The sequence below is a fragment of the Musa acuminata genome, chromosome BXJ2-2, assembly GCF_036884655.1.
Source record: "Musa acuminata AAA Group cultivar baxijiao chromosome BXJ2-2, Cavendish_Baxijiao_AAA, whole genome shotgun sequence".
Classification (NCBI taxonomy): domain Eukaryota; kingdom Viridiplantae; phylum Streptophyta; class Magnoliopsida; order Zingiberales; family Musaceae; genus Musa; species Musa acuminata.
Genome location: NC_088339.1, coordinates 29,581,030 through 29,795,102, shown reverse-complemented (window position 1 = coordinate 29,795,102; position 214,073 = coordinate 29,581,030). Strand labels below are relative to the sequence as shown.

The 214,073-nt window shown below is 41.0% G+C and overlaps 33 protein-coding genes, 4 long non-coding RNA genes and 1 pseudogene across 58 annotated transcripts in view; 24 read left to right on the top strand and 14 right to left on the bottom strand.

Annotated features, from left to right (window-relative positions):
- The first annotated feature begins 4,661 nt into the window (after positions 1 to 4,661).
- On the top strand, positions 4,662 to 7,513 carry LOC135605028 (uncharacterized). Its single transcript, XR_010484284.1, has 2 exons — positions 4,662 to 5,006; positions 7,260 to 7,513. It is a non-coding gene; the product is annotated as an uncharacterized LOC135605028 (long non-coding RNA).
- A 1,943-nt stretch (positions 7,514 to 9,456) lies between these two features.
- Positions 9,457 to 11,333, bottom strand: LOC135605027 (uncharacterized). The gene is made up of 2 exons (XR_010484283.1): positions 11,236 to 11,333; positions 9,457 to 9,705 (listed from the first exon to the last, which is right to left on the bottom strand). It is a non-coding gene; the product is annotated as an uncharacterized LOC135605027 (long non-coding RNA).
- A 516-nt stretch (positions 11,334 to 11,849) lies between these two features.
- LOC135605026 (protein IQ-DOMAIN 6-like) lies at positions 11,850 to 13,939 on the top strand. Its single transcript, XM_065094703.1, has 5 exons — positions 11,850 to 11,986; positions 12,087 to 12,362; positions 12,448 to 12,675; positions 12,925 to 13,038; positions 13,139 to 13,939. Exons 1-5 carry the CDS (start codon positions 11,918 to 11,920, stop codon positions 13,841 to 13,843), a joined length of 1,392 nt encoding a protein of 463 aa, XP_064950775.1. The 5' UTR covers positions 11,850 to 11,917; the 3' UTR covers positions 13,844 to 13,939.
- A 2,199-nt stretch (positions 13,940 to 16,138) lies between these two features.
- On the top strand, positions 16,139 to 18,136 carry LOC135605941 (uncharacterized). 3 transcript variants are annotated; one of them, XR_010484608.1, is made up of 3 exons: positions 16,139 to 16,650; positions 17,882 to 17,950; positions 18,090 to 18,136. XR_010484608.1 is itself a non-coding variant. In XM_065096577.1 (2 exons), exon 1 carries the CDS (start codon positions 16,282 to 16,284, stop codon positions 16,639 to 16,641), a length of 360 nt encoding a protein of 119 aa, XP_064952649.1. In that variant the 5' UTR covers positions 16,139 to 16,281; the 3' UTR covers positions 16,642 to 16,650; positions 17,028 to 17,729. The 3 variants fall into 3 exon arrangements, 2 of the variants coding, with proteins under 2 accessions (XP_064952649.1, XP_064952648.1); XM_065096577.1 differs by lacking the exons at positions 17,882 to 17,950; positions 18,090 to 18,136 and adding an exon at positions 17,028 to 17,729; XM_065096576.1 differs by lacking the exons at positions 17,882 to 17,950; positions 18,090 to 18,136 and adding an exon at positions 17,024 to 17,729 and having other exon boundaries at positions 16,142 to 16,650.
- Positions 18,137 to 19,258: 1,122 nt separating this feature from the next.
- Positions 19,259 to 21,169, top strand: LOC135605940 (probable protein phosphatase 2C 12). Of its 2 annotated transcripts, none has more exons than XM_065096575.1 (5): positions 19,259 to 19,506; positions 19,861 to 20,196; positions 20,269 to 20,386; positions 20,463 to 20,683; positions 20,760 to 21,169. In XM_065096575.1, exons 1-5 carry the CDS (start codon positions 19,333 to 19,335, stop codon positions 20,922 to 20,924), a joined length of 1,014 nt encoding a protein of 337 aa, XP_064952647.1. In that variant the 5' UTR covers positions 19,259 to 19,332; the 3' UTR covers positions 20,925 to 21,169. The 2 variants fall into 2 exon arrangements, with proteins under 2 accessions (XP_064952647.1, XP_064952646.1); XM_065096574.1 differs by having other exon boundaries at positions 19,261 to 19,506; positions 20,460 to 20,683.
- Positions 21,170 to 23,302: 2,133 nt separating this feature from the next.
- LOC135605025 (dof zinc finger protein DOF1.7-like) lies at positions 23,303 to 24,628 on the bottom strand. 2 transcript variants are annotated; one of them, XM_065094702.1, is made up of 2 exons: positions 24,490 to 24,628; positions 23,303 to 24,339 (listed from the first exon to the last, which is right to left on the bottom strand). In XM_065094702.1, exon 2 carries the CDS (start codon positions 24,224 to 24,226, stop codon positions 23,552 to 23,554), a length of 675 nt encoding a protein of 224 aa, XP_064950774.1. In that variant the 5' UTR covers positions 24,227 to 24,339; positions 24,490 to 24,628; the 3' UTR covers positions 23,303 to 23,551. The 2 variants fall into 2 exon arrangements, with proteins under 2 accessions (XP_064950774.1, XP_064950773.1); XM_065094701.1 differs by having other exon boundaries at positions 24,472 to 24,620.
- A 2,613-nt stretch (positions 24,629 to 27,241) lies between these two features.
- Positions 27,242 to 39,255, top strand: LOC103975443 (serine/threonine protein phosphatase 2A 55 kDa regulatory subunit B beta isoform). Its single transcript, XM_009390407.3, has 14 exons — positions 27,242 to 27,639; positions 30,510 to 30,613; positions 30,710 to 30,805; positions 30,903 to 31,022; positions 32,143 to 32,346; positions 32,626 to 32,717; positions 34,231 to 34,349; positions 35,748 to 35,871; positions 36,000 to 36,123; positions 37,479 to 37,547; positions 37,658 to 37,749; positions 37,822 to 37,899; positions 38,260 to 38,327; positions 38,441 to 39,255. Exons 1-14 carry the CDS (start codon positions 27,534 to 27,536, stop codon positions 38,575 to 38,577), a joined length of 1,533 nt encoding a protein of 510 aa, XP_009388682.2. The 5' UTR covers positions 27,242 to 27,533; the 3' UTR covers positions 38,578 to 39,255.
- A 1,329-nt stretch (positions 39,256 to 40,584) lies between these two features.
- On the bottom strand, positions 40,585 to 44,118 carry LOC103975444 (protein NDL1). Of its 4 annotated transcripts, none has more exons than XM_009390409.3 (12): positions 44,021 to 44,104; positions 43,655 to 43,749; positions 42,654 to 42,753; positions 42,459 to 42,556; positions 42,249 to 42,337; positions 42,081 to 42,141; positions 41,910 to 41,996; positions 41,747 to 41,824; positions 41,614 to 41,670; positions 41,452 to 41,507; positions 41,238 to 41,373; positions 40,585 to 41,134 (listed from the first exon to the last, which is right to left on the bottom strand). In XM_009390409.3, exons 2-12 carry the CDS (start codon positions 43,655 to 43,657, stop codon positions 40,913 to 40,915), a joined length of 987 nt encoding a protein of 328 aa, XP_009388684.2. In that variant the 5' UTR covers positions 43,658 to 43,749; positions 44,021 to 44,104; the 3' UTR covers positions 40,585 to 40,912. The 4 variants fall into 4 exon arrangements, with proteins under 4 accessions (XP_009388684.2, XP_009388683.2, XP_064952644.1 ...); XM_018820671.2 differs by lacking the exon at positions 44,021 to 44,104 and adding an exon at positions 43,921 to 43,938 and having other exon boundaries at positions 40,768 to 41,134; XM_009390408.3 differs by lacking the exon at positions 43,655 to 43,749 and having other exon boundaries at positions 44,021 to 44,118.
- A 3,099-nt stretch (positions 44,119 to 47,217) lies between these two features.
- On the top strand, positions 47,218 to 52,701 carry LOC135605938 (uncharacterized). Its single transcript, XM_065096571.1, has 7 exons — positions 47,218 to 47,529; positions 47,624 to 47,734; positions 49,678 to 49,746; positions 51,004 to 51,135; positions 51,870 to 51,947; positions 52,024 to 52,167; positions 52,243 to 52,701. Exons 1-7 carry the CDS (start codon positions 47,320 to 47,322, stop codon positions 52,426 to 52,428), a joined length of 930 nt encoding a protein of 309 aa, XP_064952643.1. The 5' UTR covers positions 47,218 to 47,319; the 3' UTR covers positions 52,429 to 52,701.
- A 303-nt stretch (positions 52,702 to 53,004) lies between these two features.
- On the bottom strand, positions 53,005 to 56,414 carry LOC103975447 (small ribosomal subunit protein eS24z). The gene is made up of 6 exons (XM_009390411.3): positions 56,390 to 56,414; positions 55,591 to 55,714; positions 55,448 to 55,489; positions 55,180 to 55,350; positions 53,434 to 53,520; positions 53,005 to 53,275 (listed from the first exon to the last, which is right to left on the bottom strand). The coding sequence occupies exons 2-6, from the start codon at positions 55,663 to 55,665 to the stop codon at positions 53,234 to 53,236; spliced, it is 417 nt and encodes a 138-aa protein (XP_009388686.1). The 5' UTR covers positions 55,666 to 55,714; positions 56,390 to 56,414; the 3' UTR covers positions 53,005 to 53,233.
- On the bottom strand, positions 56,201 to 61,380 carry LOC135605937 (casein kinase 1-like protein HD16; annotated as a pseudogene).
- Positions 61,381 to 63,488: 2,108 nt separating this feature from the next.
- On the top strand, positions 63,489 to 64,711 carry LOC135605024 (uncharacterized). The gene is made up of 2 exons (XM_065094700.1): positions 63,489 to 63,581; positions 63,676 to 64,711. The coding sequence occupies exon 2, from the start codon at positions 63,706 to 63,708 to the stop codon at positions 64,264 to 64,266; it is 561 nt and encodes a 186-aa protein (XP_064950772.1). The 5' UTR covers positions 63,489 to 63,581; positions 63,676 to 63,705; the 3' UTR covers positions 64,267 to 64,711.
- A 6,032-nt stretch (positions 64,712 to 70,743) lies between these two features.
- LOC135605936 (ethylene-responsive transcription factor TINY-like) lies at positions 70,744 to 72,622 on the bottom strand. The gene is made up of 2 exons (XM_065096570.1): positions 71,968 to 72,622; positions 70,744 to 71,879 (listed from the first exon to the last, which is right to left on the bottom strand). The coding sequence occupies exon 2, from the start codon at positions 71,864 to 71,866 to the stop codon at positions 71,042 to 71,044; it is 825 nt and encodes a 274-aa protein (XP_064952642.1). The 5' UTR covers positions 71,867 to 71,879; positions 71,968 to 72,622; the 3' UTR covers positions 70,744 to 71,041.
- A 1,098-nt stretch (positions 72,623 to 73,720) lies between these two features.
- Positions 73,721 to 78,344, bottom strand: LOC135583712 (serine/threonine/tyrosine-protein kinase HT1-like). 3 transcript variants are annotated; one of them, XM_065096568.1, is made up of 4 exons: positions 78,089 to 78,344; positions 76,295 to 77,754; positions 75,048 to 75,503; positions 73,721 to 74,420 (listed from the first exon to the last, which is right to left on the bottom strand). In XM_065096568.1, exons 2-4 carry the CDS (start codon positions 77,486 to 77,488, stop codon positions 74,127 to 74,129), a joined length of 1,944 nt encoding a protein of 647 aa, XP_064952640.1. In that variant the 5' UTR covers positions 77,489 to 77,754; positions 78,089 to 78,344; the 3' UTR covers positions 73,721 to 74,126. The 3 variants fall into 3 exon arrangements, with proteins under 3 accessions (XP_064952640.1, XP_064952639.1, XP_064952641.1); XM_065096567.1 differs by having other exon boundaries at positions 78,184 to 78,344; XM_065096569.1 differs by lacking the exon at positions 78,089 to 78,344 and adding an exon at positions 77,824 to 77,925.
- Positions 78,345 to 82,683: 4,339 nt separating this feature from the next.
- LOC135605935 (uncharacterized) lies at positions 82,684 to 84,716 on the bottom strand. Its single transcript, XM_065096565.1, has 2 exons — positions 84,501 to 84,716; positions 82,684 to 84,102 (listed from the first exon to the last, which is right to left on the bottom strand). Exon 2 carries the CDS (start codon positions 84,098 to 84,100, stop codon positions 83,069 to 83,071), a length of 1,032 nt encoding a protein of 343 aa, XP_064952637.1. The 5' UTR covers positions 84,101 to 84,102; positions 84,501 to 84,716; the 3' UTR covers positions 82,684 to 83,068.
- Positions 84,717 to 88,656: 3,940 nt separating this feature from the next.
- On the top strand, positions 88,657 to 89,428 carry LOC135604848 (heat stress transcription factor C-2a-like). Its single transcript, XM_065094502.1, has 2 exons — positions 88,657 to 88,896; positions 88,973 to 89,428. Exons 1-2 carry the CDS (start codon positions 88,657 to 88,659, stop codon positions 89,426 to 89,428), a joined length of 696 nt encoding a protein of 231 aa, XP_064950574.1.
- A 1,176-nt stretch (positions 89,429 to 90,604) lies between these two features.
- LOC135605023 (E3 ubiquitin-protein ligase CCNB1IP1 homolog) lies at positions 90,605 to 94,921 on the bottom strand. Of its 4 annotated transcripts, none has more exons than XM_065094696.1 (11): positions 94,613 to 94,921; positions 94,461 to 94,531; positions 94,049 to 94,190; positions 93,774 to 93,846; positions 93,491 to 93,536; positions 93,383 to 93,413; positions 92,889 to 93,144; positions 92,641 to 92,801; positions 92,156 to 92,423; positions 91,883 to 91,929; positions 90,605 to 90,885 (listed from the first exon to the last, which is right to left on the bottom strand). In XM_065094696.1, the coding sequence occupies exons 3-10, from the start codon at positions 94,116 to 94,118 to the stop codon at positions 91,923 to 91,925; spliced, it is 912 nt and encodes a 303-aa protein (XP_064950768.1). In that variant the 5' UTR covers positions 94,119 to 94,190; positions 94,461 to 94,531; positions 94,613 to 94,921; the 3' UTR covers positions 90,605 to 90,885; positions 91,883 to 91,922. The 4 variants fall into 4 exon arrangements, with proteins under 4 accessions (XP_064950768.1, XP_064950770.1, XP_064950769.1 ...); XM_065094698.1 differs by having other exon boundaries at positions 90,606 to 90,885; positions 92,156 to 92,393; XM_065094697.1 differs by lacking the exons at positions 90,605 to 90,885; positions 91,883 to 91,929 and having other exon boundaries at positions 91,989 to 92,423.
- A 946-nt stretch (positions 94,922 to 95,867) lies between these two features.
- On the bottom strand, positions 95,868 to 100,598 carry LOC103975453 (transcription elongation factor 1 homolog). Of its 3 annotated transcripts, XM_065096563.1 has the most exons (6): positions 99,770 to 99,846; positions 99,572 to 99,674; positions 97,998 to 98,147; positions 97,766 to 97,836; positions 96,170 to 96,191; positions 95,868 to 96,086 (listed from the first exon to the last, which is right to left on the bottom strand). In XM_065096563.1, exons 3-6 carry the CDS (start codon positions 98,108 to 98,110, stop codon positions 96,029 to 96,031), a joined length of 264 nt encoding a protein of 87 aa, XP_064952635.1. In that variant the 5' UTR covers positions 98,111 to 98,147; positions 99,572 to 99,674; positions 99,770 to 99,846; the 3' UTR covers positions 95,868 to 96,028. The 3 variants fall into 3 exon arrangements, with proteins under 3 accessions (XP_064952635.1, XP_064952636.1, XP_009388694.2); XM_065096564.1 differs by lacking the exons at positions 99,572 to 99,674; positions 99,770 to 99,846 and adding an exon at positions 100,491 to 100,598; XM_009390419.3 differs by lacking the exon at positions 99,572 to 99,674 and having other exon boundaries at positions 99,770 to 99,886.
- A 505-nt stretch (positions 100,599 to 101,103) lies between these two features.
- LOC103975454 (protein BZR1 homolog 2) lies at positions 101,104 to 104,529 on the bottom strand. The gene is made up of 2 exons (XM_009390420.3): positions 104,016 to 104,529; positions 101,104 to 102,350 (listed from the first exon to the last, which is right to left on the bottom strand). The coding sequence occupies exons 1-2, from the start codon at positions 104,229 to 104,231 to the stop codon at positions 101,553 to 101,555; spliced, it is 1,014 nt and encodes a 337-aa protein (XP_009388695.2). The 5' UTR covers positions 104,232 to 104,529; the 3' UTR covers positions 101,104 to 101,552.
- Positions 104,530 to 108,405: 3,876 nt separating this feature from the next.
- LOC135605022 (uncharacterized) lies at positions 108,406 to 111,143 on the top strand. Its single transcript, XM_065094695.1, has 4 exons — positions 108,406 to 108,537; positions 110,073 to 110,195; positions 110,697 to 110,816; positions 110,890 to 111,143. The coding sequence occupies exons 1-4, from the start codon at positions 108,501 to 108,503 to the stop codon at positions 110,952 to 110,954; spliced, it is 345 nt and encodes a 114-aa protein (XP_064950767.1). The 5' UTR covers positions 108,406 to 108,500; the 3' UTR covers positions 110,955 to 111,143.
- Positions 111,144 to 113,142: 1,999 nt separating this feature from the next.
- On the top strand, positions 113,143 to 118,094 carry LOC135605932 (U-box domain-containing protein 17-like). Of its 2 annotated transcripts, none has more exons than XM_065096559.1 (3): positions 113,143 to 115,899; positions 116,758 to 117,099; positions 117,452 to 118,094. In XM_065096559.1, the coding sequence occupies exon 1, from the start codon at positions 113,221 to 113,223 to the stop codon at positions 115,420 to 115,422; it is 2,202 nt and encodes a 733-aa protein (XP_064952631.1). In that variant the 5' UTR covers positions 113,143 to 113,220; the 3' UTR covers positions 115,423 to 115,899; positions 116,758 to 117,099; positions 117,452 to 118,094. The 2 variants fall into 2 exon arrangements, with proteins under 2 accessions (XP_064952631.1, XP_064952630.1); XM_065096558.1 differs by having other exon boundaries at positions 116,741 to 117,099.
- Positions 118,095 to 118,380: 286 nt separating this feature from the next.
- On the top strand, positions 118,381 to 120,557 carry LOC103975459 (large ribosomal subunit protein uL5z-like). The gene is made up of 5 exons (XM_065096562.1): positions 118,381 to 118,551; positions 118,641 to 118,748; positions 119,275 to 119,317; positions 119,413 to 119,608; positions 120,203 to 120,557. The coding sequence occupies exons 1-5, from the start codon at positions 118,549 to 118,551 to the stop codon at positions 120,390 to 120,392; spliced, it is 540 nt and encodes a 179-aa protein (XP_064952634.1). The 5' UTR covers positions 118,381 to 118,548; the 3' UTR covers positions 120,393 to 120,557.
- A 144-nt stretch (positions 120,558 to 120,701) lies between these two features.
- LOC135605933 (tetrahydroberberine oxidase-like) lies at positions 120,702 to 123,123 on the top strand. Its single transcript, XM_065096560.1, has one exon. The coding sequence runs from the start codon at positions 121,265 to 121,267 to the stop codon at positions 122,960 to 122,962; it is 1,698 nt and encodes a 565-aa protein (XP_064952632.1). The 5' UTR covers positions 120,702 to 121,264; the 3' UTR covers positions 122,963 to 123,123.
- Positions 123,124 to 123,309: 186 nt separating this feature from the next.
- On the top strand, positions 123,310 to 129,779 carry LOC135586109 (peroxidase P7-like). Its single transcript, XM_065096561.1, has 5 exons — positions 123,310 to 123,521; positions 123,598 to 123,892; positions 123,981 to 124,172; positions 124,240 to 124,782; positions 129,180 to 129,779. Exons 1-5 carry the CDS (start codon positions 123,310 to 123,312, stop codon positions 129,597 to 129,599), a joined length of 1,662 nt encoding a protein of 553 aa, XP_064952633.1. The 3' UTR covers positions 129,600 to 129,779.
- Positions 129,780 to 131,313: 1,534 nt separating this feature from the next.
- LOC103975462 (peroxidase P7) lies at positions 131,314 to 135,880 on the top strand. Of its 2 annotated transcripts, XM_009390427.3 has the most exons (4): positions 131,314 to 131,567; positions 131,971 to 132,162; positions 132,347 to 132,889; positions 135,324 to 135,880. In XM_009390427.3, the coding sequence occupies exons 1-4, from the start codon at positions 131,352 to 131,354 to the stop codon at positions 135,741 to 135,743; spliced, it is 1,371 nt and encodes a 456-aa protein (XP_009388702.2). In that variant the 5' UTR covers positions 131,314 to 131,351; the 3' UTR covers positions 135,744 to 135,880. The 2 variants fall into 2 exon arrangements, with proteins under 2 accessions (XP_009388702.2, XP_018678130.2); XM_018822585.2 differs by lacking the exons at positions 131,314 to 131,567; positions 131,971 to 132,162; positions 132,347 to 132,889 and adding exons at positions 134,552 to 134,835; positions 134,911 to 135,102 and having other exon boundaries at positions 135,192 to 135,880.
- A 2,265-nt stretch (positions 135,881 to 138,145) lies between these two features.
- On the top strand, positions 138,146 to 145,891 carry LOC135605930 (SCAR-like protein 2). 4 transcript variants are annotated; one of them, XM_065096555.1, is made up of 9 exons: positions 138,146 to 138,533; positions 140,237 to 140,400; positions 140,561 to 140,684; positions 140,775 to 140,904; positions 141,915 to 141,982; positions 142,101 to 144,726; positions 144,849 to 144,935; positions 145,388 to 145,501; positions 145,582 to 145,891. In XM_065096555.1, exons 1-8 carry the CDS (start codon positions 138,373 to 138,375, stop codon positions 145,451 to 145,453), a joined length of 3,426 nt encoding a protein of 1,141 aa, XP_064952627.1. In that variant the 5' UTR covers positions 138,146 to 138,372; the 3' UTR covers positions 145,454 to 145,501; positions 145,582 to 145,891. The 4 variants fall into 4 exon arrangements, with proteins under 4 accessions (XP_064952627.1, XP_064952626.1, XP_064952625.1 ...); XM_065096554.1 differs by having other exon boundaries at positions 144,834 to 144,935; positions 145,388 to 145,483; XM_065096553.1 differs by having other exon boundaries at positions 144,834 to 144,935.
- A 2,737-nt stretch (positions 145,892 to 148,628) lies between these two features.
- LOC135604847 (glutamate receptor 2.7-like) lies at positions 148,629 to 151,820 on the bottom strand. Its single transcript, XM_065094501.1, has 5 exons — positions 151,592 to 151,820; positions 150,247 to 151,520; positions 149,872 to 150,178; positions 149,416 to 149,783; positions 148,629 to 149,069 (listed from the first exon to the last, which is right to left on the bottom strand). Exons 1-5 carry the CDS (start codon positions 151,818 to 151,820, stop codon positions 148,629 to 148,631), a joined length of 2,619 nt encoding a protein of 872 aa, XP_064950573.1.
- On the top strand, positions 151,263 to 153,786 carry LOC135605929 (protein trichome birefringence-like 31). The gene is made up of 5 exons (XM_065096552.1): positions 151,263 to 152,593; positions 152,672 to 152,843; positions 152,910 to 153,109; positions 153,187 to 153,330; positions 153,392 to 153,786. Exons 1-5 carry the CDS (start codon positions 152,142 to 152,144, stop codon positions 153,735 to 153,737), a joined length of 1,314 nt encoding a protein of 437 aa, XP_064952624.1. The 5' UTR covers positions 151,263 to 152,141; the 3' UTR covers positions 153,738 to 153,786.
- Positions 153,787 to 157,601: 3,815 nt separating this feature from the next.
- LOC135605927 (abscisic acid receptor PYL3-like) lies at positions 157,602 to 160,050 on the top strand. Its single transcript, XM_065096550.1, has 3 exons — positions 157,602 to 157,926; positions 158,291 to 158,506; positions 159,499 to 160,050. The coding sequence occupies exons 1-3, from the start codon at positions 157,729 to 157,731 to the stop codon at positions 159,769 to 159,771; spliced, it is 687 nt and encodes a 228-aa protein (XP_064952622.1). The 5' UTR covers positions 157,602 to 157,728; the 3' UTR covers positions 159,772 to 160,050.
- Positions 160,051 to 160,902: 852 nt separating this feature from the next.
- Positions 160,903 to 166,875, top strand: LOC135605928 (uncharacterized). The gene is made up of 5 exons (XM_065096551.1): positions 160,903 to 161,188; positions 163,053 to 163,099; positions 165,598 to 165,774; positions 166,183 to 166,284; positions 166,527 to 166,875. Exons 1-5 carry the CDS (start codon positions 161,020 to 161,022, stop codon positions 166,659 to 166,661), a joined length of 630 nt encoding a protein of 209 aa, XP_064952623.1. The 5' UTR covers positions 160,903 to 161,019; the 3' UTR covers positions 166,662 to 166,875.
- Positions 166,876 to 171,105: 4,230 nt separating this feature from the next.
- On the top strand, positions 171,106 to 173,492 carry LOC135605926 (uncharacterized). Its single transcript, XR_010484607.1, has 2 exons — positions 171,106 to 171,258; positions 173,225 to 173,492. It is a non-coding gene; the product is annotated as an uncharacterized LOC135605926 (long non-coding RNA).
- Positions 173,493 to 175,743: 2,251 nt separating this feature from the next.
- On the bottom strand, positions 175,744 to 182,792 carry LOC135605923 (phosphatidylinositol 4-phosphate 5-kinase 2-like). Its single transcript, XM_065096547.1, has 8 exons — positions 182,693 to 182,792; positions 181,554 to 181,705; positions 180,896 to 181,061; positions 180,185 to 180,295; positions 178,845 to 179,011; positions 177,892 to 178,025; positions 176,523 to 176,628; positions 175,744 to 176,257 (listed from the first exon to the last, which is right to left on the bottom strand). Exons 2-8 carry the CDS (start codon positions 181,697 to 181,699, stop codon positions 175,954 to 175,956), a joined length of 1,134 nt encoding a protein of 377 aa, XP_064952619.1. The 5' UTR covers positions 181,700 to 181,705; positions 182,693 to 182,792; the 3' UTR covers positions 175,744 to 175,953.
- A 2,706-nt stretch (positions 182,793 to 185,498) lies between these two features.
- Positions 185,499 to 190,289, top strand: LOC135605924 (serine/threonine-protein phosphatase PP1). Its single transcript, XM_065096549.1, has 4 exons — positions 185,499 to 185,950; positions 187,982 to 188,541; positions 188,818 to 189,024; positions 190,029 to 190,289. The coding sequence occupies exons 1-4, from the start codon at positions 185,767 to 185,769 to the stop codon at positions 190,041 to 190,043; spliced, it is 966 nt and encodes a 321-aa protein (XP_064952621.1). The 5' UTR covers positions 185,499 to 185,766; the 3' UTR covers positions 190,044 to 190,289.
- A 318-nt stretch (positions 190,290 to 190,607) lies between these two features.
- Positions 190,608 to 191,555, top strand: LOC103975469 (large ribosomal subunit protein eL37z). The gene is made up of 4 exons (XM_009390439.3): positions 190,608 to 190,761; positions 190,866 to 191,001; positions 191,102 to 191,203; positions 191,302 to 191,555. The coding sequence occupies exons 1-4, from the start codon at positions 190,759 to 190,761 to the stop codon at positions 191,343 to 191,345; spliced, it is 285 nt and encodes a 94-aa protein (XP_009388714.2). The 5' UTR covers positions 190,608 to 190,758; the 3' UTR covers positions 191,346 to 191,555.
- Positions 191,556 to 193,704: 2,149 nt separating this feature from the next.
- LOC135605925 (uncharacterized) lies at positions 193,705 to 196,116 on the top strand. The gene is made up of 3 exons (XR_010484606.1): positions 193,705 to 194,759; positions 194,886 to 194,964; positions 195,044 to 196,116. It is a non-coding gene; the product is annotated as an uncharacterized LOC135605925 (long non-coding RNA).
- Positions 196,117 to 199,715: 3,599 nt separating this feature from the next.
- On the top strand, positions 199,716 to 202,977 carry LOC103975470 (sulfite exporter TauE/SafE family protein 3). The gene is made up of 12 exons (XM_009390440.3): positions 199,716 to 200,070; positions 200,157 to 200,316; positions 200,473 to 200,673; positions 200,766 to 200,830; positions 200,912 to 200,939; positions 201,026 to 201,108; positions 201,182 to 201,268; positions 201,358 to 201,411; positions 201,510 to 201,731; positions 202,144 to 202,237; positions 202,347 to 202,487; positions 202,609 to 202,977. Exons 1-12 carry the CDS (start codon positions 199,858 to 199,860, stop codon positions 202,692 to 202,694), a joined length of 1,434 nt encoding a protein of 477 aa, XP_009388715.2. The 5' UTR covers positions 199,716 to 199,857; the 3' UTR covers positions 202,695 to 202,977.
- A 2,143-nt stretch (positions 202,978 to 205,120) lies between these two features.
- On the bottom strand, positions 205,121 to 207,781 carry LOC135605922 (transcription factor bHLH68-like). Of its 3 annotated transcripts, none has more exons than XM_065096546.1 (8): positions 207,303 to 207,781; positions 206,766 to 207,066; positions 206,486 to 206,578; positions 206,266 to 206,331; positions 206,063 to 206,128; positions 205,714 to 205,764; positions 205,586 to 205,636; positions 205,121 to 205,505 (listed from the first exon to the last, which is right to left on the bottom strand). In XM_065096546.1, exons 1-8 carry the CDS (start codon positions 207,515 to 207,517, stop codon positions 205,365 to 205,367), a joined length of 984 nt encoding a protein of 327 aa, XP_064952618.1. In that variant the 5' UTR covers positions 207,518 to 207,781; the 3' UTR covers positions 205,121 to 205,364. The 3 variants fall into 3 exon arrangements, with proteins under 3 accessions (XP_064952618.1, XP_064952617.1, XP_064952616.1); XM_065096545.1 differs by having other exon boundaries at positions 205,121 to 205,501; positions 207,303 to 207,747; XM_065096544.1 differs by lacking the exon at positions 206,486 to 206,578 and having other exon boundaries at positions 207,303 to 207,749.
- Positions 207,782 to 212,502: 4,721 nt separating this feature from the next.
- Positions 212,503 to 214,073, top strand: part of IAA9 (auxin-responsive protein IAA17) — a 3,956-nt gene continuing 2,385 nt past the window's right edge. Inside the window, exon 1 of the mRNA XM_009390443.3 lies at positions 212,503 to 213,268. Coding sequence (XP_009388718.2) covers positions 212,808 to 213,268 — 461 coding nt within the window. The 5' untranslated portion in view covers positions 212,503 to 212,807. The remainder of the gene's footprint in view (positions 213,269 to 214,073) is intronic.

Genomic DNA, 214,073 nt, shown 5'->3' with positions numbered 1-214,073 from the left:
TGTTGTTTACCAGCCAAACAATCAATACAAGGGTTCAGATGTATACCTCTGAGATCTGGTAATACCTCTCTCTTGGAAAGAGCTTGCAGCCCCTTCTCGCTCATGTGTCCCAATCGCCTATGCCACAACTCCATACTGAAGTCTTTCTCTGTAGCATTTAACTGCTCACCATAAGCTTTAGCCTGCAACCTGTACAAAGTATGACATTTCTTTCCATTAGCTATAACAAGAGAACCCTTACTGAGCTTCCATTGCCCTCTGTGAAATCTGCTTTCATACTCTTCATCATCTAGTCTTCCAACTGAAATTAAATTTAGCCTCAAGTCAACCACATGCCTCACATCCTTAAGTACCAACTTGCAGCCAAGGTTGGTCTTTAAATGGATATCACCCATGCCAATGATGTCTGCTGTGCCATAGTTGCCCATCTTGACAACACCAAAGTTTCCAGACCTGTATGTAGCAAAAAACTCCCTCCGTGGTGTAGCATGATAAGAAGCACCTGTGTCAATCACCCACTCAAGATCCTGACACACACAAGAAAAAATATCATCAGAAGGAGACAAAATCAAATAATCACCACCCTGCACTGTAGCTGTAGTATTATCCTTTGACTTTGTAGACTCCACTTCTTTTCCCTTTTTCTTGTTCTTCTTAGGTTGCTTACATTGGTTCTTGTAATGTCCTTTCTCACCACAGTTATAGCAAACAATATCTTTTCTTGATCTTGACTTGCTCCTACCCATACGTGAACTGCTTCTAGACTTTGACCTTCCTCTGTTCTCTGAGATAAGTGCCTGTGAATCATTCTGAGATGTTGCCGAACTCTTTCTTCTCAACTCCTCATTCAACAAACTGCTTGTTACTTGACTCATAGTGACAATACCATCTGGCGCAGAATTACTAAGGGAAACCACCAGTGTCTCCCAACTTTCTGGTAATGAACTGAGAAGTAACAATGCCTGCAACTCATCATCAAGAGACATTCTCATAGAGGATAACTGGTTAGTAATACTCTGCATTTCATTCAAATGCTCAGCAATAGAAGTACCCTCTCTATATTTTAGGTTCACAAGTTTTCTGATCAAAAAAGCTTTGTTGCCAGCTGTTTTTCTTTCATAGAGACTTTCCAATTTTTTCCAAAGAGAATATGCAGAAATTTCAGTAGAAACATGGTGAAATACACTATCATCAAGCCACTGTCTAATAAATCCAATTGTTTTTCGATCTAACCTCTTCCACTCATCATCTATCATAGTTGTAGGTTTTGCACTATCCCCTTGCAAAGGTCCATACAAATCTTTGCAATACAAGAGATCTTCCATTCTTGGTTTCCATATCATCCAATTATTTCCATTCAAACTAATCATGCGAGAAATATTACTGGCCTCCATGTTCAAATACAAAAATTAAATCACCAAAACCCCGCTCTGATACCAGTTGATGGGGATATAAACAGGAATAACCTTTGTATAGGAACAAATACTAGAAGACCAAAATACGCAGCGGAATAAAATGGAAACACAATCAAACAGAACACCAAGATATACGTGGAAAACCCCTTCAATGTGAAGGGTAAAAACCACGGGGCAAACTAGAGATAATCCACTATGAGAATAATGAATATACAAATCTCAATCTCTTGCCCAAAACCCAAGCAACAACCACAAGAGAATAACTGGGATACAAGGCCCACAATATCTAAAACCTCTCAAGTAATCACAGCAAGAGCCTACTGTAGATTTGATCTAACCTGAGATGAGAACACTGCTAGATGATTGTGAACAGTCTCTCTGCGTTGTCCTTGTCTTCTTCCCTTTCTTTCTCTTCCTCTTCTGCCTTGTTCTCCTTCTTCTCTTTGGAATCTCGTCGCTACAAAGATCTGCCTCGTTGCTGCCTTTTTATAGCTTTAATCTGCCTCTAAAACGTAGCCACCACACCCCCCTAATCTTAATTAGGGTTAGGTTAAGATGGGGTGTGAGCTGTGGGCTGATAAAATCCACATGGGCTGAATATGGGCCATCAGCCCAACAGCACCTAGATTTCTTACTGTTGCAGCTCCTAGATCTTGAACTTGGTTACCGTGCAGAGGAAAAGGCATGTCGAGATCGTTGGATCAAACAAACAATCGAGCTTCCTCGACTCAGCCATGTCGGGTCGCCCTTCCTCTTCCCTGTTTGCATGGTAACATTTCGTATGCGGAACGCAGAGAGATAATTCAGATAAAGGAAAGCCTACAAGAGTCGAAGATTTCTCAGCCATTTTTAATCCTTCTTTGTTCTTTTCTGAAAGCAGAACATTTGGCTGTGGACGACACACGCCTCCCCGCATCGCCGAAGGCCCTTCGATTCTACTCGTCCGTCGTACACCCCACATCGAGAAGGATAAGCAGGAGGTGGCGGGTGAGCTTCGCAGGGACGTGACCTGCAACTCAATCACAACCACGCCTTCTCAACAATATCCTTGAGCTTTCGGTGTCCACAGTACTGTTTACTCTCTGTCAGAGATCGCCTTGGGCCATCCACACCATTGAGTTCTTAAATGCAACTGAAACCTTGTGCCCGGCATCGCCAGGACCATGGTGATCGACGCATCATCATTCTTCTGAAGTCTAGAGCTGGGAATTAATTGCCTGCAGATCCATCATGCATGAATGAAACAGTACCTGGTATTGTCCTTAGGTAGCTTCATTAAATTTGGAGCAGAGACTGCTGCAATTATGAAGAGCAATATACCCAACACTACAATCATGATGATCCCCTTCTGACTCCTAGAATTCTGCTTGATCTTTATTCTTCCACTCTTCCGAAAAGATGACCGATGAGGTTTGCGGCCAGTTGCGGAAATTTACATGAAAGTTTCCGTTTCCATTGGCAAGCCAGGCTCGGTCGTATCCCATCGGTCCTTTGTACTTGACAGATAGAAACATTAGTGTGCAAATCATTAGATGGGCAGGTGGAAATATTTCTATGGTCACATTACGCTGAGCTTCATCCTCCTCGGGATAGATAATACATATGAAAATTGAGGATATATCATCCGGTTTCATCTCGCTGTCATCTCGTCGTCCAACTTCTGACCTCTATAAAGTACTGCTCGAGTCCTTCGTATTACCTCTGGTAAAGGGTGAGCAAATGACAAGATCTGAGACCGGGGAGGGAGAGCAACCCAATTGAATGTGGGGGGACCAAGATTCGGCTGATATGTTGTGCAGTACAGAACACGGGGGGAAAGTATTAGCACAGTGACAAGGCAACAAAATCATCACCTGCAGGGAGCAGAAGACGAGAAAACACTGATTGGTAACCAGTGAATTTGAACTATCAGCACTGTATGGTAATATGCAAAGTTGTCTTTTGTCAAATATTACAACTGAAACAGCCACTCGAAATGCAAGCAGTGGCTCCACTCGGAGGTTCGTAAATAACAGTTACCGTGTTGTAATTTGGAAGGGATGAAGGTAACTATCACGCGAAAAAATTTAATGTCAAGAATGAAATAATAAATATGATAATTTAAAATTTTATTGTATACTTTCTTTTTCTATCAAGTTATAGAAAAAGAAAAAAATATTTTTTTTCTTCTTATTTTTATATGATCACTATTGTTAGTGAATAAATGTGTCGTGGTTGGTGAGTCACGATTAGATCCACGGGCCGATGTCGGAAGCTTTTTGCGGGGTGATTCGGATGATGAGGTACCTGAGCTCTCGAGAAGGAGTGCTGGTTGGCATTAGTCGGGATTAGGGTTGATTGGCGACTTCTTGGTGCTCGGCGAGTTGTGCTCTTGTGCCGAGTCCTTCACCGTCGATGAGTGGTCGCCCTCATGCAAAAATGATATCCGCTGGGTGATACCCAACTGTGTACTTTCTTTTTTTTCTCTGAAGTTATAGAAAAAACAATATATATATTTCTTCTTATTTGTTATATGATCACTATAATTATGTTATAATGATCGATAGAGTAAGAATTTAGAAAAAAATATATAATTAAAAAAATTTCTCCCATCAAAATTATCTCTCGATATTAACTAACATACAATCTAACAATAATAAAATTGCTTCTTATCATATGAAGGGTTAAAAATCACAGAATTTGTCTCATCCTCTCTGATGTACATCAAAAATCACATCAATGGACAGATGCTTCAATCATCTTGAAAATTAATTTCACCTAACGAATTCTTCTTTTGGTCTGATCGAACAAACAGCTGGCTTTTGTGCACATGAAATCCATGTGTTCCTCATTACAACTCACACTGGAATAAAGCTTCTGAGCTCTGAGCTGGAACAGAAGCAGCCTGTGGGCCAATTTCTTAGTCAATCTCAGTTAAACGCTTCCTCAACTCTTCCTGAATGTGTTGCTATGATGTAAAAGAAGGGGGAAAAAGAAATCTTCAGCATTCCTTTAAAGAAATCAGAAAATATCATGAAAGAATCATAGAACCGGATAAGCAAACTTCATCTCTCTTCGTCCGTCCGTCCTGCGTTGAGATTCGTGTTTTGCCATCAACAACTTCGGTTTGTCATTAGTTTCCCGCTTTTATATATATATATATATATATATATATATATATATATATATATATATATATATATATATATATATATATATATATATATATATATATATATCGTCTCTCTAACTGACTCGGAAGTTTCTAATTGTCACGGCTCCGCTTACCCTTCCTCTTCCATCGATGACGACAGCGACGACAACCTCATCAAGAAGAAGAGAAACTCGCGGCCCAATAAGCCCTCCGCTGCGCCTTTCTCGGCCACATCTCCTCCTACTTCATCTATCCGATGCCAGCAAACTCATCGTCGCCTTCGTCCGCAGCTGCCCCCCATCGGACCATCACCGTCTTCCCCTGCAGCCCCTCTGGGGTCAACCTATGCACATCCGGATCCATGAACCTCGCTGCGGGCCGGGCCCAAGATGATCGCGGTCCTCGAGGTCCTCGTTGGGGGTTTCTCCTTCGGAGTACCTGGTTCACGCCTTGTCTCGGTGAGATCCGTTCTCTTACCGTCTGCTGCTTATGCGTTCGATGAATCACTAGTGCATCTTTACTCTCGATTTCTGGGTTGCGATCTCGTATCTTGAACTGGCGGAATACGAGGTTTAGAAGTGATTTCTAGGTTGCGATCTTGACTGATGAGATCCGGGGTTTAGATATTATTTCTAGGTTGTGATTTCGAATCCTGAACTGATGGGTTACGAGGTTTAGATGTTGTTAAAGGAGAGAACCTAGGCTGCGATCTTGAATCTTGAACCGATGGGATGCGTAGTTCAGATGTGGGTCAAGAAAGAGATCTTTAAGGGCATTTTAAATAGAGATACAAGAGCTACAATCCTTGCATAGAAGCAAGAACTGAAAGGAAATCTTGATTTCGAAATGCTAAGGGCAATGAGGCTCGGTAGAAGCTGCTGTCTAAATATGTTTGACAGTTTGTTGCAAGAAGTGATAAAACAGTAACTGACTAATAGTTTCTTCCAACCCTTGCTTAGATAAGAAAGAATGAAAAGAGATTTTAATTTCGAAGTGATTCTTCAATGAGTCTCTGAATCAAATTAGCCCTTTCAACAGGAAATGTCATTTGATGACGGACTTTTATCCTTAAAGTATGCTTAGATAGACACTCATTTAAATCTGTTGTTTGACAAGAATTTGCCGGTCTATGATAAGGATGAAATATAACAAAGCTACAAGAGCAAACATAGTAATTGTTATGTGGAAAGTTACAAACAAAGACAATTTTATGTTGGGGCTTGTCACATAAATTTCATGCAATATATTTTCAATAAATTTCCCCCTGCAATTGCATATAAATATTAGATTCTTTTGCTGGTTTTGTTGTTCGATGTTTGGCGCCATTGTGACTAACCCGTAATGTATATGATTGTTGAATCACCATGAGAGGAAGAAATTTGGAAGATCTAAGCAGCACTGCAAAATGCATGAGCTTTGATTGTATTCATTTTCTTGTTTATCATTTTTCAAACCATCTTTCAACCTTTTTTATGCTGAATTTCATGTAAAAGCTGATGATGAAATTTATTTGCGGCCAGGTAAACAAGTGTGATTCAGACATTAGTAAAAGTATTTCTATGATCTAACATGTTCACTCTATATTCATAGTTCCACTTGCTAAACTTTTTGCAAAAGATTGACCTCATCAGTTTCTTTACATTAATGGCATGAAAAATACCTAGCATCATTGATCTAAATATGAGGTGGTACGTCGAAATGCAGAATCAATTACCTACATTTTCATTACTATATAATGCTACAGCATAAATTTCTGTCCCCCCCAAAAAACCGGTCTGTTTTAAAGAACCACCGGTATGAAGGTTCAGGCCAACTGGTGCTTTCTACATGCACATAGTCCAATATATATTCTTTTTGCTGATTTTTTTCTTTAGTGAAATTTTTGCTGATGTTGTAGCTGCTTTGGAAAATGCAAGTGATGATAGGTCATGTGCTCTTTGATTCTTTTTAAGAAAGAGATTACTCCTGCTTGAAAAATATCACATGTATTAATTTGTATCCTTTGTAACAATAGTCCATATGTTGGTAATTGCTGCTTTAGCTATAATAACTGTCGTGAGCTACATATCTAATGGTTGTAGACTGTCCAAATTGTATAATATATTTATCCTCATAGGTAATACAATTGAACTGTCCTATGTTCATGTTTGTTTTTTGTAGCATGAGATGCTAAGAACACTTGTTGACAAACTAAATGTTTGTATATGATAATAAATTTGTTGACAAACTAATCGTGTATATTTGACTAGAAAGTGTTGAATATTAATTAAGAGAGCAAAATGGAAGGAAAGAGAAAAAACATATACTTGAAAAATTAGGAAAGAGAGAACATAGTCAAGTAGTTGATTTTATTTATATTAATTTGATCATTTGTAGATTTGGATTTCAAAGTGAAGACAGAAATCAACTCCATCCATATTGTATTATTGTAGTTTTTATATGACAAATTACAATTCTTAATCTAGGTATTTAATATTCACACGTGTGTAACATTTGACTCTGTGCAAATGGTGGACCTTCAGGGGTATTCCATTGTCACGCCTATTAGTTAGCAAAGTGGAATATTCATCATGTATACAATCAGTCATTTTTCTACTACAAACCATTTCACGTTATATCTCTTTTTACTTATGTTTCACAGTTTCGTAATATAACAACTGTTAGTGATTAATGACACGATTAATGATTATGCGCATGTCTCCTATTAACAGGATGGACGCTATGGTTGTCAGTGAAGCTATCCGTCATGAGTTGCAAATCGACGAAGTGGATGGGACGAGATCAGTTATTGCCAACCTTGAAGGAGTCATATTTGAGATAACCGTGAAGCGAGATTAAGATTATGTTAACAAGTGCATCTTCTTTGTTTACTTAAAAACAAAAGGATGGTCAAATTGTGGCAATACTATGTTTCTTTTGAGAATCCACTATAAAAGTTATTGCCAATTTGATTTTTGTTAACAAATGCATCTTCTTTGTCTATTTAGAATTAAAAAAATAGTTAAATTATGACGGCACCATATTTCTTGAGTTGCATTGTCATAGATTTAAAACTGGAGATGCGAGGTATCGATCCTCGTACCTCTTGTATGCTAAGCGAGCGCTCTACCATCTGAGCTACATCCCCATAAATGATTTTATTTAGGAAAGAGAGAACATAGTCAAGTAGATGATTTTATTTATATTAATTTGGTCATTTGTAGATTTGGATTTCGACAGAAATCAACTCCATCGATATTGTATCAGTATAGTTTTTATATGATAAATTACAATTCTTAATCCAAGCGTTTAATATTTATATGTGTGTAATGCTCTTAGCTAACGGTGGACCTTCAGGGGTATTCCATCGTCACAACTATTAGTTAACAAAGTATTCATCATGTATACAATCGGTCATTTTTTTACTGGAAACCATTTCACATTATACCTCTTTCTATTTGTGTTTCACAGTTTCGTAATATAACAACTGTTAGTGATTAATGACACGATAAAAGCCAGAACCTCATAGTCTCTTCTTAATCATATTTTGGAAACCACCAGCACAATTTTCTTGACAGGAATCAAAACCTCATTAGACATAGTTATTGATTCTGGTCTTTGTTGTATGAATGCCATCCTCTATGCCTAAAAAATTATCCTCTGCAGAAATATAAGCATGATGAAGTTCTTTGCTCGTTGGCGATTCACTCGGAAACCTAATCCTTGTAAGCTCATATATATATATATATATATATATATATATATATATATATATATATATGTTGCCTGCATTTACCTGGGATAAACTGGAACCCTTCGTCAGATGTGGGTGAGTGAAATACTGAAGCAATGATTATCTCCAGTAAAGGAAGTATATTTTTGTTTAATATTGTTCAGGTAAGAGCAAGTTCCTTCACTTCACAAAGAATTATTTCTTGCTTGCTTTCCTGATTGGATATGGCACTATGTGCAACCTACTGTGATACTGTATGCAATTGATTTTGGTATTAGGAGGATATAGTACACAATTGATTTTGGAGAGGCGGGATATGATTATCATCAGAATAAGATACGCTGCTTTCTAATTGAAGAGAGCACACAGAAGTATTACTTCAATTAATGATGTCTTACACGGTGAGGGTGTATGGATTTACTTATTGTTCATGAAACAGATTTACCAGGGAAAATGAATGAGCAAGTGCATGCATGTGTATGCATACATACACATTATTGTTCGTCAATTTGCAATGTGTATGCAAAAATTCAGGAAACAAATATTTCTTGAAGATTGAACAGACCTCAGTTCTTGTCTATTATTTTAAACTCTGATGAGCAAAATTATTATAATCTTTGTCTCAATTATTTATTTTGTTAAAAAAACTCTCAAGCATCACAATTGTAACAATTTTCAATTCAACAGCAGCATGTTGTTCAATTCAACAACAGAACAATTGACAATGCCAGAGAGGAACAACAGCATACGGAAGAACCTTTTCCTTCCATTTCCCACAACAGCACTGTTGAATGATTAGTTTAAAATTTCTACAGAACAACCAGGTGTCCTCTCTCCAATTCTCTGAAGGACACCAAAAATGCAACAACTTAGGCAACTAATTTCAAATCAAACAAGTTTCTATTCATACTTCACATGGGTGGTAGCCAACTCCAGTTACCCTCATAGAACAATACTATTCTACTCAAGAAAGTTCAGTACGATAGTTGCTCACTCTATTTCCCTGAAGGTCAGCAACTGAGCCTTTAAGAGTCAAGTTCAGTCTTTTAACTTATTAATCCATAAGTTATCTTAAATAAAACAGCTAGTAAGTTAAGTTATATCAGGAACATTTCTGGTTTCATCTTTTGATATGTAGAAATGTACTTCCTGGTTGAGAACGACAAAAGCCAAACCATTGTAACTTTTATCACAAATACACGTCTAGCAAGATTATTATTGAATGCTAGTAAGCTTTCTTGACATAACAAACATCATAGGATTCTCAAAACCTAAACATCAGAGTATCATATGATAGCAACAATCATCCACCCTTTGTACGCGAAATCCCAAAATCAAATATTGCAGATATCAACCATTTGCATTTAGTCAGGAGAGTCACAACAAAATCAACTCTCAATTTGGAGCCACTTAAGTATCACAATTTTCTCAATGGCATGACGTCCCTGAAAAGAGCAAACAAATCTGGCTTAGAATTCATCTCTTAGGTTCTACTCTCACATGTTCGCCCACATGAAATCATCAACAAAATTTCTCTTTATACCAATGATGATGACCCAGTCAGGGAGAGTACTGCCGTGGGCCCTAAACCACATGGCATAAATGCATAAGCCAAATTTATTAGTAGTCTCGTTCATTCCTATACATGAAACAACCGTAAACTTTTGAGACTATCGAGGCATCATGGAAATCATTGTGATTTGCTTTTCTAACGTAAGAGTCCGTTAATCATTAAAGAGACGTCACAGAAAGGAAATTATCTCCTTTCTGTACTGGAGAATCCCAGTTCAGACACTGCTGAATCAGCTTTATTGCATCTCAATATAGGTATATCACACTACTAAAGATCGTCTAATAAGGATCCTAATAAATTATTAAAGGTAACAATACGAATAATCCTTCAGAAACATCAATCGCAACGAGTACCACGAAAGCCTATACCATGGACAAGATCCAGACAATGAAGTGTAAGTTTGATCCGTATCCTACATTAAGGTCCTATATCTATCGCCAGCAAAGCCCTGACTAGTGGAAGACAGTAGCATGCATATATAGCCAAGAATCCAGCTACTCTTGGTGCAATACTTCCTTATTTCTCCCAAATCTTTTACCAAAATCACTATGAATTCAAAAAAAATGTAATGCATATGGATATTAACAATTAACAGCAAGAAAAGAAGACATCGAGAAAAGAAGAAATTAAAAGAGAGAGTAAGGGGTCTGCACGAAAATTACAAGAAGACAATACAATGACGAAGAGGCCGACAAGAGCAACAGCTTGACACCAAAGAACGGGAACAGGGCTCGTGACAGGTTTCGGGCCGAAAGGATTCCATTCGGACAGAGGAAAAGAAAAGAAACCATGAGCGATCTGAAAACCCTAAAAGAAGTCGAAATCGAAATGCGCAAAAGTAATCAATAACCCTAAAAGAATTCGAAATCGAAATGCGCAAAAGTAATCAATAACGCTAAAAGAATTCGTAATCTAGATGCGCAAAAGAGATCAAGAACCCTAAAAGAATACGTAATCAAAATGGGCAAAAGAGATCAGGAATCCTAAAAGATTTCGAAATCAAAAGGAGCAGAAGAGGTCAGGAACCCTGAAATAACTCGAAAACAAATGGAGCAGAAGAGGTCAGGAACCCTGGAAGAATTCGAAACCAAATGGAGCAGAAGAGGCCAGAAAGCCTGAAAGAATTCGAAACGAAAAGGAACAGAAGAGGTCAGAAACCCTGAAATAACTCGAAACCAAATGAAGCAGAAGAGGTCAGGAACCCTGAAAGAATTCGAAACCAAATGGTGCAGAAGAGGTCAGAAAGCCTGAAAGAATTCGAAACGAAAAGGAGCAGAAGAGGTCAGAAACCCTAAACGAATTCGAAACCGAAAGGATCAGAAGAGGTCAGGAACCATAAAAGAATCCAAAACCGAAATAGGCAAAAAGAAATCACAGATCTAAATCGAAAGACATGTCTTACCATCTAGATGAGGAAGAGAAGAGATGGAGAAGATGAGGACGAGACTGATAGAATCGTCTGCCACCCGATCGGGAGATCTCAAAGAGCAACGACCAAGCAAAGAAGCAAAGCAGCGCGAAAAAATGGTTCCGAGCTTATATAGGCAAACGTGTTGCTTTGAGATTCGCGAACCATCACAAGTCCGGTGATGAGGGATCGGCACCGCTACAGTCTGTGCTTGATTTCGTTTGTACGGTCCAGAATGATCTAGTTGGGCTGTTGTGAGTCCATGGGCGAACGTGTTGCTTTGCGATTCGCACCGGTCTAGAGATCCGCACTGCGACATTTTGAACTCGATTGGTTTGTGTGATTCTTGAATTGATCCAGTGGGGTGGTTGTGACGTGTTGCTTTGAGATTCGCGACCGCGTGGCTATTGAGTACGACCAACTGCATCATCATGGCACCTCGTTCCCCAACAAAAGCAAAAGGATCGAAAGCGCAGTATTTGTGCGGCGATGGCTTTCTGTCTTCCCTCTGCATCCCCTTCCTCCTCCCCCTCCCTCTCTTTCTCCTTTGAATTTCAAATACGATGCAAAAGGAGCTGCTATGCTCTCGAGAGTACCCCACGGAGTGTCCTCTCTCTCTCTCTCTCTCTCTCTTTCGCTTCTGTAAGGTTCCACTGCAAGGAGAACACTTCAAGGTATGGGTGGCTCAGGGAAGTGGATCAAGTCCTTCATGGCAGGCCTCAAGAAGCAAGCGCAGGACGGCACTGTACTCACTGCATTCTCTGCTGTTCTCTTGTTTCTTCTCTTCTTCCACACTTGAGCGCTGACCATACTGAATGGGGTGGCTGTTCTGTTTCGCATTGAAGGAAAAGAGTGATAGTGGTGGCGGTGGTGGCAATGGTAGGAGCAGGAAGTGGAAGAAGCTGTGGAGGAGCTCCTCATGGGACAACCTGTCGCTGCGGCGGGGGTCGGGGGGCATCTGCCACCGCTCGGTGGCGTCGGAGGCCTCCGACGTCTCGTCGGTCACCGACGCCTTCACCACCGCCGCCGCGACCGTCGTCCGCGCCCCGCCCAGGAACTTCCAGGTGGTCAGGCAGGAGTGGGCGGCTATCCGCATCCAGACCGCCTTCCGCGCCTTCCTGGTAACAGAAGAAGATTGCTTTTGAGGTCGTCGTTTGACGTTCTTCCAGTAAAACGTGTGCCTCTGTTTCTTGGTCGGGATCGAAGGCCAGGAGAGCGCTGAGGGCGTTGAGAGGGATCGTGAGGCTGCAGGCCATAGTGCGCGGGCGGCAGGTGAGGAAGCAGGCGGCTGTGGCGCTGAGGTGCATGCAGGCCCTCGTCCGAGTGCAGGCGCGCGTGCGGGCGCGGCGGGCGCGCATGTCCACCGAGGGACTGGCCGTGAAGAAGATGCTCGAGGCTCGTCGAGGCAAACTGGATCCTCTCAAGGAAGCAGAGGCAAGCTTTTCTCGCTGAATCATGTGCATATTGATACATAGCGTTGCATCTGGTGCTCGTCGTTCTAATCCACTCAGAATCATATTATATTGGCTCAGGGGAGAGCTGATACCTGTACATAGTAATTGATTCACAAGTATGTTCTTGAGAATTGCTACAAAGCAATTATTTTCAGCTTTGTCTTGTCGAATTACAAACCTAAAATGAATAATGTCTCGATATAGTTCTGAATCATCTTGTGGATTTCAGGAAGGATGGTGTGACAGTCCAGGAACGTTAGAGGAAGTAAGAGAAAAGTTACACATGAGGCAGAAAGGAACTGTCAAGAGGGAGAAGGTTACTTGTTATGCTCTATCTCATCAGGTAGGTGAATACAATGATCATAATTTGTTGTAGCATGAGGAGATCTGCCTTGTTCTGTTGATGATTAGTATTTGCATTGTTCTATCATGTCTTCTTTCAGCAATCAAGACCAGCAGTGACTGGAAGGTCAAAGCACACTCCGGCCTCTCTCAAGCATCGTGGTTTTGATAGGGGTGGTGGGAACTGGAATTGGTTAGAGCGGTGGATGGCTGCAAAAACCTGGGAGAGCAGGTTGATGGAATGCAATGTTTCTGAAGCTCAATGCAAAGAAGATAACCGTGGAATCTATTCAACATGTTCTGAACTCGGTCCAGTGAACATAAAGAAGAACAACATCTCCATGAGGATTTCAGCAAGACCTCCAACCATGCCTGCCAGCCACTGCGGCAGAACTCTTTGTGCTTCATCTCCAAGCACTGGCTTATTCAACAATGAGGGTTCTGCATCATCATCTTCTGCTTACATGTCTACGCCGATCTCAAGCAGCGCCTGTTTAGTTTCAGATAGAACTGAGGACAGCAACAGGAGTAGGCCCAACTACATGAACCTGACTGAATCGATCAAGGCAAAGCAGAAGGCTTCGAATACACAGAAGATGACAGTGCAGGAACATCCATCAAGGGGTGTTCAGTCTCACCGGAAGACTTCATCTGACATTGACATGAAGACCACTGACTGTTCAAACCCTCCTTCATTGTTATGCTGCAAACTAGAGAATCATCTGCCACAGAAGGATAAGATTTCGATGAGAAGCATGAGTAGAGAGACTCACTGTTACCGCAAACGACATGCTTGTGTGTCTTAGTATTCTGGTTTATTGAACATCTTGATGTCATGTGTGATTATAACATCTGAGTAATTGTAACTTCTGTTTGCCAAGAGATTTGCATTGTTTCGACCAGGATGCTTTCTGCCACTTGCTTGTTTCTAAACTAGAATTGTTTCGATCAAGCTGAGAAATTTCAAGTTCTTTAGTTGTACCAAGTTCTGTCTGTAAAAGCTCTGGTTAAATTACAGGGCATTGACAAGCATTCTTGAACATCTCTAAGAGTCCTCTAAGCAGGCATATGCATTGTGCTGATAGAAAATCTTAAAGTGACTTGTGACATTGATAAGCATACCATACTTGCAAATTGGAAGGACTATGCTCTTACTGAATTCAGTAAGAATCTCAAGTTCGACCGCAGAATTGTGTTTTCCATAGGATTCTTAGATCACCATGAAGTTTGAGAAAATTTTCTTTAGTCATGCCAGCACTGTAATCCTGTGGCATATCAAGATCAAGTGGCATGACAGAGCTGCAGCAGGTAATTGCAATGACTTCTATGTGACCCAGGTGATCCAGGAATCTCAGCAAGTGTTTCACTTTCCAAAGTGATGTGGAAAATGAAGCTTACTTCCAAATTTTCTGATGCACTTGAAGAAGATGACAACCAACAATTTGTCTGAACCTGCATTTGGCAATGCAACAAGGTGTTGATTTGCTATGTAGATTTCCCAGCTTGGATCCAATCTCAACAAGTCAGCTTACTAAGCAGAACACATACCTGGCAAAGATGTCAAGGTTACTATTGTGTTGCTCAACTTTTTCTGAGTGCAGTCCTGTGATACTACTCAATAGAATTTCTAATCTAAAGGATGATGATGATGATGATGATGATGATGAAAACTTAATCTTAATCGAAACCTGATCAATAGCTTATTTGTTTTGTGCCTTGCTATAGTTTAGATATTTGTGTAATATATGTCAAGAATTTTGAACTGAATCATGGATCCTCCAAGATATTTATCTGCAACAAAGGCTTGCTGCTTCAAACCTGAGAATAGAGACAAAGCACAGATCTCCAATGCATAAGAAATCTACACTAGTAGAACCAAATGAAAATCTAAATTGAAAAGTGATCTACCATTTATTTGCATTCATGGCTCCATGCTTTTCAAGCCATCATGACATACCAGCATTTCTAGACCAGAGATCTTACTCTTAAATTTTATATCACATGCAAATTGATTAGTGCCAACAAAACAAACCCAAATTATTCTAGAAACTGAACAGTGAAGAACTAGATGATCATACTGAATGATGCTTGATCTTGGATGCATATGAATGCTCACCTGAGAACAAAAAACCTTCACATTTGGTACCAAGAAATGCTACTGCCATATGATTTCAATGCTTTGATGTACTTGTCCAGTTCCCCAAGAAGACAAATCTTTTTCTGTGAAATGATACTATTAGATTTCAAAAGCTTAATCTATTACAAAATATTACTATTTGGAAACTCTATTGGTTGGATTAAGTTTGATGCATGAACTCAATTCAAGTGCACAGTTTAAGACAAAATTACAAATGGAATTGCACAAATGCCCATTTAAGCATAAATTAAACATCAGATGAATTACAATAGAAAAGATATATGTGTGTGTATATGTATATATGCTGTGATAAAATTTATTACCACTAATTAATCTTAAAAGCTTAAGCTATTTAGAAAAGACAAGAGTAGTGATCTGGTGTCATAGCAAATCCATGTGCAAGTAGCCAGAGAACCTGAGAGTAACAGGTCAGGCATCTTAGTGTTCTTCTTAATTAAAGCTTAAAATGTGAAATAGCAGTGCTTTAAATCCCACAAAAGGAACCCAATGAAGACAGCCTAATGATCATAAAATGTGAAATCAAGGGCACACATTAATGATGGTTGGGATCACCTTAGGTTTTCTTTTTTTTCTTGTGCTTAATATTTTTTAGTATGAATCATTTGCACAAAAAACATCATTGTTCTCAGATAGGATAATAGCCACAAGAACATATCTGCATACACACACAATGTAATTTGCATGGCATGATAAATTTCTCAACTAAATTCAATTGACTAGAAAAGGATGGCAGCAATCCCAAAACAAGGACAAGCAGATCATATTTCCCTCAGCAGGAGGACAAGTAGATTAGATTCCCTGGTCAAACCAAGCATATTTGACTAACAATTACTTACAACTAAATGCAAATTGGATGTCATGCCACAAGTCATGGCAGCAACCACCACATTGTCTCTCAGAACAGCTGTTTGCTTGCACGAGCCAACCGACCTTCCCTTTGACCCCATGAGAGCACAGCATCTCTCTCTTTAACTCTCCCCCACTCTGCCTGCTTTGATTCATCGGACACGCAAGAAAAAATGGTGAGGTGAAAGGCTTAAGGAAGAAGAGAAGAAAAGCTCTGCTTCGACATCTCCATTTGGTGCGATGGAGGAGTTCAGGTCAGGGTCGTACGGGGATGGGAGGATGGAGATGGAGGTTTATGGGAGCAGGCCTCAGCCTTCGATCTCAGGCCCTCATGACTTCAGGTGCTACAGTGCATCCTATGCTTCCTCCCAAGGCGGCAACCAGGCTTCTAAAGAGATCAAGCTCAAGAAGGGCAAGAGCACCTCCGGCTCCTCCTCCTCCAAGTCTGGGTGGAGCCTCAGTGACCCTGAGCTGCAGAGGAAGAAGAGGGTGGCGGGATACAAGGCTTACGCTGTGGAGGGGAAGATGAAGGGCGGCTTGAGGAAAAGCTTCAGGTGGCTCAAGGACAGATGCACCAAGGTCGTGCATGGATGGTGGTGATTCGTTTAGGTATTGTGTCAATGCATGTCATAATCCAATCTTTTTAGATCTACGCATCTATAAACATCAGAGAGATTGATGTTCTGCTGTTATCTCTTGCTCTGTCTCTCTAGCTTGATGATGTATTTCTTGTGGATGGGTTCTTTCTTTTGATGAGTTGCATGACTTCCACAACCATTTGCATTTCTCAAATATGATCTTAGTTCCTCGCTGCCTTTCCATGATCATTATGCGGATGCATCTCTTTTTCGATCGATATGACCTGCTCATTTCTGATCTAGATTTTGGGTTGTCACCTTCCAACTTGATGTTCCGGCAACCATGTATATAGCATTAATGTTCACGTGGTCTGTTCTGAATCCTAACTTCGAGGTTCTTGAAGGAAGGAAGAACCGCAAGAAAGAAGAAGAAAGAGGAGGCACAACAAAGATTCCTGATCCATGGCCGTCGTGGAGCTTGTTTGGTCAACACAATTGTGATGCCTAACGCACGAAGGAGAATGAATAAAATCGAGAAAAGAGGGAGAAGGGGAATTGGATGCCGGTTGGGATCTAATGCCTTGTGGTGTATCTAATTAGATCCAGAAAAGAAGAGAAAGAAACCGCTGCTTGAGTTGAGCAGCACTGATGGCATTGGCCTTCAATGCAGTCTTTCATGGTTTCCTCGTCACACCTACAACTGGGACTACTCATTCACAGAAGCGGTTTCTTCCCGAGCCACCGGAGTAGAAGAGAGGTTCCTCGCCGGAAACCACGGCATAGTTCTCGCCGTTGTAGCAGTCTCTTTGAGAGCTGAAGACTGCGTTGGGAGTGGGATAGGCGTACTCATTGCTGTTGTAGGAGTCCTTGAGCCTGGGGCTGCTGATCCAGCTCGCCCACGTCCGGTGGTACGAAGGGAACTCACCGGAACCCAATGTCAGTCCCGGTGTGTGGCTTCGTCTTCAACCTCGGGCTGTGCACGTAGCTGCAAATCCACAAGTTGCAGCGATGAATACTACTATCATTTATTTCCATGCGAACGTTGTATATGAACTATATTGGTGTGTATCATATTGTCACGAACTGTTTCACCACAATCCCGCTATATCATGTCGTCTCTGGTGATATCTTCATTGCATTCTGATTCTTGTGAGATGAATTCAGATTGTGATTCCTCCGTGTGTCGCCTTTGTTAACATTTCACAAGTCTCTTTCATTGTGTTCGCTCTTTTGACAATCGATCTTTGTCCCCTTTCTCTCAGATCACACCTAGACGAGGCATCGCTCTATCACCCGGTAGCTCCTGAAGTCCATAGACTTCGCTGAAATTGGTACACCATTTTGATCATTTGTTATGCGATCGTTCAGAGCTTACGTTTGTAATTTGCATTGGTTATGAAGTATTTTCTGAAATGTTTGCTTGTGGATCCCGAGTGAGATATTTTCTCTAACTCATTTTCTCTTTTGTAGGTCCTAATGGACCATGAAAGGTTTCCATCTAAGTTCGTGACGGTGAGCAACTGCATAGCAGATTTCATTTGCAGTCTTTCACGTAGGTAAGCATCACCTGGCTGTATCTCATTCCACACCCTAATCAAGCAAGCAACAATTTCTACTCCAGCAATAAATTTCTTTGTCCTAACCATCAAAATGACAACTTTAAGGTTGGAATCCCTGTCATAACCTACCTAAATAGTATTTCAAGAATGGACATCTCTTCACTGCAAGCTAGTTTAGAATCTTTTTTCAGTCAACTCATACACATCCATTGTCAAAGCTCCTCCTTCCTTATCACACAAGTCTAGAGGACTTGGATGGGCAGCCACAGTCCTCCATCGACATCATTTAGGCATTCTAACAAACATACTCGCTGCACAACCATGGCAGGCTGCATTGTCAAGCTGAGAGACGGTCAAATATGGGCCACGATTGTTTCCAGAACTCTCAGGGATGAATGACAGCGATTCAAGAAGCAATACTAAACATCTGCAACTTGCTCTTCTTCCGACCAATTTGAATTGGACATACTTCTATCAACATTGTCCACATAAAACTAACAGCTGGTCTTCTTTCAGCTTTCATATCCAGAAACCACCACCTCGTCTATAAATATCCTTTTCAGGATGAGGCATGGTTTGGTTTCTTCATGGTTCGGTCCTTTGACAATGTGCTCGCGTTGACCACTTAAGTCTGCCATATCACATGTCCCTAAAGCACATAAGTATCAGATTGCCTATGACTTAATAACACAGCAATTTAGTTGAGACTATTGATATCAGTGTGGTATTAATATATAATATCATATGGAGGAAACTCCAACGGAGTTAGTTTAACGTCATGGTCACTGCTATCACATCTGCTTAAAGAACCGTCTAAGTTTCTGCTATCGAGAACTACACCTCGTGCTGCATACAACATTTCCATACTTATCTTAGTTTAATATTAATATAAAATAGAGACTTGGTTATATATATATATATATATATATATATATATATATATATATATATAAACTTCTAGGTGTTCAATTATTAGCATATGAGTTTTGACCCAGCAAATGATGTAACCTCTCATGCAGATATTAATCTTATTCTTTTCAGTGTGTGGCTTGGTGAGAGGACATATGAAAGTGCACTTGGTATACTTTGAGGATGTGGTGGTGGTTGAGCCAAAGTTCTTAGGTAGAGAGAGAGAGAGAGAGAGAGAGAGAGAGATGGGGATCTGCTTCTCTTCTGCATCACTGGAGAAGCAAGTGCGTGATGAGAATTCAGTCTTTGTGCTGGAAGACGATGATTCGTGTCCGGAGAGAGGAATGAGAAGGCTTGCCTGCCTCTATTCTCAGCAAGGGAAGAAGGGTCTAAACCAGGATGCTGCAATCCTCTGCAAGGTATGTGGCCTCAAAGTCATGTTGTAGATCCTGTGAAGGTGGTGTTAGATTTCTCTGTTGGGATCAAAGTTTATTGTTGATCAGGATGTATAATTATAAGAAGAGACTTATTTATGATGATCTCCTAACCATCTGGTGTGACTTGTAGTCTTCTGCAACACTGAATTTTTATTGGCCAAGTTCAGATCAAAGGCAAATCAGATAAAAAGCACAACCCACCAATCAATTAAAAGATGGATGATGCTTGAAAGAACTTAATTACAATAAGATTGTGAACTGCTAGATTCGAGTGATGGCTGAATGATTAGGAGTTCAAGTTTGAGATAAATTTGCAACTTTGTTGTTCTGATTTAGGATTATGGAGTGGAAGATGGAGTTTTTTGTGGGGTATTTGATGGGCATGGAAGGAGCGGCCACATAGTAAGCAGGATGGTGAGGGACAACCTGCCTGCCTTGCTTCTGAGTCAGCACAACGCCCTTCTGCTGGACGACGAAGACCACCGCTCCGCCGGCGGCGACGACACGAGCTCGGCCGACGGTGAGGAATTCTCCGATGTGTCGCCTGACATGTTCGATGAGTGGAAAGAGGCATGCATCAAAGCCTTCAGAGACATGGACAATGAGCTCGAAGAGCAGCTCCACCTGGACTGCTCCTGCAGTGGATCCACGGCAGTATCAGTCATTCAGCAAGTAAATTCGAGCTTGTTGAAATCCTTCTTCTGAAAAGAGCATGTGATTCATACGGTGTTTTCTTGATACAAGGGGAGGGATATGATCATCGCCAACCTTGGAGATTCCAGGGCGGTTTTAGGAACAGTGTCGGAAGATGGTCGCCTCGAAGCTGTTCAGCTCACGATCGATTTGAAGCCTAATGTGCCCCGTAAGAACTCCTCTATGTTTCAGGTTGCTCTCCCGGTTGAAAAGGCGAAGCCTTGAGCTTGTTCTTGGTGCAGAAGAAGCAGAGCGGATAAAGAAGAACAACGGCAGGGTCTTCGCGCGCAAGGATGAGCCGCACGTCCAACGAGTGTGGCTGCCCGACGTGGACTTCCCGGGGCTCGCCATGGCGCGAGCTTTCGGCGACTTCGAGCTCAAGAACTACGGCGTCATCTCCATCCCTCAGGTCGCGTATCACCGCCTCAACGACAGAGATCGGTTCGTGGTTCTCGCCACCGACGGGGTAAAAGGGAACGAGAGCTCTCGTCAAAAATCGCGTTAAGAGTGCTTCTCTGTTCTTGACGGCGGTGTTCTCTCAGGTGTGGGATGTGCTCGACAACGAGATGGTCGTGTCGATCGTGTCGTCCACGGGGAAGAAAGAGGAGGCGTCGAAGGCGGTGGTGGAAGCAGCAGTTCGAGCGTGGAGATTCACGTTTCCTTCGTCGAAGGTGGACGACTGCTCTGCTGCTTGCCTCTTCTTTTAGAGCTTGACGCAGTCGAGGAAGGCGGATGGCCGTGGAAGAAGGCTTCCTTGCTGGTTCATTAGGCATAACAGAGGCGAATCTTGCACTGAGTTCGATGTAATCCGGAAAGCAAATTAGAGATCACCTGCGCTCATGCTCGCTAAACTTCTCAGAGTTGGATGCAAATAAAAGACATCATATACTTGGAAAAATCCATGGGCAAAAATGACTCTGTTGGATGTTAAATTTTAGCTTCCTTTAGATCATTGATGAAGATGATATTAAGATATCAAATATAAGTAAATGAAAGCAATCAACGCAGTTTTATTTTCAGAAAAAATATGGGAAAAGTGAACAATGCCAAACCTGCCATTAAAGTTGCTTTGTGCAGCACATTACATAGTGAGAGGGGCCTCCATATGGATGGATCTACATAGATCATGGATTCAATGAATTTGGATTAATCGCGAACCGAAGATTTTGATACCATTTCAAATTTTTTTGCCAATGTTATTTCATCTAAACACTTAAACTGATAGATGCAATATGTGTATTTATATCCTTAACACTTAATCTAGTATGGGTGAACTCAAGCTGGGCTGTGGTCTGGATTTAGTCTCTGGAGCATATATCCTCCTCAAATGTGAGTGGGAGAGCTTGAAGGAATTGATGGTGCATTTTCCACCGGAAGAATGTGTTGCCCAGTATGAAAGAAATTTTCCCCTTTGATGAGGATGCTTATTCTTGGTGAGGCCTCTGTTGATGCCAGAAAGCGTAAGCACTTAGATTTTTCCATTGATATCATTGAAATGGGGGAGAGAGAATCATAAAAGTTTCTTAGATGAATATAACAATAGCAAAAGAATGCTAGGATTTCTGGAGACTTTGAGTTATAGATGAGAACATTAAAACATTATAGATATTAAATTCCTAGTCTGGTCATCTCCCAGAGAATGATGCAATATTGAAGAGAATTTCTAATCTGGTCCAACTTTTTTACATTGGCAGTGATGATGGAAGGATGAACATATTCAGATAATGATACTGGATATGCTTCTGTTTTGCATGTTTGGTTGTGTTCAACCTTGTAATGGAAATCAGTAGAATCAGCTTGAGGTTTCTGACAAGTAATACATATGATGTCTGTTAAGATGCTCCATTGTTAATGTAGCATATTGTGTTGCAATGCAGTGCATGAATCAAGGAGAGAACTTAATCAGCATGATCTTACAAGATGCTGAAATACTATCTTATCTTAGCATTGTTCTTGGTGTACTTGTTTTTGCATCTGCATCCCCCACCAACTCAATATCATGAAGTTTGAGGTCTTCTGCTCCACTCAATAAACTCCTCTTCATCACTGAAAATGGAGCTGTGGTTGAGTCCAGAAAGACCAGAGAGTTTTCGACAGGAGTCTCCTGGCATCTTCTCATGAAGCTTCACAAGCACTTCCCCTCTCTTTTATTCCATGACTGGCTTTATCTTAATTTGAGACACACTTTTACTGGCTATGAGTCATAGATTGCCAAAATATTCTAACTCAAGCAGTAGAATGACTGCGATAGGGTAAAGACTTGTGGGCAGCAAGTCATAGACCTTGACTCGAAGAGGGAAGTTTCCCAGTGGCCCTAAAGACCTAAAGAGAAAGGAAGACTGGGAGACAGCTCTGAGGTCGTGTCTCATGAGCTCATCATTAATATATTCCATCGTTGACGAACAGGAACAAGAGCCTTTTGCCATTCTGGACGAGTAGAGTGGACCAAAGTCTTTTGATTCTGCTCTTTATGAACTCACTGATAATTCCAACATATTGTCCGAGTCTCACCTAATTCTTGTGCGCATTTGGTCAGAACCATCAGATGTAGATTATGAGTCTGCTGGTTTACGATGGGGACTTGCAAATGCCATCCACACCAGCTCGACTGGTCCGGCGGCTGCACCATGTCAATTGCCAAGGCGACGCAGGACCAGAGTTACTGAGCGTGCGAGTGTGCAAGATTGGATCGCTGCCAACAACTTTAGCATGTCTCTGCAATGATGTAAAGTAGAAGCTGCGAAGACTCTGTTCTCGGATATGAGAGCACGCGGGGAATACTCTGCTCTTGATGTGGTCTCAGGGGAGCAACTGATACAGCCCTGCGCCGAGGGGACGAGGCGTGACACAGCTTCATGATGCTGTGTAGGCCAACCACCACATGGTTTTGGTGATGAGATGATGGAAACGGAGACAAAGGAGTGGATCATGCTTCGTATCACGCGAGCACCATGCACAGGAGAGCCACATTGCTGATCCCAGCGCAGTGCTGATGGTTCAACCATCGAAGCCAAGAAACATGAGTTGAGCTGGTAAACCTGCCCTGGGTTTGGTGGTGGCTGAAGGAAGGAGATAAGACTTGACCGTCAGATGTTCATGGAAGATTACATTTAGTATCATCAACTCGTATTAAGATCGAAGAGATTAAACAGAGAGAACTGAAGCTTAGAAACCAAAACAAGTTGATCGAAAGTTCATCTCTTCCATCACCACATTCCCAAAACTATGTATCTATCTGTACCTATTACCAAATATCCATGTCTCTTGGATAGAGTTCCATAAGAAGGAAGAAAAATGTGCTCTTTCTTGGTTTCTGGCTCCAAGTTTTGTTCTTTCACTGCATGTTCGAGCCTGGATTGTAGATGGCAAGATCGGTCCATGACGCGGCCCAGCATCCCGGAGCACCCTCCAATCTTTCCGAGTTCTCCACCGCTGCCGCCGGTGTGTTGCTGTTGCTGACCGAGCCCTGCAATTCCATCCCCTGGATATGTATACCGGAACGGATTGCGCTGGCTGAATTCGGCAACACTGTGACGTCGCCGCCGCAAACTGGGTGGAAGCTCTCCAGGATGGTCTCCAAGTGCCCGTCGGATGCCAACAGCGAGCTGAAGCTTCCGGTCATGTCAAGCAGGTGGCGGTCGGGGTCGAGCGGCGGGTAGAGAACGGAGACGGGCTCGGTCTTGGGGAGGTCAGCGAGGTGGGAAGGGGGTCTGGAGGGATTGGGTCGCTTGCAACTGTAAGCAGCAGAGGAGGAGGAAGAGGAGGAACCGGAGCGCTTGGAGTTCTTCCGGGTGCCGCCACCGACGGGGATGTTGCGCAGCATGCCGCCCTTGGTCCAGTAGCGGCGGCAGCTCTTGCAGAAGTGGCGCGGCTGCGAGATGTTGTGGTTGTTGTAGTAGCAGAACTTGGTGTCGGTGGAGTCGCATCGGGGGCACCGCAGGTTCTGCTCTGGCTCTGGGAACCGAGTCATCGCCGCTTGAAATGCCGCCGACGCCGTCGAATCCTGCATTATTCGGAGGAAGAACAAGAGCAACAGGCAGTGTCTCCTCACAAAAGTCGTGAGATCTTGATGCAGTCTGGGCTTTGCGATGCACAGGAATCAACGAGGAGAGGACTTGCCGTCTGACAATGAAACCAGTGTGCAAATATGGGATTTTCTTCTTTCTTTTTCCGTATAGATTCTTCGTATGAAGGTGAAGTTGCAGGAAAATTAAAGCTTTAATAGCAGAACAGAATCAAAAGAATGATTCAAACCATTCGAAAGAGACGAACTTTCTCTTCAAACGCCACAGGAACGACAAGACGAAGAGGAGGAAATGACAAGAACATATGATCCCCAAGGTGAAGTCTCCTCCCATCTCAAGCTTGGTGGACTATATATAAGGCAGCTCCCTCGGCAGCCACTCCGGAGAATTCCACTGCTGAGTTAAGACCAGTAACATTGAAGGTGTAATACAGTGGAAACACTACTTGGTGAAACACTTTTATCCTTAATGGCATTATGAAGGCATAAAGTAGAATCATTATTTTTCATCGTTGCAGATTAGAAACACTTCAGCCGTTCGTTTTCTCACTGCCCAGTGTTTGCAGCCGTCCATCTGCATGATTTGTAATGCTCAACGTTGCTCCGTGTGCGTTGATCGTTTCCAGGAAACTTCGGGCTGAGAGATAGATAAGACTTTGAGATTCTACGCATCGCTCTTTAGTGGACGGTTGGCGTGGAATCGGATTCAATTCCATATTTGGGTGACACTCTTGTTTGATCTCACTCCTTGATTTGGACTTTTCGAGTGCTGGAGAAGACGACCATGTCACAATAATGAGATCAGATTTCATTTATGATGTTTATTATTCTCTATCTTCCTATCATCAAGAATCAATTCTTTGGATTAGTGATATTTTGTCGTTGTAATCATATGTACAAAGAACTGATTCTGATCACCGAAAGACGAGAAAAATTAGGCAACAAAACATCACGTGTTATGGTAAATAACTTTTTTAGCCGTGACCTCGGGTCGACGCGACTGGTTCAGGGGTCCGAATGACGGGGATCTTACGTGGCGTGCCTCGGGTCCTTCTGGTGGTCGACCGCGGTGCTACGGATGTCCCGTCAGGGGGAGAGCTCTGCCGCAGCGTTGGGGAAGAGGCAACCTCGTCTCGCACCTGCACACTGGTCGGGTCGGAGGGTCGACTCGACCCCTCCGACGATCAAGTTAGCAACGTGGAGAGGGTGGTGGAAGAGGGAGTGCTTTTGTCTCCCTTACCTCTTTAGGGTGCCAGGATATTTATAGGGAAGCTAATGGTCACCTGATGTACCCGCCTGTGTGAGGCGGGGTCGCGCCTCTGATGGCGTCTGACACCGTTGCTGGCGTTGCGTGGAGAACTGGATCGTCGCAGGGTATGGGCGAGGGTCGGTAGTCGTCCTGTACTGTCACGGTCAAGCGTGCGGGGTCGGAAGTCGTTGCTTGATAGCGGGCGACGTCGGCGCGAGTCGAGTCAGCATTATTGCCTTCCACATCGGGCAGAGTGGCACCCACGTGGGGTCGTCGTCGTGACACGTCATGTCGCCATTATTTCCCCTATCAACAAGCATCGATGGTTGAGACAAGAAACGCTCAATGCCTCTTAATTTGCTGGCCAATGTTAATTCTCCAACATTCAACAATGTTATTATTGTTATTCACATCATTCTTATTATTATATATATATATATATATATATATATATATATATATATATATATATATATATATATATATATATATATATATATATGTATATGTATAAAGAACATATTGAATGCATCAAATTCCCGCTTAACTACATATGCAATACTTAAATTGACATAAAAAATTAATAGGTAGTATTCTTAACTTATAAGATCATATCATTAGCTCATGTCTTTCATAAGGCAATATATTAGTTTGTATGATAGTTAACTAATAATACTAATTTGGTATGATGGTTAACTATCTCATTCCGGTTTGGCCGGAAGTGATCGGCGGCCACGCAGAGAACAGTCCCGGAGATGCCAACACTGGCAGCCCACATGCTGGAACAACGGGCACACTCTTCGATGGCGTGGATGTCTCCTCCCTCACAGCACCAGCCGAAGCTGCTGCCTGCGCGTCGTCTCTGCTTTGGTTTGTGTTCCCTTCTTCACCACATGGGAAGGAGGACGGATGGCCGCAGAACGCCGCATGAAGCCCGCAGAAGGACCAATGCATTCTCTGTCACGGCCATTGCAGCTTCCTTTGTCTCCTCCTTTCTTTCTTTCTGTGGGCTTTCACCTCCGTAGAAGAAGAGTGATCGAGTGACAACTTATCGAACAAAACGGGTGTAGTTTGTCAAAAGCCTTTCTACAACCACAGATCGTGTCGGTCGGAAGCATACACGAATACATTCCGCTGCTCAACTCGTAAATTATTTTTTAATAATTAATTAATTAATTTAAATAAAAAAATATGTATTTTAAATAAAAATAAATTTTTGATCCAATACCCAATAAAAGAAGAGAGTTTAGATATGAGTAACGTCGAGAGAGGTAGAACCACGTAGAACATTATTCGAATCAGTTTAAGTTTAGATATTTTAATTTTTTTTGGAGATATTTAATTTAATTTAATTAATCAGTTCGAATAAGTTAATGATTTAAGATAGTAAACTCGATTGAGTTAGTATTTTTTTAAATTAAAATCAATTTTGAGTTAATTGAATCGAAAAAATCTCAGATTATACACGTGATTTTCGTTTTTTTAATCCTATTTAATGTATTCCGATGTAAATCTCGCTTTTATCATGTAATGGTTTTGGTTGTATCATCTGCCGACAGTCTTACATACACTTCCTCTGTTTCGTTGTCAACGGGCCGCTGTTTGACTGTGTAGCTCCAAAAGTCAAATCGTCATTTTCCTAAAGTGGGGGCTCAAATTGGTCAAGACAGCGATCCGGCCCATTTAATGTAGGTCTCGGCCCAACTAGTACACTTGTAAACCTAACTAACTTGGACAAGGCTTCCCTACGTCTCATTTCCACGGGAATGATTGATAGCAGGTGAGAAGGGGGGGAAACCACCAATCCATGCTTCGCCTCGTTAGGGCAGCAGACGAAGAGTGAGAGCGAGCCGGATAGCGGAAAAGAGTTCTCCTCTTGTATTTCTAGACTTCTTCTGCTTCGATCGCCAACGGTAACGTACCGATCGCTGAAAATCTTCATGGAGGAAACCGGAATCGAGTTGGACGCGTTGAACTCCCCCGATCGCTGATGCCGCTGCAGCTGCAGTAGGTGGCCGGTCTCGCCTGATTACTTGTCGGACGATGAAGGGGAACGGCGCCGAGGACTCGTCCCCCAAGCCGCCGCCGCTGGAGTGGAAATTCTCGCAGGTGTTCGGGGAGAGGGCGGAAGGGGAGGAGGTCCAGGAAGGTACGATCTTTTCTTCCCCTTTGTTAGATCGGCTCTCGATGGTGGTGGGACGAGCTTAGGGCTTCCTTCGGTTCATATGTTCGTTTCGAAGTTTGTTTTCTTCTGCTGTGTTTGCGATATACTCGCTTTTGAAATATTGCAAGTGCCTTGTTTGGGAACAAACGCAAAGGATGTGATTTGATGGAGGTCCTCATTTTCTTGCGCGAAAGATGGGAACTTCTTGCTCTTCCTAAATAAAAGAAATATGATTCTTCGTTTTTGCATGAATATTTTACTTCTTGTGGTCGTTTGACGGACTTCCTGTGTCCCGTGATAGTTTTCGTTTGGACACCTGCATATATCCTATGATAAATAAAGATGAACTTGTTGATTGTCACTATGTTGCTTCGTTGGAAACTTCGGTCGACTTTATAGTAACTTTCATGGTTTGTCGGATTAGTCATGCTACGTGCGTTATTTGGGTGGGTTCTATCTATTATCTGTTGATCTACATTAATTTATCTATCAGTTCTATTTCACCTGCCACTCTAACTTTCTCCACGTGTGTTAACAACGACTATTATTTTTGCTAGGATGTAATTTAATGTATCTCAATTGGTACTCAGACTTAGTTAATCAGTGTGTATTGTACGATGAAGCCAGTGATATATTCTGTTTTTTGGAATTTTGCCGGGAAGTGCAGCCGAAACTTCCATATTTGCAATTTTCTGTTAAGCATAAAATATTGTCCCAAATAACACACTGTGTGATTTGAAATTCTTATTCATCTAAAAGTTCCACATCAATCATCAGGTAAGAGGATATCATGTACTTTTCTGCATAACATTCACTTCTACACCTCCTTAGAGGAGGGTGAAATGCATCAGTCTTTTACCATAAATTTAACCATTTTACTGATACCACTCTGAAAGCAAAGTCTGGCAATTTAGTTCACAAGAAGGTTGAATTAGTTATCAACAACTTTATGGATTTTTGGCCATCTTTTTGATAGAGCTAGCCAATATAGCTTCGTCAATTTCTTGTCAGTTGCAAACTTAAGAAAATGTTGTTGGGTGAATCAAAATTTAAGAATTATTTCTTTTGTTGTCACTTCATACTAAATTACTCAATTTTGATTCAGAAGATGAGATATTGAAAAAGATAGACATGTCACGTGGTAAGAAATTCTCCAAAAAAAGAGGGTGGCTTGGTGTACAAGACTTCCAACAAAGCAAGGTCTGTGGAAGATCAATATATGTAGTTTTGCCCCTATAATTAGAAAGAATCTATCCATAATTTCAACCTTGTTCGCTTAGTTGAGCAACCTTGACGTAATGCTAAGGCTGGCCCTGAAATTGTAAACTTGGGCCATAGTGTGGAGCTTATTGGAAGATGAAGGTTCTCATTTCTTAAAATGCATTAGTTTTTGTGTTTAAGTTTAATAATATTTGAATTGCCATGCTTTTGTATGAAGGCTTACTGATTACATGTGTTGTCTAAACGCCTTTAACCTGGTATCACATTTTTACGGAGAGCTTAATATACGATGTTACCTTTGAAAGAACAGAATGGAATGGATTATCTATGGTTTTGTCTTTCTGTCTGTTTGACATAGAACGACCTATAAGAGTGCTGGGTTCAGGGGATTAGTGATAAAGGAGAAAGAAATATAGAGAGATAAGAGGGAAGAATCTGATGAAAACATGTTCTTTCTAAAGGAAAATAACTGATCAAAGTGCAAATTAGAGCAGGTTCAAACAAGAATCAGAGTTAGGGGAGTGATTCACATTAATGCAGTCCTTTCCGAGAAGGTTTTTGAGGTTGCGCTGCTTGTTTTTGATGCTTTGTCACTCTCGTGACACCAGGCATTCAACAGTTTGGGACCCTGGTGGTTTGCATGAGGCCAAGGGAAGGTATAGGGCAGTCGGGGTTTGGGGCTTTAGGGCTTATGTAATGGAGGTGGGATAATTATGGGAATAGAATCGAGAAACTAGATAGATGTCTTAAATTCGTTTGAAGTCCTGCGAACTTGCCTTGGGGGAAGATTGTAGCATCACACCATTCACATGTATCATGAGAAAAACAATCTTTAGTTCATTCATTTGCTCAGTGGTGATTTATATTACACCCTTTACCCCTTTGATGACCCCCCCTAGATACTACAATAAATGAGATTACACTAAAAATAAAATTACAACCCTTGATTTAAGGCCTATCTTTGGATGTCACATGTCCAAATATATTTTGGAAGATTGTTGTTCCTTTTTTCACAATATAAAAAATATATAGATTTTTTCTTTGTGGATTCTTCAATCAAGTTTGAACTTTCTTGCAGGAATGATATTCTTAATCAATCACTGGAATCTTCAATCAAACCATTATTTTGACTTCTTTCTCTTTTTTTTTTTTTTTGCATTTTCCTTTTTTTCCCCATGTTTTCAGCAATTGATGAAAGTAAAGTGTAAACAAAGAAGATGTTACCATGTGAAAACTTATGAGATTTGCAAACCCCCCTTAGAGTAGCAAAGTCATTTTATGAGAAAAGAAGTTAAGATGACTAAAATCTAGAACATGTTCAATCTAATCCGAAATTACCTGGATATAAGTGACAATCCTAGGGAATTTGGGTTGGTTTTTGTTCTTTCTGTGCCTAGTGTAGGCATAGAAGGTGCTTTAATTTCCATGCACTCTCTTTGGCTAAAGCATTCGTCTCCAATGAATGGATTATGCAATAACAATTGTGGAATTCAGGGTTTAGATGTTGCAATTTTCTTTTTGAATCCATTCATCACTGTGTAACTTCTTGATCCTGTGCATTGCTTTCTGATATATGTCCTGGCTTCTTGATATCTTTTGCAATTCTTTCTTACTTAGTGCTGCTTTATGTGCAGTTGATATTATCTCAGCTATTGAATTTGACAAATCTGGTGACCATCTTGCTACTGGAGATCGAGGAGGACGTGTTGTTTTATTTGAAAGGACCGATATTAGGGATGTACGTCAAATGCATTATTTTCAAGCTACTGATTTTTTTTTTTCTTTTTAGTGTGTACGTCTAATGTTTTCATATTTTTGTATACTTGGTGTGCAGCATGGTTCCCGAAAGGACCTGGAGAAGGAAGATTATCCAATTACTAGGCACCCTGAGTTTCGCTACAAAACTGAGTTTCAGAGCCATGAACCTGAGGTACTTTGTTCTTAATGATGGCTATCTGAATTCTGAGATATGACCATCTCAATGTTATACAGAACTTTATGATGGATTTTTTATGTTTATACATCAGTTTGACTATCTTAAAAGCTTGGAAATAGAGGAGAAGATCAATAAGATCAAATGGTGCCAAACAGCCAATGGTGCTGTCTTTCTTCTTTCTACTAATGACAAGACAATTAAATACTGGAAGGTAGGTGTTTCAAGTCAAAATTGGATATACTTGTTAATTTTCTGACTATACCTTAATAATCTGCTTCTTGTTTCTTTCTCTACTAGAAGTGATTTTTATGTTTGTCTCTTTATCTTGTATAAGTTTTCTATTTATCTCACTGCATCATTTCACTTTTCTTCTATTGACTAATAATTTTAAAGTGACATACCAGGATGGCATGTGCTTGCCGTGCTGAACCATGCCAGACAGCAAGTGACATGTTAACATGTGTTGAAATTTTGAATAATGTTATTATATAACCTTGTGAATTTACTTTATTGTTATTGTTTTTGGCATCATACCTTTAGGCTTTTTGTCTCAGGTCCATTATGGTTTGTTATCTACATTAATGGCCTAAAGGGAAATTTACCTAACTCTAGAGCCTCATCTACTCTATATTACAATAATAATTTATAATTTATTTAGTTTAAATAATACAAAAAAATAAAAATCTTTATGCCATCATTGGTGATGTTTATGTAGTCTTTCAATGACTCACTATCAAACTTTCTACTGAAATTTTGGTTCTTCACCTGGATTCACTAGTTTTTTTTATTATGTGTTGTCATCTATATGGTATTCTTTCTTGCAATAATATTTTCTTTGACTTATGTTTATTCCTTGTATTTGCAATATCATGCCTTTTCTAACACTAAAAAATGTTTTTTTGAGGGAAAATATTTTGAAAAATGTGTAACGGAACTATTCTGTGCATATGAATGCTGGTTACTAAAAGCATTAGTTTGACTGTTACATTAGAAAAATACATTTACAGAATATCAAAACAATATTTTAATTCTAGTAAAAGAAAATATGTATTAGTCTGGAACTTCTATATAGCTGTAAGTGATTTTTCAGGAAAATAACTTTGATACTTGTGATGATGGGTTATTGACATTGTACAAGTTAGGATTGTGATGACAAAGACAGAATTGCAACTTGAATTGGGTTTCCTTGAAATGTGTTTTGTCTTGTGTTTTATTCTTCATTGTAGTTCAAACCATGATTATGTCACTATGCTTTGAATGTTCTGGAATTATGCTATGTGAGGTTTCTCTCATCTAGGTGTTTCATTAATAATAGTTGTTTTTGAATCCAGGTCCACGAAAAAAAGGTCAAGAAGATTTCTGAGATGAATATGGATGCTTCAGAAGCTGTTCGACATGACAGCATAGCTAGTTCGAGTATGACTAGTCCTCAAAAAAATCTACCAAATGGTGGATGTTCTGAGGGACCCTACAATCGCTCGAGCAATGACTTGTCCTTGCCTCCTGGAGGGTTTCCATCATTACGTCTGCCTGTGGTAGTTGGGCTTAATCCATCTATTGGACATTAAAAATATAATGTGTAGCCTAGATGCATGCATGACAAGAAGGCATCCAGCAGTTTTTTATGCATTCATTAAATTGACTGAATTGCTATAGCTGCCTGGCACAGCTCAGTTGTATATCTTGCATTTCACCAAACATTAATATAGTGATGGCTTTCTTTACTCATCTGTATCCCTTTCTGTTTCATAGAATGCATGTGTATTGTTATGCTAATTCAATGAATAATGGTCATTGCATATTTGTATACATAGGTGACGAGCCAGGAGACAAGTCTAATTGCTAGATGTCGAAGGATATATGCCCATGCTCATGATTACCACATAAATTCTATTTCAAATAACAGGTGAATCATCCATGTCCCGGTTATCCTAGTGTCCTAGTTATTTAATTACTCCATCAGATCCATTCGCTTTTTATACTCGTGATGTTTCTTTTCTGTTTCATGCATTTAGGTTTCTATCAGCTAATTCTGGTCCCACTAATGGATTTTAGTGATGCCATCTGATGTATCTGCTCTCAACCAACACTTTTACAGATTCTACGTCATGTTTGACCATGCTATTTGTGGAATTAGTTGCTTATAAGTGATCTATTTTAGGATTATTTTGATGTTTTACAAGGGGGAGAAGAGATGTGGAAATGACCATACTCTGTCTATAAAGTTGAGCACTTGAACTAATAATTCATTATTTAACATGAACAAGTGAGTGTGCTGTTATACCTAGTCTTATCCTCTAGTCTTTGGATACATGTGAATATCGATAACCACAGCTCATAAGATGGTAAACACTTGGTTGAGTTTCTTTTGGCATTGCTTCTGGTGCATGGTGAATGACTTTACTACATGAGGTGCCATTTCGAAATAATGCAAGTTAGGCTGTTACCTATTGTTGTTTGTGTATAATGAATTAGTTGACACATCTTTCTGAAGTATCACACAATATCTGTTATATGTACAGGCTTGAATGAACTAATCAATCTGCCAGAACTATTGTATGAAATTGGCATTTGGATTCCCCTTCTTATCATCCCAGGAGAGTCTGCATTTTGTTAGAAGTGTGTAAGGTCGCTTTGTCAAGAAAATTTAGCTATTTATTTTTAATTATTATGTTAGCACAAAAATTGACCTTTAGTACTACAGTATATTTAAATGTCAAAATGTCACCTTTTCGTATGAGTTCTTCACATCCAATTCATGGTGCTGAGAGCACCTTAGGAACATAAATTGGATGTGCAGCAACTTGTTGATGATTTCCAGGGAAGAATTCATTCCTAAACTATGAACATGTTGCCATTCATATTTTATTCTCAGTAGAAACATTTAGTTGTATTTATCTTTTCAGTGTGCCAATCTCTAAGTATTCCGTTGGTGCTTACCTGGTCTAATTACAAGAGAGTGTCAGCATCCAACAAACTTCTTTGCTCTGTGTGCTGACAATTTTTTGGTTTCCTTGGTGGAGACACTTAGAAATCTTTTATTGAAGTTAAAACTTCTATGAGCTGTTATTTTTCTGAATAGGCTGTAGCAACCAGACATGAAATTATCAAGAATGAATAATTGGTGATGAATTTATGTATACACTTTAATGCTCAAATTTACTTAATTTAACCATTTGAAGCTTTTGCTATAATCCATAAGTAAGCTTTTGCTTAGTCGTTTTGGTATTTGTATCAGTCTTTTTTAAATGATGGGAATATGAATCCTTTTTATAATAATATGTCAACTTTGTCTGCTCCACCTTTTGTTATGTTATCTACTGCAGTATTCTTTTTTGGTGACTAGATATGCTTGAGAGTCTCCTTGTCTGCTTTGAGCTTCATTGAAACAAACTGCTAATTTTATTTCTTCCTCTCAGTGATGGTGAGACATTCATATCAGCAGACGATCTGCGAATAAACTTGTGGAATTTAGAAATCAGCAATCAAAGCTTTAATATTGTTGATGTGAAGCCTGCAAATATGGAGGACCTAACTGGTATTAATTTCTTATTTGAAATTAATATTATTCTTCTAGTATTAAGGGCTTGAGTAGGCATTCTTACTTATATTAGGTATGTTGTGAATCTTGAACATATTTTCCTACTGAAGATGCAAAAATAATTGCCTCTCATGAATTGTTTTATCCAAGTATGAAGGGACCTTTGTTTATCAATAGAGCCCATCAATTTTTTTTTTTGTATTTTCAAAAATGATTCATCGCACTTGCTGGCTTCTGTGAGAAGGCAACATTGGAACATTGGATCAACAGATGAAGTATAGTAAATTTGTTTCGTTATGTTCATGGTTCTATAATGACTCTTGGTTCAGCTGTCATAAAATGGGAAGCCTTTTTGCCTAGAAAATTATGTTTGCTTGGTCTAAGGCGTTAACAGTTACTTGATACAACCATATAAGGCATCAAAAGCCAAAAAAGAAAAAAAGGAAAAGAGTAACCTTGTTTTTAGTTGCTACCATAAATGAACTTGCAGTCAAATTAAGTGTAAAATATTGTATGAAGCTATAGCCAAATTAATGGATTAATAAGTACACTAAACTGACTGAGAATGTAATCTCTGCATAACAATTTTGCCATTCCATGAAAATAATTTGTGGTCCTTTTGGCTTTCTGATATCATGTGAATGTTAAATCCTGGCTTGAACGAAGAAGTGCATGTATTTGTTTGTTAATGGTTATGTTTTAGTTCGTTGGCCTTCAGTCAGCTATGAATTAATGGATTAATAAGTACACTAAATTTACTGAGAATGTAATCTCTGCAGAACAATTTTGCCTTTTCATGACAATAATTTGTGGTCCTTTTGGCTTTCTGATATCATGTGAATGTTAAATACTGGCTTGAACGTAGAAGTGCATGTATTTATTTGTTAATGGTTATGTATTGGTTCGTTGGCGTTCAGTCAGCTATGAATAAATTGTGAAATCATATTTCTCCATTCTTTAGTGAGAAAATAGGATGTGTGGTTTGCTTCTTTTGTATCACTTTGTTGATGTTGTTCATGATATTAAGATCCTTGAGATGCTTGCTTGAGACTCGTTCTCCACTGAAACTCATAAGATGTGGCTATGTAACGGATGGTGAGAGTAAGATCCTTAAGATGTCTGCTTGAGACTTGTTTTCCACTGAACTTGTAAGATGTGGCTCCACACGATGTCACGTTATAAGGTGGCCCATTGGTTGTTTTAACTTTTAACAATTGCTACTTCTCTATTTATTTCCCTCTGCAGCTTTATTTTTCTATTGTTCCTGTTAATTCATCCTTTCGCTTAATGTTGACAGTGTATTTATACTATTCCTTTATAGGTTCAAAATTCTGTATTTTAACTAGATTTTGGGTTATGATATTTTTTTGAATTGTAAATTCTGTCACATTTCAGAGGTGATAACATCTGCTGAGTTCCACCCAACCCACTGCAACATGCTAGCATATAGTAGCTCGAAGGGCTCAATCCGGCTTCTTGACTTACGACAGTCAGCATTATGTGATAAACATTTTAAGATGTAAGTTCTTTTAGCAGATTGAGTTCCTCCTTCATTAGAATGAATCATAATGCAGTTCTTGCCTCTAAATAAAATTAAGCCTCAATCCTTGACATTAGATAATATATCTCGTGAGTGACTACCAACAGGTTTGAGGAACGGGAAGCACCTGGTTCAAGATCTTTTTTCACAGAGATCATTGCATCAATTTCAGATATTAGATTTGCAAAAGATGGAAGGCACATCCTTAGTCGTGATTATATGACCCTTAAGGTTCCTCCATTTTATTCTTCTAACTGTTTTTTTCCTTTCTTTGTGTTTTCTGTATTGAGAAGCTCTAGTGAGATCTCAAAGTTTATTGTTTACAAGTATTCATGTCGTTATGGTATGTGGAATTTTGTTGCTAATGTTTCTGGTAGCCCCCTTAGTCTTGTGCTTATACCTTCTGCTGGTAGTTGCCATCGCCATTTTTTGAAAAAAGAAATGCCTCTACCTTCCTGTAGTTGTACCTGTCTCACTTACCTTGAGGAGCAGTTACTAACTCCACATGCGTCCCAGCTGAACCAAGTTGTAGGGTGTAACAAAGGTGAGTTACAGTTTGGTCTGGTTGAAGGTAAATCCAGACTCCCAGAGTATTATGGACTTTTCAGGTCACAGTATGGGTATGGGATATGCCACTTAGCTTAGCTTCATGGTTTGTGGGTGTATTGGTTTGTTATTCTGAGTCATGGTATCTATCAAATTACCTAAGGTCAATTGCTATATTAGAAAAAAATTGTCTTACAAGATAATTCACCATGCATCTAATTGGATCAACAGCAATGGAAGTAGAAGACATGAAAATTATTAAATCAGTAAAATTTTGTTTATTATTTATATCTTTTGTTGTGTTGAGCTTTTCTTGATAGATTCTAATGTAGGAATATCAATTTTCAGGTTGGTTTCATGGTTTTTTTTAATTGAATGCTCAATTTTGATGACCTAGACCATGTACCATAGTGATCAGAATGGGGAACCGGGACCATGGTTCCAGTGGGTAGAACCCTAATCCAATCCAACAGATAAGTTCCTCAACCCTAACGGAACCCAACCCATAGTAGAGTTGGGCTAATCTCAGGTAATAGCTGTTATGGGTTGGAACAGGTTACTCAAGTTGTATACATAACTGCTAAAATATATATAATTTTAATATAAAAATGATACTAAAAAAGATTTACATGAGTTGTATACATTGTTATTGTCAAATTGGATTGTGTTAGACTAGGTTCAGTTTGGATTTGGCTTAGAGTTGGTCTCTGCATCAACCCCAACAACCAAAACTGAGGTCAGGTTGAAAATTTCCAGCCCAAATTCCTTGAAACTAACTAAACCCTTGATCAAGTTTCAATTATCACAAGTGTAGGTGAGGTGGGTATGGCACAGAGTGGTGGAATAAAAGGTCTCTTTATCAAATCATATTTGATGGATGTTACTATGGCTTTTGGCTTGTGTTTGTGCATTATCTTATTGTTGTATTATTTTCCTAATGTATAATAGAGTGAGGAATAAACAACATAATTTGGTTTTTTTCTCCTTGTTCAGTTTAAAGACACTTCTTGCCTTGTATAATTTTCTCTTATATCTGTCAGCTATGGGACATTAATATGGAGTCAGGTCCTGTTGCAACTTTCCAGGTCCATGAGCATTTAAGACCTATGGTGAGATTTATTTTTCTGTTAATGTTTTTCTCCGTCTAATTTTGATGAGTCAGTATCGTATACATTAACAAGGGTGGAACCTGGTAACCACACTCATCATTGCTTTTCAGCTATGTGATCTATATGAGAATGATTCAATCTTTGACAAGTTTGATTGCTGTCTAAGCGGAGACGGATTGCGTGTGGCAACTGGTTCTTACAGGTATAATTATCCATTTGAAATACTGTTTCACTGTGATTTTGTGCTGATATTCTAGCATTAATTCAATTGCAGTAATATTTTTCGTGTATTTGGCTGTACACCTGGAAGCAATGAAGCAACCACTTTGGAAGCCAGTAAAAATCCTACGAGGTATTTTAACTTTTTGCTACTGTAAATTCAGAAACTAGCTCCTTTATGGTCGATAGTGCAGTTACATGTAGCCTAGAATCCTGTAATGAAGGAACTGTTGATTTAGGTCATGAGCAAATTTTGTTAAAACACATTTTTAACCTCAAATTCTATAATTTATTGTCTAGCAAACATGTTGAGCATCAATAAGTGACCGATGGGTGTTTGGTACCATATCTCTAATTTGTTATAAAACTAATATGATCGAGTTATGTTAGTTCGTTCATGTAATAGAGTACCCAGTCGCTGATACATTTATTCTGCTTTATGATTGAATGATTCATTATAGCTGATTGTCTTTTTTGAAATGAAATCCCATAGGCGACAAGTGCAAACCACCCCAAAGCCTGCAAGATCTTTGAGCAGCTTGGCACGTGTTGTCAAACGTGGTTAGTGCTTATGTACTGTGGTTTTTGCTCTCTGTATTCTTTGATAATTGAAAGCCTTCAAAGTGCATTTCTTGTGCTCTGTGCTGTCTCATGCTTGAGTTGAATCGCCACAGGAGCAGAAAGCCCAGGAATCGATGCCAATGGAAATTCATGTGATTTCACTACAAAATTACTTCATTTAGCATGGCACCCAACTGAAAATTCAATCGCCTGTGCTGCTATGAACAGTCTGTATATGTACTATTCATGAAGATGGCATTGGAGAGGTCTCACTCTGCAATTTTTTTGAAATTTCGGTTTTCTTCCGAAGGCTGTTATTACTTACAATGAGCAAGGGGCAGGAGGATGTACATGTTGGTGCCAGATAATGATGCTATGCAAATCTACGGGGCAATTTGTATCTTCCATGGTGGAAGCAACTTCTTCAGATTAATTTTTTTGGGAAAGATTGCAAATCTTTTATAATTGTGGCCTATTTCAGGGTCCATTATAACTCTCCTGCAACTAATACACAAGGAATTTCCACGTCGGGGTTTCCAGAGCGCGCTGTTTCAGGATCTGTTATACAAGGGCATGGGTGCTTGTATCGTTGGACTCGCATGTCAAAGCTTGTGAAAGTTTCTTATCATGATTCCTGTTTGCATCTATGTTGTAGGCCGAGATGCCTCAACCACTTGATCTTTGGATCATAAAATCTTTGCGGTTTAGGAATCATTCTGGACCACTTAATGTCAGTCTGAAATTGATATTAATTTTGTTCAAGCTGTCAAATAAGTAGGCTTGACGCCTTCTATTGTATTGTGTCATGTATTCTAATGCAGGTCTACTTTCATGTCTCTAGGCAATCACTTTTATGTTAATGTTTTCATTTTTGATTTTATAACAAGTAATCATTATGATAATAATCTGCTGAAAACTTTATTTGCAAGTATCAGCTGCACTAGTCTGAGTGTGATCTTATTTGCTAATGTAGTAGTGTACTTCTCATCTGATGCTTGCCTTTCATGGTTCTACAATTGATGTTGAGGTTTCTGATAATTTAATTTGAGCTTAAGCATTTTGGATTACATAGAATTACATTTGGTATATCCAATTAGTCAAAATCACTCTTTTGATGTAAGCAGTGGATGGATCCATTCGAGCTTGAATTTGGTGCCATATACACGTTGATGTGAACTGTCTTTGGTAATATGTAATATTGATCAAATTAAAATCATTCATAGTTTTCAAAATTAAATTATTGATGAATTGGTTCGAATTGAATTAATTTTAAATTTATTATTTGATTCTAATTGATTCCCATTTGAACACGCCTAATGATAAGCAGGGGAAAGGAGTACTACACTTAGCTATGGAATGGAACGAGTTTGGAGGACAGACAGGAAGGCAGAAGAACACCACACGCGTAGCATCATCCTCGTTTGTCAATAGGGGAAAGGATTACACTTAGCTATGGAATGGAACGAGTTTGGAGGACAGCAGGAAAGCAGAAGAACCCAACACGCGTACCATCATCTTTGTTCCCTCTGCTGCTGCTGCTGTCACAGTCAAAAAGGGCAGCATGACAAGTTCCAACAAGAGGACACACTACACTTTGGAGGGTACTGTGATGGGCTGATGAGATATCTCACGTTTCTTTCCCCGGGCTTCCCATATCCCCACAGCTGTATCCACCAAAGCGAAGCTGACGTCCATAGAGTAGCAGCTCCAAGAAACCTTTGGCTGAAGCTGAGCAGCCTGCCAAAGTTCACAGATAATTATAAAGGCTGGTCAATCCATGAAAGATAACAAATTCATGCTGTTCTATCTGTTACAATGTGCACAATCTATCAGAGATGGAATCTTTGACAATTTCCTGATACAGATGGGCAATCAAACTAGTAAGACAGGAGGATCACCAAATTTGACAGGTTGTTGCAGATGTGTGATACCATGGAGTTGGATAAAGCTTGCGCAGGTCTGCTGCTTTGGTTCAGACCTTAGCATCTGACACATCATTCCACTGCAATGCCATATTGAATGAAGCTCTATTCACCACCCACCATCCTACCTAGACAGCAACATAATCGATCCATGATAAAGCAATTCAAAGAACACATTCTTTGGAGCTGTTGGCATAATCATCATCCAATGGCCGACCAACCAAAGTGCTCAAAAAGAAAGCATCGAATTACCTTTTTTCTCAAATGAAAGCATAGACTGTAGCCAAGATATGATGAAGATCCAAAATATAAGTCGAAGAAAGAAAAAGAGCAGATACAACACATGTGCAGTGACCAAGAACAGTTCACTGCAGTTTATTATTAATGAACGAAGTAAATAATGAAGATTTACAGGTTGTATAACTCAAAATGAATGCGATACAATCACATCTACTGAACATCCCCTTCTCTGCAGCTTGTCCCCTGCAAATGTTCCCCCTTCTATTCATCTATACTACAGTGACCTGATCCACATTGAAGGCCACCAAAAACAAATCTAGAGTCAAAATTACAGACTGATATTCTACAATTTTCACAATATCGATCGTGTAAGTTGGGCGAGGCTTCACCGAGCCAAACATCGTATATCCCCTCTGCTTTAGTTCAAACTTCAAGTGTGATGCGAGTTTTGATGGGCTTCAGCTTCACACCCATGCTCTCAGGCGAAAGCAGTTCTGGGGATATGCATGATGGACTGAGCGGACTCCTGGGGCTGCAACTTGGCCGGCTTGGCCTGTACAAACCGTAACCCACAAGGAAGTACTCCAACGGTAGGAGCATTGCATGAGGTTGCTCTTCAGTCACAAGAGATCCACATGCCTGAACCTGCAAATACAAATCAATTGCAACATAAATCATCCTTCATTCTGACCAATGACGTGTATGATACTGACATTGTCAATGAAAATAATTTATATAGATGGAGCACCTCAACCAACGCACTGAATTTTCTGTTCATTTTGGTGGCCATGTAGACGGCATCTGAATGGAAGGGAGAGTTCTCACCCACAAAAATTAGAGTCCTACACTGGAGTTTCTTTAATGCTTCTGTCAAGTCTGGTCGTCTGTTAAAGCATAAAAGGTGTCGAGATTTCATTATTCATTCTTCAGTGATAGCAAGATGGAAAGAGCTAAGAACATACTCATTTATAGACTCAAGAAATCGCCAAATGTTGACACTCTGCCTATCATCCAGTAACTGCATAAAAGAATAGCGAACAATTTCAACAAAGACTGCATACAGCACTAAAGCTCAACATCACTCCCAAATTAAATGCAGAGCATCAGAAGAGGTGAATACTAACACTTCTACAGGCTTGTACAATATCTGACTCAGGAACCTGAAAACTTCCACGGACCTCCTGACAAAATAAAATAAGATATGAAACAGATGATATATACAAGGTAAAAGGCAGAAGCCAGGCGCTGCTAACACACCTTACTGAAGTATCGCTGAATCAACCATTCCTTAATTAAGCCACACATTCCATAGAAGTACAGAAAATTTGACATAACCTAAAGATTCAGATTTGTTTATTAGCAGCGGTTGTTATTTGCCACAATTAGAAACAAAAAGAAAACATTGGTAACAAGAACATACCTTGTTGTACAACCACTCTTTCCATGAGGGAGCTTTACATAAAGGTGAGACAAGTATCAAACCGTGAACCCGTTCCCTATACTTCGACTTTACAAACACAGAAAAATCATAATTTAATAAAAAATAAGAATAAGCAAATACTAAAAGAACCTAGGCAGCAGAATGACCTACTGCAAAAAGAGTAAGAATGTAAGCTCCAGCTGTAACTCCCAAGCACATGACAGTATTTAATCTGCACGGAGCAAGTTATAAGAAATTAAAACATAAAATAAAAAATTAACCACGTCTATTCAAAGAATATGATCCTTTTGGAGAAAAAAGAAAAGTACAATTCATTACCCAAAGAAATCAAGCACATCCGCAACCTGATCTGCTAATTGATCAACAGACAGTACTGGATCATCTGAAGAAATGGGAGCAGCACCAAACTGCAGGATTCTTAAGGAAAGTGACCCAAATGTTACATTGACATAGAGTTCAAGATTTTGAGAACACATACTTTTTTCTTGTAAATATAAATCATTGTGTAGCTGCAATCTGATTACCGACCTCATGACCTGGAGGATTAATATGATAGATGCAGAAATTATAAAGCAGCAAAGAAGCCGCTTCTGGGCAAAAAAATAATCCTTGATAGCAGGACATATCTGAACAAATCAACAAAAGCATATCATTACACCCCAAAAACTTCTCTACTAAGAAAATATCAGAAAGAAATAAGAATTTGCTTGTCAAACAACTTACAATTTAAGGCAACATCTGGATAAGTAACAAGTGCAGGCTTCTCCAGATCCCCATACACCACAACTGATATGGGACCATGATTGGTTGGCACATGATGTTCCTGGGAGTAACAAAAGCATTCATACCATTGAGCATCAATGAAGAAAAAGAAATATAGATAATTAAAGCACAAAAAAACTTAATTTTAAAGCATAAGCAAGAAGGCTATAAGAAACAGCAAAAGAACCTGGACTGCAAACTTCCAGTATGTCAACTGATGGCTCTAAATATTTTCATATGGAGTAGCTCAAAGAAATATTATGACCAGAATTCTATTGGATTTGTCAAAATATTACAGTAACACAGATTAGACTCACTGTAACTTACCTTGACTACAAAAGTGCAATAACATCTATTTCACACTTAAATAAAATGAGAATTACTCATCTTGGCTAACGCCATGAAGAATTAAGAGATTATAATATTCTTTTTGTTGTTGTCAAAATTGAGAAGGCTGAACATCTCTGGCGCATGACTCATAAACTCAACTACAAATGAAGTCATCCACCACTGCACCAATGATCAGTATTCTTTGTTAACGCGCGATGCCCCTAAAGGATCTAGTTTAACCTTCAGAGATAATTAAAGAACACAACCTCAACCTCTGAAATAGAAATAAATAAACTACAACCTTTTTTTTTCTTCCTAAATCCAAAAGTAACATTTTGCTGATGGAAAAAGGGATCATTAACTGTACTCTTACGCATTAAACATCATTTGGGTATTAAAGGCACGGAGTACAAAGGCCCCATTACTCATAGTATAAGCCAAAAGATGATTCCCCTTGCATTTTATCGAGCCACGTTCAAAGACCTATCGATGATCACCAAGAAGTTTCGAGGGACAATAAATCAAGCTCAACAGTACAAAAGAGAAGAATCAGACCAACTAAAAAGACCAATTTTACATCTCTATGCTCAAAAGAATAGCCATAAGGAGGTGAGAAAAGAGCGAAAAACCACCATCAAAATCCGAAATCAGATGCAAGGCAGCAACTTCAACATCCCATACACCGCCGAGCAATCAGTTATCGAGACCCGCCGTGTCAACAGCAAATCTATAACACAACCATCGACACATTCAGCTCCAGCACGAAACGATCGAATGCACCACCGGAAACCACACATGAAAACCATTAAAAAGGCAACCACACCGCCGTATCACACTGATTGCAATAAAAACCTCGAGAAGAACACAAACAATACACTAAACAAAAAGATTGACGCACTCCACCGCACAACCAGCACAAGATCCAAGATGTCACTCGCGACGATGCCACAGAAAGGGAGAAACAAGAGGAGCCCCAACGGATCCGGGAGAACCCTAACCTTTCCGCCAAACGAGATCCTCTCCACATCCACCGAGACCGACCCGCTCGATTCCCCCATCGCCTTGCCCTCCCAAGGATGGACCAAAACGCGCCATCCCCTCTGCCGCTTATATATGTGCGCCTTGGCTTTTGCCTTAATCGCGATTAAGCGCACCGACGCCTGCGGCGACGGCGGTGAGCGAACTGGGGGTGACCGCACCCGATGCCCATGAAGCCCATTACGAATTGACGACAGTACCCTTTTAGCGGGGCCCAAGTTCGGTGGATAGGTTCGATAAATGGATGGAATCTCGACCGTCCGATTTGATGGTCAACGGAGATTTGACCAGGTCTCGTGGGTTCTTAATTTTGACCATTACCAAAAATTAGATTTCTTTTAAGTAAATCCCCATGGTTTTAATCATAACAATTGGTCCAATTTCTCGATCAAAACTGAATGCAATTGATTCCAATATTCGTTTCGATCCATCGCACTGGCGTTGCATGCGTAAGATTCTCGATTACCTCGAACCGAAGTGGGGGGTGAAAAGTCAACATAAGTCAACGAAATGGTGAAGTGGTCAACAATTTTGAGTCAAGAGATGGTAGATGGTGTTAGGCTCAAATCAATTTCCGCTACAGATGTAGGAGAAACATCTCCTTCAATGATCAACCATTGGACTCTTCTTGAAGCGTTTTTGGCCTGCCATCATCAATTAGGCATTGCACGGAAGACTTGTGATCAACAGTGAACAATGAAGAGCAACATTAAAAGAAAGGCAAGAGGCAAATAAATCGCATAGAGATGGCTTTCCTCTTCCACAACCTAATGAATCTGGTGGTCTTTTGTTTTTTGATGGCTGCTCAAAGATAAATTACAAGTTAGGTGTCAAGATGGCAACCTAACTTTGTCTTCACATTCTATCAGAACCAAGGAAAAAGAAGGCAAATTTGGCAGAATACATGTCTTATCTCATGAGTTTGGTTCATACATACTTTTCTACCTTCTGAGGAGATGGTTCATTTTGCACTCTCAATAAGATAGATGATAGGCTAAGAAGAAGCCAAACTTTGACCTTCAGAAAAATTTCACCCAACCATTGCATGTGGAAATTTTGAGAAAGCAAGTCTGACCCAATGCTTACTTGGATAGTGCTCAAGTAGCTACTCTTTTGGGAAGCCAATTATCAAGGATTAGTTGAAATATATCTCACTTGGAAACACTATGTAAATTTGATAGAGAGACACTTCTTTCCATGCATTCTGGTGGAGAAACTATTTAGGTTTGACTTTAGATCTTGTTGGGGATTGAAGTATTGATGTTGTCATTGTTATATGCAGAACCATAACCCCATTTCAAGTTTGACTTAAGACTCAAAGCAAGAATCCAACTTTATGTAGTCAAAGCTTAATTAGGGGCATGATTTATGGCACAACATTGAATGCCAAGTTCAGATGGCTTGACTTGCGCATGTGTGTGTGTGTGGATGATATGCTATATTGTTGTTCCATGCTATCTTAGAGAAAAGGCAAAAGAAACACCTGCAACAAAGTCCATAATATGATCTCTACTTTGTTCATCTCTCATTGGACTACTTATATAATCCTACAACACAAGGAGAGTGATGTATGAGACAAGCAGCGTAGTCTTCGCCTGTGCTTGGTTTGGTTAGTGAGTCTGCATCACAAATAATGAGCAAAGTCCCTTTCGATTGGGAGAGGAAGCTTGGGTTGTGGAAATGTCCAACTCAGGGAGCTCAACCACTGACCTCACACTTGCAAATTGCTCCTCTGATGACTGACACATCCTTTGGTGTCATTCCACAAGAAAGGATATATAAAAGTGCCACATTGATTGCTGAGTTCTAACAACTCATGGCAGCAAAAGAGATCCTGCAAACATTTTGTCTAAACAAAGGGAATGACAGTGGGAATTCGGTCAACAACTCATCAACAAACTCGAAAGAGTTTTCAGATCATTAAGGCCTTTGTGAGCATGCTGAGGACTCTTCTCTTCACATTCTTTTCAGCTGAGGGAGTGGCATGGACTACAGATAAAGATCCACCAAAGCCACTGGAGAGCCCACAGTGAGCATTCCATGAGGAGGAACTGCTGTGGTCCTTGTAGTAGTTGTCTTTCATGGAGGCTATGCAGGTGTCATGCTCACCTTGAGAAGTGAAGAAAGAAGGATGGTTAACGAGGTATGGAACAGTGCTTTCCTACTGCAATCGACATTGTTAGGTCATCCGAAACATACATAAAGTGCCGTTAAATTTGTCTTTTCTCTTGGCAGGTGAGGATCAGCAAGGAATAGTTGCATCTGTTCAAAGGTAGAGTCTTGATGCTTCATCAATCTATTGTGATGCATATGAAGCATGCTTTTCTTCTTTCCTTTCCTTTGTTTTTTTTTTCTCTTTTGTGACAAGTTTCAATTCACTATAATATTATTAATTTTCTCTTAGAATTATAATTAGAAATAATAAAATAATTCATTTACGATATTAATTCAACTTACCGAAAATCAAGGTCTGTCGTACCGAAACGTACCGCCCGTACCAGGTGGTACGTACCGATCCGACAGGTTACCGGTACTGCTACAGTACTACAGTGCTATACTATAGCACTGCTACAGTATGAAAAATAAAAAAATATTCGGTACGTCCTAATATACCGTCCGGTACACTGGTACCATACCGTACCGAGCCCGGATCGAAACGCCGGTACGATACGGTACAATGAACCTTACCGAAAATAACCTCCGCATTATGCTATTAAGCACAAGTTTCTAACTATTACTTGGAAATGTCAATCATGCATAATTATAAATTACAGCTCTTACATCCCACTAAATCACAGCCTAATCTTAAATAAAAAAAATTATTCAATGATTAAGAGTTTAGAACTTCATATGACTCATGATTATCTGATCGAAAATGATTATCGTAATTAATTATAATAAAAAATAAAGATTAGCCAAAAATATTATCTAAAAATTAAGATATATGTCTTTATCACAGAAAATCTAAAAGAAAAGAAGAAAAATAAATTTCAACAATACCCTCGTGACTATTACTAGTCTCATCACATAACGTTTGCTATAGAACATATGTAACATGGCAGCTTCTTACATCGCTTATCACGTGCATGGCACGTGCGTGAAACCTGTTTAATATAACGAGACAGTCTGCAAACGTTATGATAGCTTATGTAACGGCCGTTGTTTCAGGCAATCCTAAGTAGCGGGTGGATCGATGACCTCTGCGCGACTACGAGGCTGAAGACTCGAAGAAAGAGGCGGAGGCAAGAGGAGGAGAGCAATGGCGGCGCTCTCCAAAGGCCTGTTCGTTCTCTCCTTTCTTTTTGTCCTATTGTCTTCCGTCCCGGTCTCCCTTTCGTCCCAGAAAAAGCCATCTTCGGCGGCGAGAAGAGAAGATATCCCTTACATCAAGTGCCAGGTATGCGAGAAGGTCGCCCACCAGATCTACCGCCAGGTCATGGACAAGGAGGCTCAGGTCTCTCCGAAAAAGGTTGGTTTTCCCTGATCTTGAACCCTCGGTCGGTTTTGGTTCTAAAGCTTTGCATCTTGACGCAATTCCTCCTCTAAAACTGTGTTTGGATTAGGTGTCGGAGTTTCAGATCATAGAGATCGCCGAGAATATCTGCAATTTGAAGAAGGAACAAGCGGATTGGATGCTGCAGATCGATATCGTCGAAAAAGGTGATAGATTGCAGGTGAGTAAGCAACTTGTTGATTTGATTCCGCTCATTTATGTTGTCTTGAGTCATTCTGGTTGTTAAGACAAACAGTTGATGAATTTTTGCAATGTATCATATTTTTTGTATGCTTTATTTTCATATCTTCTATGCTTGGTGGGTTCATTTTTGTGAGAAATAATGTATCGCTCTTCGGTTTTCTGCAAGTTGGGACTTTTTTTTTCCTTCTTATATCATTTGGTATCTATAATTCTTTGCAACAGATTGAAAATCTTGTTAGTATCTTATGGTGTGCTTCTACTAGCTTTAAATGTTGTTTCTACTAATGGGGATGGTTTATGTCGGGCAGCGAATGTATGCTTATGAGTTATTTAATTGTTCATTGTTCATTTTAGTTAGCTATGTCTTACCGAATCAAGTTTATTGCTTTTATTGATGAAGATGCCCATTGCCCTGGAAGAATAGTGCAGTGTAAGGGTAGAAATTGCTTTTTGTTCGATGGTTCATCTGATGCATACAAGAAGATCTAATTTATAGTGTGTCTCGAGGAATGCAAAATACAGCTTTTTTTGTTCAAATATCCACAGGAGTTTATTTCTTTTTCACCATAGAACCATGACATGTAGGGTTGGAACAAACAGACAGCTTTCTGAAGCTTCTCAATGTAATGATCAGATTCATATGCGTGAGGGTCCCTGCATTCTGTGGATATTGATATGAGATGAGAAAGATGATTTTTTTCTATAAAGATCAACCTTAGTTCTTGTTCTTTTTTTTGTCAAAGAGTGTGATTGATTTCACCTGTACTTTGAATTCCAAATCCCAATTAGATAGTAGATTTTTTTGGGTAAGCATTGTGATTTTTAAGGTTTTGTAAATCTGACTATTCCCTTCGAGAATGACAGCCTGCTAACTTGGGGCTGATTTTAGCCCTGACTTTGCTTTTTCTTTTTCTTTTTCCTTAGGAACTAGATTACTTGGCCAATGTATCAGGTACATATAATTTGGTCCAATGGGCTGAGCTTGGCCTTTTAGTAAGTTTTCTAAAAGACTTAAGAAAAATCATATGATATGGACTAAAAACCAAAGGATGAAGGCTTGGATTTCAGGCATCAACAATTGCCCACCTGGAAGATGTTGTTCTGAAAAAGAAAAAGTTTGCAACTAGAAGGTTTCTCAAAGACTTATTTTCCATCATGATGAAGGATAGTTGCAAGATGACCCTTGCCCATAGTGGGGGCAACATAGTTGTAAGTTGTAACAATCTAAAATCTAAATGAGATTTACAATCATGCAAAGGAAAGGATTGTTCTTAAGGTAAGACAATGTATTCCTAATTGATTTTCTATTTATGAAGGCAGATGCACAATTTGCTCAATGATATGAAGTGAACCAGGTAGTCTGTGGATTACGTACTTTGGTCAATCCTTCCGATCCTAAGACCAATGTCTGTTTGAACTAATGTTGATACTTTTCTGCACTAGCTATTCTAAAGAATATACAATAGTTTCTTGTATATATACCTGCAGGCAATAAAAAAGATAAACATGTTCATGATGTGTCTGTTATGTGGGCACCTTATTTTAATGTGCCAGCCATGTACATACGGAGGATCTTTTTTGAAGGTGTAAAGCATAATTAGAACCCTGCAATGGAAAGATCTGACGTGTATTTTTTTAAACAATTAAATAACTGTGAACTAGGGCAAATACATGAAGTCTAGGTAGGTCGCTCGTACAGACATGAGGCTTTCACAGGTGCTTCCTCGAAGTGAATAGGTGTGTATTCATATGAATACAAGCTTGAACTATACGCTGGTAGAGCTTTTATGTATATGGTCTACCTTTGTACATGAAGTGAGGGACATCCTGCTCTTGAACTGTCATTTGTTTAGAGCTATGTTCTAATCTTTATCTACTTTCTGATTGGCTCACAGCTGATATTGTTCTTGCTTATTCCAGCTTGTTGAACAAGGGATCGAAGGGATGTGCAACTCAGAATGTAAGACCATTGAACGTGCTTGCCAAGAGGTTAGATTTTAATGTTTGCTTGTGAATTGCTGTACAGACTTCCATTTTGCCTTTTGCCAGACTATGTTTGTCAAGTTATCAAGATTAGGTTAGAGATCTCCATGAGATACTTATGTTGAACACTATTTTATTTGAGTTGGCATTAGTTGAACATGAAAAATCACATGATTCTAATGATGATTCTCATACTAACTGTATGTGCGACAAAGGACTGTCAAGTCTAAAAGCACTACAACCCAATTATGGAATGCAATGATTCCTGCCCAAGCATATAACTAGGCCTGATATTTCACATTGACTTTTTGCTCTATTGAAATCCTTTGTTACTATAAATAAATTTCTAAACATGTTTATGATCGAGTTGAACTAATTCTATAGAGGGCTAATTACATATTACCCTCTATAGCTAGACCTATTTAATATCCTGATCCCTAGATTTAAAAAATTTACATTGGAATCCCTATAGTTATAGAAGTTAAATATCTATCTCCATTTATCTTAACACCGTTAGTTTTATCGATGGAAGTACGAAAACGATGGGAAAAAATATAATTTCAATATCCCGGTTACGTTTTTTGTGGTGGCGGATGGCGGCGCTATTAGGGGCTGTGAGTAGCTGTTGTGGATGAGGAGGAAGAGTGACAGCGAGATATGGGGCTAAGGGAGAGGAGGAAGAGGACGACGCAGATGCCAACGCTCTACATCTGCGTCGACATCGCTCAGCAACTGTGTCAACACCGATGTAGATATAGAGCAGCGTCCCCCTTCCCTGCATCGTTGTCAGCGTCAACCCAGATGCAGAGCGTTGTCACTCTGCATCTGCATCTGCATTTGCATCGGCGTCGACACAGATGCATCATCCTCTTCCTCCTCCCCCTTTGCCTCACCTCTCGCTGTTGCTCTTCCTCCTTAACCACAACAGCCACCTGGAGCCCCCAGCGACGTCGTCATTTGCCACCACTGAAAATGTAATTGGAACGTTGAAATTACTTTTTTGCCCATCGTTTTAGTGCTTCCATCGGTAAAATTAACGACGTTAGGGTAAATGGAGTTAGATGTTTCGCTTTCATAACTATAGGGATTCCAATATAAATTTTTTAAATCTAGGGACCAGAATGTTATAGAGGTCTAATTATAGGGGCTAATCTATAATTAGTCCTTTTGTATACATTGATTGTTCTCCTTTATCTTGAATCTCATTTTCCTTTCTTATGTACTATTTGCATTGACTCGCCATCAAACATCAATTGTTTTCAGGTCATGGGTTATGCTGACACTGATGTTGCTGAGTTTGTCTTCAAAACCAGGCCTTCAGCTGATTCATTAGTGAAGTTTCTCTGTCATGATCTATCTGAAGCATGCTCTGCTGAAACACCGCCAGTTCCGAAGGTAATGGTATTTATGTACTAGCAGGAATTTCTAATTTATTTTTATTGTTTATGGAGAAATATAGTTTTTTAAAGGTCTGTACACAAATACAATATTCTGCTACTTTCTTGTTGTGCACATGGACAACACTTTCTTCCATGCCAACATTATGCTATCATTACTTTGCTGGACCTCTTGGTCTGTAAATAATTCATACATGACTAGCAAAATAGATCTAGGACTCTCTTATACATAAAAATCGAAGCATGATGAACATTAAAATGAAGGAATACCAATAGATAGTCTTCTTGCATAGTTCCACTGAGAAGGTTGCTGAATGCTTTCTGGCGTATCACTGCAGAACTTTGGCACTTGAGTGGTTTGCAGTGGAAAAGTTCCACAGCGTAGAAAGATCATTGAGTTTGCCAAAATCTTGAAAGAATTACAATTATGATCTTCTGGATACTGAACGATGCAAGAAGTATTTGAGCAATCAACAAATATGGATGTAGTTAGTGCCATTATTTCTTTCCATTTCATTCATAACTTCTATCCTGTATGATTTAAAAGCAACTCATAATGTCTTTGGAATTATTTTTATGCTTCTTGAAATTGTTGGTTACTTGGGCAATAATTAACCTTGGGAATTAAAATATGGCCTCTTCTGGTGATATCTTGGAGTAGTGTCGTGAAGATAACCACATCTACACATTTTTTTATGAGCAACATAACATTGGACCTCTTCTGGTGTGCAGGATAGGCTTCCTGGAGACCCATTTCTTGCAAAACCATCAAAGGATGCTGAAATGGAAAAGATTTTGAGGTCGATGGAGGTAGAGTTTTCCATTAGTTCAAACCATCCGCAATATTTCTTATCTAAACATGCCTGAAGATGCTGTACTTTGTTAGGGTATGCCAGGAGCACCAAGCATGAAAATGTATTCCAGGGAAGATTTGATGAAGAATAATTTTGGTGATGAACAATCTGATGATGATGATGATGAGGAGGAGGAGGAGGAGGATGATGATGAGGATAACTTCCCCGCAAAATTGGTAATGTTCAGTTTTCTTAATTAAGTTCTTTTCCAGATTTCTGCAACTCCTATCATGTTTATTTTGTTCTTTTAGGGTAAGGTTATAAAGGACAAAGATTCTCCCAAGAAAGATTTGAAACAGAGAATCCTGCAAGGTATTACAAAGGCCAGCAAGCAGATGAAGGCCAATCTACACAAGACATCACAAAGAATACAAAAGTGGTTTCGAGGAAAGAAAACATCTTCGAAGTCCGCAAAGAGAAGGAAAAGTGAGCTTTGAGACCAATGGGGCATTTCATCCCCAAAGTCTTACTAGATTCAATAAATTATGCTACAAATTACATTCTAGGAACACTAAGAGGCTTCAAGTTACAGTCATGATGAAAGTGGGCATTCCCACACAAACGGTAGGAGTCTTTTTGTTTTTTTGTAGCAAATCTTTATTTTCATGCCTCTTAATTGATCAAAGGCTAGCGTGCTTGTGTAGAAAGCAATGGACTGTTGTGGTAAATTCAGTGTTCGGATATAGTATGTTAACAATCCTTTTATGTCATATAGATCGATTAGATTCTGTTTCGAAAGGCCGACAGGAGGTCAAATGCCATCTTTGGTTGCTTATTTGTAAGATCTTGAAAGCAGCAGTGCTGTTTAACCCCACATTTCACATCACAAAGATGAGATATTATAGATCAAATGCATTGCAAGCTTTGTTGCAAGCTGACCTTGGAATCGCAGTCGAGCGTGAATTCATTGCACTCTCTACTTTTTAAGGCTATCGATTGCAACAAATGAATGAGAAGGCTCCATAAAAATTTGGATGAAAATTAATGACACGTTGTCGACTCATCCAATAAGCTTGAAATAAGCAACGCTGAAACTACCTGATTATTGAGAGATTAACATTTTGATAGGTAACAAAGGTCTAAACAAGCAGAATATTTTGACCTCAATACCAAATACAAATTCACCCTTCTGAAACAACTGACAAAATGTAAATTCAATTAAAATGACCGTCTTAGATTGCGTCCTAGAATATGATGTTCGCTAGCCAAACCATAGTCAAAAAGGAAAACTTGTTAAATGGTTCACTTCTTCTTCCCAGCCTTGGCTGCATCTCCAGCTTTGGTCTGAAACATAAAGGGTAAGATGAACAGTTAGCATCTCTAATGAGACATGGAGCATATTACTTGCTAGTCAACTGCATATATAAAGGTGTAATGTTTGGTCAAATAGATAGCAGCAACTAATTTATGTTCCAAAAGATAGAGAATATTGGATAATTCACCTTCTTCACACCGCGAACTTTCTTTGCCCTGTTCTTCCTTTCCTTCATCTGCTTCCTCGATTTTTCTACCTTTGTTGCAAGCCCATTCTGTCGACACACAGTATGCAGATCAAGATTAGTTCTCAAATTTGCCACACAAAATATAAATCGTAGTAGAAACACAGGATTAATTTGCAAGTCCCAGCACCATAGGTTTTCCCATCTTCAAAGAAAAAAAAATGTAAAAACAAAGTTACACAAAAAATTTCTCTTCTAAAAATGTCTATTCAGTGTACAATGTACAGATTTCTCAAATCAAAGAATGTTTACAATCCAACAACTTTGGAAAAGCATATAGTTGTAGTTGTATTATAATTGTCATGATGCCAAATTGACAGTACACAGTCAAATTTCGTATTCATGGTAAAAAGTCATGGAAGCATGGAACTAAAAACAGAAATTTAAAGAAGTGTGACAGTTTTAAATGGACAAAATGCACATGAAGCTCAGTCACGAGTTAAAAGCTGTGTCAGATATAAATTATTCTAAATAATTTTATGTCAGTTCAAAGCAGAAAAATGTACTTCTCTGACTAGTTAGGACATATTCACCATACAACTGAGATGAGTTTGCCTAGCACATATTTTTTAGTTTGAACGAGCATTTCAAAAAAAATACAAAATGACGTTATCAGGGTCCTAGAATACCGGTTAATTGTGCATGCATTACTTTCCGAATTTCACGTAAAAGCTCCTACCACACATTAAGAAAAAAAAAAACTCTTAACACCAACAAGAGGAGAGGAGACAAATCTAGATAAGCAATCTGACCAAGTGAGTAGCTGTATTCGGAAGGAAAACAACGCAATCCATCTTAACAACTAAATCCACCAGTGACCACTCTTGGTCATACATTCACTTAAGTTGGCAATTTTATGCTTCATTAAGCAGCAAACTTATGCCAAACACTGGCTAACCAGCAACTTCTTGGATGTAGCTTGTGATAATCCTAATTATGATGATTTCCGGTCTTGCTAAGAAAGTAAAAAAAGTTATGAAGCAAAGATTTAGAAACCTAAATTGAAAGCATTATAACAGGTGAGCACAGAGAATATGACAGGACGGACAAGAAAGAATATGAAAGGTAATGCACATATGTTTTGCTTTGTATTTCAATATAACAAACACTCTCCGATGCAAAGAATAAACTCAGAATGTTTTCACTGTTGTAAGCATGGGATGTGTGCAACTTCCGCCTCCTCCCTTCTTAAAATTTAACTTCCCCCAGAAAGTCAAAAAGTATTTTTCCACTTTTTAAACTCCATTTCCTCAATTTTGCAGCAACTTCATCAAATCATGTAAGCTGTGACTTCTTTAATAGCTGCACGTCAGTTGGGTCATTCACTGACAACCAAACAAACCCTTATAGTCTATGGAATTCACTACTCTCCACAGAAACCCAACCAAGAAAAACAAAACAACATTAGGTGCCTACTGATAGAAAGATAACACAAGTTTCATATCTTAAAATCTGCTACAACCAGTCCACTGACATTTCTACAAAATGTTTAGGACATGATTTCTAAACTTGGGAACACACAAGAAAAACCAGATTAACAATATAAAGGGTCCTCGAGATGATTAAAGCTAATGAGAAGGAGAAACAAACTAAGTATTAAGTATAAATAGTCTATTAAAAAGCAACCAAGGTTAAGGAAGCAATTCAAATAACTTTACGAGGGCACGGTGCCGAGAGATGGAGGCATACCCTAATTAACCGATACTTAGGTTCATACTTCTTGGCGTTCTCCACGGTGTCATAGATCAAACCGAAGCCCGTCGACTTTCCTCCTCCAAAGTGCGTCCGGAACTTGAACACAAAGATGGTGTCGAGATCCCTCACTTCGTACAGCTTCGCAAGCTTCTCCTTTAACTCCGCCTGCACCATCACCAAGCTCAGAACAAACAAACTCGCGACCAAGCCCAAACCGATTCCACACCACAAATTCGAGGCGTCACATCGAAATATCGCATACCTTGGATACATTGGCGCGCCCAGGGTGAAGCACGTCGATGACCTGAAACCGATCAAAGAAAGATCAAGATAGGATACCGAAAAATATGGCACTTTTGTACGGAATCTCGTAGACAAGGAGAAGGTATGGGTTGATGGACCGACGAATTGCTTCCTGGAGAGGAGACGATTGGTCATAAACTTCCTTGTTCGAATCGTGACAGCCTTCGTGTCCGCCATTTTCTCCTCTCCACAACGAGCGGCGACGGAGCTGGAGAACGCGAGGTGGCTGCAACCCAGAAAACCCTAATCGCAAATAACGTGATGCCGCTTATATAGGCAGGCCCTATGGTTAATAATGATGTTAATGGGCTCAATAACTTAATTGGGCCACAACAGCCCAATTGTCTTTTTCGGGAGGTTCAAAACATTCATGCAATGTCATCATTTCAAATTACATTTATGGAATTAGAAATTAATATTTGATTATTATCAAGGAAAAAACTAATTTTTTATCATCTCCAATTTTAATTTTAAATCTTGATGAAAAATGTGAAAAAAAGGACATTATGAAAGTGAAAAGGAGAAATTAGCTATACTACATGTTCTACAATAATGTTTTAGCAACAATCAAATAAGAGCATGATGTATGTTATGATATGCAATCTGTCTGTATCTTATAAAATAAGTATATCATGACAAATACAGGAACGAAGATAGAACTGTACCCATTAAAAAGATAAGTACTCTGTAGTGAAGATTGACAATTACAGCCTAAAACATAAAATTTTGGGATTCATGCATTTGTCGTGAAGTAATTTCTGTACAAATGAGAAATAATCGTAGAGACCCAGTAATCAATTTGAAAGCTCAAATGGCAGCAGCAACAACATTTGTTGGCTGTAGCTGGCAAGAGAGGGAGGGGGAAGCAACATTTAACAGAAGGTTGCAGATCAGCATGCACCTCAAAGCCAGTAGTTAATGATTTAAATACCACCCTCTGGATAAGATTCATGAAACTGTTCTTCCATAACAAATAGATGATATGTAGAGATTCTTAGCCCACTTGTCCTGCAAGCAAACAATACAATCAATCGACATCAATGAAGTCAAAAGATTGCAGATGGTCCTAGTGACTGATGCTAATGAAGTTACCTTCACATGCTGGCTGGGGAAAGCTGATGTTCTTAACGTCTCTTGTGTTTCATCAGGAGGTTTTCTTTTAGGTATGCTCAAAACAAATGCAGCCTGGTCCCATGTAGCAGCAGTAGCAGTAATACGATAACCACTGTCCCACCTTCGATGTATTCCTTCGCTGGGGTATAAGAAATCAAGCTCCACAACCTGGTCATTCAAAACAAGAATCACTGCATCAGAAACTTCAAAGCAAGAGGGCAATTGCAATCCTCAAAATTGAATCTAATTCTTAAATGAGGACCTGATCTGAAAAGCCAGCATTTCGTGACATCACAACTGCCCATCTAGTTCCTGCAGTGGCCATTGCAGTGACAAAAAATCCCTCCTTCCATTTTTTGTTTATCCACTTGAAGGGAAATGAATCACTGACTTTATATGATTGTTGTGCATATGGTGTACCTGACGATGCCATCAGAAAGTTGAGAGATATCAGCAGAAGTTGTTGAACGATTAGACATACAAGGAAAAGAAAGAAATTACCTCTGGACATAACCACCAAAGAGCTGCCATTGTTTGCTCCAGCTAATGCGGTGATATAGTAGTTTTTTTCCCACTGCTCCATAATCCACTCCTGCCAGGTGAAATAAAATTGTTTGTGAGAAACTTTATGCAAGTATTTGCAAGTTGTAGCTCAAAATTATCTCCGACACTAAAGACAAAAAAAGGCACTTGTATATCTGTATATAATAACAAATAAAATAGAATTGCATAATGTGTCAGAAAACTCACTTTGTGAAGAAACAATGGTGAAAGTTCATAAACCTGGGTGGTAAAACCAGTGCCAGCATCCATAATCAATGCCCATAGATTTGTGCAAGAGGCAACAGAATTAACGAACAAACCATCTTCATTTCCTTTCTGAATATGTTGTGCAATCCTTGCATCAGCAACATTGTAGTGATATCTGCAATATCAGAGATGTGATATAAATTGCTTCATCCTTTTGAGTAATTTCTAGTATTGCACAACATATATAACTTGCACCTTTGCTTCATAGGTCGCTTGGCATTGTAGACACTTATCCATTGTGTTGCTGGCATTCCCATCCGTACTTTCTTCTTTGGTTGTTCATCTGTTTCTTCCATCATGAGTCGACCTCTCTTTTGACCAACCTGATGGACAAGCTTTATATAGAATTGCACATAGATTAGCTGGAATTAGTTGATTTCATTATACAAAGGAAATTCGAAAGACATGTAAAGGTCATCTACTACCTTCTGAGCACCATTGGTATTGATAGGCCTGATATCTGGACTTGGGCCTACTAATCCATCAAACAGTGAAATGCACCTCGTGTAATTAGGTTCTTCATCAAACTTTAAGTTCACAACATACTCAACAAATTGTCTGAATGGATGTGGGCAAAAAGAACACAAGGATTCTGGGGAGGTGGCCATCTTTTTCTTACAGACAAGAAAGCCTTTGTTCTCACCCTACAAGCAGGAAAAAATGGATAAGCATAAGCACAAATGAGAAAAAAATTTTTCGCAAACTATGATACAATTCAAACAGCTAGACCTGGAACCCTTGCCAAGGTAGACGGCCACGCAGAAGAAAAACAAGTGTATAAGCAAGAGATTCCAAGTCATCTCTCCTGCTCCCAATTCTTCCAAGGTGTGCGTGCGCGCTAGCATAACGGACAGTGCCCCTGAAATATTTAGAAAGATGAGGCAAAAATGCCATTTTTCAACAACTAAACAGAAAGACATTAAAAGCTTAACTATTTATTTTTAAGGAAGAAAGAAAGAATACAAATGTCATTACTCATTAAGTTACCTGAAAACGTCAGGTCTCTGGTCATACTCAACATGCTGCCCTGTAGCACTATCCTTCCACCTAGTGGCTGATATTGACAGCGAAAAATGGTAAATCAATGGAGATATGGAATAACTAGGAGTATCTAAAGTTCTATATCAAATTCATTTGAAACATCACGTCTGTTGCTCGAGCATAGTAGTAAGCACCTAATCCAAGATCAACAAGAAAAAGCTTCTTCTCTTCAGGAGTACCAGGAGGGCCAAGCAAAAAGTTTTCAGGCTTTATGTCCCCATGCACATATCTGATACAAACAGTGGTTTATAAGCAAATGTTGGCAGCATATCAAAGAACACCAAGCAACATTAAAAAAGAAAGATGCAAGAAAATAATTCTTCTGAACACCTGAAATCATGGAACCAAAAAAAGGACCTACCCTTTAGGGTGCATCTTCTCAAGAATGGAAATTGCTTCGATAGCAATGCATGCAACCATTTCGATGGACATGCTGCACAAATCAAGGGAAAGTATGAACCACCAAATCTATTAGGAGATGGTAAGCCACAAAATGCAGTATGCACAGTGAGGATACTTACGTATGAGAATTGTTATTCCACACATCCCATAGACTTGGCCCAAGCATATCCATAACCTATAGATTTCAAAGTATGATCATAGAATATCAGAGAGTAATGGGGGCAAACAGATATTGCCATTCTTTCAAATTAATTATTTCAAGTAAATTCATAGAGAAGCTAGTCCATTACCATGATATAGTAGTCACCTTGACGGCCTTTGTAATGGACTCGTGGAATACCATGAATGCCACCAAGCGTGCTGCACCCATGAAACATAATAAGGGTTGAAAACTATAAAATCAAACGAAAATTAGAGTCATAAACTAATGAAGCACAACTCACTTGTAAACCTGCCATTCATATGGAGGTCCATAGTTACATCCTTTGCTGCTTCGATGCTCGAATTTCACTGCCACCTGAGGAGAAAGAAGATATATAGACTTTAATCATGTTCACATGACAAATTTCCCTAGAGGAACAGATAGGAATCAGTTGCAAAGTAAATTAAATAACCATAATGAACAATAAGCATCAACCAATTAAATAACAATAATGAACAATATGCATCACCTCTAATGCATTGGAACTGGTAGCTCTATCATCTGCATTAGTAACAGAAGTTCGTCGGCCAACATATACCTGTCCAAATCCACCCTTCCCAAGCTTCCTTTCAATTCTGTACACTGGCGAATTGCCAATCTGGACCTGCAGCAAAGAAATCAAATGCATATGCAAATTAGTGTTGTAGAAACCATAAATATTTACAACATTTGTGAGTGGTTTAAAATTCTCCTTGTTCTTTATGATGCTTAAAAGGTAATATTACCTTGTTGAAGCCAAAAGGCAAAAGTTTTTCATTTAGTAAACAAAAGGGACATGTGACATCAGAAATCAAGGATTATACATAACATGTTTTCCCCAGTTAACTGATACTGCTTTATTTTAATAAGCCTTTAACTGATGCTACTTAATTTTAATAAACCTTTTTTTTCCCTTTCATCCTATCATAGCAAAGTTTTAGTAACTGGCAGATATAAATGAAGTAAACTAAAAGCAACTAATTACTTTACAATTGGCATAAGTCTGAGAAAATTTAAAAGCTTTGAAAGCACTAAAAAGAATTATGAGTGTTACAACAGAGTTATATCGAACACCCTCCCTTCTGGTTACTCATCTTGACGAGATGACTGATATAATTCTCAATTGCATTTCCTGTCATTTTTTTCAAACCTCATAACCTAAGCCCTAGGTCCTTTTGCCCAGTGCAAACATCCTCAGTTGCTGGGTAGTATGAATTATGCTTGGGGTCATTGCATCATCTTCAACAAATCATCTTGCAGAGCCTATCCAATGTATGCTAAAGAACTCTGGATTGCCAGACAGGAAAGCAACTTCCTGGCCTCATCAAAGTGACAAACCAAGATTTATTAAAGGGCTCCAAGAATATTGTTCATGCCACTGAATTTGGACATGCTAGTACATATTGCCATCTCTCCACTTCATTGTATAAGCAAAGACAAGAAGAAGATTCGTCACTTAGCTTCTCTATTGCCTTAGAATTCTCTGGGTTACTTGGTTTCCTTAGTTTGAAACAGGGGATGAAATCCAATTAACAATTATTCTTCTTATTGTCTTTCCAAATTTTTGCTGATCTCCCATTTCATGAATAGATTGTCAAAACAACATCACCACAGAAGCAAGTACACAAATGAAAAGTAATTTTCAAGGATCTCACCTATTCAGGTTTGCGATATCGATGGAAGATGTCCTCACTTGCAATTCCTGGCAAGAAATTATCGACAGAAGTAAAAATAAGCGAACAAATACCAACCTTTTCCGGTAGAGGCGCCGTGCTTCCATCGTCATCAGCACCAGGGAGCTTGTCAGCGTTCCTTCCGCCAATCATAAATTCATCCATCCCGTTCACCCCACCTCCTTCTTCCTTTTCTCTTCCCAGCCCAATTCCTCGACCTTCTGTCCACCTTCGGTCAAACCGACGCCTTCCTCCCTTTCGGCAGGCCTCTTCAAGGTTCCTCGCCGCCTCCCCTTCTCTCCTCCTTGTCGTGGCGTCGGCAGCCCCCACGGACGGCCTTGACTACCGGATTCTGCTGCACCGGGCCTCTTTGCGGCCCGCTACGCAGCTCCGGCATCGGTCACACAGCCAATCCTATCTCGGGAAACTCTGGGACCCTATCGGATGGTCCAAAACCAAGCTCCATGGAGGTGATTAGAATCAAAACGAAAGGGACAAATTCAACGAGGGCGAGGACGGATTCCCGCGGCGATCGGCGATTGTGGCCGAGACCAGGGGAAATGGTGGAGATTTCCGGCTTCAACCGCGTCGGATTGGCGAAGAGATCGATCGAGAAGCCAAGGAATTTCCAACGATCTTGAGTTCCTCGTCCTCCTGCTGCCGCAGCAAATATAACCGTAGAAAACAGTAGAAAACGGAAACAGAACTACTTGATCCACCATACCACGTGGGCCACCAGACCACCGCGAGTGGGTCCCGGAATGGAGCCACCCCTTATTCCGCCACCGGAATGAAGGTACGTAGCGAGTGGATCACGAAAGCGTAAGAGAAGCGCGGTTCGGAGGACCGGGAAAAACGTTTTTGTTTTGGTGTTTCCGTTCTGCGAAGCAAGGAACAATCTAGAATCGCAAACTGACGGCACGAAGCATCTGAAGTTTTCCTGGCACCGTGCACGCACCCCCACAACTACAGTGGAGCCCGCGGAATGACGCGGCAAAGAATGGTCGGCTTCCATTCCTGGGTTCCACTCCAACAATGCGACAGCGGACGGACTCGACTTCCTGTTCTGTGGCCATACGGAGACACCGATATCATGAATAATTGCGTTTAGCTTCATATGAGGCGAACCCATTGAACACGTCACATCACCACAAGAACATCATATAGACCGTGGAAGTTATAAGAGAAATGGCCCACTACTAGTTGTTTGGATGGGCCCAACTTTAAGCCCAGTCTTGGGTTTAGATAGTAAACTCTTTAAGTCCATCTAAGTCAGTAATTGTGCGTCACTTTTAAGTTTGCAAACTGCATATGATATGATGCTGTCAATAACAACAATGTAATAAGCTCAACTATGATCCTTATAAGCTTCTAAATCTTCCTGTATTTGGAAGGAATTATGGCCTATGGAGTTGGGTCAAGTTCTGTACTCCGATGAGCATAGCATACCTTTGTCATAAAGAGTCTTGAAGTAATATATTTCTCTGGATTTTTTCGGTGTTTCATCGATGAGCTTGAGACAGAGATATTTTAGCTTGTTGTATATCCAACCTCACCAGCTTCTTCCTTTCTATTGAGATTTGAGTTCCATGCTCCTTCAGATGCTTGACATATAAATCTAGCTGCAATGATATCTAACATGAGGCATGTTCATGGTGAAGGAGGCCATGGAATGGAGCCCGCAGTGCTAGTGCTCTAAGGAGCTTCAAATGATTTCATGAATTGGTTAATGTAAGCTGTCGAACATTAATGTGAGTTTTCAGCTAGAGAGAAGGTAAGGTGGAGGATGATCTCAACATTGCCATGCTTAGACCTGTGACCACATGTTATGTGTAGCCCAACCTGCAGTTTGCATCAGAAAGAGACCTGTCTGTGTCTTAAATATCGTCGTATCAAACAGGTTTACCGCATGAACTTTTCTGAAAGCATGTATGCCTCTACTCTTTCTTGTGTTTCACAAGCCATGGAGCAGCAAACAAGTACATATAAGTGTGGTTGATCAGAGCAGAAGATCCTCCTTCTACCTATCGTTGAAGCTTTGGTACTTCACAACATGAGGGTTGCGTGAACAACAACTAAAGCAAAAGATTTAGCAAGACCAGACATGTGATTTCTTTCTGTGGATATGAGCTTTTACATCAGAAAGAATCCTCAGATCTCAAGTGATAGCTTCATAAAGAAACACCTGCTGCCTGAAGTAACGAGGACCTGCTCTTAAATTCATTGACCCTTTTAGACCATGGAGTCCAAGTTCACCGTAGGAAAGCTCTTCATCTCCTCGAACTTTTTGTGACTGGTCTGATCCTTTCTCTTGCTTTCTCCCTCCAGTCAGGGTTCTCGTGAATCCCTGTGGCATTCATGTGTCCATGGCCGGGAGGGAACCACATCGCCCATACCTATATCCAGCTACGTAATTCTATCATGCAGGCTTTGCATGCATGGCCCTTGTGGATCCTCACGTGAAGCCTTTTGCATCATTGTTTTCATCAACCTTTCTGTAATCATTACCGAGTTGCAAATGACTAGTTCCATCAACAAGTTTACCATGCAATTATCTGCATCAGTACATGCAGTCTTCTATAGATTGTTTGATAGAATGCCTCACAAACAATCACATCCATGATCACGTGAACTGCAAAAAATGCTGCACGCAATTTGAGTTGAACTTTATCGGTTGGGTTAACTCCTTTCCGATGAATGAGGTTAACTAGAAATGACAGGAAAGTTATATAGCTATATGTTCATGCATCCATAGCCAATTGATCTGCCGACAACATGCTCGTTTATATCCCTTTCTTTCCTATAAAGCTCACGAAAAATCTAAGGTTTTCGGCCTTTAGGGTTTGCGCTGAGTGTCTTCTATAAGTAGGGCTGTAAGTTTGAGTTACTAGCTTGTACTGAAACCGAAGCTGATCCCACGACACCTTTACTCTTGAAGCTTAAACCAGCTCTGTGTCTCTTCTTTAGGTCCTGTTGCTGTCTTGGAATCCCTTTGGCATGGCGCCCAATGGAGAGATGCTCATGGCTTTCTGCCCCAGGAACACCTTCGACGCTCCACAACGACCACGGAGACCCTCGCTGGAGGGCATCCAGAGGGCGGTGTCTGACCTCTCCTTCCAGCTGACCAAAGAACCTGCGGAAGCTACGCTTCCGCCCATCTCCGAGGTGGAGGACGCCAGCTGCGAGTGCTGCGGCATGTCGGAGGAATGCACGCCCGAGTACATCCACCGTGTCCGGGAGAAGTTCTCGGGGAAGTGGATCTGCGGCCTGTGCTCGGAGGCCGTGAAGGAGGAGACGGCGAAGAACGGCGGGAAGCAGCAGGAAGCCCTCGAGGCACACATGAGCATGTGCGAGAGGTTCAGCAGGATCGGGAGGACGCATCCGGTGCTGTACCAGGCCGACGCCATGAGAGAGATCCTGAGGAAGTCGTCGAGAGCCAGAGCTCAGTCGAGCAGCCCCAGAGACAGGGAGAGCGCGAAGAAAAGCAGCATTACAAGGAGCTCAAGCTGCATTCCAGCCATAACCAAGGAGATGAACGATTGCACAGCACTCAAATGAGGTTAGACAAAGAGGAAGGAGTCCATGTTGGTCTGCATGGCCTCCGTTGTTTTGTTGGATGGCCAATTCATGATCCTAAACAGGGTTTTGTTGGCCCGGAGGCTCACTTTCTCTACGTTGTTTGAGGAAGTGGAGGTCACTCCTACCCGTAACTCTTCAGCTAAGGTGGCAGACTTTTTTCCCCTCCATGAAGAATGACTTTGAGGGGTGATTGATCTTGCTATAGTTTCTATCTAGGGCTAGCAGTTAACCACGTCACATATATATGCTCTTCCTTAACTCTTGGAGCAGCAGTCAAAATAGATACTGTCTTAGATTGTACTCATCTCATAATGAGATGACCATCTAGGGTGTAAATGCCAATGTTGGTTAGAGAAAGGGAATACTGTATTATTTGTAGATCATATGTTTACTACTAATTAAACATGGTGAATAATTCCCTTGATGATGCATGCAGCAGAAGCTACTTGTGCATATGCAAAGGAAGTACTCCTTTTTCCCTTGAGATGCATGAAAGATGTTAAAGCTTGTTTGTGTCTTACAAGGATTGATCAAATCTTGTGTTGCAGCCATTAAAGAAAAAGTTTACAACTCTATCCATCTCATAGACCAATCCAGTATAAAAACCATTAATCCAACACAACCTATTGGTGTTTCAGGAATTGTGTGGGGTAATGATCTTAATGGGCTTTCTCTGGAGCTTTGATCTTAATGGGCTTTCAAGAAGACCCCACAGAATAAATGTCTTAGTTTCTTATATTCATTGTGCTAATCTGTTGATGGCTCAACATATGGCAGTATAATACACATGTGCCTTGTCCACAATACCACTTACAGTGAAGATATTGTGGACAAACATTTAAATGGGACCTTATTCATCCTTGCTGTTGTTGTTATTAGGGATAAGTTCCACATTAATTGGTGAGGTGAGGTCTTTTGTGGTACCCCATTTGCACCTACATCTATTAAGCAAGCATTGTTCTCCACTGGATCCCAAGGGCAGTGGTGGTGGCCACAAAACTGCTATGCTGATGATTTTATATTGGTTTGGATAGCTTCAGCCAGTGAGAAATAATTGTAGTCAATGCCCTATTCCCTAGAACACTGGGTAGGACACCAATATATTGAACTGGAAAAGGATGGCATATTTATAAGTGTGGGTCAATATACATATGCCCTGAGAACTTATTGGTGCAAGAATTACTAAAATCTAATAGCTCTTTGCATCCACAAGTGGACTGAATCTAGGCTGTGAGGTTTCCAGAGCTACAGTCAAAGATGTTTAGGAGGTTAATAGGATGGCAACTAATTAGGAGTATTAGAAAACAAGAACTGCAAGGCTTTGAACAGCCATATGGTGTATGAGCATCTTTGCTGAAAGCATTATATAATGGATGAAAGAGATGATCTCTGGCTTGTAGACCACTTGAATAGCCCAAGAGGCCAGATGGTAAATTTCTAGGGGGCACATGCCATATAGCTTAGTGTCGCGAGCATTGTGAGCACAACTTGCATTGTCAACTAGAAATCCTATACCATCTTGCTGAAGTCTTTACATTAATAAAGACGGTTTGGATGTCATACATAGCTTCACAATGGTTTCAAGCACTGTAGCAGAAACGTGTACAAGTACTCTATTCCTTTATTTTCAGACATGTTTTCCTCTCTCCCACGTCCTAAACACATATGTATGTAGGATGCATATGTCAGGATTGGGATCCCACTGCATTAGACTTTCTGAATTTGATTGTGCATGCCTAGTAACGATGGCAAAGAAGTTTGTCCCATGAACTGGTCATTGCTCTTCAAAGACTTTTCTTATTTGCTTGATTTCTGAAAGCATAGAAAAAGTAGCCTTAAGTATGCATTACCTAACTTGCAGTTGCTGAACTTTATCAGCTAGAGTTCTTTGGATTCCCAACATCTTCTGATTCCAGACTGACATGATGAATGATGCAGAAACACTGTAGATGACATGCAACTAAGCACATAATTTTTGTTGGGAATCTACATAACAGATAGAGGAAGGTGGCGAGGATAAAATATGCATGGAGTTCTTTGTTTTAGGGTGAATTTGGCAAGTGGATCACCCAGATTTCTCTACAATACAAGCTTCTGCAGACGAAGCTTGAGAATCTAAAGGACTGGTTGCTGGCATACATATATCCTTCCTTATCTACTATTTGGATCCTTCTAGTATTTTAATATGCAACTAAACACACACAGTAGCCAAAGACCTCCATAAAGAAATACTCATGACTTAAAAGAAAGCTCTATCTGTACCACCATTTCATATGTCTGAAAGAATGTTTGTCCTATTAGGTAAGTAAAGGTTCTTTTCTCCTTGTTTATGCAATCGCTACAGCGGTATCAGTCATCTTCCAAGAGAGTGCTGCCATCATACGCACTATAATTGAGTCACAAGGCAAAGAAGGTGATGGAAGAATTTGGAGGTGTTTGAAGAAGATGCACATTTGGAAAAGAAACAAAAATAAAATAGTCCACTTTGTCAAACAAAATCTAAAATAAAAATGGATCAAAAATAAAATACATCCCCATCTCTTTTTTACGCGATGTCTGCAGCGGCAAATCTCAAGATGGTTGCAGGATCATATGAATGGGTCCCATTAGCGTCTTACCAGTCAACCCATGACATGTGCAGTGTGGTGGCAATGCCGACATCCCCTCTCGAGCACGACATTTGATGCTTCAGCATACATCCTTTCCTTCACAATTTTAATTATCTTTTGGCACTGTGAATTAGTACTCGGTTCTATGCATCTCTCTCTCTCTCTCTCTCTCTCTCTCTCTCCATTATTGTGATACTTAATGAATCGTATTAGACAAAATCTAGGACATCTTAGTAGGCCAATAATAGCTTGTTCATTTGACCTTAGTTTAAGCGAGAGTTTCTATAACCTTTATGAAAACTTCTCATTTCCCCTTTCTCTTTCTCGCTTATGTACAACACTATGTTAACATTCTTACTTGGAATCTCATTAGATCGATCATATTAACAATACTGAGAAGTTCTTTTGTGGAGAAAAAAAATGTTTTATTTCTTTTGTCCCCACAAAGGAAGTCTACAAAAGAAATCCAGACGATGTTTGTTCATGAATCACATCAATCTCACAATTGTTGGAATTTTGCACCATCTTTGACCAAGGCATTTATTATTTTCATTTTCTTTTTGACTTCCTCAGATCATTGTTTTTCCTCATTAATCTTCATGCTTGGACCAGTTCCACGATTAGATGTAGTGGGAAAGCTACCACTAATCTAATCTTTACAGCTAATTTTAGGACATTTCTTTCCAACTATTGTATCCTTTTCTTTAACAAAATGTATATATATCTCTCTCCTGATTTGATCATCTGTGGAGATTACATTTGGTATTTCCAATCAATACAGCAGTGAGGTAGCGGATCCCAACTATTTCCTTGCTTAGAAACTCATGCCCTGGCAGCGAAGGCACGACTCTCTCTCTCTCTCTCTCTCACTTTGTGCAAATGATATGAAGCTTCACCAACCAAGTTGATGGATAGGAATTAAGCACATGCTTGCATGGCTGCGCACACTCTCCAATCCAAGAGTGTTTCCTTGGACCGCGGTTTCTCACTGAGGTTGGGGGCGACAAGCAACTACAAATCAACACCATCTGCAGCTGTACGTAGAAAATAAAAGCCTCTTTGACTGAGTCACCAATGTGAAGAAGATATGTAATTCCAGGATACTATTCTACATTATCAGCTCAATCGCATCCACGCTTGGAAAATGTCAACTTTTGTGATCCCTAATACCCATTCGTGTGTTGTTCGACTGTTTAAGCCATGTCAGTTCTGCACCGTCTAGCTCGCCATGGATGCAACTTAGCATTACAACACTCGACACGACAGTCTCTCTCTCTCTCTCTCTCTCTCTCTCTCTCTCTCTCTCTCTCTCTCTCTCTCTCTCTCTCTCTCTCTCTCTCTGTATATATTTGCTGCTGATTGATTATCTTTAGCCATTCTTTCTTTGTAGAATAATTATTCCTAGATGATCAATTATTTGACGTGACATCCTAACCAATCTTTCACATGAAGTTAGACAAAGATTTGAATAGTTTAGAGCACACGAAGCTGAGAAGTCTCAAAGAGTGTTTTGCATCTTTATAGCCCCTAAAATGCAATTCCATGAAAGTGAAACAACATATTTTTCCGCATATATATCTTCAGCAAATGATATTTTCCCCCTTATTACTATTATTATTATTATATATATATATAAGTTATTTTGCATGTTAATTTGGAGAAAGTAGACAGGAGGATACTTGACAGGAACACAGGGTACTCTTGCACCTTACAAGAGAACAACAGCTACTAGCTGTTTTCTGCACAACATGCACATGAACAACCAGCAACTGTGTTTCTCACACAGTATGCATCGGTAGTATGGTCTCTATCTTGGATTTGACGCTCACTTTGTATTAGGAATTGCTTCTTTCTCAAGCTGGTGACAGCGGAAACGTCAGAAACCTTGTTGCATTTGAGCATTCTCACTCCCAGCTATTTGTGACAGCAACATGATGATACATACACCAAGCTGGAAAAGAGTTACGTTTTGGTCACAGATCCAAAGCGCAAGCTATCTTCAGCTCCAAACACTATTTATCATCTGGCCATCAAGGCTCGGGTTAGTGCTAATTTCATTGTGCAACCACAGTGCTTTTTGGTAATACGACTATGTGAAGGTATTGAAAGGAGACCAAAGTAAAGAGAGGAACTGTTGTCTGCAGTACATAAGCTGCCACAAACAACAGATGTGCCATGTTTGCAAGGAACATTGTAATATGCGAGTGTAGGGAGACTAAAAGGCCAAAGTGGCCATTGTTTTATGTTCTATCTGTAGACATGTTTCTCAAAAATGGACATCATGAAACATATACAGCTGATACGATCATTATGTTTGCTCAGTGCAATAGCAGTCCTTATTCACATCTATTTAACACTGTGGCAAAGAGCAACGTGTAACAAAGTTGATCACTCATTAGTATAGTTGTAGCTACAGGATAGCCACCCTGAGGAACATATGTACCTCCGGTATCAACCAATAGAACAGTAGGTCTACTTCACAATATTAATATTGGTGTGAAGAAAACATAGCCTCTATTTATCATGATTCTTGAAATATCCTCTATTTGCCATACTTTTGAGTTGGTTTCACCCTGTCGATCGAACCATGGGTGAATCGATCTAATCCCACATGTAAGATTTATAATATCAATTGTAATATTTTTAAATAGATTTATTATATTTTTGATGTAACTATCAAAATATTATAAATCTATTTAAAGATATTTTTAAAAAAATTAAATTAATTTATCTTATCGACATATTCAAATCGATTGATCGGATCAACCTAAGGATTAGTTCACCAAAAAGGACTGGAATTGCTGTTGTGTTGTGTCGACGGAGAATATGATAAAAAAATGGAATACCAATCGGAAAAAATGAATTTCTTGAAAAAAAAATATATATTATAAAATCATTACACTGATATTAATAATAAATAAATAAATAAATACATAATAGAGATCTAAGGGGTAGAGTGCTTTCAAGGATCTGATGGCAACACTTCCTCTTCCGCTGTTGTTTTCGCTAAAAAAAATAATTATCGAAAAAAGCGATTTGTGGGCCCCCACCGGTCTCTGTCGGGTAGATGGACGGGTAAACGAGGCGTGGGTAGTTGCACTTGTTCAAGTCAAAACGGCACGTGGTAATTTCTTTAGCTTTTTACGTGCATTATAGACCGCGAGATGATGCAGTTTTCGCGAGATAAGGTACATTTTTCGGACCACTGGCGACAGAGCCACCACGAGATGACCTCTATTGTCACTCGAAGCGTGCACATAATGACATTTACGCCCTCAACATCTCGTGGGCCCATCAAAAGCTCTGTGGGGTCAATATGGTCATTTCATGTGCATACGAACTCGACGAGGTGGAAACGCATGTGCGGGTGGCTGTGATGTTGTGCTACGCTGACGGCGTATTCAAGAGAAATCTGTGCTGGCAGTCTCAACGTCGTTGGGGGCGTTGAAATGTTGAAGGGTCGATGGCACTCGGTGCGTGCAATGGTGAGTGAGCCGAGAATAATGGCTCCGTCCGAGAGAGATTGGAGGCTATGGGTGTCATTGTCACATTCATAAAGAATGGATTACATCTGCTGGACCAGACAAACTATATCATGCATATCTTAGACGAACCATTGGCTAATCTATGAACGGAGATAGAGAGAGAGGGGTTGTGAACTTTGTATGGCACAGAAGCGGCCAGCACAACAGTGAGTCAAACCTAAGGAGAGCGGCGGTACCAGCATGGCCACTGAAGCAAGAGGGACAGTCCTCGAGCATAGGTAACCAAGGAAGAGGTTAAGCTATGGGTTTAGAGCCGAAGGGAACAAAGAACATCCAGTGAGACGAACATGGCACAAGATGATTGATTGCATGCACGAAACCAAGTGACTAGTTTGAGTCTTCTTTACTTGTTCAGAACACTACTGTACAGTTGATTTGCTTGGATGAGGTACTGTGTAATTCCACTTGATCCAGTGCGAAAGCTTATGGGAACAGCCATGAAGATAACACACACAGAAGCGAGAGAGAGAGAGAGAGAGAGAGAGAGAGAGAGAGAGAGATGGCCAAGAATGGCCTCAGAGAAGACGAAGTCCTTCAGCCCCGGCGACAAAAACAGAAGGGCAACAACAAAGAGGAGGGACGGAGAGAGAGAGAGAGAGATCAACAGTCCCATAAACGAGGGTCGAAGCTGGAAGGAACCAAAGCATCCGACCATTCCCACATCGGATCGGACGCCGAGTCGTAGAAATCGATCCCCGGACACGGCAACGAGTCGAGAGAGTCGTTGTGGTAGACGAACTCAGCGCCGGGATCGTCCGAGTCGAGGAACCACCCGCCGAGACGCGGCAGCTCCACGATCTCTCCCAGCTCGTCGTCGGCGGAGGGCGATGCCGCGGGGGCTGCCGGCAGAGATGTGACGGGTTCCGTCGCCGCGGCCTTGGCGGCGGCGGCCTGGATGTCGCGGGGTGAGAGGGAAGCGGGGCGGGGGAGGGAGGTGGCGAGCTCCGGGAAGTTGAGGATGGCGGCGGCACCCTTGATGCTGAGCGCGGCCACGTCGTGGGCGCGCGCCGCCATCTCCGGGGTCGTGAACGTCCCCAGCCAGATGCGCGACTTCTTGCGGGGCTCCCGGATCTCCGACACCCACTTGCCCCTGTTCCGCATACGCACGCCACGGTACACCGGGTGCCGGCACTGGTCGCGCAGCCCCTGCGCTGCCCCCTCGACGACCTTCTTGTCCACCTTCGACATCCGCGTCGCTTGCTGATGGAGAACCGGTGAAGGGGAGGATGAAGAAGGTGAGGACGGAGAGGAGTTGGAAGACATGGAATTGGCGCTGCTCTCGGCTTCGGATTGATTCGGAGGATGCGCCATTGGCGTCAAAAAGCGATCTTTTTGTTTGAGATCCGTGCTCTGCCCCACAAAGATGTAGCTGACGCCAAACGAAGTCGAAGACTTTGGTGTAAAGTTCAAGCGCTTATCTTCCATAGATAATGCTTATCTGAAAAAAGGATGCAGAATTAGGTACTACAGAATGCAGAAAGATCACATAGATGCTTCTGTAATCTAGTTGATGGATTTGAACTTACTTTTCGGTGGATCGGAGAACTATATAGATGTGGAAGGCTTCAGCTGACGTATTGACGGCCAGAGAAAGCTGCTGGTAAATCTATTCCATGACCAAGGCGATGACAAAGTTCTGATCTTTTTTGACCGACAAAGAAAGCTTGTCGGCGGAGAAGACAGTGGCAATTAGGATCTGAAATATCTGCTACGTGAAAGAAGAAAGAGGCCTGATTGCTGTTATAGTGTTTCCGAAGTGAGCAACAACAAGCAGTCGAGGACGGGAGTTCATGGAATCAAGCTCTTCTTATAGAAGGGGAGAAACAGGAGGAAGATGCATCATGAGAGAGGAAATGGCGAGGGGGTTTTAATATAGAGTATGGAGTAGAGAGAGAGAGAGAGAGAGAGAGAGAGAGCAGTTTCGGCTGGAAATCACCTACATAGCTTTCTTTACATTAAAACTCAGCATCTTTTCTATCATCTCTTTGTCTCCATTACCCATTACCCTCTCAAGGTAGGTAACTTCTGTCAGCCATGGCTACATCTCCCTCTAGATTAGAGGTTATAGATATTGTTCATCATGACTTGTGGACTTTGATGTTCTTGTTACTTCTACCTGTAACATAATTTATGATCAGATTCGAGACTCCTACAGTGGTCCTCCAAAGACAACTCACCACCATCTCGTTTGTGATATCCTAGCTAACATATTCTTTCAGATATATTGGATGCAGGGCAAGCTGTAGTGAATGACACACAGTGATTTCAACATGTTAATCTGCTGCATGATGTTGACTTCAAATGCAAGCTCTGGCAGTAAGAATTCTCCACCATGTTCCACGGTAACTGAGAAGAGATTGAAAGAAACGATGAGACAAAAGCTATGGGCATTCTGAAAGAGATAAGCCAAGGAAGAACCTTTTCATCCATTAAGATTCCAAGTTCCTCTTTTTAGCTGCAGTTTGACCCTATGAATCCTCTTCAATCTGCCGCTTCATTGATGACACTCGTGATGTGAAGGACTCACATCGACGATCCTAAAACACTCGACCTCTGAATGATCTCTCGATGACAGACGAATTATGATGCTAACATCCACAGTTTAAATGTAACATGCTCCCTATAGATGTCCGCGGTCATAGGGTCCTACACAAGAAATCTGTGATGGAAAATTGAGTTCCTTGTTCTGTTGACCTGCATGCAGCAGGTGTAAGAACTAAGCTGAGATTTCAGAGAAGGGGGGATGGTTGGAGATGGCTGATGCAAGTCTATTGGTGTCTGACCCAGTTGTGCTGTACATCCTCGTAGATAGGAGTTGTCGACAAGCACACCTCTCATTGCATTGCACTGCAGTGTAGGCAATAGGTGTAAGAACTTCTAATTATTAGGAGAAAAGAGTCAAACTGGTGGCATTCATTTATTCAGTAACAATCCAAAAGCTTAGTCTAATGTTTGGACATCATGCAATCAAGTCTACATGGACTTGATAAGACAAATAAATGTTATCCACATAAAAAATATGTTGCCTCCTCACAGCACAGACTTCAATTCTAAGTGTCCGTTAAGGAGTCAGCTAACAGCAAAGAGAGATGCATTCCTCAGGCTTCGACACTGTTTCTACTTTGCTTTACATGAAAAGCTTCCCCATCAAAGTTGCTGATGGTCAACAGTATAAGAATATGATGCATCAACTTTGAGAAATCAAAAATAGATTGAATTTGTAGTACATTGTGCTTCATGCAGGCAAGTCAAAATGGCAAAAACAACCAACCAATCAAATGTCAAGAACACTAATTTTTTATTCCCCCTAAACATCTCGGTTGCTAGCTGTATACATACAGAGAGTTAGCATAGGAGTTTGCAAACATCTTTCTTCTGAAAAAATAGTTTGAAAGATAACAAGCAACTTCTGCAGGTAAGCAGGGTTTGATCAACAGGAAATAATTTTACAGGTTGAGCACCATCAACCGGAACAGCAGGAAATGATTGCAGAGATTGATGAGGATGCCCTTCTTCAATAATAAGCCATCTGCCTATATTATCACTTCCGTAGATTTGCTTGTATATGGACAAAAGGAAGAGAGGGAAAGAAGAGTGGTTTCTCTGCCCTTCCGAGGTGTAGCACTAAGCTGAAGCGATAATTACATGATGAAGTAACAAAATCTGAAGCATAAGAAAGCAAGAGCTAGAGAAGTTTGGGCATGGAAGTCAAAAGCTTGGGTGTTGGATGCCCTGACCCATCGGTATGTGTAGGTTTGAGCTTTTGGATCCAATGGAGGAGCCGGTTTTTGTGATCTTGGCAATTCATGTTTGCAACAGTGTCGAGCGTGCCATTTTGAGCGAGAGCAGATTCAAATTGTTCTAATACCTTCACAATCTGCCAAAAGTCAGGTCTTTTGTCTGGTTGGAGTGCCCAGCATTGCTCGATCAAGGCTCGTAATGCATCCGGGCATTCAGGAGGAACAACAGGCCTCAAGTTCTGACAAGTACCGATTGAACACATTAGCAATGTACAAATTTCTGTAATTAACTACTAGCTTGCTACTATATTTCCTATGACAAATTTGAAAAGACATTGAGTTAGGAACCTAATGTTTCCTGAAATTAACTTAATACAATGCATAAATCATGGCAACAACAGTGTCCCTGATGGAACTATAAGTTTAACCAGAAACTATAAAGGAAACAACATTCAAGATACAGGTACACTGCTGGTGTACAAAATAGCTAGTTAAGAAAGAGAATGAATCAAAGAAGCATAAACAGTTATAAAGGAGATGAAAACAATTTGTCAAAAGAAAAGCGAGAAGCCACAAACATCAACTTAACCCCATTGACTAGTCTAGTGATTCCTATACCCAAATCCTGACAAAATTAAGTACATGGTTGAGAGATAAATTGTACCACGTTAAGAATCTGCACTTGTATCTCAAAAGACAAACTAAATGAAAGCTGAAGGGTGAAATGAAAAATTGATCTAGGGAACTAAGCTGTCGATCATTACATAGTAATCATGTGTTACGAGAAATAAATGGTTTGTGCTAGCTTCACGACACAATGTGCAAAAGATAAGATAATGAAATTGAAAAAAGAAAGAGGAAAGCACCTTATTAACCACTGCGAAAGCTGCCTGAATAGGTGTCATCTCCTCATAAGGGATCCTTCCCGTTGCCATCTCCCAGAGGACTAGCCCAAAACTGTAGACGTCAACTTTGTGGCCATAAGGCTTGTGTTTGATCATTTCAGGTGCCATCCAACGAAAAGTCCCAGGATCCTCTGCTAAAGCATCAAAATATGCCTCCTCGCAAGCTATTCCAAAATCGACAATTTTTACACAAAAGTCTTGATCGAAGAGAATGTTCTCAGGTTTCAAGTCTCGGTGAATGACACCTTGTGAATGAATGTACTCCATTCCTCGTGCAATATCTAGTGCAAATGCAATAAGTTTCTCAAGAGGAAGGGATTTGTGTTCGAGTTTGTGTAAGAATGCTCTCAAGGACCCTCCTGAAAGATATTCAGTGATTATGCAAAAGACGGACGGTTCTTTACATGCTGCTATCAGCTGCATCAAAGTAAATATATCATTAGGAAGGTGGACTATCACAATTACAACTGAATAACATTGTGACAATTCAAAAGGAAATGATATCGTCAGCATTGCCAACCTAGCAGAAGTCAAGGGAACAAGGAAAAACCTGTCATAATTAATACAATTAAAGTCATTGCTATAATCATACAATACCTTCTTCTGTCATGCAATCAAAATATCTTCCAGAGGTTGGACATCGGTTTTCATAAAATATCTGCTATCAAAGACTTTACAAACTATGCAAGATATATTCGGTACTCTTTCTGTAAAGCCAGCAAGTAGCCTTAAAACAAGAATTTACTTCTATTCTTCATAAAAAATGCAAGTAATATTAGGAAAGCTCTGATAATGTTTGCTAGAATGAGAATGTAAAAGTGTATAGAATATGAAAAATGTAGAAAGGAAAGAACTCCAAAAGTGTAAGTTGAGCCCCACAAAAGAGTGTCCTAGGTTTATACGGTAAGATCCATACATGGTATCCCATGGAAACAGATATAACAAATCACTTGCGAGAAATTTGGCCAGAAAACAGATCCGGTAAAATTAAGAGTTTGCAGAAGTCACGTATAAGAAGAACATCGATATTTGTTTTTTTAATATACATTTATTTTAATGCATATTTTCCTAGTGCAAAATCCAGAAATCATTTTAGTTCAGCATACAACTGATGCATCCAAAGCAAGATAAATTGTTTTCAAATCAATCTGGAGGCATAACTCGCTGACGAAGAAACTATAATAGAGGCACAGAGATAATCCGAGTACCTTTATTACATTCCGGTGATAGAGATGAGAGAGAAGGGTGACTTCCCTAGTAAATTGTTTCTCTAACCGAGCAGCCATCAGGCCGTTTTCGTCATCATCTGGTTGTGTAATGATCTTTACTGCGACTGGCCGATCTTTATAGATACCATGATGTAGCTTACTATGAGCTCCAGAAGCAAACCTAAGCCCAAGGTACAACTGGGAAAGATCAACCATCCATTCATGTAGAGTATCCACAGCATTTACCTTCCCCTCACCATGTTCAAAATAACTCGTCCATAAAGCCTCCTTCTGACTCTTATGCTTATCTGATGCTTTCACTAAAGAGAAGTGATTTAGAGGATTTGTCTCAGGAGGTGGTAAGTAACGAGGCACATGATGATCTCGCACTTCTCTCGAGAATAACTTGCCAAAGACACCCTTGTCTGATCCTCTCCTCCTAGGTGGTGGAGTTGAGAACCTCCTCTCATTAGCCCTAGCTTCCTTAAAGACATCTGAAAGGGTGGTTGTCGGAAGAGGAGAAATTGATCTCTGTTTCAGTTTATAATTCTGCCCATTCCTATAAGAAAAATGACCAGACTTCTGAGAATCAGAATCTAGTTGAGCCTTAACTGAAGTCCTAGATACAGAAGTTGTGCCAGAAATCGAGCCCCTCGCACTCAGCCTTCGATCTACATCTCGCTGAAAAGTGAAGGTAGAAGATCCCGAACTCAGAGTCTCTGGGCTCACCTTAGATTCTCGATCAACAGGAAATGAGAAGTCAGAGAACTCTAAATTCCTCAACGTCTTGAACTTCAGATTGGGATGCTTGCCCATCTTAGGAGAAATTAAAGATTCTCGCATTGAATTCATCGCATTTGCCCTTGGTTGTTGATCAGAGTTCACAGAAGCAGGACTTTTCGAGCTTGGCTTGCCTGCTTCTGATCCATGATGGCTATCCTCTAGCAATTGTAATGATGGCAAAGTAGTAGAATGAGAAATTGTGCCTGTTTCCTTTGGTCCTGCATCTCGATTGACTGGCAATGAAATTGATGCCAATTTTGATGCTTCTACAGTCCTTTTCGGCTTCAATTCCAGATTACTTTCGGATCTGACAAGCAATGGGATCGAGGGGAGCTTTGAAGAATCTAACCTGTGGTAAACCGTATGAGAAAACTTTGCCCTCCTCACCCAAGAGCTTCCCTCTTCCTCCATTACTGTCGACCAATTAACACACCTAATGAATCAAATTTCGGCAGGAAACCGCAGGAATCATATCCAAAGCAGCTACGGAAACGCTTTCGGATCTCCAGTTTGTTCCACATCAAAACCTGACATCAACCAATCCGATTGAAGAACTCGAAAAGCGAAGACTTCGACGATGCCCTGCACCAGATGAATCCTTCCACAACTAAACGAAATCAGAGCTCCACTGGCAGGAGAAGATGCGATCCCAACCTCTCATACACCTTTCGGAAAACCTATAAAGAAAGGAAGCAAGCAATTCAAAGAACCAATTTTTTAAGGAAAAAGAAAAGAAGAGGTCCTACGCCATGATCAGAAGCAAACACGCCGTCGTGGTCATCATCATCTTATCATAGACATATAAAAGAAAAAAATCGCTCATTTTCGTCGTCAAATCTACACCAAAAAGGATAAAAAAAGTTTCCTTTTCAGCATCAGTGACAGGGAAAAAGAGGTATAATAACACAAAGAAGTCATTCGATTAACAGAGCCGAAAACCTCAAAATCGTTCCTTTCGCAAAAGAACCCACGGATAATCAACGAAATGATCATAAAAAAAGGCCCCTTTACCGTGGCCTCCGGCTGTCAATATCCCAACGGAAGGGGGAAAACTATGGAAGGCGAAGCCGACGAGAAAAAATCACAAAGGGAAAGTACTAGACAACCTCCAAAGAGGAAGCCAAACGTCCAACGGCACGCATCCGCCTATGGAGAGTTCCCTCACACGGTGCTTACAAGCGGCCGCCCTTCCGCCGCCGCCGCCGCCGCCACCACAGAAGCCAAACGCGGGAAGACGGAGAGAGAGAGAGAGAGGAGGAGGAGGTGGCGATATCGTACGAAACGGACGCCATCACAGTCGTTTTGCCGTTAATTTATGTTTTCGCGAATAAGCCCTTCAAAGGAACGTTTTCACATCGCCGTCCACATTTCCATAGAACTTTTACGCAGAAAGCCCACTAAGATAAACTAATCAGCATCTATTAATGCAAAAACAAAAAGAGATATATGTAATACATATATAATTTCTTCGAGAGACTCCTATGATGAGAATATGGTATAAATCAAGATCTATCAATGCATATTATTTTGGATTTCAAGTGTGTATATATAAATTAATTATGGAGGTACGATGAATAAATGAGGGTGTCAATTGCAAATATAAATTTGTAATGGTGGCTCGATACAAAACGAGTTGACCTTATTATTCTTTGGCGGTGCTGCGGTGGGGCCCGTTTATGGCGTGAGGACAAAAGAAAAGAAGCAACGCAAGGAGAATTTTAGAGGAGGAAGGAAGAGTCTCGGTCAGAGAAGTGGCTTGGTAATCCTTCTCTCTACCTCTTTATGGATGACAAGGATGGAAATTTCAATCCGATTTGATCAATTATGATGCAAAAGGGGATGGAATTGAGATTTAATTTCAAAAGGATGAATGAGATGCTGAATAGTATCACTTAATTCTTATATATATATATATATATATATATATATATATATATATATATATATATATATATATATATATATATATATATATATATTTCTCTATTGTTTGACTTCAAACGAACGGGCTGGATGTTTCTCTTAAAGAAAGGGTGGAGTAATTGTTCTGAGTAAGTCTGGAATGAGCTCCTCTCGACCAATCCTTCTCAATTATTCTCTTTACTTTTCTCTCTTTTTGTATCAAAAAACAACTACTATTTTGCTCTTTTCTCTATGAATTACCGAGGGACTCCCGAAGACTTAGCGACCCGACTTACTGAATGAGGCTACGTGAGAATGGGAAGGAGTCAATCATCGAGTGACTGGCTAACTCTCCTCTTTACGTGTTTTAGTTTCCTTGTTTTTCGATAAAAGGTCCCATTCTTCAATTCATGATCTTTCCTCTTAACCGTATTATTATCTTGAAACTGAGTAAGATCCGGATTCTTCTCTTGCTTCAAAGCCTAAGTCTTCTGGAGCCTCTTATTCTTCTTAGGAAATAGTAAGTAAGTCGGAACAAGATCTAGACTTTTCTGGATTATTTGTGATTTGAGAATTGGTGATTTGATTGTTTTTCTCATCCCATTGGATTCTTACTGGATGTCATAGTTCTCTAAGTGGTCCAGAAGTAGCGAAAGCCCTAGTTCTGAGTTTCAATACTGTTACCGATAAGGAGGATGTTTACTATGAGTAATAAAATGAATGAAATCAGAAAACGAACCCCCTTTTCCAACCTTCTTTCTTGCTTTCTGGATTTACCTTCTTTCTTGATTGATTTCCTTCCCATGCCTTAACCTTACTTTCGAACTGCTTATAAATAGGATTCCACAAAACAGGGCGTTACTTTCCACTCTATTCTGTTGCAGTGGATGTAGGAGTTTCAGAGATAACCCCAAATGTATGGCATTCAAATTGCCTTCCGGGAACCCAGTGCAATTCCCAGTGGTTTTTGGTCCCTTGCTCCCGCTAGCTTAGTCTTTCAAGCAGACAAGAAACAGTAAGTTGTTAACTACTTATCAGCAATAAACCCTAGGAACGGGTGCATTCGAGTAACTCTTAACTCTACTCAATACCATCTCAAATAGAAAGACGGAGAGAAAGATGGCAGGCACTACACTAGAAAAAGCAAGGAAGCACGGAACCAAGGTCCTTATATATATATATATATCGATTTGCGTAAAATGCCTACCAAGTGCGCCATGCAATTGAATGCATTAAGTTTAAGCATTTCACATTCAATACTTTGGTTTGATTTGATGGATTAAATAGTTAATTTTAAAAAAACAATGGGTAATTTTTTAAAAAAATCTTTTATTTTCATAAATTCTCAATTAATGCCCTTTTTATTTATTCTTGTAAAATATTTTTTCCTACAAGACAATATTACTTCTCGTCTCCACCCCTCATCGCCTCGTCATCCTCATCTCCCCACCCCTTTTCCACTATCCTTCTTCCCCATCGCCTCTCTTGCCTCTTCCTCTATCATCGTTCACTAACAACCTATCAATGTGTCCAGGTTTGACTCAACCTTCGCTACCACCCCTTCGCCAAAGTCGCCAAAGTCAACGACGAGGGCGATGGGGCAAAACAAGACCCTTAGTGACCTCCTTCCCCTCACTCTTGTTCGCCAAGTCCTCACCTCTCCTCTGTTGTTACCATCGTGAGAAAGGAGGGTTTCATAGACGTATGGGGGCATGATCATCTTTGATTTCCTTATATCAATGACAACAACATTTCATAAGGTGATGGTGGAGAACTTATGATCGGAACTTGAGTTAGGGTGATGATGGAGCACTTATGATCGGAACTTGAGAAAGATATGTAGAAGAGTAGGAGGTGTCGAAGATGAGTAGAGGTCAAGGATGATGACAACTTTGAGGCTAGTTCGCATAGGCCTAGGCCATGACTTCACCGCAATTAGCTCACACAAGCTCAGGCCACGACTGGCTTAGACAAGCCCAAGTTGCAACTAACTCACATAAGCCCAATCACCCTCTCGAGAGATCGCCCATCTTAGCCACCGCAACAATATCGATGAACGAGGAACAAAGACGACGGAGTGAGGGCGGAGGCAATGGATGAGAGCATGACGACAACAACAAACAAGGGACAGAGGCAAGGAATAATAGCAACAACCAATGTGGCGAAGGCCATGAGCAATGTCATCTTTAAATAAAAAAAATGCTCTACAAAAATAAATGAAAAAGGGACACTGACTAGGAATTAATGAAAATAAAATATTAAAAAAAATCCAAAAAACAATTTGTCTACCCATGGCTTATTAATCATTGAAATCCTTTGAATGATGGATCACAATTATTGGTGACCAGATAAAAGTAAAGGCTGTCATCCCAATATACTCATTGAGCCCAAAGCCCAAAAGTCTAAGACCAATGGGCCTTTGGGAAGCATCAGAAGAAGACCTCATCACCCGCGCTAAGTTTTCCTACTAAAGCACACGTTATAATTGATATAATCAACCATTTAAGCCAAGAAAAGCTATGCAGGTTGAGAAAGCTATGAATCTATGATGGGATAAACACAAAATCTTCATTTATTGTGAGAAGAATCGACAATATTACTCAGATAAGGAAAGAGCATAGAACACGAGGACGATATGTATCGATCTAACAAAGCAAATCATGCATGAGAATTGAATCAACTTACGCCAAAAGGCACCACCAAGCAGATTCACCAAGCTCGGCACACGAACATTTGTAAAAAGTCAGACAAAATAATTCAACGGATGATGAGGAGGACGTCGGCGATGAGGATTCGAGCAAAACACCCATTTCCTACAAGAAACTTATCACTAGGAATGACTGAGTGTCATTTCGGCTTTGTGATAAATAGAAATAACTTTCAAGGCACACAAAAGCCTACGATTACATACACAATGACAAATGAACTGACAAAAAGTGTTGAAACATGCTATGATAGTAACTAAATGGCAGTCAAGACTCGGGCTTCACAATCCTTCACATATGTCTCGGTTTTCCTTGGGGTTTCCAAATATAAGCAAAGATTCAAGAGTGCAGATCCCAAAAATACAGAAAATCATGTTTATGCATTAGTTGGCAAATCATCCTCTGGCTATTATTAATTGTTTTACCTTTGTGGTATGTTTGCATACTCAACAGATTGAAGTAATTAAAACTTTGCTTGGATAACAGATAGCTTGTCTAAAACCATGTAGTATACAACAAGAAAAAATATTGATGATTTGAGTCTTAAATCTCAACTAAACAGTATGAGATTCATCTATTAGGCAGATAAACGTATAATGAGGAAAATTTTGGTTCAAACATGAATCTAATTATTTAAATTCAGTATCATGCTTGATAATACCAAGTATCCCTCTCTTTGACCTAGACATGCTTACAACTAGGTAAATGCCAGCTTTAAACCGGATGATAGATCCTATGTACAGAAAAGGAAGAAGAAAAAAAAAACCATAAGTTTTCATTTGTTATGAATGCATTGTATAGACTGCCAAAATTAATCTAATTTTCTTCCATGCTTGATGAACTCAAACTGCAACATTAGTTAAACAAATTCTAGCAAAGTACTTTTTGCAAGTTATAACACTCAAGGGGGCTTTCTAACTTTGTGTTAGCACATCCAGTATAGTTTCGTTTAACACAACAAAGATTGAGCACAAACAGTGAAACAAGCACATCCAGAAAGACATATAAACCCTTCTAATCGAGGAATACCTAATATGGTCAACAACAACTGTTCTCAGAACAGTTTGGTTTGAAGGAGTTTCAATCTTCTGCCAATGTATGTATTTTGCTTTTGGAAATGATCTCCCTTGTTACAGTTTTCGCTGTTGGCTTCATGAGAGCCTCTTGAGATAATCTTCAGAGCAATATATAACAAGTCCCAATAGAGCCTAACTATTTTGAACGTTTCTTTAAAAAGAATGAGCCACAAGATTCATTGATCAGCTCATATTATAGTTTTCTGTCTGTAAATAAGAGCTCATATATCATTGATCAGCTCATAAAAGAATGAGCCACAAGATTCATTGATCAGCCACAAGATTCATTGAGCCACAAGATTCATTGATCAGCTCATATTAGACTCAAACCAGTCAAGAATACCATCTGTCTCAAAACTGGTCATTTCATGCAAAGCAAATGCAAGGTTCAATTCCTCCCCAATGTGATTAAGCAATTCATAGTTTTCTGGGATAATGTTCCTTTGAATAAGAGCTTCCTTCCACTGAGTTTGTCGCCCGTCAGTATTCATAAACCCATTTTCATCAATAAATCCTTTCTCAGAAAAAAGATGATACATTTTGACAGACAATGTCTGGTTTATCCCTGGAATCCTGTTGGAGAACAAGTCTGGAGACAAAGGAAACTGCATACACCTAATCTCCTTGACAAGAACGCCATTCTGTCTCAAAGTTTTCATGTTCTTTTGTATCTTTTTCATTGTATTACGGTCCTTAGGCATGTGAACAAAAAGTGTGGGTGGGTAGTCCTTTGGCACACCAGCAGATGCAAATACTCCTTCTGCAATCATAATTGAGAGGCTTCTGAATCTCATCTCAGCAGCAAGCGCAGAAACAAAATACCCACCAGATGAAGCCCCCATGGCCATGATGGGAAGCTTCCCAAGCTTATTCTTTTCGATCCACCATTTGATGATCCACTTGATGGCTTCCGTTTCCTCAAACGACCAGCATCTACCCAAACTAGATATGGTTAGGACAGCAAATTTTCGTTCCAGAGCACGAAGCACAAAGATCCTCTCTTCGGGCAACCCAGTGCAGTTTGGGCAGCCTGGGTACTTGTCCCAGAAGTTGGAAGCTCGGACACCGCAACCATGAGCAATGAAAAGAGCGGCCTTGGGCGAATCGGGGATTTGCCAAATGACATCGGTGCCATTCATGAGCTCCAAAGATGGCCTGAATCGGACAGAAGACTGAAAGCCGGCATTTTTGTGCTTCAAAAGATCAGATGAAGGGTTTGGTTTTTCTCTGTTGATCAGAATGCAGGTGACAGCAATTAGGGTTAGTGATGCAAGGGCCACTGCACGCCATTTCTGAGCCCTGTAAAATTGGTTGCTTGAGTTGTGCAATCGACTCGACATCGCTGGCATCATGAAGATTAGCGAAGAATATGTTAATAATCCTATTCACTTGGCATCAGGAAATCAAAGCAAGCATCATTAGAAGGAAATGGGAATCCCTCAGAAGCCTTTCAACGATCAGACGCATTCACATCAAGGAAAACAAACATGGATTTCGAACAAAGGGGAAGCCTACTGGTTCGCAATCTAAACCTTAACTCAAATAGATAAGAGCAAAATCTAATCACTCTATACTAGTCAAAGATCTCATTCAGGAAGCCAAAAACAGATAGAAAAAGAGGTATTTTCCAGATCACCGAAACAAATCATACTGCTAAAGAGGTAAAAATGAGATCTGGAGGTTTCTGAAAGAATTGCGACGGCACAAAGGAACTGAATGCATAAAGGACTACAATCTCACCAGTTTCTTCTGGATCTGTCGACGTTGTTAGAGCAAAACCCTTCCTTCGGAGGGGATTTCGATGGTAACGATGTAGTTCGGGCTGAGCTGAAGGAACGGGCTCGTCGTTCGCCTAATCCACCAGGTTGAAGCAGCAGGGAAGACCGATGATCCGGCTAATGGCTCCAAGAGCAGCTCATACTCAGAGAGGTGGTGTCGTCTTTCTCGCTGCCACATACGTGGAGCCACCACTCGTACGCTCGACTTATACCCACTTATATTTGACTTCCACTGATGCTGTGGGAAACAACTTTGAGTCGTGGCCTCGGGACCGACGCGGTTCGGTTCGGATCCGGACGACGGAGATCTCCCTGGGTGTTCCTCGATGGCCGTCTCCTCAGGGTAGGAACTCCTCGCCTGCGTGTCCGACGGGGACCTTCGGCTTCGCACCTGCACAAAGGTTGGGTCGGGGTGCTCAGCCCAACCCCTCCGACGATCAAGTTAGATGATTGTGGAGGGGATTTCAAGAGAAGAAATATTTTTAGTGTCTCTGTCCCCCTCTCCCTTCTCTCTGATGAACGAAAGGGTATTTATAGGGAAGCTTACTGTTGTTTGATGTGCCCGCCTGTAGGAGGCAGGCTGATAGCGTCTGACATGGGCGTTGGCGTGGCGTGAAGAACCGAGCCTGGGTAGGCGTTAGTGCGCCTCGACCGGTGTTTCGGTTCGGTTGACCGAGTGCAGTCGCGTCGATCGAGGCATGAGGCGTCAGCTGACGTCAGCCGAGTCTTATCATAATTACTATCCTCATCATATTCCCCCCGAAAAGAAGCTATGCGTCGATCGTTGTAACGGGAGTCCGAGGCATGGCTTTAGCTTTCAGATGGGCTGGACGCGCTGGTGTGTCTCGGGGACATGAAGCTGAGGAGCCGAGGAGCACGACGCAGGCGGGTTAGCCATGCAAGTGTGATCTCGGGAAGCATGGGACCGAGGAGCACGACGCAGGCGGGCTGACTGCGCAGGTGTGATCTCGGGGAGCATAGAGCCGAGGAGCACGACACAGGCGGGTTAACCGCGCAGGTGTGATCTCAGGAAGCATGGGACCAAGGAGCCGAGGAGCACGACGCAGGCGGGCTGGCCGCGCAGGTGTGGTCTCGGGGAGCATGGAGCCGAGGAGCACGACGCAGGCGGGCTGGCCGCGCAAACGTGATCTCGGGAAGCATGGAGCCGAGGAACACGACGCAGGCCGCGCAGGTGTGATCTCGGGGAGCATAGAGCCGAGGAGCACGACCCAAGCGGGCTGGCCGCGCAGGTGTGTCTCGGGGAGCATGGAGCCGAGGAGCACGACGCAGGCGAGCGAGCTGCGCAGGTGTGTCTCGGGGAGCATGGGGCCGAGGAGCACGATGCAGGCCGCGCAGGTGTGGTCTCGGGCATCATGCGACCGAGGAGCATGACGCAGGCGGGCAGGCCGCGCAGGTGTGGTCTTGGGCATCATGTGGCCGAGGAGCACGACGCATGCGAGCTGGCCGCGCAGGTATGATCTCGGGGAGCATAGAGCCGAGGAGCACGACGCATGCGAGCTGGCCGCGCAGGTGTGTCTCGGGGAGCATGGAGCCGAGGAGCACGACGTAGACGGGCTAGCCGCGCAGGTGTGTCTCGGGGAGCATGGGGCCGAGGAGCACGACGCAGACCACGCAGGTGTGGTCTCGGGCATCATGCGGCCGAGGAGCACGACGCAGGCCGCGCAGGTGTGGTCTCAGGCATCACGCAACCAAGGAGCACGATGCAGGCGAACAGGTCGCGCAGGCATGGTCTCGGGCAGTCTATGGCCGAGGGACGTGGCTCGGGCCGAGAGGCTGCCCTGAGGGGGGCTCGGCAATTTATGGCCGAGGGACACGACTCAAGCGGGCAGGCCGCCCTGAGGTGGACTTGGCAGTCTTCGGCCGAGAGATACGGGTCGAGCCAAGCCATGTAGATACAGAAGGGGGTTAGGTTGAAGCTAACCACGAACCGGGAGGCAGTCAAATAGGTACTGAACCTTCGCTCGGAAGGAACTGAGGCAGGGCCTCGATTTCTTTTCATGAGGACTACATCAGGTAGCTACCGCGGGTGCTTGACCTCTCTTATGGAGCCCATTGCCGGAAGTCGTCCCTTCTCTTCACGGCCGCCTAGGCCTCCGCCGCGATGTACCGGTTAGCCCGCTGGAGCATCTCTGGCACCGTGGTGAGAGGTCGCTTCGCGAGGGACTAGAGGAATTTGGAAGGTCGCAGGCCTATCATAAACGCCTGCACTAATAGAGAGGGGTGAGTGTCCGGCAAACCCCGAATTTGCGTGGCAAAGCTATCCACAAAATGTGAGAGGGGCTCGTCCTCCCTTTGTTTGAGTCTGAGGAGCAGTGCCGCGGAAGGCTTTGGTCGTGCATAGGCTACGAAGTGGAGCTCAAAGTCATTGGCGAGCTGGTCGAAGGAAGTGATAGTCCCGGTCTTCGAGCCGTCATACCACGCGTGGGCCGACCCTCTCAGAGTGGTGGGAAACGCTATGCACATCAGGGCATCAGAGGTTCCGTATAGCACCATTTGGGTGCGAAAAGTAGCTACATGGTCCGTCGAGTCGGCGGAGCCATCGTAAGCGTCTAGAGAGGGGAGCTGGAAGTCCAGGGGGACTGTCAGATCCCGTATCACGGGCGTGAAGGGAGACCCTTAGTGTGCGTCCTCCCCGAGCTCTCCCTTGGACCTGCGAACCTCTTTCTGCACCTCATCGAGTCGCTGGCTGACGAAGCGCAACTGGGCCCGCAGGGAGTCCGAAGAGAGTGCCTCGGGTTCCGAGCGGCCACTCGGGTTTGCCATTATTGGATCCTCGAGTGGGGCCGGATGGACCCGAGGCGAAGCGGGGGCTCCGGAAGTGTCGTGTGGGCCCGAACGGGCACCTTGCGTTGTCGTAGTGGTTCGATCGCAGGTGGGTGCGTCGGATGAGAAACGAGCGGGATAATGGTTTGCACCATTTCCATTAGAGCTCGGACTTGATGGGCGAGGTCCTGAAAGGCCTCGGGTGACACGGGCGTTGAGTCGGCTGGGGCGCCGTCGGGCGACGACAAGCCCGAGTCGTTGAATATTCGCCAATATCGTTCAGAGGTCGTGGCGGGGTGTTCGTCATGATGGTCTCCGTGCGGAGGATGTTCCCCCGAGGCTTCGGTCGGGTGTGACCTCTCAGCCGTGGGCTCATCTGAGCCGCTCGGGTGATCACCCGACATTCCGGGCCCTCCTTCAAGCCCCAATCTGTTGTGGGAAACAACTTTGAGCCGTGGCCTCGGGGCCGACGCGGCTCGGTTCGGGTTCGGACGACGGGGATCTCCCTGGGGCGTTCCTCGAGCCTGCGGGGTCGGTCTTGTGCGACGTCCGATTGGGACGGTGTGGCCGTTTCCTCCGGGCAGGAACTCCTCGCCTACGCGTCCGGCGGGGACCTTCGGCTTCGCACCTGCACAAAAGTCGGGTCGGGGTGCTCGGCCCGACCCCTCCGACGATCAAGTTAGATGATTGTGGAGGGGGTTTCAGGAGAAGAAGTATTTTTAGTGTCTTTGTCCCCCTCCCCCTTCTCTCTGATGAACGAGAGGATATTTATAGGGAAGCTTACTGTTGTTTGATGTGCCCGTCTGCAGGAGGCAGGCTGATAGCGTTTGACATGGGCGTTGGCGTGGCGTGAAGAACCGAGCCTGGGTAGGCGTTAGTGCACCTCAACCGGTGTTCCGGTTCGGTTGACCGAGTGCAGTCGCGTCGATCGAGGCGTGAGACGTCGGCTGATGTCAGCCGAATCTTATCATAATTACTATCCTCATCAACTAATATTTTGTTATTAAATAGCTTTTTAATTCATTTACTTATTTTTAGAAAGAAAAAAACTCATATACATTTTTTACTCTCTTTAGCCATTTTATGAGAGGGTGGAAGGTCGCAACAGAGTAAGCAGAGAGGGTCAAGCGTCCCCCGACGTTCCGGTACCTCCCGCCTCGCTTTTGTCTCCCGGTCGCGCGACTACTGCAAAGCCACCACCTACCTCCCACCTCACCTTCGCCGCGTCTCTGTCGACTCCTCGTCGATCACACCTTGCAGCCACCGCACTGTCCCCATGCAAGTGACAGCTACCGCTACCTTCGGCATCAACATGAAAGACAGCGGCCGTCGCAATGGCGGCCAGCACCAGCAGCGTCACCGCCATGGAGGAGGAGGAGGGGGCCAGCGGTCGCCCCCTTCGTTTTGAAGACTTACTGCATCGTGGAATACGCGCCTCCACCGACGCCGTGATCGCCTGGGGCCGCGACGGCAAGCTTCGCGGTCGTCGACCCCTTCGCCTTCTCGCGGAGCCTCCTCCCGAGAACTTCAGGCACAGCAACTTCTCCAGCTTCGTCCGGCAGCTCAACACTTATGTCAGTATAGCCTTACGCGCCGTATCATGAGGAGGAGGAGTGTGTACTCGCTTGGCCTATGTGTTGTTGAATGCAGGGGTTTCGGAAGGTGGATCTGGGTCGGTGGCAGTTCGCGCACGCCTCGTTCCTGAGAGGACAGACGCATCCGTTAGTGCAGATGGTGCGGAGGAACAGCGGCTGTGGGAAGGAGGAGGAGGTTGAGGAGAGGGTGACGGCGGAGTTGGTGAGGCCGATCCAGGAGCAGCGGAGGGTCGAGGAGAGAGTGGAGAGGATGTGGAGGAGAGTGCAGGAGATGGAGGCAGATGCTGGCTTTCCTGGTCAACATGGCTGGGGACTCCAAGCTGCTCAACGCGACCGATGGACGGGAGAAGCGAGCTCGGTTTCGATCGGACGACGACGAGAGGACGGTGGAGATGGAAGATGGAGCTGGTTCTTGGCAGCTCGATGGCCAGGGGGTGGTGGTGGGAGATGGAGTTTGGAGGGGTGGAGAACGGGTGTTATGTTGCACATCAGGTCTCCGGCACATCGATAGCCAGAAGTGTGCTTCTCTTCTTATTATTTTCCCCCGGCATCCTTAGTATTTGAGATCTTAGGTTTAAGAAATTTATATTAAAATCTCTATAATTATATAAGTAAAACATCTAACTTCATTTATCCTCACATCGTCAGTTTACCGATAAAAATATAAAAATAATAGACAAAAAATATAATTTTAACGTCGTAGTTATGTTTTTGATGATAACAGACAATGACACCATTGGGGGTCATGGGTAGCACGCTCTACATCTACATTGATATCGCTCGACAACTACATCGACACCAACACAAATGTAGAGCAACTCAACATCTACATCAGCACTGATGCAGACACAAAGCAGCACCACTCTTCCCCGTATCATTATTGGTGCCTACGCAGATGCAAAGCAACACCAATTTGCATCTATATCTATGTCGACACCGATACAAATGTTGAGCGACGCTCTGTATCTCCATCTATATCAACATTAACACAATTGCACAACAGCACCAACGTAAATACAAAGAGTCGACATCTACGTTATCCTCATTCTCCTCTCCCTTTGTCTCACCTCTTGCTGTCGCTCTCCCTTTTCATCCATAACAATCACCTGTGGCCCTCCAATAACGTAATTGTTCGTCACCATAAAAAACGTAATTGAAATATTGAGATTATCTTTTAGCCATCGTTTTCATGCTACCATCAATAAAACCGATAGTGTTAGAGTAAATGAAATTATATATTTCACTTTCATAATCATAGAGATTTTAAAATATATTTTTTAAATATAAAAATTAGAATTTTAATATAAAATTTTTAAATGTAAGAACCTGAATAGTAAAGAGATAATTAGCCCACTTCTTCCCATGCTCTTTCATCTTCTTTTTTATGTTGCAGGACCCATGCAAATAAATCTGTGCAATTTACTGTGTTCTTATGGTACATGTAATTTACCATCTCATCAAAATCAAACGAGGAGTTGCTGCAGCAACACGAGAACCAACCAACAAACCTGTATTAGATGCTTATTGGGGAGTTCTGCTACAATGAACTCTTAATAGATTTGAGTTACCTGCATAGTACCTGGACACCACCTAAATGGTATGGTTTTGGAGAGTAGACAGAAAACATAACATTTAGGATAAACAAGCTGGATATCAGAATTATATGGACTACAAAAAAAGCAATTTGCAAGCCAAGAACAGACATCCTTCTACTTGATAGGATAATGTTTTACCACGTATCCAAGAGATGACACGGGGAGGAATATTCTTTTACCCAATATTCCATCTCATTCTGTGATGTGGCAATTTCTTGTTATGCATTATAGTACAATTGTGCCCATAAAAGAAAAAAAACAACTCAGTTAACTTGTTTGATCGAACTACGAAAATTTTCTTGAATTCACCAAATTTTAATATGTTCAAACCTCCATTTCTGGCCCAGGATGTAGACATTCCGACGGAGATAATCTGCAGAGACAATATGAGAAATGCAAATGATACAATTCAATACTTCAGTCAGATCAACTAAGCTTGAAAAATTACATCATAGATAGATCAAATAATCAATTGTTAAAGCTTCTTCCATTAGGCGTTTTGTACTGGACTAGTCTCGAGTATACGGAGGTGCTAGTAGTATAGTTGAGGTGTTGGATGAATTCATGGGTCAAAACCAGCGAAAAAAAAAGAAGCAATGCAACCTGAAAGAAAATATTTTATCTCATCAAGGAACATTGGTATGTTTAATGAGTGTCTCCTGCTATAGTCAATGAATAACCCAAAATGTTAAGCAGCAAGCTAAACAGGTAATTCATGAAGGAAGATCAATTACCAAAGATCAGCGAAAACTATTTGTGAAGATACAGACAGGAGGAAGTCGCATTGAGCATAAATGTCATACAGCTGAAATCCAAGAGATGGCAGAGCACTATACCCCAAGAAGACAGTCCAAGTTGTAAGCATGATTTAACTGTAAGCCTTACTTTGTGCATTCATTCGAGAACAAATTATTCCTGGTCATTTGAAGCTGAATGATCTAATCTATGTGGCGATATATGTATCTGTACTTTGAGTAGACCTAGCTTACTTACTCTCTTACATTTAGTTCCTCAAAATTTTATCACTATATGCAATCCTCAATATCATCCAAATTTCACAGGTAGCTAATTACTTAATTTAGTGGCATGGAACAATCATCTTCAATAACAGACATGAAAATGATGTTTTTGTTCATTGTACAGCAAGAATCTAAATCTGATTATATAATATGGTCCCTTGAGATCTGATTGATGTAAGAACATTACATCTATGAAACTTTGTATTTTGTCTAGTTTATGCACTGTCCTGCATTTATTTGCTCAAAACTTCTTCACAATTTCCAATTGCTTATCTTTCCATGACATCTCAATTAAACCTAATTCAGAAAGAAAATTTTAAGAATTTTAAAGAGCATAAAACGAGAACTCACAGCAATATCTGTACAGGCCAACCCAACTGCTTCTCTCGTTCTACAGCCTGCAACATTATCTTAATAGATCATATTAAGTTCTTTTATTTGATGATCAAAGAAATAACCAATTTCTCATCTAACAGGCTTAACAAGGATAAAGTTAACAGAAAACATGCCTACTAAAACAGGTCAGTCTCATGAGTTATAGTTTTACTTCATGCAACATGTGGCATTTATTTACTCAAATATCATCCCAACAACCCAAGATACGTCAAGGAGAGTGAGCTTTACGTGAATATATGAGGGTGGTTGCGTGATAATTGGGGTCTCTTCATGGGTGAGATTATGAGATTCCGAAGAGTTGCTGTAGGATTCCTCACACCAGCTCCAAAGAGAGACCCTGTCTGCCTTCTAGTTCCAGTATCCACAGGACCTGGTGCTGTTTTTGCTGGTGAGCCTCCTGAAAGATCAAAGGCACTGGAGCTGGAGTTCTTCTGTCTGGTTGAGGGCCATATTTCCTCTCTCTGACCTGGAGTTTCAGGAGTGAAAACCGATCGATCTGCAACATATAAATCATCTAGTCTCTTTTTGGGAGAGCTAAAAAGAAAAGGTCACTTGGTTCGCAGCTTGATCCTAAATAATTGGATGAAACTGTTTAGCATACCATTTTTGAAACTCAAAATGGCAATTTAGAAAAGAAAGATTTTCTTGACATTTATATGAATGCAAATTGCATTAGAAATTCTGCTTCAGATGAAGTGCAACATAGGAATTACCTTGTCCAACGGTAGCTCTACCATCCATCATGTTAGCCATGCTTGAAAATAAGTCTGGCTCAGCTCTAGAAAAGAAGTTTGCTGGTTGGACTGATGAACGCTTCACTGACTCATACTCACTCCTCAACTTGTCATACATCTCATCAAGTTTTCTTTTCTGCCTGGTTTTCAGATAAAGTATTAACATATCTACAAACACATCCACAAAAAACTAAGAGATTGACTTCGTAAGATTCCAGAAGAATAACCTAGATTTTTCAGCGTATTTTTCTTGTAGTTCTTGCTTATCTTTTGATAAGCTTTCAATCTCTTTTTCCATCATCTGGCACTTTTTGGCCATCTTTTGGTATGCAGTATGAACTTGCTCTAGTTTCTCAGTGAACTTTTCATGCAGGGCCTCACATTTCTGACGACACTGACCAATAATCTTGTTCATTTTGTACTGCATCTCTAGTTCCTTTTGTCCATTGTAAAACATTACACTCCTATATGCACTCTTCATAACTGATATATGATCAAGGAGTACAGAAGACCATTGCTATTTATTAAATGTTTCTATAAATTTTGCTTGCATTTTCATCGAAGTCCCCTTCATTTTTGAAATAAAAATTATTTACATCCAGAACAGGCTTAAGACATTTTATACAATTGGATGAGCTTTAGTTCTTCAGAGTAGCACACAGAACTTCCAGAACAAATTCGGTTTTAGGCTACTACAAAATAATGTCTGCATATAGGATACGTACTTGTGGAGAAACTCCAGCCATTACCATCTGCAAAAACCATCATGAGAGAAAGTTGTGAAAGAAAAACACAACTTGCACAGTACAATCAATCTAGTAATGCTTACATTTATCCATTCATCGCCAGGATTTATATCCACTTGTCTCATAAGGCTGACCCACAAGGAATAAAAGGAAGAATAAGTATCAGAAGGAAAAGGATAATATCATTGTATTCTCTGATAGTAGAAGTTGGCAACTAGAAAAGAAAAAGCACACCAGCATTCACAGGGAATTGAAAAATATATTGAGCGCTGAAATGGGAAAACCCTAAGAAATACTTTTAAAGCAGCCAGAAGAAAATTGACATAATCACCAAACCAAAACCTGGCCTTGAGAATAAGTAAATACCTTTTGGAGAGCACTTGATCACATACAGGACAGGCGGCATCATTGCTGATTATCTTGTTTGCGTCTTCAGTGCCTTTGTCTATAGTTAAGAATAACATTTGCTGAATCATAAATTATTCTTTACATACTAGGAAAAAGCTTATTTACAACATTATTGCTGATTATCTTGTTTGCGTCTTCAGAGCCTTCATCTATAGTTAAGAATAACATTTGCTGAATCATAAATCATTCTTTATGTACTAGGAAAAAGCTTATTTACAACATCATTTGGATACAGAAGAGATGGCCACAGGTGGTTGATACAGCTTGCCCTTCCAATTCTCGCCAACAAGCATTGCACCTCATTTCACTTCTAGATGCATGGATTAGAAGATGTACAATATCTACCACCAGCCACAGGTAAGGCAGAAATTTGACCTGCGAAGGTTTTCCCATTATGTCTGTGGAAATTAGTTATTTTTCTAGCCTGATTATGGACTAGCAAAATTTAGCTAAAGCATAGAACATTCAAACAAAAGCAGAATGTCAGTTAAAAACCAAAACATTTAAGGGCTTTCTAAGCCTAGGAAAAACAAGATGAGCCCGGATCATCAGGCTTCAATCATCCAGTTAAAAACAAAAGCAGAATATATAAAAGCTTTTTCTTTTCAGTAAAAAAAAAATTGCAATGACACAATGTGTACTCACTTAGATTCTCAGATCACTCTTGGACAACTTTTAGTTGTTCGAATCGATCGCACGGCTCTTCTGAAAAATCCCTGATTGACAAGAATTAAATTTCAGAATTCCACTGGATGAAATGTAGACATTTTACTCCTGATGCAGAAACAGAATCGTACCAATTGAACGAAACATTTCTGACCCAATCAAAACTCGAGCACAGTTGAAGTTGCAAGCCGAACTCAGAACAAAGCCGGAATTTACTCCTCTATGCTCGGATTTTATCCAGATTACAGAACAACCACCAAAAAAATGAAAAATAAAAGGTGAGCTTTCTGCAACTGGGGAAAGGTATAGCAGCTCGATCTAATGTTGCGCTTAACCAAATCGAAAGAGGGGTGGCTCAGGGCAATACTTCTCCGAGTTGAAGGCATTGAGGGGAGTCGAGCTTGCCGTGTACGGATCCACAAGAGCGAGAATATCAGAAACACCGGAATCTTGTCGGGAGAGAAAAAAAAAAAAGCCCTAGCGCGCCTGTCGTCCGAAGCCGGCTTGAGAAGAAAGCGCGAGGAGAGCGAAGGCCGTGGAAGTGGCGGCAAATGCTCGACTTTCAAAGGCCGCAGTCGGTAGAAAGGGTCAGGATCCCCTCCGAGTATTGCATGGATTCTATCGGATGCATTTTGGCATTTGATTTTTTTTTTTTTTTCAAATCACATTTGATCTCTGTCTGTGCATTTTCTAGTTGTCCGAGTTGGATAATGATTTTAATTCAATCGAGATATATTCCAAGTCAGTCGTTCTAAGTTACTAAAAACATCAAATTTGTAAAACTAAATCAAGGGTTAGTTTTTGTGTATGGTCTGATCGAACTAGTCCGATCGATCGAATTAGTCGAATCAATGGATTGATCAACTAATATTGAAGTGAAGTCGTATTTATAGGAGTATACATGAAGATATTTTTATAGATGATAGTTCGAAATCACAAGTTTGGACGATTGATAGTTCAACCACATATCACCCAATGGTGAGTACACATCTAATAATCCAATCATCAACTATCAACCACGTGTGATCCCCATGTTTTTTTTTTAATGAGTGGCCTGTTAGACCATCTGCCCATTGGTCACATGTCATCACATGGTTACAGTATATCTGACGTATCACTCTTTCACTTATTGAGACTGGTATATTGCAAATGCTCAATTACTAATGTTATCTTAAGATAGCGTTAGCATTTTGACGATAATAGCACATAAGACTTCCGTGAGATGCGCTGCATGCGACGATTCTTGGTGAACGATGCACACCTTCGTCACCGTCACCTGCCTCGTTGTTTTCCAACGACCGAAGGTGCTCCTAACACTTCGACAGAGACCGTCATTTTCTACTGGGCAACTACACGGAGCAGTTATATACGATCACCAGCTAGGCAGGCAAGCAAGGAGTTATGAATACCACTACAGCGTACTGCTCCAAGAAAACAAATCATTACTACCCTACAACGTAAAGGATGATGCGCATATTTCACCCTATAAGATCGCCAAACCATTACATCGTCTATCCACTCGGCTTGAAGCACCACCAGCCAGATGCTCAAGCCCCATCGTCTTCAAGATTAACCCTTTCACACTCATCAATCCATTCGCTATATCTGCAAGGCAATCATGGTTCTTGTGAATTTCTAACTCAATGTCTTAGCGAGTTCCAAGGTATACATCATGAGGAATGACTTACATGTCAATAGGCTCAGTCAGTGCTGCAAACAGAAAAAAAAAAAAAAGAGGGGTCAAATGAGCATGTTTATTATTCTAATAGCAATAATCCTAAAACAATAACAACTGCAAAATGGTGCATTGCAGTAAATGCTAGGATCCCATGAGTAGATGATGCTCTTGAGACATTATTTACAACAATTAGTTCGGTATCTCATATAAAGCTGACATGGAGGTGTATCTTATTATCTACAACAAGAGATTCATAATAAATTTTACATCACATGACGCAAACTTCCACTTGTTCTTTATGGGAGAGGTATAAGGAATATGCCAAAAAAGAACATCTCAATTATCAAACCCACTGAATGGATCTTGACAAAAACAACAATCTTGGGGTCTGCTTCAATTATTTCCTGCTAATTAGATAAACAACGAACAAATGTCTAACTACCTGCCCTCACAATTTGCCGCATTAGCAAGCACAAGTCTATATTTTGCTCCTAAGAGGAAGAACAGCTTTTTTTTCTTAGACATTCTATTCCATAACATCACCAATGTCAGTCCCTTGCCCATATGAAAAAGGTGAAAGGTTGCATTAGGTTATTGACAATCAATCTAAAACTATATTAGATCTCATAAACATAGATCTTAACTGATTTATTTTTTATATATCTTAATGATGACAAAAGATACATGTAACCGACCCCAAATAGTTGAGACTTATAGTTTTGTTGTCGTTGTTATTGTTGTAGACATTCTACCCCATCCATCACATATACTGTTATGCCCTTCCCCTCCATCTAGTCTGTAAGGGCTCCAACAACCTTCAAGGCTGCTCCCAGCTCTTTTTAAGTAATGAATCTCATAACAAGTTGTATCTATGGGTTACATACACCCAGAATTTGAGTTCTTAGTACAAGAATACCAACTAAGGTAACTTAATTGAATAGAACATCCTTAGTCCTTGTAACTATAGATGCATGCTCTTGAGCACTGACAACAAATGCCTTAGTTCAGTATGTCCCAGAAATATGTAAATTAACATTTCCTAGTAATATGCTCTTGCTCATATTATCTAGACTAATTTTGCTCATGCCTTCTTCAAACCAGATTAAGGAGTTGATCTATGCTCCCTAGACAACTGATTAACTTTGTGTCTGAGGGTTTAAGTTAATGGATAATCAACAAGCTATTCAAAGCAGACTAAGTTAGATTTGGTTTATCTAAAAAACTTATCATTCCTCACAAAGTCTTGGTTTTCCTTGTTTTGGCATCATTTCCTGAAAATACATATAACATTCAAAAAAAGCAATGCTTATAACTTTATGATTTATAGACCCAAGTTTCCTTAATTAATGATATTAATACACACATCTCATCTGCAAAAAACAAGCACCTACATGATGCATAGTTCACAAATTCCATATTGCTTAAGTTATCTACGAAAATTTCCTAATGCATAAAGCCAAATTAACAATTTCTGAAAGCAAATGCTAATTAGCATTTATTAAAGATTACTCATGGGTAAAATAAAAAATATGGTGCTAAATATGGTGAATAATAAAGTCTGTATGATGAACATATTTACAAATTTATGATCTGTTAACAGTCATACCAGTGGCAGTAGTGCTAAAGCTTTCTAGACAAATCCTGCATGAGGCTTCACAAATCAAGTTCTTCATGTCACTGCACAAAAAAGACGTGAATGAAAGATGATAATCTACATTCTGCCTAAAAATATGAAGATCAATAGTTTTATGCAGATCCACTTCACGCAATAGTACACTTGCATACGACAAAACAAGCGACTTAACATTGTGATCTCTGCCAAAAGGGCAGATACTTACATGCGACACTCTACGCTACTTCCATGATTGCAGAATGGGCAGCAGAAGACAGCATCAAGCTTGTCCATTCGTTTATTAGGAGCTGGCTTGGTTCTCGACTTCCTCTTCCCCATGAAAGTAATGTTCGATGTTATTTTTCTACTTCAGTAACTGCAAGAATTCAGCCAATTTAAATGTTCCTTTCTAGCATAAGAGAGAGATCAGGAAGAAGCACAAATAGTTCAGGTAAAGAAAAACACTATATGATGTACAATGTGGAGAAAGACAACAAAAAATGCCCCTCAAATGTACCCATAGAATAAAAATACCAAACACTATGTTGTATTACAGGTAAGGCTTAAAAGAGCTCGATGAATAGGAATTAATAAACAACAAACACTTAAATTTAAAAGTTTCTTGTGTGCCAATGCCTTTTCTTGTTTAGTGGATTGAGTTTCCAGGAGATGGAACCAAAGTACCAGTTATCAAAGGACAAAAAAAAGCTTATTTATCTGTAAAATTTTTCGTCCTCTACGTTCATCTCTGCTCATGCAACTAAGTGAAAAAATGAAAAAAAAAAAAAAAACACATAAAAATGCCACAATTTAATCTTCAAAATTCAAAATATGTAAAAATCATGAGCTAACTAATCACACAGCCAAACCTGAAAAGAAGAGTTCGCAAATGATAACTTAGTATGCAGATGCAGTGTATGACATGATCATGGGTGTGCAAATCATGAATGAAAGTGGGCTAATAAAGGAAACTAGCTACATCGGTAAGCTCATGATAAAACAACAAAGTATAAAGAAATGCACATGACATTAACCACATGGCATGGATTGAGGATAGCAAAGTAGGGCATAATGAGTGTTAGATCTTGAATACGCAGAGACTTATGAATACACCTAAAGCCTTATTTTTAAAGCCCACAAATCTTAGGTCTTCATATCACAAGCTTGGCTTTTCTTCCTCCAGCGCGTTACCTGGGAGACTTACTCTTAAGGTATGCAGAGAATGTAGCTATAGCTGCCATATACGACAACTACCATTATACTAATGTCGTTTCTTGAAGATGATAGTCTAACATACGATGTATCTAGATTACAACAAAATGTAAGATTTTCGAAACAAAGGCAACATTCTCCTTCAGTCAACAAATGTAAAGTAAGATTCACCAGAAAATAATAATAACGATAAACAACTTGTTCTTATAAACCACTTTAATGGTAGAAAGCCCAAACAAAGTCGATCCACATACCCTAATTGGAATCACCAAATCGATGAAAGCGGAAACACTAATTTGGAACTCGAGAGAACAAGCGCTCACGGCGTCAGAACCAAATTCCGAAATCTTAGGCGCGCAACAACGTCGAATTAATCAGGATCAAAAGAATCACAAAGACCGACAACTCTCGCAGATGCTAACTAGTTACACAGGAAACGAAGATCCACAAGCCAAACAAAAGAGGAACACTAGTCACATAAACCGAGGCCGTAATTTCCGCGGACAAATTAGGAACGAACCCTAGAAATCTCTAAAAGAACCAAGAAAAGACGAAGGATAGAAAAATATGACCAGATGGCAAACTCACCAACTTCTCGTAATCCAACTAACGTAACAGAAGACGAGAATCCGCAAAGAATGGTGTCGGAACCCAGAAGCCCTAACTCGTCTGTCAAGTCGGAGCACAAACCCTAGAATTGCGAACAGAACGGAGAACGAAACGAAGAATCAAAAGCAGTTGGACGAGAGAGAGGAAGAGAGATAGAGAGAGGCGAACAGCACTCACCTCCAACGACCACGGCGTTTTCTTTGATCCTCGGAGACGCGTGGGATCGAAACCTTTGGTTACGTGACCCGAGAGGTTTATATAGGGCAGGACGGTCACGTGGTGGGCCGTGGGCTGGCCTTATTCTTTTAAGTCCCATGAATGATGCATGTCATCACTTCATGGAATGAAATCAGGAAATATTTCTTTTTTATTTTTCCAAATAAAAACTATTCTCTTTTTTTTTCCTTCTCTGTGTCCTGCATAATTAATTAGTCTTCTGAATTTGTATCTCTAATGTTCAAGTTTTTCCTTTTTCATGATTTCGATCCATAATCTATTTAGTGATTGGATTGCATAATAAGAGCAGTATTTAGTGAGTTCACATTGCTATTTATCTATCATGTATTGTAAGTCAAGTGATTACAAAATCAGAGAAATGAGCCACATTAAGATTACTATATGGAGAGATCTGTTTGATATCAAGATATAAATAAGAATCAATTTGCTTCATATGATGATGAATTTTATGAAAGTGACATATTTAAGGAAGTCACACTGTTCAATATCTTGTGAACAAAACTAGAGCAACTTGATTACCTAATCTGGTGTCCAACATAAAAAGATAACTCACTTATTTGTACCATGAAAAGGAACAGAGAAATGGAACCCTACATACATGCAAGCAAACTTCACATAGTCCAGTTCAACAGGGGATTCAAAAAGAAAAGGTGAAACTCACCTAGTAATACTGATTACTACCAGTTTAGATTGCTTCACAAGATAGATGTACATGTCAAAAAGCCTTTATGTTTCTCTTGCTGTATCTTCTAAAAGTTTATACAAAGTCTCCAGGGTTAACTGAGAGCATGCAAGAGAAATTAGACTCATACAAATTTAATCACAATACAAGAAAAATCATACCTTAATAGATTTCATGGCCTTCACTGAGTAAAAAAAAAAGACACTAAGATGCTCAGACCTGAAACTACTCCAAGATGTGGATTGGATGCTGAAAGGGTTGGCACAGTAGGGAGAGCTGGTTTCCTGGTTATTTCCACCTTCACAAGCTGATGGTGTCTTTGCCATGTCAAAAAGTAGGTTTTCAGTAGCTCAACAACCCTTCTGCCTGATACTTTGACTCCATGCCTGCACCTGCTGCAAAATTTGACTTGGACACTTATACTGGCAAAGCATATATCCACTGGTTTCTTGGATCATATATATCAACTCTTGTATGCAAACAGATATGACTTAAATCCTATGATTATTAACAAAACATAGCTAACAAGCTCAACTTTCTTAATTAACAAAACACACAATTTGAATTAAAAGGAGAAATAACAACATCAATGTAACTTGTGGCAGTTTCACAATTCCATCTCCCATTAGAAAAGGTAGGACAGGTTTGGATCACATATGGAAAGAGAATAACTACAGATGCTCACAGGCTTGTACAAATGACACAACAACCACCATAGTAAAAGTGAATTAACTAGAATGTTACTTTGACAGCTTAAAGACAATACTTAAAGAAGATTACAGTAGATCACATACTTTTTCTCTCCCGTACAAATATCTGTCAAGTAGCAATTTTGCCAATGGGCATAAGCTTTGTTTTCAAGTACTTCCACCATAAATAAACTATGTCAATTACCTGAATGTGGGATGGACCGATGGAGGCTATTTAACAGAAAGCATTAGATGATCTCCGGTATCCTCTCTATATATCTATTGAAACAACAGCACATGAAGAATAACGCAAAACTAAAATTCTCCAGTGTATTTACTCTCTTCACATCAATCAGGCATCAGCTCTGGTCCTTGAGCTCCCAAGTGTAAGCTCCAGGTCATCTGATCCACATTCTTCATGGATTCTCTCCCCCTCCCAAGGTTTCACCAATACTGCTTGTAGGTGACCACCATTACTGCTGCTCCCGAATGCAAACTCATCAGAAATGCCATCGGACATCTGAATATCAACACAGCATGGCATACCAGGCATGACAGGGGAGCTGGTCCCACTCTGTCCTGGTGTCCACATTCTTGAAGACCCCCCACCTGAAAAACCTTGTGGGTTTGATGAAACAAGGCTGAAGGTGGGTGATGAAGGAGGCCCTGTGTCAATCTGCAATCCTGCAATCCAAGCAGGATCCGGAATGATTTGCCGGCCAGGACTTGGTGGCGTCGAATTTGGCAGGAACGTGTAGCTGGTATTGACCAATGGCAGTCGTGAATTTGGATCATCCCAGTCAGACTTGATTTGTGGTGTACTAGCAGTTGGGGAACTCAGGGGAGGGGTTACAGGAGCACTGATGGAACCACCATGCATGTAGAAAGGATGTTGGTGTAGAATCTTGGATGGACCACTGGAGGAAGCTGATGAAAGATTCTTTAACCAAGGGATGAGGGAGTTTGCATCAGCACCATTGATAGAATTGTTAGCAGTTGCAATGTAGGACGAAGATGCAGGGCTTGCATAGGATGATGAGGCAGGGCTGGGGTTGTAAGATGCACATGGGCTTGGCTGGTTGGAGGAGTATGGGCTAGGTGAAGTAGAACCTCCGACTACATCCATATGGTCTGCTGGAGGCTTACACCCCTGCAACAAAAAATGTGAAGTCCACATTTAGAGATTGAACTCTTCCATGGGAAGAGACAGATAAATATTGGATATGAACTGAACATAGCTGTTAATGTCAAAGACGCTAAGACATGCACACATCTATAAGACCTCCATTATGAGAGAGGCTCCACATTTTACGAAATACATTGCCATGACTAATGATTTAGGAACTCCTAAAATGATTCCAGATAAATTAAATGAACCATAATTCACAAAAGTTCTTTTGTTCTAGGTTGTGAGAATTTATCACTGAGCTAAAACTCATTAAGTGGTTACAGACTGCAAATAATATTATACTTAATAGATTCTGAAGCACACTCTCCAAAACAACGGGCATAAACAACTAAATGCAAGAGAGACAAACATAATGGAGTTCCAATAAAAATTATATGTAATAAATAGATTGACAAACAACAACAGGATGACTAGTAGGTGACGAGATAGTTTTTTTATGAGCCCAAGACAAACACTGGTAAGTTTCCTTTCTCCCTTTTCTGGCACTGAAAAACTATCTTTCTTCCATTGGTTTTGTGTGATCTAAATTTGTTGATAAGATACAGAGCAAAATCATACTTTTTTTTTCTTTTTTAAATTCTCAAAAGGCGGTTTCTGCATATTGGAAAAATGATTTTACCAATACATGCGTTATCCAGAACAAAATATCATGTTTATTAAATATGACCTGGATGCTAAAATCGTACTCGAATTGGGCTAGAATCCCCTCCAGTTAGTGTTCCAACCTTCTGGTGCCCAAGGGAAGGGGAAAAATGGATCAAGGATTATTCTTTCCCAAGATTCTGGAATGCACCAAATACTCTTACATGACAGGAACACTCTGCATCATGACAAGTTAAAATTGTTTTCACCAATGACCATTGAGTTGCTGGATCTGGCTCAAGGAACAACAGCTCAGTACTAAATTATCACAATTTATGAACAATATCACTCTCTGTGGTACTAACAACTTTAGTCTTCAAAACTGTGTAAAATTTGTTAATGTGATGCGGCATGACCAGAAGGATCAAGTGCGGAACTAGCAAAGATATCTCAATATGGTCCAAGTATTGGTAAGTGCTGTCCAAAGGATTTCTTGGGAGATTGGTCACACTAAACTAACAATCAAACTATCCCAATATTGTTGAATTTGAGTGCAACAATCAAACTATCACAGTTAATGATGCCTGTGAGTGTGTGCGTGTATATAGTCCTTGAAAGAAAAATTCTCAGTTTGCATTATGTCTCTGGAAAAGATGAAATTACATTATGCTTTTATCAGCGGTTCATATGTAGTAAATAGCCCTTTTTCGATGGTACAGATCTAAATTTTTCGTTTTTGGGTATTAGATTCTTAGAGATTAAAACGGAAAGAGCAAGATTTGGATGTCATGGTAATCCCAATCGATGCTTCAGGTCACATTTAGCCACCAGAGGCCACGGGGCCGGAGCGCTAGCCTGCCCCGTCGGAAGCCAAGCCGGCGCATCCACAATCCCCATCTTTAGCCGGAACAGCGAGAACGACAGGGACTAAAACCCACGCCCTTCAAACGTGCACCCCTTTCGATTGCTAAATTAGCTGACTAAGAGTCACAAATAAGAAGGGAAGAAAGCAGAAGATCTGGGAAGTGGGGGAGGGGGTCGGACCTTGCGGTAGGTGGTGCCGTCGGGCTCGACGATCCATCCGGCCTCGTCGCAGAGGGCCTTGAGGACCTCATTGTTGTCGCAATGCTTCGGAAGCCGGTAGTTGCCGTACATCCGCAGGCCCGCGTAGATCTTGGCCGCGATCGCCCGCCGCCGCCGCTCCCTCCGGCGGTTGTTCTCCCTCTCCCTCCACGTCGGCATCCTCGACCGGGACGTCATCCCTACTCTTCTCCACTCCCACGATCCAAACTCCAACGCTTCGATCGATCCGCCCCCGGCGCAACACAGCGGACGATCGATCGCCTGATCTCGCCGATCCCGACCTCCAACGAACAAGAGATCAGATAAAAGAGGAGGAAGCCGGGATCCGAAGGCGGGGTCGAGATGCGGAAGCAAGGCGAAGGAAGACACTGGAGGACGAGGAGAAGTCCGACTCCCAGTTCTCCTTCCTCGGGACGCAGTAAATTGCAGGCGCTGCTAATATCCACGCCTCCCTTCCTCCTTAATTACGAACACACCACGGAGTCCTATGCTTGCTTGCTCGAGAGTATGGACGCCGGCCATTACTGTTCCCACCCTCGTATCCCACCTGCTATATCATTGGACACCCGACTGAGGACCCGCATGTGGGACCATCTCATTAGCTCGTGGTTGATCACATCATCTTGCGCGGTTAATAGGAAGCTGGGAAGGCAGGACGGAGAAGAGGGCAGGACGGGAAAGAGGAGGCATCGGTCGTAGCATTTCGCCATCATAGATCTCTGAAAAGAGGAGCTGAGCAACATCAGGTCATCGCTCGTTCCGGTCTACGATGCGCAGGAGAGGACAAGAGCACACAGTGGTACTTTTGCAGAGGAAAGGGAAGGCGCCGCGAGAGCCGTGGTCAAACCGGAGGGCTTTCCCGAACCTCGAGGCCTTGTCGCTCACCCGGTTTCGTCTTCGGTTGGGGTGGATCGGCTCGTCGGAATCCTAGAGTCGTCTGGCCCAGTAGGATCCACAGATACTATTGGTCAGCAGTTGTGCCTCGAAAGCCTGAAGGCCGGAGGATAGAGACGAAGGAAACGTGACCGGAGCAACGGCTGTCACCACCATCCCCGACGCAAGAACACTTGTTGAATCTACTCGATCCTTAAACTTAGCAGACGCCACGCAGAGACATCTCATTGCAGCATTACAAGCATGCAGACGTGTAATGGAGTACTCCACTTAAACTTGGATTATGTTGTCTCGGATGGACCTGAGTCAGGACAGAAGGTGCACGAGGGGAGTCGTCATCCTCCTCCCACCCATTGCAAGCCAAAACCCTAGCTAGCTTTGTCATGCGTTGCTGAGAACGAGACATTATGAGCTGAGGTTGAGTGGTAGTCAGGCATCGTGCACACTTTGGATGCTGTTTATACATACAGCCGCTTGAAATCACATCACCTCGTGATGCATCAGAATTGATTGGGGTTGGTAGGCAAGCTAACTGTTGACGATGATGATATTGACGAGAGGAAGTGGAGGAGGGTTAGGCCATGTGGGTTTCTTGATGCGTGCTCGGATCAGATTGACAATCTGAAGTAAGAAATCATGAATTAGACGACGACTTGGGAGAAGAGTCTCCCCTTTCACATCAATTTGCTGATTGATTGATGGGTAAGTGGAAACTGCAGAGAGAAGTGGATGGATGGATGGATGGAGGGGAGGAGGAGACGTCGGTATTAGCTCCAAGGAACACTTCCCTCCTTGAATCAGGGGCTCGATCAACCCCACCAGCCGTGCGCATGCAACCAGGGCTCAAATCTATGTGGTTAGTAGCATGAGGGACCTCAACATGGTCTTACTTGGAAGGAAGAACCACCACTTGTCTCTTTGCCACCTACTCTCCGTTATTGTAAGATAATAAAGTGTTTTATTTAATTATATATATATATATATATGTAATTTTAAGTTTATAATTCAATGGACGAATCATTACCGTTCGACATAAAGAAGAAAGTGATAAATATTTAAACGATAATAGATTCAGTGATAAATCATTCGACTCATTCGGATGTAAATTATGAACATCGAAAGAAAAAAATACATTTTATTTTTATAATTTTATAATTATATTTTTTTATTAAATATCTGAAATACTTGATAATTAATTATCTATCATTTTATATTATATTATAATATTTTTTGAGATCATTAAAAATATTATAACTGAATTGAAAAAAATTATGGGGGTATTATAGGTATAAGAAAATAATTATTATTAGAAAATTACGAAAATGAGATATATATATATATATATATATATATATATATATATATATATATATTTTTTTTTTTTTTCACTGTATCCAAGATTATAGGAGGTTAAAAAAAAAAAGTGATATATGAATATGATAATATTAGAAAAATGCTATAAATGTGCGACGCCAATTGGCAATCTCTCCACGCTATTTGTCTTCATCGTGTCACCCTTTCTCCCTCGGCGAGCGGAAAGGGCGAGTAGAACGCACCATCTTCATCAATATAACGCCACCCAATTGCCTCTTAAACCTTCCTAAAACACATCGACTCCCTTCCCCCCACCCCCCATGGCCTCGTACTGCAAGGAGCGTACATTACCTCTCCTCCTCGTCTTCTTCCTCCTCGCACCGGTCCTGCAGGCCAGACTAGTGCTCCACATGGGGATGGACACGGTTCGACCCTCCAAAGCCGATCCACTGCACCACGTTCTCCCCAGAAGAAGCTCGCCGCCATCTTCCCCAGTCAGAAGCGGCCATGGAGCAAACCATAACGTCGTCAAACCCATGCTGGACTCCGTCCCCAGCCCCGGCGTCGGCCATTAGCTGCTTCATCAGATTCTTCTTCTTCTTCTTCTTCTTCTTCTTCTTCTTCTTCTTTCTTGTGGGACAGATTCGAGGACATTCCATTCATAGGTTTTGTAGGACAAGCATAGTTTTCCTTGCATTGGATTGACTCGATGTGATTGAGCACACGCATGCAGAAGAGGGATGAGAAGAAGTGTGTGTGTGTGCACGCGTAAGATAATACGATCAACCATTTGTGTCTTCTTGGTGCCATTTTATATATGATATGACATTGTTGATCACAGTTGCGTGCATACATGCATAACCCAAAGCATTCGAGGTGGCAACAATGATTTCATGCCATGGCTGTACGTTCTACCTAAAAGCGTCTTCTCAGCACTGTTTGACTTGAGCATGACGACGAAGAAGGATCCAATGGCTTATGCAGACTTTCCACATTTTTTGGGGGCGAGCTTTCAATGATGAAAAGAAGATTGATGTGAGCTGTAGGTAAGCTAATTGTCATGTCCTGTACATGAAAGAACTGAACCCTCATCCTAAAACAACAAAGTCAACAAAGCATTAGTCTCTTCAACCACTAATCTATTCTTCCTGTCATCATTGGTGGAAAAATACCAACCATCAGATTCTACCTTCCTTAGATCATGAACGAGAATTAAATTCTTAGAACAGTACGTTGAACTCGTCGAGGATTTGAAGCCATCAAATTCGATTAGGGGGAAAGTTAGGAAAGATAGTGTTTCTTTTAGGTTCGTTTCAAAGTTGTCTCCTTCAAACCATATATGTCAGGTAAAACTTATCATATCAAATTTGATCGAGTGAAGATTCACTTGGAAATTTGATGCAGATGAGTTAACCATATATTTCTCGATATGCAATGCACTCATCCATGATCTAAGCATCAAAGTATTGATGCATTTTAATCGAGTGAAACATCTCCCTTATGCATTATGCATCTATCCTAAATAAAAAATCCAAAATGTTTGATACATTCTAACTATGAAATATATCCTTGCATGCAATGCATCCATCAAATAATCTTACATCCAAATAAGACTGCATGAGCACAGGATAGACTTACTATCGATGCCAAAACATTTGGAGAGACTGATTAATCTTCTATATGTGATTTTAAAATATGAACTCGATCAACTTTATCATCCTGAATTGATGATCATAATTGACGCTAATCAAAATTACTTAGACAAACGACAATCATTATGACCAAAATATCACATTATGAGAGTATAAATCCAAGTGTATCTGCTCGATTAAATATCCCATATCTGAAACAGAATTAAATCAAATCATCATCATCGCCGTCATTTAAGCTAATCGTGGCGCATTACGCTCGAGCAAGAATAAATACTACGTCTACCCAACAGGCCAACGAGTCCTATTCCTATTTGAGGAATACGCTGGACCCACCCGTGATTCCATAATTGGTTCCAATCACAGGAAGGTATGCGCGCGTGCGTGCCGTCTTCGAGTAGGAGAAGCATTTGGCGTCAATCGCAAGGAGGTAGGTGAGCGTGAGAAGCGTATACGAGTACGACTACTTAAGGCCTCTACCGCTTATATACTTCTCGTCCCCCTGAACGGAACGACCTCGTAGGATTCTGCGGCGCGGCTGCGATCGGAAGGGTAGGAGGAGTCGAAGGCGCCGAGCGATATCGAATCGATGGGGTGCGGCGGTTCCTCGCGGAAGAAAGCCCAAGGTTTGATCTCCTCCACCCCGTATGAGACGTTTATGGTCGCTGTTTTAGGCATCCCTTCTATTGTATTCTTTCTTGCCCGCGATATAGTCCGGGATCTCCTTCCGATCAATACCGATTGCCGTCGGTGTGAGTCTCGGTGGATCGGTAGGTGGCTGCCACCGGTTGCAATTGGATTGTCCTCGCTCTGGCAAGCAAAGAGGAGGTGTTGGTGGCTGAAGTGATTTCCATCTCGCTCTTGCAACCACTGGAGGAGAGAAGTGGCATTAGCCGCATTCTCAATTTCACCTACAGAGCGTAGTGCTCTGTCGAGGCCCTAATTTGTTTCATCGCGATTGCTCGATTGAGTGGCAATATCATGCGCTGCTTCTCCTCGTTGGTCATTCGATCGTACGCTTTGGTGGGGCATTCTCGTCATGTGTAGCATCCATTCAATATATACACTTTTCATCCATTTAAGTCTCGCGTTGTTGTTTTGATTGCTTTGATGTTAAACCCTCGACTTACTGTCAAGGAGATTAGAAAAGATGGGGTTTTGATGGAAGGCCCATCAGTGGATGTTGGAGGCGGTTCTCCATGGATCGCACGGCTCCGTTTATTCTCACTGGGAAACATACTAATAGTTCCTCCATATTCACAAAGCAGCAGTGGCGAGTATTGCATGAGGATGAAATCAACAATGCAGCTAGTAAACAATGAGATTATCCCTGTGTTAATCAGGTCCTTAGATGCGTCACTCCAGGTGACGCATGTTAGTTCTCTGAGAATTGGCTATTAACAACCCTCGCTTTGAGACACTTGATGTGATTATGTCAATTATTGGACATTTTCCTGGAGGAGCAGTTTTTCTGTAAAATTTAACATCTGTATTACCATGAACATTCCTCGTGATATATATTTTTAGGCATCGTCATTTGTTATTCCACATGAACACTTATGTTAAGATCTTTGCTTTGTAAACAAAATTACTCTGATTATCCAATACTACTCTGAAAACAGAGAGCAGAGGGAGAGAAAATCACTGTCTGCTGTCACGGCCTGTTGACAATGAGATTTATTGGAGTACATGACTGCATGTAATTGTTTTTTCTTGGTTGATCTGCAGATTTCTAAATCTTCTCCTTGCATATGTTGATTGATGTATTATTGCTTCTCCAAGTCTTGATCCCAAAGGAATTTTGACCATGGTCACATTTTTTTAATTGCTCAGGCTTTGAGATTCTTTTTCTTCACACTGATAAATTGTGTTACTTATCCTGAATTAGATATTATCTCACAAATAATTGGTTTTTGTCTCCATAATTTCTTATAATTGAAACATTTCAATGGTTATACTTGACAGAGATATTAGGACAGATAACTTGGGTTCATTGCTTTGGGTGACCATTTACATCCTTTTGTTATAAGCGGATTTCACTATGTACCAAATATTAATATCCTCTTTGGCCAATACACCGAAAGTTGTTTCAGATAATATCAAATCTTTTTTTTTCTTATTGTATTCTTTGGATGAATATTGTGTACTTTAATTCTTGCAGAGATAAATAAGAAACTCAAAAAGCCAGAGGCCTGGACGCATGCACAGCCATTGACAGAAGCACAGCTTAAAAAAATGCGTGAAGAGTTTTGGGACACTGCCCCTTATTACGGCGGTGAAAAAGGTGCCTATTTTATCTTCCTTGCTTTAAGATCTTATATTAGGTGTTCTTCCATGTTAGTGTCTAGAATAGACGATTATTGTTTCATGAATTTCTTTTCAAAAGATAATCAATGTTTTATAAAATGAATCCATAAAAACATTCCAGGAGACAAGATGGAATATTTTTCCCGTTTACTTTATAATTCCATCACACTTGTGGATGGTCCTTGTAAATGTAAATGAATATTAGAAAATGATTTTATTTTCTATTGTTAAGGTTATATTTAGCACAATCCTGTCTTTTGAAATATCAAGCTACTCTATGCTCTTCTGATTTTCATTTCTCAATTTCCAATGCATCAAATATGCAAACATATGTTCTTGTCTATCAGGGAAGTATCTTTGATTTGGACCTTGACTTAAAGTTTTCAAAAACCATCTCTCTTTCATTCTGCATTGAAATGTCATAGGTCCTTACCAATTAGAAATTACTAATGTTGTCACTATTTTTGTGCAATGATAGAGATTTGGGATGCCCTTCGAGCTGCAGCAGAAAGTGATCTAAAATTTGCACAAACAATAGTTGACAGTGCAGGAATTGTTGTTACGAGTGCTGACATGACAACCTGTTATGATGAGAGAGGTTGGTAGTATGTATTCTTCACATTTTTCTTTCTTCTAGAGTGCTAAAACTGATACATCAAATTGTCTCTCAGGTGCAAAATATGAACTTCCCAAGTTTGTTCTGAGCGAGCCAATCAATCTTATTCGAGATAGTTGATTATTCAGTATGGAAGAGCTCAACCTATAGAAGTTACCGTACATCCCTTAGATTAGTCTCTCTACATATTTACTGGAAGTAAAATTGCAGCTTCCATAGTGAGATTTGACATTAATATGTTTAAACCTTAGCCCCTGTTGGGATAAAAAGAAGTCACCAAATTGATGAAGATGCTTTACTTTTTTCTTATATCAATTTTCTATTTCTCTCGGGCTATTTTCTGTGTTATGAATGTGCTACTATGGTTTACTTATAATATCTTCAACATCCCACAAAACTGTTCAAATTGACTGATTGACACTGGCCAAGTATTTTGTAGTGATATTTAAATCTCTCGTTAAATAGTTTTGACGTAAATAAGATATTGAAAAAAGTTGTCTGATTCTCTGTGCATCTTATTTCAACATTACACCAACATTAAGAGGGTTGGTGCAAAGTGAAGCTTGTTGTCTTTCGTTCCTGTATTCATAGCAGAGAGGAAGGTGGCTGGTTGTTGCATTGCATGATACTTTTAGCAGTTTTTATACCCAAAAAAAAAACTGTCAGTAGCAATGAAATTTATTCTCTTTAGGACTCCCTGAATGCCTGGGAAACATCTTTATGGTGATGATTAATTGCAATTGATTACCAAAAAGATACATTTATACTTATTCCCTCTTTTGTTGTATGCTTGCTAGTCTTTCTTTCTTTTGCATAAATGGGTTGTTGGAATATGCCTTTTGGCTTTTAAAAGTTATTCTAGATGTCCCAAACTAAGAACATATAGGTTACTGTTAAATGATGTTTGCCTATAAAGGTTTCTAGCTCTCGGATGCTGGATATAATTCCATTGGACACTTTTGTTCTTTTTGTTCATCGTGACTGTTATATCTATTGCTGCAGAATTATCATGCAATTAATCTTCTTTATCTGTATCCATTGTTTTTGTATTGCTTTTGTGGTCAACACATTAGGTTGTCAAAATCAGGCCACAGTGTTGCCAAGCTACTGTCATTAATTCATTATTTCCTTATGTTCTTTGCTAATTGTATTCTATTATTCATGTTTGTGGTGAACAGGTGTAAGTTTCAATATGTTACAGATTTCTATCTACAGATTTCATATTTTCTTGCCTTTGTGCATCTTGGTGCATTATCTCTCTTTTATAAACAGTGTTTTTAAAATGTATGGACTACAAGATTACAGTTAAAATCCTGTTCATTCCTCCAACTAGCAAAAGTTGGAAAAGACATCAGCTAGGGTTCCTTCCTATCAGAATAATTTGTACTTGACCTCCTATTTAGATGCTTTTATTGGGTTACTACTATCACCAACAAACAAATTTGTATTCTACCTTTGATCTTTGAGGATCACTACAAAAGCACATTGATTTCTGTCACTGCTAATCCACATCTGAATTCCAAAGTGAAGGTGCAATTTGGTACTTATGTTGTTGAGATTTTTTGTTTTGGCTGGTGCATATTTAGGTAGACAAATATTCTCTACAACTTGCACCAGAACAGAACTCCATTGTCTTGACTTGTGGGAGTTCTTGAGCCAGAGAATGACCTATCCTATTTGTTCTTGTCCTAGTTGGACGGTGATAGTGTGAATTATAATTCCTAACATTGTTGCATTAATACTTGGATTTCTAACATGATTGGAGCTGAGATCACTCCATGGCTATCCATGGATCAAACCAACAGCATAGCCAACGCAAATGTCACTTACAACCCTTTACTTGTCCCTACTCCTCCCACCAAATCTTCACCTGCCTTGTTGGACTCATTCCATGCCTCTCGCCATTTCATGGCGTCTGGTCTCGAGGACTTTTCCTCTAGCAAGCAATGTTACACAGTGTGGTGGGCGTGGAAGGTCGGCCACATGACCTTTCATTCATGCTTAGCTCTTAATCCCATGAATCTAATCGAAGGCAGGCGTGGCTTTTGTGACCGGCCGTCGAGTTTGACGTAAGACTCTTTATCAGTATACTTCTCTCCGCCTCCTCTGACGTGTGGCCGACGCAGTGCGTCGACTAGCTTCCAGTTGGCGCTCTTTGAATCAGCAATCTGTGTCTGAAATGTGACTTAGAATACCTAAACTACCCCTCCATGCATTCCTCCGTAAGCATATATAACGTGGAAATTTGTCAGATGTTAATTAGAATACCGAATGTGCCCTTTATGGGCCCTTCTTTATTTCCTCGGCGAGGAAATCAACCCCGCGCGCTTGTCGATCGAGAACCCTAAGAGCCTTCGGCACCCCTAATCGTGAGGATATCCGAGCGATGACCTCCCCGCTCGCGTTCCTCTACGTCCGGCGCCGGCGGTCGCCCCTCGCCGGAGCGTTCTTCGCCCCCGGGGACCTGTCCGGCGCCGCCCTCCTCCACGCCCTCGCCGCCCTCCTCCACGTGCTCTCCGCCGATGTCGCCTGCTGGCCTGCCCGGTCCCAGCGCCGTAACTGCCGGTCCCTCGCCCGCGTGCTCGGGATCCTCGCCATCCTCTTCGATTCCCTTAAGGAATCCTTCGCCCCCTCGCCCTCCTCCCCCCTCCCGCCGCGGTTCCCCCCCTCGGCCGTGCTGTGCCTCCGGGAGCTCTACATCTTTGTCTACAGAGCCAAGCTCCTCCTGGAGTACTGCTCCCAGTCGAGCCGGCTCTGGCTTCTGATACGGAGCCCCCAGATCTCGGGCTACTTCCACGACCTCTCCCAGGAGCTGGCCACGCTGCTCGAAGTCCTCCCCGTTGACGACCTCCGCCTCGCCGCCGACGTCCGCGAGCAGATCGAGCTCCTCCGGCGGCAGTGCCGGCGATCCAAGCTCTGCCTCGACCCCAACGAGGAGGATCTCCGACAAAAGATCCAATCTTTCTTGGGTCAGTTCGAGACCAGGAAGGCACCGGATCCTGTGGAGCTTCGGAACACTTTCTTCGACCGGCTGGGAATCCGTGACGCCAGGGCTTGCCGGAAGGAGATCGAATTCCTGGAAGAACATATCTTTAATCAGGAAGAAGACGTCGATACGTCCGTCATCAGCGGGGTAATTGCGCTCACGCGGTATTGCAGATTCTTGCTGTTTGGATTCCAAGAAATGGAGGTCGAGAGGCCCTTCAGCGACCAGGGTAAGATATCGAGGAAGCGATTGGTGAGTCAGGGGAGCAGTGTGAGCCAGGGGAGCGGCGATTTCTCGCTGACGATCCCCAAGGACTTCTGCTGCCCGATCTCGCTCGATCTGATGAAAGACCCGGTGGTCGTCTCTACTGGCCAGACGTACGATCGTGCTTCCATCACTCAGTGGATCGAAGAAGGGCATCGCACTTGCCCTAACTCAGGCCAAACTCTTTCGAACAATCGCCTTATCCCGAACAGAGCTCTTAGAAGCTTGATCTCCCAGTGGTGTGCCGCTTACGGAATCCCACACGAAACCCCCGATGGCGCTGATGCTTCAGCTGAGAGCATCGTGGCAGCATGCACTAGCAAGGCGGCAACTGAAGCAAACAGAGCCACCGCAAGAATCTTAGTGCAGCAGCTGTCGGTCGGTTCGCAGGAATTGAAGGCCGTCGCTGCCCGCGAGCTCCGGCTGCTGGCGAAGACCGGGAGGGAGAACAGGTCTTTCATTGCGGAGGCAGGGGCCATCCCCCTTCTCTGCCGCCTCTTCCGGTCGACGAACCTGATGGCCCAACAGAACGCGGTGACCGCGATGCTAAACATATCCATTCACGACGACAACAAGAGCCGGATCGTGGAGGAGGAAGGATGCCTGAGATTGATCGTTCACGTTCTGAGGCATGGGTTGACCGGCGAGGCAAGGGAGAACGCGGCGGCCACATTGTTCAGCCTGTCTGCCGTGCACGACTTCAAGAAAACGATCGTGGACGAGGAGGGTGCTGTGGTCGGACTGGTCAATTTGCTGATGCAGGGAAGCCAAAGAGGGAAGAAGGATGCAGTGATGGCGCTGTTCAATCTTTCGACTCACTTGGACACCTGGTCTCGGATGCTGGAATTGGGGGCGGTGTCGGCGCTGCTCGAAGCACTGAAAGACGAGAGCGTCGCCGAAGAGGCCTTAGGAGCTTTGGCATTGCTCATGAGGCAGCCCGTGGTGGCACAGGCAGTCGGGAGTGAGGACGCTGCGATCGCCAGCCTGTTGGAGATGATGAGGAGGGGAACCCCAAAGAGGAAGGAGAACGCGGTGGCAGCGCTGCATGAGATGTGCCAGCGTGGTGGTCTGCCTGTGACGCAGAAGGTGGCCAAGACGCCGATGTTGGGCGGGTTGATCCAGACCATCCTGTTCACGGGGACGAAAAGGGCCAGAAGAAAGGCGGCGTTGCTTGCTAGGATGTGCCAGAGGTGTGACTCGCCGGCGGCCATGGTATATGGGAATGAATGGAGTCCGAGCCGCGCGTTGGCGAGAAGCAGCTCCTCGAGAGGTACGAGCTTCCGAAGCGGGGATGTGTCGGTTTCCATGTCCAGGGCTGTTCGAGTACCTGTGCTATAGCTTGGATGCTAGTAATGCGGTTTCCATGTACATCGTTCCTGTAAGTTCATTGGAAGAATTGTTGAAAGAAGATGAATCGAAATACTGTTCTACACAACACATGATCTATAAATTATGGTGAAATGATTTGAAACAGAGCTCACAAGCCCGCTGGTGGATTACTGTGCTGTTCACTGGTGTGATAGCAGGAAAGGAGGAGCGGACATCGGTTGCTGTTCGTTTCCGAACTACTTTTTACCAAAACACCCCCCAACACCCCCACAAAAAAACCCCACACACGTGACAATCACGTGCGGTTTTTATTGGATGCTATAAATCGAGCATAGGCTGTCTCCCTTGCGGATAGGGACGATTACTTTTGCTGGGGGGAGATGATGACGCAGGCGCTCCTCTTCCCAAACGGCAGCCTCCGCTCGCCTGCCGCTTTCTTTCCGCCGCCTCTGAAGCTTGGGCATCCCAGATCGATCTACGGGGCAGGTAAAGCCCTGTGTTCCGCCACCCTGTTTGCGCTGCTCCTGTGTCGTCTGCTGCTGAGATTGTTCCTTTCGTTAAAGGAACATAAACAAGAACTACCATCAGCAGGATGGCGCTATCGTTGTGGATTCTGGATTGTTGATGCTTTAGCATAGTCTAGTTGTGATGACCATGCAAATCGAACCGTGTTCCTGCTGATTTCAACTTCCAAATTGCAACATGTTTGCTTTCTTCATGGTGTGTGACATGATAAGTGGCAGAATGCAGGCACCGATCCGAGCCTCCCTCTTCTATGCAATGACCAAATGGAATAGCTTGGATTTGGGGTTGTAAGGGGAAGTGGATCAACGATGGGGTTAAAATGGGCACCCTTGCAATCAAGAAATTTGTGTGTGTGTGTGGAAGCCCAAATCAGGAATACTTCTTCATGATAATAGTAGGACCGCAAAGGACCTCCGTAGATAACATTAGAGGAGCATCTATGAAGAGGAAAAAAATGCTGCTTAATTAGGAAGAATGACCTGCCCAACTAGTAGTAGTCTTCATGGGGGCAACGTTTGACTGTTGGTTCCACCATCATTTTCTTGCCAAATTATGAATCACCTTCGCTTCTCATGCTATCCTATTATGATGAATGGGTAAAGGATACTATTAAATTGGTGCAAAAAGATGGTGCATAACATTTAGTACATTTTTATTTAGATGTCTGGTGCAGTATCGGAAACTAAATTTGTTACACACATCTTAAAGTCTGTAACCTTTAGGTTGTCAGCAGAATGCCTTGTTCATGCTTGAAAAAGATTTAGCTATGTTACTTGCAACTGAGTATCACCTTTTGATGCAGCTTATTGAACTTGGCAGAGATTACAGATGCCGTTCTACACAATGCATCTCAAAGTGGCACATCTCGATTTCCCATATTGAGTATTAGATCTGAAGGAAATAGAGGAGGACGTCCTCGGAAAGACACATCTCCTAATAAGACTAGGAAAGAGGCTGATAGGTTGAAGGACCCACCAACATCAAATGTTGAGTCATCAAATGCTGCTAGTCAGGATGAGATAATCGCTTTGTTCAAAAGGATACAGACTTCAATCTCGAAAGGTAGACCAGCTACTCCGAGAAGGAGAAACCTCAAAAGTCAAAAGGAGAAGAAAACTGGTGAACCAATTCCAAAGGATTTCAAACAGGAACAAGTAAGAGGTATGTAAATGCAGAATCATGTGTACTTTACCTTTGATTTTAAATATATGAGTTACTTATTGACACTCTCATACATTTAATTCAGCAAACCTAAATTTCCTAGTAGTTGTTGTAAACTTGTTTCCTTCGCCATAGCTGGGAGGCGGCTAAACAGTTCTACAATGAGGATCTTATGTATCATGCATTTGCTGCTATTTTTACTGTTTATTATTTGTTTGTGTCAACCCAAACTTTTTAATTTTGATTTACGTGGATTAAGTTCCAAGAAAAGATGATGGTGCGCCAGTGTCGGAAAAGAGTAGGCTGTTGGAAGGTTAAACATCCAATAATAATGTGTTCTCTGATGATGCAGAAGTTGCAAGACCACTCTCAAAATTTGTGAAGAAGTCACCTATCCCATCACCTTCATTGGTACAAGATGATAAGGAGGTAGCTGAGGAACAACTGCAATCAGTAATGAGTAACAAAGTGGCCGACAAACAACAGCAGCAGGCACTAACTACAGATAGAGAATCCAATGTGCAGAATCTAGATGAATTGAAGCTCCCCGAGTTGAAAGAACTTGCAAAAAGGAGGGGAATAAAAGGTTACTCAAAGCTGAAGAAAGGAGAAGTGTTACAACTTTTGAAGGGGCTGTCAGAATCCACATGATGAGTTGGAAGCTTCACAAGGACAAGGAGATTTGATGCTAAAGAATCCAAAGATCTTTCAACTGACATAGCTGTTGATTCTTTCAGTTTCTTTACGAGGAATTAGTCTTTTGGTTCATGTGGCTTCATTAGTTTCTTGTTTGACTTGGTTAAATTTAGGTGTCTTTCTTCTCAGTTTCAGTGATTCTTTCTTTGATGTCTTATGTTTTGTTTGAATCAAACAAAGATCTCTCTTTGAACTGGATTGGTTAATGGTTCTTTGTTAATGAGCCACCTTCTGTGACAAGCCCTGTCAAGGATCGTTAACGACTGTTAAATACTATACTTGATATTTTGATGCGTCTCTATTTCTGTCTAATGATCAGATTTGTTGTGAGGAATAGAGGGATATTAATGATATCTGGATTGGTTCAACTTGTTTGAGCCTGCACAAGAAACTCAAGTAGAGTCGAGAGGGTCTCTTCGATGCTCTAATTGACCTGAGAATGGAAAGTAAAAATTTTAAGTTAAGTCAATTAATGATGAATTATTTTAGTATTTCACATTGGGTCGAGGCTTAGATGACTCGATTAATGATCCGACCCTCGATCATCTCGATCTAATATGATGTACGCATACATCATACATAGGAGAGGATCCTTTGTCCCCGATGTGGCATTTTCGTTATTTCAAGCTGCCGTCACGAGCAAACGAGAATTCTAAATAGAATCAGGGTTTCATTCGATCCTCCGCTGAAGCGAGCCGCAGCTGTTCGACTCCTACGCTCGCCCCCGTCTTCGATCTCTCTCTCTCTCTCGCGATGGTTGTCGTCACCCCTCATTCTTTCCTTTCCCCCTTCTCCGTTCCCTCCTCTGAGTGAATCTTTCTTTTTTTCTCCTCCTCTGATCGCAGGGTTCCAAGAAGAAGCTGTCGAACCGGATGCGGGATATCAAGGTCCAGAACCTCGTCCGCAACGTCTCTGTGGCAGAGAGTCGCGATCGCTTCACTAGAGCCGCTAAGGTATGGTCGGAGTCATTTCCTATTTCGATTATGCACTTTATATACGGGTTGATATTTGGTTTCCTTGTCCCAAGTTCTTATTTTGATCGCCCGATTATGTTTTCTACATGGTATGAGGTGAGACCATGCATGATTTGAAATCAATGCTGAAAGTTTTCATCTTTGCGCTTTTATGATTTCTTATCCCTCTGACTCTAGCCTTGGATGACCTTGTGAATCTGCTTTCTGGGTGCAACATCAACATAATGAACAATTTATTTGTTTATTGGAAAGTCTCAGCTGCGTTTGTAACTCTTATAGTTATGTAAATGATTGCTTACTGCACCAGGACGCGTATTTGCTTATATCCTCGTTTCTCAAGTTCATCAGATAAACTAGTCCTAATTGGTAGTTGATCTTTCTCATATGTGTTGCATTATTGATTCCTTTAACTCCATAGTTATAAGAATGCAAGGTTTTGCTTTTCTTAACTTGCAGGTTGTATTGAGTTTATTAGTTGTATCTCCTGTTTCCGCAGCCAATGTAGGTTCTAGAGCAGTTGAGCGGGCAGACACCAGTTTTCTCAAAGGGTACCATTGTTGTTACACACAACAAGTGTCTTAGATGAATAATTTTGAGATTCTTTGTTGATATGCCGACTCCTATGGCTGATACAATTTGGCAGCGAGTTACACTGTCCGGTCGTTTGGTATCAAGCGTAATGAGAAGATTGCATGCTATGTTACAGTCAGAGGTGACAAGGCCATGCAACTTCTGTTGAGCAGACTGAAAGTGAAAGAATATGAGCTGTTGGGGAGAAACTTAAGCAATATTGGTTGCTTTTTTTTTGGTATACAAGAACACATTGATCTTGGGATTAAGTAAGCGATTTTGTTTAGTTGTATTGCTAGTTTTGCTTGGATACCAAAGTATATACTCTAGAAAAATCTGAACCTGTGTTTTAGTATCAATATTAACATTTATGATTCTGTCAGAGTTATTAGCTGCAGTTAATTTCGTTGATGAAGATATTGTCGTTGGAACAACGTGTCTAAGTGTATTATTCTTACCATTAGGGTATAAATAAGATGTTGGGGAATGTGATCAATGTCAATTCCAACTCTGGAAAGCAAGCATAGGCAATCTACATGCAGCTTAGTCAGTGTTTATGTATGTCTATTGTTACTGTTAGGTGGCTGGCTTGGAGAATACTTGATAGCACATATTGTTATCCACTGTCCAATATGGACCTAGTTCCTTTAATATCTAGCTAAGGGCACATGTCAAATTAGAGTTGTTGCAAAAACACACGATTACAATTTCATCAAGTTTGATATGTTACTAGTCCTTGAATAATTTTGTTTGGCATGACCATCAGTTGAACTCTTTGATATGTTAAAGGATCAATTCATTTTTTTTTAAATATTCATGTTTGCTTATTAGTCCTTCTCACTGAATGAGATGTTATTTTACAGATCTGATCCTTCAACTGGTATCTATGGCATGGATTTCTATGTCGTCTTGGAGCGAGCTGGCTATCGTGTGAGCCATCGACACCTATGCAGCATCACAAAGGAGGACGCAATGAAGTGGTTCCAAGTGAAATATGAGGGTGTCATCCTCAACAAGGCTCAGGCAGTCACAGGTCCTTGGAGTTTGGTATGACTGGACCCTGAAAGTTGTTCTACAGATAAATTAGCGCTTGTCTTTTTTTTTTTCTGCATCAGAGTTTTTTTCTTTTTTACACAAAAAGAAAATAAGCTACTGTTCCAATTTTGTGTGACAAAGATATTTGTGCTTTTAGCAGTTGGAGATGTTATTTTGTTGCTAGTGTATGACTTCATTATATATCTGCAGTCTTTGCATGCCTCACAACAAGATGGATAAAGTAATTTCCAGACTATAAAATCTTTTTAGATACACTATAGAGATTGATAGATGATGTTTTTAGTAGGCAACATCAGTGTGACACTTAGGTTACATTAGGAGGATTTTTTAATACATAATTGCATGTGTTTCCAAGCATTTAAGAGGTGCGTATCTTAAATTAGGGTTCCTTGACATGGGAATAAAATGAGGATAATTACAAAGTCAACTCAAGGGCCAATATTTTAGGTGAGAATTGCTTCATGAATAATTTTGGAAGATTTCTTTTTTTTTCTCTGTTGCCAGTGTTGATGAGTATTCTAACAACCAAGAAATTTTAAAATATTCTGTCATCTTTGTGTTGCCATGGAAAGTCATGATATCTGATTCAAGAGATATGTTCCTCAAAAAGGACTACATGAATGAGTAATGGATTCAATCAGATTTTGTTGCTTTTCAAAGTAGAAAGGAACAGAAATTTTGTTTAGAGACTTTATTTGCAAGTGCTATGTATGTATGTATGTATAGAGAGAGAGAGAGAGAGAGAGCACCAGTTTACAGATGTGGTTAGTGAGAACAAGCCGACATGGTGGTTGGAAACACTCCCCAGCACAAGAACTTTATTAATATCTGATACTGGGATAGATCCTCGATGATTAATATACACATGCATGATCCATGTGACATACAAACCTTATCATGGCATGGAAACATCACCAGATCGCAGGAGATGGATTGTCATGAACGGAGAACGGAGAACGGAGATGACACCACGCTCCGGTCATCTTCTACTCTCCCTGCTTCCGTGCCTCTCAATCTTGTCAGCCTCTTCACTTCCGTATCCTGAGAGCTTCCTCCTCTGCCTCTCTTCTACCGCTTCACCCTCCACCGACTGGTCTCGTCTCCTCTACCTCCCCAACAGCCCTTCCTACTTCTCCCTCCTCAATTCCTCCATCCAAAACCTCAGATTCTCTTCCCCTGAAACACCAAAACCCCTCCTCATCATCGCTCCGACTGATGCATCCCAAGTTCAAGCATTGGTCAACTGCTGCAGGGATCACGGCCTGCCGATCCGAGTTCGGAGCGGCGGGCACGACTACGAAGGCTTGTCGTACCGATCCGAGAAGAAGAGCAACTTTGTCTTGGTCGATCTGGCCGACCTCCGGTCGGTGAGCGTCGACGTAGAACACGCCGTGGCTTGGGTGGAAGCTGGAGCCACCGTCGGCGAACTCTACTATAGGATTGCAGAACACAGCGGGACGCTTGGGTTCCCCGCCGGCGTCTGCCCCACGGTCGGCGTCGGCGGCCACCTTAGTGGCGGCGGCTTTGGGCTCTTGTGGCGGAAGTATGGGCTCGCAGCTGATAACGTTTTGGACGCCAAGGTAATCGACGTCGATGGCAGGATCCTGGACAGGGAATCCATGGGCGAGGACCTCTTCTGGGCCACAAGAGGCGGCGGCGGAGCAAGCTTCGGTGTCATCGTCTCTTGGAAGGTCAGATTGGTCCCCGTCCCTGCCACCGTGAGCACGTTCACCGTTCACAGGACGTCGGAGCAGGGAGCAATCGAGCTGATGAACAAATGGCAGAACATTGCTCACCTGCTCCATGACGACCTGCTCCTCCGCGTTAACATAGCCCAAACCGAGGGGGCAAAGAGGAGGGTGGAGGCGGTGTTCATGTCCATGTTTCTTGGAGACTGCGAAGGGCTCCTCCAACACATGGGGCACAGCTTCCCGGAGCTGGGAGTGGAGAGGGACGAGTGCAGAGAGATGACTTGGATCGAGTCTGCAGTACATGCCGCAGGGCACACAAACAGAGAGCCGATAGAGATTCTCACGGACAGAGGATTGCAGCCGAAGATCTTCAACAAAGGCAAGTCTGACTACGTGACAGAGCCCATCCCGGTGACGGGGTGGGAAGCCATCTGGGGTAGGATCTCCGAGGAGAAAGCTGGTTCGATGCGGATTGATCCCTGTGGTGGGAGGATGAGTGAGATAGAAGAGTCACGGACGCCGTATCCTCACAGGAAGGGCAACCTCTTCATCATCCACTACCTTTCTATATGGAAAGATGGTAGTGTTGCAGAATCCAAGCAGCACTTGGATTGGAGCAGGAGGATGTACAGATTCATGACTCCATACGTCTCCAAGCATCCTCGAGCTGCGTATGTCAACTTCAGGGATCTTGACCTGGGAAAGAACGATGGTAGCAGGAGTTACTCTGAGGCGAAGGTTTGGGGTGAGAAGTACTTCAAGAACAACTTTAGGAGGTTGGCCATGGTGAAGGGCGTGGTGGATCCTGGCAACTTTTTCAGCCATGAACAGAGCATCCCACCTCTTGTCGTTGAGACTGAGAAGATGTCACAGTAGATTGGCTCCGAGAGGATGCCATCGATCAGTATCTTGTTATGATCTCAGTGTTTCCTCTACCCACAAATCAGCAATATGCTCCTATCAACCGTGTGTTTGAACTTGACATGTAGAGTTATTGCATATGTTAATAGGATGAGAGAACCGAGAGTACGGTGACAGCTTTGGCTTCTTTCCCACTGCCTTTGGATGGCAACATCCACTGTGAGTGAGAAACATCTTTGAACTTTCCTGGGACATTTTATACTCTCACTAGTTTAATCTGACAACAGTCATGTGAGCTCACTGCATTTGACAGATACTTGTCAGTGTCCCGAGCTCAGGTTAAAGTAATTAGGCCGCCGGACATGGGAGTCAACACTGTTCATATAGATATGGCTTCAGATAATGTTCTATCAGAAGTACTAATAATAATCCAAGTAGAAAAGGAAGTGTTTTTGACCTCTCTGGTAGTCTTTGGAGCAGTAGCCCAACACATGGCGACAGTGGAGAGGAAGGCCACTGAAGCTTTTAGCTTGTGGGGAAGGGGGCACCGAAGCAGGTCAGATCAACACATGAGGTAAGACCTGTCTATGTGCCCACCGTCTTCTGCGTACATTAGAATAATCACCAAACCATATTGGATTCTCCAACAGACGGTGTCAATTGCGCTGCATACAGAGCACTCTGCTCAATAAATTTGCCGGCCGAAGTAGGCCTTCCATCGCAGCACATTACCTTTCGTCGGTCATGGCTTCTCTTCTTCCTGGCTTCATCGTATTCTCTTTGCTTGCTGGTGTCCTCCATGGTCAGCTGTCGCCATCGTTCTACGCCACCACCTGCCCTAACCTGCAGACCATCGTGCGGTCGGTGATGGCCCAGGCCGTCAGCCAAGAGCCGCGTATGGGTGCGTCCATTCTCCGCCTCTTCTTCCATGACTGCTTCGTCAATGTACGTCCATTTCTCCATTAGCTCTCGTCTTGTTGCTTTCTATGGTGTGGTCACGTCTCGTCCGTCGCCATCTGAATGCTGGGATCAGGGCTGTGATGCGTCGATTCTGCTGGACGACACGGCGAACTTCACAGGCGAGAAGAACGCGGCGCCGAATGCGAACTCCGTCCGTGGCTACGAAGTCATCGACGCCATCAAAACCCGGGTGGAGGCGGCCTGCAACGCCACGGTCTCCTGCGCCGACATCGTCGCCCTCGCCGCTCGCGACGGCGTATACCTGGTCAGTACACCAATGTCCTCCCGAGAGTAGAGCGTGTTGCGGTGTTACATGGAAACTGCCGCTGCAGCTTGGGGGTCCGACGTGGGCGGTGCCGCTGGGCCGCAGGGACGCGAGGACGGCGAGCCAGGACGCGGCCAACTCCAACCTCCCGGGCCCATTCTCCAGCCTCGCCACGCTGATCTCCATGTTCGACGCCAAGGGCCTGAGCGCGCAGGACATGACGGCGCTCTCCGGCGCGCACACCATCGGGATGGCGCGCTGCGGCCTCTTCCGCTCCCGCATCTTCAACGACGCCAACGTGAACGCCAGCTTCGCCGCCGAGAGGAAGCTGACCTGCCCGGCGACGGGCGGCGACGGCAACCTGGCCCCCCTCGACGTGGCGACCCCCAACCTGTTCGACAGCAGCTTCTACAGGAACCTGGTGGCGGCGCGGGGCCTACTTCACTCGGACCAGGAGCTCTACAACGGCGGGTCTCAGGACGCACTGGTGCGCAACTACAGCGTCAACGCCACGGCGTTCGCCAGCGACTTCTCGAGCGCGATGGTGAAGCTGGGATACCTCAGTCCTCTCACCGGGAAAAATGGCGAGATCAGGTTGAACTGCAGAAAGGCGAACTGATATGATGCAGTAGTCACTGTTCTTTCACGTAGCGAGGAGACAATTATAAGATCTATTTCTTCAACAAAAATCAAGAATAAGTTCTCGTCGCTGATGGTAAGAGGAACGATAACTATTGACCGAATGATTCTGTACGGTTGTCAACCTTATCATCTACTGATCGTATCAGTAGTCGTTCGCACTGTGATCGACCCTAAGCTAAGATGACAACATTGAAGGAGAAGCGTCTCCTACCGCACGGCACAAATAGAGTGGCAGCTTCATGCCGACGGTAGTAATAGCATGGTTGGAGGTGAAGAAAACAGAGCAACTTCCGGAATGCTTAGCTTAGCCTCACTGGTACGTGAGACAGCTCGGATCGATGTCAGTCTGGCATACAGAAAGGGATTGGCCTGCACAATGATCACATGCACGTCCTTTTCGATGCCTCACGGGCAGGTCACTGTCATGACAACTCGCTCATCCGTGTCCCAAACTCCATGGCTACTATAGGCCAAAGTTTACTCGGCTGTCACACCGATTTCTGCACTGTGGAATAGAGTCCGTGGCAAATGAGAAGCTCAACCCGATGTTGACCGTGAAGAAGACGAGAAGAGGGAACGTGTTGACTGTGTACCCGTGAGTGGCTACTTCGAGTTCGACTGCTGTGCATGGGAGCGCGACAATTAAAGCAGGCTTGCGTGCCTTGGCTTGTGAATGAGCAGCTCTATCGGAGGTGATGAGTAATCAAACAGTAATCGTCCCTATTGAACGTTTGAACAGGTGATGACTTAAGTTACTAAGTTGATAGATCTATTATTATTAATTTAAGCTTAAATATTTTTGAATTAACAGTTCAAACTGAAAAAAGTTAATGGATAAATTATTCTATTGATATAAATTATGATAAAATGATATCAGAAACAATCTAATATCGGATGACTAATTTAATCCTAAGTTGACTTGTTAGACTTTTACTGTCAACTTTGACTTAAAATATTTAAAATTAATGGTTTAGACTCAACAGAGCTAATGAGTAAATTATCTATTAATCCGAAACATGATAGAATAGTATTAGAATCCACTTAGCATTTGACTAATGGATTAGGAGGTAGGAGTCATGTTGTAACATGGAACCACTAATGGGGTGACTCTCAAATACATTATAATAAGGTTTGATTCTATATCCTTCACGAGATCGTAAATCTCTAAATAAAAAAGATTATAGCATTTTGATCTAACCTAAATTAGAAGCAAGAGATGAGCTACATGAACTTATATGGATATAGTATTATTAACATGAGGGTAAATATTTTTTTATAAATTATGATCGATAATTTAATAGATTAATTATTTTATTAAAATAAAATTTCTCTCCACATTCTTTAATTTTTAAAATCATCATTTCCTTGAACTATTCTATTTTGTTAAATAAATCGTGCATCATTTCACAAATACATTTTAGATTATAACTCATCGTCAAAATAATTTGTTGTGCTCCATAAAATATAGCAATATGTTAAATATGTTAGCGAACCTTTACGTCATGATTAAGGTGTCAATACAATTTGGTCCAATCCTAGATACGCAATGTCGTCCACACGGATGCTCGAGGGGTGGAGACTAACGTCGAGTCTTGTTGAGTTTGAGAATCTTCTACCAAACACGGTCTTCTCTCTTGGTGAGAGACTTACTTCTTCATCGTCGGGTTCCTGTACACGGGTTGAGGTCAAGAGATAGATTTCCCAACCTGATTCCTCCGAAGCTTAGGTTAGTGGTGTGTGGATAAATGGGTCGAATGTTTGATGTACCTTCCCCAGCATCGATCAGGGGGTTATCTTTTATACCTTCGAAAGAGGGTTGGTCGTACAAAATCAATTAATGGTGATCGACTCCTTGGGCGGTCGACTTGTACCTATCGTGTGAGCGCCGACTGACCCGCACGGTGTCGTTCCAAGCTTTTTGGAGCGACTCTGTGTTATGCAGCATCGTCTCATACGACCTCGGACAGCATGAGACAGGCGATCGTCCGACTCGAGTCCGGGGTGCCACGTCGACGCGACACCATATTAACCCTAAGACTTCATATCGATGCTGACATGACTGCTAACGATCGCAAGAGTGACACCAGAGTATCTATATTCTGGACCTATTCCACAATTTAGTCTCTTGCAAGTATATCTATCCCACGTGGAAGTAAAATTTTTTGTGCTTTATGACGTAAAATTTTTTGTGCTTTATGACGTTGGATTTTGATCACCTATAATAGATCAGGATAGTCTCTTGTCCACCTGTTAGAAACGAAAAAGCGAAGGTATAGTCAAACCGGAGAGGAAGAAGAGAGAGACACTGCCCGCATTCTATTTGTCCATGGGAGCTGTACATGTTCTGCAGGTGAAACCGTAAGTTCCCGAGGCGGGTCTCTAACACTGCATGCAACAGTAGATTGATTCCTCGCTAGCAAGAAAGATCTAAATCTTCTTATTACTTCTTGCTGCAGAAAGGTACCCTGTTCTCGTTCTTTACCGGCAGTGGACACCCCCAACCAAAGCCCAGACGATTCCTTCACGTAAGAACCCACCACCTCCGTCGGTGGGGAAGATGCGTCATCCACCAAACAAACACGTCTACATGCATGTCCTCCAACTTTGCTGACATACTCAATCCCATGAATACTTACTTCACGGTAAAAATCTAAGCTGCTGAAGTTGATCGGACATCTCACTATCTTTACCGATTCCGTTCCGATTTGAATCGAACCATGATCAGAATTAATCGAATCAACGAATCTGAAATTAAATTATATGGATCCATGCTAAAGAAGGACACATATGAGATTAAAGAAAGAGCATCCAGCTAAGAAGAGTCCTTCGGATGCATTCCGATTCGTGTTCACAGTGGATAATAGAGCAACACTTGACCAGCCACCAAACCGAGTGGCCCTCACTACTGTTATGTTTGGTGCACCTCGATCGATCTCATCACAACAGCCTATATAAAAAACCATGGTGACACCTTCATCACACCTACTCTAATCTTCCAAATGGTACAATGATTGATCCCCACAAAGTGTTACCAAGAGATTTCCACCCTCCCATCCCCCCCACCCAACGATAGAGTCCAAATGCCATGGAGTGGGCATGGGAGAGTGTCGGCGTCACCGCACGCATCTTGAAGCGAGCAGGGCTCGTGTCTCCCTGCTTTATGATCGCGAAGAGCTCCATTTCCACCATCCAAAGATCGTAACGCGAAGGTTAGGTCCGATGTTGCTGTCGAGAGGAGGATCATATGGTGTATTAGGCCAATTATTGGCATTCGCCCACCGCTCCTGGTCACATCAACCCTAGGGTATTCACGACGAGAAGACGAACCATGCAAAGAACACACACTGTCGCAAGAGAACTATATATAGCTTTGCCAACGGAAAGCCTATCTCATTGCATCTTCACAGATTTAGGCTTCGCTTCGATCATGGCTTCGTACCGCTCCGCCTTCCTTGCGGTAGCTACCGTCTGTTTGGTGGCTTGCAGCGTACGTGCGCAGTTGTCACCCACATTCTACGACTGGACCTGTCCCAGCCTGCGGAGCATCGTACGGTCGGCGATGACCCAGGCCGTCGGCCAGGACCCTACGATGGGCGCCTCCATGCTCCGCCTCTTCTTCCACGACTGCTTCGTCAACGTGAGGCATCGATTGCTTCTCCATGCTTTAGATGGATAAGTTTGTCTGCTTGACTTCTTAGTTAGATTGCTTCCTGTTCGATGTCGGTAAGATTAGTTCCAAACTTCAGTTGATCGAAAGATTTAGGGAATGAACGGTCGGGATGTGGTAGTTGGAAGGTTCTAATTCCCTGCGGTGTCGGAAAGGAAACGTCCATCGGACAGCTAATGATTTGATCGCATAAGCTTCTTTACAGCCTGGAGTGTCCCAATGGGTGAAAAGAAGAATTAGCACAGGGGAATTCTTTGTCGATGGTGGATGTTTCGTTGACCAGCGTATTTGACCTTTTCCTCAGGGCTGCGACGCATCCGTCCTCCTCGATGACACACAAGCCATGGCCGGCGAGAAGAACGCGCCGCCGAACCGCAACTCCCTCCGCGGCTACGAAGTCATCGACTCCATCAAGGCCCAGGTCGAAGCGAGTTGCAGAGCGGTGGTGTCGTGCGCCGACATCCTCGCCCTCGCCGCCCGCGACGGGGTTACCTTGGTCGGCCTCATGCTATCCATTCCATAACAGTGCATTGGACACGTGAAACTGATGGGCTTTCCGCATGCAGCTCGGTGGACCAAGTTGGGTGGTGGCGTTGGGCCGCCGGGACGCGAGGACGGCGAGCATTTCCGCGGCCGTCGCTAACCTCCCGCCCGCCTCCGCCAGCGCCTACACCCTGATGTCGACGTTCGCGGCCAAGGGCCTCGACATGCGCGACCTGACCGCGCTCTCCGGCGCTCACACCGTCGGCAGCGCCCGCTGCAGCAACTTCCGCCCCCACGTCTACAACGACAGCAACATCGACCCGGGCTTCGCGTGGCTCCGGAGGCAGACTTGCCAGGCCGTCGGCGGCGACGCCACGATGGCCCCGCTGGATTCCACCAGCCCCACCCGGTTCGACAACAGCTACTTCCAGAACCTGATGGGCCGGAGGGGGCTGCTGCACTCCGACCAGGAGCTCTTCAACAACGGGCCAGCGGACTGGCTGGTGCAGCTCTACAGCTCCAACGCGACGGCATTTGCCACGGACTTCGCGGCATCCATGGTGAAGATGGGAAACATCAGCCCACTGACGGGATATCTCGGGGAGATCAGATTGAACTGCCGGAGGACGAACTGAAGGATTCTTTGCATTCTGCAGTAGTACTATTTGTGGATAGAGTTGCTCGGTTCTATTTGTTCTTTGCTATCATTGCTCACCCATATATATTTGCTACCATTGTTCGTGAATCAAGCAAGAATAGGAAGAGATCACTCGTATGAATAATCCACCAAGCAATGCAAGATGAGTTTCCACTAACATTCTTCTCCTTCTTCTTCTCTTTGGGAGTGGATGATGGTCGGTGCTACTTTGGATTCCTCATAATGGAGAATGTGCACTCGGTGGTGTGGTCTTGCAGTGGCAGATGAGAACGACAAGCATGCGCATATATGTTGTTCTTTATTGCCTGTCAACGTAAAATATGTCCTCCTCATGGTGTTCCTCGAAACTTCATGCACTATAGAATATTTATCATATCACCTATGATGTAAACACATTAATAATATATATATATAGGTATGTTAAAAGCCCTTGCATTCATAATTGTGGCAACACTATATGCGACATGCATGTGAAAGGGCATCTCAATTATAAAGGAAACATAGCAACGTGACGCTAGATTTGTGTTGGTACATTGCATGTGCACCTCCACCCTCTACAATCACACCATTCCCATAAACAAATGACAAGCTTAAGCTTTGCACCTGTTTGCCATGGCTAAGAGGTCGTATTTTTAGTGTGCAAACACGAATAATATATAACAAGTAGGGTATATTTTTTGTCACCGACTTGACTTGCACTTAGGTGTATGCCCAACCTGATATAGATGAAAGATTCTCCTCCTTACCACACATTGATGGCTGCTATCCTTCTTGATCCGATGACAACGAATCATGCTTCTCGTTTGTTGTTGTATGTAGTCATAGGAAATGGACCATTCCTATCTCGTTTCCCCTCCCTCTCGGGTAGTCTTACACCATCTCTCCACTGGATGGATGGATTTGTCCGGCCTACTACTTTTGAAGACTAATTTGACCTGTTTTGGAAAAGAGACTGATCCAACCTCACTGCCTCGATCAACCTCAAGAACAAACTCGCTGTCACGCCATCCTCCATCAACACAACAAAAACTAAAAAGTTTCAGATCAGTTGTTTCACGTATAACTTTGTTATTTATTTAAGATTAATTCATATAAAAAAATCATTGATGTCTTGATCGGTTGGACGTGATCCGAACTATTAAGCTCCTAGAGTGTCACTTAGGCAAAGATCGATGTTGGATTAGGCTTTTCAATCTAATCCTTCCTATGCAATTAGTAATCTCAATTTCAAGTTTGATTGCTCCAAAAAAAGGTACTTTTATTTTTATATTAAATGTAAGTTTTTAGATTATCTTTCTCCGCATAAATGATGAAAAGGAATCTATTAATTATTTTTATCATCATAAATGACAAGAAGAAAACTTATAATTGACTTACTTATCATGAATGACGATAGTTGATAGTATATTTGCTTGTAATTAATTCCTCCTCACCATCTTCTCCATTATGCAAAGGTTTCCCAAACGTAGCATGAAGGTCCATGTGGTCCTGGCGTTCTAATGCCCTTCTTTTGAACACTGTTGGTGGCCTCAATTCTGCACCAAATCTATTGATTGTGGTTGCGCGTAATCAATGGGGATTAAAGTTTTCATTTACTGCTGCTTAATTATATCTGAACAATTTGATGGCAGCAATGTTTGAAGCCATGCAAGCGGGTGCAGTACTATATATATCCGGCCGTCTCGGGACGCTCTTCCCATCTCCAACTCGAGCTTCCTGTTGATCAACCATGGCCGCCGCGTTCTGCCGTGACAGAGTGCTCGTCTTCTGCTTCCTTGCTCTGCTTGCCTGCGCCGCCGATGGACAGTTGTCGCCGACGTTCTACAGCTCTACGTGCCCCAATCTGCAGAGCATCGTGCGGTCGGCCATGACTCAGGCCGTCAACAAGGAGGGGAGGATGGCCGCGTCCATCCTCCGGTTGTTCTTCCACGACTGCTTTGTCAGTGTATGCGTCGTCTCTCTCCTCTTCCTTCTTATCTGTCACAGAGATACCATGGAAATGCTTCTGCCAACGCAATCCGTCTCTTTGTTTGTGATCGTTTGGTCTATGAAGAAAGATATGAACAGAGTACGCCCAGTAATTTCTTGCGATAGAGATTCTTAATGGTGATTTGTGGCGTGCCGTCGCCAGATTGAGTTAGCTGTCATGGTTTATTGAGCTCAACTCGAAGTACATCTTGATTGGCATCCTTTTGTCCTTCTTTAGTTTTGACCACTGTCAAAGTGTGTCGATCGACTCTGTTCTCTACACTCCACTGTGCTATGATCTCAGTGACATCATAAACTGTTCGATCTTTTGACCTGATCCATTTGGATGTCATATTTTGTTCTCTCGATCGCTTTCTCAGGGCTGTGACGGATCGATTCTTCTGGATGACACATCTACCTTCACCGGCGAGAAGAACGCGGGCCCGAACGTCAACTCCGTCCGCGGCTTTGAAGTCATCGATACCATCAAATCCAACGTCGAGACCGCGTGCAAAGCCACTGTGTCGTGCGCTGACATCCTCGCGCTCGCCGCGCGTGACGGTGTTGTGCTGGTGAGTACCGCGACCCCTGCGCTTCCCCAAGAATGGAAGAATTACTTGTGTAAATGTATCGTGATGGAAACACCGGCTCATCGTCAAGCTGTCGCATCAATGATGAGAAGACAATAGTGTTAATGACGGCGATGGCGATGGATGTGAGATGTTCACTGATGACTGCGGTAAATGTTCCTTGCAGCTCGGGGGACCAACATGGACCGTGCAACTGGGACGCAGGGACGCCACCACCGCCAGCCAAAGCTCGGCCAACAGCAACCTCCCCAGCCCCGGCTCCAGCCTCTCCCAGCTCATCTCATCGTTCTCCTCCAAGGGCCTGAGCGCCCGCGACATGACCGCGCTCTCCGGCGCCCACACCATCGGCCAAGCCCGCTGCACCACCTTCCGCTCCCACATCTACAACGACGCCAACGTCGACGCCAGCTTCGCGTCGACCCATAAGCATACCTGCCCCGCCTCCGGCGGCGACAGCAACCTGGCCCCGCTCGACCTCAAGACGCCCACCACCTTCGACAACCGGTACTACCAGATCCTGGTGGTCCGGCGGGGCCTGCTGCACTCGGACCAGGAGCTCTTCAACAACGGGTCTCAGGACTCGCTGGTCCGCCAGTACAGCACCAACGCGGCGGCCTTCAGCTGCGACTTCGCGGCGGCCATGGTGAAGATGGGAAACATCAGCCCGCTCACAGGGACCAAGGGGGAGATCAGGTTGAACTGCAGGAAGGTCAACAACTAATGTGACGTGGCGTACGTAGATGGCCTAACTATACGTACATGAGCACGATTATCCAAGTGTGTATTCACCATTACAGGTAATAACGCTCGTTGTGTGTTGGGGAATAATAATAAAGAAAACAACATGCATCACATGAGATCTCAACTACAGCTTTCTTGCGCGGATGCTCCGCATGATCCATGGCACACATCTTGATGCAGCGATTGACGTTGACCGCTTCCATGCGGTTACCAATTGCGGCAGGTTTGACTTGGTCAACCGAGTTAACGTTCCGAATCCGGAAGTGGATTGCATCATCAGTGCACTAAATTCAACCATGTTTTACCACGAAAACGTCCAATCCATTTCGAGTCAACATTTGCGTGCGTGATGGTAGATGAATGTGACCATCGACTTGGTCGATGACGTTATCGAGAACCATATTGCTTGCTGCTTCATGTAATCTGTTAAGAGCCGTTATCGACTCCGACCAAATCGACGTGACTTGTTCACATCGGGCTCACGGATCGAAATCGAATCACGGTTTGGGCTAATGGGCAAGCGGTTCCAAAAGCGTTCGCGTCTCTCACACGAACGTTAGACCGTTGATATCATTTTGACGGTTCCTTAGCCCTCTTTAAGATCCGCCCGTGTATAGTGACTTAAGTCGTGTGGAGAATCATGACTGCGGCCGAGGATTGTGTGAGATTAATTCTATAATTTATCGTATATATAAAAAAATATTATGGCTTCCATCTTTCGTACAGAAAACTAATCATATGCGATGCACTTGTAACATGAAATTTGCCGGTCTCCAACATGTGGTATAGAATATAAAACCCTGCATTTAGGAGAGACAGGTCATGTCCACTGAGCACCGTAGAAGAACATCCCTGACCATCAGTAGACTCCAGCTATTTGACGAACACTAAAGCTAACATGTTCCTGCCTGCTACCTCGTGAAATTTCAAAGCATAAATGATAGTTTGATTATATTATTAATACTATTATTTTCTCACCGACATGTTTAGCACCTCACTCACCCTTTGTCTTATTACCCAATTCAAGGAAGAGCTGCAGCCTTCAATGCAATGATGCATGAAGACAATGTTAGATCGAACCAGTTAGGCACCTCTATCGACTGTTTGAATAGTTTGCATAAGAATCCAAGACTACTCCATCACTCTCTAAGTCGGGTGGAAGAAGGCTGTCATGCATATCGCAGCTCGTCACGGGCATCCATACAAGAGTTCTGCCAGTCAAAGCATGTAGAGTCAACGATGTGGGCCCCGATCCGTCCCGCACATGCATGCAGATTCGTTTACGTAGTCAAAGAAGAAGGCTGCTCTTCTTGATGCTCGTCCAGTTGTTAGTTGTCTCCATGCAATCATGCCATAAACTATATGATGTGGCCAACTCCGCAGCACACATAGTACTAGCCAAATTGAACCCTCATGCTTCGAACACGTTCGATTCCACAGAGAGTGGCGTGAAGGCAGCTGTGTGTGACCATCGAGGTTAGCATTTGCTGACTCTTAACACTTAGCTAATTGGATGGCGAGTACATGTGACATGCAGGTCTTTGCGCAGCCATGTTTGAATTCCACGTACCCTTGATATTTGAGAGCCATGCAAACACGGTGACTGCTATATATACCTTGCCATGGAGAGGCTTTCTTCTCACCTCAGCTTAGGCTTCCTTTGGCGGTTCACTTGGGTGGTATCAGGTTGTCCGTCGATCACCCATGGCTGTGTCCTCTGAGAGAATCGCCATCGTCTTCTGCCTTGCTCTACTTGTCTGCATTGCCGACGGGCAGCTTTCGCCGATGTTCTACAGAAAGACATGTCCCAACCTGCAGACCGTGGTGCGGTCGGCCATGACGCAGGCCGTCAATAACGAGCCGAGGATGGGCGCCTCCATCCTCCGGATGTTCTTCCATGATTGCTTCGTCAACGTAGGGCGACGCCTTTCTTGCATTGCATGGTTTCCGATGTGCTGTTTGAGGTTCTGAATATTGGAGTTCTCGCAGGGCTGCGACGGGTCGATCCTTCTTGATGACACGGCGACGTTCACCGGAGAGAAGAATGCGGGACCGAATGCCAACTCTGTGCGTGGCTACGATGTGATCGACACCATCAAATCCAACGTGGAAGCAGCCTGCCCTGGCATCGTCTCGTGCGCCGATATCGTCGCACTTGCCGCCCGCGACGGCGTAGTTTTGGTCAGTAGCGCATCCCTTCTCTCTCGCTCTCTGTTCTTCTCTGTTTCTCTCTGTCTTTCTTAGCTGATAAACGAAACGATCTCTTTCAGCTTGGAGGGCCATCGTGGACGGTGAAACTGGGACGCAGGGACGCGACCACAGCCAGCCAAAGCGCGGCCAACACCAACCTCCCGGCCCCCGGCTCCAGCCTCTCCCAGCTGAAGACGGCCTTCGCCAACAAGAACCTGAACGCGCGGGACCTCACCGCGCTCTCCGGCGCCCACACCATCGGCCAGGCCCGCTGCGTCAACTTCCGCTCCCACATCTACAACGACGCCAACATCGACGCCAGCTTCGCGTCGCAGACCCAGCAGAACTGCCCGTCCTCCGGCGGCGACAACACCCTGGCGCCGCTCGACCTGCAGACACCCACCGCCTTCGACAACGCGTACTATCAGAACCTGGTGGCGCAGAAGGGCCTCCTCCACTCGGACCAGGAACTCTTCAACAACGGCACTCAGGACGCGCTGGTCCGGCAGTACAGCACCAACGCCGCAGCCTTTTCGAGGGACTTCGCGGCGGCCATGGTGAAGATGGGAAACATCAGCCCGTTGACGGGAAGCCAGGGAGAGATTAGGTTGGATTGCAAGAAGGTGAACTGACACACCATGTGCCAATAAAAACCCCAAGGGTTTAATAACAACTTCTATCATGCATCGTTATCGAGCGTATCTGCAAGCTTCAAACATGTATTCGCTAAGTCTATCGACTCATCTAATCCAGGTTTGATTACCCCTTAGTTATATTTGTTGATGAATCGAAGCAGATCGGTAGACCCTCAAGTCCAGTTTACAACATCTATCTAAGCATATACTTAATTGACATTTTTATATCCTCCAACATCTCGTTACAGATAAACATCAACATGACGACACTAATTGAAGGCCCAAGTGCTGTCCTAGTTGACTGAAGGAGGCTATTGGGTTAAAGAACTCACAGGCCCTTTTTGAGGCTAAATCATCGGACAGATTTATCTTATGAGCTGATCCACTAAAAAGGACAAGAATTGCTATTGTGTCTTTAGGAAATATGACGGAAGTTAATTGATAAATATAATAAATGGACATCTTGGAAAAAAAAAATTCAAAAATGGCATATCAAATATTTATTATATAAGAATATCATGAGAATGAAAAAAAAATCATAAATATGTATCATATACATCTCCTCTTTTGTTATACTAAATTAAAGATTTCAAACTAATTTAATCTCCGTAGCTGTATAATGATTATAGTCTTCTAGAATATGTTTATGTAGGAAAGTCTTGCAGAGAACATAGTGCTCATTTCGAATACCGACTAAGGTATAACTATGAAGCACGAAATGCCATGGACCTTCATGCTGCATGGAGAATCCACTTCCTGCGTACACATATGTCGTTTCCATCGAAAGCTTATCCTCTTGTCTGCACATATCTTGTGCGTTACAGAAGGGTCATGAAACCATGAAGCAAATCAAGGCTGCTGAGACCACCGAGGCAGTGGCGTCACTCTGTAATAGAGAAACTTGGGATCCCAAGGTACATCAATGGTGGCTCCACTGCAGAAAGGTTTAGATTACTGAAACCTAGCTTACCAGCTCCAGCTTAAACAATAAGACATGATCCGTCATCCACGCTGCTCAACAAAGAACCCACGCCACAGACTCTGACCACATCTGACCTACTATTACAGTACATCTAGAACTGACAACTCACATCACGTTGGTGCATGGGCCATGGAGCTTTCTGCCGTGGGAGGACACTGCAGCCAGGAGACACATTTCATGCATCATCATGCCCTTCCTTTGCCAGAAGACAAGCTCAATCATTGCATGCATTTTAGGTGTTACCAGACTTGGGAAGGGTAAAAGCATGGAACCTCGGGAAGAAACTAGCTTCTCCAGGTTCTGATCTTAACTCACCATGAGCACGTACATCGTGCAGTGCTGCTGCTGCTTCACAAGCTCAATCATTGCATGCACTTTGGCTGTTACCAGACTTGGAGAAGTAAAACATTGAAACCTTGTGCTGTGCTGCTTGCTGCTCTTTCCTTCCAAACTGATGCTGCAGAGTGTTTTGAATAGGGCTAACCTTATTTTATTGCCACATGATAAGGAGACGAAGAGAGGTTCATGTGGTTTGACCAAAAGACTACAATGAAAATGCAAGTTGAAGTGTACCTGTTGTATAATATTTTGTATGGAAGTCATATGCATGTTTGCTACCTCTTCTTTGCGTAAGTTCACTTATGGGGTGCACAACTTAGCTTTGAGTTGTGTGCTGATGATCATTAATTTAGTGGTAAAAGATTCCTTTGTGATCCGATCATCATCTTTATTTACTGTGACAGTGATATCATACTATTTTTTCCTGTTGACTTTACGCACATTGGTGTCACATGCGTAAGCACGTGTCTCCTTTTGTTATTATTGTCTTAGTATTTTCTTGTTGTTTTAGTCTTCACCTTCCAATCAAAACAAAACGTGGACAGGCAGCATTTGGGGCGTGTTCGTTGTCATTTACGTTCTTAGAGTGTTTGCTACGGAAGAGGATCATAACACACAGGCCGAGGAAGAAATTGTTATGGTCATCAAGCTTAATTAATCCTTTATTAATCACTTAATTTGATATGGTTAGTAGAAGACTTCTTGATCCCTCCCCCACCCAAATCAATCATTGTTGTGTGATGATGGATCCCCTTCCCGACATCGTGTCCCACCTAATGTACCCAATCCTTTCTCCTCTTCTTCGTTATCGTGATAATAATGCACATATATTTTGCTTTTCTTGTTTTTATTATGAAAAATTACAGCTGAGTTATAATTTTTTATGACGTCATATTCGGAAAATCTTGTCCTTTTTAGTCCTTAATTTTATAGAATATACAAAATTATTATAAATAAAAAGGAAACTGTTAAAAAAATATTTGTGTTCTTTTATATATTCTTCACATTATATATATATATATATATATATATATATATATATATATATATATTTATATTTATATATTGCGGCAGCGGCCGAAGAAGACACCCAACGCAACTGAAAGCAGCGCTTCGTAGCGACAGCAGTGAGAGGAAGAGTTCGAAAAGAGTGCGGAGTTCCGACAGTTAAGCCGTTGCCTTCTCGCCGCCGTCGTCGCTTCCAGAAGCTTGGGTTCATTCCCGACGGCCGTGGGAGCGCCGCTTCGGTTCGAAGTCCTCCGTGGCCGGCGAGAGGGGTGGCGGCGGTCGTCGTGGAAGCGAGCGATGCCGCTCGTCCGGCTCCAGGTGAGGAACGAGTTCCGGCTGGGAGATGCGAAGCTTTACGATGAGGGTAAATCCGATAAGGACGATTCCAAGGCGATCTTGGATGGCGTCGCGGTCGCGGGGCTCGTCGGGATACTGCGGCAGCTGGGCGACCTTACGGAGTAAGTAACCCTTTCTTTGATTCGCTTCTTGTTTCCTTTCTTGCTCGTTCGTTTCTCCTTTTGATTTGTTCTGCTGCTCGACTCGTTCAAAAAGCTGCGTCTTCTGGGACGAATTTTTGCTCGATGGTTCTCGAATTGGCTTAAAGCCCCTTTCCGATGCTTTTGGGTATAGTTAATTTGGAGTTCATCTTACTTTGTGAATTCTATGGTCATAAAAGTTATTTGCGGTGTTGCAATGGGCTATATAGACTTCTTATTCCTCACCATTCATCAAATTTCCTTTTCCTCCTGTGAAATGGTGATCTCGACTCGTTTGCTTACTAGTGAATGATGGAGGCATTTTTGTTGGATGTGGTTGCTTTTAACTGATCAGAAGGAAGACCACCTCTAGAGTTGGTGAGTTGGTGGGCTCACATGTCTCGTACTCGCAAGTGAACATTATTGTTGCAGCTCGTAAAGGTGGCTTGCATCAACTTCAACCCATGTGCGATCTAGCTGGACTCATAACAATGAATAGATCTGCCTGATGATGGATCATTTGGGTGATACGACGACGGCATGTGTCGGTTCTGAACTTGGCCCGCAACATTGCGGAGTAAAGCTGCAAGTGCAGCTTATACCTCACAAATTCAATGAAGGTCTCTGCTATTGTTATGCTTCTGGAGTAAATTTTAGGTTAGAGAATGACATAAAAGCAGATTCTTCACGTCCTATGTCAAAACGGATTTGCTGAAAGAATGGTTCTTTTATTTTCTTTATTTTATTTAGAATTTGATAAGTTGAGAACCTGCAAATGTTCTCAAGGATAGAAAGATGGGGAAGTGAGGTAAGTGGTTAGTGAAGATGGTAATGTTAAGATCACTCGAGAATAACAGTGAACATGGTAATAAAATAAAGGATGGTTTGGCAATGTTGATGTTGCTATATAACTTATGAGCTTAATCATTTGGATTATATCGGTGTCTTAATTATAAGCTGTAAAACATAGATGCTAATGGCTAAGATCTAAGCAATGGATAGGAAACCAAAGATCATGATTGAACTAATCACTCGTATGGAGCACAATTACTATATTGATTTCCATTGTCTGTCTGATGCACTCTCCATGATAGAAGTAACGCAGACGGTTGGTATCAAAGCCTGTGGTTTTGATTTGGGCTCATTGTGCAACAGTTGCTATAAAGGTGCAACAGTCTGGTGCAGTCCCCACAAAAGGGAAGTCTCCCCAGCCATAGTTATCGTGAGAGAAGAATGTGAGGATACAACATGTGGTTTGGCAATTAGATATCAGCTCAGCAGAAAAGTAATTGCAAGTCTTATCACCTGGATTTTAGCTATATGATGCAAGCAATAGCTGAATGCTCCGTGCTCTTCAATCCTGGCTACGTTTTTTTTTATGTGCTGAATGCTAGTCCTAATCGGTGTGATACCTCCTTGGTCCAATGTGCTTCAAGATTTTTATTTATGTACTCTGCTCATTAGATTATGTTTCTCAGTTTTAAATAACTTGATCTTCCAACTGCTTTATTTTTTATTATAGTTGTTTCGTTATGTCAGTTATTCTTATTGTTATTTCTGCTTCCTTTGGATGGTATTGATTTACATAATTTTTCCTTTTTCTGATTTTTCTCATGATATTCTGTGCACTATATTTTGAATATTTTCTATATGCCTCTACTGAGATGAACCTGGAAATATAATAGATTTGCTGCAGATGTCTTCCATGACTTGCATGAACAAGTAACAGCTACAGCTGCAAGAGGGCATAAAATATCTACAAGAATACAGAATATAGAATTTGCACTTCCATTCGTTGAGAAGGCTGTTAAAGGACAGAGAAGCCATATACATTTTGCATATGTTGCAGGTATCATTCTATTGACATATTTTATCCATGCATACTATAAAAATTTTAAATTCAGGTGCAAAAGCGCTAATTACAGTTATAGAGTTCTTTAGCATCAGGGTACTCAAAATAACTTATAGTTATAAGATGTCTTTCTCCATACTAAATTATCAGATTTCAGGTTCCAAATGGCATGCCCGTCTTCAAGATGAGAAAAGCCAACTTGTGCCCAGTGAGTTGCCATATTTTATGATTGAATCGTATGAAGAATGTCGTGAGCCACCACAGTTGTACTTGCTTGACAAGTATGTTTTGTTTGGCAATGATTGAATTATGTGTTCTGATAATTTCTCTGCTTTGTTGTCAATAAATTAAAAGTATCTCCCGCTATTCAGATTTGATCATCATGGTACTGGAGCTTGTCTGAAGAGATATTCAGATCCATCGTATTTTAGGAGGGCATGGGCTGCATCAGAAACAGAAAAAGCTGAAGGTCTACAAAGAGAAAAAGTTCAGAAAATCCAGGTGCTTGTTTCTTTTAAATTTCAGGTGTCTATTTCCTATTATATCAACTGGTAAAAGGGCTTTAAATGGTGATTAGATAGGATGAAACTTTTGAAATGTATAATTAACTTGATAATGAATGATATAGTCAATCAACACATACAGCTGGAGTCAATATGGTGGTAGCTGGGCACAGAATGTAACTGGTAAGAACTAGGAGTCACAAACCACAGCTTAAATAAAGTGCCATCATCTGGGCAGTTGATGTAAAAATCTGTCCTCTGATATTTTAGTTAGGAAGTGATTTTATTATTCTTAATTGGTTATGTTTGGTTTTCATTACATGATTTGCTCAATGGAGCCAAAGTCCTTGTCTCTGAAACATAAGGAGAGTTCCTTTCTTAACTGGCCATAACCACCGTTAGTTCATGGGCCGAAAACACTAAAATACTTTTACCCCCATGAAATTACTTTTAGAATCTATATTCTGATAGTTATGTAAAGCCAATGAACAATAGGGATACCTTGTGCCATTGGATTGTTGCCCTGTGCTTCATGTGTGTCAGACCTACAACTAAACAATCCTCAATCCACATGAGACTGAGCTGATTCACTGCACTTCTTTCTCCTTACTCTATTGGCAACAAGAGACCTTTGGGGATCCTCTATTGCCTTTCAGTGAGTGGAGAGATAGAGAAGAGGGATCTATATTTATAGACTAGCTGTGCTCCTCCTATCTAACTAGGCTTGTTTAGGTCAGCATGGTATGTAACTTGGTTTAGAATCCTTATCTAACTAGGCTTGTTTAGGTCAGCAAGGTATTTACCAATATGCACAAAGATTATTAGGAATAACTCAGACCATAAAGTTATGACAACTTGATATTTTACCTGTTGTGCACATGTACTCTTAAAGTTGCATCTAATTAGAAACTACTGAAATTCACCCACCAAATCTTTAGACTTGCTTATGCAATAACCAAAAATTTCTATGCTTGATCTTAAGATCTTGCATGATATATTTATGTTCAGAGGAAAGGATCACAACCTAGAATTGGAGAAGTTCAACGTGAAGCCTACATATCCTGCAAAAATAGCAGGTACTGTCTCTTTGATTTGGTTTTCTATTTCTTAAGCTAACATTTCTGGTTCTTTATCATGGACTATGGGACTAACATGAAACATTTGTGTTCCTGAACTTTGTTATGCTTGTCGCAGCACAAGGTTTGCATCCCCCAGCATCGATGGGCAAAGCTTTACAACTGAGGATGCATCAGTACATGATGCAGGACTAAATTCTGAATTTTCTAGTAGATCTCCATCTTTTGGTTCCAGGATCAGGGAACAAACATTAGATGTAAATAATTCGGCAGTGCCTGGTGGGTTGAAAGACAATGAAGTGTCAGAATCTGAGATTCTGTGCAATCATAGTGATCTGAACGCAAATGGTTCACATGACAATTCAAAAGGGCGATTGGGTGATAGTTCTAATCAAGGTTCACCGCATAGGTCTAGTGCTGTCAGATCATATTCTGTTACATGGGATGAAAAAACTGAAATAGTTAAACCTAGGAATTCTGTGTCATGTGATGTCACTCTTATTAATACAGTTCAAGATTCAGAGTCTCTGCAAGTGGACTCTGAACCACAAAATCAGAACCATACTAAAGCTGGAGCATTCAGTCAAGCAGACATCTTGCTGGATACTGGTAAATTACGGGTATCATTATCTCGTGCAAACTGCATGGATGAAGTCACTAGTGAAGCAGAAAACCATGCGGATGCACGCAATACCTTGGAGTCTGATGCCGAGAAAGAAGTTGAGTGCCAAACAAAATGGGAAGTGAATCCACCATGTGACTTCAGTTCTCGAGAAATGCAACCCGGAAATATAAGGAAACAGGACAGAGCTGCACCAAACCCTTCTATTGTCAAACTTCCTAATGCATCACAAAGTTCTTTGAAGCAAGATTCATCTTCAATGTTTATGGTATTAAAGCCTTCAGGCAGCTCAGGTCATATGCCGCCTCCTCAAGAAACTGTTGACTCTTCTCCAAATCATGAGTATTCCTTTGGAAATAATATTCATGATAATTCAGAAGGGAAATTTGATCAAGGCAACAGAAACAGTCACTTACCTGAGTCAGACATTGCTGATTCACAAATTATGATGGCAGACAAAAGTAGACCCAAGACATCTGTAGCTTGTGCACCTTCCATCCAACTTTGGGCAAATGGTGGTCTTTTTGGAGTTGGGGCTTCAAAACCTTTGTTTCTTGGGGTGATGAATAATTCTAGTGTAGATGTTACATCTGGTTCTAGGAATTGCTCATCTAATTTACCAAATAACATTTTGAAGACTTCGAAGCGCATTAATGGATCATCGACCACATCAGATGCAATATTTTCATTCAGTGAATCTATATCAAGAGCTTCCAAATCTGCACAGAAAATTGATGGAGAATCTCCTGTTTCAAGGTCCTTGGTCCAGAGCAATTCAAGTGTTAATCGGTTTCCAGCCAGAACTAATGATTTAGTTCAATTGAATGATTCCTCCAAATATCCTTCATCTTGCCATAGGAATCAACAATATGACAAGGTTGTCAAGCAGAAGTCACAAGTCCCTGCACGATCCCTTTCATTAGGAGTATGTGATATGGGTCGAGAAAATCACTCAATTGTCACCAATGTAAGCTCCAACAGACCTGTTACAACCAAAAACAGTGCTGTTGTAGATGGTGTTCCTTTGTCTGTTGTCTATAATACTAAGTCACAGTATCATGCATATAACCAAAGTACAAAGGGTATCTCATCAGGTTTTTCTGAACCTGGACAAAGGTTTCTTGCGAACTCACTTGAAACAAAAGGATCAATTGCCAATACTGATGGTTCTGTACCTTCTGGCGATAAAAGGAAATCAGAGGATATTTCACGCCTAAATAACCGCATGAAAGCACCAAGTGAAGCAGCTTCTCTGGCATTCTTTGGAAAGGGCATCAAAAAGCAGTTTGATGGTGAGTCTTTGGAAAGGTCAACCTCTTCAACTTCATATTTACCGGAACAGTCTTCTCCACCGCTTGAACATATGAAAATCTCTTTTCAGCCTATGAATGGCCTGGAAACCTCCAAAATGAAACTTAAAGTTCTCAATGGCAGTCTCCCCGAGACCAGTGAGGACTCCATCTTTCCAGCATTTCAATTGATTCAGGGCCCAGTTGATTCATCACCAGATAATGGTTCAGAGTCAGATGACGATACATTTTGTATATCATGTCCTTATTCCTCAGAGGATCTCTTTAGCCCTCTCGCAGACACTAATTCTGAGCTGTGGGATAAAGATGAGAGAAGTGAATGTGAAGACCATGAGTTATGTGATGTCTCACCTAGAATTTCAATGTTGAATGCCTCTTTTTCTGGCTATATGAAATTAGAGAAAGTGAACCAATCCATGATGGATATGGAAAGTGGATTGGGTCATTATGGTGTTGGGAACACTGAAGGTACATTTCAAGATGTAGCAACTTTGAAGCTTCCTGTTCAAGGTTCTGCTATATCCTTAGGGAATCAACAAAGAAGGCATGATTCTTCATCAGATGAACCAGCAAGTGTTCAGATGAAAACAAATGGCCATCTGCCACCACCTCCACCACTTCCTCCAATGAAGTGGAGGATATCAAAGCCATCAATTTCTTCAGGAGTAGTTGAGGCTGCTAACTTCCCCAACAACACCAATTATCCAAATGGTCTACAAGCTCCTCCATCTTTTTCTCCTCATCAACAAGATCAGAGTGCACCAAGACAACCATGTGATTCTGACCTGATGATGCCATACTCTAACAAAACAGTAATGACATATTTAACATTTGCACTGCTTTCACATATCGCAGTTGGTTATATTTTGATATATGCTATACCTGCTGTTTCCTCATTATTTGTAAATTATATCTGCAGCAAGATCAGCAGAAGCCAAATAAGCAGAAAAATCTGAGAGAAGGTGCCAGTAACAAAGAAGTCGACTTATGGGGAGAATTGCTTCGTCAAATCAGGAACAAGGTTGGTCTGAATCACGATTTAGAAAGCCTTCAGCTTCATGAGTGATATTGGTAGTTAAATTGGACTTGCTATTGACAAAATATTTCATTCAACATTTCTTCTTTGTAACAAAAATGCCTTGCATTATCCATGATATGCAAATTAGCTAGCATCATCTGCACAATTGGGGCCTAAGTTTCAAACTGAATCTCATGAAGTTAGCTATATTGCCACTTCTAGGTTAATTTCTATTGCAAATCTATGTGAAAGATTGATTTCTTATATCCACAAAACTAATGATGGGCTTTTACAAATTACAAGAATCCGTGTGATCAATACTGCATCCAAGCATAAAGTCCTATAATCGTGTTAAAAATCCATGATTAATCCAGGGTGCATGTTCTCGAATCACAGGAACTCTAATTCTGCTAATAAAGACATTGTTCATGATGCTGTTCTGTTGCTATATGCAGTCATATAATCTGAGATGTACTTCGATGTCAAAGATAAGTCTTCAACCACAGGCTACATCAATGTAACACTGCCAATGTTTTGCAGTCTCGGAGAAGGCAAGCACAATTCACCAGGTCCAACTCATTTTTTATTTCTCTTTTACATATGTTTCACTCATTAATTTGTTCATATATTTTTTTATCTCATCAAGCAGCCGGGCACGAATGAGGATGCCGATGACAGACAACTAAACCGACCGAACATTCCAACCTGATTTAAGTGTGGATAAAATGCTTTTTAGTTCAGCTGTTAGCATGCTGAATAATTTACAAAATGTGTGTGTAAATCAGCAATTCTTCCGGTGTAAATATAGTACCCAGGGCTGTGTTGCTCTCTCTCTCTCTCTCTAAGCATTTTAATATTCAGATCATGGTGCTGCATCTGTAACTCACAATGTACTGTAGATATTTGCCTACATTGTTCAATCAAATAAGAACGCAATGATAGAAACCAATCTTTGTTTACTGAAAGGAAACAAAAGCTTTTTTTTGTTTGCAGAGGAACACTGGCAAATCTGATGCTAAGGGTGGTTGCTCTCTCTTAGATGTTGTAGAATCATCAAGCTAATTAACCATACAAGTGTTTTGATGCACAAATTCTTTGACATATAAATCTCTATCCATTGGAATCTTCCTCTACATTAGACTCACAAAAGAAGGAAAATGAAGGTATCCTGCCCTCAGTGTAAGTCATAATGTATCCTGCTCTACTCAAAGTTCTTACTTTCACGTGTCGTCATAGTTATTAATGAATCTTTTGTTGATAGCTAAAAATGACGTTCTACCTAATAATATTCTTGTAAAAGTTCATATATATATATATATTCTTAGAAATATTCAGATCCTGTGCTTATGCTGAAAACTCAACTCAAAGATGATTACATATGAGATAATTATAATTGTTTAAAGAATATTTTAATAATTTTGTAAATTCTTATCACTATAAGAAAATTTTAAGGTGTATTAATATCGATTAAGATATGAATGTTTATAGCAATCTTATAGTAACTCAATGAAGATTAATTACAAGAATATTTATATTTTGAATTTTATTTTGTATATTTTTATGCCTATATATTATCGTCTGAGCTCTCTCCGTTCTCGTCGTCGTTGTCCGACCCTTCTTTCTTCTTCGTCTCCGACTCCAAGAAACGACGCAAAGCCCTAATCTCGATCGGGCATGACGACCAGCAATCTTCCTCCGGGGGTGCTTCTTCTCGTTTCCCTGATATATGTTCTGGTCCCCTTCTTCCCCCGAGATTTCGAACGAAGATCTAATTTCTTTTCCTTTTCTCTCTTCCTTTCTTGATGCTTCTTCCGGTCTCCTTCATCCCCCGAGATTCCGTCTTCCTAAAATAGGGTTCTGGTCCCCTTCTTCCACGGGATTTCGATCGAAGATCTGATTTATTTTCCTTTTCTTTCTTTCTTGACGCTTCGTTCGAACGGGAAACGTCAGCGAACCAGGTGGTTCTCCTCGTTTTCGTCGATTCCTATGCGATAGTGTTATGGGCGGATTGTTCTACGTAGTCAGCCATTGATGTTATTTGGGATTCAAAACACGACATGTTGTTGATACATTGTCTATTTGGAGTGTCATGGTTTTTTTCCTCCTTGTTGACTTCATCTTGGTTTCTTTTGTTGCAGCACTTGGGATCAATGCATCTCCATGAGAAGAAACATGCGCTACTTCAACGTTATGATTCTTGGCCAGGCAGTCTCGTTATGAAGGTTCTTTCTAGAGGGACTACTTTAGCTGTTCCATAGTCAGTTAAACTCTTCTTTTTTGTTATTGTCGAATCAATCTTTGTGTGACATTTGTTCTTGTTTGATTGTTGTCTCTTAAATGCAAGACATGTGCTCATATTACCTATCATGGGCATTAGATTTTTGAGTAGTCTACTTCTCCCCAAATGATGAATCCCCTTAAAAGAGCACTTGATACTTTCATCAAGAATCTACATACCGAGTCTATGATATTTTTGCAGATGTCCATTGGAAGCAATATGCCATAAAAATATGTGAGAGGGCGATAAGATAGATGCCTGCACATGAGGACATGCCTTTGATTACGATCTAACTATGTGCTAATGCTACTATAGAAAAAGGGCTCTGAAAATTATTCAGCTTATTGTCTCAAAATATAAGATGATCGTATTGTCAATCTTATTGTTGCTTATGTAGATGAGAAGATACAGCAAATGCAAATTTAGTATTAAGACTGTGAATGAGGCACTGATAAGGTATCAGTGTTGGGAAGTGAAAGCTTGGTGAGTTGCTTATCTTAAAGGTTCTGTGAATTTTTCTATTGTACTGTTAGGCCTGAATGATGCATTCTGACCAATCTTCTATTCAGTGGAGAAATTCTCCACTTGTGATGGAAATATTAATATAACCTGAAAAATGAGATCGTGAGAGTTGATGTCCGATACAAAAATCATTTGATTGTGTTAACAAGACAGCTTTGTTTAATTTAGAGGACAAGAGAGTTGTCAGCTAGTGTATACATGACGTTGTTATGAAACGACTAAAGTTTTCTTTATTCAGTCCTGGTCAAGTTAGAAAGGAAAAGGGTGATCAGGCTTCCTCACCAAAGTTCTAGTGGTTGCCTGGTAGGGGTTGTCTATTCTTCTAGTAATTTTTTAATATTTTCTTCATTATTTTTAGTTGATGTTGTAGGGAGTCTCTGGATTCAACTTTTGAGCTTATCTGTTATCTGAGTCCTGATATGGTTATGGTGTTATGTTAGGTTATCAAAGACAATTTTTTTCTTATAAATAATATGTGTTCTTTAAATGTAATTTCTTATTTCTTTTTCTTGGTAGTTATATTTATCTTGCAAAGCTTTATTTTCATTTTATCTTTCTTGATAACCTTGAATATGTATCTAACTTTAGACTTTGCAATCTACCAACTTCTTTGGGTTTTTCCCATCGCAGTGGGTGCATGTAGAAAGAAGACACCTTTGATGTCCTTCATTTCGACTGATTTAACAATATCTTCTTCAATCACCTCTTGTTGGTAAGGATACGACAACTTTATATGCTAGTTCTAGTAACAGATAGTTTATCTCTTTAAGGTACAAATTTTGTTTATATCACTATAATTTCTTTTGAACCTCACTTTTTTCATATTGATACATCATTGTCTGCAGTTGTCATCAGTGTCATTGGGTACATGGAGTCCTGCAGAGTTGCCTTCATCCTCATGGACTGTTCATACCACTCCCTTGTTGCTCGGGTTTAAGACTCTCTCTTTTTTCATTGAGTTTTGCAGTTGCTGTCCAAACCTTCTTAAAACTCTCTCTTTTTTCATTGAGTTTTGCAGTTGCTGTCCAAACCTTCTTAAAACTCTGTCTCAGGGGCTCAAAGGATACTGCTGCTGCTGCTCTGGCCCTAGTCGGAAGAAATGAGTGGGCACTGAAGACCAATAAGATAATGGTCGAGGTGCAACCAGTGAACAGGAAGAGTGCCCAAAAGTTGTCCAAGCTTAGGCTCTCCTTTTTCCTCTCGTTGTCTGGGGTTGGAGAGCTGGACAAGGCGACCGAAAACCACTTCTTTTCTAGGTTATTTAGTGCCCCGTTCTCTGCTAGTTGCAGTATGACTTGGGAGAAGTCAGCAACCAGAGGAGAATCTTTGGGGAACACCTGAGTTAGAGGAAAAGTAAACATAATGTTAATAGTGTGCTTGGTTGAGTAATTCACGAGTGCAAAAGAGTATCGAAATGCCTGCTTAAGAAATTTCATATATATATATATATATATATATATATATATATATATATATATATATATATATATATATATATATATATATATATATATATATATATATATATATATATATATATATATATATATATATATATATATGCAATTGCATGCTAAATTTGAAAATTTTCGTGAAAAATGTTGCATTGTTGCATTTTATTAGCAGGGCAATGAAGTATTTTTCGTATTGCAGGCAGGGATAGATAAGATGAGACTGACTCACAAAGCCAAACCCGCCCAGCCTGTGTGTCTCCCCACTGACCGTGAAATCGTTGTACCGGGAGAGGAACACCCTGATATAAGGCGTCTCAAGGTAGGCAGCTGATATCTTGTTACTCTTAAAGGCCTCGCTGTAGGCTTCTGGTGATCTAATCCACTCAATGTTTCTTTCTTTGTAGCCTAACACATCCTTCAGGTACTTGAGAACAAAGGCGTCGCCATCATAGCCAACCCTACTTCCTGGTGACACCGCTCCAAGTTTCTCAGTAACTAGTATGGAGCTGAGGTTCGCTGTAAAGCTGGATGTCAAAATGAAGACCACAAGCAGCCACACAACCATCACCGTTTTCGTGTAGTAGTTGTGGATCCTTCCTTCATGGTTAAGAAAAGGAAACATGACACGGGTCAGGTAAATCACTGGTATGACATACAATGTCAAATCCTGATCGATTCGGTTTACCATGGGCGAAGAAGATGGTGGAGAAAATTAGCCACAGCGCAGCTCCGAGCTGGACGCACCAAGTGCCATGGAACTCGGGATTACTGTCGCGTTCCAGGTACCACAAAACGCCTGCGGTGTAGATCAGGGTGGCAAGGATAAGGAACCACACGTCTCTCGTGAATGGCTTTATGAGCATCCATGGCGTGTGGTTGGGTCTCAAGGGCACCATCATCGCAAGGCCTGATGAGAGAATCGGCTCGGTGAACGAGACATCCACCGCCCGTTTTGCCAGGATCGTGAAGTCCCCCACCGCTGCATCGATTACCTGGAACAACATTTTTGATGCATCAGAGCTCGACTCACACTTGCTACGAAGAAAGATCATCTATGTACCTGCAAAGGGACCCGATTCACGAGATCATCGTAGGAGCCAGCGAAAGGTATGAACTCGTAATACAGATCATAGCTCAAGTGTTTCAGAATCTCCCGAAAGACGTCAATGCAGAATCCGGTTATCCCCTTCACCTTCCCAGTACTGTCATCGTATTCCACCTTCACGAATTGATCGAAGGTCGTGTGATTGGGTACTCCGATCCTTAGCATGCCCCACCCACCTGGGGTCCTCTCAGTGCCTCCTGGCCAGAACACCGGACGCAGGACATCCACCACCGGCCTCCCATGCCCCATCTCCGTCTCCTCCTCGAAGAAACCATATCCCTCTGACCAAAACCCTAGCTCCCTGTAACTCCTTCCTACTACGTTTAGGACACGGAAGGCCGAGTTTCGTCTACCGTCCTCAGGCAAGCTCCCCTCTCTTGTGAAGCTTATGGAGCCACTCAACCCAGAAAAATTGCCCAGTAGGACACCTTCCAACAACGCGATGCTGCTTCTGTTCTCGGCCCTTTCTGCTGCCGCATGAGCCAGAACATGCACCGCGTCGTACGCTCGGACCGCATGCATCCCCGGTTGCTTACCCTTTGGTCCGTACTCTTGGTCGAATCTTTGCTGGAATTCCGAAGAGAAGTCGTGGAAGAAGCTGGTGGTCGTGTTGACGTAGGTACTGATTCCTATCACACCTTGCATGTAAGAAGAGATGAAGGAGGAGCTGAGATCGGTGGAGTCGAGGAGGGCGGTGATGTCGTCATTCACAATCCATACGTGACCCTTTGCCATCATCCCCAGCAGCTTTGCCTCCTTGAACAGATGGACGGCCAGCTCTGGTGAGGATCGCAGGACGATGAACAACTTCGATAGCTGTGGAGGGACGTGCTTCAGCTTCTGGCGAACTGTATCCGCTGCGTCGACGTCGGAGACCGTGTGCCATGGTGGGAATGCTATATGGTAGTCGATCCGAGAACCACCGGCTCGAAGCGCATCAGAAAGGAGAGGGAGGACTCCAGATATGCTGCCATAGCTATCATCTTCGTACAGTACTATGACTCTCCTCCAGTTGTATGATCTCACGACGTCAGAGAGGCAGCGCGCCTCGCCGGAGTTCGGATACGACATCCGAACCAAGAAAGGCATCGGTGACGAGGGGGTTGGTGTCGTGGCGAGAGAGATTACTGGAATTCTTGCAGTGCTGCCAAGTCTTGCCAAGACCGCGACCTCCGGCCATGTCCCCGCGCCGATGATTGCTTCTGCTCCCCAGTTCATGAGATCTTGAGCTGCACCACCACAGATGTATGCATGGTATCAGCAATAGATTCTCTTGCCATTAAAAGAAGAAATGAATCACCTTTCGTGTATATTTCGAGGGGGTCGGCGCTGCTGCTAAACTCTCTGACACTTAGAAGAAGCGATGAAGAAGAAGAGTTGTAGTGTCGGGCTGCAATCTCAATTGCCACCTTCTTCTCTCTCCCGACGCGAGACTCGGTGTTTACCAGCGCACCAATGTAAACGCTAGCTGCTTTGGCGCAATAGAGAGAGGAGCAGAAGAAGAGGAACGAGAGGAGAGAAGCACGCATGTTGTTCTACTACATCTTCTACGCATCAAACATCTACAAACTCTGCATATTCAAGAAACAGTTCCAGGCTGGCGAATTCCAAATCTTGGACCAAGAAATCACTCAGAAATTCACTTCGCCGACTTTGACTTTACAGGGTTGACTTACGTTTGACTTGGAATCAGTGTGATCAGCGACTGTGGCAGCGAAGTTTTTGGAGTGGAAACGCATGCCGCGACTTAAAGTTGTTGACCCCAACAGGAGCGATCCTTCTCTTGGATTTCCATCTCCACAAGCAACAAGAACCATGTCTTTCAGCTTACTCTTGTGGTGGTTGGATTCATGTTTGTTGGACACTTCAAGTGCAAGGCATCATCCGATGACAGAACCAACAAAGGAAAAGGGGAAGCAAAGATGACTTCTCCTCCTCCTCCTCCTCCATATTTCTCACCCTCCAAAATGTGGCTGCCACATTCCAACCAATCTCTCTTAGCTCTCTTCCTCTTCGTCTCGGCGTCGATTCTGGTCGTCGGCACACTGCGAACGATCGTAGAGTTTTCTTTCCTGACTAAAATCTATTTCTCGACAACTCATGGAGACCCTGCTGACGTACTCGAACAAGGATGCAATCTCTTCCAAGGGAGGTGGGTGTTGGATGAGCACAACTCTCGCCCTCTCTACACCGAGGAGAGCTGCCCCTACTTGACCAGGCAAGTGACCTGTGGGAGGAACGGGCGCCCGGACTCCCTCTACCAGAAGTGGCGGTGGAAACCGGACGCATGTGATCTGCCAAGGTTTGACCCGCTCCCGCCCTCATAGTCTGCTAAACTTCGTTCCATAGATCTCATCGCATCCCCATGCGCCATTGCAAGGTTCGATGCTTTGAAGTTGCTGGAGAGGCTGAGGAACAAGAGACTCATGTTCGTCGGCGACTCGATACAGAGGACGCAGTGGGAGTCCATGGTGTGCCTCCTCCAACCTGCAGTCCCCGACGGCAAACGGTTCATCCACAAGGATCCCCCAAGGAAGGTTTTTGTGGCGGAGGTACAAGCTAGTCCATGTCGATCGCTACCGTGATTGCTTGTTCTTCATGTTTACGCTGGTGGGCAGGAGTTCAATGCATCGATCGAGTTCTACTGGGCTCCGTTTCTAGTGGAATCGAACTCTGATCACGCCACGAAGCACACAGTTCAGAGAAGGCAGGTGAAGCTGGACTCCATCACGGAACACAGCCAGCACTGGGCGGCGGTCGACGTGTTGGTGTTCGAGAGCTACGTTTGGTGGATGTATCAGCCTCTCATCAACGCAACGTCGGTAGCTTCTCGTCTTCCACGGTGATCAGTACAAACGCGATCGGCTTCGTCTGATTTCTCCTCCTCCTTGGCAGAAATGGCTCCCATGACGTCCGCGAGTACGATGTCGCCGCCGCATATGAACTGATGCTGAGGACCTGGGCAAAATGGATCGACTCCGCTATGAATCCCGACACACAGAAGGCCTACTTCATGAGCTTATCACCAACCCATCTTTGGTAAGCCTGCACAACCCTTCTCCGTTCTTGTTGCAGGAACTGCTGATGGCAGCTCTTGCAGGAGCTGGGAGTGGAGGAACGGGAGCAACGGGAACTGCTTCAATGAGTCGTACCCGATTCAGCGGCCATTCTGGGGAGCAGGATCCAGCTTAGATGTCATGAGAGCAGTGGCAGAAGCTCTGCAAGGGTTGAAGGTGAAGGTGACGATGTTGAACATCACGCAGCTATCGGAGTTCCGCAAGGACGCTCACACCTCCGTGTACACCGAGCGAAGAGGAAAGCTCATCACGGGCGAGCTGAGATTGAATCCAGAGATGTACGCAGACTGCATCCACTGGTGTTTGCCGGGTGTTCCAGATACTTGGAACGAGATCTTGTATACGTACTTGATACACGGTGGTCACTAAGCATCTGTCGTAGTACATGAGAATTATACACCATACATTCTTCTTCTTCCCTCTTTGTATCTTTGCCAATAACAAGATCGAGAGGAGCTGTAATGCATCCATCCCTCCGAAAGAAAAGGGCTCAATAGATTATGATTCAGCACTCTGGAGACGAAGCAAAGCAGAACAAACAGAGCACTCTGTAGACTGACAATGAGGCTTTTAGATAGCGAGGAAAGAGGAGAGATCGATAATTAATTACGATATCAAATAAAGACAAAAAGGGAGATTTTGCCGATGTGGCAATGATCTAAGATGGGAGAGTTAGTATTTATACTACCTATCGGGATGACGAGACAACGTATTCGGAAGCTTACAGAACGTTACCGTCTTTTTATACGCGGCAAAAGTACGTTTGCGTCCTTTTACTCCGGACCCCACCAAAAGTGGAGCTCCTACGTTAGTGGGCCGGACCCGGTCTGGATTTGATCCGGAACCGGACCCGGTCCGGCCGAATAAAATCGGTGGTAGATGAATTGACATCGATCTCGTAATGTTTAGTAGTTGGATTAATTTGTTGGTTCATATGTCACGGATGTCAGAAGCTGTCACGTGACCGATCTAACTAAACCAGACCGGTCGAAACTATAAAATGGGGTTCAGACCTTTTGTTATCTCGAAGTCGAAACCCTACGGGTGTCGACGGCGACTTTCTGGGCTGGGCGAGGTCTGTTCTTGAGGGTTCCGCCTTAGAACCATCAATTCCGATCCGGAGGAGCGGAAAGCTCGCATTTGGTACATCTGTCCTCTCTCTCTCGACTGCGTTCAGATATTCTTTTTTTTTTTTTTTTTAGTGTGATAGTTCTTTGATCAGTAGTGTTCGGGACCTTAGTTGTTATGAGCATTTGGTTGGGACTAATTCGAACAGTAATGAATCGATCATTTTCAGCTTTAGGGTTTAGGTGATGAACTTCCCTTTGGGCCACCTGCTTCGTCTTTGATTATAGTGATTGTGGCCGCAAAATTAAGCATGACCCGACATCATGGAAATGGCCATCTTATAGTTGCTTGAGCTTAGGGAATTATAATCTCTGTTGAGATTTATCAGCTGAATTCTGAACTTCTTTTTTGTTTTTGCACTTGCAGTCTTCTCCATTGCCAGACAATATATATGTAGAAATAAACATTATGTTGAATAGTCTCTTACGGGAGCAATAATTCTCTCTTACTATGGGTTATTATCACAATTCATATACATTTGATAGATTTGGTGATGAAGTGTGTCGTCAGCACAAAATTTCTGAGGGAAGCTCTAGTGCAAAAACTAAGTTATGAGCCTTTTACTCCAAAGGCTTACTTGTCAAAATTATGATCACCATCGCCCTAAATATTTTTCTATTTCTTCCTGAGGATTTTTGTTAGTGATGGGTTAAGAGTATTTATTTTTGAGTTATTTGTAGGTGAAATGTCTGTTTTCATTTTTCAGCTATTTTCTTCACATTGACATTTTTACAGATCATACTTGTTAGAAAAACTTATTCTATGATAAGAAAATTTTATTTAATCCTTGGGTCTTGGGTGAAAGACATCGATTTACAAAACAATATTGGTCGGATCGTATTAGTATAGAGAACTTGCTTAAAATAAAAATACTTGTACTAGGGAAAATGCAAACTAATAATTAGGGAAAAATGTTCATGAATTGTCAGGAGGAAATTAAGGTGGTAAGATTATATGTCGATTTGTCATGTCTCCGTTTCTCAGATTAGCAGGTATGCGCACTTTGTAAGGACTGCATTACAATTTCTTGTAGTGCCAACAAATCTTTCCTCTTTTTAGAGTACTAGTTGGATGATCGATTTTTGTGATACCTGGATCATTAAGTTTGAATGAATAAATAAATCACAGCATGTAGTTCACTGGAACATGGAAAAAGGAAAACATTCTGCATCGTGTCAGTTTACCAGTTGGAGTATTCTGTTTGTTCCTCAATGCAAGAAACTGGTGCAGGTGCAAAACTTGTACTCTTAATGCAACAAGGTCTTTATTGTCTTTATTGTTTGTTGTCTTAAAATTTGTGGAGTCTCAGAAGAGTTACGATATAGCTTAGTTACTTTGAATTCATTTATAAACCTTGATCATATAGATTACTGACAAGTGATTCTGTATGGTTATCTTGTACTTTTATCTGTCATATCTTGTTTGTTTTGGCATTTCTTCCTTTCTGTTAACTTTTTGCTTTTGGTAGCATGTCTTATTGTTGCTTGATCATGTAATTTCTTGACCATCAAAAGAGCTCTTTGGAGTACCTTGTAGAAATCTTTATAGAACAGAGATGTCTACAAGGGAGGTGTGTGTGTGTTTGTGTGTTCTCCAAAGATTGTGGTGTGAGTATCCCTTATCACGTACCTCATTGATATATGCTACAGCTCAGGTAATTGTCATCTCTAATATGATGTTGGTTGGAAAATAGGTAATGGAAACTGATCAGAAACCTCAAACTTTGTACCGCTGCAAAAGATGCCGCCGCATTGTTGCCTCACAAGGGAACGTGGTACCACACGAACAAGGTAAAGGAGAATCTTGTTTCAAATGGAACAAACGAAGCGACCCATCGAACACCGATAAGAAACCTGAATGTTCCTCAATATTTGTGGAGCCTATGAAGTGGATGGAAGCAGGTACCTAGAAACAACACTTTTATCACTTGTGAGACTGCAAAAGAGGCGTCATGCAGCAATCAAACTAACCCGCAATCCCTGGTTGCTGTGTGACCCAGTGGAAGGCGGCCATGTCGAGGAGAAACTTTGGTGCTTAGGTTGCAAAGCTCGTTTAGGCTCATTCAACTGGGCAGGGATGCAGTGCAGCTGTGGAGCATGGGTTAATCCAGCATTTCAACTGCACAAGAGTCGAATTGATGAATCTACTTGTTGAGCTGTGTCTGTAATGTTGATTGAATCGCCATTTTACACCGTATTAATGTCAACAACACTGAATCTTTTTTTCCAAGAAATTAAAGAACTTTGTATACCCTTCCATTGGAAGGATATAAAGGTCTGATTACAGTAGGGTGGAAGCTTCAGCTCTCTCCACATACAAGGTAGCTGAGTAAGTTTACTGTAATTAGTTAAATTGTGTACAAAAACTCGGTGACCCAAATAATGGAGTCAAGTTTTCAAATATCACTAACAAAAGAGTTTAACATCCAATGTACATTTTTATAAGAACTCTTTAAGTTGACTAATTTGCTTTTGCTTGCCCATCTCAGCACCTTAGTGCTTGGCACGTTGCTTGTTTTGCACCCTTCACCTTGCAAGGAGTACAGTCAGCAGCCACTATATTCCTCCTTTTGTCTCATAAAACAAAGTCACTCACTGCCTACAAAATTCAAAGAAGAAATAAGGAGGAACCATCACGCTCTAGTGAGAATTCAGCTGAACCAAATTGCATGTGTTGTTGGTGATTTTGATACTCTTTAAACTGATGTTTCAACTGGCTTTTTTTTCTATAAAATGGTGAACCCATGTTTTACTTCAATGGCATGGCGAGGAAAGCTAGTCTTTGCCCAATGAAGCTTACCCTCGAATTTTAACCATGTTAATTAGCATATGTTCACTTAAATAGAATTGTTTATGTTTTTTTTTATTTTCTTACATTTAATTTACCCAATATAAATAATAAAAAAAATAGTGGTCTGGGCTGGGCCGGGCCTGCATACGATCTCTTTTCATTTTGTTATTTTATTTTTTTACTCATTTTATTCGAATATTCTGTCATGCTTACGACATGATGGTATGTAAACGAACATAAGTACGTTCATGCCACCATTCTCACACGCTAGGAAGTGATTACAGCCACCGAAGCGTCGGTGGCTTTCCCGTAAATTTGTTCCAGTGAAGGTTACTTTCTACGAATATGAATCCGATCAGAACCGAGAGTGAGGCGGGCTTGAAGGGAGCCATCTGGGGATCGCTCGATTTGGGTGCGATTCGGTGCGTTCAATCGAAGCAAGATGGTGGGGATAAGCGGGGCAGGCGTTGCGGCGGGAAGAGGGGCAGGGTCGTGGCGGCTCGCCGACGAGATGCACCCTCCCGGCGGAGGTTGCCGCCCGGTGGCGGCGGAGTACATGAGGAGGTTCCACTGCCACGAGCCGGAGGAGAACCAGTGCAGCTCCGCCATCCTCAAGCACATCAAAGCCCCCGTCCATCTCGTAAGATCCTTCCTTTCCTGGCACTCATGTAATTGTCCTTCTCTGACGTTCTAGTTCAAGCTGCCTCTGGATCGAAGAAGACATGAATTATTTCGATGGACATGTTTGCTCTGTTGCCTGGAACCTTTATTATGGTTGCTTTGATGCATTGAACATTCACGTTTCCGAAGTGCTGGATACATAAGATGTAACTTGATGTTTTGATGGCAAAGTGATTTGATTATCTATTTTTTTAGAGTGTTTTGATGGCAAAATTCTTTAAGTTAATGGGCGGCTGTACATTCATTTCTCACAAACTTCTATTCCATGAATCATGATTACAGTTATAACTTGACGATGATCTGTTCTGCTCATATGTTCATAGGTGTGGTCTCTTGTTAGGAGATTTGATGAGCCACAGAAGTACAAGCCTTTTGTGAGCAGGTGCATCGCACAAGGGGATCTGGGAATCGGGAGCTTGAGGGAGGTTAATGTGAAATCTGGACTCCCTGCCACCACCAGCACTGAAAGGTTGGAGCATCTCGACGACAGTGAACACATCCTCAGCTTTAAGATTGTTGGAGGGGACCATAGGCTCAAGGTCTGTTGATCTTCTCACTGCTGCACATTCCCAATTCCTTGCTGTTAAATTACCACGTTCTGTTTCTTTCTTTTCTTGTTCTGGTGAACTATATTCTACTTGAAATTAGACTATGTTCTGATAACAATACGTTACTAGCATGAGCTTATCTCCTGATTTGAGCTTTTGTAATATCACAATTGATAAAATCTTATGTGCCCTATTAACGATTGGTTTGCTTCCTGATGAGTGCACAGAAAACTAGTATGACTATCATGCATATGATGAAACTTCTGTGCTTGATGATATAGATTATCACGACTCTGTTTCATACGGTCCAGTTCTTGCATTGATTGATTAGCATAGAGATGTTTTCTTTAGAAGCAGGTAATAATCCCAGAAACTTAGATCAGTAGTACGGATTCTTACCATTTGATTAAGGGTAAAGAGCATGTGGTTTCCTTGTAGAATATATACATGTGTTTAATTTTTTTGTATGCCTCATATTAGCTTAATTTCTTGATTAGCTTTTGTGATCATCATCTTTTTCAAGGTGGAAAATTTCTTGGATATATAATTTTTGCTTGAAGAGTTAGGAGTAAATAATCACTTAAATCTACTCGACTATAAACTTTTAGGTTCACTTGTTCTTTATCAATCGATGCTTGGCTATTGTCCTGTTTCTTTGGATCTGCTAATTCATTTGTCCATTTACTTAAATCTACAAATGCGTTTAACCAGTTTGTTCAGATCTTGTGTATGTTCATATTCTCTGTTTTTAGGACTGTAAAGCTCATTCAAGCTATTGTGTATGTTCATATTCTCTAATCGATCTCTTGATCATCTACCATCTTTTGTTCAGTTTGGTGGATGCTTCAGACGTGTGGCCAAAATGTTAAAGTATACATATGAAATTTATAACCTGACTACTTCAGGGCTCTCATTTTGCTATGCAGAACTATTCATCCAATGTAAGTTGGTTTATGGCTGATTATGAGCTATCATTTTGCCAGAACTATTCATCCATTGTAAGTGCCCATCCTGAAATCATTGATGGGAGACCAGGGACGCTGGTGATCGAATCATTTGTAGTGGATGTGCCTGATGGGAACACCAAGGACGAGACTTGCTACTTTGTGGAGGTCTTGATCAAATGCAACCTCAAATCCCTGGCTGAAATATCTGAGCATCTGCCACTTCAGGACCACACAGAGCCAATTTGTCTGGACAGAGGTGGAGACACGGGTGGGGTTACAAGTGATGTTTCAGGGCCTTCAGTTCATTAAAGCTTTGCCATAGTCTGGTTGTTCTTATTTGCTCCCTATATCATCGGTAATCTTGACAATCACCACTGGGCATTGCTGCATGTGAATAGTGATGCCTGCTTAAGTGTTTCTATGGTTTTACTGGTGATGGCAAGACTGCAGTCGCTACATTAAAGGAGAAATATGGGTTGTAGGATTGTCGCATGTATGACTCCTCTTAAATGACTTGAGTGCTATTCGAGCATTGTAAATATTTGACCATCTTGATTCCTATTTCATCTATTTTATCTATTTTACTCAGAGGTATTTAACAGACTAATTCTTCTGATAGGTGGGAGGGCACATTTTGTCAGCAAATGTAAAAAATCAAAAGCCATTGTGATCCATCACTGGATGGTGTGGTCCTCTTTCAGTGTGGAATCAATACAAGCAATCATGGTCACACTTTTGTTTCTTGTGATGCTTTTTGAAGTGATATCTCCATGTTTTGCATGAGTATCTAGTTCTCTTGCTTGAACTGTATCAATGGCTGCCAGTGGAGTCAGTGAGACCTCTGGTCAACAAAGTTGTCATTGCTATGCCTATGCAATGTGGATAGATTCTTGGTGGACCTGTCTTGGTGATGTTTGATGCTGCCTATGCAAGCAGTAAGACACAATGGAGGTAAATAGAGATGCTTTATAGACCAAGCATACCTTACTATGCACCTACATTGTGTTGTTGATGGTTTTGAGTTCCTGCTCTCTCAGTGATGAATCCCACTATGAGTTCCTGCTTGTTTCTAATAATTGAATGCATACTTGTACTGTGAAGCAACACAATCACTGCATCACAAGGACCAATGATGAGATATCGTCGGAACTTTGGATGTTGTGTTGACTTTAACCCTGCAGAATGCGTCACTCTTGACTGGTGGCTATCAAATCAAAGAAAGCCTAATGTTAAGTGGGCCTAATAATTAGCATCACATCAGGTGGGACTCATTGTGGCTAATTGGGCCTGCGGGCTAAGGCAGAGGCGGATGATTGGAGTTATTTCGGTTCGGTCCGTCGGGATCTTTATTTCGTTTCGGCTTGGTTCGCAGTAGACCGTTCTACCGAACCGGATGTTTTCGTGGTTTCCCAATCAGATTAAACCTTCCGAGGCTTCTTGGAAATATACGAGTATAATGGTCGGGTTGGTTGGTTGGAGAAGGGTTTGAGTTCGCAGTCCTACCCCTTCTCGATTTCGTTCTCCGAGTTCTTCGTGGTCGTCGCTTCCCTCCTCGTCATGGATCAAGACTTCCGCGCCCGGCAGGCCGCCATGTACCGCGCCGGCACCGGCGCCGCCCCCGCCCCCTCCTTCTACCCCAGGGTCAATTCCGCCGCTGCTGCTCCGCCCGATCGCGGAGCTTCTTTTCATCACCCTGCTTCCTCTGCTCCTCCTCCCTCTTCGTCTGGTATGATTGTTTCTGCTTCTCCTCGAAAACCCCCCCTAGATGCATGTGTTATGAATTTTTTGATGATCGGATCTTATGTTCAATCCGTCGTTGATTCACTGATTTTGGATCGGCATGTTCGAATTGGGCAAAATTTGCTGAGGGGAAATATCTCTGGTTGTTTGGTAAAAGATTCTTTTCCAATTTAAGTCACGGTCGATTTCGATCATCCTCTTTGATTAAGAAATCTGTAAAACTTCGGCAGAAAACAGATGATTTAGATCGTTGTCGACGCTAATCACTGAATCTTTTCTTGGAATAAAGTAGGTTCTCTACCAACTGAAAAAAATTTCTCCATGCTATTCAAATAAAAACAGTCATCTTAGATTTTAGTTGAAAAAGCTAACGACAAGAAGACAAGGATTATTAATGAATTGCGAAGGAAGTCCGAAAGTTGATAGGATTGGTCAATTCAGTACAATCAATTTTTTTCCCAAATTTTTGCAGCTACCATTTATTTGTGTTTTAATTGTGAAAGTTTGAGTTGATTGAGGCATCTATTCAACGTGACTACCACTGATAACGGCCTAGAGTCATCCTAAGTCCATTAGTGCTGTGAGATGTGCACTATATTATTTGAGGTTATTTAGGGGTATGTAACAAAGGGGTTAATACATGAATTGACTAATTCATGAAGAATTCTAGCAGTTTTTAAAATAAAATATTATCTTGAGCATGGATCCCAAGGCTCATTTTTTTTTAAATGTTTTTTACTCTAAATGATGAGTTTTCTTCTTCTTCTTACATCTTAGAGACTCACTATCGACTCTACATCAGTTAAAATCTGTTGATCCTAGATACTACAATGTCATTGATGGAGAATGTATCAAGAAATTAAATGTTGTCTTCTGAGAATTTGGAACTCTAATTTACTAGCTTGATAGGTGAGTTTCTTAATTTGTTTGCGGTAGTAAATGCCATCATATCTCAACTGTATTCAATTAATATCTTAATGCTCGATTATGAACTTTGCTGTGTTGCTAATTAAGTGAGAAAAACATATGAATCTTGAAATGAGTCTTTTATGGTGTAACTTTTCTATATAAGGTCCTGGTGATTTTTTGATATAAGTTAAATTATCCACTACATGTCGAATTACAAGGTAGCTGGGGTGGAAAAGAAAAGCATTTAAGCAGTGTTTCTTGACATTATACCTGAAGATACTTCTTAATGATCAATGTCACTTTGCTGTTATTTGTGATATACTAAAGGATAACAGGCTGAATAAAATCTTTTAGAGTATCATACTAAGTCATTGTTGAATTTCATGTCCCCCTTGTTTCTATTACTTGTTTGCTGCATAGCTGGCATCTTTCTTTGTCTTTATGGGCTTCCTTCTTAAGATAAACTTGCCTGTGCAAGATCATTAATGGTTCTTTTGGACTTTTGGTGCACCTGCTTGTTTTACCCATTAACATCTTGATAGTGTTCACCATATTCATTGACATTTGTCTGCAACATTTGCGTAGCAATGATCAAAAAAGGAATATAAACCTTTGGTAAATATTCATCACCATAAATAAAATGAATATTTTTTTTTCACTTAATTTGATAATTTCTTTATGTTCTTAAATACTAATCTTCTGCTGTCCTACCTAATTATGAACATTTGCTTTCTTACAATTGGCTACATAGTGTCTACAGTTGTTAAAATCTTATATACAACTGTAACTGAAATTGCTATTACCAATTTGATTGTTCCTGATGCTAGCTTCAATTTTATAAATTATTGTGTTAATGTCTACCATTATTTTTTTTCTTGGAATGTTAATTAATATGGACAACATATCACACGTAATGGAACTTTAAAATTGTTTAGCTGCAGGACTTGGCATCAAAGTCATGATAAAGCCAGAATATCAGATAACACCTGTAAGTGGTCAAGTGTTTTATATTTTCTTATTACAGACAATTTTTACTGAATTTTACATGTCAAGCAACCTGCATGGTTGTTGAGATATATATGGTTGAATTTGTAATATTTGAATAGCCTTTCTTTAGATATGCAATTCCTCCTTTCTGATCATAACACAAATCTATTTTTCTAACGACCTTGGATCTCCTCTTTATTTGAATATATAAACTAAACTTGGACTTTATCATCATGAAGATTTGCTTTTACTAAGCTTTTACTTGACAAGGCTCGTTCACACGACACTTTTGTAACGAATCCATGTTAAAGTACTTATTATGGTGTTATCTTGGTTACATGCTTGTGCATTTACATGTTAGTGAAAATTTATTTTTATTTTGATCTATTTTCCACGCTTAGTTTAGTTTAACTTTAACAAACTTATCTGATTTTTCTTTTATAGCCTTTTAACTATTGTATCAAGCCATTAAATATAGTCTCAGTTTCAGATTTGCCAAATGGTTTACCATCATTTTGTCATTTGGGGAAGTAATGGTGTAGTAGGTGAGGGAAGAATCACTTATTTGAGAACAAAGAGACAATAAGATGATTGTACAAAATAAACCTGATAACTCTTTTTCTTTTATGAATCTTAGTTATTTTGCTGCATGCAAAGCTCCTGAATAATTATCTAGCACCTTGGATAAAAGATTTAATTGGCATTTGGCTTCTAAATCAAGTGCAGACCTTGTTGAAGACTTGAAGTTGTTATTCAACTAAGAATCCAAATTAAAATTTGTTGACAATGAATATCTAAAATTGATCTTGACAGAAGACCAATATGAAAATTTCAAAAGCAGCTAGAAAAGATTTCTTGGACTTACTTGATTCAACCCTAGACCTGTTACTATAGGCCAACGATTTCAATAGGTGCTCGGGCCTCGCGCCTCGCTTCATTTCTAGGCGGCGCGCTTCAAAGAGGCACCGCATGGCGCTCGCCCGAGCCCAGGCGTCGGGCGCTTCGGGTGAGCGCGCGGGTTAAACCAGGCGACCGAACCAGCGTTTTAGGTCTGGTTCGGTCTCCGGTGCTTTAGTTGGTTCAATCGAACTAACTAAAGCACCGATATCAGCCTTCCTCTCGCGACTTCCCAACCCTAACCCCGCTGGCCGCTCTTGCTATCGCTGCACGCTGCTACTATTGTCGCTGCCACTATCGTTGCTCCTACTGCCGCTGCTCACTGCTACCGTTGTCGTTGCCGCTGCCACTGTCATCTCTCCCCGCTGTCGCTGCCACTGTCGTCACTCCCCGCTCCTGCTCCCGCTGTTGCTGCTCGCTGCTACCACTGCCGCTGCCACTATCATCATTCATCGCTCCCGCTTCCGCTACTCGCTGCTGCTGCCACTGTCATCGCTCGCTGCTCCCGCTCTCGTTGCTGCTGCTCTTAGTCAGCAGCCTCGATCTTCGTCTTACTCACACTCTTCTCACTTCGTATACTGTTAACAATATATTAACAGTATACTACTAATTGTATACTAGTAAAAGTATTTTTTTTATTAGATTAATAATATAATTTTGATTTTAATACTATTAATTTTTATTTATTTGAAATTATTATTATTGTTTTAAATTTTGAGACTTTTTGTTAATGTGATATTATAATTTTACAAGATTTTCTTAATTTAATATCATATTTTTATTTAAATAATTATATTTATTAATTATATTATATATTTTTATATTTTAGTGTCTCATTTTGCTCGGGCGAGTGCCTAGCACCTCGGACGTTTTTAGACCTTGGTGCCTTTTGGCGCCTAACGCTTTTTAAATCACTGCTATAGGCTGGATTCAAACTTAAATTAAACACAATTTGAATCCTTTTTTATTTGTTATGTCTATTGCTCTTAGGAGCTACTGAATGATTTGCAGTATTGTCTCTCCTCCTGTTCTGTAGACTGGACTTCATCCAGAATAAAACTGAATCTTGTGGAGTTTGAGTCTCTAGCTATTATTTGAAAAAGAAAATGTTGGGATAGGTGAAGATTATAACGCTTTTCCACAAAAGTCATAGTTTATGTTTTTTTTTCATCTGAAGCTGATGATATGGCGGGGCCAACAAAATATGTGTAGATTTGAATTGTATACACCTATCATTAGGATATTTTTTATAAAAATGTAATTTCTGATATTACCATTTGAGCATACTTGGTAATTTGTTCTTGCTAAAGACCATATCTTGGCCTTAAGTTCTACGTATAGTTTGGGGTAGCATTCCATGAAAGAGTACTGCCTTTTCCCTAATATTATTTTCCAATAGATACCCCTTGTTTACTCTATCGAATGTTGAGCAACCTATATAATGTAAAACAGCTTAACAATACATAAAATAAAAGAACGCTTAATTGAGATATATTTTATAAGTTGATTCCTGTGTTCTATTTTATTGATTAAAAATGTCTTGTAAATGTTAATTTTTTCATTGCAAATTTATGTTTCTCTAATTAACATCCAATTTTTCAGCCTCAGTTGGCTCCACAAATGCCTGAGGTTCCTCGTAGCAAGTTCCAATTTGATTTTGAGTTTGAGAAACAAATACTAGCTGAGGCCGAGAAAGAGAGTCAGAATTGGAGCAGAATTACGGCTGAAAACCAGCAATCAAAGATGTCGTCTGCATCATCATCTTCATCTCCTTCGATGGTACAACAAGAACTTGTTTGACACTAAATTTCATTTAGCTATAGTTCTATAAAATATAACCAAAATTTCTTCTTAAATATCGTCAAATGTTATCCAAATAAAGTAGTAGTTTTAATATGACCATGTCCTCTTTCCTATGCTACTATTATTTTTCATGTTCATTTGTGAATTTTCTTTTCTGAACATTGACTTTTTTTAATATCATAACAAGAATCTCACAAGTGGCTACATGTGTCATAATGTATCTGAACACTCTAGGTGGTTTGATCACTTGTTGGGCTGTTTTACTTTTTGCAGGAGGCCGTTATTATTATTTTGATCAACTACTAAACCCCACTATATTCGTCAGAGATTGTAAAATTTATGAATCAAAGTGTTCTTAATTTGTATTTGTTTAATTTTGTGAAGGCATCAACAGGGGATCCAATTGTGGATAAGTATGTTGCCTCTGGGCTTCGACGTGAAGCAGTGTCGCTTGCTGTTCTGAATTATGGAGACAATCCAGTGAAGGTATGTCGACAGTCTCCTTGGAAGACATCTCTCTCTCTAAAAGAGTTAACTGAACAAGATTTTCCTTGTATATTGTCCGAGCTGCATTTCTTCCTTTCAAATCTCTTTTAGCAGTTGAGTTCATAATCCTCAGAGTGATAATATAGCAGATTGGTACAAAGAGCTGACTTTAATGGCTCACTTCTATGTTCAAGTTGCATAAATAAACTGAAATCATGCTTTCATATACCTTTTTGTTTCAGGTGAGAGAATTTGTAAAAGGGTACAACATTCTCCGTGAGATGGGATTCTCCTCAAAAAATGTGGCAGAAGCACTGGCTATTTATGATAATGACACTGACAAGGCTGTTGCCCACTTCCTCAACACTTCACAGTGATGCTACGTTAGATGTTTGGGGTCATATTATGTGGAACCCAGTAGGTTAGTTTCTGGGTGTTCACAGTATGTATCTTGAGGTTCCCGTCTTGTGTTGGGTTTGAGATGCGCAGAAGCTTTCTTTAAGACTGAGTTGGTCATTCAATTTGATATATATATTCTCTAAACAAGCTTGAATATCAGATTGTGAAATCAATAATTTGTTTTATGGATTATGGATTAGAGTATTGGATAATTAAGAAATAATATGTATAAGAAATTTTTATTGTTGAGATAAAAATATAAAGATGAATGTGTGAAGTTATTAGGAAAAATTAAAAAAGAAATTATTTAAATATAAGATAAGATGAGAAAATTTTGTTTCAAATGATATGGGTATATATTTATAATACTTTTTTATTATTGAAATGATTAGAGGTAGTGAAAGATTTTAAAAAAATTAATAGAAATTATGATTTTTTTAATTGATAAATTTTTTATTATAATTTATATCCCACAAACCTATCAATTCAAGCCGCTTTGACTTCACTAAATTTATTATGGATTACTCAAATTGGGCTCATAGATTTTGACCAATCATCCATCTAATTAGTCTCATTAAAACTAAAGTTGATCAAAATCAAAGGTTAATAAAAACTTAATTTTCTCCGAATTCGATCAAAACTTGATTGATGGAGTCTAAATCCAATTAAGTAGTCAAAATACACTTATGATCAAAATATTTGAATAAAATAAATCAAATTATTTAATTTTATATTTGAGGACATAAGCTAAAAAAATTTATTTTTTGAGAGGTAAAATTATAATTTTATTTAGGATATATAATAGAATTATATAATTCTTAAAGGGTAAATACCATTAAAAGTATATAAATTTGAATTAAAAGGATTTATAAGAGCAAAACTATAATTTCAAAAGAAAAACCCTAATTCTTTCTTCCTTTTTCGTGACCGATGTGCGAGGCATGTAGCCATTACGGTGCGTGGTCGCGGCCTATGCATGGCTTACAATGTTTGCATGTGTGTCGCCAACTTCTTATACTACCGACCAGTGACCTCTTCGATCGTCGTGCGATGTTGTGTCATCGTGCCCATGCTCGATTATGCATACACATTGCCTAATGATTGTCGAGAGCGCAATTGTGCCCATGCTTCCTCTTGACATAGCCATTAGCCATCGATGTCTAGTTGATACTGGTCATAACTAATAGATGCCACCACAACAACATTGCTATAATCATCATAGGCAACGACGCTACCATAGCCGCCATAAGCAACAACGCTATTGTAGTTGTTGCAATCACTTGTGACCAAAGTAGGTTTGCCATCATAAGGCTGCTGCATACATGCAACTGTGCATGCGATCATCGTCAACTATCATATCCCATGACACTTTCGCTACGTACACATCTGCTATCTACGATTAGGCTTGTAACAATTGAAGGCCACCACCCTTAATAATACTATCGTTGATAACAAATTATTGACTATGATCTATCGATTAAACATGAGAAATTTCACATTGCCCTTAAGCAAAAGACAAAAAATTAGATAGAAAAACATATCAACAATATCGATAGATCCTTAAGCATCATAAATCAAAATCAAATAACACTTTTTTAATAAGTAAAGAGTGCTAATAAATATATCTAAATACAAAATTGATCTAAAATAATTTTATGAGCTAAAGTAGTTGATTTCAAAATATAGCTCTGATACAATTAGCATAAAAATCATAATTATGCTACTGTTATATCTAAAAAAATTAATACAGAAACTAAAATAAAATAATGATGTATCAAATTTATGATATATACTTTCGATGTCATTCAGAAAGTTTTTATTTAATCTGCAAGTGCACCATCCTTTGATTAGAAAGCTATGATGCTAATATGCAAAGAGAACTATATTCATCTTTTTCTCTTTTTCTATCATTCATATAATTATTATAAGTGATGGATTATGAACTAGGGAGATGAGAGAAAATTTGTAATATCTTGACAACTAGTTGTTTCATCCCTAAGAGGTAATGTCTTTTTATAGAGGAGCATAATGGATATAGGATAATAATTAGGAGAGTCCTTATCTAATTATAAGTAATCCTACCGAATATCCTAATAGGATGGGGTCAAGACATTTTCTATTATTTATGTGATTATAAGATAGAGATGGGTAGAGCACTCTCTAGCTCATCTTTGTTCTGTTTATATTATTAAATTATATATAATACAATTTTTATCAATAATATAAATAAAAAAATAAATTTTATTATAAAAAATAAAAATCAAAAGTTTATTTATATAATAAGTTAATATGTAATAGCATATTCAAAACATTCCATGTCCATTCAAGATAAAGATGCTTATAAGGTAATTGATATATATTTTAGTCTTAATAATATTATTTATGTTTAAGTTTTTATTGTTAAACACTTTATATGTTTTTCATTCTTGTATATGGATATACAAGCATGGAAATTGAAAAGGCATGATTAATGAAGAAAATTATTAATTTATAGATTTTTAGATATATTTGTATTTATTTAATTGTAGCTATATTTGAATATATTTATTTATTTTTATATTTAGATATATTTATATTTAAAATTTATTATCATATGTAGATTTTATTATAATATTTATAAAATTTGATATAATTAATTGATTTTGAAATTAGGAGAGTATGGTGAACCCACGAGTTCTTCGTCCCTAATCAAGACTCATTGTTATCCTATTGATAGACTAGATGATGAAGGATACATAGGATTAAGGTAGGACCTCATAACGATAAGTTCGATGAACAAAGAGGAGATAAGAAGACAGGCACGACGAGCAGAAGACACTGCATAAAAGCGATAGGAGCTTACGGTGGGAGCGACGAAGGCAACGAGCAACGATGGATAAATGACATTAGTGAGGTAAAAGTGATCGAGATGTTTGACAAGGAAGGAAAGGAAAAAAAAATATTTATAAAATAATAAAAATTAGGGATGATATATAAGACACACAAGAACGGAAGACACCTTAAAGTTTCGAGGGTGAGAAAGATTGGACTTCGATTCGGGACAACCTTTCTCCAATCCAATCACAAATCAACGTGCAACGGTGCATCGATGAACAAAATTTCGTCGTCTAATTTCTCTTCTCTTACTTGGGGAGGCTGCGGTGAGTTCAAAAAGCCACCACGCCCTTCTCTCTCTCTCTCTCTCAGGCTTTTGCGTTGAAATGACACTTGAAGAGGCTCGAGGGGGACAGAATCTGATGTGATCCAAAAGAGTAGCGATCAACGCCAGGAAAGAGCTGCAGGTTCTTTACAGCAAGTCTCTCCCGCCATTATTGTTGTGATGTGATCTCAAGGTCACCCCCCGTCGTCCTTTCCCTACGAAAACCAGCGTCTGCGACTTCTCGGCTCCTTCTCTCTCTCTCTCTCTCTCTCTCTCTCTCTCTCTCAGCCAAACACTCCTCCTCACTGATTCGTCCATCGCATGCAGGAGCCTCTGGCTCGGATTGATGGGTGATTGGACTCGGTCGGTGGAAGTGGTCAGTGCTTTGCATGTTGCGGAGGGCAAACGGGGACGTGGAACACGCACCTCAGCTTGCTCGTCTATGACTTCTGCATGACCTCTGATGTATGGGCGAAAAGACGATGGATGCGTCGAGTCTGGTGATTCTGGCTTTAACACTCGTTTTCAATTCTGAGGCAAACCCAATTAGAAACTCATCATGCCGGAGACGATGATTCTGACGAGCTATGTCACCAGAAAACATTCGACGATCGTCGAGGATTAGCCACTAAGTTGGTGATAGATATGTCATATGTTCGATCTGATTACTAATCCATATACGCCAACTAAAGAAAACACCGTATTAGTTTAATCGGGATCTGACATCTCAACGTGGAACAAAACATAAACAACTGCTAAAACGGTGATAACAATCACAAACTGGAATGGGTCGTCAGTCTACCCATCCATTGGGTTGTACACACCTATGGCAGACAACCGGAATCAATTTGCGCTGCAAGCTTTCGAGACGACCGATCTTTTCATGCCATCTCCATATGGTGAACTTTTCAGTAAAACTGAGCTTTTTCGCGCCTCCTTTGATTAGTCTGTTCATGAGTCCTTTGGTCGACCAACAGTGCAACCGAGGTGGACGTGAAGGAGAAAGCTTTTGGCTCTCCAAGTACACCGATTAGATTCGAAGGACCGAGACGATCAAAGGAGTACATGGTTGTAAACAGTCGTTAGAGCATTGACACCTTGGTAGATTATGCCTCACTAATCTATAAGTTTTTGGTGGTAATTGGCAGGAGAGCTCGTTTTAGACGGAACATTGGATGAGTACCACCGCATTGCGTTTTATGTGATTATTTATATGATCGATGTGATATCAGCCAAGTTCTTGGCTATTTAAGGACCTCTTGCGGGATCTCTAAGTCGGGAGATTGCTTGGTGGATTGAAGGATCTTGATCTGTGTTCCTCTCTCTCTCTCTCCCCCGCTTTCCCTTTTTTGCTGGTTTCTCCTACTCCTCGGCTTTCGACTTTCTTCAGGAAGAATCGATGTGGCTTAGTGTTTGATCCGTCTTTTCCTTGTGAGGTTGGTTCTGTGGATTCCATCGACGGTGTTTTTGACATGGGATTTGCGAAGAGAGCTTCCTTCAGTCCACTCATGGGTGGCTATGGGACTTTGATTAGCTGCCGACTCATTCATCCACATGCCCGGCAAACTAGGGTTTTTGCTCGGCACATGAGTGAATGATGCGGGAGGTAAGTCTGATCCCATGCCGTCTTTGCTTGGACTGAAGGGAGCTCCCTTATCTACCACCCCCGTGCAAAGGATGTGTTCTCCGTCTCTTTGTTCGGGATATCTGCATGTTCATCCGAATCACAGATACTTTTACAAGTTGACCATGCTCTTCCGAGAAGAGTATTTGATTGGTGCGATGCAACCTTTTCTCTGTTTTTTGGCCGCAGACACACCTTTTTCTGTATGTCGTGGTGTTTGTGAGTTCTTGATCTGAAATCTTGTTCGACAGTGAACGAGCTTTGTGTGAGTGTAATCCTTGTGCAAGGCAAGGCTCGGAAACATGTTTCTGTGGATGCAAACTTGGGCAAGTCAAGGAATCGTTTTGTGTGTGATTTCAGAATTTAGACAGTTTGATTGCTAGACTTCACCGTGCTTGCTTTGATCTGCTCGATTCTTTGGTTTCCTCCATGGAAAATTAACATGCAAGCTTTGTGCTTCCTCACCGAGGGGTGTTTTTTTGGGAAATATCTTCCAAACTCATCAAGCGCAACCAAAATTAACTAAAGCTTTCATTAGATTCATAGTACCATGCTCTTTCTAGTGCATGTCCTCCACAAGGAGACCAATCGTTTACGGTGAGCACGTTCTCTTGCTTCAAGCTCCTGGAGCTTTGTCACGAGGGTTTTATGGTAAGGGAGAAGCTGTATGGTTCAGTACAGGTTAAGCCCACGAAAGTAATCATATTATGCCTTGTTTGAGCTTTTTTTTTTATCAGAATCCTTTGTACTTGCATGAACAAAAGCAGTCCGTAAGCATCAAAACTTAGACAAGAACAGAAGTGGAGACAAGAACAGAAGTGGCTCTTTTTTGTTTTTCGTTTTTAACGAGGGTGGCTAAAGAAAGCATCATTTTGTTGTTGTACTTTCTTTCATGGAGTTCAATGCTGCAGATGTTTTCCATCTTACTAATTGCAGATCTTTCCGGTGTGTATAAGTTTTTTGAAGATCTATGGCTTGCTTGTGTAATGGTTAAGTGTGAATATTTCAATATCTTATAAATTCTTCAGTGTTTTCTTGCAAGCAGTAAAGACAACATTGTGCCATCTGATAAACTTCCATTTACTGTGTAAGCTTAACTATCAATGTTCTCAGTGCTTACTTAAAATTGTTAAGATGTTGATATTGGAAATAAATTGGCACATATTTTCGTTAATATTGCTTCTTTACTTGATCAACAAGTTTTTTATTAATGGTGATGGCCATTTATCTGTTTCATTTTTTTTTTCTTTAAGGTAGATGATTGCACTAACCAACCTCACTCGTTTACGGAAACATCATCACATATGTGAGCTTACCAAGAGAATTGGAAGGGCAGTTGATTTCTACTCTCTAAATAAGAACTTGAACTTGCACTTTCACTGACCAATAAAGTCACTATACCATCGTCTTCTTTCTTTGGTTGTTTCCATGTTTTATCGAGCAAGTAATTGATCCATTGCCATGATTTTTTCCTTTTCTTTTCTTTTCGTTACTTGTATCAATCAATTTGCATTCTCTTCTCTTTTAAACGAATCACTGAATTATGGACTGGTTAGCAGCACAGCATCTGTTGGCTTCTCTTAGTGCTGCCATATGGGGAGATCTTGTGCTTGTCAGATGATGCTTTAAGCTCAATGTCTGCTGCTTTTTCTTTCTATAGAATGGCAATTCTAGTCAGTCAATTAAAAGTCAGCACTTCGGTTTTGCGTCTTAATCTAGTGTTGCACATCCTTGTTCTCCTCTGAAATGGTGTCAAATTTTGGCTGGTCTTCCTACAGGTAAATCTATCTCCATCATACTGCGATTTGAAATTTCTCCAGCTATGAAGCATTGGTGAACTTGAATTGCACTACCGATATCTTAAATCTAGAAGGAAGATCCCAGCTGACAGTAGAATTTGACGAACCAAGAGAACGTGCTCATAGTTTGATGCTTGCTCACATACAGACTTTTTGTTCTTCTCCAAATGATGGTAATAATGTATTCGGAGCTTATGTTAATGTGTATATATATATATACAAGTCATGATCCTAGTTTTATTGTGAACATTACTCCACATTTCAACTTTTCTTGCCTGCTTGTTTCTGGCTATTGAATCCTGTTGGTTATGCTTGCTGCTATATTTCTCGTCTATCCATTGTATTGTTGTGCTCAAACCTTTGGTGCTTCGAGGATCAGTTGTTCTTTGCCTATGTTCTTCCGCCTACTGAGGGAAAAGTGGGGGATGTATATAGCCTTCCCTCTTTAGCTTGACAAACGATTACAGGTAAATGTTCTAAAAGGTTACGTGGGGTTAACCTTGCAGCCAGTTCTACATGATGCACTGTGCACACCTACAGTATCTGCCCTTCCTCTTCTGTACGCAACTCGATGCAGACTGTAATAACCTACTCTGACGTGTTCTTATGAAGAACATGAACATAGGCATCGCCTTGTCATCCTACAGCAAGGTCAGCTGTAGTCTCTCATGTTGCGCTGGTAGCTGTCATCAATGGCATCGCGTGCTAAGTGCTACCCCTCCATTCACTGAATTGAAATGACCGGCGCAAAACAAGGCAAGCCTTCTACCAAAAAGCGTTGCCTTTTGAATTTTGAGTAGCCCACATCATTATCTTCCACGCAGCAGCAGCAGCTGCATCACCACTCCAGAAAAAACCCTAACCCTAACCCTAACCCTAATGCCTCAAGTGGGCGTTTCGGCTTCCCTACACGTGCTAAAGCTGTTGCCCACGTTTGAATCGATTCTCTTCGTCATCCTCTCTCGCTCTGTTTATATATCCACGCAATTAACTGAGCTTTTGTTCGCAATTAGGCATTTGTCCCACTGGTCGGCACTCCGCAAATTCCAACGCCCCCTTCCTTTCCCGATGCATGCCATCGATGTTGCACAGTCGAAGAGTGATAAAACAGCCATCGGTACCCAATCTGGAGTTGGCGTTGGCGTTGGGAAAAGATGTCTACGTCCATGCGTCACAACCCTAATGGGGCGAGCTTAGAGTTCCAAGTAACAAGGCGGATGCACTGACACACCCATTCTGAAAGCTAGCTCTCCTCGCAGCTCTTCCACTGTTCTTTAATGCAAAAGTATAGAAGAATAAAGCTGGACCTGCGCACACAGTCGCTCAAAGAAAGGATATCTTTCAGCCAGGAACGAGGGTTTCAGAATGGTGGCAGCAGAACCTGAGGATTATTCTGCTGCACACGATACAGTTGTGTGTACTTTGTTGTTGGGGTTTGGATCATCCACAACTTAAACAAGCAGTGGGAATGGAACACAACAAAGCTGCACACAAGTTCCCATTGGTTCTCACTGCCAGCAAGTACAGTTTAGGAGTTCTTAGCGGTGGGAACATCGCACGGCTCCCACATGGGAAAAGGTTGTTTAGGCTAATCCTCACTCGCATCAACTCTTTCGTAGAGTTGGATTATTTTTATTGTGCTCGGTACTGTGTTTTACATTTTCTGGAAATGTGTGTGCGGCTGCTCTTTCTTCCACATATTAATATTAATCTTTACAAGTATTATATATATATATATATATATATATATATATATTATTTACATATTAATTACGGTGAAATTATGATATTCTATTTAAAAAAAAAATAAAAATAATTTTATCCTTTTTGTTTTTTAACCTAAAAGAAAGTAAGTTAATAGGAAATTCAAATTATATTTTGATTTCATAACCAGAACATCATTCTAAACCTCATCCCAGCAGTCAATTGCAGTCTCAAGGAAGACGATCAACAAGAAAGACGGTAATGCTTGATGGGAGATTTCTCCAATCAAGCATTCAAAATTTCTGAATTTAAATGGCTTAATTTCTATTGTTGTCTGTGCCAAAAAAATGGTCATCAAGCGGAAAACTAACTAATAATCAAAATATGTAGAAAAGAAATAATAGAAGAGGCACGTATTATTATGTTTTCTTCCGCAGTTCACATCGTGCAGTCACTCTCAGTCCGTTGGACTGCAGAGCTTTGTTTCACTGTCCATACACTAATAGATCTCCACCGACATGAGATCTAATCCTGAAACAGCTAAGAGCAAAAGAGATCCTCACATTTAACATGTTCAACCTTTGTGATTCTGCAGACTCAAAATAGGTCATTGTGAAAAGACCAAAACCGACAGTTTGATTAGATTTCGACGTTCGACTCTGATATCACAATGTTCATCTGACTGCACCGAGTTTGACAAGTACTATTGTTATCAATTTCTACTTTTGTGGATGATTCATAAGTCATAACAACAAATCCAAAACATGTTATCTCCAAGATCTCATACCAGTTCGTCCAGAGGCATAAATAAAGCTCAGCCATATTGTAAACCGATTACATGCAGCGTTAATGACCTAACACAGTTTATTATTATGAATAGATCCTCCAGTGCCATATACATGTGCATAAAATAATTTTCAAAGTAAAATTTGTCCACATGTAATGAAGGCTGTTGTAGCATTGTATATACTTTCTCCATCTCGTGGTTGTCTCAGATAGATCATCTATAGCATGTTGATATCAAAATCATTTTCTGGAAATATTTTGGAGACGCATTCCTGAAAATGAGTCGAATACCCTTTGGGATTTACTCCTGAGACTGATGGATGGTCCGTTTGCAGAGACTTCAAAACGTGTTCTATGTGCTTACGCACGCTGTAATGTTGAAGAATATCAGTTATCCCAAAGAATAGGTTCACATTGTTGGGTTGCACTGTCCCTGCCGTATGAGTTGATACCACATTGCTTTCCCTTTTCCGGAAGCCAACTGCCCGGGCTGCCATCTTGACACCAAGTCTATCTTCAGTTCTGCAACAAAATCACAGCTAACATTAGAGAGAGCCTAGCACAAGTAGAGCTTAGATACACCAGAAACAAATCCATCTAACCAGTAGGCCACAAAATCCATCCAATTCCAATAAATAGCTTGCATGCTCTAAAATGCTCAAAGAGAAAGAAAATTATCACATAATCAACAAACAATCTTCCTAGTCCAGAAAAAGAATGCTCGACTTGAATTGAAGAACTCATCGATATATTCCCTTGAAGGAAAAGAGTGGCAAAGATAATTTACTCTGTAGAGCAGGATGATGTTGTATCATCATCAGATGACAAATCTTGATCTGCATCACCATGCTCCGATTCAGGTCCATCTGAACTCTCACTGCAATCAGCTGAACCTGCATAGAGTATCCGCTGGACCTCTTATTTCAACTGTTTATGACTACAATATGATTATGCATGGTTATAATTCCCCCATCAAAGTACCAAACTAACATTAATCTGCACAAAATGGAAACTTGTAAAGATAAGCAATCAACAATTATCCAAGTTAAAAAGTTAACTGCAACTAAGAATTCCAGATACCGATCAACAAGGACAGGGAAGTGGCCCAGCCAAAAACGGATTTGACAGCTGCCAAATATTGAACTTGATAGTTACAAACGTGATTCGTATCATTTGAGCTAATATAACTGAACACTTTTATAATTCTTTGATTTTTTTTTTTTTAGATTTTTAGGATGTCCAACTCTTTTTAAGTTTCTATTACTGTTTTACCATATGGTTCATTTCTTTCTTGTTTCCTCTCAGTGTTTTCTTTGCTTATTTCCTTTCATTTGTTTCAGTCATTATACTTTAACACCTAGATTATTTGAAATATTTGGTAACAAGGACTTGGTACAAGATTTATACTTCAAATATGGACCAAATCTAAACCATGGTCAACTTGAAACCAATGTTTTATAATCCAAACTTTTATCTGTTTTGATGACCTATGAAGCTGATACCTATATGCTAGATGGTACACCAACTCATACCATCTGATATCGTTGAATACAGTAAAAAAATAAAAATGTGTACATGTACCACTACTGTTCAGACTGGTAATTAAATACTGGTCAGCACATATGGGAACATTTGATATTTAATCTTGCTTGAAACTAAAGGCAAATCTAGCCCATTGACTCAATCTGACATAAAATGGTTGGTCTATGTTAAACTCCATGCTCATGATTCGATATGGGTATTTTTAAATGATACCTAAACCCAACTAGGAGTGACATCATCACTTGCATATGAATTTAACCCAGTTGTGTGCATATTGCTAAGCCAAAAAGACATCAAAGACTCCGGCATTGGGCTATAGTATCTGCTCATATTAAAAGGATTGAGGTCACTAGCTATAACCACTCTATTCAAGACAGTTAACTCATTTCACTAGACCACTGATTTCTCACCAATAAAGGTGGTCCAGATGAAGTTAACCACATTTCAAAGAGCTAACCATACCCTTTTGTTCTGCCCTTTGCTTGGCAAAATCATAATGCCCTTGCATGATCTTTTGAGAAAGTCCACTCAGAACAAAGGTTACCCTTCCAACTTCTTTTTCTTTTTTCTTTCCCTTTTTGTTTTGTGAAAGAGAACATACAACATAAGTTTACCTGTTGAATATCGCGGAGAGTGGCGAACTTGAAGAGCAGCTTCAAAAGGTGTTGAACAAATATGCATTCCCAGCAAAAGAGAGTAATGTGTGATGCCTGCTTCTTCCAAAAAATTGCAGTCATGCTTTAATTGCCTGAAAATGGGAAACTAGATGGTAAGCAAATTAAGAAACACCACATATAGCAGAAGATCGGTGAATTTTATGAGCTGGGTGTGCAAGTGAGACACATCTTCAGTCAGTTCAAGCGAATAACTGGATAGCACATGCGTTCTAGTTGTGAGTTAATGGAATGACTGCTTAATGATGATGTAGCACTATATCACAATAAGACTTAACAAATGTTTTCCCTTCATAAATGCAACATAATGATCAACCTGATAAACTTAACAAAAGGCTTCATATCTAAGGATCAGAGTTCTCATAAGAGGCAAGTCTCATTATTGTCCAAGCCAATAATATCCTGGTTATAGAAACGGATACATGGGGGATTCGAGGACAGATGGGTTAGAGGTCTGTGCAATAAGAATAGCCTGACACATTGGACATTATGATGATAGGTCATGACCTATAAAATCCAAGAGCTTCTAAATGGTGGAAAAAGTACCATTTTGAGGACCCTATCATACTAGTTGAAACTCAAAAGCACAAAGAAGGATACTGTCATACTCATCCATGCGAAAGTTGACAAACATGACCAAGAGGATATTTAAAGGATAGAAAAATAAATAGCTATTCATCCAATAAAAAGGAATCACTTCATCTAAAATAAGTAGACTTACAATATCTTGTCTCTTTCTTAATCACTACCATTTATCAGAGGAAGAAATATAATCAATTACAAAAGGTCAACTTATCAGGAAATCGAAGATCATAATCTCTCTTAAAGGAATAACAAGAATTTTTTGGTCAAGAAAAGATATGTTTCAATTCATAAACAGCTAAGGAACTTACATCAGAATTTTATTCCGATGAGATGTATGTAGATGGAAAGTCATGTTCAGATCTTCCTCATCTCCAGCTTTGTTCACATGGTAGCTATGTGGTGAACCTCTGATAACAAAATGCTTGTGAATTCTTGAATCTGACTGAAGAACGTTTCTGGTTACTATAAAGCGAACCTGATGAGGTTAGCATGTCAGATAATTGACCTATTAATATCAAAAATTTGTACAAAACATAGATAGTATAGGCCAATAAAATGTTTAACAAGAAGAAGAGTTTAACCCTTCAAACGTCCAGAGAAAAAAAAGATTAATTTTTGTATAAAAAACTAAAACAATACAACAAAGAGGTCTGGTTATACTGCCAATCTGCCAAGTTCACTATAACGAGAAGACTTTTAATTTGTGGCATCTTGCTCTCAGTGCTAATGAATTTTAATGTTTATGAGAAATAGTTGATGCTACACTATAGCCCTTTTTCTTTTTTCTTTTTTTTTTGCATATTTGAGCTACTGAGTGATTTTTTTAGTCAGATTACTAGAATGAGTAATGACCAGCCCCCGCACAACACAACAACAACAACAACAACAACAACAACAAAAACAATAAAGCCGTAAGTCCCAATTATTTGGGGTTGACTATATGAATATTTTACCGTCATTGAGATTTATAAAAAATCATATGCCTAGTTAAGTTCAGAGTACTTAAATCCTTATTTATAGTTTCTATTAAAGTTTTTTTAGATCTTTAATTATTTTAACTCTTCTGACTATCGTATCGAGAGGTCTCCTTAACATATGCCCATACCATCTTAAATGATTTTTTCTTAACTTATCCTCTATCGAAACGATACCTAGTTATTCATGAATAAGAGTACTTCTTTCCTATCTTTCTTAGTAACTCCACATATCCATTTCAACATTCTCATCTCGGCAATACAAACTTTTTATATAAGTTTTTTTCTTAACTGCTCAACACTCAGATCCATAAAACAAAACCTTAACAAACAAAAACAAAAGGAAATGTTTACAGATTTCTACTTTACTCTCTTTCACCAGTCCAAGTTATCTTCCCCATTACTGCTTTACTTTTTGCAATATGCTTGCTACAGTAAATATCGGGACCATTAAGCTTATACATAGATATTTCATGTTATTTTCTGAGTATGGATCACTTTACTAAAAATCATGATAATAAATTAGCCAAGCGGAAAAGATAGATTCTAGGGTATTTGTTATATAGATATGAGAACAACTGCAAGCCAAAAGAATCAAATAAAAAAAGAGCTAGATACTTTTACTATTACATGAGGCCAAAGGTTGTAATTATGTCAGATATATAATGGGCTACCTTTTGTCCACCACGTGGCTTCACAACATGAATCCCATAGAAGTTTGCAATTAAAGTGTTCATGTATGACTTCACATGTTGATAATATTTTGGTAGCATTTCCAAGAAGACCTGCAAGAATGGTGAATATAAAAAATATCATTTATACAGCTACAAGAAAACTTAAACACATACTAGATGAACCTTGTATTGAGGCTTATGATAATGTCAATGAGCAACATGTTGATCTACAAAATGCCTGTAAAAGTGCCAACTAGCATGAAAATTGCCATTGGAAAAGAATTCATGTAAATGATTTACAACTAATATGCAATAGTAACTATGGTCGAGTACAATATAACAAAAAATCAAAGCGCTCTATTCTTCTCCACAGGTTTTATTAGTACATTCTCATATTTTACTTACTTTCACAAACTTGTCCTTTTCTTTTCTCCATCTACTCCCAATTTCAAGTACCATTTCCTAGTCAAGTGCCTGAATTAATTTCCCGTCATAACTTTGAGGTGAAGTACTCTGTGATGAAATCATGTGTTTCTTTCCAATCATTAGATTGATCAAAAGCTGGTTTGGAAGGTTATTGAATGTTTTAATAGAAAATAGTATTTTAGCAACCTTTATCTGTTCTAACAACTGTTGTACAGTTCAAATGATTGGTAACAAACAGATAAAGCAACAAATATGAGGAAAGAATAACGGAGATCATGAAAGTACCTTCATTTGTGATTTGCTTATGATCTTCAAGATGAACCTATCATCATGGGGTAAACGGAGAGAAGTGACATTCTTTTTATTTGAAAAAAGAAGCTTTAAGGTTTCACGACGACGCATTGAATCCGAATAGTCATCAAAATTAATTTCATCAAACTCTTGAAGATTCCTACAAAATTTTCCAAAAAGAGTACGTAAAACAGTAAGTTTATAGAAAAACAACAACCTAGGCAACTAAATGGTAAAGTGTGCATTCAACATTATACGGTGTCCTAAGATGACAACAAACGTCTGTTACAATCATAGCTAGCCAAGAAAGCTTATTCAATAAAAATAAATTTCCCCTTGTGTTTGCAGATATAAGCGAAGAATATAGAACCATGAAGATATAGTGAATGTTGTACCCTGCACTTGATATGCCGTGGCCTCTTACATTCAACAATTTCACATTAGAAAATGAAGATAAGTTGCATATTTGGTCTATTTTTCTTTATAAATGTTATATTTGAATTACAACAGACATAATATTTCTGAATGCAGTATTTAAGTATCTGATTGCAATTATTGCAAAGAAAGGACTCATCAGTATTTATTCAGAAAAGGAAAATTAGCATGCCCTGCTTAATAAGAAGAAAACATTTCGGTAGGAGTCACTTTAAACCTGAAAACTGCAGCACTATAATCAGTCCACTGAAACTCAGTATGTGTGCCTTCAGAATCAATAGAGCACCATAGCAAAAGAGATGAAGTGGAAGTGAAATCAAGATATGAAGGTTCCTGCTCTGAAAGCACCAGTTTTCGCTCCATGTGTTCCTACAAGCCATATAACTTATGCATAAGGTAACATGCTGTGCAATGCAAAGGCAAAAGGTAAACAAGGAGTCTGAGACTAGAATCATATGGCTTGCAAGGTTCAGCTTGAAACGTTGATTTACATGAACTGATAACAGGTTTCCAAATTTTCAGTTGATTTGTGAATAACCAGTTTCAATTGATCTATCACCTCAACATGTGATTCAAGAATGGAATCATCCCAAGAAATTTACTTCAATAGTTGGTAGTTGCATTTTGGTTATCTTTGCGAGCCAAATATTCCATACTAGCAATTTATTATTCCAATGTGTATCCCTGTTTGATAGCCAAGGTTAATATCCCCTTACAATTATTACTAGCAGCAAATTCAGAAGTACAATGTGTATGTTACATCGTACCAAAAATTATAGAAACCAAAGGAATCAGATGCAGCTTATTTTGTCCGAGTTTGGTGAATTATCTGTCTATTTTAACATGGAACATAGAAGTCACAATATGCACAGTCATTATAAGAACAAACTAAAGTAAGACTTAAATAAAAGAATTGGCATGAAAATCTTTCTTTTAAGTTGGTTTTATGTGCTTGGTGCAGTCCATCTTTGATGCATTTGTATAATTTCTTCTCTCAGAAAAATAGGAGAAAAAATTAGTTAGAGATTTATCCATCTTACGGGTTCACTTTTGCAGGGAACAAACATATACCGAGGATCTTCGATTGAACAACCAAATTTCATTTGGACTTGCCCTCCCATTCTATCAACTCGATACCTCACCCGCCGGATCAAAGAACCTACAGCACTCCCGACTCAAAGGAGGACCAAATCCAAGCTACGCCCATCGAATCCGAGGAAACCCCGGCGAAACCATCGAGCCCGTATTGGGATCGTCCAATCGGCACTTCAAGATCCAGTACCGGACGTAGGGAAGCGAGGTTGCAACGCGGGAAACGAAGGGAAAGGAAAAGAAACAGAGTGGGCAGGGACGTACCGGTGGCTGCGGCGTCGTCCGGGATCGCGAGGGGGAGCAGAGGCAGGAGGCAGGAGGCGAAGACTTGGCTTGCTTAGCCGAACAGTGTGCAACAGTTTTTAGTTTCGGAAAAGACAAATAATTTCTAGTATAAATAAATATACACACTCGATATTTTTCTTTTTTGGACTTTTCAAAGGATGCCGCTTTGTTATTATAATCCATTAAATATCGTCTTGACAAAGGTGGCTACAGCAATTTCTATTGGACACAATTATAATATTTTTTTAAATAATTTTTAAATAGTTTAATAATTATCAAAATATATTATAAATCTATTCAAAAAAAATGTAATCGATATAATGATAAACTTATGATGATAGATACCTCAATATCACGAAGATATCGACATCTAATCGCAATGTGATCGATATCTCATCCACATGTGGCTATCGATGCTTTAGCATAATAAGATTGACACCTCAGTATTATATAGTCGATACCTCGATATCATATGACTGATACCTCAATATAAGATTGAATGAATTAAATATTATTATATTCTAAATTTGATATATTATGATAATATTTGAATGTCATTGTTCCTAAGTGATACATATTTAAAATTTTATTTTTTTATTTAAGCTAATCTCTATTGATTTTGAGTTTATTTGTATCCATTGTAATATTTTTTAGTGCCACAAACAGTATATAGAAGCCTACTATTCAGTTGTTCTTGTTCCTAAGCTAATAAGCATACCTATTTGAAACATTATTTTGTTAGATAGATTGGTTTTTATTGAATTATGAGTCCCAATTATAATATTTTTTAAATACGCTTATAATATTTTGATGGGGCGTTAAAAACACCATATGCCCATTCAAAAATTCTAATTAACAATATAAATATTATATGTAGGGGATTAGATCGATTCACCCTATGAACTAATTCATACATGATAATAAGTTACTATTCTTATATATATATATATATATATATATATATATATATTCGAAATATATACTGTAATAAACTTATTTTTTATTTCTTATATAACATAAATAGAATATTAAAATAACTACCTCATTTGGCAAACATGTTGATCGTTGATATCATATCAATTTCTATCTTCCTCATTTCTCTTTGTAAAAAAAATATATTTATAATTAAAAAATAAAAGAATACAACATATTGTAGATGGAGAAGGCAAATAACATGATAATGGGTATTGAAGTATACCTTCAAGGTTGATGGTATTTCTTAACAAGAAAAAGGGGAATATAATTAAATAATAATAATTTGTAGCTCATTGGGTTCTTTGCCTCATCTGTTATTCATTATGGAACCTATGACTAAATAGAAATGATGCTAATCAGCCCTATTATTTTCTTTGAAAAGGCATTGGCTTTAGTTAGATCGATGAATAATCCTGATATTAATTATGATTACTTCGATTTCACATCATATTAGAATGCGATGGTTCTAATAAAGGGCATTAATGCACAGCTTGTTAGCAGTCGTGTAAAGGGCACCATTTTTGTCTCTTGATTTTTACTTGACTTAATTTCTTATATAAGGGTTTTATTGTTTCAAATTTTAATTTCTGCTCTATGTATAATATACATAGGATCTGGAACCGATTAATTTAAAAGATGAACTAATTTTGGAAGAACTTTGCTACTTGATAGGACATATTTTAGCGTAACGTGCTAACGGGCGAAAGTCATCTCATGGTCGACGTGGTGCACGTGTGCTAACAAAGCACCTTGGAACCAGGGGCGGTGGGAGCCATACTCGTGCCGTTTGGATCTGTATGAGGTGGCGCTGCTCTACCTCGAACCATCTATGATAACGCAAGGCGATGCAGAGCCGTGTAAGTCAGCCCGCATCACGCGAAAAGCATGAATCGACCTCCCGAGGTATCATGGATCATTAACGAGCCTCGTACGATCGATCATTCGACAAACATATATAAAAGTTAATCCTCTCATTAAGAATAAGGAGGAAGAAAAGTAGAAAAATACCACATGAAGCTAACTTAAGCTTTGGATGGGTTAAGTCAGAAATCCTACTCCTGATGTCGACCTTTTTTTTCGTATGGAGGAGTAGAAATCGAAGGTCTACCTCGACTCGACTGATGAGGCTTCTCCCCAACTCGATCCGGTCCTCGTGCGAGTTATCCTGCACATACGGGATGGAATCTAGTCGTATCGACTCCTATGCCACGACCTTTAAATTCTACGACCCTACTAATTTTAGAAGAACCCAGAAGTTATTTATTTGGTTGGAAATTTTGAAACTGTAGCGGTAATTTTTAGCATGTAATCTATGCATCGAAATATAATGATATTAAAAAGAAAGAAAGAAAGAAAGATTATGATAAGGTTGTAATTGTCGTGATGACTTGGAACCATATATCAATGTTCTCATCCTTTTGTTTATATCTTTTATTCTTTGGATATATATGGCTATTATTTTGAAGCGACTGCATGACAAAGAAGGGTCACTTTCTCTTGTTTATCCTCCACGCCGATGATTGCCATCACAGCAGTTATTGTACAGCAGAAAATAATTATTAAATGCGCTAAAACGAGTAAATTATATCGTTTTTTATACTTTCCACATTGAGATACTAATATTTTGGAAGCATCGTAAACAAATGTAATATAACGGTTTGGAGGGATACGGTATTTAGAGCGACTTATCACATTGTAACTGTTTCAATACAATATAACGGTTCAATGGTTCTCCTGATACCCACTACAAGTAACGATATGTAACGCAGTTATATAGTTATATAACGCATGCGGTGAGCGATACAAAGGGGAGGAGGAAAGAACGGTGTTAATTAGGGCTTCAGAGACGGGTCGCCCCTCTTCTCTCCCTCCGGTCGATCGATGAACAGATTGGCAGACGCGGGAAGATGTCTCTCTTTCGGCCCCCTACCCCACCCTCTCCAAACCCCCTCTCGTGTCGTCTCAATTCATTGCTTCTCTGACCATACGAGACTCCGATAGGGTTTGATTGTCCCTGGACTGAAGCGAGGTCAAGCTCGTATCTATTCTCGATCCCCTTCTTCCTTCTTTTGCAATTGATGCCGATGGATGCGGCAGTGCTGGATGACATCATACGGCGGCTTTTGGAGGTCAAGGGCGGTCGGACTGTCAAGAACGCGCAGCTGACGGACGCAGATATCCGGCAGCTCTGTGGTGCGTCGAAGGAGATCTTTGTCAGCCAGCCCAATCTGCTGGAGCTTGAGGCGCCCATCAAGATATGCGGTGAAGTGGCAAATAATATGATTTTTTTGCTGTGGTTTCGACTTTGGAGTAGGAAAAAAGTTATCTTTTTCTTCTATCATATCTGTTTTCTCGCCTATTCCGCTTTCTTGCGTTTTCGAATCGGAGCACTTTTTTGTTAGGGCTTGCAATACACCGAGCACCAAGATTGATTGACCCTGATAGCCGAAGTCGTAGTTGGTATGCTAATGCTATGATTGTCACTCTCGCTTAACGCGTGTTTAGATTGTTTGTTATCGGTAGCTTTGCCATGTCAACTTTAGTTTTGTTCTTTACGATCGAGCGCCTTTTGAGTGGAAGAATGACTCTTGACCAAACTCATTTCTTTTATTTGACACGTGTTGTTTGGCTGATGGCTGGAAGTTTGACTTGCTGGTGCTAATGGTTCGAGAATCTTGATGAGTCTAGATCAGTCACAGTAATTAGGTGTTAATGGATGTAACGCATCATGGTACGTACTGTATACATGAAGTCTGTAAGCTAGTGTCTTTGTGGTCGTTTCGTCTTCTACTGCTGCTTTCAAACTGCAGCAAAATGTGACTGACACCATGTCTTATCTCGGTGCCTAGTTCCTACTGCTGCTTCCGAAGCATGTTCCTACAAATAATACTCCATCATTTACCATAGGAACATTTCTTTTTTGTGCACATCTGGGAGCATTTATAGAACAAAGTTTTGCCATGAACGTGACTTGCAATGTATTCTACTTTTCAACTGGTTAGGCTAAAATAGAAGCACTGATCACAAGCAATATGCCTGTCCAGGTGCATGAATCTCTGGGTATGACAATTGGTGATTCAAGATTACAAATAGATGTCTCTGTTAAAAATTAAAAATCTGACGGTATGTAGTCTTAATGATGTAAAAATGCAAGGGATTCCAAAGTTCGGGCTTTCAGAATTCGATGCTGGTAGTCAAAGGTGTTAATTGTTAGAACCAATCAGGTTTGATTATTTTTGTGACATAGTTAGGAGCTTTAGATAGACTTAATAATAGACACATAGCTGAATGACCTGCGTGCTCTTTTCCTCTCTTTGTTGTGCCATAAGAGTTCTCTCTCCTCACTTGGCTTGTATGCCAAGATAACCAATATCCTGTCACCTGGTGTGTAGCTCCTACTTTCTCCGAGTAAGATTCTAGTCTAATATTATTCAATCTAAAGAAGATGGGCCTAAGTGTGTTAATTGTAGGATAGCAATGCCAAACTTATTTTAATGTATTCTTATGACATGCTATTATTTTTGTAAATTGAATTATTCTAGATAGGTCTTTACTGGTCTTAGTTGACACAAAGTTGGAAACTTTATTCATCTACATCATAATAAAAGGATTTATATGTGGTGGCAGTCTGTCTGATAATTTTAAAATTAGAAGTTTATTATCAAAGGTGGGAGCATAAACCATTTTGAATAAAAAAAAATTTCAAAGCCAAAATTAGCATGAAACTGTGAGATGCTCTTTGATGATTCTGTTGATACAGGAGCCATCGTAATTGTGAGAACTTACAATGGTAATAACAACCTTTCTTTTGTTATGTGACGGAGAAGATATGGTCTACTCACAATTAATATGTGGTGGCTAAACATTCAACAGCACCTTAGAGTGGAAAGATTCTAAGTGATCATTTGCTACTTTTTCAGTATGTTTGATCCATTTCAGTATTGATTTGACTTAGTTAACTTGGGGTGCTAAAACTTGTAACTGTATCAGTCTTTTTCATGATGATGAATTTGAGGTCTGCATAATTTTGTCCTAGTTGGAATTAATAAGACGTCATGGTTTGCCCTTTTTTGCTTCATTCTAATTAGGATATTTTTTCTTATGTGTTGGCTATTGGTGCTATTACCATACAAAATGTTCATGTCACAAGAAGTTGCACGCTCATCCTGATCGAGCTGTATTTGTGTAGTGTGTCTTACGATGCCATTTAGATCTATAGAATGAATAGTTGCCTGTCTAAGGACTTTGAGTATAAATTATAATATACTAATTTGTACTTTCTTCTTGCTGCAGGAGATATTCATGGCCAATATACTGATCTTCTACGGCTTTTTGAATATGGTGGGTACCCACCTGAAGCAAATTATTTGTTCCTTGGGGACTATGTTGATCGTGGTAAGCAGAGCATAGAAACCATATGTCTACTCCTTGCATACAAGATTAAGTACCCAGAGAACTTCTTCCTTCTAAGGGGTAATCATGAATGTGCTTCGATTAATCGTATATATGGGTTTTATGATGAGTGCAAGAGAAGATATAATGTTCGTTTGTGGAAGGTTTTTACGGATTGTTTCAACTGCCTTCCGGTTGCTGCACTTGTTGATGACAAAATATTATGTATGCATGGGGGTCTATCTCCTGAATTAAATAGTTTGGACCAGATCCGAAATATTGCTCGTCCAATAGATGTTCCAGACCAAGGTCTTCTTTGTGATTTGTTATGGTCAGACCCTGACAAAGATATTGAGGGATGGGGAGAAAACGATAGAGGCGTCTCTTATACTTTTGGGCCTGACATAGTAGCTGAGTTTCTTCAGAAGCATGATCTAGATCTCGTCTGTCGAGCTCACCAGGTTAGCTGTGCTATCTTGAAACTTCATTTTATTTTATTTTTTACCATTTTTTGTTGAAATAAATACGAATTGATGTTTGATATAAGCTACACATGTTTTGCTGTCTTTTCAATCTAGTATCTTTAGCAATGTGATCCTGATGGCATATTGCTATATGTTGACGCAACTGAATCCTAGGATAATGATTTTCAGTAAATGACCACTTGTTTTGAACTTGCTCTTTCGAGTTAACAAAACTAGATAATTGTAATTCATAAAGCGTTTCTTGTTTGGCAGGTTGTGGAAGATGGTTATGAATTCTTTGCAAAGCGGCAGCTGGTGACGATATTCTCTGCCCCAAACTATTGTGGGGAATTCGATAATGCTGGTGCTATGATGAGCGTAGATGACACTCTGACATGTTCATTTCAAATTCTTAAACCAGCCGACAAGAAAAAGGGGTTTGGGAATAATCTGTTAAAACCAGGAACACCTCCCAGAAAGGTATAAATTAGAAATTTTAATTGGCCTTTCACAAAGTCATGACTTCATGCTGTATTTATTGATGGATGATCATGCCTGTGAGAGCATGATATTTTGTTTTAATTGTTATTTGTCGGATATTATTTGGTTTTGAGTGGAATTTTCTCTTGCACATGTTACTGTTTTGTTTCTTACATTCTGCATAATTGTTGATGACGGAGACTCCTAGTGGTAATGCGATCATGATCATTCATGCATCAAAATCCATCATTGGTGAAGTGTCTTAGATAAAGCTGTTGAAAGAATGCAATCTTCACTCATTAGATCCATTATCTTCGGCTATCTTTATATGTCAACTGTCATATAAGATATTTTTGTTTTTCATTTTTCTTCCCGCTATATGATAGGTTTGGGCTCTTAACATTTTGGGAATTTGAATTTAAAGCGGGTGCCAAAGTTGAATGATTCTAAGGCAAGCTGACTTAATAATATACAGTGATTATATGTATCAGGTGTCCTAAATATGAATCTTATGAATGAGAAAATCTTACATTGTCTTCTGATTATCATCTAGGTTGGCAGAAGGTTACTGCTATTTGGACTAATTTATATGGAATAGACTTGGAACTTTTTAAGGCCTGATCTATAAAATTTGTTTCTGATCCAACCTGTTCTTAGAATACCTTTGGCATTCATTTGTTTTCTGAAAGCTGGATTAGTTTGTTGCTTCATCTGCTTATCCTAGTACTAGTGTATAATATTCCTTACATAGAACACACTCCACACCATGCATTCATCCATGCCTTATGAAATGTCATTGCAGGTGGAGCTTAATTGAATCTTCAAAAGGCCTTAGTATTTACGAAAACATTGTTCATTATTTATGCCCCCAAAATTTTATTTTGGTGCTACTTATGTCTATTTCTTTATGTGAACCATTGTGGTTAATTAGAACTGGAATCTGGGTTTGGATTAAAAACCTTTGCGACCTTTTAGATGCTTATATCTATCTCTGGGTTGTTCAGGGAGGGAAAGGTTGAGATATGAGGTCATTCAACGTGGGTTCTACGTTTGGGATCCCCAGAAGCTTTGCCGGAGGAGACGACTGCGTGCCACTCGTGGAGGTGGGAATTGGATGACAGATCTGATACATTTTATGATTGTTATGACTTGCCCGAGTGCTAAACGTGTAAAGTTATTTGTTTGTGTTAGCACATGTGCTTTTTACTACTGTTGTTACGACTCATCAACATGCCAATCATCAGCATCTGATGTTGAATTCTCCATTTGTTTCGGTGTACTCTGATATCTGAATGCTTTTTTTTATTTGTCGAAAAAATATCCGGAATTCTTTGATTTCGAAAAATTTTGATGTCCTCTGAAATGAGGCATCCTTTGTTCGTTCCCTTTTTAGTCGTCATCCAAGTGGAGGCGCAACCGTGGCCTGCCGTTCCCGCCATTCGTATGTCATCTGCTGCAGCAATTTTTCCCCTCAGATGTCTCCCGCACGTCGATCGAAATGGGGAGCGGGACCTACCCGCGTAGCCTGCTCCAAGTACGACGGGATGGTCACAAACGGGTAGATGAAAGAAGGGTCCGGCCCATTAAAGAAAGCCCAATAGGAATCGAGGCTCCACAGCGTCGGTTTGGTGTGGAAGGACTCACACCTGAAATCTCCCTATATAAACCCCCCGAAGCAAATGCCCACGCTTCGGTCTTTAACTCGCGGCTAGGGTTTTATCGAGGGCAACTGCGATGGTGAACGCCTCCGCCTCTTCTCATCTCTCCTCTTCCTTCCCCTCCGTCAATTCCTCTCTAACCTTTGCTGATCTGTGGAATTTGTTCTTCTTTCTCGATTGCAGGGGAAGGGAACCGGGAGCTTCGGCAAGCGGCGGAACAAGACCCACACCCTCTGCATCCGTTGCGGCCGCCGCAGCTTTCACCTTCAGAAGAGCCGCTGCGGAGCCTGTGGCTATCCTTCCAGCCGGATCCGCAAATGTGCTCCATTCACCCTTCGATTTTTTCTTTCCTTGTTAACTTTAGAAACCCTTTCTGTGATTTGGGCTCTTATTGTGAGTCATTGGTACGATTGGATTAGATAATTGGAGTGTGAAGGCGATCCGGAGGAAGACGACGGGAACTGGGAGGATGAGGTACCTCCGCCATGTCCCACGCCGCTTCAAGAGCAACTTCCGCGAAGGTTATCTTTTAGATCATTTCATAAAATTCCTCTTTAATTGCTTTCGTTGTGTTATGCCTGCAATTTGTTTGATGTCTTCCTGTTCTTGATTGTGTTAGGTACTCAAGCGGCTCCCAGGAAGAAGGCAGTGACTGCAGCGTAGTCATAAGACGTGGGGAAGAGTTAATTTCTATTTATGATATTTTGCTTCTACTACAAACTTTAGATATTTGTTTTGGATGCTGGAAATGAATTCTGTAGTTCTATTGTTTATGGGAGATCTTTGAAATTTTGCGTTTGATACTCAAAAAGTTTTGTCTGTGGATTTACAACTTTCCTAATAGTAATGTGGTTGAAATTTCATGTTTCTTGATATCAGTGTCATTCGCTGTGCTATTTTCTGTTAGTTGTGAACGTACAAACTTGTTACCAACAAGTACTTTCTGCTTTCAGATGATTGAGTTTGTAGTTGTTGGCTCCTTCTGATAATTTTTTGACAAATATTAAGATACTATATGATTTCTTTTCGTGGAATGAACCATTACTTTTTTGGGAGACTTAAATTGCTTTAATTTCTGTTATCTTTGATAATTCTTATAGTCATTGGTGTTTGGACTGAAGGTATTTCTGCCATTCTGTAGTGGGGACTGAAATAGCATAAAGCATGATTCCATTATCACTAATGCATCAAATAGTTAAAGGTTGTTAACAAGTGAAGGTGGATGGTTTGGTGATATGTGACATTTATTATGTGGCTGATAGTTCCGAAGAGTATGATCACATGGTATTGGGGATGAGTTCATGAATATAGGATAATCAGACATCAACCATCTCGTGTTATGGTTATACGCTTGATAAGTTAAAATACGGGTTGCTTGAGATTTTATAGTTTTAAGGTACATTGGTACAAAGATAAGATCACAGATGAATGATGGCTGAGAAAGTATGTAGTTGTTTTGACTTATAATATGCCTCAGTTAAATACATATCATGACCTGCAAGAAGTTTTAGGGTTTTGTTGATTGTGGGAACAACTGGTTGACATTGTTTCTTGAGTTTTTCAATATAATTGTTGAAATTCATTGAAATTAGAATGAACACAACTGTCTTTGAAATGTATCTGTGATCTTGCTTTCCTGTAAGGACTAATGGAGAATCTAATTATTAAGGGATTTGGTCTTCTTTGTGTTGGTATTGACAGTCCATGTGGGGCAGTAATCCAGTGTTTTGTTTTCTAGATTCATCTGTTCTATAGTTGTAACTTTGTTCAGCTTTATCGAGCAGGATTCTTAATATGGTTTCACATTTGGGTTTAAATTTGAGTATGTTAATCATCTTCTATTTGCAGTGAGTCACTTGATCTTTAGTAGAACTGATGATATCAGAATCTACTTCCTGAGCCAAAATTGTTAAACCTATTTGTGCGCTTCAAAATATATTTCTTAGTGTAGTGCTTTAAATAGCCATGGCTGTGGTGCATTTTGCTCACCATTGGTACATGTCAATTAGCTCAAGGGTGTGCCTGGCTCTTATATTGCTGGTGTCTTCTATTGATCTTTGATCTTTAAAACTCTTGAATTTTTTTATAAAAATGTTTCAATGTTCATATTTTGTTATTATTCTGTAAAAATCTTACACGTGGTGCATATCATTCTTTCTGCCTATTCAAAAATTTAATGGTAGGTATAAGGCAAATGTGGAGTTGAAATTACTCTCGTACTTAAAATCAGACACTTGGAATGAGTAAGATATCACCATGTGAACTTTCAAATATTCTAAAAGATAGATTCTTCAAGAACTTGAGACTCGGATAGCCAAAAACAAGCAAATAATGAATATAATGAGAGATCCTTTGAGTATTAGAAAGATTGGGCTAAGCCTTCACTAGAGTGGTAACGATAATAGGATTCTTGTAGAGTTGGCTAAGATTTTGAAGTTCTTGGAGGGTCAATATTGGATGTTGCTATTTTTGAGCTATTTGATGGGATTACTAGGATGGAAGTGTGGTTGTCGAAAAAAAGTGTCCATTAAAAAAAATGTTGCCATTTATTTTGATCTTTGCAACATAGGGTAAAGATTCTTAAAGCTCTAATAGTGTCCATAAAAAAAAGTGTCCATCAAAAGAATCTTGCTCTTAATAGTGTACGTGTTAACAATGGAGACTGGTTTGATCTAAATAGCGTTGAAACTTATGTTACCATTTATTTTGATCTTTGCAAAATAGCTAGATGCTAAAGATTCTTAAAGCTCTATTTGGAGAACGGAGTTGCAATGGTAACTATCACGTATGAATTGATTTGCTAAGGGAACTCTTTGTTAAAACTATAACATTAGAACTTTATTTTTTATTAATATGGTGGAAAATTATTTATTCAGAATGATTTTTTTCTCATCACATAGATTTATTTTTTGATATGATTAGTGATGTAGTCATTCCATTTCATTACGAGTCACTTTGATACTAATGCTAAATTGGAGTTATTTCTAGTATTTCGATCCTTATATTTTAAAAAGTTACATTGGCAAAAGTAAAACATCTAAGTTTATTTATTTTATCTTCTTCTGTTTTACTAACGAAAATATAAAAATAAAAGAATAAAATATAATTTTAATGCTTCAGTTGGTTGTGACAGACGACGACATCGTTAGTCTGTTGTGGACGAGGAGAGTAGCGACGAGAGGTGAGGGTCGTTCTGCGTATGCGTCGGCGTCGATGTAGTTATCAAGCGGTGTCGTTAAGCATCTACATCGGTGGCTCTTTCGCTATTCAACAATTGTGTCGAAGTCGACGTAAATACAGAGTGGCATTTATCTCTCGTCGTCATTTTTCTCATCCACAATATCTATATGTAGCTTTCAACAGCATCGTTGTCCGTCACTATCAATTGGAATGTTAAAATTATTTTTTTATCTTTTATTTTCATATTTTCATTGATAAAATCGATAACATTAGGGTAAATAAAGTTTTATTTTCATAATTATATGGATATCATTATAATTTTTCAAAATGTAAGGATGATAATTTATAATTAGCTCGTTAATTATGAGCGGGTAGATCGGTGGTGGGTACGATGGTATGGGTTTTGGTTTCTTTCTCTGTTATTTTCATATTTGAATTTGCAAGGCTTAAGTTTGTTCTTTTTTATGCTCTTTCTTTTTTTGTTACTGTGCTGGTTTTTTAAGGCAGTGTGCGACTATCCTTGCTTCTGATGGACAGTTCCCTGTTAGAACTGTATTGCTGACTTACAAAACTTTGTTGTAAATCTTTCACTAAATCTATCATTTGCATATTTTTTTATTTTCTTCTTTTTGTGCAACTATAATTTGAGAAAATACTGTTTGCAATGCATTCTGATGCCCAATCCCTCCTTTTTTAAAAAGTAATAGAACCATTATGCACCCATTGTTTTTGTATGAAGGAATTATCTGATAGAATACTTGAATGGATACACAGAGAACATTGCGACAAAAGCTTTATATGCTCTTAATTATTGGAACGAGAACAGGAAATGGGAAACCAGACGAGCATAAATCGACCATGTCTGAACGATAACTTTGTCGTACCCACCAAGACAAAGTGAGTCGGCGTCACACTCAGCTTCCTCTCGTGTTCAATGAAAACTGCTACTCGTCTGTGACGGGACTGTTTTATTATTTACCTGTGAGATCCATCAAGCATAATGATAAGAGCTTGTTGAACCAGGAAATACAGCGCTCTGTCTTCGTCAAACTCTCATGAAACGATAACGAGCTCTCTTGTTGAGGATAGCAGCATTACTGAGGTATGGCTTCTCCTAATGGGATAAGAAGAAGACCCTTTTTATATTTTCAAATCTGATAAGCTCTCCCGGTGTGCCAAAGGTCACGAATGCCGACCATGAGAAGACGTGGTCGCCTGCACCTGCCTTGCCTCTTTGCGTGCAGAAGAAGACCTCACTGGTTTTGAGCGAGCCGCCCCACCGTGATGCGACTCTTCCGTGGCCGCGTCACCTCGTCAACATCCAGTATACAACACGCAATCAATAAACCAACCACGCATCAAAGCCGGAGGAATGGAGAGGACACACAGAGAATCGCAGAAAACGTGCAGATCCGAGATTAGGAGACGTATCGTCTCATCAGTCTCAGCGTTGAATGGCAATCAATCTACTGAGAAAGCTCTGCGGTGCAGTGGGGAAGGCAAGAGGCGTGAGCACCACGTATTCCTCTTTCCAAGGAGGCCTCCCCAGAAAAGAACAAGGACCTTTCACGGCCATGGGGCATAGGCCGGCCGCCGCCACAAGTGGTGCACACCTTCCTCTTCCTTCCATCTCAGGCTTTATTTACGCTTACCATGTGAACAACATTGCTCTGTTGCAGAAACAAACATATGAAGTGGATGTTAAACCCATGCGATTCATTACTGAGGTTGCAGTGAATGCGGGGAAGAGCCTAAATTAGAGGACAACAGTGGAGGTGTCGGCCTCATGTCCGTAGCAATTATTTGAGGGTCGACATCACTCTTCGGGTGTCCTTTTCTTTCTGGTGATATAGCTGAGCTGGGTCTCATCTTTGTCTCTAGCTTTTTAACCATCATATGAGGGAGAGAGAGAGAGAGAGAGCAGTTCAGGGAATGCTCGAGTTGATTTCCCCAGGGACGGAAGACAGGATCGAGGTGTAACTCTAATCATGATCTTGGAATGGTAGATGAGACGGAGGCTCGTGTCATGGTTACACGACACCAACGTATTAAATGCTTAGCATTTTCCTGATGAGACAATGATGTTAGCAGTGTAGTTAGTAGTAGAATAGCAGTTGTCTGTCCACGTTTTCCATGCGGTGATAGTTGCAATATCAGACATTGAATGCACCTGAATTCCCCCTCTAATCCTAAGCTTAGCATTGATCCAGTAAGATAATAAATACATGAAACAAGCATCCTCGCATGATGGAGGAATCAGACTCCGACTCTGTATCTTAAGCATGCTTACTTCATTTTCTGTCATCTGTATTTTGGAAGATGTGAGAGATGCTTATCCGAAGTTTAAATTTAAAATGAAATGCTTTCCATTAAAATAAATAAACATTCTCAGCTTTTACTCTCCTTGTGTTATATTTTGTGATCTCGATCATCAACACAAATTACATTAAAAACACATGCAAATTTGTAATCAGTAGGATCTATATATATGTATGTATACACAAATGTAAATACATTAAATCCGCCTCAAATCATGTTCTTGATTCAACTAAAAATTCAAGAACCATACTACCAACCCATGAAGGGACAATGTCCACATCACCTAAAAAATCCATCAGAGTCACTGAAAAGAAAAAAAGAAAGAAAAATCCAGAAACATGACAAGACTGAGTTTGTGGGCCTACCTCTGATTTATGTGGTCATTCTTGTGTGCAATGACAATTATTCTCAATTGTCAATTTGGTGAATTATTGGCCATCATCTTCATCTCCTTCCCCCCCTCATTCCTGTGATGGTGTCAAATTTGTTGCGAATCCACTCGATCAATTTAGCTACTTGCAAGGGTGAGTTGAGCACCAGATAGAACCTTGGAAAATAATTTGGGGCCAAATCCAAGTATGTGGCAAGTATACTTATACAAAACCAATCTGCTTTTTACACTCGATTATAGACACCATGAAATTGTTGTATGAGGGTTTTCTGGCACACTGTAAGCTTTTCTCGGATCAGAAGAATCAAACTATTAGTTTTGGTGGTACCAAAAAAGAGAGAAAAGAAAGAAATGGTTGTGGTATCTATTGTGATGCAGAGATCTCTCCAACAAGCATGAATGAATGTGAAAGGGCTCACAAATTGAACCATAGCACAAGATGAGCATGACATGTTGGCAACATCCAATTACTGGTTCTCCTACTGATGAATAGTTTATGCGATGGAAATGATTCCAGAATAGAAAGAGGTGGGCTTAGATTTGTGGTTTTCTGTGACCCTACAATGAATGCAGCCTCTACAGACATGTCTGGATTCTGTTGTCCCAAGAATCCTTGGTATATGCTCTATGAACATAGAAAGTTGCTATTAAGAATGTAAATTAAGATCATATCTCGTATGATCAAATGGGAAGGCTATTCAGTTCTTTTTATTAATACCTTTTTTTTTTTTTTTTTGCTTTTTTTATATTATTGACGGTCGAAAAATGTTCTCTTTTGCTACTAATTTTGCAACTTGACTTCATCAATTATTTATATATATATATATATAATTGATGCATTTTGATAGTGATGAGCTTAAATGTTGCATGTGAATCTCTTTCGGGTCGCGTCCCTTTAGGCGTCGTGAATCTTCTTCCAAAGATGGGAGGTTGTGGAGATGGGAAGAAAGAAACGAAGTATGGGCATAAAGAGTCCACAACAACCATTTTGATAAGCTCTTATCACCTCTCATGGCCGTCAGCACCCATTGCGGTGGTCTTCGTCAACCCTCATGTTCCTATCGAGCTTGGATGTGCACTCCAATTGCGTGGCTCTTAAGAAATGTAGACCATTCGGATCCCATCTCTCACCACCCACATAAAATAGCCTCGAGAATATATATATATATATGTATGGATGATATTTGCAATCAGAGGGCATTCGTGTCCCAAATTGATATGAATCTAACATCATCTGTTCTTCCCTCGTCATAGAGTCGTAGAAAGTAAAAGTGTGGGGAAGATAAAAGTTAGACAGATGGGTTTGCACATGCATTAGTTTGGTGGGACTCGATTGATTGCACTCCCATTGAATCCATGTTCGACATGCATGGACTTGGAAAAGGGGGGGTGGGTTCTCCCTTTCATATTGCTTTACCGAATTATACTGCTCTTTTAATGATGAGATTGGTGATTGCAACGCTTGCAAAAGGTGTCCTTCTTTTGTGAGCATTGGAGATGAACGAGTTTAACTTGTTTTAGGCTTCTCTAACTATGACATCGATCTTTTTCTGCCTATCAAAATTATAATGGATATGTATAATTACTTCTCAATTTGATCTGTGATGAATTCAGATACCAACTTTGAATGCTTATATAATTAGCTAGAATTATTGGTTACCTATTTATTGTGACTCTAAATCCCATAAAAGTGATTCTTTTGAGACAAATATACGTATACATATATATATATATATATATATACTATTAACTCTTCTCTGAAAAAAGGAAAAGAATATTTTTTGTCTCTCTACATATAACTTTCTTCAATTCCACCTTTGAACAGATGAAATATTAAAAAGAAAATGAGACAATCCCAATCAGATGGATGAGAAAGAATATGAAGATGTGGAGAAGCCACTCTGACCTTTTATTTTTTGCTCGATTCTCCTTCCAAGACCTGTGGCAGGATGTCATTGGACGTTGAGGTACTTGCCTTCTCCTATCAATCTCTACTGAACACACCAAATAATACACGCAATCAGATGATGGTCAAAGTTTGAGTCACAAAATTAATCACTCATCTCATCTTTTCATGAAAATGCATTAATTAGGGGTTATTCTTAAGACAAGTAGCTTTGAGGAGCCAGCCACGATCGAAACCAATGGTAGCATCATGTGGTGTGAGCTATCTTCGATAGAACAACCATTCAACATTGCTCCGTCGCAGAGGTGACAAGAGATGGCGAAGAAAGCTGCAGCCTCAAAAGCCATCAGCTTCCGGAACCAATGATGAGGTCCGCGATCGCCTGTCCTGCCCCGACCAGTTTCAGGATTCCAGCCCCAATGATAGGGTCTCTCGTGGGCCCCACTCGTCGAACCACATGCGACATCCCCCCCGACCGCTGCCTCGGCTGCGACAGCAGACACGCGCGGTGGATATCCGTCGACGCTTATCGCTTCACGTGGCTCGGTCGCTGCCCACGCGCATGGCACGTGATCGCAATCATTGGGAGCCTTGTAGGCCCAACCCGCCTCCCACGCGAGGCAACCAATCAAAGAATTTCTATCATCCCTATACTGCCCCCACTCTTCACCCCAAAATTACGTGCAAGTCCTCCGCGTTCTCCACAATTACTGTAGACGCACCACAACGCTACCAATTATTGTACCACCAATCCTGGGGATCTCCTTACTTCACTATGTCGATTCAGCGTCAGTGGGTCAAATGTTTTGAACATGGTTTGCGAAAGCCAAATTAGCACTGTCATATATAATATGTATCGCGATCGGTGGCTTCTCTTAATATAGTTTATTTTGCTGATAAGGATCTTATCTTTTTTCTTTAGGAGAAGATAATCCAACAAGTGAATCTAAATCGGTCCATCTCCGTGAAGCTTCGTCAGCTATCATTGTATACTGACTGTATCACCTCGGTACGTGATCACGATCTTGACATGCACATCATAATATACGGTTCTTAAATCAAGATCCAAGGCTTAATTATTTTTACTGGTAAACGAAGCATCCAAGGTTAAGTAACAAAAAGAAAATGATGATGTTAATGCAATTTTGGCCACTGTTTTACGTGCCCGTAAATACTGCCGTTGCTAGGGGCATTTACGTACCGTAGAGTCATAAAAGCAGCGCTGCCTCCTCGCCAGTCGAGGCCTTTATCGGATTCGGAGCCACATTCTGCACAGAATCCGGAATCTCCCTTCTCCGGCTCCGGTTGACGGGAACGGGCAGAGTTGGGCGAGACGTGGTTGGGGATTTGATCTCCGGAGTTCTTGATAGAGAGGGAGCATGGAGCCCAAGTGGCGAAGCGGACGGCTGTGGTCGGCGGTGCTGGTCGCGGTAGCTGCGGCCGCGGCGGTGGCGGCGGACCGTGGACTGAGGCCTGAGGCGGTGGCAGCTGAAGCTGTTGAAGCGGAGGAGGTCGGGCTGTCCGATTACCTGCTGAAGGTGGTGGATTTCCTGTGGCAGTCGGATGGATCCTCCTACCAACACGTTTGGCCGGTAAAGATGTTTACGCCTTCTTCTTGTTGTGGCCTCTCTGTTTCATCGCTATTAAGTCGCTTAAAATGTTTGTTACTCCTCTAAAGGACATGAAATTTGGGTGGGAAATCGTCGTCGGATCCATCATCGGGTTCTTGGGGTCAGCTTTCGGGAGCGTCGGTGGTGTCGGCGGGGGTGGGATTTATGTTCCCATGCTGACGCTGATCATTGGTTTCGACGCCAAGTCCTCCACTGCTATATCCAAATGTAAGACCAGGCACCGATTGAGATCATGAAGCCAAATTCGAGCATATACACCTCGCTGAAACTTCTATGGAAGCTTATCGAAAGAGGAAAAAACATGTTTTTGCTGGTAATTTCTGCTTCCTGTTCCTCTGATTGATCTCTGAAAATTTTCTACAGGTATGATCATGGGTGCGGCAGGATCCACGGTTTGGTACAACATGAAGATGAGGCATCCGACCCTGGACATGCCCATCATCGACTACGATCTGGCTTTGCTTTTCCAGCCAATGCTCATGCTGGGGATCAGCATCGGAGTCATCTTCAACGTCGTCTTCGCCGATTGGATGGTCACCATTCTTCTCATCATCCTCTTCATAGGTAACTCAGTCGTTGCTTCGCCATGCGACTCCGCTCGTTGCAGGAGTGTGTGTTGGGTTTAGGCACTTAAGGGTTTCTGGCGCTGTTGATAGGTACGTCAACCAAGGCGTTCTTGAAGGGTGTTGAGACATGGAAGAAGGAGACCATAATGAAGAAGGTGCCAGTTAGCTCATTAAACAATCGTTCATTGTTGCTGCTTCGATTGCATCCTAACTAATCTATGTTTTCTGAATCGTAGGAGGCGGCGATGCTCAAAGAATCGAATGGTAAGCAGATCGATTTTCCTGTAACTCCACATAGGCAGAGGCAACAAATCATCACGACTAATTGCCTGCCCGTCTATTTCAAGCAGGAAGGGAAGAAGTAGAATACAGCGCTCTTCCTTCTGGCCCTGGGAGTACGAGTACAAAGGAGAAGGCAGCCCTACGACGAGAGGTACATAGGCAGCACCATTTCCAGTGGCACCATATACAACAAGAAACAAACATAATCGAAACAAACATTGCAGGTCCCGGTCTTGGAGAATGTCTACTGGAAGGAGCTTGGCCTTCTTTGCTTCGTGTGGGTGTCTTTCCTCATCCTGCAGGTTCTGAAGGTGAGCAATTCTGTTGTGAGGCTCATAATCAATTCCACGATGTTATGTTGTGATCGATGACTGATGCATCTTTGTTCCTCTCTCTTCAGCAAAACTACACATCGACCTGTACTACGTGGTATTGGATTCTGAACTTTCTTCAGGTGTAGTCCCATGCTTTGGTTCTATAACTACTATTACTTCGTTCGGTGGCCTGTGGCTGAATTCTATAGTTACATCTATAATGCCAAAAACTTTTCAGATCCCGGTATCACTGGGAGTGTCAGGATATGAAGCAGTTAGCTTGTACAGAGGAAAGAGAGTAATCTCATCAAAGGGAGACGAAGGAACAAATTTCACAGTTCTTCAGCTCGTTTTCTACTGCTCAATTGGTGTCCTTGCTGGTGTTGTTGGTGGATTGCTTGGCCTCGGTGGAGGTTTCATTTTGGGCCCTGTTTTCTTGGAGCTTGGCGTTCCTCCCCAGGTTCGCGCATCGCCTGTTCTTTCTCTGTTCTCTTTGTGATTTCCGACATTGCTAATCGCAATTTCTAGCTGCTCTTTATTGCACCGATGATAACCTGTAGGAGAAAATTTTTCTGAAGATTCCATTTGATAATTATGATCCGATCAATATAATTCTTGTTCTATGGGAGTGTATGAATCAGATTGAAAAATTTAGGTAGTGTAGAGCGTATAGAATATGCATGGCGGCTCTGATGTTGATGTCATAACATATGTCTAATTAGATTTGCGATTGAAGATTATGACATTGGTTGAAATATACATTTAAGGAATGCATAATTCTGTCGACATTGGATAATGTGATACTCATCATTTCTGGATCAACATGCTTACATCTCGTTCAAGCACATCTCAATTTCGAAGTCTTTCTGCAGGTCTCGAGTGCCACTGCAACTTTCGCGATGACATTCTCTTCATCCATGTCCGTGGTGGAGTATTACCTTTTGAAGCGATTCCCCATCCCATATGGTACTGTTGCTCACTTCTCATTTGCACCGAGTTACTAAGCTTGAGTTCAGCATACAACACACAAAAATTGCACTAGTCTGGCCCTAATTGTACTTTCGATTATTGGCAGCACTGTATTTTATTGCTGTGGCATTAGTTGCTGCCTTCGTAGGCCAGTATGTGGTCAAGAAGCTGATTGATATACTGGGAAGAGCTTCTCTCATCATCTTCATTCTTGCTTTCACAATCTTTGTCAGTGCTGTCTCTCTGGGTAAGGAGAAATCTCCCTTGTTCATCTACTTCATTTTCCGATATCAGAGCTGAGGGATCATAGTCTCTGCACTCTTTGTTGTTCTCTTTATGCTGAAACTTTGTGCTCCGATCCTCAACAGGTGGAGTTGGCATTTCGAACATGGTTCAAAAGATCCAGCACCACGGCTACATGGGATTCGAGAATCTCTGCAAATATGAGGTGTAGTATCAAAAGTGAACATGGAGATAGTTTGTTGGCAATCAGTGGAATCTTTTTCCATCACCCTATGGGCAGAAGAACCTCAGTGACTGTGCATTCAATAAATCTCTCGGAAAATACACTTTGTACCATGTTTTCGAAAGTCCTCTTAGTCGGACTCTATGCAGCAGGTCTCGGTTTTATCTTAAGCAACAATATGTAGTTTGTGATCGTCTTTTCCGCGGTAACCTAATTTGTAATGATATTTTTGCATGTTATTGAATTCACCATTTTGTCTTTGTTGTCATCATATTTCCTATGAGTAAATTCCAGTCTGAGAATTCTGGAGGTTCACATTCATCGCAAACAATCTTGCTGCAGATGCAATTTGGTCTTCCATGAAGATGATGAAGGTTATCAGAAATGGGTCAGCACTGATAGTGATTTCTTGATTCTCAACCATATTATATGGGATTCATAATGGATGATAAAGTGTTAGGTATCAAGTGGATAATCTTGCTGAAACAAGAACCAAACTATATGATGTGGAGTTGACAGTGGCATCAACCATCTTTTGTCTATCTGCAGCTAGTATATTGTTCTTGTGATGCAATCAAGGGTTGTCTGATCTGAGTTAGGCAAACTGGACTTGCACAGAAAAGTTCATCATGAGTGACTGATGACAACAGAAATCAAAATTGCTGTCTAATGTACATGGCAATAAACAGAAGATGTGGAATGTAGAGAATCAATGTATGCAGCAATATGAACTATCCTTCAGCACTGCATCTTTAACCAAAGTTATATATATCAACATCAAACTTGTGGTGGCACCATTAAGTCTCCAATTAGATCCAAAGAATGATCTTGTTCTCAGGTAGGATGCAAGACCATCAAAAGTTGAGGTAATTGGAGCCAATGATTCAACATGTATACACCATCAGCAATTATTTGGTGGAGCCATAATTAAGAAATAGGTGATGTCAAAGATTCCCCATTTGAAAGCGGCATGATGGATTGCCACACACAGTTGAAAGAGCCATCTAACCTACCGTCATATTCTTTTACTTCTTAGATAGATCACTAAATAAGATTTATTGCCCATTTCAAGACAAATCAGTTGATAGTTACCACTAAATAATGCACTTTGTACTGCCCAAATAGTAAGCTTTAGGTTGACTTTAACCAATGTGCACTAGACAACTAACTTTACAAGTATCATTTTGATGACATACTACAAGGTGAAAAGAAAAAGGAAAACAATTATAAGAACAGGTATTACATGTTTGGTAGTTTAAATTAATTCCATATGTAAGTCTACCAAATGAACTATGTCAACATGCTGTTGGAACTGAGACATCAGAGCAGAAAAAATGATGATGATTTGTTGTTCTCTGTCTAAGGTTTCAGAGAAAGAAAGGACAATTGTAGTCTTATCCAAAACAGCTACAACCATATATATCACCTGCATTGGTGGATTTCCTTAGTCTACAGAGCTATGTATGATAGACTTACATAGATCTTGTAGACATTGGCACCTGCAAGTATCTTGTGCTGGAACAATAGAAAGGCTTACACAAAGGTTTAAAGCTCGGACAAACTTAGAAAAGGAATGTGCAGATGTTTTGAAGTGCTCTAAAAGGATTCAAATTTATAGGATCAGTGACTGATTAAGACACTGTCAGTAGTCCTTTGTTTCATGGTTTTTCCTTCTTCTTTTTTCTGCTAGTTAATTTTATTTTCTCAGACTTTTCTCATCTTTTATATTCATTTTACCTCTTAAGAAATTACAAAATTTAGTTGAAGAACAATGCTAGGAATATAAAATGGATTGAGAAAATCAAGAACTAAGGATGTTTAAAGGGGAAAAAATACAATAAATTCAAACTATACTTGTTGAGAACTAGTTCAAACCTGATCGATTCATTGTTAGTTCGATTATGAAGTCATAAATGGTTTTGATCCGAGAATACTCTAATTTAGTTTAATTAATCGGTTCGGACTAAACTGAACCGATCCGATGACCTAGTTTACTATCTCAAAGTCTTTAACTAGCTCAAATCGGTTAATCAAATCGATGCAAAGGTTCAATTTAACCTAATTTTAATGCTATAATTTTACAAATGACATAGAACAAATTTCATAGTGCTGATCTAATTGGACTAATCATCTCTTTATCAAATCGAATTGATTTCTTTAAAAATTATATATTTTTAAGAAATTTAAATTATAAATTAATTAACTTAATCGGATTAATCAGTTTTGAATCGATTTGAATACCTGCAAACAGAAAGAGGAAGAACTGTATAAAGAAAGGGCATAAATAATAAATACTATGGTCTTCTGCATCAATGCAATACCTCGTCCATGTTAAAACTTGGGCAGTTCCAAGCATGAGAACACTCAAGCTTTCAGGCAATTCTCTGGGAGAGATGACCATCTAAACCCTAATATATAGTTGCATCCGGATGGCGTTCAAAACACTTACCAATGATCAATCTCAAACATAGTTTATAGAGGTTAAACAAAGGATGGGAACTCCCAAAGAGGAGTTTCTCGTTATTATATGTGATGCTTTGCTGGTTCTCCACACATCTGCATACTATCATGAGCAATCAGCCTTCAGTTCCCAACAGAGTGACTGCTAATGATGATATGCACGTCAACTGCAGAACCTTCAAGCAAGCATGGCGTCCATCAGAAAGCCCCGTGAAGCGTCGGCGCCCCCCAGTAGTGGTCTCCCCCGGCATCGCTTTCGTCGGCATGCAAGATGAGGGAAACTGGAACCAGGCAAAGTCCTCTACTCCTCAGGTCCTTTTGGGCCTCATCACTGCCTTCCTAATGTCACCAACAATGCAAGGAAATCAATCACTCCTTCGACATCTCAGAAGAATTAGATGCTTCCAAGTCAAGAGTACCTGATCAGGTTGTCCTCCTCCTCTTCTCTTCACTCCACCTTCATTCGACAACTGCACAAGGAAAGTAGAACCTCAGCCCATATAATTAATTATATAGGGAAATGGGAATGTGAATCGCAGTTACTCACGGGCTGCTTCATGTTCCCTGATCCACTGCTCAAGTACGGTGAGCTCAGAGCCTACACGAAACAAAGGAAAGGGTGTGAGCGAGAAGGAGACTACAGAGAATAAATCTCTCCAAGACAAACACAGAGCACTACAAGACACCACCAAGTAAAAGATACTGCATAAAACTACACTTGTTCTGCCACCAGATTTAACTGCGTGCTCTCAGACCACCCTATATATCCTTTGTTTAGCTATTCTCTTCTATATATATATATATATATATATATATATATATATATATATATATATATATATATATATATATATATATAGAGAGAGAGAGAGAGAGAGAGAGAGAGAGAGAGAGACCTCAATTTGACTCTGCAGGAATCTGATGTAGCCAATGGCTTCAAGCAATACAGACGCAGTGTCAGTCTGGGAAGGGAAGCTCATGTAAGTTCTGGTTCATATGAGTACCAAATCGAGAGAAATGGATGACAAGCAGAGGTTTCATCATTAAAGCGGACAGGAACAGTAAAATACTGTGCATTGCCCACAAAGTGTGGTGATACCTTCCCGAAAGGGGAAACAAGCTGGTGAAGCGCTGTTATTCTATCCCCTAACTTCTCCTTCCTCACCTGAAAGCAGGCATGACAACAGTATTAGTTTTCTCTGATGATAAATCTTGCTTTCAGTTTAGATATAAAAGGGAATAAATATGTTAACAGTCAAGCATTTTATTCTGCATGCGTTTAAGTCCACTTTAGAAAGCAAATGCCAGTAGAAAGCAACCTTCAAAACAGATTGAGAGGTGGAAGAGGAGGAGGAGGAGGAGCCCAAAACCCTAGCCTTCTTGACAACTGCACCAGTTGCAGTGCCGTTGCACTTGAAAAATGGAAAATTAGAACAGGTTAGCTTCATGAACAGTGCCATTAACAAGTTGAAGTCGAGGACAAAATTATGATGAGGATTTCTGATGAGCAATGCATTATTGTTGCATTATAACCAGCAAATGTGGTAAGAAAGAGCAACAAAGAACTCCTGAAAGAACAACATGCTAGATATTTCTCACCTCAGATGGATTCTCTGGTTGATTCTCCGCTCTTTCTGATCTTTTGTTTGAGAAGTCCACCATGTTCCTGCTGAAACTAGTCGGGACACAAGATCTAGGAGAGAAAGTTTGCAGAAGTTGATTCCATGTATACTTGGATTCCTGTGCATCTTCAACCCCATGGCCACCAAAGTGTTCTTGCTTCATATCAGCCATATGTGCAGCTGTTGATGGGCACAATAACTGGGTTTCCCAGTTAGCTATCATTTTAGTCTGGAGATGTGCCGAGATGTACTTTTCTTCGTCCCCCACATATCCTCCCCTGAAAGATCGCCAAAGGCAAAGATCATTGGAAGTGTCAGCAACAAGTGATCTAGATATGCATAAAATATCAGATGAAGTGGAAGAGAAAATTGAAATTCCATAAGGGCATCTCATCATATAATTCAAATCCCTCCTGCAACTGACAAAATTCCCTTTGTTTACGAACCTTGAAAGAAAAATTACAAGAGAGAGAGAGAGAGAGAGAGAGAGAGAGAGAGAGAGAACGAGTTTTACATCAGGAGTTGACTCCATGACTCCGGCAGGTCTTGGGTATCATGGCAAACGGTCATTAATGGGAGCATACTGGAGGGATGTAAGTACTGAGGGTGGACCGAAGGAGATGAAGAGGAGGAGGAAGAAGAAGAGGATAGGAGAGAGGAATTATGCTCAGGATGTGGCCTTATAATGCTCCAACAACTAGTGCTTCCCTCCATCGTATGCTGCACCATCTGGCTCTGAAGCAATCTTCCACAGATGCTTGAACTCTTTGGGCTCACTTATTTTGTCAGATTCCTCGCTCCTTCTACAACCTTTCCTTACAACTCCAAGTCAACCTTTGGAAGCTATGCTTCTTTTGTTCCTATGGATTAGGTTTGGAGAAGAAAGCAAAGGCCTCTGTAGAGGAGGAATCTCAGTACGTGGAGTAAGAAGGTGACCTGTTTATTATTTCTCTTCCTTTCCCTTCTTCAGTAATTTTGCTCACTTTTTTGATCCTCCTCTCCTTTTCTTTCCCCCTTTCTTTTGCTTTATCATAAGGTGGGGATGAAGAAGATGGCTCAGTTGGGGGACTTGGGAGGTGTTATGTTGTGTTCCACTTTGTGTCATGCATTAATCCTCACCCGCATCATGAAATTTGTGTATGCAATTCTTTTGTGCTTTCTAACATTCTCTTGGGTGCATAAACAACGTCCTTAAATCCTGTGCTAGGGATGGGTTTTAGACTGCACAGGTTAATTGTGAGAGAATGGTTCCTAATTAAATGCCCTACCATGCTCAATATCTTTGTCCTCTCCAAAGCCCACTTTTCCCACATACGCTTTTTTCCTTTGAACTCTTTCCTGGAAGCAGCACTCCTCTCGCTTGTCTTCATCCTCTCACCAATATTCCTCTCCAACATGTGGCCTCCCACGCTTTCTTCTTCCTTCTTTTGGTGAGTTGTGAGGGTTCCAATCACACACTTTTGGCAGCTCCAAAGTTCTTACTGGGGAGTCGAACCTGAAGAAACCTGGAGGTCGCAAAGAGTTACCATCCGAAAAGGACAAAGTATGTTATGTGCCCCCATCCCATGGCCACGAGTTGTAGAGACATAAGGGTGGTAATGACTCCTCGATCAGCTCGTGTTAAAGAGTTACAAGTTGAGATTTCATGGTCATTGAGTTTTCCTAGATGAAGTATCACTAGTAGAATTAAGAGCCATAGCACCATTAGGTTTTCCTTCCAGGCTTCCTTCCCCTTCATTCATTCATCTTAGAACCATCTCGCACGATATACAAGTCGTAGCTTGAGCATTTATGCAGAAACATTATGGTTCGGTGATGTCAAACAAAGGTGATTAAATGTTGATCGAGTCAATTTTCTGAATCTGACTTGAGCTATTTGTAATCATGATGGCTCAATCATTCTCACATGTATGGAAGAACATATGTGTTCCTGTGCATCATCATTCGTTGGACTGCTTTGATGTAAACACCCCTTCTTCGTTTTCTTTCCCCCGCACTAGATTTGGCAGAAAGAAGCCAAGCCTACAAGGTTTTTTATGAGAGAGCTACGGGATTCTTTGATATATAGCGTAGGGAAATAATGATGCTGATCTCGAGAATCACACGAACAGTGTAGCTGAGAGGTAGGAGAAGAAAAGGCAAAAGAGGAGGGAATGGTGGGGTCTCGCGTGCCTGCCGTCCGCTGGCTGAACTGATAGAAGAAATGAACACGTTGACCCTATCTATCAACCCGAACAGCTCTTCTGTGTTCTCGGTCGATGCTCGTCTCCAACACACGCACGGAGACGGACACATGTCCGATCGTAATCATTCCACCACCCCTTTCTTCCTCCCATTCCCACCCCTTCTCTCATTGCTCGTTTCCAGCTTCTAGTTGATGCTGCAGTCTCGGACGTCATGCGCTCATCACAGGCGTGTCATCAGTCCCCGCTAGCTGCTACTCCGTTACCATTACCTGCGCTGCAACAAGATGAGACGTAATGCAACATATTAGTAGGCATCGCTTTACCGATCATGATGATATGCTTCGAAAGATGTGATTCTATTGCTGCACTTTGTTTGATGTTTGTTAGTGCCAGCAAACCACAGCATTTATCCATAACCTACATATGGTTAATCTCTGTAGCTTCTTCTTCTTCTTATAGACTGAAAAGACTCAATACAGAGAGAGAGAGAGAGAGAAGGAATTGTGATTGTTACGTAAGGTGATAATTACACACCAAAAGGACCACAGTATGGCTCTTTCTTCATCTTTTCTTATGCAGATCTCTTCATCAATCTATCAACAACACTTTCCTTCCATGCGTCTGTCCCCGACCCTACACCTTTCGTGTTGGGTTTTCCATTTAAAATCTGAAGGCGTGCTCGTCATTGGAGCGGACAGAGGACGGATTAAGGCTGACTTTTGTACTGCCACTTTGTTCTCTAGCACTTGAGAGCTTCTTGACCTCAAAGCATCATCACATCCGATTCTACACGAAGTCTTCATTAATCCATCTTTCCGGGTAACTCTTTCTCCTCGTTAATGATGCCTTTTCCTTGAATACTGATGTAAGGTTTTGATGTTTAGCTACGGATCATGAGCTGACTTCCTCAGGATCAACGGTGATATGATTGGTGATGATGACCTGCAAGTCACGGATGACTCCAAGGAAAAATCTTACCAGGCAATAGTCATGTTGGAGTCAGCTACGAGTATTTCATCAGCCAGCCAGCCAGCCAGCCAGCGTAGAACTTAGGGTTTGTGCTCCTGACAGGGCTGGTTCTAATGATGTCCACCGAGACCTGCGCAAATCTCAAAGCAGATAAAACTCTGGGAATTGGAGGGGACAAAGAGAAGGACGTGGTGGAATGCATGTTGGCTCCACCAAATGGCATGCGATCTGCCATGTCTGCCGAAAGTAATAGCTGATGGTAACACGACGAGACGTGGTTGTTATGTTTCCTACACATAGCGTTGTTATGTGGCCATTCTCAATTCTTGAGATGGCGATTAGATTGTGTTGCTATTTATTTGAGACTATGAGGTACATGCTATGAATTTGACATTGCCTTGGTTGGCTAAATGAATATAAATATCAATTTTAGGCTTTTACGGTTTGTGTGTCTTATTTTTCATTTTTCTCGATCAATGTCACATCGGCCCAAAAGCACTTTTTTGGCCCATCTCGAAGTAAGGTAAATAGAAGGCCCGATAAAAGCCCAACAAGGCTCCAAACATACGAGCCACATAAGCTCAACCCGAGCTCGGGGTCCACTGGAAATCAGAAATCGTGACCAAATCTGACGAGCAGTCATTGACCCAATCCGAGACCAGACACAGAAATTGCAACCTACATCGGGCCCAATATGAGGCTCAACGATAGGCCCATTCTTAAGCTTGATAATAACTCAAGGCCCATTCTTAAGCCCGATCAATGAACCATGAATTGCTTCGGCCCAATCAATGAACCTAACAAAGCCTTGTCTCATATGAATGATGGGAGAAGCCACTGCTACCGCCGCATGGGTGCCGTAAGGAGGAGGAAGACGAGGCCTCTGCTTCGCAACCCACCTACAAGGAGGCCATCTTCCTTCCACCTGCGCAATTCAACAAACACTTGGTGCTCCTATGGGATAGCCCAGATCTTCCTCCAGATTGCGCTGCCCACCATCGGTAAGTCCATCCATCGCACCGCCGATCTCCATTATTGAATCCGTAGCATACGCACGCCATTGAATCCATGGCTTCGCTGTGCCTTCTCTTGTTCGACCACGGTGTCTTCTCTGCTTTGTTTGCCATAAGGACGGGCAAAAAGAGGGTCGCCGGCGAGTTTATCGTGTGGGACCCAATGGATCCCACCGCACGGATGGTAGGCCCACAGCGAGGGGGCAGAGAGCATCAAATGGGGAGACGAGCATGTGTTTCCGTTTTGGGGGCCAATGTTTCAAGAGAACATTTGCAAAAGTTTTTCCTCTTCTGATATGACAGTATCAAATCAAATCAAAAGTCTTATATTAGAGAGACTGTATTAATAATTAAAAGATAATTATTATATCTGAGTGTTGAATAATTACATGTTACTTTAATAAATAATAAAATAATTAATATAGTGATACGAAGAGAGGTCAAAAAAATTAAAAATAAAAATTAAGTAAAAAAATAATTCTTTATAGATCTATGCAGCCTACCCTAAAAATATTGTTCTTCACTTTTGCATGCAGTAGCGGCACACTTGACAGCTTAAACATGCTAATACTGTATACTTTTGGAGATTTGAGATCTGGTAGCACTGTGAGCACCAATTTAGATTTCAGCTGTCGATGAGCACCTAATACAATAATAATAATCCATGATATGACCATAATACTTCCAAGTATGCCTACGAGAATTTTTGTGTTGCAATCCCTCATTCCAATAAATTAATGGCTCGATCGATGCGAGCCGTACAATCTCAGCCGTCGGATTCGATATGTTTACCGACATCCTTATGCTTTAATCGAGGTTATGTCGGGCGTAAAGCTTCTTTTTATGCCGACAATTATACATTAATGCCCTGCTTTAAATTATGATTAGCATGCTTTTAGGCCTAATGATTTCCCCTCATGTTGCTGCAAATGGCTCCACTCATAGACCAGCTAGCTTAGAGCAGCCACTCTTTGTGCTAATCGATTAGGCCAACCTAAACACAAGCAATTAATTGATGGATCACATTGTCACAAGTATATGCCAAAAGAGGAGAAGAAGATTTTGGAGTGGTAATTGGCTTTTATATATTTTGATTTTCTTTCAATTACATAAATCCCTGATTTTGGTGTGTTTTTATCCTAATTAAACTTTGGAATCCTCCTCTTTAAATCTCACTTCTTTGCCACATTCTTTTGGTCTTCTATGTGGAAAAAAAAATTCTTGCTCAGATCTGATATGCTTCCCTTTTTCACTTTCTTAGCTTTTATCACAAATATTTGTCCTCCCTTTTTGCTAACAGAGGGATAGGATGTCATGTATTTTGTGTCATAAAATAAGAAAAAGGAGAAAAAGTCATCTGAGATACTGCCGGAAACTTACAGAGAGTTGTCGGTAGATTGCTTCATCAATAAAATATTACTGTTTCAATTCTGTTTTATAATAGTATTGTCATTATTATCATATTTTCATTAACTTCCTTCTTCTATCTATTCCATTTCTAGGACAAGTTGTGCTGCTGACAAGTAAACAAGATGATGATGGATCAAAGGTTTTAGATAATTTCGATATAAAGATCTTTTTAGGCTTGTCTAGAAATGATATTTGATGTATAAATAAACATTATTATTATTATTATTGGTATTTTGTGTATACAAAGTGTGGAAAAGTATTGAAGCCAACCAGCACAAGCTTTAGATTTCCTTCTCCCCTTCATCTTTATTTCCTTCTCACCTTCACACCAATTGGGATATTCCATCAGCTCACGCTTACCACACTCGCACTCTGTCTTGCTCTGTTCCTGTTCGCAAGCTCATCACTTTTAACGGTCGCTGGTGCTCCTCAAGGAAGTTAATGTCACCACCTCTCGAGCATGATTACATAGGCCTGTCGGAGCTCCCCTTCTCTGCTGCAGCCGCTGCCGGCGCAGCCGAGGATGGGGCGCTTAACCTGAAGGAGACGGAGCTGCGGCTGGGCCTCCCCGGATCGGAGTCACCCGACCGGAAGGAGAAGGTGGGCCTCACCCTGGGGCTCCTTCCCAAGGTGTTCGGCTCCGGTGCCAAGCGCGGGTTCTCCGACGCCATCGACGGGGCCGGGAAGTGGGAACTCGCCTCCGGGGGATGTGGATCCGAGGTGGAAGGCGGGAAAGGTGGCGCCTTGTTCTCGCCGAGGGGGCAGGACGGCGGCGGGCAGCTGTCCGGGCACGGGAACGCTGGCAAAGATGTGGCGCCGAAGGCGGACGGGCAGGAGAGGAAGGCCGCTGGACAGGTCGGGAACTCCGCTGGGAATGATCGCGGCGTGGCGCCTGCTGCCAAGTAAGTGCTTCCAACTTGTTGGAGTTTCTCGGATTGCAAGAAAGCTGGAATTTTGAGCGGAAATTTGTAATCTTTTTATTCCTCCTCAGCATTTGGTGAGTGCTTTTCTTAGAAGTATGTTTGATTTGTTCAAACTTCTAGGATGGTGATGCTTTTTCTCTTACATATGTCTCTTTTAATTATATGTCTCTTAAATACATCGAAAAATGGAGAACGAGAAAAAAAAAAAGAAAAACTAATTTTCGGCCGTAGATTCTGTGAACCATTTTGTCCACAGGCTTTGTTTGCCGTGGGTAAGAGTTCTATCATTTGTAAACCCAAGCAATCCTCGATTTCCAGTTTCGCTATATTGTTTGATCTTGCTGACCTTCTTTTCACAATCGTCTTATGTAATCGAACTTTATTTTCCTCTTTTTAGTTTGATTTGCTACTTACTGACCCAACACGATGATCCTGGTGCTAGATTAAACTGCATACAGTTTCTTTTATGTTTAGCTGACAATTCATCTGTTTGTCACAGATTTGTGGGGAAAAAGAGGGATTCCATTTTGTATTGCTTTTCTGCTGGTTCAGGAATCATGGAAGTCTTTTATTGTTTTATTATTTCTTGTTCTATGGATTGCATCAACTAAAAACCTTAGATTGCTTCCTCTTTTGCTGTTATATTTTAGGAGTGTACAAACTTTGTTGATTTTAGGAGTTTATGAGCTATGATTAACTATGCTGCCTTTTAAATTTGCCTCCTTGAGCTTTGAAGGATCACAAATTTTCCATATCGGGAACAAGATTCAACTTGGCTAATTTT

Coding starts and splice junctions, on each gene's coding strand:
- LOC103975462 (XM_009390427.3), top strand. CDS start 131,352: ATGGCCGCCGCGTTCTGCCGTGACAGAGTGCTCGTCTTCTGCTTCCTT. Junction 131,568..131,970: donor TCCACGACTGCTTTGTCAGT/GTATGCGTCGTC, acceptor TCGCTTTCTCAG/GGCTGTGACGGATCGATTCT. Junction 132,163..132,346: donor CGCGTGACGGTGTTGTGCTG/GTGAGTACCGCG, acceptor TGTTCCTTGCAG/CTCGGGGGACCAACATGGAC.
- LOC103975444 (XM_009390408.3), bottom strand. CDS start 44,080: ATGGGGGAATCGAGCGGGTCGGTCTCGGTGGATGTGGAGAGGATCTCG. Junction 41,374..41,451: donor TTTCTTGAGTCTATAAATGA/GTATGTTCTTAG, acceptor ATGCTTTAACAG/ACGACCAGACTTGACAGAAG. Junction 41,135..41,237: donor AATTCAGTGCGTTGGTTGAG/GTGCTCCATCTA, acceptor TTGTATTTGCAG/GTTCAGGCATGTGGATCTCT.
- LOC135604848 (XM_065094502.1), top strand. CDS start 88,657: ATGGCGGCCAGCACCAGCAGCGTCACCGCCATGGAGGAGGAGGAGGGG. Junction 88,897..88,972: donor TCCGGCAGCTCAACACTTAT/GTCAGTATAGCC, acceptor TGTTGAATGCAG/GGGTTTCGGAAGGTGGATCT.
- LOC103975447 (XM_009390411.3), bottom strand. CDS start 55,665: ATGGCGGACACGAAGGCTGTCACGATTCGAACAAGGAAGTTTATGACC. Junction 55,351..55,447: donor GGCGCGCCAATGTATCCAAG/GTATGCGATATT, acceptor GTGATGGTGCAG/GCGGAGTTAAAGGAGAAGCT. Junction 53,521..55,179: donor CTAAGTATCGGTTAATTAGG/GTATGCCTCCAT, acceptor GTGTGTCGACAG/AATGGGCTTGCAACAAAGGT.
- LOC135605024 (XM_065094700.1), top strand. CDS start 63,706: ATGGCGCCCAATGGAGAGATGCTCATGGCTTTCTGCCCCAGGAACACC.
- LOC135605025 (XM_065094702.1), bottom strand. CDS start 24,226: ATGCAGGATTCGACGGCGTCGGCGGCATTTCAAGCGGCGATGACTCGG.
- LOC135605941 (XM_065096577.1), top strand. CDS start 16,282: ATGGAGGAGTTCAGGTCAGGGTCGTACGGGGATGGGAGGATGGAGATG.
- LOC135604847 (XM_065094501.1), bottom strand. CDS start 151,820: ATGCGTGCTTCTCTCCTCTCGTTCCTCTTCTTCTGCTCCTCTCTCTAT. Junction 150,179..150,246: donor TGAATCGGGTCCCTTTGCAG/GTACATAGATGA, acceptor ATGTTGTTCCAG/GTAATCGATGCAGCGGTGGG. Junction 149,070..149,415: donor GGCTGGGCGGGTTTGGCTTT/GTGAGTCAGTCT, acceptor CCTCTAACTCAG/GTGTTCCCCAAAGATTCTCC.
- LOC135605927 (XM_065096550.1), top strand. CDS start 157,729: ATGGTGGGGATAAGCGGGGCAGGCGTTGCGGCGGGAAGAGGGGCAGGG. Junction 157,927..158,290: donor TCAAAGCCCCCGTCCATCTC/GTAAGATCCTTC, acceptor ATATGTTCATAG/GTGTGGTCTCTTGTTAGGAG. Junction 158,507..159,498: donor GAGGGGACCATAGGCTCAAG/GTCTGTTGATCT, acceptor TCATTTTGCCAG/AACTATTCATCCATTGTAAG.
- LOC135605930 (XM_065096554.1), top strand. CDS start 138,373: ATGCCGCTCGTCCGGCTCCAGGTGAGGAACGAGTTCCGGCTGGGAGAT. Junction 140,685..140,774: donor CAGTTGTACTTGCTTGACAA/GTATGTTTTGTT, acceptor CCCGCTATTCAG/ATTTGATCATCATGGTACTG. Junction 141,983..142,100: donor ATATCCTGCAAAAATAGCAG/GTACTGTCTCTT, acceptor TGCTTGTCGCAG/CACAAGGTTTGCATCCCCCA.
- LOC135605940 (XM_065096574.1), top strand. CDS start 19,333: ATGGGGATCTGCTTCTCTTCTGCATCACTGGAGAAGCAAGTGCGTGAT. Junction 20,197..20,268: donor CAGTATCAGTCATTCAGCAA/GTAAATTCGAGC, acceptor TCTTGATACAAG/GGGAGGGATATGATCATCGC. Junction 20,684..20,759: donor TGGTTCTCGCCACCGACGGG/GTAAAAGGGAAC, acceptor GTGTTCTCTCAG/GTGTGGGATGTGCTCGACAA.
- LOC103975459 (XM_065096562.1), top strand. Junction 118,749..119,274: donor GCTTCACTAGAGCCGCTAAG/GTATGGTCGGAG, acceptor CAGCCAATGTAG/GTTCTAGAGCAGTTGAGCGG. Junction 119,609..120,202: donor CACATTGATCTTGGGATTAA/GTAAGCGATTTT, acceptor GTTATTTTACAG/ATCTGATCCTTCAACTGGTA.
- LOC135605929 (XM_065096552.1), top strand. CDS start 152,142: ATGTTTGTTGGACACTTCAAGTGCAAGGCATCATCCGATGACAGAACC. Junction 152,594..152,671: donor GACGCATGTGATCTGCCAAG/GTTTGACCCGCT, acceptor CGCCATTGCAAG/GTTCGATGCTTTGAAGTTGC. Junction 152,844..152,909: donor GGAAGGTTTTTGTGGCGGAG/GTACAAGCTAGT, acceptor GCTGGTGGGCAG/GAGTTCAATGCATCGATCGA.
- LOC103975443 (XM_009390407.3), top strand. CDS start 27,534: ATGAAGGGGAACGGCGCCGAGGACTCGTCCCCCAAGCCGCCGCCGCTG. Junction 30,806..30,902: donor TTCAGAGCCATGAACCTGAG/GTACTTTGTTCT, acceptor TTTATACATCAG/TTTGACTATCTTAAAAGCTT. Junction 37,548..37,657: donor ATGAGCATTTAAGACCTATG/GTGAGATTTATT, acceptor ATTGCTTTTCAG/CTATGTGATCTATATGAGAA.
- LOC103975454 (XM_009390420.3), bottom strand. CDS start 104,231: ATGACGTCCCGGTCGAGGATGCCGACGTGGAGGGAGAGGGAGAACAAC. Junction 102,351..104,015: donor ACGGCACCACCTACCGCAAG/GTCCGACCCCCT, acceptor TTTTTGTTGCAG/GGGTGTAAGCCTCCAGCAGA.
- LOC103975453 (XM_065096564.1), bottom strand. CDS start 98,110: ATGGGGAAGAGGAAGTCGAGAACCAAGCCAGCTCCTAATAAACGAATG. Junction 97,837..97,997: donor AGTAGCGTAGAGTGTCGCAT/GTAAGTATCTGC, acceptor TTTTTTGTGCAG/TGACATGAAGAACTTGATTT. Junction 96,192..97,765: donor CTTTAGCACTACTGCCACTG/GTATGACTGTTA, acceptor TTCTGTTTGCAG/CACTGACTGAGCCTATTGAC.
- LOC103975469 (XM_009390439.3), top strand. Junction 191,002..191,101: donor TTCCAGCCGGATCCGCAAAT/GTGCTCCATTCA, acceptor CGATTGGATTAG/ATAATTGGAGTGTGAAGGCG. Junction 191,204..191,301: donor CAAGAGCAACTTCCGCGAAG/GTTATCTTTTAG, acceptor TGATTGTGTTAG/GTACTCAAGCGGCTCCCAGG.
- LOC135605932 (XM_065096559.1), top strand. CDS start 113,221: ATGACCTCCCCGCTCGCGTTCCTCTACGTCCGGCGCCGGCGGTCGCCC.
- LOC135605928 (XM_065096551.1), top strand. CDS start 161,020: ATGGATCAAGACTTCCGCGCCCGGCAGGCCGCCATGTACCGCGCCGGC. Junction 161,189..163,052: donor TCCTCCTCCCTCTTCGTCTG/GTATGATTGTTT, acceptor GTTTAGCTGCAG/GACTTGGCATCAAAGTCATG. Junction 165,775..166,182: donor CATCTTCATCTCCTTCGATG/GTACAACAAGAA, acceptor AATTTTGTGAAG/GCATCAACAGGGGATCCAAT.
- LOC135605935 (XM_065096565.1), bottom strand. CDS start 84,100: ATGTCGAGTCGATTGCACAACTCAAGCAACCAATTTTACAGGGCTCAG.
- LOC135605922 (XM_065096546.1), bottom strand. CDS start 207,517: ATGGTGCAGCATACGATGGAGGGAAGCACTAGTTGTTGGAGCATTATA. Junction 205,765..206,062: donor TCCTGCAGAGTCAAATTGAG/GTCTCTCTCTCT, acceptor TGTTTCGTGTAG/GCTCTGAGCTCACCGTACTT. Junction 205,506..205,585: donor GAGGAGGACAACCTGATCAG/GTACTCTTGACT, acceptor TGGTGACATTAG/GAAGGCAGTGATGAGGCCCA.
- LOC135605923 (XM_065096547.1), bottom strand. CDS start 181,699: ATGGAGCGAAAACTGGTGCTTTCAGAGCAGGAACCTTCATATCTTGAT. Junction 180,296..180,895: donor TAAGCAAATCACAAATGAAG/GTACTTTCATGA, acceptor CCATTCTTGCAG/GTCTTCTTGGAAATGCTACC. Junction 176,629..177,891: donor CTCTCCGCGATATTCAACAG/GTAAACTTATGT, acceptor TACTCTATGCAG/GTTCAGCTGATTGCAGTGAG.
- LOC103975470 (XM_009390440.3), top strand. CDS start 199,858: ATGGAGCCCAAGTGGCGAAGCGGACGGCTGTGGTCGGCGGTGCTGGTC. Junction 200,674..200,765: donor TCTCATCATCCTCTTCATAG/GTAACTCAGTCG, acceptor CGCTGTTGATAG/GTACGTCAACCAAGGCGTTC. Junction 200,940..201,025: donor GATGCTCAAAGAATCGAATG/GTAAGCAGATCG, acceptor TATTTCAAGCAG/GAAGGGAAGAAGTAGAATAC.
- LOC135605026 (XM_065094703.1), top strand. CDS start 11,918: ATGGGTGGCTCAGGGAAGTGGATCAAGTCCTTCATGGCAGGCCTCAAG. Junction 11,987..12,086: donor AGCAAGCGCAGGACGGCACT/GTACTCACTGCA, acceptor TTCGCATTGAAG/GAAAAGAGTGATAGTGGTGG. Junction 12,676..12,924: donor ATCCTCTCAAGGAAGCAGAG/GCAAGCTTTTCT, acceptor TGTGGATTTCAG/GAAGGATGGTGTGACAGTCC.
- LOC135605924 (XM_065096549.1), top strand. CDS start 185,767: ATGCCGATGGATGCGGCAGTGCTGGATGACATCATACGGCGGCTTTTG. Junction 185,951..187,981: donor GGCGCCCATCAAGATATGCG/GTGAAGTGGCAA, acceptor TTCTTGCTGCAG/GAGATATTCATGGCCAATAT. Junction 188,542..188,817: donor TCGTCTGTCGAGCTCACCAG/GTTAGCTGTGCT, acceptor CTTGTTTGGCAG/GTTGTGGAAGATGGTTATGA.
- LOC135586109 (XM_065096561.1), top strand. CDS start 123,310: ATGGGAGTCAACACTGTTCATATAGATATGGCTTCAGATAATGTTCTA. Junction 123,522..123,597: donor AGGTCAGATCAACACATGAG/GTAAGACCTGTC, acceptor ATTCTCCAACAG/ACGGTGTCAATTGCGCTGCA. Junction 124,783..129,179: donor TCAGGTTGAACTGCAGAAAG/GCGAACTGATAT, acceptor TTCGCGGCCAAG/GGCCTCGACATGCGCGACCT.
- LOC135605022 (XM_065094695.1), top strand. CDS start 108,501: ATGGGGTGCGGCGGTTCCTCGCGGAAGAAAGCCCAAG. Junction 108,538..110,072: donor CTCGCGGAAGAAAGCCCAAG/GTTTGATCTCCT, acceptor TAATTCTTGCAG/AGATAAATAAGAAACTCAAA. Junction 110,196..110,696: donor TTATTACGGCGGTGAAAAAG/GTGCCTATTTTA, acceptor GTGCAATGATAG/AGATTTGGGATGCCCTTCGA.
- LOC135583712 (XM_065096568.1), bottom strand. CDS start 77,488: ATGGAGGAAGAGGGAAGCTCTTGGGTGAGGAGGGCAAAGTTTTCTCAT. Junction 75,504..76,294: donor ATCACCGGAATGTAATAAAG/GTACTCGGATTA, acceptor ACTTTGATGCAG/CTGATAGCAGCATGTAAAGA. Junction 74,421..75,047: donor CTTTCGCAGTGGTTAATAAG/GTGCTTTCCTCT, acceptor GGTACTTGTCAG/AACTTGAGGCCTGTTGTTCC.
- LOC135605933 (XM_065096560.1), top strand. CDS start 121,265: ATGATCCATGTGACATACAAACCTTATCATGGCATGGAAACATCACCA.
- LOC135605936 (XM_065096570.1), bottom strand. CDS start 71,866: ATGGAAGATAAGCGCTTGAACTTTACACCAAAGTCTTCGACTTCGTTT.
- LOC135605023 (XM_065094696.1), bottom strand. CDS start 94,118: ATGAGGTGCAATGCTTGTTGGCGAGAATTGGAAGGGCAAGCTGTATCA. Junction 93,847..94,048: donor CACCTGTGGCCATCTCTTCT/GTATCCAAATGA, acceptor CTATAGACAAAG/GCACTGAAGACGCAAACAAG. Junction 92,424..92,640: donor TAGAGCTACCGTTGGACAAG/GTAATTCCTATG, acceptor TATATGTTGCAG/ATCGATCGGTTTTCACTCCT.
- LOC135605938 (XM_065096571.1), top strand. CDS start 47,320: ATGGCGGCGCTCTCCAAAGGCCTGTTCGTTCTCTCCTTTCTTTTTGTC. Junction 47,530..47,623: donor CTCAGGTCTCTCCGAAAAAG/GTTGGTTTTCCC, acceptor TGTTTGGATTAG/GTGTCGGAGTTTCAGATCAT. Junction 52,168..52,242: donor ATAACTTCCCCGCAAAATTG/GTAATGTTCAGT, acceptor TTGTTCTTTTAG/GGTAAGGTTATAAAGGACAA.